Source organism: Lampetra fluviatilis, chromosome 36 (genome assembly GCF_964198595.1).
Source record: "Lampetra fluviatilis chromosome 36, kcLamFluv1.1, whole genome shotgun sequence".
In the NCBI taxonomy this organism is placed as follows: Eukaryota; Metazoa; Chordata; class Hyperoartia; order Petromyzontiformes; family Petromyzontidae; genus Lampetra; species Lampetra fluviatilis.
This window is the reverse complement of record NC_136310.1, coordinates 10,601,690-10,890,047: the sequence shown is the minus strand read 5'-3', so window position 1 is coordinate 10,890,047 and position 288,358 is coordinate 10,601,690. Positions and strand designations below refer to the sequence as shown.

The 288,358-nt window shown below is 51.8% G+C and overlaps 9 protein-coding genes and 1 pseudogene across 17 annotated transcripts in view; 5 read left to right on the top strand and 5 right to left on the bottom strand.

The window, feature by feature from the left end:
- LOC144945112 (segment polarity protein dishevelled homolog DVL-3-like) overlaps positions 1-59,648 on the bottom strand; it is a 66,918-nt gene extending 7,270 nt beyond the window's left edge. The window contains 11 exon segments of the mRNA XM_078873378.1: positions 1-88; positions 2,907-2,974; positions 3,991-4,067; positions 4,750-4,889; positions 6,587-6,656; positions 16,078-16,171; positions 17,547-17,784; positions 18,695-18,813; positions 19,904-20,019; positions 40,889-40,958; positions 59,458-59,648. The exon segment at positions 1-88 is cut by the window's left edge and continues 77 nt beyond it. Of these exon segments, the coding sequence (XP_078729504.1) occupies positions 1-88; positions 2,907-2,974; positions 3,991-4,067; positions 4,750-4,889; positions 6,587-6,656; positions 16,078-16,171; positions 17,547-17,784; positions 18,695-18,813; positions 19,904-20,019; positions 40,889-40,958; positions 59,458-59,618 (1,241 nt within the window). The 5' untranslated portion in view covers positions 59,619-59,648.
- A 2,103-nt stretch (positions 59,649-61,751) lies between these two features.
- Positions 61,752-82,389, bottom strand: PDE6D (phosphodiesterase 6D). Its single transcript, XM_078873376.1, has 5 exons — positions 82,108-82,389; positions 71,035-71,123; positions 69,948-70,073; positions 69,303-69,408; positions 61,752-67,111 (listed from the first exon to the last, which is right to left on the bottom strand). Exons 1-5 carry the CDS (start codon positions 82,152-82,154, stop codon positions 67,030-67,032), a joined length of 450 nt encoding a protein of 149 aa, XP_078729502.1. The 5' UTR covers positions 82,155-82,389; the 3' UTR covers positions 61,752-67,029.
- Positions 82,390-89,843: 7,454 nt separating this feature from the next.
- On the top strand, positions 89,844-136,069 carry LOC144945150 (PEX5-related protein-like). Its single transcript, XM_078873435.1, has 13 exons — positions 89,844-89,981; positions 99,414-99,624; positions 101,239-101,332; positions 107,336-107,570; positions 108,216-108,291; positions 121,239-121,517; positions 124,150-124,257; positions 125,576-125,713; positions 129,406-129,476; positions 129,745-130,074; positions 130,621-130,783; positions 131,875-132,032; positions 132,880-136,069. Exons 2-13 carry the CDS (start codon positions 99,460-99,462, stop codon positions 133,076-133,078), a joined length of 2,016 nt encoding a protein of 671 aa, XP_078729561.1. The 5' UTR covers positions 89,844-89,981; positions 99,414-99,459; the 3' UTR covers positions 133,079-136,069.
- On the top strand, positions 108,758-111,964 carry LOC144945134 (large ribosomal subunit protein eL24 pseudogene; annotated as a pseudogene).
- A 6,219-nt stretch (positions 136,070-142,288) lies between the features above and the next one.
- On the bottom strand, positions 142,289-150,600 carry LOC144945109 (TAR DNA-binding protein 43-like). 4 transcript variants are annotated; one of them, XM_078873372.1, is made up of 6 exons: positions 150,212-150,600; positions 149,263-149,426; positions 147,312-147,452; positions 145,595-145,648; positions 144,252-144,419; positions 142,289-143,089 (listed from the first exon to the last, which is right to left on the bottom strand). In XM_078873372.1, exons 1-6 carry the CDS (start codon positions 150,456-150,458, stop codon positions 142,304-142,306), a joined length of 1,560 nt encoding a protein of 519 aa, XP_078729498.1. In that variant the 5' UTR covers positions 150,459-150,600; the 3' UTR covers positions 142,289-142,303. The 4 variants fall into 4 exon arrangements, with proteins under 4 accessions (XP_078729498.1, XP_078729499.1, XP_078729500.1 ...); XM_078873373.1 differs by having other exon boundaries at positions 150,221-150,600; XM_078873374.1 differs by lacking the exon at positions 145,595-145,648 and having other exon boundaries at positions 150,212-150,598.
- A 9,208-nt stretch (positions 150,601-159,808) lies between these two features.
- Positions 159,809-185,224, top strand: LOC144945108 (procollagen-lysine,2-oxoglutarate 5-dioxygenase 1-like). The gene is made up of 19 exons (XM_078873371.1): positions 159,809-160,681; positions 162,070-162,170; positions 163,154-163,275; positions 164,487-164,668; positions 165,250-165,368; positions 166,012-166,075; positions 167,355-167,452; positions 167,890-167,994; positions 172,943-173,074; positions 173,580-173,701; positions 175,941-176,045; positions 177,624-177,749; positions 178,853-179,000; positions 179,876-179,989; positions 181,618-181,686; positions 182,100-182,204; positions 182,474-182,617; positions 183,546-183,671; positions 183,874-185,224. Exons 1-19 carry the CDS (start codon positions 160,567-160,569, stop codon positions 184,027-184,029), a joined length of 2,253 nt encoding a protein of 750 aa, XP_078729497.1. The 5' UTR covers positions 159,809-160,566; the 3' UTR covers positions 184,030-185,224.
- An 8,180-nt stretch (positions 185,225-193,404) lies between these two features.
- Positions 193,405-238,259, bottom strand: LOC144945107 (guanine nucleotide-binding protein G(I)/G(S)/G(T) subunit beta-1-like). Of its 3 annotated transcripts, none has more exons than XM_078873370.1 (10): positions 238,074-238,259; positions 207,306-207,436; positions 205,083-205,121; positions 202,407-202,513; positions 199,165-199,228; positions 197,799-197,961; positions 196,756-196,822; positions 195,505-195,706; positions 194,938-195,154; positions 193,405-193,968 (listed from the first exon to the last, which is right to left on the bottom strand). In XM_078873370.1, exons 2-10 carry the CDS (start codon positions 207,360-207,362, stop codon positions 193,862-193,864), a joined length of 1,023 nt encoding a protein of 340 aa, XP_078729496.1. In that variant the 5' UTR covers positions 207,363-207,436; positions 238,074-238,259; the 3' UTR covers positions 193,405-193,861. The 3 variants fall into 3 exon arrangements, with proteins under 3 accessions (XP_078729496.1, XP_078729494.1, XP_078729495.1); XM_078873368.1 differs by lacking the exon at positions 199,165-199,228 and adding an exon at positions 200,421-200,484 and having other exon boundaries at positions 238,074-238,258; XM_078873369.1 differs by lacking the exons at positions 199,165-199,228; positions 238,074-238,259 and adding exons at positions 200,421-200,484; positions 227,991-228,274.
- A 7,102-nt stretch (positions 238,260-245,361) lies between these two features.
- On the top strand, positions 245,362-260,851 carry LOC144945106 (actin-like protein 6A). Its single transcript, XM_078873367.1, has 14 exons — positions 245,362-245,687; positions 246,406-246,482; positions 248,453-248,648; positions 249,770-249,870; positions 250,740-250,837; positions 252,176-252,270; positions 253,071-253,177; positions 253,693-253,782; positions 254,817-254,878; positions 255,072-255,186; positions 255,934-256,014; positions 256,789-256,884; positions 257,580-257,666; positions 258,486-260,851. The coding sequence occupies exons 1-14, from the start codon at positions 245,663-245,665 to the stop codon at positions 258,564-258,566; spliced, it is 1,311 nt and encodes a 436-aa protein (XP_078729493.1). The 5' UTR covers positions 245,362-245,662; the 3' UTR covers positions 258,567-260,851.
- A 496-nt stretch (positions 260,852-261,347) lies between these two features.
- Positions 261,348-273,821, bottom strand: CDCA3 (cell division cycle associated 3). Of its 3 annotated transcripts, none has more exons than XM_078873466.1 (8): positions 273,611-273,821; positions 270,210-270,432; positions 269,484-269,694; positions 269,254-269,325; positions 268,473-268,668; positions 266,821-266,906; positions 264,190-264,380; positions 261,348-262,451 (listed from the first exon to the last, which is right to left on the bottom strand). In XM_078873466.1, exons 2-8 carry the CDS (start codon positions 270,345-270,347, stop codon positions 262,335-262,337), a joined length of 1,011 nt encoding a protein of 336 aa, XP_078729592.1. In that variant the 5' UTR covers positions 270,348-270,432; positions 273,611-273,821; the 3' UTR covers positions 261,348-262,334. The 3 variants fall into 3 exon arrangements, with proteins under 3 accessions (XP_078729592.1, XP_078729595.1, XP_078729594.1); XM_078873469.1 differs by having other exon boundaries at positions 268,473-268,623; XM_078873468.1 differs by having other exon boundaries at positions 270,210-270,373.
- A 10,222-nt stretch (positions 273,822-284,043) lies between these two features.
- The window catches only part of TNK2 (tyrosine kinase non receptor 2), a 44,197-nt gene continuing 39,882 nt past the window's right edge, over positions 284,044-288,358 (top strand). For both annotated transcript variants that reach the window (XM_078873366.1, XM_078873365.1), the window contains exon 1: positions 284,044-284,309. In XM_078873366.1, the coding sequence (XP_078729492.1) occupies positions 284,057-284,309 (253 nt within the window). In that variant the 5' untranslated portion in view covers positions 284,044-284,056. The remainder of the gene's footprint in view (positions 284,310-288,358) is intronic.

The following is a 288,358-nucleotide window of genomic DNA, read 5'->3' as shown; positions in this document are numbered from 1 at the left end:
TGGCTGGGCGGGTAGCGGGGGAACGTGCCCGTCATGGCCGCCGCCTGGGACACCCACACGGCCGGGTCGATGGGACGCACCGGCTCGTCTGGAAATGCGCACACACACACACACACGCACATTAACATACACGCATTCAAGTACACACACGCACATTAACATACACGCATGCAAGTACACACACGCACATTAACATACACGCATTAAAGTACACAACAACAACAACCGCCATTCGCCACTAAGTGGCAGTGACGTCACCACGACGCTTGTGCCAGGCCATGTGCACCTTGAGGCCACGTGAAGTGTCGAACGCCCGCTGGCAGGAGGTCACGGGGCAGACCCAGGTGCCACGGGTCGACTGACCGAGATGACTGGCTGATGCACCACCTGTGCCCCCTACTGTACCAACTTGCTGTGCTTTAGCCACCCGGCGCTCCGCTCGTTGTTGTGAGCGTCGCTCCTCCGCCCTCCGTTGTTGTTGGAGGGCGACTGCCTCCAACTGCCCAGTAGCGTCCTTCACGAGCCTCCTCCACTGAGGCCGATCTTGACACCGCTGGTACCAGTCATCGGCAAGTCCACTCAGCTCCACGTCCTCCTGTACCACATCACTCCATCTCTTCTCTAGCCCGTGCCGCGCCCGTTTAGCCCCCTCGATCCGGCCGAACAAAAGCTGTTTAGGCATGCGGTGGCTGGGCATGCGGGCTACATGACCCAGCCAACGCAGCCTTGCCTGCCGGAGGAGCTCACTGATGGGACTTTGCCCAGATCTTTCAAGCACTTGTGAGCTCCTCACACAATCCAGCCTGGTTAAACCCAGGATGGATCTTAGGCAGGCCAGCCTAAATGTTTCCAACCGGCGAAGATGCTCCACTAGGGGGGTCCACGTTTCGCAAGCGTAGAGAAGGGAGGGAATGACCGTGGCCGAGAAGACCCGAAGCTTCGTGCGGAGCGACAGACCAGGTAGCTTCCACACAGCGTTACGCAACCGATGAAAAGATATTGCCGCTCGACTGATTCAGAGTGAGACCTCTGCTGATAAACTGGAGCCGGTCATAAGCACACTGCCCAGGTATGGGAAACTCTCCACTCTCTCCACAACTGCCCCATCACCAATTGGGAGTTGTGGGGGTGGAGTGTCCGATGGTACAAAATACCCAGGCAGGTGCTTAGTTTTGGTGGGGCTGATGGTAAGGCCCCACCTCTTAGTGGCACGCTCCAGTCTCAGCAGCAGCGTCTCCAACTCCTCTTCTGAATGAGCAGCTATTACCAAATCATGGGCATACATAACGTGGTTGACCAATAGGGAGCCATCCCTTGATCGCACCCGGGCGTCGATCAGCCTCCCATTATATCTGTACCAAATGGAAATTCCCCCGGTACAGCTATTGAAGGCTTCACGAACTACGCAGTCGAAATAGATGTTAAATAATGTGGGAGCCAGTGGACATCCCTGTCGCACCCCAAGGTGTACAGGGAAAGGCTCCGACTCCCGGCCACGTAGTTTTACCCGGGCCCGCTCACCATCATGAAGGTCCTTAATGATCGTGAGCAGAGGGTCAGGGACTCCGAAAGCACGAAGAACAACCCAGAGCCCAGTCCTACTGATGGTATCATAGGCCTTGACCAGGTCAATAAAGCAGAGATGTAGGTCTTTTTGGAATTCCCTACACCTCTGCTGTAGCAGACGGACAAAAAATATGGCATCTGTGCAGGACCGCCCTTTCCTGAAACCGCATTGGGGCTCCGCAAGCATCTCCTCAGCGTGCCTAGCAAGGCGATGTTGAATAATCCTTGCCAGGACCTTACCCGGCACACTGAGGAGTGAGATGCCCCTGTAGTTGTTACAGTCGGTACGGTCCCCCTTCTTAAAGAGGGGGACCACCAGGGCATCCTTCCAGTCCTGCGGAACCCGTCCAGTGGTCCAGACTGTTGTTATGATGTCATATAGGGCAGTCTGTGCACAAACGCCACCCTCCCTCAGCATTTCGCTTGGGAGATCATCTCTGCCCGGTGCCTTCCCTGGTCTCAGACTCCGGATCGCCCTCAGTACTTCCTCAACAGCTGGTACCTCAGCCAGCCACTCACAGGGGGTGACCTCTTCCAATATTTGAGGCACCGCAGCCTCAGCAGGGTTATCCCCACTTTGTGCCATAATGTTTTCCTGGCTGAGAGATTTTCCCTCCCCCAGGACCTCACAGAAATGCTCAGCAAATCTGCAAACCTGTTCCTGGGGGTCGGAGATTGGATCACCGTTTTTTCCTCTAATGATGGTAATAGGTGTGGCGCTGCAGGTTACTTTTTTGATGGAGTTAAATAGTGATTTGTGATCGCGGGCCACTGAGGCAGACTCCATCTCCTCAGCAACCCGCGACCACCACCCATCCTTACAGCACCTTACGGCTCTCCGAACCTCCGAGCGAAGGCTGCGGTAAACCTCCTCATTCTCTTAAAGTACACACACGCACATTAACATACACGCATTCAAGTACACACACGCACATAACATACACGCATGCAAGTACACACAGGCACATAACATACACGCATGCAAGTACACACACGCACAATAACATACACGCATGTAAGTACACACACGCGTGCGAGTATATACACATACACACGTGTACGTATGTGTACACACACACAAACATGTATAAAGAAAGACAAAGATCCCCCAGTTTAGCCTTAACAGACTGTTGGGGCAAGCGCTGTTAGCGAGTAGTACCTATGAAGGCCGGCACGGCACTGAGTTGACCTAGGGGAGGCCCGTGACCGGTTCGGATAATGGCCACTGCTGTTGTTGGCCGCGAGCGGGAATCGAACTCACTCGGTCTGTGTGCGCGTGTCGACTCACTCGGTCTGTGTGTGCGTGTCGACTCACTCGGTCTGTGTGTGTGTCGACTTACTGCGTGGGATGGTGAAGTAGCTGCGGGGAGTTGGGTCCCAGCACTTGGCCACGGTGAGGCTGATGGGCCTGGCGACACCACGGGTTTGTCCGTTCAGACACAAACACACACAATTGTAAATGCACATGGCATAGGTAAGTGTGTGTGTGTGCGCGTGCGTGCATGGGGAGCGGTAGTGTAGCGGTTGGTGCGCTGCGCTACGAACCCGGCGACCCGAGTTCGATTCCCGCTCATGGCCACCAACACCGGTGACGATTATCTGAACCAGTCCTGGGCCTCCCCTAGGTCGATTCAGCCTCAAATGAGTACCCGGTGCGGTGTGTAAACATCGCCACAAGGGAGACAAAGGCGGCCGGGCGTGGTGCTAGCCACCCACCCCCTCGTGTGCAGCAGTGCCTTACTTCATAGGTACTCGCTAACAGTAATTGCCCCTACAGTCTAGTAAGGCTACACGGGGGGAGCTGTCGTTTGGGGGCATGTGTACGACACAAGCATGTCCCTGCGGACGTACGCGTTTGTGAGTAGAGAATATGCACAAGCAACTAATTTGTTGTCCATCCTCCCCGCACCTCCGATTAGCACGGCTGGCCAGGTACGGTGCGAAAGAAATTCAACATACGTACATAGTTTGTTCAATCAGTGATTTCCCGTCCATCGTGCCGACTTGGCAGTTCCAATGACCGCCGCTAGACTCACGAGCTAGCCGTGCACGCAGGACGCATCGTCTGCGCCGTGTTCTGGGCCTCGTTGGTGCCCCCCCCCACCAACTCTCTGAAGCTGTTCGGCCATCTTCTGCAGGTGGCCTGGCCCCACGCGGTTCTCCTGAGCCCAGATGGAAGAGTCTCCGCTACTCGGGATCTCATCCCCTTAGCAGCCATATATGACCTGAGCCTACTGGCAGAAGATGCATGACCTGAGTCTACTGGCAGCAAGTATATGACCTGAGTCGACTGAGTGCATGGCTTGAGTCTAATGGCGACTACCGATCTCATCTTGGCAGCCACCGCAGTCATGTGGTGGAGTGCTGCGGTGCAATGCTCGCGCGCGTGTAACACGGCACACGCGTGTAAACGCCGTCACTCACCCGGGCTTGTGCACCACTTCCCGAAGCACACGGACCGCGTCGTCATTGCTCAAGTTCTCAAAGCTCACCTCGTTAACCTGCGCAGAAAGAAATGCATCATCAGCGTGAGCCAAGGACAACCCACCGCTGCGCGGCCAAAGCGCCCTAAGTCATGAAGCGTTGATTTTAAAAGGGCGGTGCAGTGAAGAGGATGAGGTCGCACGAGCCTGGTGGTGATTTATGAACGGGAATCCCAAGCGCCCGCATCAATCAGCACGTGGAGCGAGTGCCAATTTGGAATCGACACAAATTGAGCGTAAACGTTGCCTGCGAGGCAACGGGGCGGAAGCGGGCAGTACGAACGTCGTTGACAAAACAAATGAGATGGGCAGCAAAAGAAAATAACGACGCAGGCCGATCCGTGAGGTTTGTCACGTGAACAAAACGCAGCCTATGAGTTACTACTCCAGCACGCAAGTGTGTGGGAGAGTAAAGAATCATAATTTAAATGTGTAAACCGCCCTTAAGCAATCGTTTTCAGGAAACCCCCAACGTTTGCAATTCGAGTACGGACACAATCACATTTACGCGATCTAACCCGAAAAAAAAACTTTATTATGGACACTATTGGTGGCGAAAGCCTACCAACTACTCCACCTACGACGTGTTAAATAGTTACATTTTATTTATCGTCGCCATCCCGGCCCGGCTAGCCATGGCAGACTCTGCCCACCCCACCTTACCCCCAACCTCCCTCCGCCCCCCCACCCCCCACAGCACCTGCAGCAGCATGTCGCCGGGCTCAATGCGCCCGTCGGCTGCAACAGCACCGCCTTTCATGATGGAGCCGATGTAGATGCCGCCGTCTCCACGCTCGTTGCTCTGCCCCACGATGCTGATGCCCAGGAAGTTGTACTTCTCTGCAAACGACACGAGGAGTGGGAGGGGGGGTTGGGTCCTTCGTTCACTGGTGGAGGGAGGGGACTCGTGCAACGTGACAAAGCAGCAGTAGCAGTAGGAGCAGCAGCAGCAGTAACAGCAGCAGTAGCAGCAGAAGCAGCTGTAGCAGAAGCAGCAGAAGCAGCAGATGCAGCAGAAGCAGCAGAAGCAGCAGTAGTAGCAGAAACAGCAGTAGTATCAGCAGCAGCAGAAACAGCAGCAGCAGCAGTAGCAGCAGCAGCAGATGCAGCAGCTCGTGGGCGGCAGGGTTCGTGGCGGCGGCGGCGCAGCGCCCACGCTGACGCCACGCAGCAACAAGCGGCCTGCGTTCGATTCCAGACTCGGGCGACTTTCTCCGCGGAGTTTGTGTGTCTGTATCTTAGTATGTTCTCCCCCTGTTCTGCAAGGGGTTTTCCTCTGGGTAAGTCCCATTGGCAAACACAAAACACAACGCGACTGGTAATAGACCAAAAACCTCGCAGTGCTGAAATAAAAAACCACTACCTGCAAACAACTCAAATGGGATCAGACAAATCAGCACTCCCCACCCCCCTCCTACTGCAGAAAGAAAACTTGGCAGCAAAAGAGGAATGAGACTCAGTGAAGCTCTCCTGGACAAATTAGCGGAGTAGTAGGAGTAATAATGACAAAAATACATCACATCCCAATCCCATTCCATTGCTCTGCTGCAATCTCGTACCAAGGTGTACACATTTAGAAATGTGGACTGACACTATTTAGGATTATTGTGCTGCTATGTAAATGTCCAAATGATGAGCCACTTTTTGTTGAGCTTTTGTGATAGCCAGGTTGCTTCTGAAAAATACGTGAATACCTTCAGTGGGCTTTGCTTGGTAGGATGGGGATGTTTCGATTTAAAGCTTTCGTGACTGCAGGGATTCATATTCTTGGTTCTTTCAATAAAGTCACGTAGAAGGGAAATAATATAATATTAAAAACCGCCACTTTTTTCAAATTTTCTTGCTGTGGTTTTCACACCTGATGACGATTGCTTGTGTTGCAATCAAAACGTTGTGAGAATTTTATTGTTGTATTTTTATTATTTTATTATTTCCCTTCTACGGGATGGGGATGGTTTAGTTTTATTTGGAAGTGTTTGGGCGATTTGTTTACCGTTCTTGTACTTTGCACTCCTATCGTATTTTTCTACTGTTTGTTGTTGTAACATTCTTACTCCGTGCCCCGAATGGACATCTGTGAAAAAGAGTTTGATAGCTTATTAGATTCCTCCTGCAGTATCAATATTCTGATAGCGATAGTCCTGTCAGCAGGGGGCGATGTTTGCCATGCCAGTTTTTTTAACCAAATTCCGTAACTCGCGAGCACATTTATGGGATTTGGCAAAAAATGTGTACCGTGGCGACTCACGAGGCCTACGGCCCTTAATCGAATAACCTCCACTCTGAAGCAGCCAAGGCGTTTGTTAACCATGAATCCCGCAGTGTTAACCGGGCCAGCCACTGGCTTGAACCCACAAGCAGCGTACGTGCCACAAAGGGTGGCTTCATGGCTCGACTTGAGAACCCCGTTTCGCCACGGGCAGCGGCTAAGATGCCAGACTGGAACCGCCCCCCCACCCGTCCACCCCCCCCACCCTATACCCCACCACCCGGGGAGTCTGGGTCACTTGTCGCGTTCTCCCTCTCTGCCAACGCACCCATGTTGAGCGTCACGGTGATGATGTTGAGCGACATGGTGGAGTCCGTGATGCTGCTGAACGAAGAAGCCTGGGGAAACAGACGCACGGCGGCACGGGGGGAGGGGGGGGGCACAAGTCGGTAAATGTAAGAAGCGGGGGCAGCCCTAGACTCAAACACTGCATTAGTGTTTACCCAAGACTCAGACAGCCCTAGCCCAGACTCAAACAGAGCCCTAGCCCAGACACAGCCCTAGCCCAGACTCAGACACTGCCTGCCCTAGCCCAGACTCAGACACTGCCTGCCCTAGCCCAGACTCAGACACTGCCTGCCCTAGCCCAGACTCAGACAGAGCCGTAGCCACTGTCCTAGACTTAACCCTGGACTCAAGACACAGCCCTAACCCAGACATAGCCCTAGTCTTAACTAGCGTTGAAATTTATCAAACCATGGAATAGCAATGAGACAAAGAGTTTTCTCATGGAACATGAAATGTCATGGAACATGAAATGGAGTCGTTGGATGTAAAATGGAGTCATGGGATACATGAAATGGAGTCATGGGATATGAAATGGAGTTGTGGGACACATGAAATGGAGTTGTGGGATACATGAAATGGAGTCATGGGATACGTAAAATGGAGTAATGGGACACATGAAATGGAGTTGTGGGATACATGAAATGGAGTCATGGGATGCATAAAATGGAGTCGTTGGACATGAAATGGAGTCATGAGATACATGAAATGGAGCCGTGAAACACATGAATTGAGTCATTTGACACGTGAAATGTTGTTGTGGGATACATGAAATGGAGTCATGGGACACATGAAATGGGGTTATGGGATGCATAAAATGGAGTGGTTGGACGTGAAATGGAGTCATTGGCCACATGAAATGAAGTCATGGGACACGTGAAATGAAGTCATGCGATATATGAACTGGATTCATGGAACATGAAATGGAGTCGTGGGGCATGAAATGGAGTTGTTGAACGTGAAATGGAGTCATGGGATACATGAAATGGAGTCATGGGATAAATAAAATGGAGTCATGGGATACATGAAATGGAGTCATGGGATACATAAAATGGAGTCATGGAATACATGAAATGGAGTCATGGGATACATGAAATGGAGTCGTGGGACATGAAATGGAGTCATGGGATATGACATGGAGTCATGGGACACATGAAATTAAGTCTTGGGATATGTAAAATGGAGTCATGGGATACATGAAATGAAGTCATGGGAAACATGAATTGGAGTCATGCGACACATGAAATGGAGTCATGGGATATATGAACTGGAGTTATGGGGGAGAAATGGAGTCGTGGGACATGAAATGGAGTCGAAGGACATGAAATGGAGTCATGGGAAACATGAATTGGAGTCATGGGACACTTGAAATGGAGTCGAGGGACATGAAATGGAGCAGTGAAATACATGAAATGGAGTAATTTGACACGTGAATTGTTGCCGTGGGATTCATAAAATAGAGTCATTGGATACATGAAATTTAGTCGTTGGACGTGAAATGGAGTCATGGGATACATAAAATGGAGTCGTGGGATACATGAAATTGAGTTATGGGATACGTAAAATGGAGTCATTGGACGTGAAATGGAGTAGTGGGACACATGAAATGGAGTCATGGGATACATGAACTGGAGTCATGGGATACATGAAATGAAGTCATGGGCCACATGAAATGGAATCATGGGACACATGAAATGGAGTCATGCGATACATGAACTGGAGACATGGAACATGAAATGGAGTCGTTGGACATGAAATGGCGTCGTTGGACGTGAAATGGAGTCATGGGATACATGAAATGGAGTCATAGAATGCATAAAATAGAGTGGTTGGATATGAAATGGAGTCATGGGATACATGAAATGGAGTCGTGGGATACGTGAAATGGAGCCGTGAAACACATGAAATGAAGTCATTTGACACGTGAAATGTTGTCGTGGGATACATGAAATGGAGTCATGGGACACATGAACTGGAGTTATGGGACATTAAATGGAGTCGTGGGACATAACATAGAGTCCTGGGATACGTAAAATGGAGTCTTGGGATACATGAAATGGAGACATGGAATACATGAAATGGAGTCATGGATGCACAAAATGGAGTCGTAGGACATGAACTGGAGTCATGGGACACATGAAATGGAGTCGTGGGACATGAAATAGAGTCAAGGTACACATGAAATGGAGTCATGAGGTACATGAACTGGAGTCGTGGGACATGAAATGGAGTTGTGGGATACATGAAATGGAGTTGTGGGATACATAAAATGGAGTCGTGGGATACATGAAATGGAGCAGTGAAACACATGAAATGGAGTGATTTGACACGTGAATTGTTGTCGTGGGATTCATGAAATGAAGTCATTGGATACATGAAATGGAGTCATTGGACGTGAAATGGAGTCATGAAAACATAAATGGAGTCGTTGGATACATGAAATGGAGTCATGGGACAAATTAAATGGAGTCATGGAATACATGAAATGGAGTCGTGGGGCATAAAATGGAGTCGTTGGACATGAAATGGAGTCATGGGATACATGAAATAGCGTCGTGGGATACATGAAATGGAGCCGTGAAACACATGAAATTAAGTCATTTGACACGTGAAATGTTGTCGTGGGATACATGAAATGGAGTCATGGGACACATGAACTGGAGTTATGGGACATTAAATGGAGTCGTGGGACATAAAATGGAGTCCTGGGATACGTAAAATGGAGTCATGGGATACATGAAATGGAGACATGGAATACATGAAATGGAGTCATGGATGCATGAAATGGAGTCGTGGGACATGAACTGGAGTCATGGGACACATGAAATGGAGTCTTGGGACACATGAAATGGAGTGGTGGGACATGAAATAGAGTCACGGTACACATGAAATGGAGTCATGAGGTACATGAACTGGAGTCGTGGGACGTAAAATGGAGTTGTGGGATACATGAAATGGAGTCATGGGATACATGAAATGGAGTCATGGGATACATGAAATGGAGTCGTGGGGTATGAAATGGAGTTGTGGGACGTGAACTGGAGTCATGGGACACATGAAATGGAGTCGTGGGACATGAAAAATAGTCACGGTACACATGAAATGGAGTCATGAGGTACATGAACTGGAGTCGTGGGACGTGAAATGGAGTTGTGGGATACATGAAATGGAGTTGTGGGATACATAAAATGGAGTCGTGGGACGTGAAATGGAGTTGTGGGACATGAAATAGAGTCACGGTACACATGAAATGGAGTCATGAGGTACATGAACTGGAGTCGTGGGACATGAAATGGAGTTGTGGGACGTGAACTGGAGTCATGGGACACATGAAATGGAGTCGTGGGACATGAAATAGAGTCACGATACACATGAAATGGAGTCATGAGGTACATGAACTGGAGTCGTGGGACATGAAATGGAGTTGTGGGATACATAAAATGGAGTCGTGGGATACATGAAATGGAGCAGTGAAACACATGAAATGGAGTGATTTGACACGTGAATTGTTGTCGTGGGATTCATGAAATGGAGTCATTGGATACATGAAATGGAGTCATTGGACGTGAAATGGAGTCATGAAAACATAAATGGAGTCGTTGGATACATGAAATGGAGTCATGGGACAAATTAAATGGAGTCATGGAATACATGAAATGGAGTCGTGGGGCATAAAATGGAGTCGTTGGACATGAAATGGAGTCATGGGATACATGAAATAGCGTCGTGGGATACATGAAATGGAGCCGTGAAACACATGAAATTAAGTCATTTGACACGTGAAATGTTGTCGTGGGATACATGAAATGGAGTCATGGGACACATGAACTGGAGTTATGGGACATTAAATGGAGTCGTGGGACATAAAATGGAGTCCTGGGATACGTAAAATGGAGTCATGGGATACATGAAATGGAGACATGGAATACATGAAATGGAGTCATGGATGCATGAAATGGAGTCGTGGGACATGAACTGGAGTCATGGGACACATGAAATGGAGTCTTGGGACACATGAAATGGAGTGGTGGGACATGAAATAGAGTCACGGTACACATGAAATGGAGTCATGAGGTACATGAACTGGAGTCGTGGGACGTAAAATGGAGTTGTGGGATACATGAAATGGAGTCATGGGATACATGAAATGGAGTCATGGGATACATGAAATGGAGTCGTGGGACACATGAAATGGAGTTGTGGGATACATAAAATGGAGTAGTGGGATACATGAAATGGAGCAGTGAAACACATGAAATGGAGTGATTTGACACGTGAATTGTTGTCGTGGGATTCATGAAATGGAGTCATTGGATACATGAAATGGAGTCGTTGGACGTGAAATGGAGCCATGAAAACATAAATGGAGTAGTTGGATACATGAAATGGAGTCATGGGATACTTGAAATGGAGTAGTGGGATACATAAAATGGAGTCGTTGGACATGAAATGGAGTCATAGGACACATAAAATGGAGTCATGGGATACATAAAATGGAGTCATTGGACGTGAAATGGAGTCGTGGGATACATGAAATGGAGTCACGGAACACATGAAATGGAGTCATGAGGTACATGAACTGGAGTCGTGGGACGTGCAATGGAGTCGTGGGACGTGAAATGGAGTTGTGGAATACATGAAACGGAGTAGTGAAACACATGAAATGGAGTAATTTGACAAGTGAAATGGAGTCATGGGAAACATGAAATGAAGTCATGGGATTCGTGAAATGGAATCATGGGATTCATGAAATGGAGTTGTGGGATACATAACATGGGAGTCATGGGAAACATGAATTGGAGTCATGGGATATATAAAATGGAATCGTTGGACGTGAAATGGAGTTGTGGGAGACATGAAATGGAGTCATGGGACACATGAACTGGAGCCGTGGGACGTGAAATGGAGTTGGACGTGAAATGGAGTCATGGGATACATGAAATGGAGTCATGGAATTCGTGAAATGGGGATATGGGATGCATAAAATGGAGTGGATGGACGTGAAATTTAGTCATGGGATACATGAAATGGAGTCATGGGATACATAAAATGGAGTCATGGGACACGTGAAATGGAGTCGTAGGATACATGAAATGGAGTCGTGGGGCATGAAATGGAGTAATTTGACAAGTGAAATGTTGTCATGGGATTCATGAATTGGAGTCATGGGATACATGAAATGGGAGTCGTGGGGCATGTAATGGAGTCATGGAATCCATGAAATTGGGTTATGGGATGCATAAAATGGAGTGGTTGGACGTGAAATTGAGTCGTGGGATACATAAAATGGAGCCATGGGATGCATAAAATGGACTCATGGGACACATGAAATGGAGTCATGGGATACATACAATGGAGTCGTTGGACATGAAATGGAGTCATGGGATGCATAAAATGGAGTCAAGGGACACATGAAATTGAGTCATGGGACACATGAAATGGAGTCATGGGACACATGAAATGGAGTCATGGGATACATAAAATGGAGTCGTTGGATGTGAAATGGAGTCATGGGATACATGAAATGGAGTCATGCGACACGTGAAATGGAGTCGTGGGATACATAAAATGGAGTCGTTGGATGTGAAATGGAGTCATGGGATACATGAAATGGAGAAGTGGGGCATAAAATGGAGTCATGGGATACATGAAATGGAGTCATGGGATACATGAAATGGAGAAGTGGGGCATGAAATGGAGTCATGGGATACATGAAATGGAGTCATGCGACACGTGAAATGGAGTCGTGGGATACATGAAATGGAGTCGTAGGATACATGAAATGGAGTCGTGGGGCATGAAATGGTGTGATTTGACAAGTGAAATGTTGTCATGAGATTCATGAATTGGAGTCGTGGGATACATACAATTGAGTCATGGGGTACATGAAATGGGAGTCGTGGGACATGTAATGGAGTCATGAAATCCATTAAATTGGGTTATGGGATGCATAAAATGGAGTGGTTGGACGTGAAATTGAGTCGTGGGATACATGAAATGGAGTCATGAGGTACATGAACTGGAGTCGTGGGACATGAAATGGAGTTGTGGGACGTGAACTGGAGTCATGGGACACATGAAATGGAGTCGTGAGGTACATGAACTGGAGTCGTGGGACGTAAAATGGAGTTGTGGGATACATGAAATGGAGTCATGGGATACATGAAATGGAGTCATGGGATACATGAAATGGAGTCGTGGGGTATGAAATGGAGTTGTGGGACACATGAAATGGAGTTGTGGGATACATAAAATGGAGTAGTGGGATACATGAAATGGAGCAGTGAAACACATGAAATGGAGTGATTTGACACGTGAATTGTTGTCGTGGGATTCATGAAATGGAGTCATTGGATACATGAAATGGAGTCGTTGGACGTGAAATGGAGCCATGAAAACATAAATGGAGTAGTTGGATACATGAAATGGAGTCATGGGATACTTGAAATGGAGTAGTGGGATACATAAAATGGAGTCGTTGGACATGAAATGGAGTCATAGGACACATAAAATGGAGTCATGGGATACATAAAATGGAGTCATTGGACGTGAAATGGAGTCGTGGGATACATGAAATGGAGTCACGGAACACATGAAATGGAGTCATGAGGTACATGAACTGGAGTCGTGGGACGTGCAATGGAGTCGTGGGACGTGAAATGGAGTTGTGGAATACATGAAAGGAAGTAGTGAAACACATGAAATGGAGTAATTTGACAAGTGAAATGGAGTCATGGGAAACATGAAATGAAGTCATGGGATTCGTGAAATGGAATCATGGGATTCATGAAATGGAGTTGTGGGATACATAACATGGGAGTCATGGGAAACATGAATTGGAGTCATGGGATATATAAAATGGAATCGTTGGACGTGAAATGGAGTTGTGGGAGACATGAAATGGAGTCATGGGACACATGAACTGGAGCCGTGGGACGTGAAATGGAGTCGTGGGATACATGAAATGGAGTCGTGGGATACATGAAATGGCGTTGGACGTGAAATGGAGTCATGAGATACATGCAATGGAGTCATGGGATACATGAAATGGAGTCATGGGACATGAAATGGAGTTGGACGTGAAATGGAGTCATGGGATACATGAAATGGAGTCATGGAATTCGTGAAATGGGGATATGGGATGCATAAAATGGAGTGGATGGACGTGAAATTTAGTCATGGGATACATGAAATGGAGTCATGGGATACATAAAATGGAGTCATGGGACACGTGAAATGGAGTCGTAGGATACATGAAATGGAGTCGTGGGGCATGAAATGGAGTAATTTGACAAGTGAAATGTTGTCATGGGATTCATGAATTGGAGTCATGGGATACATGAAATGGGAGTCGTGGGGCATGTAATGGAGTCATGGAATCCATGAAATTGGGTTATGGGATGCATAAAATGGAGTGGTTGGACGTGAAATTGAGTCGTGGGATACATAAAATGGAGCCATGGGATGCATAAAATGGACTCATGGGACACATGAAATGGAGTCATGGGATACATAAAATGGAGTCGTTGGACATGAAATGGAGTCATGGGATGCATAAAATGGAGTCAAGGGACACATGAAATTGAGTCATGGGACACATGAAATGGAGTCATGGGACACATGAAATGGAGTCATGGGACACATGAAATGGAGTCATGGGACACATGAAATGGAGTCATGGGATGCATAAAATGGAGTCAAGGGACACATGAAATTGAGTCATGGGACACATGAAATGGAGTCATGGGACACATGAAATGGAGTCATGGGACACATGAAATGGAGTCGTTGGATGTGAAATGGAGTCATGGGATACATGAAATGGAGTCGTGGAGCATGAAATGGAGTCATGGGATACATGAAATGGAGTCATGGGATACATGAAATGGAGAAGTGGGGCATGAAATGGAGTCGTGGGACGTGAAATGGAGTCATGGGATACATGAAATGGAGAAGTGGGGCATGAAATGGAGTCATGGGATACATGAAATGGAGTCATGGGATACATGAAATGGAGAAGTGGGGCATGAAATGGAGTCATGGGATACATGAAATGGAGTCATGCGACACGTGAAATGGAGTCGTGGGATACATGAAATGGAGTCGTAGGATACATGAAATGGAGTCGTGGGGCATGAAATGGTGTGATTTGACAAGTGAAATGTTGTCATGAGATTCATGAATTGGAGTCGTGGGATACATACAATTGAGTCATGGGGTACATGAAATGGGAGTCGTGGGACATGTAATGGAGTCATGAAATCCATTAAATTGGGTTATGGGATGCATAAAATGGAGTGGTTGGACGTGAAATTGAGTCGTGGGATACATGAAATGGAGCCATGGGATACATAAAATGAAGTCATGGGATACATAAAATGGAGTCATGGGACACATTAAATGGAGTCGTGGGATACATAAAATGGAGTCGTTGGACATGAAATGCAGTCATGGGATGCATAAAATGAAGTCATGGGACACATGAAATGTAGTCGTGGGATACATAAAATGGAGTCGTTGGACATAAAATGGAGTCATGGGATGCATAAAATGAAGTCATGGGACACATAAAATGGAGTCATGGGATACATAAAATGGAGCCATGGGACACATAAAATGGAGTCATGGGATAAATAAAATGGAGTCGTGGGATGCATAAAATGGAGTCATGGGACACATGAAATGGAGTCATGGGACACATGAAATGGAGTCGTTGGACATGAAATGGAGTCATGGGACACATGAAATGGAGCCATGGAATACATAAAATGGTGTAGATGGATGTGAAATGGAGTCGTGCGACACGTGAAATGGAGCCATGGGACACATAAAATGGAGTCATGGGACACATGAAATGGAGTCGTTGGACATGAAATGGAGTCATGGGACACATAAAATGGAGTCATGGGATACATAAAATGGAGTCGTTGGACGTGAAATGGAGTTATGCGACACGTGAAATGGAGTCGTGGGATACATAAAATGGAGTCGTAGGATACATGAAATGGAGCAGTGAAACACATGAAATGGAGTAATTTGACAAATGAAATGTTTTCATGGGATTCATGAAATGGAGTGATAGGACACATGAAATGGAGTCATGAGATACATGAACTGGAGTCATTGGACATGAAAAGGAGTCGTGGGACATGAAATAGAGTCCTGGGATACATGAAATGGAGTAAATTGACACATGAAATGGAGTCGTTGAATACATGAAATAGAGTTGTGGGATACATGAAATTGAGTCAATGGACACATGAAATGAAGTCGTGGGACATGAAATGGAGTCATGGGAAATGGAATGGAGTCGTGGGACATGGAATGGAGCCGTGGGATACATGAAATGGAGTCATGGGACACAAGAAATGAAACCGTGTGATATGAAATCGCGGTTGGCTTGTGTCCTGCATGCCGCGCGTTTCCGCCAGGCCTGGTCGAAGCCCGGCCGAGACGTGGGAGAGAGCAACCCACCCGGTCCATCTCCTGCATGCGGTGCTTCCTCCGCCGGCGACGGTGGCGCTTAAGAAGCCGCGAGGAGCCCGTCTGCTCGGTGGACGTGCTGAACCTAGATGGAGCACGCACACAGGCACGGGCCGGCGGTTACACGGGGACAGCAGCAGCAGCAGCAGTCATCACGATGGGAGCAGGGTGGCGAGCAGGGTGGCCAGCAGGCAAGAGCCGCGGCTACTGGACAGTCATCTAGATAGATGGCTGCAGTTACGTGCTATGAACGAGGGACAAAGCCCGAAACGTTGCCTGTTACATATATTTCCTTTGAAGGCCACGGTGTCATTGACGAAAGCGCCGAGTTCAAAAAAAATTCATGATAAATATATATACACGTGGCATATATCGCTTGGTTTGACACACAGCTCAGAGACGGGGAGATTAATGAAGGAAATGGAACAAGTGCTGAACGGCTCACGAAGAAGGACGAAGAGAGGTCCGCTCGGAACGACTCTGAGAATGAGAGAGGGGGAACGCGTGGATTGCGCAGCAGGTCGATGACATACGTTTAACTCAAGCAGCGTTGAGGGTCGCTGCGATGGCTAGGAGATGTTAACTACCTCGCCTGGAGCCTTATCTGGTAAAATGAACAAGAATAGTTTCGTTTTTATAGTTTATAGTTTTTAGTGGCCTGCAAGGGTTGAGGCCCGATGGAGGAGATTAGCGGTAAGAGTGGCAGTTGAGCAAAGGATATCGGCCGTGGAAACTGAGAGATTAAATCGGCTCGCGTGTAGGTGCTGGGTGGATTGTCGCTTCGCGGGATCGTGAGAGATATTCGACATCTTGGGGAGAGGCCTTCATCCAGCAGTGGATTGATAACAGTTGATGGCGATTATTAACTTGTTGGAGGCCCAAAACTTCCAGTAGCCAGCAACAAACTATTTTTTTTATGTTTTATTTTACCAGGTAAGGGCCACTGAGCTGTGGAGCTCTTTTTCAGAAGTGACCTGGCTATCACAAATGACAGCCCAACGAAGTGGCTCATCACATGGAAATGTATAGCAGCCAAATACTCTAAATGCGTGACGTTCTAAATGCGGACGTGAAAACCAGGGGAACCGGAGAAATATCCTCGCGACCACGGGGAGACATGCAAACACCAAATATACAGCAGGCGTCAGGATCGGGGATCGAACCCACGACTTCTATACCAGGCGAGGGAGTTAACATCTCACCACCGTGGCAGAAAACAGCACCACCCACGTTGTATTGGATAAAAGAGTGCAAAAAAGGACGGCGGGAGTAAATTGTTCAGTGGAACCGAAGACATCCGGCAGAGTTGACGAACAACAGCGATTGGCCGGCCGAGCAAAACGCGTTACGTCGTGCCAATGTCATCGGTCACGGCCCCGCACGCCAACGTCGGCCCAACGTTGCGGTGCGTGTGTGCATGCGTGCTGGGGCGAGCGGGGCCCCTCCCGGGCGTCGCTCACCGGCTGGCGTTGTCGTCGTCCTCGTCCTCCTCCGAGTCGAAAGCGCTAGTCTCCTCCAGCTCGCTGCTCACCACGCTCGACGCGTCGTACGCGTGCTGGTGAGGCGCCGCTGGCGCCGCGTGGTGGTGGTGGTGGTGGGGAGCCGCCACTGCATGGTGAGGGGGGGCGTGGTGAGGGTGCTGCGGCGCGTGCAGCGGCCGGCCTGGCACGGGCTTCACCAGCCCATTCGGCCTCGGTCCTGTGGTGAAAACATCAACAATGTCATCGATGACAATGTCAAAGATGACGACGATAATCCTGGTTGTTTTAAGTTAGGCCACGATGATCTGGCATTAATTTGTGTTGTAAAGGCCCTCCACCACCCGACACGGCCAAACATCGGAGGGTCTCAATGACACGGATTGTTTCCAAATCGTTACGTGGCCTAACCAAAAGATCTCTTGCAATATTGGCTGCGGTGTGCGTTATCTTAAAACCTGTTTTCGTTTTCTCCAGATTTTCATCCCAATTGTGCAATCAGCTTCGCGTCGTGAGATGGATCCATTCAGAAAACTCGCAGAGCACCACGAGCCCCCCCCCCCCCCCCCCCCCAATTCGTGTTCAGCCCACGGAAGCGGATATCGCAGAGTTACCTTCAAAGTGCAGTGCAGCGAAACCCCCCCCCCCCACCGTTGTTCTGTGCTTGTACATTTCTGCGTCTACGCCCCCCCGCCTTCACCAACCCGGACAAAGACAGAGATACGGACGGGCGGACGGAGCTAATGCAGCAACGCTGTCACCCTGAGCAGGAAAGGCGCCGCCATCCGACGCTGCCGCTAATCCTGCGCCTGCTGCGGCGTCCCACGAGGCCGCTCTGAGCCTGCAGGCGCACGCGGGCCAGAGCAGCACGGTGGAGGCGGGGGGTTGGTGGAGCAGCTGTTGAGCGTGACCACCAGCGTGACCCCGCCCGAGTGACCCCCAGTGACAGGGTGGAGGAGGGTGGCGGTGGGCGGCGGCTGCTCATGTCGGAGCATCCTCCAACGATCCGTCCGTCCATCCCTGCTCGGAATAATCCGGCAGTTCTGAATGAATGCAGTGGTGTCGGTGACGTGGTGGGGAGGGGGGGCGGGAATTGGCAGGACGGCTCGAGATGCGAGATTCACGCGCACCTGTGTGCTCATGCCGAGGATCCCGGTCTCTCCGCGACCGTCTCTCGCTCCGCGCCGACAGCACCGACTCCGTGTCTGTGGCCTGGTCCAGGCTTTCCTGGCTGCCGGCGGGGTTGGGGCTGAGACATGCAAACAAGAACTGAGATGTGCCGTGTACCCCTTTAACGGGCTGTTGGGTGTTGGTGAGCGCCTGTGAAAGCTGGCACGGAACGCAGGAGGGTGGTGTGGCCAGCACCACAACAGATTTTGGCGACGATGATGATGATGATGATAATAATCATGGTGAAGATAACAATAATGATGAAGTTGAGAGGTACGGTGGATGTGGTGTGCTGGGTGCAGAAATGTTTAAAAGGGTTGATCGTAGACCGGAGTAAGTGGCATGTGACGAGCATCCACAGCTTACTGCAAAAGGTATACTGAATGTGGTGTGCCGAGTGTGGAAATATGTCACAGACATGAACAGACCTGGCTGAAATTAAGCCCTCGTCTCACAGAGACACCCACTGGCTGACACAGAGACCCACAGACACCCATAAAAGACTTACATAAACTCACACAAGAGACACGATCTTATCGAGACCCCGTAGACTCACGAAGAGATGCAGTCTCACGCATAGGCTTAATTCAGTCGCTGAATACAGATGAATATTTTCTGGGTTGCTGGTATAGCCTGGAGCGGTGGTTCTTAACCTTATTTTGCTACTGCTGCACTTCCCCTTGTTGAATTTTAATTCAAACGAGTAACCCCCTTGGCCTGACCCAACATGGTCCTGAGAAAATAAATGTACAAATAATGAACATCAACATTTTGTCCATCTTGAGAGGAATCATCCTAACAAGTTAGTAACTGCAAGCGAATAAAAAAATGTCAACAGACGCTCTGCGTGCGTGATGTCATTTGCCAGCGCTCGCTGGTTGCTCTTGGAAACCAACATTGCTTACGATCAATGAGTTTAGAAAGGTCTTCTATATCATTGTAGGTTTCCAAATGGTTTAAAAATGTTATCGTAGTTAGATTAATACGCGATCGCTCACCAATGCCTTTCACGTACAATATAATTTCGCATGTTTATAAATCACCTTGCGTAACACACACCCCCCTGGTTGAGAAACCACCGGTCTAGACTACGTGAGCGGAATGATTAAGCTCCTCAGCCTAACAGCGAGAGTGTATAGTGGACGCGGTGTCCCAGGTGGGGGTCTTACTGGAAGGAGGGTGGCCGCGAGTCTCCTATACCGCCTGTCCGCTCCAGCGGCGGGGGCAGCTCCGCCTTGGGCTCCGAGCACTGCGAGCCGGTCTCCGAGGGGTCGGCGGCCACCAGCTGATGAGCACAAGGCAAGCAGTTCATTCACGAGGTTTGACGATTTTAAAACAAAAACAAAAAAAACTACACAATTTTTTTTACTGACCTATTACGTAGCGAACCTGGCTATCACAAATCATAGCTCAACGAAGTGGCTCACGTGGACATTTATAGCAGCCAAATACTCTTAAACACGTGACGTTGATTCTAAATGTGGAGGGAAAAACCAGAGGACCCGGAGAAGAATCGACGCAACCACGGGGAGAACATGCAGAATCCAAATAAACAGCAGCAGGCGTCAGGGTTGGGATCGAACCCACGACGCCGGTATACCAGGCGAGGTAGTTAACAAAAAATACACGAGGTGCAATCATTGCGCGTACGCCTGGACGCATCTGCCCTCTTATGAGCATTAATAATAGTGGCTTATCGTCACGTAGAAATTTAAAGCAGCCAAATAATCTAAACGCGTGATGTTGATTCTAAATGTGGAGGAAAAAAACCAGAGGACCCAGAGTAAAATCCACGTGACCATGGGGAAAGAGACACAGCAAACTCCAAATAAACAGCAGGCAGTAGGTTCGGGATCGAACCCACGACCTCCTGTATACAAGGCAAGGTAGTTAACAAACACGAGGTGCAATCATCGCGTGTAAGCCTGGACATTGTTACGCTTTCCAACCACGCATTTGCCCTCTTATGAGCATTAATAACAATATTGATATTCCAACTCAAAAAATGCTTTTACATCGCACCTCAAACATTCCAAGGGCACCCCCCAGTGGCAGCTGTCCCCGTGCGGCACGAGGTACATAGCACCTGGCCTGCAAGTGGCCATTGGTCTGCCAGGAGTGAGGGAGAGAGGCGATTGATGTTGTGTGTGATCCAAATCGAGGGGATTTGCTGGGTTTTTTTTACATTTCTTCCAAACTTGGACCGCGGAACGCCGGCAAACGCAGTGATTTGACGGTCACAGGACCAACGCGACGTCCACTACGAAGCAGACGGCCCGTAGTATTTTATGGTGAATACCGCCGCCCCCCCCCCCCCCCCCAGGTGCGTGACGTCATTTATTCCACTGGGATAGCAATTCGGGCTGCGAATTAGTTGTGTTGTTTAAAAAAAGAAATAGAAATAACGGCCTTTTGTTAAGAAGAGGGATATTCCAGGGGTAACGTGCCGCTGAATTAAAATCTGGCAACTCGAGGGCTCCCCGTGGAAATATCGCGGCACGCGTCCTCATTATGCGTTGGTGCAGAGCATCCCGTGGTAGCCGGTTTTGCATCACCACGTGTTCGAGTCCACCGGGCCTACCTCATGGCACCACCCTCAATATTATCCACGACAAGCATCTTTTCCAGCAAACACACTCCCCGAGCGGATTCCATCTTTCTGGGCCTCATCGGCAGAGTCGAAGCAACGGACACAACGCCGCCCAAAGTACATGGCGGGGGGGGGGGGCAGTAGAAGCTGCTGGGATACGAGAACGCGTGTTTGTGTGCACAGACGCAGACCGGGGCTCTGATGCGTGGATTTTCTTGCACCTCCGATTGGCAAGGTTGGCTACGTACGGTGCAAAAAAAGTTCAACTCACACACAGTACATACGTACATAATGAGCTGCAGGGCTGAGCAGCAACTCATTAAACATTGGGAGCAGGAGGTGGGGGGTAAATCCAGCACCCACCTCCACATGCCATGACAATTTGCTTAATTATTCAGAGCTGCAATTACAAACTGAACTCTCTTTGTGCTATGTAGTCTTGTTTGCATTGTTACTAATCAACTAATTAATCTACGCATTGTCACAGCTACGTGTAAATAGGAAGGAGGGGAGGCTTGGTCTCGTCCCCCCCCATCCCATCAACACGATAACAACGGACTCAGAGGGGCTCTCATCTGTGTCGCGAGCCTTTCGCGACGAGCTGGGAGGGAGGGGTTTCGACGGGTCGTCTGCAGTCGGTGGCGGCTTGGCCGCTCCACGGAAGGGATTGAGATAGGGGAGAGAGATGTAATCGGAAGAGATATACGGGAAGTGACAGCAAGGGAGGTGCACGTTCTCATCCTCGCAGCAGCGGCTTTCGGGTGGTCATCGTACAAAGACGGTGGTCACCGCAGCGCGCGCCTTAAGATTCGCTTCTGCGGCCGTCTGAAACGCCGCTCGCTCTTTCTTCCAATACAAGGCAGCCACTGGGATCGATGCACTTTTAAGTGTAGATTGAAGAGTAATTTCTTTACAACCGCTTTTTGTTTTTAGTTTGCTGTCCTTATTCGGCACCTCCGAGGAGCACGGTTGGCTAACGTACGGCGCAAAATAAGTTCAACATACGTACACACGTTCAGAATTGTGGCGGGAGAGACGTGCAGTAGGGGACACCTAATCACCGCCACGCTGTGTGTGTATATATCAGAGGAGACTGGGGGGGCGGGAGGTCACGGGACAGTCCCAGGTGCTACGGGTTCTCAGGGGAGGGAAGCCCGCTAATGGCAACAGCTGCCTTCTTCTGCACACAACGCCGGCCGCACGGCCCCCCCGCCCCCCACCGTACAAACACTTGCCGCCACGTCGCCCCACCGTACAAACACTTGCCGCCGCGTCGCCCCCCCACCGAGCCGCAGCGCCGGTTAGCGAACAGCTGTTTAAGGCCGGCATGTCGCACACGCGCAACAACGGGGGAAGGGGGGGCGTGGAGGCAGTGTGGCCTTGCAACTATCTTTACATCCTTCAGCTGCACACACGAATCTAAACTAATACACTTTTTAATTATTTTACCAGGCAAGGCCCCACCAAGCTATACAGGTGTTTTTCAGAAGTGACCTTGGCCACAATTAAGTGGCTTATCACGTGGAAATATATAGCAGCCAAATAATCTAAATTTGTATTTATAGATGTGGAGGGAAAAACCGGAGGACCTGGAGAAAAATCCACGTGACCACGGAGAGAACATGCAGGCGTCAGGGTCGGGATCGAACCCACGACCTCCTGTATACCAGGCGAGGGAATTAACATCTCTCCACCGCTAGATTTTAACTTGACCGGGAAACGTGAAAGTGTCATGATTCCTGGACAAGATTCCATACGAGAATGACGATGATGTTGATGATAATAATAAAATCAGTTTTATAAAGCGCCTTTCAAACTGGTAATCTCAAAGCACTATACAGTCGACGTATAACTTGAAACAAAAAACACTGACCACACCAGTAAAACCCCAATCACAAGACAATAAAACCCAAATATACAAATATCCAACTGATCATCGGTGGATGCCAGGGAAGCTACTTATAAAACCCAGTTAGAAATGTCACGATGCAATCGAGTTGAGTAAATCGTGCACGACAGTAGAAGAGTAGGCCCAATACCAGCGTAGAAGAGCGCCCCTCTCTCATGGAGGTTCCTACGCCAGCAGTGTCACTCCTCGAGCAAAACACTGCAGGGCTGCACCTCTACCTTTATCCATAATTAGCACACGGAGGTGTTGGTAAATTGCGTTAAGCCCAGTTATCACAGCTCCGTCATTACCTTGGGGCGACTCGTTGGGTACCCTTGAGAGTCATAACCGTGTGATCCGTGCCCGCTGCGCTTCGATCTGTCCTGGCAGTGACCGTGAACGAGGACACTGGGGTAGTTTGCTCATCAATACACGATGGAATAAAGTTTCGGTAGTAACTCCCGCGTTGTTTTCCTCGCTTCCACTTGCGCGATCTTCCCTTCGTCGTCAACTGCGACGCGACTCGCTCCCAACACCAGCCGACGCGCGCACGCACGCACACAAGGACTTTCTGAGGGGGTGACGAGATTCCACAATGGCATCTGTTTATCTGTACACCTCTATGTACACGGTGAGCATAAGAATCAAATCTGGCTGTCGCCTGATGAAGCTGGTTGTAATTACTGGCGAAACGTCGTACTCAGATTGTAAATATTGAGGCTTTACTCTCCCAACACACTGGTGTGCTGTACTAGTGATGAATTGGCACGTTCCGTTTACGTGACAAACCTTACTAATTGGCTGTGTTGGGTGGTGGCGGGTTTAACGACACATTTATATAATTACGCGATCTAACCTAAAAATCTTGTATTATTTAAGAATCACAATTGGTTCGAGTTGGTGAGCCATTGTTATAATAATCAATATTCTAACCATTGTCTCCTGTGCACGGGGGCTAAGCTCCATGAGAGGTTGTTTTTTGGTTTGGTCACGTAAATATAAGTGTGTCGTTAAACCCGCCACCGCCCGACACAGCCAATTAATAAGGTTTGTCACGTCAACAGGTTTGTTACGTCGGGTGGCGGCGGGTTCAAAGACACATTTATATTTACGTGATCTAACCCAAATAAAAACCCTCTAGTATGGACAATATTGGTTGCGAAAGCCTACGTCGTGGTAAACGGGGGCTAAGCTGTCCGCGTGGTGGCCGGGAAACCGCCCGTTCACAAGAATCCCTCCCAGAACAAAAAGCGGCAGCAGGCAATGGTGGCCGTAAGCGCAACGACGATTCCTAAGAGAGGATGAAGCTGCCACGCGGCTCTCTCACTAAGAGAGGATGAAGCCGCCACGCGGCTCTTCACAGTCCCCCTTTCCCTGCTGTCTCACGGTTTAGATTTCTCCGCGCTGGGTGCCTGAGACAAATAGTATCCGTGCGGATTACCACACGCAATGGCGGTGGTGTCACGTGACGTCCTTTGTGCGAGGCATGATGGGAGAGGCCCGATCCTACGGGTCACACTATCCCCTGTGCACGCTTTCCGTCCAGGAATCACCATCTGCGTGTATTGGTGTCGTTCAATGATGCGCTATGAATAAGAAGGTCCACGGGCCAAAATGTTTCCTGTTATATATTACCGTACTTTCCCTTTAAGGCATCGGTTCTTAACTTGGGGTGCATCACGCACCCCCTGGGCATGCGAGATGCCCTTTCTGGGGGTGCGAGACGTGGACAGATTTGTTTTAGAAGGTAAATCATTGAAAACACAAATTTAGTAAGGGCACGCAAGTACAACAGCTACTTTGTTTCATCAAACCCTATGTATTTATTAACATTATACATTTTTGTTTTACAATTGGGAACCAAAGGGGTGCAAAGGCTGCAGTAAAGGTGAAGAACCGCTGCTTCAAAGCCACATGGTGTTAATGGAAAATGTGTTGAGTGGTCTTGTTAGCAGCTGTGCTTGTGCACCACTGCCAATGCAGCCGCAGCAGAATCACCAAATAATGCTTGGATTTGAATGACTGAATCACTGCCTCGTTTAACGGCTAGTGATGAGCACCACAAAGACACAGTTCCCCCGTACAGTCTAAGCAGGCTGTTGGGGCAAGTGCTGCGAGCGAGGACCTCCGAAGGCACATGAGGGGGTGGTGCGGCCAGTACAACGCCCGGTCAACCTTTGTCTCTAAAGTGCTGATATTTTACACACTGCACCAGGTACTCGTAAAAGGTTGAGTCGACCTAGGGGAGGCCCAGGACGGTTAAAATAATTTTTCCCACCGATATTGGCCGTGAGCGAGAACCCAACTCGGGTCGCGAGGTTCGTAGCGCAGCACGCTAACTGCTGCGCCACTGCTCCCCATGAGCGCCAAACAGGCACAAATCCAACCGCGTCTCTCCTTTTGCTTATGCTCGCAAACCACGACCACTCTTGGGTACTCCAGATGAAAAGCGACACTGATGTTAGCCTTTGGCCGGGCATCAAATCACAAATCACCGGGTTGGTAACATAGTTCGCTAACCACACACAGCTTTGCACGCGCACACATACATATATATGCATGTACAACAAAGACAAAGATCTCCAGTGTAGCCTTAACAGACTGTTGGGTAAAGTGCTGTTAGCGAATAGCACCTACGACGGCCGACATGGCACACGAGGGGGTGGGTGGCCAGCACCCCGCCTGGCCGCCTTTGTCTCCCCGGGGCCGATCTTTACTAGACACACAGCACCATGGGAGGGCCCGGGCTCAGCTCAGACTTCACTTGCCACTGATGATGGCCGTGGCTGGGAATCACATTCAGGTCACTGGGTTCAGAGCTCAATGTGCCCCCATCCACGCACAGTGATACAACAACAGCAGCAGCAGCAACAGCCGCCATTCACCACTAAGTGGCGGTGACGTCACCGCGGCGCTTTGTGCCAGGCCAGGTGCACTCCGAGGCCACGATGCCTCGCAGTCGTACAAAGAGAAAGATCCCCCGTGTAGCCTGTAACAGACTGTTGTGGAAAGTGGTGTTAGCGAGCCCCTACAAAGGCCGGCACAGCACACGAGGGGGCGGGTGGCAAGCACATCGCTCGGCCACTTTTGTCTCCCTAATGGCGATGTTTACACGCCGCGCCAGGTACTCATTTGAGGCTGAGTCGATCTAGGGGAGGCCCAGGACCGGTTCAGATAATCGTCACTGGTGGCCTTGAGCGGGAATCGAACTCAGGAAGCCGGGTTTGTAGCGTAGTGCGCTAACCGCTACAATACTGCTCCCCACGCAGAGTCATATAAGCAGGAAGACACCAACACACGCACATACAGGGTGCCCAAAAATGTATATACCAAAAAGGAAGTTGAATAGGTTTATTGTTATTCAAGATACTTACGTAAATATCCGCACTAAACTTATACGTTTTAGTTTGTTGTGATTATTGATCAGGAGAAACCGCACTTTCTGATACAATGACAAGTCTGCCCATTCACTCGACTCAACACCATTAAGATAATTTTTTTATCTCTGGGGTTGAAAAATAAAATCTAGAACTAGCAAACCCGTGGCCCTTGAAGAACGCCAACGTTGTGTCGTTGACGCTGCTGTGTCGCCATCCATCCCAACCGCTGTGTTGGAAAAACATTTCTCAGAGTTGGAACGCCGAATCAGATTGCTCATAGTGAATTATGGGAAGACATGTAGAGATTTATTGATCATTCGAGAATATATAATCAATAACGTAACCAATTAAATAAACTAAAACTTATGAGTCTATTACACGTATTCATGTAAAAAAATTACGTCAGTATTTCAAATAACTGTTCAACGTTCTTATTGGCATATTCATTTTCGGACACCCTCGATGTATATGCATATATACATTAACACGCATACAAAAACAAAGATCCCCCGTATAGCCTTCAACAAAGTATTCGGGCAAGGGCTGTTCATGAGCGAGCACATTACATTCAGGCACACGCACACAACGACATGCACACACCCAGACAAAGACGTACACACACAAGGCAACGTCTCGAATGTTGTTTTCTTTAAACTACGCCAGTCTCCGTGGCTCCGTCTCCTTAATATCCTCCTCCTCGCCACAAACCTATAGGACGGAGACCGCTCTCTCTCCCCTCTTTTCTCCCTCTCCCAGCCCCCTCTCGTCCCCTCCCACCCCACCCCCCTCTCCCAGCCAGTACCTCCCAATTCCAGCCCCCACCTCCTCTCCCAGCCCCCCTCTTCCCTCTCCCAGCCCCCACCTCCCCCTCCCAGCCCACACCCCTCTCCCAGCCCCCACCCCTCTCCCAGCCCCCACCTCCCAATCCAAGCCCCCACCTCCTCTCCCAGCCCCCCTCTTCCCTCTCCCAGCCCTCACCTCCCCCTCCCAGCCCCCCCACTCCCTCTCCCAGCCCACCTCTTCCCTCTCCCAGCCTCCACCTCCTCTCTCTCCCAGCCCCCCCCCCCGTCCTGCGGTCCCGCTCTGCTGTGTAAACAGCGGCGCTTCCCGTGCCCCGGGACACTCCGGCTGCGCCAGCCAGACTCTGGGCGCAGCGCGGGGGGGGACCCCTGGGAGACGCAGAGCGAGGCCCGGGGTGGTGGGCAGTGGTGGTGGTGCTGGGTGGGCGGGTGGTGGGCTTGAGGAATGGTGGTGCTGGGTGGGCGGGTGGTGGGCTTGAGGAATGGCGGTGCTGGGTGGGCGGGTAAATGGTGGTGGAGTTTAAGCAGTGGTGATGCTGGGTGGGTGGGTAGGTGGTGGTGGGGTTGAAGTAATAGTGGCGTTGGTGCTGCGTGGGTGAGAAGGTGGTGGTGGTGTTGGGTGGGTAGGTGGTGGTGAGGTTGAAGTAATAGTGGTGGTGGTACTGGGTGGGTGGGTAGGTGGTGGTGGGTTGGAGTAATGGTAGTGATGGTGTGCAGTGGTTGGAGATTGGTGGTTGTTGAATGTGGTGGTGCTGGGTAGGTGGTGGGGTTGGATGCTGCTGGTGGTGGTGGTGAAGCGATGGCAAAACTGTCATGCTGTTGTTCATGGTGGCCATGGTGGAAGTGGTGATGATGATGAGCATGTGCTGGCGGTATTAGTGATGGTTGGGGTCACAATACTGTTGGTAGTTGTGATGGTCACCATTGTGCTGATGCTAGTGGACGCCATGGGCGGTGGTGATCGTGATGAGCGTGCTGGTTGCGTCGGTGTCGGTGACTTTGGCGGCATAGCGGCAGTGGCGGTAGTGAACGTGGCGGTGGTGATGATGAACGCGGTGGTAGCACTGGTGGTGGTGATGGCAGTGGTGATTGTTGGTAGTGGTTGTGGTGATGGCGATTGGGTGGGAGCAGATTTGTCGGTGGTGGCGGTGCTGGTGGTGACGGTAATGAATGTGGCAGTGCTGGTGATGCTGGTAGGGGTGGTGGTGATGATGCTGATGATGGCGATAATGGTGGTGATGAACTTGGTGGTTGCAGCGACCGTGATGTCGGCGGCGGTGGTGTTGACGATGGCGACAATGGAAATGCTGATGACGGTGACGATGACCACCTTAGCGGCGGCCGCAGTAACGGCGATGCTGATGATCGTGACACCGCTGACGCTGCTATTATCATCGGCGACGACGACGACGATGATGACAATAGCAGAAGCAGAATTCGCAGCTCCTTTCCTAGTTGCTACGCTGCACGTGCCATGGCGCAGAAGAGAAATCCCTTTTAAAACACACGTGCACTGTACATTCCTCAATTCCACAGAGGGAGAGTGTGTGGGGGGGGTGTGTGGGGGGGGGGGTGTGGGAGGGTTCATCAGGGTGGGTGGGCTCGTGCGCGGGAGGAGTGGTAGGAGGCTCGTGAAGAACGCTACTGGGCAATTGGAGGCAGTTGCCCTCCAACATCAGTGGAGGGCAGAGCAGTGATGCTCAACAACAATGAGCAGAGTACCGGGCGGCTAAAACGCAGCAAAAGATTGGCACAGTGGGGAGCACAGGTGGTGCATCTGCCAGTTATCTGTCTTGTCAACCCACAACGCCTTCGTCTGTCCCGTGATCTCCTGCCTCATATTCATGTGGCCTCAGGGTGCACCTAGCCTGGCACAAGTGCCATGGTGACACAACCACCACTTAGTGTCGAATGGCGGCCGTTGTGGCTGTGCGGATATGTGAATGTGGAGGTGGGAGTGAAGGTGTGTTGGTTGGAGTGTGGGTGGGTGTGGAGGTAGGATTAACAGCAGGTGGACGGGCGAGTGTGTGGAGCGGTGGCGCAATGATTAGCGCACTGCATTACAAAACCCGGTGAACACCAGCTCGACTCACAGTCAAATTTGATTTGGAGCTTTCGTGACTGCAGGAATTACTCTTTGGTTCTTTCGGTAAAGCCACGTAGAAAGGGAACATAATAAATTAAATAATAGCATACGACGTTTCGATTGTAACACAAGCAATCGTCATCAGGTACAAATGTTAGCCGACTATCTGTGTTGCAATACAACACAGATAGTCGGCTAACATAACAGTCAACACCCTACCTGGTTGATTACGTTCTTCCTAAGATTGCTAACACTCACAGTCGTCAACATCAGTTAGGAAAATCTCAACGGGTCGTGGGCCTCTCCTAAGTCGACGCAGCCTTCAAATAACTACCTGGAGCTGTGTGTACAACAGCACTTGGGAGACAAAGGCAGCCACGCACGATACTGGCCACACCACCCCCTGGAATGTGCGCCGTGTCAGCCTTCATAGGTGCTCGCTAACAGCACTTTGCCCCAACGGTCTATTAAAGGCTACACGGGGGGATCTTTGTGTAAGGTGGGGTGTGTGTGTGTGGGTGAAGTAAGACACAGGCATTGTGCGGGCCCGTTCTGTCGTTGGCAGTCGGAGACGGCTCGAGTTTGCTTGTACATACGTGTGTATGTACGTATAATGAACTTCTTTTGCACCGTACATAGCCAACCGTGCTTCTCGGAGGAGGTGCCAAGAGTTTGTCGGAGCAATTCCAAGCTGGCACTTCGCCGACCCAAGTGGCAACCACCTTCAAGGCGATGATGATGGATTTTCGTTGTGCAGTCGCTGATCACACAAGAAGAAGAAGACAAGATCGGTGGCTGGACTGAGACCACCAGCGCCCTCCACGTGCACAGTCCACTGCTGGATGAGAGGACTCTCCACACTGTGTGGGTGTCATGGGCACGCGGGGAGGGGGGGCGATGGGAGGCGTTACTTGACCATGCTTCGCCATGCTGGTCAGTGGTGGGCTGGAGCGGCCGAAGTTCAGCAGTGCCGACTCTGTGTGTGTCAGACACGGCCATCTATGAGGCCAATGAGGACTGCATTCTATTCAAATGTGTGTGTGTGTTTTGTCTGTGTGCGTTAATTTTGTCACTGCGAGCGAGCGGGTGAATGTGCGGCAGCCATCTCATTCAGTCAACCCACGGGACACCCTGGGCTCTGCTCCGTGACCTCCTGCCAGCGAGCCTTCGACACTTCACGCCGCCTCCAAGTGCACCTAGATTGGCACAAGCACCGTGGTGACGTCACCGCCACTTAGCGGTGAGCGGCGGGCGTTGCTGTGTGCACATGCAGGCCTGTGTGTGGGTCAGTGGTGACGTAGAGTCGGGCGCATTCCACTACAAACCCGGTGATCCGAGTTCAATTCCTGACCACGACCAACATCAAGTGGTGTGTGATATCAAGACCCTGCCCTGTGCCTCCCACCAACCGCCGCGTCCAGGTCGACTCAGCCGTAAACGAGCAGCAGCTGCGTTGCGTGAAACTGCGGCAACGGGAGATGACTCGCACACGATTCTGTCCACTCGTGCCCCGTACCGGTGACAGTCCGTAAGGTTTCAAGGGTGGGAGGGATTTGTGCCTCTTTGTGCGTCCGAGTTGGTGCGCTGGGTGACGTGGCAGAGCGGCTACCGCATTCGCCGCTTGCTGTACAGAGGTTCGCGGTTTGAGCCCCAGTGGCCTCACCGATTAATACTGCCGTTGCTAATATCGACCATAAAATAGATCCCTCCCACCACCCCCCCCCCAGCGAGAAGTTCATTGCAAATCTAGCAGGCCATGGGCACGTGTGCGTGCCGGAATCACGGCCAAAATTTTCCACGTTTGAAAAAAATCGCCAACTGTTGCCCAATTGGCCAAAGATACTTTCCAACATCACCCCCCATTGCCTCTGATAATACATCAAAATCTTTAGAGCAGTGGTTGTTAGCCTGCGGGTGCGAGATGCACTTTGTGGGGGAGCGAGACATGGCCAGATTTTTTTAGAAGATACATCATCGAAACACAAATTAAGCACGGGCACGCAAGTACTTAGTTTCATCAAACCTATGCAATGTTTTAACATGATAGTTTTTTTTTACGATTGAGAACCAAAGGGGTGCAAGGCTGCAGAAAAGGTGAAGGACCACTGCTCCAGAGCTATTTAAAATCTGCGCTGAAAACTCACCTCTTTAATGTCCTTTTCCCCATAGTTTTGGTGGTTTACGCTGCTAACTCGGTCCGATTCCCTGCTTTCCATACACAGTGGTGGCGCATTGGGATCCTTGGATGCAACGCGCCTCACAAATGTAAATTATTATTACGTGCAACATTAAAAGCCTTCGCGACATCCTGGCACTACCAGCACCGCTGCTCAAACTCCAGGAATTCTCCGCGTTACCACTGGCTTAGGGCCATCAACACGGGCCCTCAGGAGCCAAAACCACGACCGGCCCTTCGCGTAACGCCAGCGGTGGTGTCAACGTTGCTGAACAAGAAAACAGAGGCACTGGGGGGGAAAAAAAGTCACGCAAATTAAATATGGCCTGGCCTTCCCGCACAATAAGAAAGGGGGTGGTGGTGGAGGGGGTGGCAGTGTGCGTGCGTCTGAGTGTCTGTGCAGGAGTGAGCGAGGGGATGTCGATTGGTGATGTAACAGTAGTCGTAGTAATCGAGTGCACGTGGTATTGTGGTGCGTTTGTTAAAAGAGCGCGGGGCGGTCATCACGAAGGCAGGCGCCGCTGTGTCACAGACACAGTCTGCGGTAGTTTGACTGTAGGGGAAGATGCTGCTGCTGCTGTGTGGTCTAGCATAGGGCACCCTCAGTGGCAGCTGTCCCTGTGTGGAACGAGGCGATCATCACGGAGCGAGGCGCCACTGCGTTTCACGGACGCGGTCTGTAGCGGTTTCACAATGGGGGAGGGGGGGCGATGTTGTTGCCGAGCGTGACTTTCGGCGTAACTTTTTGTAACCGTGACGCCAGCGCACAACGGCCTTGCTACTTCGTTACCAACGCCGTCACGAGACCTTTGACATCCACCGCAGAGCTTCCGGCACGTAGCATTTCATGGTTAACGCACACACCACGGTGTAACCACCAGGGCGGCTTGTCGGACTCCAACCACGAACCTCTGCAACAGGCGGTGAGAACGAGCCACCGGTTATAACAGATCCCCTGCACCGGGGGTGTTGATAAATTGTCCCGACAGCGATTGGGTAAAGCCACAAAGGCAACATCATCCGCTATCGTGAAACTACTGCAGACTGTCTGTGCAGCAGCAGCAGCAGCAGGGCCTTGCTTCATGATAACTGTACTAATGATGACGCCGAATGTACCCAGGATGAGATTTGTACAACGTCGCAGTGAACGTGGCGAGGCGTCAACACGTTGCGAACGGCAAGTACACGTGCACGTGCCGCCCCTCGTGCCAATCCACCGCTGGATGGGGATACTGCCGGCACCGTGCGGGGTCGCGGGGGATGTAGGACCATACTTCGCCGCGCCGGTCAGCGCAGGTCGGTGAAGTCGGAGTGCTGAGGCGTGGACATGGCGGCAGAGTACAATAACGGGATTCCGTCGTACTGCACTCCACTGCCCTACGAAGCAGCCCCGTGGCAGCCTTTGAGCGTGTCGAGGCGCCCTTCCGAGCCATTGTCCAGGCTCAACCCTGCCGAGCTTGCGACACCTGGCGAGGTGGCACGCATCGCGGGCGGTCCGCCGCCCACAGACGACGTGGTGCGCAGCACGCGGAAAAATATCGATTCTTATCGCACAACTCAGCGAGTGTGATCATGCGGTTAGGGATCGATATTAATCAATGCATTGCGAGACTCCACGCGTGCATGTGCGCGCGTGCGTGTGGAAAGATAGAGAGCGACAGTGCAGCGGTTAGCGCACTGCGCTACGATGAACCCGCCAACCCGAGTTCGATTACCCGCTCACGGCCAACACCGGTGACGATGATCTGAACCGGTCGTGGGCATCCCCTAGGTCGACTCAGCCTGACATTAGTACCCGGTGCGGTGTATAGTAATCAACGCCACTGGGGAGACAAAGGTGGCCGGGCGCAGTGCAGGCCACCCACCCCCTCGTGTGCCGTGCCGACCTAAGGAGGGTGCTACTCGCGAACAGCACTTTCCCCGACACTCTGTTGAAGCCTACACAGGGGATCTTTGTCTTTGCGATCACCGAGCGGGTGAGGGGCATGACCGCGAGGGTCTTTGTGCGAGGAGTCAACACGCTCGCGCTTAATTACCGCGCGCGCAGCCCTCCTGCCGCCGTCCGCCGTCGTGTGAACGTGCAAACAGAAGCCGCGGTGGACTTTACCGCCCGCACCTTCAGCCCCGGCCGCACGTGCGCTGTGTGACGATGCACACGCGTGTGTGTGCGTGCATGCGTGGAGAAGGTGCGTTTGTGTGTGCGTGTGCGTGCGAAGACAGGGAGCGGCAGGGCAGCGATGAGCGCACTGCGCTATGATGAACTCGGCGACCCGAATTCGATTACCCGCTCACAGCCAACATCGGTGACGAACATCTGAACCGCTCCTGGGCCTCCTCAGCCTCAAATGAGAACCTGATGCGGTGTGTAAACATCGTCTCTGGGAAGACAAAGGCAGCCAGGGGTAGTGCTGGCCTCCATCCTTGGTGTACTGTACCGGCCTCCATTAGGCGCTCACTCACAGAACTTGCCCCAAGTCTGGTAAAAGCTGCACGGGAGAGCTTTGTTTTAGTTTTGAATGCGTGTGTACGTCTGTGTGTAGGTACGTGGGGAGTGGTAGTGTAGCTGTTAGCGCGCTGCGCTACGAACCCGGCGACCCAAGTTCGTATTCCATTCGATTCCCGTTCACAGCCAATGACGATTATCTGAACCGGCCCTGGGCCTCCCCTAGGTAGACTCAGCCTCAAATGAGTACCTGGTGTGATGTGTAAACATCGCCACTGGGGAGACAACGGCGGCCAGGCGAGGTGCTGGCCACCCACCACCTCATGTGCCGTTCCGGGCTTCATAGGTGCTCACAAATAGCACTTGCCCCAACAGTCTGTTAAGGCTATACAGGGGATCTTTGTCAAGGTCTTTGTTCTGCATGCGTGTGTTTGTGTGTGCGTGTAGGTATGTCAGTCATGGCACCTGGGTCTGTCCTGTGACCTGCGACTGGCGCACATGGCCTGGCACGAGCGCCATGGTGACGTCACCGCCGCTTATTGGCGAAAGGCGGTTGTTGTTGTCAGTCATCGCAGTCCATCAACCCGTAACGCCTGGTTCGGTTCTGGATAATTCGACGCACACCCGCTCAACTCTCGTTTTATCGTACTGGGGGAAGCGTGTCTCACGGTCCGGAGAATACGGTAATCTCCGATGGAACTACCGGGCGCCAATCCCTTAGGCGGTGACATCATCGCTGCCCCTAGTGGCGTCCACCATAAACCCGTTAAAGGGCTCCCCCACAGCCTTTCCTTCCTGCAAGCAGTAATCCTCTCTTAAAATAATTACAGCCTGCACACTCTCGCCCTGAGTGTTTTAACCGTCATGGGCGCGCCACACGGCCCCCCGACCGCAAGCTCACACGTCTCTTAAGCGCCGTCGTAGCGTCACTCGGGGGGGGGGGGGGCAGGGTGGACCAACTACACAGTTATTAAAATACAACATTTTCTCCACTTGCCAGTCTCATCCTGCACACAGGGCTCAACCACCACTACCACCGCAGTCACTCACCTACCCACTCACTCACCCACTCACTCACCCCCTCACCCACTCACTCACTCTCTCACCCACTCATTTACCCACTCACCCACCCACTCACACACTCACCCACACACTCAACCTACCCAAAGATCCCCCCATAAAGCCTTAACAGACTGTAGAGGCAAGTGCTTTTAGCGAGCACCTATGAAGGCCGGAACGGTACACGAGGGGGTGGGTGGCCAGCACCACGCCCGGCCGCCTTTGTCTCCCCAGTGGCGATGTTTACACACCGCACCGGGTACTCATTTGAGGCTGAGGCGACCTAGGGGAGGCCGAGAACCGGTTCAATTAATCGTCACTGATGTTGGCAGTGAGCGGGAATCGAACCCAGTTCACTGGGTTCATAGCGCAACGCGCTATCCACTACACTACCGCTCCCCACCCTACCCACCCACAAAAGTATTCACCAACTCACCCAGTCACTAATACCAATACCCGCCCCATTCGCCACGAAGTGACGGTGACGTCACCACGGCGCCAGGCCAGGTGCACTAATTCACCCACACACTCACCTAATTACTCACCTACCCACCCAGGCACTCACCAATTCACCCACAAACTCACCCACGCATTCACCTACCCACCCACTCACTCACCAACTCACTCAGACACTCATCAATTCACCCAGACACTCACTAATTCACCTACCCACTCTCCTACCCACCCCACTCACCCACTAACGCACTCACTAATTCAACCACACACTCACCCACTCACCTCCTCACCCATTAACTAACCCACTCACCCATCAACGAACCCACTCACCCACTCGCTCACTAATTCTCCCACACACCCACTTGCTCGCCCACTCACCACAGGTCACAAACACATCTCCTTTGGCTCCATACCTCACACCGCTCCACTTTGCAATTCCTCCCCCTCCCGTCGCCCCCCCCCTTAATCCCCCCAGGCTCTTAAACAATAACCTCGCTCAATTTTTGAGAACCACGTAAGCACACTTCTTGTCCGTTACAGCTACGACAGCGGCCGTCCGTTGCGAGCGCGCTTGGCGCTCCGGACCCCGTGCCCCGTGCCCAGCAATCGCAATTTAATGTTCAACATTCGCCAGGCACCCACCGCTTCCAGACAGGCCACCGCAAAAACGGCACCAAGCCGTCGCCGCGACGAGCATCTCGGCCTCACTAATTGGGAACTAGAAGGGCTCAGGTGGACGAGCTGGTGGGCGGGGTGGGGGGGGATGGGGGGGGGGACTATTTTCGAGCCGCCGCTCAGCCACCCTGCCGTCCTGCGACTGATGGACACGGTCCGAGCGTGATCAAAGTTTAATATTGACTAGCGTGTGTGTGTGCGTGCACGTGAGCACGCGCGCGGCACACCAAGGGTGTTTGATAGTTCTCTTTGGGCCCTCGTTGGGGATTATAACGCACGCAAGGAAGCGTGCGCATGGAAACGCGCCGATGCCCGCACAGACGCGCGTGCAGATACACGCGATGGACGGGCCGCCCACACCCCACGCGGTCTCGACACACGCGCACACGCCAAGCTTCGCTTCGCACGCGATGTCAAGTTGCGTGTCGAGCGGGCGTACAACGCGAAACGCGTTCGTCAAAAGAGCATTTTAAATTGCCGGGGCGCTGGCACCGGCGAGATCCATCCCAGTTGTATGCGGGGCGCCCTTTCTGTGCGAGGCGTCGTCATCGTGAGAGGGCGACCAACGCAGCGCTCCCACCACCTCCTCCTCCTCCGCCCCCAGCTCCATAGAGAACCAGCGGAAACGAAAACGCCGAGCAATGTCACTGCTATTGGCTGAACATTCCCAAAGTGAATGAAATTACGCTGCCCGGGTACGATTTATGACTGTCGTTGCAGAGTTTGTACGCCCTTAACCATGTTCTGCAGAGTATGAACGTGAGCGAGAGTGAGTGAAGTCTGTATGTTTGAACGTTCTTCCCATGTTCTGCAGAGTCAGCGTGTGAGCGAAAGTGAGTGAGAGCGGAGAGTCGATATGTTTGTACGTACTTAACCATATTCTGCAGAGTGAGCGTGTGCGTGTTCGTGTTCACATGGGATCAAGTGGAAAGCAACATCCCCCACCACCCACCCCAGCCCCTGACTGCGAAAAACTTGGCAGGACCCTCTTGAACGACGCGTCGTCTTGGGACTCAGCCGAGATGCTGTCTCGGCTAAACGTGCCCCTCCGCCAAGGTGTAGATCAATTATTATGATTTTTCTCAAAATGAATCTCGAGAACTCAACTCGTTCTAGCGGCAACTCTTTGTAACCACCAAAGGACCTTCAAAAGCGAGCGCCCTCTACTTCCACTACTGGCCGTCACGACGATAAGCAGGCCCCGATAACGAATGTTTAAGGGCGCTTTGCGACTTTAGATCATTAATAAATTATCATAATGATGCCGTCACCTCGGAACGGTTCGTGGTTTTCGCCCACATCATTCACGTTGCGCCTCGATTTCTCCCGCCCCGATATCTGCGTGTACGGGAAAATGACCCGTGCTAAATTTTTTTTATTTGTTTGGATTAGATCGCGAAAATGTAAATGTTGTCTCGTTAAACCCGTTAAACCCGCCACCCGCCCCACACACAGCCAATCCAGTAAGGTTGTTCACGTGAACAAAACGTGCCAATTCGTTAACCCACGACATTTACAATCCGACAACCGTGACGTTTCGCTGGCAATTACAACAACCAGCCTCATCAGGCTTTTCTCAACCGCCCGCCCACCCACCGCCGATGGGAAAAATAGCAACAACAAAAAAGCATTCCGGTGCTTGAAATGAGCGAACCAGATGAGAAGGCCGGGGAGATGGGGACCCGCTGGGAGGGCTGACATCAGTCCCCCTCGGGGCCCCAACGGGAGTGATGCTCGGCCTCGCGGCGGGAGGAAATCGTGCCGTCCGCGCTTCTTATGTCTTGTTGATTTGGGGGGGGGGGGGGATAACCCCCCCCCCCGGCTTACCCTCCACACTCCTCTCTCCCCCCCTCACATCCCCCACCATGCAAACCGGGGGACTCCTCCTCACCCGTATATTAAACAAATCCCCGGTCCCCTTTTACTTTCTCCCTACATTGGAAAATAAAAAGCGAGTGATCTATCGCCACGATGTTTTCTATGTAAAGGAGAAAGTAAATTCCCTCCCAGCCCACCCTTCCCCGGGTTGTCTGTCTCCCCCCCCCCCCACTATGAATCGGAACACGTAGGGCATGTAGAGGCCGGTTATTTTCTGTGACCCAACTTTCTGCTTCGGGCCTTTGTTACTGTGTACAGGAAGTGCCCGGGTTGGAGAAGACCCGACTTACGGAAATCCGACTTTATGGAAATGCTCCCATAATAAATCTTGTTCAAGAAAAAAAGTCAACACGTGGAAATGTTTGTGTTGGTCACGTAAGCGAAAGTAGTGCATCGCGGTGAGGTTGCGGATGAATGCCGCGGAGCGAGGCGTAAGGCAGCCGCCCACCTTACACCTCGCTCCAGAGAAACGCCACCTTCACCGAGCCTCACCAGGATTAAGGTCAATGGAATTGTTTGTCGAGTTACGTAATTCTTTTCCTTTTGTAGCATTACTTAATTGTTTGTTTTGTATGCTTAGAACTATTGTTAGTTTTCTTAAGTTCAAGTTTATTTCATGAGTTATGAACTGTATGTATACTCTTTGGTTCTTTCGGTAAAGTCACGCAGTTAGAAATAAAATAAATCACGACGTTTTGATTGCAACACAAGCAATCTTCATCAGGTGGGACAACCACAGCAACAACAAAAAAATTGCTGAAGAGGGCGAGAGAGCTGCCGTGGCAAGAGGACATATAGGTAAGAAGGGGGAGGAGCAAGGGGGGAGAGAGAGGGGGGGAGAGGGGGGCGCTGCGTGAGCTCTAGAGGGAGAGAGGACGTGAAGGTGGAGGGGGGAAGTGGGCAGGGCTGGAAGTGGGAGACTGGGAAAGGTGGGAAAGCTGGGGATGCGGGGGGGGGGGGGAAATTAACTCGGAAAAATAGACTAATACCCGGCAGATATGATGGAAACAACCATAAACAGTTAAGGTTTTTGCCCGGTTAATAACATCCTTCCAATGATTGCTCAATTTGTATCCATCTTCTCGGTTTAAGCTATATCTATGTTTATATATCTGGATGGCTTCATGAACAAACCTAGTAGATATTTTGTCTTGCTGTGGTTGCCTCACCTGATGAAGATTGCTTGTGTTGCAATCGAAACTTCGTGATTTGTTTTATTTTATTTTATTTCTAACTTCACCGAAAAAACCAAGAAGTATGGATTCCTGCAGTCACGAAAGCTTCAAATCAAGAGTGAACTGTACGTACTTTATTTAAACACAATTACACTTCCATGCCTCATGGTCTTAGCCAACAGGGAACGGAGAAGCCTAGGCCTAGCCTAATGCACGGTAAACGAACATTGGGAAGTAACCGCTTCCTGTTAATAATGAACAATAAAATGTTTGTGGCATTCATAAACAATTGGATACAGTATATGCTCCATTAGTTTAATTATTGGGGTAGCGTTAGGGTAGATATTTGATTAAATTAAAGAATCATACGATGCAGTACTGAGAGAAGATGGCAGAAAAGGCACAACTATTTCCGGCTCTGGGGTTTTATCGTTGATTTTGGGGGGAAATGGTGCAGTTTCCCGACATATGGAAAAAATTCGAGTTACAGATCGTTCTCAGGAACCTAACCCTTCCGCAACCCGGGGACTGTCTGTACAGCCAAAAATCTAACTTTTTTTTAAACATTCTGTTGGTTTGATGGATGTTACTACTGGGGGCTGCAATGGGTGGCGATGGGTGGCGGTGGTTAGTGCGAACGAACGGTAGAAGTGGTCAAGACACAAACAACCCGTGGAGAAATGAACAGGGGTCTCTCCGCTTGAGCGAACAGCGGCGCCGGAATTGGGGAGAGGCGACGTTGGGCCCCAGCGGTGGCGCGCTCAGCCGCTTGTTGCTGGGGATTCGCGGTTCCAAACCGGCAGGCCGCCCCCCCCCCCCGGTTAACACCGTCGCGGTTGGGCACTACACACTACACTCCGAGCGCCGTCCGTTCGAAGAGGACACCGCTAAACTACACAACCGGGCTTACACGCACGCACACGCACAGCAGAATTATGCTCCCCAGGTCACTCGTGCGAATGAGCCTATCCCCGGGTCTCCTGAGCTCTAACTTCGTTGAACAAAACAAAACTAGAAATTTGAATATCTCCGAAGCGACACAGGAGCTACTTTTGACGCCCGCATCTCGACGGTCGTGGAGATGCCCTCGAGCAGACTTCCCCCGGTGGTAACGGAGGTCACGGAGACTTAAGTCAACAAGCATCGCCTTGCGAGTGAATGGAGGTTGTCTTCAACAGGCAGACAGTCCCCCTATCAAGGTGAGCGTAGGTTGCTTGGGGCAACATCTCTCTGGGAGTGAATGGCAGTTGCTTTGACAGGTCTCTCTATGAGCCTCAGGGGGTTTAACACCGACCCTTTAAAATCCTAAGTGCCGTAGTGCCGGCTTCACCGAGCCTCAAGTGCATCCGCAGCCTCCGTTGTCACTCCACTGCTGGATGAGGGCCACTGCTGGTCGCGGGGGTTATTAGACCATACTTCGCCGCGACGGTCAGTGCGGGTTGGGTGAATGCGACACAACAACAATGGCACAACAACAAGAGCTGTTCATCTGCATGACCCTCCACTCTTGGGAGAGCCCAGGGCGACGCGACGAAGACGGGCACTCACCCAGGACACCACGCGGCCGTTGAAGCAGGGCAGGCGTGCCGCGTCGTCAGATATCTCCTCTTTCACCACCCTGCGTGGGGGGCGGGGGGGGGAGATGAGATATAGACACCGTCATTATCGTTGCAGTCATGGTCGTCGCACCATCATCATTGTCATTGTCATGACGACGACAATGATATCATCGTCGTCATCATCATCTTGACTATTGTAATCATTGTTAATGCCATCGTCGGCATTACCGTCGTCATCTTCGTTATCATAGTTATTGTCATCATAATGAAACTTCTCCGGAAGGCTTTTCACTTCCGAAGACTGTGCTCATGCATGGGCAAACACGAAGTGTTAAAATTCATAATCATGGTCTATCCACCACTACATGAAGGCCTCCCAAACCACCGCCAGCCTCCATCCATCTTGCGATGCAACAAACCGCCGACCATCCTGCACGCAAACTAAAAACGTAACTATTTTATATTTCACCAGGTAAAGCTCTTTTTCAGAAGGGACCTGGCCACAAATGACAGCTCGATGAAGTGGCGTATCGTGCGGCAATGTATAGCAGCCAAATACTCTCAAGCAGTGGTTCTTAACCTGGGGTGCACGCACACCATGGGGGTGCAGGATGCCCCGAGAACCAAAGGGGTTCAAGGCTGCAATAAAGGTGAAGGTAAAGGCGTGATGTGGATACTAAATGTGGAGAGAAAAACCCGGAGGACCCCCAGAAATATCCACCGCTCACTGGGAGAACATGCAAACTCCGTACATTAGATGCAGGCCTCAGTGTCGGGATTGAACCCACGACCCTCCTGCAGACTGGGAGAGGGAGTTAGCATCTCGGCGCCTCGACGCCCCCCTCTCATCTTCGCTCCGTCACCTCGGCGGGCGTTCCCCTCGCAGGACGCGTCCCGTTCCATCGCCCACGGATCCAGATTCTAGCCGTGATGCGTCTTAGCCCGGCCGTGGATCTCCGCCAGCGCGGGAGGGAAGGAAACAGATAATCCACATTCCCGAGACGGCGCCAAGTCTGGCCGTGCGCATTGAAGCGTAAAAGAAAAGTTTCATTTCGGCGAGAGGTAATAAAAACAACGCAGTCCGATCGATCCAACGACCGACCGGGAAACGAGGAGAGGTGTGGTGCCCGTACGCCGCGACTGAACGCGCCAAAGCATGCCCGGCACTCTCCCTCTCGACCGGGTAACTAAAGGACAGAGGCCATTGTGTGGAATTAAACAACCGGCCGTCGACTACAACTTCTCTCGTCCACTCCTTCCAACCTCCACCCCCCCCCTCATCGCCCCTCTTCCTCCGGCACCGCTTGCTACCCCCAGCAGAGCCACCACACAAGGCAGAGGGACAGCTGTATGTAACATGCTGTACTAATTACCCCCCCCCAACACCCCACCACCTCTCCTGCTGTCCCCCACAGCTACAGCTGTGTGGGGGTGGGGTGGTACTGTTGTGGGGGTTGGGTTGGGAGGGGATACGGGAGGGGGGCTGGCCAAGGGAAGGGAGCCATGGGACTTCACATCAAAGCCGGTCGACCCTGGCCATGCTAAAGCCTCCTCGCAACCGAAGCAGTGTCGCCCATAGCCCATCCCTGAGATCACCATCCCCCCCCTGCCCCACCAACACCCACCCCAACCCCCCCCAGCTACCGCCCTCTGCTCAAACCACTACTGCCCAGCGGCAGCTCCTTTCAGATTCAGTCTCCTTTCAAATAAAACATCCTCACACCCTGCACGTGTCCAATGATTGGCAAACGCGTTTCGCGTGATGAGAGGTGTTCTGAGTGTGTGCAGTTGTGCCGTGTGTGTTGTGGGGAGCGGTAGCGTAGTGGTTGTGTGTGTTGTGGGCAGCGTAGTGGTTGTGTGTTGTGGGGAGCGGTAGTGTAGTGGTTGTGTGTTGTGGGCAGCGGTAGTGTAGTGGTTGTGTGTTGTAGGGAGCGGTAGCGAATTGGTTGTATGTTGTAGGGAGCGGTAGTGTAGTGGTTGTGTGTGTTGTGGGGAGCGGTAGCGTAGTGGTTGTGTGTGTTGTGGGGAGCGGTAGCGTAGTGGTTGTGTGTGTTGTGGGGAGCGGTAGCGTAGTGGTTGTGTGTGTTGTGGGGAGCGGTAGCGTAGTGGTTGTGTGTGTTGTGGGGAGCGGTAGTGTAGCGGTTGTATGTTGTAGGGAGCGGTAGCGTAGTGGTTTTGTGTGTTGTAGGGAGCGGTAGCGTAGTGGTTGTGTGTGTTGTAGGGAGCGGTAGTGTAGTGGTTGTATGTGTTGTGGGGAGCGGTAGCGTAGTGGTTGTGTGTGTTGTGGGGAGCGGTAGCGTAGTGGTTGTGTGTGTTGTGGGGAGCGGTAGCGTAGTGGTTGTGTGTGTTGTGGGGAGCGGTAGCGTAGTGGTTGTGTGGATTGTGGGCAGCGGTAGTGTAGTGGTTGTGTGTTGTAGGGAGCGGTAGTGTAGCGGTTGTATGTTGTAGGGAGCGGTAGCGTAGTGGTTGTGTGTGTTGTAGGGAGCGGTAGCGTAGTGGTTGTATGTTGTAGGGAGCGGTAGTGTAGTGGTTGTGTGTGTTGTGGGGAGCGGTAGCGTAGTGGTTGCGTGTGTTGTGGGGAGCGGTAGCGTAGTGGTTGTGTGTGTTGTGGGGAGCGGTAGCGTAGTGGTTGTGTGTGTTGTGGGGAGCGGTAGTGTAGCGGTTGTATGTTGTAGGGAGCGGTAGCATAGTGGTTGTGTGTGTTGTAGGGAGCGGTAGCGTAGTGGTTGTGTGTGTTGTAGGGAGCGGTAGTGTAGTGGTTGTATGTGTTGTGGGGAGCGGTAGCGTAGTGGTTGTGTGTGTTGTGGGGAGCGGTAGCGTAGTGGTTGTGTGTGTTGTGGGGAGCGGTAGCGTAGTGGTTGTGTGGGTTGTGGGCAGCGGTAGTGTAGTGGTTGTGTGTTGTAGGGAGCGGTAGTGTAGCGGTTGTATGTTGTAGGGAGCGGTAGCGTAGTGGTTGTGTGTGTTGTAGGGAGCGGTAGCGTAGTGGTTGTATGTTGTAGGGAGCGGTAGCGTAGTGGTTGTATGTGTTGTGGGGAGCGGTAGTGTAGTGGTTGTATGTGTTGTGGGGAGCGGTAGTGTAGTGGTTGTATGTGTTGTGGGGAGCGGTAGCGTAGTGGTTGTGTGTGTTGTGGGGAGCGGTAGCGTAGTGGTTGTGTGTGTTGTGGGGAGCGGTAGCGTAGTGGTTGTGTGTTGTGGGGAGCGGTAGCGTAGTGGTTGTGTGTGTTGTGGGGAGCGGTAGCGTAGTGGTTGTGTGTGTTGTGGGGAGCAGTAGCGTATTGGTTGTGTGTGTTGTGGGGAGCGGTAGCGTAGTGGGTGTGTGTGTTGTGGGGAGCGGTAGCGTAGTGGTTGTGTGTGTTGTGGGGAGCGGTAGCGTAGTGGTTGTGTGTGTTGTAGGGAGCGGTAGCCTAGTGGTTGTGTGGTGTGGGGAGCAGTAGTGTAGTGGTTGTGTGTGTTGTAGGGAGCGGTAGCGTAGTGGTTGTGTGTGTTGTGGGGAGCGGTAGCGTAGTGGTTGTGTGTGTTGTGGGGAGCAGTAGCGTAGTGGTTGTGTGTATTGTGGGGAGCGGTAGCGTAGTGGGTGTGTGTGTTGAGGGGAGCGGTAGCGTAGTGGTTGTGTGTGTTGTGGGGAGCAGTAGCGTAGTGGTTGTGTGTGTTGTAGGGAGCGGTAGCCTAGTGGTTGTGTGGTGTGGGGAGCAGTAGTGTAGTGGTTGTGTGTGTTGTAGGGAGCGGTAGCGTAGTGGTTTTGTGGTGTGGGGAGCAGTAGTGTAGTGGTTGTGTGTGTTATGGGAAGCGGTAGCGTAGTGGTTTTGTGGTGTGGGGAGCGGTAGCGTAGTGATTGTGTGTGTTGTGGGTAGCGGTTGTGTGTTGTAGGGACCAGTTGTGTGTGTTGTGGGGAAAGGTAGCCTAGTGGTTGTGTATGGTGTGGGGAGCGGTAGCGCAGTGGTTGTGTGTGTTGTGGGGAGCGGTAGCCTAGTGGTTGTATGTGTTGTGGGGAGCGGTAGCCTAGTGGTTGTATGTGTTGTGGGGAGCGGTAGTGTAGTGGTTGTGTGTTGTGGGGAGCGGTAGTGTAGTGGTTGTGTGTGTTGTAGGGACCAGTTGTGTGTGTTGTGGGGAGAGGTAGCCTAGTGGTTGTGTGTGTTGTGGGGAGCGGTAGTGTAGTGGTTGTGTGTTGTGGGGAGCGGTAGCCTAGTGGTTGTGTGTGTTGTAGGGACCAGTTGTGTGTTGTGGGGAGAGGTAGCCTAGTGGTTGTGTGTTGTGGGGAGCGGTAGCCTAGTGGTTGTGTGTGTTGTGGGGAGAGGTAGCCTAGTGGTTGTGTGTGTTGTAGGGACCAGTTGTGTGTGTTGTGGGGAGCGGTAGCCTAGTGGTTGTGTGTGATGTAGGGACCAGTTGTGTGTGTTGTGGGGAGAGGTAGCCTAGTGGTTGTGTGTGTTGTAGGGACCAGTTGTGTGTGTTGTGGGGAGAGGTAGCCTAGTGGTTGTGTGTGTTGTAGGGACCAGTTGTGTGTGTTGTGGGGAGAGGTAGCCTAGTGGTTGTGTGTGTTGTGGGGAGCGGTAGTGTAGTCGTTGTGTGTTGTGGGGAGCGGTAGCCTAGTGGTTGTGTGTGTTGTAGGGACCAGTTGTGTGTGTTGTGGGGAGAGGTAGCCTAGTGGTTGTGTGTGTTGTGTGTGTTGTGGGGAGCGGTAACGTAGTGGTTGTGTGTGTTGTGGGGAGCGGTAGTGTAGTGGTTGTCGCCCTACGCTGCCAAGTCGGCAACCAGAGTTCGATTCCCCACCTTGCGACCAATATCAGTGGCTAATATTCGAACTGGTTACGGGCCTCCCTTACATCATGAGCACCCGGTGCATTGTGTAAGCAACAGCACTGGGAAGACAAAGGCGGTCGGGCGCAGTGCTGGCCTACCCCCAGCACCACCCTTTGTGTGCCACGCCAGCCACCACGGGGGGGTGGGGTGGGACCTTTTTGTCTTTGTCCCACATCTCTCCGCATTATACAAAGAGCGCTGATCCCAATGCAAATTAACGCAGAGATCTCTCAGTGTTTATTTGTCCGCGTGCGAGCGCGCGCATACCACCGTGCGTGCGGTATCTCCAAATTGAATCGGCACTCGCTCAAGTCATGTGGGGCTAATGAAGCGTGTGATGACTGCACTTATTTTTCATTTTTTTTCACTCCGCTTCTTTACCCATCAAAGCCTCGCTCGAGTCTCAAGACACTTTTGTCAAGAGGGTCCTGCGCTGGTTTGGCAGCAGCGGTTGGTGATGGTGATGCTGCTGCTGTTTGTGATCATAATTGAATAATTGGTAGGTAAATGTACAGAATTTTAACGTTTTGTTGTCCAATACCAAACACATTTTACGGGGTATTTTTCTTCAAAGCTATGGGTGAAAACCCACGCAGAACAGGGGGAGAACATACACATGTGTGTTGAACTTCTTTCTCACCGTACGTAGCCAACCGTGCTAATCGGAGGTGCGGGGGAAGGACAACAAACCAAACACAAAAAGCAGTTCTAAAGAAATTAGTTAGGAACCTAGATTTAAAAGTGCATAGCTCCAGTGACTTCCTAATATCGGAAGGAAGAGCGTTCCTGACGGGCACAGAGGCGCATTCGAAAGCGTGGGTAGCCAAAAGCCGCCGCCGCTGCTACTGCTGCGATGATGATGATGATGACCGGGAGTTCGCGCGTTCATGCCAGTTCATGCCCCTTGACAAAACTCTGCACAGAAAGGCACCCGAGTTGGGAGTTGCGTCCAGGCACTTCTCACTGCGAGGCACAAGCGGTTCCACGACGCCACCTCGCCGCCCAATAAACAACCGTGGGAAGCACGACGTTGTGGTGCTGCTGCTGCTCGCGCCGGCAAGTGCTGGTTGCGGGTACTGGTGTCGACACTTCACGTGGCCTTAAAAGTGCACCTAGCCTGGCACAGGCACCGTGGTGACATCACCGCCGCTTCGTGGCGAATGGCGGTTGTTGTTGCGGTGTCAGCACTGGTGGTCCTGGGCCGAAAGGGCCGGAGAGTTGGGGAAACCAATCCTGACGCTCAGCCCCCCCCCGCCCCCCGCGCCGCCTCCCTCATTTCCTGCCTCGTTCATCCTGACCACCGGCGGCAGCGGCAAAGGTGCAGCGCTGCGATCGCTTTCTCACGGAAGGGCTCGTCCCGCTACAGGGAGTTACAGACAGCCGCTTGAAGTTGTATTTGGCCTACTCTTCTACACTGACTCGAGATCCTTGAAGAGGGTCGAAGTCCACCCCCACCCACAACAATTCACCCTTGCGCGAGCGTACGTAGGAACCAAACTGCGATGCGCCCGTTTACAAACCGCTGGGAAAAACCGAGAGGATGGGGATAGACTTGAGAACCTCGCGACGTTGTTGCAACTGCCGCCGGGAGATCGAGGATCGAACCAGCGACCCCTGGGGATCGATCCTGACCCCGTTCACCTTTCAGTGGATCGCCTGCGGGTGACGACGACGTCGCACGGAGGAATGGCAACACGTGGCGGAACGACGGGTTGGGTTCCGATATCCAGTCGAGAGCTAGACGAGGCTCCCCGTGGGGTCTAACGGTCGGCACGTGCTGGAGTCGCGAGCCACATGTCTCCGGTTCCATTTGATCTCCCGAAGTGGCAGGGGGATGTTTTTTCCATGGCATTGCTCAAAAATAACGAGCTGGCTTAGCGTTATAACAACAACCATAATAGCCGAGGACATTTGTTATTCGTGCTATTCTTACAGAGCAGGGCGATCGTCACGAAGGAAGCCGCTGCTCATGTTTCAGACACGCTCTTCAGTAACTTAATAGTGGGGGGAAGGTGGGGCGATGTTGCTGTTGTGCGAGATCATTTTTCGAATTTGGCAAATTTGGATCACGCAATGGCCTGCTCATTTAGAATGACGTCATGGGATCTTTAACATCATCCACCGCGGTAATAACCAGGGCGGCCTCCAGTAGTCGAACCGCGAACCTCCACAAAACAAAGCGGCGGACGCGCCACCGCCGAACCAACCGCGTCACCGTACCAGTGAGCGAGAGCAGTGGTGGGATTTCCCCGCTTCCCGCCGGCTTTGGCGGCACGCTCCGCGGGCAGGGAGCCGATGCGCTCGGTTCGGAAACCGTAGAAGATTGGAGACTTAAAGCGACGCGCGGGTGGCGAGGGGGAGAGCGGTCGGACCACTACGCAGAGTTCCCCCCCACCACCCCGAAAGCCATCATTCAGTGCCGAGACAACAGGTGGGTAAAGGCCTGAGTGAGGGCCCTTCCTTCTCAAGAGGCCTCGGACTCCCAAAGGAAAATAAAAACAAATATAGGGCACCCGGCATCTCCCCCGCCGGAGCAGTGTTTTAGTTTAGCGCAGCGCCCCCCCCCCCAACTGCAGTGCCGCCACGACCATTAGAGATAAGGTCACGGGCTCGAGAGATGACAACAAGCGAAGCTAAAGTAGGGGGTTTTAACACGTAGGCTTTCGCGACCAATATCATCCATAACACAGGTTTTTTGGCTTAGATCGTGTATAAATATATAAATGTGTCGTTGAACCCGCCACCGCCCGACACAGCCGATTAGAAAGGTTTGTCAAGTAAACGGAATGTGCCAATTCGTTACTAGTGCAGCACACCGGTGTGTTGGAGAGCAAATCCACAACATTTATTATCTGAGTATGACGTTTCACCAGCAATTACAAACAGCTTCATCAGGTGACACAGCCAGATTTGCGATAACCAGGGTGGTGGCGGGTTTAACGACATTTTAATATTCACGCGATCGAACCCAAAAAAAAGAACCTGTACTGCAATAGGTGGTATGCGAGTTTCACTTTTTACACGATTGCCGGGCACCACGGCCAAAAAGCCAAGCGGCCAGCCACAAACTGCATCATTACCGAAACTGTAATCGGAGCAAAAGGAAGGCAAGCACTTTAGGCGTTTCTCAAAACTGAGCGAGGTTATTATTGTGAGAGCTTGGGGAAGAGAGAGGCTGACGATGATGATGGAAGGGAATTCCAGAGTGGAGCAATTGTGATGGAAGAAGGCGGACGAGAGAGAAGTGTTGTGACCTGCGGTGTGGTGGCGGCTGCGCGCAGTGCGGATGAGAGACCAAACAGGCAGTCAGGAATGCGTCCGTTTGGTCGGCTAAAAACACGAGAAAGGAAAATGGGGTTTCTGGGGTTTTTTGTTTTTAAAAGCACTCTAACCACACGCTCGCTCACCGATCTCACGCGCAACTAATCGTGTCGGGCATGCGGCGATAACGCAACGTTGCGTTCGTCGACTGAGGTCGTCAGCGTCCGTGCGTCAGCTCTGTCGGTCGGTGTGTAACGTGAAGGTGGGGGGGTGCGGGGGGGGCGCTGTGACGCTGGTGACTATGATCTGGCGTGAACGTAGCAGTGCATCCGTAATAGATGTTTTTTCGGGTTAAATCGCGTGCATAAATGTGTTGTTAAACCCAACACCACCCAACACGGCCAATAAGTAAGGTTTGTCACGTAAGCAAAACGAGCCAATTCATTACGAGTGCAGCACACCGGTTGCATGTTGGAGAGTAAACCCACAACATTTATAATTCCCAGTAATGTGACATTTCGCCGGTAATTACAACAACAACCACAACAACAACCAGCATCAGCAGGCTACGGCCAGGGTTGTGGAGAGATCTTTGCTCCTGTTTCGATCTTATATAGAGGGATAGATGTGACGTTGTCACTTGTGAGCCAATCTGGTGCGAAGGCCAGAGGCGTAGGGGTTAATGTGTGCATATAAATTACAATGGATACCCATTACCGGTTGGGTTATGCACATGACAATTAACATACATTATGCATGCAGATTACGCACGCACACCATGCATGTACATCCTGCCATTTTTGGGTTTAAGAAATCGCAGACACTGTTATTGTCTGTTCATAGTTAATCGACGCATGGTGACCTGTATAGGCATGCAGTTAGAACAGTGTATTACTTGGTAATTCGCTTCCAAGCAGCACTAAGCCTGGAGCTAGCGGAACGGTTAAAATAATTTTTAGTTCTCTCAATTTCGACAGTGCAGTATGACGTCATGCTGCCACTAGGGACTCTCCAGACCAGAAACCGACCACATCGATACAAAGCGTTGCCCAACGTTTGGAGACCCCAACCTGAGCAACGTCAAAACTTTTATAACGGTCCATGGGTCCACACGTGCTATCTTCACTTGTCGGTGCCACCCATGGGTGGCGTCACTTTTAGCGGGGTGCAAGTTTCTCTACGTGGCCAAAAAAACTGTGAGAACCGCTTCAAATGAGTGGGGTTTCTCAAGGAACTCACTCTCGTTGGCCGTGTAAATAAATCTGTACCGTAAAAAAGTTAACTGTAGGCATTCGCGACAAATATTATCCATAATTGGGTTTACTCTCCAACACTCCGGTGTGCTGAACGAGTTGCCATGTTCTGTTCACGTGACAAACCTTACTAATTGGCTGTGTTGGGTGGTGGCGTGATCTAACCCCAAAAAAAACCTCTATTGTGGATTAAAAGTTTTGTTACATTAGGTGATACTGATTTCTGCTCTGGCCTATGGCCTATATGCCAATATAAAAATTCAACGTGGCAATGTGCCAAAATAAGACACCTTTCGAACCTACCGGCTATGAACGCATGGATCATAAACACGGAGGGTGGCAGAGAAATCGGAACAAACTCTGAAGGGTGCGCAAAGAAAGGGGAGCGGCGTAGACGCGCACCTGGAAGTACATCGAGAGACAGAAGGAGGAACACGTGGTTTGGAGAACGTGAAGAGACGTGACGCATCGAAAGTCAAGAAGAGCAAGCGGAGAGAACGAAGGGAGCTGCCACCATGGCAGTTGACACAATAGGGGGGGGGGGGGTTGCCACATTTCTTGGGGCACTCGTGACTAAAAATCCACTGGAATCGGTGTCCAGATCCTGACGAAAACGGTTACCCGGCTTCGCCGATTATTTTTTTCCTCATCGGTCATTAAAAATGCAAAAAGAATGGCAAAATACAACCACAAACTTGTAAGAAGTTGGTAATCGTCGCACCGTGAAAATGGATTATTATTGCCAATGTCTCAAAAGACAAAATAAACGTTTTCATCACATCGTGAACGTCCGAATCGTAAACTTGCCAGACATCGGTTCAACGTTGGCCGACACCGCAATAACCGTCACGTCGTGAAAGCTGATATCGCGCCATAAAAGAACCTATCACGCGGCAACCCCAATTAGCAAGGGACGTCATCATCGTCGTCTGAACGCGGGTTACTCGGCAACCCCCGGCTCCGCGGCGGTTCAGACGTGGTGGCAGCATATCATACACAAGCAAACAAAACCGTTGCGAAAATCCTTATCGCACAACTCCCTTAGATAACACAATTAGCACCCGCGCGAGTACCTACAGAAACACGCACGAACACGTATACGATATCGCGTTAATGGCGCTTGGGGGGGGGGATTATGTAGCGGCACGGGCACGACGAATAGACCTTCGCACTTAAAATTGGTTCAATCATCGTGGTTAGTCTCATCATCAGCGCGTTTCAAGTGCAGTTTTTGTGTAACCAATCAGATGCGATTCTGTGGCCATTTGAAGCGCTCTTCCTTCCGATATAAGGAAGTCAGACTCATCTAGATTGAAAACTAATTTCTTTCGAATTGCTATCTGTGTTTAGTTTGTTGGCCTTCCCCCGCACCTCCGATTAGCGCGGCTCGCCACGTAACGGTGCGAATAAAAGTTCAACGTACGTCTTCGTCTTTCTATTTGTTCAGCTGTCCATGGCGAATGATGACGAGCGCGGATGACAGCCAGGAGCATTTTCCTGCGCGCTTGTGGAATGAGAGGCCGGCCCTCGAGTCGGATCAGACGCACCGTGGGCAAGAGTTGCTGCTCGTCTGCTGAACGGGATTTGCATCGTGCCGTTGCTGGTGTTGATGCTGATAGGCTTTTTTCTTCAACATACGTCAAGGTAAATAAGAGTTCGAAGTACGGCGGTGGAGACGGAGGCCCTAGAGCAGTGGTGCTTAACCCAGGGGGTGCGAGATGCCCTTTCTTGGGGCACGAGACATGGCCAGATTTTGTTAAAAGTTAAATCATCAAAAACACAAATGGAGCACAGGCACGTAAGTGCAACAACTTTATTTCATCAAACCCTACGTATTAACGTGATAAAAAAAATTTACATTGAGAACAAAAAGGGTGCAAGGCTGCATTAGAGGTTAAGGAGCCACTTCCCTAGAGAGGTGGCTCGAAAAAATGTGATGTGAAGGCCTGCGCAGCCGAGGTGGAGATGGTAGCTCCACCTCCGCTGCTCAGGAACATAGGGGGGTGTGGGGGGGTCGGGGTTGCCACCTTCCCGGGTTTGATGCACACAGCCCAGGAATTGGCATCTCTGCGTTCAGTTAGCAGGGATCGATTTGCGCCATCACTTTCACCGACTCGTAGGAATTAAAGAGCGCACTCGTCACGTATCTCTGACCGTTGCATATACATGCCCCCGGTCAATTACCCGCCCCCAACACCCAGCGCAGAATGTGTGCACACGGGTGGTGCGGCTGTCATTTGCGAGCGATGTTCACAAATGCGACCTTGGCACAGGCGGTAGTAAAGTGCTGTTAACCTCAACTCACGTTCACTCACAGCTAAAGGGCACTGACGCCCCCCCCCCCCTCGTGTTTAAGGCAGCGTGCTCTTCATGTCCGGTCACCTACGATGGTGGAACTATTCACGTTGCTTTATAGACGTTCACATATCCGCCTATCCCCAAGTCCGCAGCCAAAAGGGATATGCGACGACACACTGTAATTCCTTCACATAAACACAAACATACAATGCACACTTCCTCCACAACCCACAGAGCAACGCATCCGACTGGACATCTGTGAAAGATAGCTTCGGGAAGCTCATCGTATTTCTCCAGGATAAATACAGACTTTTATCAAGAATTGTGATCGAGATGATGAGAAGCGATTGGATCACCATCACCAGCCATCACCAATCCCCTTCTGGATGGAAGGCCCACCCCCGCCACTCAAGCCCTCAACATCTTTTGTGATCTCGCAACGCAACAATTCACCCGGCAACTGCACTTAAACTACTTTTATTTTACCGGGTAAAGCCCACCGAGCTGCTATGTCGCTCTTTTTCAGAAGCGACCTGGATACAAATGATAGCTGAACGAAGTGGCTCATCAACACATGGAAATGTATAGACGCAAAACATTTTATATTATCATTAAACCGCGACATTGATTCTAAATGTGGTGGGGAAAACTTCGGAGGATCCCAAGAAAAATCCATTCTACCACGGAGAGAGAGACACCGCAAACTCCAAATATACAGCAGCAGGCGTCAGGGTCGGGATCGAACCCACGACATCCTGCATACAAGGTGAGGGAGTTAACATCTCTGAGTCACCGCTGGGATGGAGCACAGCAGCTTAATTCCTCTGGTGTACGTCCCGTCAGGGTTGCGCTTTTCTGATTTTGACTGCCACTCCGTTGTCATTCTTGACCATCGGTCATCGTCCCTTTAAGACCGTGACGTACGCACGTTCAACTTCTTTCGCACTGTACGTGGCCAACCGCGCTAATCGGAGGTGCGGGGGAAGAACGATGAACAAAAATCAGTTCTAAACAATTGAGTTTTCTATTTACATTGAAAAGTGCATAGCTTCCAGTGGCTTCCTAATTTCAGAAGGAAGAGCGTTCCAGACGGTCGCAGAAGCGCATCTGAAAGCGCACGATGCAGTGACCGTCCTTGTACGATGGCCAGCTAAAAAGATGTTGCTGCGAGAATGACCGGAATTTGCGTGATGGTTTATGCTCCTTGATGAGAGATCAGCAAGCTATTGTGCTCCATTTGTGGCAACTACTTTGTGTGCAATGAGTGTGACGCATCCTGCCCAGGCCCCAATTTATTTTCTTAACCATTTCGCATTCCGATGACGTACGTGTACGTGCCGTACGTGTACGTGCCGTACGTGTACGTGATGCACGTGTATGCACGTGTATGCCATCAGATTTTTTTCCGATTCCATTCCAAAGACGTACGTGTATGGAATCGGAAAAAAACCTAAAATATAGTAACTTTATTAGTACGTCTTTACATCAGAAGATGTTCCGATAAAGTTGTTTTATTTTGTGGGAGGGTGTGTGGCACAGTTCGGTGCCAGCTATCAGTGTGGTCGTGTCGCTACGGTTAACTGCGGTCAATACAGTACCTTTAATAACAACGGCGCGACTACGCCACTCTAAATCAAATGAACGCCGAGCCACTCGCATGTTGTGAAAATCGGCGGTGAACACGACACCCACACCCTGCAACTTGCAGACGTCTAGGAACGGGAAAGGGTGAACAGTCACCGTGATAATGTCTCTCTCGCCTGCGCATGTTCTCTAACCCACTTGTTCCTCTTGCCATCTCTCGGTGCGATTCCAAGGATACACCCCTCCGTGAATCTTTACGCACAAAGATATTTGAATCTTTTGCTCGAATTTACACGCTTCTGATCCATAAGTCACCTAGCCAAAAGTAATTATTATGTAGCATAGAGATGGTGATTATTATTTGTGGAGATGATAATGATTTGTATATGTGGAGATGATGATTTGGAGGCAGGGCTCAGGAGGTGCCAGGATGGACCCTGGTGCGACCAAATGTCTCATTTGGCATCACCAAAGTTCTTCGCTCTGCTTAGGGGGATCACACTGCCATGGTGCCCCCCCCCCCCACACAACAGATCTACCACTGCCGCCCCTCCCCCAGCTGACCCACACAGACTGAGAGAGCCACAGAAACACACAGCTACCAATATACTCACACAGCGACCCACAGGCTCAGTGGCCCACACATATTTTGATGAACGCCGGCACGGCACATGAGGTGGGGACGGGTGGCCAACACCGTGCCTCCCCTTGTGCTGATGCTTACACGTGGCATGCAGTACTCATTTGAGGCTGAGTCGACATAGGGGAGGCCCAGGACCCGTTCAGATATCTCAGCTAGATACGCAGAACAGGCAATACAGTACTGTGGACGCACACGTGTGTATACACGCAAACGCAGAGACGAGTTTAACACAATGTTGTGAATAAACAAACTTTAATACACACTCCTTCCCTTAAAGTCTGGTTAAAGTCAGAATAATGACTTTATTAATAATAAGCGTACAACTTGTATCAACTCGTACTCGGTGACCCAAGTTACATGCAACATTAATACTGAGTTATATTACTTTAAGTGTTGAACACCACTACTCCCATAATCACACTACTCCAATAACACTATGTAACAAAAATTTTGTTCCTGGGTAGCAAGTGTTATTTCGTAATTGCTTATGCCTAAAAAGTTTAGAAAGTGGCTATTATTCCCCACAAACTTTGCTTTTGTGACCAGGACAGTGATATTTTGAAATCTACCTATTTTCAAGGAGAAAACGGGCAAATGTGTGTCTGTTCGTTCCCATAAAGTCAGAAAAAAACAACATATGAATCAAAATCTTAATGTATTTATACTAAAGTAATACAAAAATGGCTATAAAAGATTTAGAAGTACGTAGTTTTTCAAGATTAACGATTATACTGTAAATCACTTTCACGAATCAGCCCCCAAATGTAGTCTCCCATCATGTTCTCGTTATACTGTCCTTGGTAGCGGCGTTCAAAGTCCAGTACATCCTGGTGGAAGCGTTCGTCTTGCTCCTCTGAGTACGCTCCCATGTTCTCCTTAAATTTATCAAGATGAGCATAAAGGATATGGACTTTGAGGGACATCCTACAGCCCATTGTGCCGTAGTTCTTCACCAGAGTCTCAACCAGCTCCACGTAGTTTTCGACCTCGTGATTGCCCAAGAAGCCACGAACTACTGCAACAAAGCTGTTCCAAGCCGCTTTCTCCTTACTAGTGAGCTTCTTGGGGAATTCATTGCACTCCAGGATCTTCGTTATCTGTGGTCCGACGAAGACACCGGCTTTGACCTTTGCCTCAGACAGCTTAGGGAAGAAGTCTTGAAGGTATTTGAAGGCTGCCGACTCCTTATCTACAGCTCTGACAAATTGTTTCATAAGGCCCAATTTGATGTGCAGTGGTGGCATCAGCACCTTCCGGGGGGTCCACCAGTGGCTCCCACTTGACGTTGTTCCTCTCCACAGAGAACCAGTCCTGCCTGTGGTAGTGCGCCTTGGTGTCTAAATCTTTTGTAGTCATTGTTGTATTACTTTAGTATAAATACATGTTAATTTTGATTCATATTGTTTTTTTCTGACTTGATGTGAATGAAAAGACACAAATTCGCCCGTTTTCTTATTGAAAATATGTAGATTTCAAAATATCACTGTCCTGGTCACAAAAGCAAAGTTTGTGGGGAATAATAGCCATTTTATAAACTTTTTAGGCATAAGCAATTAGGAAATAACACTTACTACCCAATCTTGACTTAAAGCTTTCGTGACTGCAGGAATTCAGATTCTTTGGGTCTTTCAGTAAAGTCACGTAGATAGGTTCAAAGGGAACAAAAACCAATTGTTACAGTGTAATCACACTACTCACATCACCATCATCACTACTCACACAATCACTACTACTACTCCCACAATCACACTACTCACATCACCACCATCACTACTCCCACAATCACACTACTCACATTACCACCATCACTACTCACATCACCACCATCACTACTCCCACAATCACACTACTCACATTACCACCATCACTACTCACATCACCACCATCACTACTCCCACAATCACACTACTCAGATCACCATCATCACTACTCACATAATCACCACTACTCACACAATCACCACTACTTACATCACCATCACCACTACTCCGACGACTCACATTACCACCACTACTCACACCACCACCACTACTCCCACAATCACACTACTCACATCACCACCGACCATGGCACGTATGAATCAGACACAGACACGCATCCGACTAACAGCGCCCATCCTCCCATGCGCTTTCAATAAACACAACATAGCCACCACGAACATAGCCACCATCGCCAACTCAGCTTTTGGGAGCACAAACAACACAACAAAGAGCCCCCGTGAAGCCTGTAACAATCTGTTTGGGGCAAGTGCTGTTAGCGAGTAGCGCCTACGGAGGCTGGCACGGCACACGAGGGGGTGGGTGGCCAACACCACGCCCGACCGCCTTTGTCTCCCCAGTAGCGATGTTCGCACACCACACCAGGTACTCATTTGAGGCCGAGTCGACCTAGTGGACGGCTCAGGACCAATCCAGATAATCGTCACTGGCGGTGGCCGTGAGCGAGAATCCAACTTTGGTCGCCGGTTTTGTAGCACAGCGCGCTAACTGCTCAACCATCATCATCATCGTCACCATGATCAATATCACCACCATCACTAACTACCACGATTATCGGCAACACCATCACCATGATCATCAAATTAAAAAAATCAACTCGAGGCTGGATTTCAGGAGCACAAAGAAACTGAACCACAGTGCCCATCCTCCAACATTAACACCCCCCCCCCACCCATCATCACTACCACCAACCACCACAATCATTATCACCCCTGCCATCCTCACCATCATTACACACAGCATCACCATCACCCCCCACCATTCTCATCATCATCATCATCCCTACCACCACCACCATCACCACCCATGCCATCTCACTATCATTACCCCCCCATCATCACCATCACCCCCACCCATCCTCACCACTATGACCATCAACCTCACCATCATCACCATCCTCACCACTATGATCATCATCTCCATCCTCACCACTATGATCATCACCCTCACCACCCTCACCATCACCACCATCCTCGCCACTATGACCATCACCCTTACCATCATCACTATCACCACCATCCTCACCACTATGATCATCACCCTCACCATCATCACCATCCTCACCACTATGACCATCAACCTCACCATCATCACCACCATCCTCACCACTATGATCATCACCCTCACCATCACCACCATCCTCACCACTATGATCATCACCCTCACCATCATCACCATCCTCACCACTATAACCATCAACCTCACCATCATCACCATCACCACCATCCTCACCACTATGATCATCACCCTCACCATCACCACCATCCTCACCACTATGATCATCACCCTCACCATCATCACCATCCTCACCACTATGACCATCAACCTCACCATCATCACCATCACCACCATCCTCACCACTATGATCATCACCCTCACCATCACCACCATCCTCACCACTATGATCATCACCCTCACCATCATCACCATCATCACCATCCTCACCACTATGATCATCACCCTCACCATCACCACCATCATCACCATCCTCACCACTATGACCATCAACCTCACCATCATCGCCATCACCACCATTCTCACCACTATGATCATCACCCTCACCATCACCACCATCCTCACCACTATGATCATCACCCTCACCATCATCACCATCACCACCATCCTCACCACTATGATCATCACCCTCACCATCACCACCATCCTCACCACTATGATCATCACCCTCACCATCATCATCACCATCCTCACCACTATGATCATCACCCTCACCATCATCACCACCATGATGATGGAGGCGTTTGCGCTACCCGAGGCGACAGAGAATTGGGAACAGGCGTCGTGCTGCAGTAATTGACGGAGTAGACATCCACACTGCTCGTGGGTTCACTTGCAGGGGACACACAACGAGTGAACACACACACACACACAACGAGAGTGAACACACACACACGAGAGAGTGAGTGAACACACACACACAACGAGAGTGAACACACACACACGAGAGAGTGAGTGAACACACACACGAGAGAGTGAACACACACACGACGAGAGTGAACACACACACGAGAGAGTGAGTGAACACACACACACGAGAGAGTGAGTGAACACACACACAGAGAGAGTGAACACACACACACGAAAGTGAACACACACACACACAACGAGTGTGCACACAGGGGCGGGCGGGGGGGATCGAGGCGAGTAAAAGTTTCGGCTATCGCGGTTCTCCTGAGAGAGACACAGACAGAGACACACACAGACAGAGAGGGATGTGAACGCCGCGTGACTCCCAGCTCGTGGTGTTTTGACTCGTGGGGACTGCGAGAATGTCGAGGAGGAGGAGGGGGAAGTCTGCGCCGCGCTCACAGCCAACAACAACAATAGCGGCAGGCGACGACGATGATGAGGAGCCTGGCGGCCCTCGTGGTGGGGTCGCGTCTCGTGGCTTAAAGCGGAGAATCGAGGAGGTTGTGTGGTGGTGATGGTGGTCATGGTGGTGATGGTGATGGTGGTGATGGTGGTGGTGATGGTGGTCATGGTGATGGTGAAGGTGGTGATGGTGGTGAAGGCGGAGATGGTGGTGGTGATGGTGGTGATGATGATGGTGGTGATGGTGGAGATGGTGGAGATGGTGGTGATGGTGGTGATGATGGTGGTGATGATGATGGTGGTGATGATGGTGATGATGATGGTGGTGATGGTGGAGATGGTGGTGATGGTGATGATGGTGATGATGGTGATCGTGAAGGCGGCGAGTACTCGCCCGAAGTCGGCGTCCATCGACTTGAAGTAGAACTTGCAGTGCGGCTTGTTGAGCACCGCCTTGAAGTCGGCGAGCGTCACGAGCTCGGCGGGCACCGCCACCTTCACCAGGTACGGCGTCTCCTCCTCGTCGATGTGGTAGATTATCTTCGTCTCCCCCATGGTGGACCACGAGAAAGGCAACAAACTCCGCCGGCCCGCCCGCTCTCCCCCCCCTTACCACCGCCGCCTCCTCTCTCGTGCGCTGGACGAGTGGGTTAGTGAGTTGGTTAGTGAGTGAGTTAGTGAGTGAGGGAGTGAATTAGTGAGTGAGCCGAGCTGTTGAGGAGTTTGAGAGCGAGGGACGGTGAATCGTTGTCGCTCTCAGCGCGGAGCTCCGCGCCCCGCTCACTGCGACCCCAGCAGAGCTGCGCGGTACCCCGCCCCCTACCACACAGCCCCGCCCCCACGGTGACATCACGTCCGGTGTATCCAACACGCCCCGCCCCCTACCAAACAGCCCCACCCCCACATTGACATCACGTCCGGTGTATCCAACAAGCCCCGCCTCCTACCACACAGCCCCACCCCCACGGTGACATCCCGTCCGATGTATCCAACACGCCCCGCCCCCTACCATACAGCCCCACCCCCACGGTGACATCACTTCGGATGTATCCAACACGCCCCTTCCCCTACCACCACAGCCCCACCCCCACGGTGACATCACGTCCGATGTATCCAACACGCCCCGCCCCCTACCACACAGCCCCACCCCCACGGTGACATCACGTCCAATGTATCCAACACACCCCGCCCCCCCAGATCCCCCCTTCCTACACACTGCGCGGATGTGACGTCATAAATCTGTTTGGGTTTCCATTGGGCACCGCCCACCTCTGCCATCCATCAAAAACCACCTCTGAGTGGCCGTGACGTCGCATCCGGTAGTTGCGGTGGACCCCACCCCTCGCAGGCCGTGACGTCATTAAAGTCGTGTTGGCCCCTGTTGAGCAACTCGCCTTTGGGGGAATGGGAGTATGCGAACATGACGTCACGCAACACAGCTGTCTCGTGCCGGATGGGACGTCATAAGATTATGTGGTGGATGTGACGTCACGTGCGTTGGGGAGCGGTGGTGCAGCGGTTAGCGCGCTACGAACCTGGCGACCCGAGTTTGATTCCCGCTCACGGCCAACGCCGGTGACAATTATTTGAACCGGTCCTGGGCCTCCCCTAGGTCGACTCAGCCTCAAATAAGTACCCGGTGCGGTGTGTAAACATCGCCACTGGGGAGACAAAGGCGGCCGGGCGTGGTGCTGGCCACCCACCCCCTCGTGTGCCTTTCCAGCCTTCATAGATGCTCGCTAACAGCACTTGCCCCTACAGTCTGTTACAGGCAACACGGGGGGCGGGGGTCTTTGTTGCTTACATTCACGGTTGCGTGGCCGAACGGCTACAAAAAGAGTCATTGCCCCGAAACGTCGCCTCATTTGTATTCTACACAGGTCAAGGCCCAACTGAGCTGTGCGGCTCTTGTTTCAGAGGTGACCTGCCCACAAATGACGACTCAACGAAGAGGCTCATCACATGGACACTTACAGCGGCCACATCCTCTGAACGCGTGGTGTTGTTGTGGATTCTAAATGTGGAGAAAAACCCACGCGACCACGGGGAGAGAGACGCGCAGACTTTGCCAAATATATGGACTCCCATGGTAAACTGAACTTCCACGGTAAACTGAACTCCCACGGTAAACTGGACTTCCGTGGTAAACTGGACTCAGATGGTAAACTGGATTCCCGTGGTAAACTGGACTTCCATGGTAAACTGGACTTCCATGGTAAACTGGATTCCCATGGTCATGGGTCGGCAACCAACACAAATAACAAGAGCAGCCATTTTTTTTCAAACGTCAAGAGCCGCACTGCAGCCCCTTCAATAGCCGCAGGCTGCTGCCGGCCGCGGAGTGTGTGGTGGTGGAGTAACGTGTGTGGTGGTGGAGTAACGTGTGGGGGTACCCGCATCTCTTCCATCTGGGCAGCGTGGAAAGGAGATCAAATACTGTACTCTAGACTAGCGGGTAGTGACTGTGCGCCCTCTAGAGAAGATCCTTCCGCCAGCAGCGGAGTGAGCCAGCAACTTTAATAAAAGTTTATTGTTATATTTTTATCATGTTATTATTTCCCTTCTACGTGACTTTACCGAAAGAACCAAGAATATTTAATAAAAGTATTTTAAACTACAAGCTCAGATCACTGTTTTCTGAGCGGTCCCTGTCCCTTAAACCTGCAAACAAAACAAACAACCAGCACGTCTTGAAACGCAACAATTTATTACATTAAAACTACATCATTCAATCGGAATAATTAACAATGAGTAATGAGAATTCTACTCCGCGTCGCGACTCCAAAAGTTAAGAAGAGACTGCGTGGCCCTGTGGTGGCGTTTGGAGGGGGGCGGGCAGCCTTGGGCAGCCCTGGGGAGCCACGTGTAAGGGAGATAGCTTCAACAAGCGAGGCTGCGAGTGAAGCCTCATTCGCTCTCATTCAGGAGGGGTCCTGCCACAGTGTTGCGTAGCAGGGAGCAATGTTGCTTGCTGCGTTGTCATCCCAAGCGAGGAGGTAATGTCAGCATTGGGGTTCTTTTGGGCCAATACCAAAAGAAATATTGTTGGGTTAGATGGCGTTATTTATAAATGTGTCGTAACCCTCCACCACCTGACACGGCCAGTCAGTAAAAAAGTGTCACGTTGACAAAAGACTGCACCTGAATGAGTTAAATGATGATGTCACCCTGCTGCTCTATTTAAGACCGGGAGCAAGTGAGGGCTTCACTATTCTGGCAAATTGCCCGATGATGCTGGATGTAATTACCAGCGAAACGTCGTGCTACTCAAAAATTGTAAATATTGTGGATTCACTCAACACACCGGTGGGCTAAAGTAGTGAACTATTTGTCTTTTGCCAACGTGACACTTTTTTACTGATTGGCCGTGTCGGGTGGTGGAGGGTTACGACACATTTATAAATAACGCAATCTAACCCAACAACGGTTATTATGATTTTTTTAAAATGTCGTTTAGGTGTAAACCGGAGTACCCGGGGGGGGGGGGGGAGATACAAACTCCACACGGAGAGGGCCGAATTCGGGGCCCCCTTCTTGCTGTTAAGCCCGGGGGAAGCCGCTGCGATACCGCGCCACCCAGTTGCAGGAAACGCGGGCAGGTTGTGCACAACGAAGAGATACAGCGATCCACGGTGGCTAAGAGATGTTAACTACCTCGCCTCGTATGCAGGCGATCGTGGGACCCTGGCGCCTGCCGTACATTTGGAGTTTGCGTGTCTCTCCCCGTGGTCGTGTGGATTTTTCTCAGGGTCCTCCGGTTTTTCCCTCCACATTTAGAAACACGCGTTTAGGAGTATTTGACTGCTATACATTTCCACATCACGATAAGCCACTTCATTGAGCTGTCATTTGTGGCCAGGCCGCTCCTGAAAAAGAGCTCGATATCGCTGTGGACCTTAACTGGTAAAATAAAAAATAAATAGTTAAGTTTACCCATCCATTCTCCCCTCAATGGTTTCTGTGCCTGCGTATGCCGTCGTGACAGCGGGGGAATGTCACGCCAATGATGGCTACGATTAGCTGCCTGCTGCAGTCGAAGCGACTCGCTTGATGAAAGCGAGTCACTTATTTTTGTGTGATGTACAGCATTGTGTCGTTCTGCCGTAAAACGGGGACCCATATCTAGCATTGATTCGAGCAAGTCTGACCTGCTGATGAGACTGAACGCCGAACCGGTCCAGGGCCTGCACGTGTTGAACCAATGCTGCTGAAATTAGGCGCTCGCATAAGGTCATGTGGCTGATGGGATGTGTCCAGAATAATTGACATTTTATACGTGGAGGGAGAGAGATGTGGTGAGGTACTGTATTCTCCACCGAGACCGATGATTATTGTGTCACGTGGTAAAATCTCATGAGGATTCATATTTCCAGTTGCCATACATGTGCCCTCACCCAGTTAATGCGGTGTTCAAATCATGTCATCAAAATCAAATCGCACATTTGGTATTCGCGTCATTCTTACAGCACAAGGCGATCACACGAAGGTGCTAAGTTTCATAGACGGGCATAAGTCCTCAGTAGTTTCACGGCAGTGGCCGATGTTGCTCCGTGGCCTTTTACCCAATTGAGCGATCCATTCCGTCGGCAACGGCAATCATACAGGCAACTGTTGTCATCGGTGACCGGGCAGAGACCGTCAACCCACTGCGATGGGAGAACCCCGGTTTGAATCGCAGGCGGGTGCCGTAACCTGCTTTTGAACCCGAGGTCTCGGCGCTGTGACCTCTGAGCCACCCTGCCACCGCACCGATGGGGAGGATTTTTTTTTGTTGTCGTTTAAAACATTCCAATTATTTTTGCCCATTTGTGCCACTGTCATCGCCGCGTTGTCGGGAGGCGGAGGAATTTCGGATCGAGCTCTCACGGTGTCAAAAATGTGCATTCCTTCGCGTAGCAGCATAATGTTGCATTTTTTTTAATTACGTGAATTTTTTTTTACATTTTCGTTGCCAATCTCGGCCAAAAATTCTTCCCTGAAGTGCCAGGGACATGCTGGTTTGCTGGTGAGCTGCGTGGTTGCGATACCATTTTAATTTTCAAAATATGCCGATCGTCACAAGATCTGTTTACCATAACTTTGCAAATGTATTTCACATTTTTCAATCGCCTAGTTTGTTGCGTTGCCATACTTTTTAGGAGCAATAACAAAAAACTACTTCAAACATTCCTCAACTGCAGTTTCTCTCAACACAAGCCTGCCACGAGTCTTCTTGGCATTACAATCTATAACGCTTATAACGCACACACTGCCAGTTACACTCCAATAATTAAATAACTGTATTAACTACTATGATGTCATGACCGCTATGCCATCAAATAATATGGAAAAAACTTTTCGCGAAGCGCTAATTTAATGGACAATAGCTATTAATTTACAGCTTTAAATTGTTGATAGTCCCTAAAATATATTTTCTCGGGAAACAAAACATTTGCGAGGGATTAAACGGCACCAGCGATAATCGCGATGCGGCAATATTTTCCAAAACGGACGGTGCGATCATGCGTCGTGTACCGTAGTACCGCCACGTTTCGGCAACTCTCTCGGTAAGGTCAGTAGCGACTGGATTTAGTGTTTGTTAAAATATGACTGAAAATGGTGCCATATAAGTTATAAATAGAACTGGTTCTCAGATGGACGGACGGTAGACAAAACGGGCTGACATATTTCACGGCCGGAGCAAAAAGCCCCTTATCAGCCACCTGAAAAGTTCAACAAATATTGTTCAAACGAGGGGCTCGGAGCGATCGCCGGTGGTTGACCAGTTCCATTGGATGCACTTGGCCAAGGAAACGTTGCATTCACCACTTCGTAGATTTTTCACGGTTGTGCCGACTGCTTTGCGTTTGTACCCCGTGTAGTACGGCATGGCGTCCGATGTTTTTCTCCATGTGCCGGAAACTTATTCAAAAAACAACTGGGAATACGGTTCCTCAAGAAGCTTCCAGCACGTGGAGCGAAACGTCGGACATCAGGACACGCGGCACAACCCAAAAACACAAGACGTGGAGCGCTGAATTCAGACTTTGCCAAGTATATGACGGCAAACGCTGTCGCAGCCTCAAACCGAAATCACAATATCTAAACAATCATCACGTACAAAACTATTTTTTTCCTTTTGTTTTTAAATTACCGTATATATTTTGTTTTTACAGCGCACGCGCACAGACGTGCAAAATGTACACACGCAGGAACCATATACACCGACTACAACTTATCTGTTATGGTGCGTCACGAACCTCAAAAGCTTTCGGGTGCAATACCTCAACAGGCAGACCGACAACACGGTCGCTGGCACCGAGCCAGTGATGGAAATTTCATGCTGTGATGACAATGGTCGTGGGTATGATGATGCTGATGATGGTTGTGATTGGTAATTCATTTTTGTATGATATTGGTGGTGAAAGCCTACGTGTTAAATTGGTAATGATGGTAATGCTAATGCTAATAATGGTGCTGTAATGATGATGATTGGCAAAGATGTTGATAGGAATGATAGTTTATGACCGCGATGCTGAGATGCTGAGATGCTGCATATGACGAATGATCAGCATCATCAACATAATGATGATAACTTGGGGAATGATGTTGTTCATGACAATGAGGGGTGACGTTAGTGATACTGAGTTTTCTTTCAATGTACGATGTTACTGAATGTGATTAATACAATCATGTTTAGTTTTATATGTAGCGTCGTCCATGAAAATTACATCTCTCACAATCACTGAGGCACTCCAGAAGAGCTGGATGGCAGCAGCCAGGCAGGGAGCTGGTGCCAACAATTTCCCACGCTCTGCAGTCCTCTATATAGTAAGATGTTTTTTGCCAATTAATAAGTCTTTATACACATGGGAGGAAACCGCAAGACCTGGAGTAAACCCACGAATGGTAATGTTAATGGAAATTAGAGGTTATCATGGTGATGCTAGGATTCTATACATGACTATGATCGGGATAATTATCATCTTTATGATAAGTTGAATTAGTAATATTATTGGCGATCCTGATGATGGCGCTGTGAATGATGACAACCTTGATGTTGGTGATAGTGACGACGAGCGGAGTCGGACTCTGAACAGGAATTGAACTTGCAAACCTTCAGATTGTGAGTTAAGCACCGTAGCCACTGCACCACCTGAACCGATCACCCCACACAGCAACCCCACACCCCGTAACAAACCTACTGGACGCGGTCTCACTTGGAGAGCGATTGACGGAGCCGGAAATGGAGACAAGCGGCGATGTCGCGTCACTCCGAAAGAAAATAATTAATCCACCGCTCCTCACGACAGCGCAGGAGGTGGTGGAGGTGTGTGTGTGGTGTAGGAGGTGTGTGTGGACGAGGAGGTGTATGTGTGTGTGTAGGAGGTGTGTGTGGTGTAGGAGGTGTGTGTGGACGAGGAGGTGTGTGTGTGTCCCAAAGCAGTAGGCAGGAAGGTAGTGCACCTCACCTGGCGCGAATGTCACGGCCACAGTCGCAACTTAAAAGTGTTAAAATGCGACTGCTGCCGATGCTGCTGCTGCGATTGTTGTTGCTGCTACGTGGGACAGGGGTTGTGTTTGGTGGTTGAGTGGATGGGTGGGTTTCTGGTTGGATGGGTAGGTGTGCGGATGAGTGGGTGGATTTGTGATGTGAGCAAGTGTAGGTGTGTGGCGAGGAAGTTAATTCGTTGATGTGCAAGTGTGTGGGTTAGTGTGAATGTGTCGGCAAGCACATATGTGAAGGTGTGAGTGGATGGGTGTGCTGGTGTGAGTGAGCAAGAGGATGGGTGGATGGGTGAGCGAGTGAGGGCGTTAGTGGCTGGGTGAGTCAATGAGTTAGTGGCTGAGAGGGTTAACATGCGAGCGGGTGAACAGATGTATAAGTGATTAAGTGAGCGAGCGTGCGAGTGAGTGAATGAATGGCTGAGTGTAGAAGTGTGTAAATAAGTGAGCAAGCGAGTGGTGAGCGACGCCCGACATGAGCTCACACGTAGAAGAGCCGCACCTTGGAGGTGCTGACGAGGACTTCGTCGTCGAAAAAATTTGTCTCTATTACGACGTTTCCACTGTGGGGAGAGACACAGAGACTCAGCCTACAGCGGAGCGAGTGTGCGGGAAAGTGGGTGGGTCAATGAGTGTTCAGGTAGGTGGGTGTGTGGATGAGTGGGTGTGCATGTGTGTGGGCGAGTGTGCAAGTGAGTGGATGGTTTCGTAGGCGAGTGGTTTTGTGGTTCAGTGGGTGGGTTTCTGGGCGCGCGGGTGGGCGAGTAAGTGTGCGGGTGAGTGGGTGTGTAGGTGAGTGTGTGAGTGTGAAAGTGAGTGGATAGTTACATGGGTGAACGGTTGTGTGGATGAGTGGGTGGGTTTGTGGATGAGTGGGTGGGTTTGTGTATACGCGGGTGAGTGGGTGGGCGAGTAAGTGTGCGGCCAAGTGGATGGGCTTGTGACAATGAGGTGCGGGTTAATGGGTGTGGGTGTGTGAGCATGCGGGCGAGTGGGTGGGTTTGTTGGTGAGCGAGTCGGCTTGTGTCATCAGCACACTATCGTGTCATCGTCTGTCACTATCGCGTCATCGCATCAGTGTTAATTCACTTTCTAGTCATTATATCATCATTATCATTGTGCGATTTATGTCACTGCAGAGTATCGTGTCATGTGTTATTGTGTGTAACTGCATGTTATCATGCCAAGATATTGTGTTGTCATGTCACATGTTATTCTGTGTTGTTGCATATCAGTGTGTTAGCAATGTGTGACATTGTAATAGGTTTTTACCCTTTTATCTGGCAACAAAGCTGACACCTTTATGCAAGGGATCATGTTTGCATTAACCACAACACTTGCGGTCAAAATGCAAACAAAAAGACAACTCTGGTGTTGGACCTTTTGGCGTCATCTGGTCCAACACCATGTGAGACTGGGCTCTAGAAAAAGCTGTCTCGGGTGTGGACCAATCAATTTCAAGGACAGTGCATACATTATCAGATTTGTCTTTTTGTTTGCATTTTGACCGCAAGTATTGTGGTTAATGCAAGTATGATCCCTTGTATAAAGGTGTCAGTTTTGTTGCCAAATAAAAGGGTAAAAACCTATTACTATATCTTGCTACTGGCAAAGGAGGTCTCATGTGTGATATTGTATTATTATGTCATATTATGTCACTCGTAACTGTGTCATCACGTGTTGTTACACGTCTACTGCGTGTTATCGGGTGACGTGTTATCGCGTCAAGTTTTATTATGCTGTTGAATGTCACTGTGTTATAGTCATGGATCATGTGTTGCCGTGTATCATTGCATGTCGCTACGTTGGCACATGCTACAGTGTTGTGTGTTGTCGTGTTATCGTGGTGTTGCTTTGTTAGTGCATGTTACTGTGTTATAGTGTTGTCGTGTTATCGTGGTGTTGCTATGTTAGTGCATGTCACTGTGTTATAGTGTTGTGTGTTGTCGTGTGTTATCGTGGTGTTGCTATGTTAGTGCATGTTACTGTGTTATGGTGTTGTGTGTTGTCGTGTTATCGTGGTGTTGCTATGTTCGTGCATGTCACTGTGTTATAGTGTTGTGTGTTGTCGTGTGTTATCGTGGTGTTGCTATGTTAGTGCATGTTACTGTGTTATAGTGTTGTGTGTTGTCGTGTTATCGTGGTGTTGCTATGTTCGTGCATGTTACTGTGTTATAGTGTTGTGTGTTGTCGTGTTATCGTGGTGTTGCTATGTTAGTGCATGTCACTGTGTTATAGTGTTGTGTATTGTCGTGTTATCATGGTGTTGCTATGTTCGTGCATGTTACTGTGTTATAGTGTTGTGTGTTGTCGTGTTATCGTGGTGTTGCTATGTTAGTGTATGTCACTGTGTTATAGTGTTGTGTGTTGTCGTGTTATCATGGTGTTGCTATGTTAGTGCATGTCACTGTGTTATAGTGTTGTGTGTTGTCGTGTTATCGTGGTGTTGCTATGTTCGTGCATGTTACTGTGTTATAGTGTTGTGTGTTGTCGTGTTATCGTGGTGTTGCTATGTTCGTGCATGTCACTGTGTTATAGTGTTGTGTATTGTCGTGTTATCATGGTGTTGCTATGTTAGTGCATGTCACTGTGTTATAGTGTTGTGTGTTGTCGTGTTATCGTGGTGTTGCTATGTTCGTGCATGTTACTGTGTTATAGTGTTGTGTATTGTCGTGTTATCGTGGTGTTGCTATGTTAGCGCATGTCACTGTGATATCGCGTCATGTCGCGTCATGTCGTGCGTGTCATGCGTACTTGAGCACGTTGGCTGGCATCATCTGCGACTCGGGCGCGGCTTCGATGAGCGACTGCCAGGTGTTGGTCGAGTTGGGGATCACAAACCCAAACTCAAAGTACCACTCTGCCGTGAGAGGACAACCACGCACACCTCGTCACACCTCGCCACACACTCGCACTCTTAACGTACACGTGCATCCGCTGTACATGTAGCGTTATAAAGAGATTGGGAGGTGAGTGGGCGGTGAGCGGACGATGGGCGATGAGTGGGCAGGCGAGTGATTAAGCGAGTTGGGGGGCGAGTGGGTCGGTGAGCGGATAGGTGAGCAAGATGGGAGTTCAGTGGGCAGGTGCCCGAATGAATGAGTAAGTGGGTTGAGAGATGGGCGAGTGAGTTGGGAGGCGAGCGGGCATGTAAACGGATGGGTGAGCAAGGTGGGAGATGAACAGGCAGGTGAGCGAGTGAGCGAGCTGGGAGGTGAGCGAGCTGGGAGGTGGGCGGGCAGGCGGGCGGGTGAGTGAGTTGGGAGATCAGCAGTCGGGTCGGCGAGTGAGTTGGTGGTGGAGTAAGGAGAATTGGTTGGTGAGCAAGTGGATGAGCAAGCGAGCGAATTGGTGGGCGAGCAGGCAAGAGAGTTGGGAGGGAATTGGGTGGACACACACCTTCCAGACACTGTCCCTTAAAGAACACCTTCTGCTCCAGGCGAAATTTGTCCATCTGTTCAGCGGATGAGAAGTTGATCTCCCGAGACACCGCGCGGCATTTTAGAATCTTCTTGGGCACGCGTGCTGTGGGTGGTGGGGCGGAGGGAGGGATGGGGGGGGAGGTGGGGGGTTTGCAGGCACATGAGCCCACACATGGGTGAATAAGATTTGGCAAAGAAACGGTTACGCTGGGTGGGATGCGTGCATAGAATGGGGGGGGGCGGCCGATTGACCTGACGGCAGACAGTGGGAGACTTTGAAGCAGATACAGAGGGTCTCTATGTGAGTTTGTGGGGTCTGAGGCCAAGAGCAGACGTGAGATATTGTCAGGGCAGATCCTGCCTGGTTATAATGGAACTCCACTAACCTGGCCAACCATGCACAACAAAACTAAAAGGTATAGAGGCTAACCATGCACGGCCACTATCACTTTCGCACACGAGTACACGCACACTCGTACACACCCGAACACACCCAAACACACCAATACACAAAAAGGCAAAGATCTTCCGTATAGCCTTAACAAACTGTTGGGGCAAGTGCTGTTCGTGAGCACACTAGGTGTGTGGGTGGCCAGCACCACGCCTGACCGCATTTGTCTCCCTAATTGCGATGTTTACACACCACACCAGGTACTCATTTGACGTTCAGTCAACCTAGGGGAGGCCCAGGACAGGTTCAGATAATCGTCACTGGTGTTGGACGTGAGCAGGAATCGAACTCGGGTCGCCGGGTTCGTAGCGCAGCGTGCTAACCACTACAATACCGCTCCCCGACTGTAATATGCACACAATAACCGCCATTCGCCACTAAGTGGCGGTGATGTCACCACGGCGCCGGTGCCAGGCTACGTGCACTTCAAGGCCACGCGAAGTGTCGAAAGCCCGCTGGCAGGTCACGGGACAGTCCCAGCTGCCATGCGGTGACTGAGATGACTGGCCGATGCACCACCTGTGCCCCCTACTGTGCCAACTTGCTGTGTTTTATCCGCCCGGCGCTCGGCTCGTTGTTGTGAGCACACACACACACTCAGAAACACACGCACCTTCGTGTTCCACCCCGGGCACCGACAGGTCCTCCGTGCCCTGCCACAGCACCTTGCCACTCTCTGCATCCCGCAGGTTCATCCAGTTGCTGATGCGAGGGAAAGTCAAGGAATCAACATGGACCGCCGCCATGTGTGCGCGCGCGTGTGTGCGCGCGTGCCTGTGTGCAAGCCTTGTGCTTGCAGGTGTGCGCACACTGGTGTTTGTGGAGGAGGCTCGTGGAGGAAGCGACTGGGCAGTTGGGAGGCAGTCGCCCTCCAGCAGCAGCGGAGGATGGAGACGGGAGGAGCGACGCTCACAACGTACGAGCTAAGCGCCGGGTGGATACAACGCAGCGAGTTGGTAGAGTGGGCAGCACAGGCAGCTCAGTCAACCCATGGCATCTAGGTCTTTCCCGTGAACCCCTGCTGGCGAGCCTTTCACATGTCACGTGACGGCCTCAAAGTGCACCTAGCCCGGCACAGGCACTTTTGTTGACGTCACCGCCCACTTAGTAACGAATGGCGGGTGTTGTTGTCGTCGTTTAATCCCACTGCTTGCGGGTGCACGCACGTGAGCTATTGTGTGTGTGTCACTCTAAACGAAGCTCACACGGGTCTTGTTTTGGCCACAGTTAGGCCTCATCTTCTCTCCGCTTGCGCCACACAGACCCCATTACAAGGACATCTGCACCGGTTTGAAACATTCGGACCGGCCTGGGTTTAACCAGGCTGGTACACAGTTGCGAGCAGTTCACAGGCACGGAGCGTTGGACTCGGGAGCTAATGCATAAACACGTTCCGACCTCGGTTGGAAAGCGTTACCAAAGGAATGTTTTGCTTGACGTGGGAAGAATCCCAAGTAGCTGGAGAAAACCCACCACCACGCACACGAGTGGGACAACACTCAGAGGGTCGACGCAGAAAGTACACTTGTAATACTGAAATCTGGCAAACCTCCCCCTTGCCCTCTCGCCCACCCTCTATAGGAATTTAATTAGCAGTAATGACCGTCACTAAGCGCATAATCCACAGGCGGCCGGGCCAGGCAGCGACCGCTGCTGCACGTGTGCCCTCCGAGCACAGCAAGCACATGAATATTTAAGTTTTTGACATTAGAACTCGGAGTGCGAAGGTCACGAGTTAAATTCCCAGTAGGGGGTCCACTCAGCTCATCATCATTATCCACCATAATCATCACTAAGACCAACATCATCAAATCACCACCACCATGTATGTATGTGGAACTTCTTTCGCACGGGACGTAGCTAACCATGCTAATCGGAGGTGTGTGGAGGGAAGGATAATAAAACTAAACACAAAAAGCAGCTATTACCGAGATCAAAGACAAACATCCCTCGTATGGCCTTAACACACTGTTAGGGGCAAGTGCTGTTAGCGGGTCAAACCACCATCGTCAAAACCACCGCACACAATCGTCCACCATCATCAAACCATCACGGTCATTGTGACTATCAACGTCGACGTCCAATAGTCTGAATGCTTCTGCTGGTGGCTGTGTGCCAAGGATGCGTTTCCACATGAAAAGAATCAAGTTTTTTTTTTAGATGCTATCAGCCACAGGGTCGTGTGGGAGTGTATATCGGAAGCATTGGTTCAATGCAAGTAAAACTCAGGAGCGGTTTAGACGTGCACTCTCTCACCAATGATTATTTGTGGCAGTGCGATAAGATTATATTGCATCGATCAAGGGCCCATGACTCAGCCTGGCTATGCTGATGAGACACTGCACGTTGACACCGTTCTCAAGAGTTTGCTTGCATTGAAGCTGCCAAACGACAGGCACTCCCAGAAGGTCGTGTGGTCAATGGGATGTGTAGGAAATAACTAAATAATTTGTATATAATTATTACTACTATAAGCCAAGAATGTGTCCCGCACGTGACGTCACTCCTCGAGGCCCACGCCCCGCGTGACATCACTCCACAGGAGGCCCACCTCCCCCCCTCAATAATATTCATGAGTGGGTGGATTTTTACACTAACGCAGAGGAAGGTCGAACCGAATTAAATAATTAATTGCGCAAAGTCGCTTCAAATATGACGTTTCTTTACAGAAAGTGACGATAAAAAAATCTAAGCAGCACAGTGCTTGACTTAAAGCTTTCGTGACTGCAGCAATTCATATTCTTGGGTCACGTGACTTTACCGTAAGACCAAAGAATACAGCACAGAGCTACGTCTGTGTGTGACGTCACTTCAAAAGAGCCCCCCCCCCTTCATTAATACTCATGCCCACGTGGAAATTTACACTAACGCACAAGGTCGCGCACTCCACATGCCGCACCCCTCCCCTCCACAATAACCATGAGGGGGTGACGTCACTCCACATGCCGCACCCCTCCACAATAACCATGAGGGGGTGACGTCACTCCACATGCCGCACCCCTCCACAATAACCAAGAGGGGGTGACGTCACTCCACATGCTGCACCCCTCCACAATAACCAAGAGGGGGTGACGTCACTCCACATACCGCATCCCTCCACAATAGCCATTAACGGGTGACATCACTCCACATAGGGCAACCCCCCCCCCCACTCATTAATAATCATGAGCTGAACAATTTTTCTATTGAATATCTCAGATTTACTGCAATATACACCCGTCCTTGGACGGGCAAAAAAGCTAGTAACATTATAATTTACTTATTTCTCCAGGAAAGGCAACCCGAGTCGTATGACTCTTTTCCAGCAAGGTCCTCCTTGTCCTGGGTTTTTATGTTGAGATGTTTTCAGCCGATTAACGATGGTGATACCGGAGCACCCGGAGAAAACCCACGCCTTGCGCGAGGACGAAGTGGGGGGGAGGGGGGGCAACACTCAATCCCCGTAGAGATGGAAGCCAATGGCGATTAGTCCACTGCTTTCTGCAATGCCTTCTCCCGACAAGCCACAGTGATGGCACATCCTCGACACCAACATTTGTGCGGTGATCCACCACCAACTGCCCCCCCCCGGGCAGCCTCCAGTGCCGTGTTACCGGCGTGCGCCACCACCGCCCAGGCCTCACGTGGAGGACGGGGAAAAGTGGAGCCGACGCTTCGTTCGTCTCGCCGCAGGGGCAGGAACGAGCGCATCTTCAAAGTGAGCTCAATTGCAGCTGAGCCACCTTTAGAACAGGTGTCGCCTTCCTATCCGAAAAGGGGAATGCGAGTAGGTACCCCCCCCCCAACACCTCCCCGACTTTTCACTCCTCTCGCCGCCCGATGACAAAGTGGGGTCGTGTTCCATAGCCAGGAGGGTCAACGACCTGCGGGCGCTGCGGTGACAAAGCGGCGCCGCGGCCAATCAGAAGCCTTGGTCGTGAGTTTCAAACGGGACGAAACAACACGGCGTGGGAAGCGCACGGCCCGTGAGGCATGTGCAAAAAAAACAACCATCAGCGTATCACGACCCAAGCCATTGTGGTCCTCTTGTCTTAGAATCAGATTTTCTTCAGGATATGCCGACGGTTTTCTGCACATGCACAATGGCCGTGAGCCTTTTTACACCTGCGTGTGCGTCTCGTCTGAAGCTTCCAGTTTTCCAGGCGGCACTCTTATTCGGTAATGATGATGATGGGGGACTTTTCCCGTCATTTACAGATTTCATGAGAAGTGGGTCACCAACCCGCCGGTGTGGCAACTGGCGCTTTAGTGGAATAGAGACGCAGGGTTTGTCGAGGTGGTGCGGTAGTGCAGTGGCCAAGAGCGCTGCACTACGAAACCGGCGACCCGGGTTTGATTCCCGCTCACGACCAATAGCAGTGGTGAACATCTGAACCGGTCCTGGGCCCCCGCCTAGGTCGACTCGGCCTTAAAATGAGTACCTGGTGGAGCGTGTAAGCGTCACCACTGGAGAGATAATAGGCGGCCGCGCCTGGTGTCGGCCACCGATTTAACCTGTGCTGTGCCATCCTTCATAGGTACTCGCTAACAGCACCTGTCCTAAGAATCTGCTAAAGGCTATATGTGGGATCTTAATCTTGACGTACAGCTCCCGAGCGTGCTTTCCGGTTGTACCGCGTGTCGTTCAGCGCGGTGTACAACACATTTTATGATCGTAACATCCCGTGTCCGACGTTTCGCTCCATCAGGAAAACGCTGCCAAACGCGCAGAGCGCCGAGGCGTCGTGCGGAGTAACACGCGGCACAGCCCGGACGGACCATGTGGAGAGCGACGGCGTAAACAGTGCGCAAGCGATAGGGAAACGTCACGATTCATAGAACAATTCTCACGCTCAAATCGGTTGCGGACAACCTGTGTAAGTAATATTTAAATGTAAAAAATGTTTTTTGTTTACAAATCCCATCAGCCACACGCCCTTCTGGGAGTGTATATCGGCACCGTTGGTTCAATGGGAGAAAATTGCACAAGACGCTACAATAGTCACAACAAATGGGAATACACCAAGCAGTTAAAATACTAACAAGACAACGGAGATAAAACGTACGAGACAAACAGTAGAAATGAGGCCAGATGAACGGCAGCGAATATACTGGATTGACAACACTAACACGACAATAATGCGATGGAACAAAACGAGACTGACAATACAAACAGGGCAGAATGGGATGAACAAATACAAACGAGACTGCCAGGAAATGTTGACAGAACGAGAACGGGCCGTACAGAGAGACAAACGAGACACATAATCGTCACCCTCCCCCCCCAAAATCATGGCAATTAATCTCAGTCTCCAGGAGCACAAGGGAATTAATAAAGTTGCGCGAAAATAAAGTTGTCTTAAAAATGTAACTCATTGGCTGTGTCGGGTGGTGGCGGGTTTAACGACACACGTGATCGAACCCAAAACAACTCTATTATGGATATTTCACCCCCCACTGAAGGAGGGGATTGGAGGGATCCAGGACCAGTGCAGATATCACTCCGTGCCACCGATGTTATCCCAAGGCCGGGAATCAAAACTCGGATCGCCAGGTTCTTCAGCGCAATGCGTCCCCCCTCGTATTTGTAAGAAGTTTGCGTTGCCTTAAGACAGGAGGTCAGCAACCTGCGGCTTCAGAGCAGCGTGCGGCGCTTTAAGGACCGCCACTTCATGACGTTATTGATTAAGGTCTTGTGTTCGCGTACATCGTGGCTTTTCAAATACCGAGCTATGTTTTTTTGTTTTTACCTAATTCCAAATAAATGGCTCTTCTTGTTATCTTGGTTGCCAACCCCTGGCTTAGGATATCAAAGAACCGTCAAGTGCTGTGTCGGTCTTTCATCGGTTACAGACTGGTCCTGTCTGTATGTAGGCCTGCATGTGAGCATATTATGTACGCTAGATGGTAAGAAACCATAAACTACTGATCCATCAAATTTAAATGTCACCGATATTAGCTAAACATCCCAATACAGGTATTCCTTGACCTAAGCAATAGATGCATTCCTGGAAAAGCGCACGTTTTATCTCAAAATTGCGTATGTCGAAAGCAATTTTCTCATAGGGAAAAATGTTAAAGGGGATTTCACTCACACTCGCAGACATAATCGCCTATATTATCTTCGCCTATATCAACACAATACAAGCACACACAATATTATACTCGGTCATAAATTCTTAACGACCTGTGTTCTCTTGCTACAGTACCCTCTCATTAATAACCCCCTTCCTCTCCGGATGTTCGCCATCCGGCCACCTGCGTTCTTCATTATCCCTTCACACTCCGTCATCGTCCCACACCGGCTGCCGGCAACGCCATTGGCTCGCGGCGCCAGGCGAGGGTGGGGCGCATGCCGCGCTGCGGATGACGTTATTCCGAACATCGCCTCACGTACGTCAATAAAAGGTCTAAAATATATAGAGCGCCGCTGCGTTACTCCAAAATACTGAAAACAATAGCTGCAATTTACTCCATTGGGATTACACCTTACAACATCGCCCCCCCACTACTCGACTGTACTATAACGCAATGTGTAATGTTACACGGTTATAATGTAACTTGTTATAATATAGCATCATATAATGTATTGTATCAAAACGTTAATAACACATTTTTTATATGATGCTATAATATAACATCGCATAATGCATTATAATGTGATGGATATGCATTGTCTTAATATTATCAGAGTATATTATTAGGTTTTTTCGGTAAAGTCACGTAGGTAAAAAATTAAAATTAATAAAAGTAAGATAAAATTAAAAATTAAAATCACGACGTTTCGGAGGCAACACAAGCTTCCGTATTCAGGTGGAACCGTCACAGCCACGACAGCTGTATCAAGTAAATGAGAGATTACAAGAGCTACCACTCCGTATATATAATGGTTGAAGAGGGGAAGGGCCAAGTACGGCATACTTTTTATTAATATGATAAGGTGAGGCCTAAGACTAAGAATAGACTGCATAACAAAAGACTGAGCCTTTGTTATGGAGAGGTACGGTTTGTGACTACGCCTAGCCTACATAACAAAAGTGTGAAAAAAGAAAAAACTAAACCTGGTAAAACAAAACTGGCTGTCTATCAATAACCTATAATAGTTGTCTGTCAAATAAGATGGTCCAAATAAGTGTAGTTAAATCTTTTTTGCATGGTTAATCACATCTTTCCAATGATTACTCAGTTTGTAACCATCATCACGGTTGAAATGATGTCTGTGTTTGTATATTTGTATGGCTTCCTGTACAAACCTTTGATGGTAGCCAGGAGGTTTGCAGAGCACCTTGGTCTCGGAAAAGACAATTTCATGAGAGCCCACATAGCAATGATCGGCAACGGCCGAAGAATCAGTTCTGCCGTGTTTCAGATCTGACTTGTGCTCGCGGACACGATCAGAAACATGACGTTTCGTTTCTCCAATGTAGCAATCACCACAACTGCAACTCAATTTGTAGACTCCAGGATACTGTAAGTCAGGAACGACATCCTTCACAGATGGAGTCAGATCACGGATTTTATGCACTGTACTGAATCGGACTTGGATCTTATGTTTGTTTAGAATTTTGCAGATCTTTTTGGTCACGCCTGCTATGTATGGTAACGTGATAGTTTTGGTCGGAGTTTCATGTGGCTGTTTCTGTATGGTGGGAGAAACAGCTTGGCGGATGGTGCGGTCAGAGTATCCGTACCATCAAAGGTTTGTACACGAAGCCATACAAATATACAAACACAGACATCATTTCAACCGTGATGATGGTTACAAACTGAGTAATCATTGGAAAGATGTGATTAACCATGCAAAAAAGATTTAACTACACTTATTTGGACCATCTTATTTGACAGACAACTATTATAGGTTATTGATAGACAGCCAGTTTTGTTTTACCAGGTTTAGTTTTTTCTTTTTTCACACTTTTGTTATGTAGGCTAGGCGTAGTCACAAACCGTACCTCTCCATAACAAAGGCTCAGTCTTTTGTTATGCAGTCTATTCTTAGTCTTAGGCCTCACCTTACCATATTAATAAAAAGTATGCCGTACTTGGCCCTTCCCCTCTTCAACCATTATATATACGGAGTGGTAGCTCTTGTAATCTCTCATTTACTTGATACAGCTGTCGTGGCTGTGACGGTTCCACCTGAATACGGAAGCTTGTGTTGCCTCCGAAACGTCGTGATTTTTATTTTTTATTTTATCTTACTTTTATTAATTTTTATTTTTTACCTACGTGACTTTACCGAAAAAACCTAAGAATATGAATCCTTGCAGTCACGAAAGCTTCAAATCTAGAATTATCAGAGTATGTTTTTGTTTGCATTCTGACCACAAGTACCGGTATTGTGGTAAATGCAGACATGATTCCTTGTAAAAGGTTTCAGTTTGGTGTTTTAACATCTTAACACCTGTTTTGTTGCCAGAAAAAAGGGGAAAACCTATTCTCAATGTAATGGATTTCATGACATTGTATACTTTACCGTGTTATAATGTAATAACACATTATACAATGGTATAATATAACGTATATTGTATGCTACAATATCACACTGTTATAACAGTATACCATGACACATTATATGTAATAATATAGCATATACAGAGTGGCCCAAAAGTCAGGACACACAGGGTTATTATATTTAACAAATCATATAGCATACTTAATTTATTTTAACAAATGTTCAAACTGACTCCCATTAATATCCAATGCTTGCATGAATTCTCTTTTAAAATAAATGTAGGATTACAGCTGTAAACTTTGAAGGTTCATCAATTAAGTTTTGTCTCAATTCACTCAGGGTTCTCGGAAGAATAGATGAAATAGATATGAAAAATGATAATAGATAAAATATGAACTTAAATAATATAGTTAAAATGTATTAACGCCAGTGTTAAAATCTATTTAATAACCCTGTGTTCTGGCCACCCAGCACGGTACTATATTCTGTGGATATCACAATTTTGTGTTACAATTAGTGTTAGAAAGTGTAACCGTTAAAATGTGTACTCGGTTATAATCTAATGCCACATATTCAGTTACAACAGTATGCCATACAGAAATGCAATGTTACAATATGAAGTGTCACACTATAATGTATTACAATGCCACGTGTTATCATGTAAAGTCTCATACACAATGCAATATATAAGGCAACGTGTTATACATTTAACGATAAGTTGTTATCACCGCTATAATGTATAAGTGATACAACGTTACGTTATATATAATGCATTACAATGCCACGTACAGCACTGTCATGCACAAGCAAACTTCAAGAGTCGCTATCACCACACTGCAAAGCATAAAACGCGATGTGCTATGACAATGTAACGTGTGATATACACTCGCAATGTATTCGCAAGGCCAAGGCGTGCAATGTGTTACAATGCCACGCGCCACCTCGCACACAGTGCAAAACATAACGCAGCGTATTCTGCAGCGATAACAGCTGCCGTTATTACCACCGCACGTTGTTGTATAATTCGACACGCAAGTATAAAAGGATGGTCAACTCGCCCACCACCCAGCACAGTCCAGGGAGATTCGTCACGTTCTGGTAAAATCTCCCGCTGCTGCTGATTGATGTAATCGCAGAGCTGTCAGCCCCTTATCAGTGCCCTACCTGATTACAGACCAATTCAGACCTTATTGGTCACCGCGTGCCGCTTATACATCTCAGTGTTCATCCTACAAAATCCCATCACAAGGGAGAAACACAAACAAATAGACAAAATAATGTTTGCTGCCCGTATTGAAACGGCTGTACCTCCGTACAAGAATACGGGGTTCGACCGTGTGGGTTGACACGTGTGGGTTGACACGTGTGGGTTGACACGTGTGGGTTGACACGTGTGGGTTGACACGTGTGATTAGACACGTGTGGTTAGACACGTGTGGTTAGACACGTGTGGGTTGACACGTGTGGGTTGACACGTGTGAGTTGACACGTGTGAGTTGACACGTGTGGGTTGACACGTTGAGGGTTGACACGTGTGGGTTGACACGTGGGTTGACACGTGCGGGTTGACACGTGCAGGTTGACACGTGGTTAGACACGTGTGGGTTGACACGTGTGGTTTGACACGTGTAGGTTGACACGTAAAGGTAGACACGTGTAGGTTGACACGTGTGGCTTGACACGTGTAGGTTGACACGTGTGGGTTGACACGTGTGGTTAGACACGTGTAGGTTGACACGTGTGGGTTGACACGTGTGGGTTGACACGTGTAGGTTGACACGTGTAGGTAGACACGTGGTTAGACACGCGTAGGTTGACACGTGTGGGTTGACACGTGTGGGTTGACACGTGTGGGTTGACACGTGTGGGTTGACACGTGTGGTTAGACACGTGGTTAGACACGTGTAGGTTGACACGTGTGGGTTGACACGTGTAGGTTGACACGTGTGGGTGACACGTGCGGGTTGACACGTGAGTTGACACGTGTGGGTTGACACGTGGTTAGACACGTGTGGGTTGACACGTGGGTTGACACGTGCGGGTTGACACGTGCGGGTTGACACGTGGTTAGACACGTGTGGGTTGACACGTGTAGGTTGACACGTGGTTAGATACGTGTGGGTTGACACGTGTAGGTTGACACGTGTGGCTTGACACGTGTAGGTTGACACGTGTAGGTTGACACGTGTGGGTTGACACGTGTGGTTAGACACGTGTAGGTTGACACGTGTGGGTTGACACGTGTGGGTTGACACGTGTAGGTTGACACGTGGTTAGACACGCGTAGGTTGACACGTGTGGGTTGACACGTGTGGGTTGACACGTGTAGGTTGACACGTGTGAGTTGACACGTGTGGGTTGACACGTGGTTAGACACGTGTAGGTTGACACGTGTGGGTTGACACGTGTGGGTGACACGTGCGGGTTGACACGTGAGTTGACACGTGTGGGTTGACACGTGGTTAGACACGTGTGGGTTGACACGTGAAGGTTGACACGTGTAGGTTGACACGTGTAGGTTGACACGTGTGGGTTGACACGTGTAGGTTGACACGTGTAGGTTGACACGTGGTTAGATACGTGTGGGTTGACACGTGTGGGTTGACACGTGTGGGTTGACACGTGTGGGTTGACACGTGTAGGTTGACACGTGTGAGTTGACACGTGTGGGTTGACACGTGCGGGTTGACACGTGGTTAGACACGTGTAGGTTGACACGTGTGGGTTGACACGTGTAGGTTGACACGTGGTTAGACACGTGTAGGTTGACACGTGTGGGTGACACGTGCGGGTTGACACGTGAGTTGACACGTGTGGGTTGACACGTGGTTAGACACGTGTGGGTTGACACGTGAAGGTTGACACGTGTGGGTTGACACGTGTAGGTTGACACGTGGTTAGATACGTGTGGGTTGACACGTGTGGGTTGACACGGTCTATCACTAGCGAAACGTCGCCGTACTCGGATGGTAAATGTTGTTGTTGTTGTGTTTAACTCTCCAGCACAGAACCGCTGTGCGCGCCGTACCAGTCACACAATCGCCACGTTGTTTACGCGACAAACAATGCCCCCCCCCTCTCTCACCCCCCTACTGATTTGGCCTGGACGGGTGGTGGCGAATTCAACGACACACAATTTATATTTAGGCCATCTCACCCCCCCCCCCCACCAAAACACCAACCCTCTGCATCGTGAAAGAGATCGCCTTGTGGGAGCGATGAGGAGGATGACGCTGCTGACGAGGAGGATACAGGGTGAAGCCTTTGAGGATGGACTCGGCTTTGTCGCACTTCTCCATGAAGCCGCCGGCGAGATGTTCGCTGCTCTCTCTCTTCCTCCTGGGGGCTGGCTGGGGGCTTTCTTCCTCTCCACAACAACACCAACACGCACCTCCCTACCGGTTTACAACGCGGTTATTGACACACGACGTCGATTAATTATAATAACAACAATCGACGGTGATAATCGCCGCTGCTCCCAGGTTGACAAAACCCCAGCCGCGTCCCGAGGCAATAGAGCGGCGTCGTGACGTCACGCGGCGATTAGTGACGCCCCTTAGCAACCGCGGCGATGACGTCACCGGAAGTCGCCTTCTGCCGCGGTGACGTCATGTGTGCTGTGTCTTTGATGACGCCGCGAAGCCGTTGTGACGCGCGAGAGGAAACTTGTATCGGGTGACGTCATGGTGCAACGGCAAGCGCCAATCCGTGTATGATTACGTCATGCATCGATGTGGCTCCCGCTTATTAAATGACGTCATGTCGCGGTGTGCCGACAGGTTGTGATGACGCCATGTAGGCTGGTAGTAACAATAACTTCGATCTTGATTTGAAGCTTTCGTGAGTGCAGGAATTACTCTTTGGTTCTTTCTTTCTACGTGACTTTAGGTGTATAGAGTTTAGATAAGGGAATTCTTTTGGGATGGATGGTGGTGGGAGTCAGGTTTTAGGTAGGCATCCGTATGGGTGGCTTTCCTGTAGAAAGTGTCCCATTGAGCCATCTGGTCTATTTTCGATTAAAACATCCAAGAATGGTAACTTGCCATCCTTTTCCACCTCCATGGTGAATGTGATGGCTGGGTGTATGGAGTGGATGTGGTTGAAGAAATGGCCCAGAGCTGGTAGGCCATGTGGCCAGATGACGAACGTGTCATCTACGTATCTCTCCCACAAGGAAGGACGAAGGGTGGATGCCTGGATAGAATCTGTCAAATTTCTCCATGAAAACATTGGCTACAACTGGAGATAAGGGAGAACCCATTGGGATACCTTCAATTTGTTTGTAGAATGTTCCATTCCAAGTGAAGTAAGTGTTGGTGAGGCAGTGTCTCACCAGGGCCGGTACATCAGCATTCAGTCCTTGTAGGACCAAATCTTCAATTATTGCAATGGTGTCAGGCACAGTAACGTTGGTAAACAAAGATACCACATCAAAACTGACAAGCAAATCACCTGGAGATAGTGAGATGTCCTTAATTGAAGATATCAAGTGAGCTGAGTTGAGTACAGCTGAGGTGGTCTTACCAGTGAATGGTTGCAAGGTCTCAGACATAAATCGGGCCAGTTTGTAGGTGGGTGAGATAATGATGGAGATGATAGGATAGAGTGGTGTACCTTCTTTGTGGATTTTTGGTAAGCCATAAAATCTGGGTGGTCTAGCTGCAGAGGGTTTTAAGGAAAGCCGTTTGGTTGGTTCGATTAAAGATGTCGGATCAGTGATGATGTTGGTTTTCGTAACCAGGCGGTTGGTAGGATCTCTATTGATTTTGGTATAGCTGCCATTAAGTAGGTACTGAATTTTGTTATTGTATGTGGTTTGTCCACGATGACAGTGGCATCGCCCTTGTCGGCTGAGAGGATGACTATGTCATCTCTCTTTTTTAGTTGAGAAAGCTCAAGACGCTCATCCTTGCTGATGTGGCTAATAGGTGTCTTTGCATTTTTGAGGATTGCAGCGATTTCTAATCTTGCCACGTCTGCAGGAATGTGTCCCAAACCCTTAAGGACTACGTCGACCTGGGCAATGATGTCATCAACTGGGATGTGTTTAGGGGTGACTGCGAAATTCAACCCTTTAGCTAGAAACAATTTTAGGCTGTTGGAAATGACGATGGCTTTTTCTGAGCTCTCTCCGAGCTTACATTTACAAGCAAATTTCTTACATTGACATGCACAATACAATGGCCACCCCACAGCTTCGTTTGTCAAGATTTATCTGATCTTACATTTACATTCAAATTTTATCTCTAGCCCCGCCCACTGACCCTTGGGCTACACCCATCTCAAACCTTTATAACTCCCTGCCTTAGCAGCGCTTCCACCATATATTTTTTCCTGCCTCAGCAGCTCTCCCGCTATTTCTTTCACCTGATGACGATTTCTTGTATTGCGATCGAAACATCGTGATATTGTTATTTTATTTTATTATTTTTCTTTCTACGTGGATTTACCGAAAGACCCAAAGAATATTAATTCCTGCAGTCTCTAAAGCTTTAAGTCAAGATTGAGCAATATCGGCGAGATCAGAATCTCTATAGATACTGGAAGAATCTGATAAGCTAAAAAGCTCTTTTATCACAGATATTTAGAGCCAGACCATTCAAGGCCTTAAACGTGAGAAGCAGATGGCACGTGATGCCATGGCATCTACGTTTAGGAACACTCCCAACAGCCTGCTGCCTTCCCATATAGGGTCCATCCATTTAGTACGTACGCATGGAGGTAGGAGGGGGGTTACCTAAAATGCGTACACTTGCATATGGGGGGGGGGTCTACTGACAATGTACGTACACATAGGAAACGGGAAGCGGGGGGGTTAAGCCTCGATAATAATATGTCCACATTGGCCTTCAAATGAGCCACAGTTCAGTTTCTTCCGCTATCAGACAAAAACTACCGGGAGATGTGGGACTGTGGGAGAGGTGTCACTCGTATGCCACCGTACCCCTGACTGCAGCTATCACGCAGCTCAGCAGTGAGTCTGACAGTCTGGCGGCCTGCCCCATGGATAACACATCCTTCAATCTGGCCTCACTGCAGACTGCCGCTGGCTCAAGATTTTAGCTGCCGCAGGCCAGTGTCAAACGACACGAGCGCATTCACACGACTGAGTCTTCTGACAGAACAATCAAAAGCTGGACGATGATGATGACGTCAACGACGCTGTGGATCTTGAGACGGCGGCCCAGCAGACTGCAGCTCACGCTGCTGCGCTCCAGCCTGACATGGCGCGTGTTGACGAAACTCCTACAATACGTCACCTGTTCGACTGGGTTCAGTCGGCGTTTGAACCTAGCGGACACGAGACAAACTTTTAAAAGGTAATTCTAGATTTGAAGCTTTCGTGACTGCAAGGAATCATATTCTTAGGTTTTTTCGGTAAAGTCACGTAGGTAAAACATCAAAATTAATGCAAATAAAATAAAACAAAAATCACGACGTTTCGGAGGCAACACAAGTCTCCGTCATCAGGTGGGACCGTCACAGGTACGCAACTTAATTTCTATAATGCAGCCGGCGGTGGATTATCTGTTTGATTAAACACGTTAATATTATTCATCCTTCATCGTTTCTGTGTGGATTAAATATCGGCCGTTCTATAGGATTCGGGGGGGGGGATGGTTCAAGCGTACGTACGCAGGTGGGGGGGGGGTAAAAAGTCATCGTGCGTACAAGGAGGGGGGAAGGGGTCAAGTTTTGACAGATCTTTGCTTACGTACTCAATGGATGGCTCCATACTCTACGTCTCTCCACGTAACACGTATAGACTGGAAGGACATAGTTTACACATCCCATCAGCCAAACGGCCCTCTGCGAGTGCACAACGCCAGCGGCATTAGTTCAACACAAGTTTCGACATGCAGTGTCTCATCAGCAGTCAGGCTCGCTTGAAGCAATGCTGTTGCAATTCGTTTTTCAAACTATCGGCCCTGTGAAGGCCGGCGTCCACCCCCCACCCTCGCCAGGCAGGTGGGGCGTGACGTCCGCCCCGTCCACTCTCTCCACTCCCTCCTCCTCCACCGTGTTGGTCGGCTGCCGCCGGTTCCTCGCCGACCGGGTGATCGGCCCTCCTGCGCTAGCGCCCTCTCTGGGGACATAGCTACATTGCTGGCTCACCGCCGCACGTTGCCCGCGTACACCTCCACGAATGCTAATGCGGCAGTGCAAACGCGCGCGCCCCTGCAGGCGATTATATCCTAACACGCGCACACCACAGCTAACGCTAGCGTGGCCCTGCAGGCGATTATATCCTAACACGCGCACACCACAGCTAACGCTAGCGTGGCCCTGCAGGCGATTATATCAAGGCGCCCTCGTGCTGCGGCTCTGCCCTCACTCTCACTGCGCGTCCGCCCACGCAGCCGCTCCACACACAGATCGCAGCAGACACTGCACTGATGCTCTGTGTTAACGTTTATTCACGGCGCAAACCATGCACTGCCCGGAGGGAATATTGGGCGAGCAAAGCCGAGCCTACTGCTATCCAAGTCGCCAAACACTCACACGCCCTATCACGTACCTCGCAGCTGTACTCATGGCGTCGCACGGACGCTGTGAGAGTCGGAGGGAGGATGGCGAAAAAACCTTGCCCATCACTGCCTCGTAGCAGGACTCGCTGGCATCACACGGATGCTGCGAGCGGCTCGAGGAGGCAGGGTGGCAGGGGGGGGGGGTCTTGGCAACCAAGTTGTTGAAGATGAGATCTCCTGGACGTTTTTTGGCTCCCCTTTTTATGCCCCTTGACTTCAAACAAAATCTAGGATTACGTTATCCCGCCCGGCCAATTACAATCGTGCGCCTACCTGTGCTTTTCCGTTAGTTTTTCTTGCCTTACATGGAGCGTTGTGCCAGTTACTCGACCTATTATCTACGCACCTGGACTCATTAATTTCTGACTCAACTTGTTTAATCTGGAAGGGCGCCCGGCTGGCGAATACGCACCCTGCCAGTGTGCACTCGGTCTGTGGCGCCGCTTGTATCCCCTGACCTCATTCTCTGTTCTGCTCACTTAATATTTCACCCCAGCCCCCTCCCCGGTGTCATGCATGACTTATTGCAGCTGGCCCGGTGAACCTTTGTGTGCCCATACTATTTTAAGCCAATGTAGGGGCACCGCAATGTGACTTGTCCTGTGAGGGTCAGCCAATCTCCTGACACCGGGAAACCGTGGGACTTTCCCTCTAAGGACCCTTTGGACTAAAACCCATTGCGCCAGGCAATCCCCCGCTGGGACACTGCGTGTGTGCACTGCGTGTGTGTGTGTGCTCAGGGTGGGGCCAGGGGGGAGTCACGACGCTTGCGGAGTCGCTCCATGGCCATGGCACCACAGCCCTATATCTGAAACAGAGTTGTGTATCCTTGCCTATAAATCAATGGGGCAGGTCCCCAAGGATTGGTTTCCAGCGAGCCTGTTGACTCTGCTGATGAGACCCTCAATGTCGAGACGTGGTGTTGAGCTTTGCTTGGACTGCATAGCGGTCAACCCATACGGTTTACCCCGTATTCTTATACAGGGAAATTGAGTTTTCAGGTCCATACGGCATACAACCGTTTCAATATGGGCAAAAATCTGTCTATTTGTTTGTGTTTCTCCCTTGTGATTGGACTTTGTAGGATGAACGTTTAGATTTATAAGGGCACGAGGTGACCAATGAAGTCTGAATTGGTCTGTAATGAGGTGGGGCACTGATAAGGGGTTGACAGCTATGAGACTGAATCAATGCTGCTGAAATTAAACACTCCCAGAAGGCTGTGTGTCTGATGGTAAGTGTAAAAAACGCGCTTTTGTTTTTTTTTATAGAGAGAGAGGCAGAGCGATATGGGAAGGGGTTATATAATTTTAAGCGCGCCGTGGTGGCTTGATGTTAACTACCTCGCCTGTTACACATGAGGTCGTTGGTACGATCCCGACCATGACGCCTGCTGTATATTTGGAGTTTGCGGTGTCTCTCTCGCCATGGTCGCGTGGACTTTATTTTCTCTGGGCACTCCGGGTTTTCCCTCCACATTTAGTAATCAACAACAACACGCGTTTAGAGTGTTTGGCACCTATAAATGTCCACATGATAAGCTTAAAAACCAGGCTACAGTCTACATTATAGACTGCCAGTACACTCATCCAGCTTAATAACCATTGCTACGGTCTACATTAGACTGCCAGTACACTCACCAAACTTAATAACTAGGTTACAGTCTACATTATAGACTGCCAGTACACTCACTCCGATTTAGAACCAGGCTACAGTCTACTTTAGTGGTTTTGTTTTTTTATTATTTTCATTAAATTTTTATTCACTTTTTTTATTCTATCTCCGTGACTTTGCCGAAAGAACCAAATAATATGAAGCCCACTTCGTTGGGGCTGTCATTTGTGATGACCAGGTCATTTGTGATGGCCAGGTCATTTGTGATGGCCAGGTCTCTTCTGAGAAAAAAGCTACACAGCGGCACCTTGCCTGGTAAAATAAACAAACAGTTTGAGTTGAGAATTTAGTTCTACCGTATATTCTCCACAACGAAAATAATAACACAATCATTGTTTCACGGAGTAAAAGGCTGCTCCAATGCCCTAACTCAATTTTGTTAATCACGTAACGTAATCCCAACATCATTCTTGACTTAAAGCTTTCGTAACCGCAGGAATTCATATTGTTTGGGTCTATCGGCAAAGTCACGTAGATAGGTTCAAATTAATAAAATAAACAAAAAAACGACGACTTTTCGATCGCAACACAAGGGGTCGTCATCAGGCGGAGAGAAAAATTACATCACATTAAATCACATATTATCTTGCTGTGAGGTCATAACGCAAGTCACGATTGAATTCGGAAAAGCGTCACGTCATAGGCGTCGTTTATCTCGCGCACACGCCGGCGACGACGTCACGAATCACTGGGCGAACCGCCGACATCGCGTCATTACGCAAGAGCGCGGCAGCGTGACGTCGGCACGTTCGTGTGTGACGTCATGGCGCGCGCCGACTCCTCAGGGCGTGGGCTGGGGGGAGAGATAACGGAGAGGGGGGAGAGAGGGGGAGAGTGAAGGACGGCCAAGGGAGATAAAAGGGAGAGTGAAGAGAGATGGAGAGAGCGAGGAGGAAGGAAAGGGAGAGGGAGCAAGGACAGGGAGAGGAGGGAGAGGAGGGAGCGTGGGAAGGGGGGAGGGAGCGTGGGAAGGGGGGAGGGAGAAAAAAATAACGAAATGATGAACGACGCAAAGTGCCGACTACACCGAGCATCTTCTTGTTTCCTCTGATCGTAAAAAATTAAAATAAAGGAGAGAGAAAGAGACGAGAGATAGGAGGGGAGAGGAAGGAGAGGGAGAGGCAGGAGGGGGGAGAAAAGGAGATTTAAAGGAGAGGAAAGTGAGAATATGTGGGGAGAATTCAGCAAAAAGAGAGACGGGAGAGAGATACGAGAGGGGGGAACGAGACAGATAGAAGACAGCCAGACGTGACGTGAGAGGGAAGAGACAAGTGCTGCATCTGCACTTTGTCGTAAACATTTTTTATATTAATAATATTACAAATATTACATAGAAAACATAGGGGGAACATAGACATGAAGTAGGGAGAGAGGGGGTAGAGAGAGAGGGGGGGGGGGTAGAGGGGGTAGAGAGAGAGAGAGGGTAGAGATAGGGGGTAGAGAGAGGGGGTAGAGATAGGGGGTAGAGAGAGGGGGGTAGAGAGAGAGGGGGGGGGGTAGAGAGAGGGAGTAAAGAGAGGGAGTAGAGAGGGGGGGGGTAGAGAGGGGGTAGAGAGCAGAGTGTGAAATATTTTGTTAAATATTTCATTAAAAAAGGGGGGGGGGGGACATAACGCAAAGCATTGAAAAAAACTAAAAAACGAAATGATGAACGAAGCAAAGTGTCGACTCCACTGAGCATCTTCTTGTTTCCTCTGATCTTAAAAAACAGAGAGAGGGAAGAGAGAGCGCGGTACGGGAGAGCAAAGAATAGCGAATAGAGGGAGAGCGCAGGGGAGGGGTGGGGCGGGAGAGGGGTGGGGGTAGAGCGAAGGGAGAGATAAGGAGAGTGAAGGGAGAGATAAGGAGAGTGAAGGGAGAGCGGCTGGAGGCGCCGGAGATCGCGATGTGACCACGCAGCGGAGAGAATCACCTTGGCTACAGGTGAGAGAGACACGGGGGAGAGAGACACGGAGAGAGGGACACGGGGAGAGAGGGACACGGGGAGAGAGGGACACGGGGGGAGAGAGAGACACGGGGATATAGAGACACGGGGGGAGAGAGACACGGGTGGAGAGAGACACGGGGAGAGAGACACACTGGGAGAGAGAGACACTGGGAGAGGGACACGGGGAGAGAGAGGGACACGGGGAGAGAGAGGGACACGGGGAGAGAGAGGGACACGGGGAGAGAGAGGGACACGGGGAGAGAGGGACACGGGGAGAGAGAGGGACACGGGGATATAGATACACGGGGGGAGAGACACACGGGTGGAGAGAGACACTGGGAGAGAGACACACTGGGAGAGGGACACGGGGGGAGAGGGACACGGGGGGAGAGGGACACGGGGGGAGAGGGACACGGGGGGAGAGAGAGACACGGGGATAGAGAGACAAGGGGAGAGATACACGAGGATATAGACACACGGGGAGAGAGATACAGGTGGAGATAGACACTGGGAGAGAGACACTGGGAGAGAGAGACACGGGGAGAGAGATACTGGGAGAGAGAGACACGAGAAGAGAGATACTGAGAGAGACAAGAGAGACACGGGAGAGGTGGTGATGAATATGATGGTGGTGATGATGATGGAGGTATTTCCTGCATTGTGGACACGTGTATGTGGTTAACGTTAGAATGTTTCTAGAACCAGCAAAGATGCCGTTGCAGGTGATATCAATGACCATTTAGTGGTGATGGTGGTGGTGACAATGATTGGGTTAATGATGATTATGGTGGTGGCGATGATGATGGTGAGGATAGTCTTTGATAGCGCAGAAACATCCTGTTTCATTCACATAATCGCCACCACCACCACCACCACAGTCACCAACGACATCATCATCACGACCATCACTCCCATCATCACCATCATCATCACTCCCATCATCACCATCAATCTCGATGGTTAAGGAGGCAGGGTCACGGCCAGCGAGCACGCGGCACCCTCCGTGGTGGTGATGGTGGTGATGTGACAACGTCAGCTCCTGATGGGCACGATACAGCCACCGATTATGAGGATGGGGATGCTGCTGCTGATGATGATGCGAGCACCTCCGATTAACACGGTTGGCTACGCACGGTGCGAAAGAAGTTCAACATCGTGATGATGTTGATACTGACGCGAGTAACAATGACGATCCTGCTGCTGCTGCTCGTGACGATGGCAAACCTCTCAGCCCCTCATCAGTGCCCCACCTTATCACAGACCAATTCAGACCTTGCTGGTCACCGCGTGCCCATTATAAATCTCAACGTTCATCCTACAGAGTCCCATCACAAGAAGAGAAACACAAACAAATAGACACATTTGATTATTTTTGCCCGTATTGAAACGGCTGTACGACGTATGGACCTGAAAACTCAATTTCCCTGTACAAGAATACGGGGTAAACCGTACGGGTTGACAGCGATATGATGGTGCTGATGTTGCTGCAAGCGATGATGCTACTGTGGGTCATGATGTGCTGTTGCTGGTCGTGATGTTCTTACTGCTGCTGTTGCTGCAAGTGATGGCGGTGATGTTGATATACGGTGCTTTTTCTGGAAGACTTTGCTGTTTTTTCCTGGATTTTTCTGTTGCGCGTAGTCACTTTAAGATTATATTCTTATGTTTTTTCGGTAAAGTCACGTAGGTAAAACATCAAAATTAATTAAAATAAAATAAAATAAAAACAAAAATCACGACGTTTCGGAGGCAACACAAGTTTCCGTCATCAGGTGGGACCGTCACAGCCGAATTAGCTGCATCACTTTAAGATGTTTCTTGTTCATGTTTTTGTTTGTTGCGGTTGCACCCGATTCAAGAGCCGCATGGCTCACAGGGCTATACCTAATAAATGAACTGAACTGAATGTGGGTGCAGATGCTAATGACGATGCTATCCTTGCTGTTCCTCGTAATGCTGCGCGTGATGATGATGATGCTAGTGATGATGATGATAATAATCATGCTGCTGTTGCTAGTGCTGCTGCGAGCGATGATGATGCAGTTGCTGATGCTAGATATGATTGCGATGCTTCTGTTGCTAGTATGGTGATGATGATGTACATGCGTGCGATGGCGCTCCTGCAAGTGTGGGTGATGAGGATGATGTCGGTGATGATGCTTGTGATGATGATGCTGCTGGCGGTGTTGGTTTATAGACCGTATTTAACCAGGAGGTGACATGCACCTACCGAGACGCACTAAGCAGCAGCAGCAGCGTCTATCGCCTCTCTTGGCGAGGGCGACCTGGGGCGATCGGAGCGCACAACACGCGACACGAATATTTACATTGATCAGCCGAAGGGCTGCAGCACGAGGAGGTGAGGGAGAAGGAGAGGAATGTGGATGAAGAGGGTGAACAAGAGGAGGTGGAGGAGGAGGAGGAAAAAGAAGGAAGGGAACAGGAGGTGGTGGAGAAGATGGAACAGGAGGAGGTTGACGAAGAGGAGGTGGTGGAGAAGATGGAACAGGAGGAGGTTGACGAAGAGGAGGTGGTGGAGAAGATGGAACAGGAGGAGGTTGACGAAGAGGAGGTGGTGGAGAAGATGGAACAGGAGGAGGTTGACGAAGAGGAGGTGGTGGAGGAGATGGAACAGGAGGAGGTTGACGAAGAGGAGGTGGTGGAGGAGATGGAACAGGAGGAGGTTGACGAAGAGGAGGAGGTGGTGGAGGAGGAACAATAAAATGAGGAGGGGTGGAACATGAGGAGGTGGAGGAAGAATGGTAATGAGGAGGTGGAGCAAGAACTAGAAAAGGAGGATGTGGAACCGGAGCAGGTGGAGGAAGAGGGGGCGGGGAGAGGAGGAGGTGGGAGGGGGTGGGTGGCCGGGCGACGCTCCAATTTCTCTCGGCATCGTTAGGATCTGGGGAGGCCGCGTCCATCACGGGGACTGTCCTCTCTCTCTCTCTGCCTCTCTCCCTCCTTCACTCCTCTCTCTGCCTCTCTTTTTTATGATCAAAGGAATCAAGAAGATGCTCGGTTTAGTCGGCACTTTGCTTTATTCATCATGTTGGTTTTTTCCTTGCTTTGCTTCATGTGTGTAGTGTACTAATTCACATACATTAGTAGGAGGTACTCACTCTCTTTTATTCCGGCCTTCACAGCCTTCGGGGATAACCACATACCAGGTCGGGGACAGCCACCATGCTGCCAGACCCACAGCTTGAAGAGGCTGAAGATCACGATGATGACAGCACGACGAGTTCCATTCCGAGTCGGAGCTCGCCTTTTATCTTGCCCAGCGTGGCCAGGCTCCGCCCTCGGCCCCACACCCCTCTGGATCCCCCAGAAGGCGCCGTGCCTTGCCCACGGGTCCAATTGGTAGAACGGGCTGCTACCCCAAATTCCATTGTTTACCAATCTCCCAGCGGCACGCGCTACAGTGACTTATTCAATGTCACTACATGTGCAAAGCAAGATTTTCCGTGTTTTTCCATCAATCTGTGCTACTTTCTTCATAGACAAAACACCAACATGAAGAAGCACGCTCTGCTCCTCCTCCTTACCCCTTCCCTATCTCTCTACCCCCTCTCTCTACCCCCCCCTCTCTACCCCCTCTCTCTATCCACTCTCTCTCTACCCTCTCTCTCTACCCCCTCCCTACTCTCTATGTTCCCCCTGTTTTCTATGTAAAAAAATGTTTTACTACGACAAGTGCTGCATCTGCACCCAGCCCTTCTCGCAGTCCTACGGCCTCTGATGGGTAGCTCATATCTCCATGCAGAGCTCTCCATCTTCTGCCACCGAGCACACGGCCTCCTCCAGCGCCCACTGCTCCTTGAAGGCCGGCACGGCGTGGGTCAGCCGCGCATGGCGGAAATCCAGCCACATCCTGGCTCCAACCAGAGCGCGGAAGATGCCCAGGCTGCTGGCCGGACGTTCCCCTCCACGGCCACCTTCCTCGTCCTGTATATGGCGAGCTTGGCGTAGCCGACGAGTATGTTGACCAGCCCCTGAAGATGTTGGGGTCCGTCACCCTTCGGGTATTCAAAGATGAGGACCATCGGGGAGAAGTGGAGGCTGAACCTTAGGAGGATGTTTCTCAGGACCTTGAACAGCGAGTCCAGGCTCTTGCACTCCACGTATTGGTGCGCCACCGTCTCCAGAACCGGCACTCCGGGGACGTGTCAGTGAAGCGCGCCAGGGAGGCGATGGTAGTGAATGTGCCGTGGGCGATGCTCCAGCTGAGGTCGCCGATGCGGTTGTACGTCGGGCTGGAGTAGAGTTGCCTCCAGCGAGGCCTCTCCGGAGAGATGCAGGGCAGCAGGGCTCTCCTCCAGGCATGGCCCTTGTGGCTCCTCAGGGTGTCCTGTTGGTGACACCGGACCATGTAGGAATAGAGCACCTTCCTCTTTACATTTGCGAAGGCCACCTCCGGTAGGTCTTCCAGCCGGCACAGGTTGTGATCTGCCTTCGTTTGTCGGCATTGGCGATGCAGTGGCATGATGGAGAGCTCCGGTGGAGGGGGACCGATAGGGGCCTCGTCATCCCAACGCCGATGGCGGGAGTTCTCCCCGCTGCCGCTGAGAAGGCCCCCTTGGCTTCGGCAAGGATCCGGACAGCCACCCGGAGCGACTACAGCCCTGTCTTTGCAGCCATGTCTGCTGGTCTGAGCCACTGGCCCCGTGTTCCAGGCTCCACCAGATCTCCCATCCTGGTGAGCCACGCGTTGGTGAGGCGCCTCTCCATGCCGGGGGTGGCGGTGGTGGATGGCAGCTCTGTCTGTGGGTTCCTGAGGATCAGTTCGAAGACCAGATCCTCGGCCGATCGCGGCTGGTTCAGCCTGCTGACGGCGAGGGAGCTCCATGTCTGCAGGATGCTTCTGTAGAAAGGTGGCAGCAGCTGTCCCAGTGGGAGGCCCTGCAGGTCCAAGTAGAATAGTTGTTTGGAGCACTGCAGAGCCCCCAGCTGTTTCAGGAGGAAGGAGGCCGTGACGCTCTAGGCCGGTGCAGGGGCGGCGTGCAGGAACTTTTGCGAAGCCTGCAGTCGGAAGGTGGCCAGCCGACTCCGCACGCACTCCAGCACGTGACCGCCCTTGTCCAGTGGCAGGGCCAGGACCCCAGCCGGGACCCGGTGTCCTTCGCCCGACCAGAAGAAGTCGAGGACTCGCTTCCGAAGCGCGTTGATGAGGCTCATGGGGGGGTTCAGGGAGAAGAGTCGGTGCCACAGCATGGACGTCTCCAGCTGGTTCACCACCAACGTCTTTGTCCTGAAGGTGAGGAACTTGCACAGGCGGTTCCAGCTGGCCAGCCGCTCCTTCACCTTCTCCAGCTCGACCCAGTTCCTCTGCGGTGGTTCCTCCTCTGGTCCCAGGAACACCCCCAGGTGGTGCAGCGATGTTGTGCTCCAATTGATGGCTTTTGCCTTATCGGGACACTCGGTCATGTCCCACGCTCCAACCAGCAGGTCGCTGCACTTTTGCCAGTTCATTTTTGATGAGGAGGCCTTCGAAAAGACCTCCTGGCACTCGTGCAGCAGGGCGACATCATCCAGGGAGCGCAGATGAGGAGGACGTCGTCGGCGTATGCTGTCAGGACCAACTTGACGCTTGGTTCCATGATCTCTCTCCCTCCTTCACTCCCCTCTCTCTCTCCTCCTTCACTCCTCTCTCTCCTTTTTTACGATCAGAGGAAACAAGAAGATGCTCGGTTTAGTCGATACTTTGCTTCGTTCATCATTTCGTTTTTTTTTTCAATGCTTTGCTTTATGTGCACCCCCCCCCCCCTCTTTTGAAATGAAATATTTTACGTGTTTTACAAATAGTGCAACTAAATAAATTTGTGCTACTTTCTTCGTAGACACAAACACCAACACGAACAAGCACGCTCTGCTCCTCCTCCTTACCCCTTCCCTATCACTCTACCCCCTCGCTCTCTACCCCCTCGCTCTCTACCCCCTCGCTCTCTACCCCCTCGCTCTCTACCCCCTCTCTCTCTACCCCCTCTCTCTCTACCCCCTCTCTCTCTACCCCCTCGCTCTCTACCCCCTCTCGCTCTACCCCCTCTCTCTCTACCCCCTCGCTCTCTACCCCCTCGCTCTCTACCCCCTCTCGCTCTACCCCCTCTCTCTCTACCCCCTCTCTCTCTACCCCCTCTCTCTCTATTCCCTCTCTCTCTACCCCCTCTCTCTACCCCCCTCTCTCTCTACCCCCCTCTCTCTCTACCCCCTCGCTCTCTACCCCCTCGCTCTCTACCCTCTCTCTCTCTACCCCCTCTTTCTCTACCCCCTCTCTCTCTACCCCCTCTCTCTCTACCCCCTCTCTCTCTACCCCCTCGCTCTCTACCCCCTCTCTCTCTACCCCCTCTCTCTCTACCCCCTCTCTCTCTACCCCCTCTCTCTCTACCCCCTCGCTCTCTACCCCCTCGCTCTCTACCCCCTCGCTCTCTACCCCCTCGCTCTCTACCCCCTCTCTCTACCCCCCTCTCTTCTATGTAAAAAATATTTAAACTACGACAAGTGCTGCATGTCCACTCAGCACTCCTCGCAGTCCTATGGCCTCCGACGGCAGCTCTCATCAGCATGCAGAGCTCTCCGTCTTCTGCCAACCGCCTCTCTTCCTCCTACCCCCTAATGTTTACCAAATAGCAGGAGAGAGAGTGATGGATAGGAGAGCGGAGTGGAGAGGGAGCGATGGGGAAGAGACAAAGGCGAGAGAGTGAGAGGGGAGGGAGAGTCAGTTCTCCCACTCCATTATATAAGCAAGGGCAGTGCGTGTGCGTGTGTGCACGTGTGCGTGCACGTGTGCGTGCACGCGCGTGTGTGTGCACGTGTGTGGAGCGGCAGTTAGCGCGAGTTCAATTCCCACTAACGCACAACACCGGTGACGAATATCTGTACCGGTCCTGGGTCTCCTCTAGGTCGGCTCAACCTGAAATGAGTACCTGGTGCGGTGTGTGAGAACATCACCACTGGGGAGACAAAGGCGGCGGGGCGTAGGGGACAAAGATCCCCCGTGTAGCCTTCACAGACTGTAGGGGCAAGTGCCGTTAGCGAGCACCTATGAAGGCCGCCACGGCACACGAGGGGGTGGGTGGCCAGCACCACGCCCGTCCATCTTTGTCTCCCTCGTGGCGATGTTTACATATCACACCAGATACTCATTTGAGACAGAGTTGACCTACGGGAGGCCCAGGACAGGTTCAGATAATCGTCACTGGTGTTGGCCGTGAGCGGGAATCGAACCCGGGTCGCCAGGTTCGTAGTGCAGAGCGCTAACCGCGACACTACCGCTCCCCACTATACATACATACATACACACTCAGCACACACACACTCAGCACACACACACTCAGCACACACACACTCAGCACACACACACTCAGCACACACACACATACACTCACAGACACGCTCACGCACGCTTACACACGGAAGGCAGTCTTCACCTCCAAACTGGAGCAAGGCGACCTCAAAGGCAGAGATCCCCCAAGAGTGTGCGTGTGTGTGTGAGGACTGAGTGTGCTGAGTGTGTGTGTGTGCTGAGTGTGTGTGTGTGCTGAGTGTGTGTGTGCTGTGTGTGTGCTGTGTGTGTGCTGTGTGTGTGTGCTGTGTTTGTGTGCTGTGTGTGTATGTGTGCTGTGTGTGTGTGTGAGGATTGAGTGTGCTGAGTGCTGAGTGTGTGTGAGTGCTGTGTGAGTGCTATGTGTGTGTGCTGTGTGTGTGTGCTGAGTGTATGCTGTGTGTGTGTGTTGAGTGTGTGTGTGTTGAGTGTGTGTGTGTGTGCTGTGTGTGTGTTGAGTGTGTGTGTGTGTGCTGTGTGTGTGTATTGTGTGTGTGTGTGCTGAGTGTGTGTTCTGTGTGTGTGCTGTGTGTGTGTGTGCTGGGTGTGCTGTGTGTGCTGTGTGTGTGTGTGCTGGGTGTGTGTGTGCTGAGTGCGTGTGCTGTGTGTGTGCTGAGTGTGAGTGCTGTGTGTGTGTGCTGAGTGTGTGTGTGTGAGTGCTGTGTGTGTGGGTGCTGAGTTTGTGTGTGCTGAGTGTGTGTGTGGTGTGTGTGTGCTGAGTGTGTGTGCTGAGAGTGTGTGCTGTGTGTGTGTGCTGAGTGCGTGTGCTGTGTGTGTGCTGAGTGTGAGTGCTGTGTGTGTGTGCTGAGTGTGTGTGTGAGTGCTGAGTGTGTGTGTGCTGAGTGTGTGTGTGCTGAGTGTGTGTGTGCTGAGTGTGTGTGTGAGTGCTGTGTGTGTGTGTGGTGTGTGTGTGCTGAGTGTGTGTGTGCTGAGTGTGTGTGTGGTGTGTGTGTGCTGAGTGTGTGTGTGGGTGCTGTGTGTGTGTGTGCTGAGTGTGTGTGTGCTGAGTGTGTGTGTGGTGTGTGGGTGCTGAGTGTGTGAGTGAGTGCTGTGTGTGTGTGAGTTTGTGAATGTGTGTGAATTCGCTTCCAGCTCATGGCCACCACCGGTGACAATTATCTGAACCGGTCCGAGGCCTCCCCTAGATCCACTCAGCCTCAAATGAGTACCTGGTACGGTGTGTATCGCCACTGGGCAGACAAAGGCGATCGGGCGTGGTGCTGGCCACCCACCCCCTCGTGTGCCGTGCCGGCCTTCATAGGCGCTCACTAACAGCACTCGCCCCTACAGTCTTTGTTTCATAGATCTATTATTTTGTGGGGAAGCGGTGGTCCAGCGGTTGGCATGCTGCGCTATCAACCCCGGTTTGATTCCCGCTCAGGGCCAACAGCAGTGAGAATTATCCGAACCGGTCCTGGGCCTCCCCTAGGTCGACTCAACCTTAAGTGTGATGAATAAGCAAAGGAGACCGGAATCCCGGCGTGGTGCTTCACCGCCCAACCCAATCGTGTGCCGTGAGTGCCGGCACTCGATAAGCGCTGGCAGCACTTGTCCCAGCAGTCCGTTCGAAGGCTCTTTGTCTCTGTGTGAGCGTTTTCTGAGTTCTCATTCACCGGTGAGGCAATAATCCTGGCGAGGATTATTTTGCCACCGCAGTGCCGTGAGGCTTGCGGAGCACCCACCCACCCCTCATCTCAACGTGGGAGTTTCCAGTCGACGGCGGTGCCGCACAACAAGACGCCATTCGCATTCTCTCTCCGTCCGGCTACAGGAGGAGGGCGGAGGGAGTGTTCAACGCGAGAGTTCTACGAGAACCCACCGACTCTGCCCTGCCGGCATGCCCCATGGCCTGCGGTGTTGAACCAGGGCTGTGTGGGATGATGCTGCGTGATGACGCGGTGGGACAATAATAAAGTAATGTAGCAAGATATTCCAACAAGGTCGCCGGCGGTGATGATGATGATGGCGTGATCCACCGTGATAACCAGGGCGGTTCTGTCAGATTCGAACCGCGACCCCCTCTGCAGCTGAGGGGGCAGTGTGATCTTTGCCCTTCCCTGAGTGTGACCGATGACCCCCCTCCCCCTCCCACGTGGTTCGTGACCCCCAGCCCCAGGTCAGACGGAGAGAGAGAGGGGGAGAGAAAGGCTGCAGCCATGTCGGTGAGCGACGTCGGGGAGATGATCGTGCTGAGTGGAGGTGGAGGAGGTGGAGGAGGAGGTGTAGGAGGAGGTTCTCACCAGAGCCTCTCGGGTTCTACCACCGCCGTGGACTCCTCGGCGTCCATGGCGACGTGTCAGCCGCAGAGACCCCTCACCATGGTGAGACGCGGGGGGCACGTGGTGGTGGTAGTGGTGGTGAGGGCAAAGGTTTGGTGAGGATAGGTCAGAGTCCCATCAGTAATATTTATCCAAGAGAGCCATGCTGAGTCGGAGGACTCTTGTTCAGGAGGGTCCTGTAATGAAATGTTAACTCCCTCGCCTGGTATGGAGGAGGTTGTGGATTCGATCCCAACCCTGTATATTTTAGAGTTTGTGGTGTCTCTTTCCTCCTGGTCGCGTGGATGTTTCTTCGGGACCTCCGGGTTTTCTCTCCACGTTTAAAATTGACAATTACATGCGTTTAGAGTATTTAGCTACTATAGATTTCCACGTGATGATGAGGCAGTTTGTTGAGCTATCATTTGTGGCCAGGTTGCTTCTGAAAAAAAGCTACACAGCTCAGCGGGCCTTACCTCGTAAAATAAAATAGATTAACGATGTTGAGTCGTCGTGTTTATTATCCACGTGGGGGGGGGGGGGGGGGAGGAAAGCGGAGCACCCGGAGACGACTCCACGCCTCGTGCGAGGGGGCAACGCTCGATCCCGCCGCATACAGATGGAACAGATGGCGATTAGTCCAGAACTTGCTGTGCTGCCTTCTCCTGGCGAGCCAGCAGTACGGCACCTCCTCGAAAGACATCGGTGTGCTGCACGAGTAACGACTTGGCATGTTCTGTTTACGTGACAAACCTTACTCATTGGCTCACCTACCCACACACTCACCTGTGCCCACTCACCTGCCCACACTCTCACCTGCACCCACTCACCTGCCCACACTCTCACCTGCACCCACTCACCTGCCCACACTCTCACCTGCGCCCACTCACCTACCCACACACTCACCTGTGCCCACTCACCTACCCACACACTCACCTGTGCCCACTCACCTACCCACACACTCACCTGTGCCCACTCACCTACCCACACACTCACCTTGTGCCCACTCACCTACCCACACACTCACCTGTGCCCACTCACCTACCCACACACTCACCTATACCCACTCACCTACCCACACACTCACCTTGTGCCCACTCACCTATCCACACACTCAACTACCCACACACTCACCTACCCACAAACTCACCTATACCCACTCACCTACCCACACACTCACCTTGTGCCCACTCACCTATCCACACACTCAACTACCCACACACTCACCTACCCACAAACTCACCTGTGCCCACTCACCTACCCACAAGCTCACCTGTGTCTAGGCTATACGGGGGGAGGAGATCTTTGTCTTTGTTTGTACATGTAGAGTGCAATAAATATTTGCTAACTCGGGGGCAACCATTGTCTTGCTCGTGGGAACTCACCAGAGTGAGAAAACCCGGTCCCATATTTTGGTCGGCAGGTTAATGCCCAGCCAAGTGGGAGACGGAACAACTGGAGCTTAAAGGGGGACACGGTCTGGAAAAGCTATGCTAACGCATTTCGCGCTGACACGCCAATCCGCACGTCCGCCCACCAGTGCCTCGATGAACCGCTCATTCATTCAAAACCAAACGCGTTTCTGGCAAAGGGAGTTTGTGTGATCCGTGCGTGTTTCTGGTTTTTCTTCCCTGTTACCCTGCCCCCCCCCCCCTCGGACCGATTCCCACCGCACAGAAGCTCCCCGCGACCTTCGAACCTCGGGCGCAGCCGATGAGGGTGGCAGAGAGGGGCAGCTTCAAGTCACATGACATCAAGCCCAGTGGGCAAGGTGACTCACTCGGAGCAACAATCACCACCACCGTCGTCGTCATCATCACCACCGTCATCACCATCATCATCACCGCCACCACCGTTATCATCACCACCACCACCACCGTCATCATCATCACCACCACCACCGTCATCATCATCACCACCACCACCGTCCTCATCATCACCACCGTCCTCATCATCACCACCACCACCGTCATCATCATCACCACCACGGTCATCATCATCACCACCACCACCGTCATCATCATCACCACCACCACCATCGTCATCATCATCATCACCACCACCACCATCATCATCATCACCACCACCACCATCGTCATCATCATCATCACCACCACCGTCATCATCATCATCATCACACACCACCACCAACATTACCACCACCAGCAGCAGCCATTATCAATCCACTGCTGGATGAAGGCCTCCCCAAGTCGTCGCCATCTCTCGCTATTGATGCACCAAAGTCCGGCCCGCACGTGCACAACAGTACCATCACCATCGTCGTCATTGTCGTCGTCATTGTCGTCATCATCAGTAGCATCATAATCAGCAGCATCGTCATCATCAGCGTCGTCCTTTTCATTTATCCAATGGTGAATAAGAAAATGTAATCGAGGGTGAGATCCATTTATAGATATCCCGCTGACATAACAGGGATATGATGGGGTTGCGGTGGTGGTGGTGGTGGGTATTTGTTTTAAATCCAAATCCACGACACGTTACCTCCCGCCAGCCTCAGCAGACTCGTTGCACGTGTGAGCACCTCTCCTCCTCCCTCTGCCAGATACAGAATCAGAATATGTATTCATACCGGAGGAATCCGATGAGCTATACAGATGTTTAGTAGGGGCAGGAGGTAAGAAAGTTGCAGCAACAAACAATACAAAACAAAAAACTACCAGAGGAGTGCAAAGTCCAAGAAAGGTAAACAAATCACCCAAACGCACATACACATTACAACTACACCATCCCCATCATACCAGACAGTTTCAGTTGCATTTATTAGGTATAGCCCTGTGAGCCATTCGGCTCTTGAATCGGGTGCAACCGCAACAAACATGAACAAGAAAACATCTTAAAGTGACTATGTGACTAAGTGCAACAGAAAATCCAAGAAAAGACAGCAAAATATTGCAGAAAAAGCACCGTACACCAACGCTGTGTGCAAAAATCCCAGTGGGATGCAAGTCAAACAACAACAACCACAAGACAACTTAGATTAAGGCCATCAGTCTAACTCCGTACTACAACAAACACACATGGCCAAACCAAAAAGTTTTCGAAATCACCAAAATAAATCCATAAAAGCAATGAAACAGTGATAATAGGAACTGTGACGGAATTTTCACAATAAACGACGTAAACAACATGTACCACCAAACCCTGCAGCCATAGCTGGCTGCATGAGTCACTCCACAACAGCAGGAGCATCAGTCGGAGTAACAACATTTTCAATGCACCTTTAAGATCAGACAAAGGCCATTGCGGCATCAACTTACTTTTCAGAAGCCACGTGGCCACAAATGGCAGCGCCACCAAGTGGCGCTGCCATTTGAACTTTCAGAGCAGCGCCGCTTCGTGATCTCGCCCCTCCACCCCTCCCCGTCCCTCCCCTGTAGCCCCCTTCCCGTGACCCGCCCCCCCCCCCCCGAGTAGCCACTCTATCTCATTCCTCCACGCATTGTATCTTGGGAACCGTCCATAAATGACGTCACGCACCTAGGGGGGGGGGGGAGGTCAGACATTTGTGACGATGTGTGACGAGGGGGCGGGGGTTTGAGAAATGTGACGTCACATCAAAATGCGCAACTTTAAATAGATATAGACAACACGTTCTACTTAATTAAATAGACTTTTAATAAATGTTTTCTCCTACAACATCAGAGTGCAGTGCCAGATTAAATACGCACTACAATGACAATAGTTTGTTGGGGGGGGGGGGGGGCAGAGCTTTGTGACGTCATATTTGAGGGGGTTCTGACTTTTTGTGACGCCGTGTGACGAAGGGGGGGGGGGGGGTAAAAAATCGTCCAAAATCGCGTGACGTCATTTATGGACGGCCCCCGCCTAACCCCCCACAGGCAACTACCGATCACCCCGTTCTGTGTCACCGTTTGCAAGGCGTCCTATAAAAGTATAAATTCGATTCACCCATAATTATCGTGGTGGTGGGGGGGGGTTAGAGTGCGTAAATATCGATTTGTCGTCGTCAAACCCGCCGCCACCACCACCACCAGCCGAGGCAGCCCAGGCAGTGATGTTTGTGTCACGTCAAGAAAGTGCGCACAATTATTCACTCGCACAATTTGTCGCGACCTAACCCCAACAAACAACAACAAAACACCCTGTAGCATGGATGGATATTGGTCGCGAAAGCCCCCCCCCCCCCTCATGCTGCCGCGTGTTAAACCAACTTATATTACAATTCACAAGCCTCGAATCAGCTGCTCAGAAGGAAGGGTGGGGGGGCTTCTTAATCAATGGGGTATCTATGGCTGGATCGCCCTGCATCGTTACGTTTCAGAGCAGGCGCAGGCGCAGCCCTGCAATTGCTTTGCTCACGCCACTGCTGGCGGAAAGGGGCTTTCCGCTACGGGGGAGCTGCATAGAGCCACCATAGGAGGGTATTTGGCCTACTCTTCCCTGATGTCCAGATGTCTCGGAAAGGGGTGGAGCCACTCCCTCTTGAGCCACTATTTGGTATGTTCGTGTATGTACGTTGAACTTCTTTCACACTGTACGTAGCCAACCGTGCTAATCGGAGGTGCGGGAGAAGGACAAAAAACTATGGGTCTCTGTGTGAGTCTGTGTCTCTATGTGAGTCTATGGGTCTCTGTGTTGAGTCTATGTGTCTCTGTGTGAGTCCATGGATCTCTGTGTGAGTCCATGGGTCTCTGTGTGAGTCCATGGGTCTCTGTGTGAGTCTGTGTCTCTGTGTGAGTCTATGGGTTTCTGTGTGAGTCTATGGGTCTCAGTGTGAGTATATGGGTCTCTGTGTGAGTCTGTGGGTCTCTGTGTGAGTCTGTGGGTCTCTGCGTGAGTCTATGGGTCTCTGTGTGAGTCTATGTGTCTCTGTGTGAGTCTATGTGTCTCTGTGTGAGTCTACTGGTCTCAGTGTGAGTCTATGGATCTCTGTGAGTATATGGGTCTCTGTGAGTCTATGGGACTTTATGTGAGTCTATGGGTCTCGGTGTGAGTCTATGGGTCTCTGTGTGAGTCTACAGGTCTCGGTGTGAGTCTGTGGGTCTCTGTGTGAGTTTATGGGTCTCTGTCTGAGTCTATGGGTCTCTGTATAAGTCTATGGGTCTTTGTGTGAGTCTGTGGGTCTCTCTGTGAGTCTATGGGTCTCTGTGTGAGTCTACGGGTCTCAGTGTGAGTCTGTGGGTCTCTGTATGAGTCTGTGGGTCTCTGTGTGAGTCTATGGGTCTCTGTGTGAGTCTATGGGTCTCTGTGTGAGTCTATGTGTCTCTGTGTGAGTCTACGTGTCTCTGTGTGAGTCTACGGGTCTCTGTGTGAGTCTATGGATCTCTGTGAGTATATGGGTCTCTGTGAGTCTATGGGTCTTTGTGTGAGTCTATGGGTCTCTGTGTGAGTCTATGTGTCTCTGTGTGAGTCTATGTGTCTCTGTGTGAGTATATGTGTCTCTGTGTGAGTCTACAGGTCTCAGTGTGAATCTATGGATCTCTGTGAATATATGGGTCTCTGTGAGTCTATGGGTCTTTGTGTGAGTATATGGGTCTCTGTGTGAGTATATGTGTCTCTGTGTGAGTCTATGTGTCTCTGTGTGAGTCTACAGGTCTCAGTGTGAATCTATGGATCTCTGTGAATATATGGGTCTCTGTGAGTCTATGGGTCTTTGTGTGAGTCTATAGGTCTTTGTGTGAGTCTATGGGTCTCGGTGTGAGTCTATGGGTCTCGGTGTGAGTCTATGGGTCTGTGTGTGAGTCTATGGGTCTCGGTGTGAGTCTATGGGTCTCTGTGAGTCTACAGGTCTCTGTGTCAGTCTATGGGTCTCTGTGTGAGTCTACAGGTCTCTGTGTGAGTCTGTGGGTCTCTCTGTGAGTCTATGGGTCTCTGTGTGAGTCTACGGGTCTCAGTGTTAGTCTATGGGTCTCTGTGTGAGTCTATGGGTCTCTGTGTGAGTCTATGGGTCTCTGTGTGAGTCTATGTGTCTCTGTGTGAGTCTACGTGTCTCTGTGTGAGTCTACGGGTCTCTGTGTGAGTCTATGGATCTCTGTGAGTATATGGGTCTCTGTGAGTCTATGGGTCTTTGTGTGAGTCTATGGGTCTCTGTGTGAGTCTATGTGTCTCTGTGTGAGTCTATGTGTCTCTGTGTGAGTATATGTGTCTCTGTGTGAGTCTACAGGTCTCAGTGTGAGTCTATGGATCTCTGTGAGTCTATGGGTTTTTGTGTGAGTCTATGGGTCTCTGTGTGAGTCTATGTGTCTCTGTGTGAGTCTATGTGTCTCTGTGTGAGTCTATGTGTCTCTGTGTGAGTCTACAGGTCTCAGTGTGAATCTATGGATCTCTGTGAATATATGGGTCTCTGTGAGTCTATGGGTCTTTGTGTGAGTCTATGGGTCTTTGTGTGAGTCTATGGGTCTCGGTGTGAGTCTATGGGTCTTTGTGTGAGTCTATGGGTCTTTGTGTGTGTCTATGGGTCTCGGTGTGAGTCTATGGGTCTCTGTGAGTCTACAGGTCTCTGTGTCAGTCTATGGGTCTCTGTGTGAGTCTACAGGTCTCTGTGTGAGTCTGTGGGTCTCTCTGTGAGTCTATGGGTCTCTATGTGAGTCTACGGGTCTCTGTGTGAGTCTATGGGTCTCTGTGTGAGTCTGTGGGTCTCTATGAGTCTGTGGGTCTCTGTGTGAGTCTATGGGTCTCTGTGTCAGTCTATGGGTCTCTGTGTGAGTCTACAGGTCTCTGTGTGAGTATGTGGGTCTATGTGTGAGTCTATGGGTCTCTGTGTGAGTCTATGGGTCTCTGTATAAGTCTATGGGTCTATGTGTGAGTCTGTGGGTCTCTCTGTGAGTCTATGGGTCTTTGTGTGAGTCTATGGGTCTTTGTGTGAGTCTATGGATCTCGGTGTGAGTCTATGGGTCTTTGTGTGAGTCTATGGGTCTTTGTGTGAGTCTATGGGTCTTTGTGTGAGTCTATGGGTCTTTGTGTGAGTCTATGGGTCTCGGTGTGAGTCTATGGGTCTCTGTGAGTCTACAGGTCTCTGTGTCAGTCTATGGGTCTCTGTGTGAGTCTACAGGTCTCTGTGTGAGTCTGTGGGTCTCTCTGTGAGTCTATGGGTCTCTATGTGAGTCTACGGGTCTCTGTGTGAGTCTATGGGTCTCTGTGTGAGTCTGTGGGTCTCTATGAGTCTGTGGGTCTCTGTGTGAGTCTATGGGTCTCTGTGTCAGTCTATGGGTCTCTGTGTGAGTCTACAGGTCTCTGTGTGAGTATGTGGGTCTATGTGTGAGTCTATGGGTCTCTGTGTGAGTCTATGGGTCTCTGTATAAGTCTATGGGTCTATGTGTGAGTCTGTGGGTCTCTCTGTGAGTCTATGGGTCTTTGTGTGAGTCTATGGGTCTTTGTGTGAGTCTATGGATCTCGGTGTGAGTCTATGGGTCTTTGTGTGAGTCTATGGGTCTTTGTGTGAGTCTATGGGTCTTTGTGTGAGTCTATGGGTCTTTGTGTGAGTCTATGGGTCTCGGTGTGAGTCTATGGGTCTCTATACAAGTCCACGGGTCTCTGTGAGTATATGGGTCTCTGTATAAGTCTGTGGGTCTCTGTGTGAGTCTATGGGTCTCTGTGTGAGTCTATGGGTCTCTGTGTGAGTCTATGGGTCTCTGTGTGAGTCTATGGGTCTCTGTGAGTCTATGGGTCTCTATACAAGTCTATGGGTGCGGGGGAACGACAACTCTGCACTAAACACACAACGCAGATGTGGAGGGGCGTTCGAGTTCAGTCGGTTGCCACGCTGCCTCACCGCCCCCACCTGTGTGCCCAGGTGGTGGAGGCCCCACAATGGGCTCAGTCCCAGCCTGGGGGTCAACTACGGCCGTGGGGGGCACCTGGGGGGACTCTGGACCGGTGGCGGGGGTCCCCGTGGGGGGGCCCGGCGGGGAGGGGGCGTCCCCGCGGGGGGCCCACGACGCGCTGAGCCCCTTCGCCCCCGAGCCGGCCGGATGCTCGGACTGGGCACAGAGCTGGGCCCGGGATCGAACCCCCAACGAGCAGAGCTGGTGCGTGTGTGTGCGCGTGCGTGTTTGTGTGTGTGCGTGCGTGCACGTGTGTGTGTGCGTGCGTGCGTGTGTGCGTGTGTGTGCGTGTGTTTGCGTGTGTGCGTGTTTGTGTGTGTGCGTGTGTGCGTGCACGTGTGTGTGTGCGTGTTTGTGTGTGCGTGTGTGTGCGTGTGTTTGCGTGTGTGCGCGTGTGTGTGCATGAGCGTGTGTGCGTGCACGTGCGTGTGCGTATGTGCGTGTGTGTGCATGAGCGTGTGTGCGTGCGTGTGCATGTGTGCATGCATGTGTGTGCGTACGTACGTGTGTGTAGCGGTTAGCGCACTGCGCTATGAACCCGGCGACCCAAGTTCGATTCCCGCTCACGGCCAATACCTGCGGCGATTATCTAAACTGGTTCTGGGCCTCCCCTAGGTCTACTCAGCCTCAAATGAGTACCTGGTACGATGTGTAAAACATCGCCACGAGGGAGACAAAGGCGGCCGGGCGTGGTGCTTGCCACCCACCCCTCCTGTGCCGTGCCGGCCTTTATAGGTGCTCATCACGAACAGCACCTGCTCTAACAGTCTGTCAAGGTTATACGGGAGATCTTTGTATATACCTGCGTGCATGTTGTATGAAGCTGCGTACCTGTGTGTGTGTGCGCAGGGTCGGTGAGTGTGATCTCCTGGGTGACTCTGAAACTGATGGGCTTCTGCCATCCGAACAGCCCTGCTTTGTCAAGGTGAGCACACAAAGACAAAGACACCCCGTATAGCCTGTAATAGACTGTTGGGGCAAGTGCTGTTCGCGAGTAGCACCTATGAAGGCCGGCACGCCACACGAAGGGTTGAGTGGCCAGCACCACGCCCGGCCGCCTTTGTCTCTCTCGTGGCGATGTTTAGCCACTGCACCAGGTACTCATTTTAGGCTGAGTCGACCAAGGGGAGGCCCCGGACCAGCTCATATAATCGTCACCGGTGTTGATGGCCGTGAACGGGCATCGAACTCGGGTCCGCTGGGTCCATATCGCATTGTAGCACGCTAACCGCTGAGCCACCGCTCCCCACGCACAGATCTAAACACCATCTCTGTCCTGTGGACCGCTCAATTGGTGTCCATTTCATCTGTGTGTACGTACGTTGAATATCTTCCGCACCGTACGTAGCCAACCGCGTTGATCGGGGGAAGTTGGTGCGACAGTCGTGGAAATGAATCACAGCCGAGGTCTTGCCAAGTCCTAGAATTGGTTCCCAGGTATTCTGCTCATCTGCCCAGGAAAGGGGCCTCCCCGAGTCTCAAAAGTCGGATTGCAGGAGGAGGATCCTGCTGTAGGATTTTCACAATTGGTGGCGATGATTTAAGCTAAAAACTTAGTTTTTATTATTTTTATTTATTTTTATTTTACTAGGTAAGGCCCCACTGAGCTGTGTATTTATTGCAGCCAACTACTCTAAACGCGTGATATTGATTTTAAATGTGGAATGAAAAACCGGAGGACCCGGAGAAAAATCTCTGCGGCCGCGGGGAGAGAAACACCGCAAACTCCAAATATACAGCAGCAGGCGTCAGGGTCGGGGTCGAACCCACGACCTCCTGTATACCAGGCGAGGGAGTTAACATCAATGGAGTGATGTTGCGGTGTCATCTTTCAAATTTGCCACATTTGGACGGTCGCTCCGGCATGCAATGTCCCACTCTTGTGAATGGCATCACGGCATCTTCAGGGTCCACTATTAAGAAGACTCCAAGCATCTTTTTCTGTGCACCCTTTATTTATGGTAAACAAACCCGCAGAATTATCCACCACTCAACCACTCACCTACTCACCGTCTCCACTACTCACCAACTTCAACACTCTATCACGCTACCAACCCCACCATTCACCACCACTCACCCACTCCACGCTACTCACTCATCGACACCACCACTCGTCCACTCCACAACTCACCACTCCACCACTCACCACTCCACCACTCACCACCACTCACTCACATCCACTCCAACATGACACCACTCGTCCAGACAATCACCCACCGACTCACTCCACTACTCACCCACTCCACAACTCCCCACTCCACCACCACTCGCTCACATCCACTCCAACATGACACCACACACCCATGCCACCACTCCACCACGCACTCGCTCACTCACTCCACCCACGCTACCGCTCGCCCCAGCTGGTATCCGAGTCTGTGCGCTGTCCCTTTAGAGAGCTGACAGAGAGGCACAAATGCATTTTTTATGAATTTTCATTTTCCGCTCCCCCACGATGCCCTCCCACACGGACCCCTCCCTTCTTACCCCCACCCCGCTTCTCTCCCCCCACCCACTTACCCACCCCCACCCTCTCTCTCTTGTTCCGCACAAATTATTAATGCGGGAGCCTTGTCAGTGCGTGTGAGACGCGGGGTCACATCGTGGGATCGGGTTTCTCCTGCCACACATGCACGCGTGGAGGGGGGGTTGTGGGGGGCTCGTTTGTTTGGTTTGGTGTCAGGTAGATGTTGATTGAGGGGTGAGTGAGTGTGGGTGAGTGAGTGAGTGAGTGTGGGTGAGTGTGTGTGGGTGAGTGAGTGTGGGTGAATGTGGGTGAGTGGGTGAGTGAGTGTGGGTGAGTGTGGGTGAGTGGGTGAGTGAGCGTGGGTGAGTGAGGGTGAGGGAGTGAGGGTGAGTGAGTGAGGGTGAGTGAGAGTGTGTGGGTGTGTGTGTGTGGGTGAGTGTGAGTGTGTGTGTGAGTGGGTGAGTGTGGGTGAGTGGGTGAGTGAGCGAGGGTGAGTGAGTGAGGGTGAGTGAGAGTGTGTGGGTGTGTGTGTGTGGGTGAGTGAGAGTGTGTGGGTGAGTGTTGGTGAGTGTGTGTGGGTGAGTGTGGGTGAGTGAGTGTGGGTGAGTGAGTGAGCGTGGGTGAGTGAGTGAGTGAGTGGGTGAGTGAGTGAGCGTGTTAGAGTTGGTGAGGTCAGGTATTGCACGGGGGGGTGGATATGGATTGGGGGAGTTTCTGTGGGCTGGGGGTTGGTGTGGGGCGAGCGTGGGGGGAGGGGGGGCGGGGTGAGGTTTGGAGTGGGGGGGGTGTTGACTGGGTGCGGTGGGGGGGGGCAGTTGTAGTCTGGTTCACGGTTGTTGAATGGGAGGGCAATTTATGAATGGTAGGTGGGGTGCTGAATTGGGGGGGGGGGCGGTTGTTGAAAGTTAGTTACTGAAAGGGGGGGGGGGGGGTAGTTGCCGATCGAGGGAGAGAGTTTGGCGCAGCTGCCCAGGTGTCGCTGCCCATTTGTCGCTGCCCAGGTGTCGCGTCCCACCTGCCACCACCCGGGCCCTGTGCAGGGTGGCTCCACGTGTCATTTGAGCCCCTCCCCCATTTAAAGATCTGAAACTTTATATTATTATACATATATATTTAATGAATGTTTATTTCAAACACAAGGGGGGGAGGGGGGGGACTGTTCAAGGTTAATTCATTGGGGGGGGGGGGCGGGGAGGGGGAGGGGGCGGGGGCGTCACAAGACGTCTGGACGGGCAGCAGGGCCTTCTGGGCCATAGCCGGGGCAGGAAGCGGGGACCTCGTCGGGCAGCGGAGCGGCGTCGCCTTCCTCCTCAGCGGCTGGGCCGGGAGACTTCTGCCCCCTCCCTGGGTTTGACTCCGGGGCTCCCGAGCAGAGAGAGACCGCGGGAGAGAGGCAGAGAGCTCGACGCGGCCATCTCGTCTCGCCGCCGCCAATGAGCTCGAACTGTGCAGTTTCAGTGCACACAAGATCTGCCCAGGTCAAGGGGTCAGATTCGCCCGCGTGGACGGCAAGGTTTCACAGTTCCTCAATGCCGAGTGCGAGTCGGCGTTCCTCTCCGAGCGCAATCCGCGGCAAAGCAACTGGACGGTCCTCAGCAGACGCAGGCACAAGAAGGGCCATCAGCAGGAGGAGGAGGTGTCTAGGAAGAGGTCTCGCCGTGCCGTGAAGACTCAGCGCGCCATCACAGACGCCACGCCCCCCGACATCCTCGCCAAGCGCGACCAGAAGATCGAGAGCCGCAAGGGTCAGCGCGAGCAAAACATCCGTGCTGCGAAGGAGGCTAAGAAGGTGACGGCTGGAACCAAGAAGTCGGCCACAGCTCCTGCCAAGGCTGCTGTTAAGGCTGCCTGTTGTATATGTTGTATTATGAAATTTTGATAAAAATAATAAAAATTAATAATTTTCCAAAAAATGCGCAAATCGCATTAATTATGTTAATGTGTGTAATTATATGCATAAATTATGATAGTGTATGTGATTATATGCATAAATTATGATAATCACGGAAATAATCGTAGTAATTTATGCGGATGCTTGCGATTATGTTAATGTTTACAGTTATGATAATTAGGCTTAGTTTCGTTTATTCAGAGTTGTATCAATCAGGATAACACGATTATCATTGATTAAACATTTACCGATTATCCTAGTGTGTGTTATGTTATTTTTAGGTCTCCAGTTTCATATCTCATCACAGGATACAGTTTTTATGAATAAGACAGTTTTGCATGGACTTGGAAGGAACACTCGATATGCTTCTGTGATAACAATTTTATTCTAAACAAACATGTGACATTCTAGCATGCAGGTCAAACATGCGTCAATAATTCATGAGCAAGATTATGCAATTAACTAATATGAATGACTAAAAACACTTATTCATTTGCGAGATTATGCATTTAACTAATATGAATGACTTAAACACTTCTAACCATCGTAACCTCTACCTTTCCACCAGGCATCTCATTAGTTCCCCCATGTATCGATCACAATCGGTGACTGGCCGAGTTTGAAAACAAGCATGACACACTTCATATGGCGGTAATAAAAGCACTTATTGTACCCCGAAAGCGAAGCATACTTCAATCGATTCGTCGGCAAGATTATATCTGTTAACGGAATGTTTGAGACAATGGTGGGTGAGGGCGTGTGTGTTGGTGGGAGAGCGAATCTGGCTCTGTTTTAATTAATTCTTCGGCGAGACTCTATGACAAAGAAACCGGTTTGACAAGATATTCACTATGTGCTTCCTTGAGTCTGTGAGGGGAGGAGGTGATACGACCCTGTTCGGAGATTTCCTCACAGCCCGTGCGGATTGCAGACGCGACTTTCTCCGCAGGGAGTTGAGCGGCGGCGCTTGGCGGTCCTCGGTAGCTGACGGCGCGGTGGCGCGCTCTCTGCAGCTCTGACGGCAGCGCTCGTTCGGAAGACCTTGACTCTCTTTCTCCACTGCGGGATGACGAGTCGGTTTTGGTTGATGCTGGTTGATCTGGGTGTGCGTATTAAACACGCGGCGCATGCGATGGCGCTGTCCTCCTCCTCACAGCCGTTCGATCAGGCTTTCTCCACTGCTTCACGCTCTCTGTTTTGCTCGCTTGGTCGGCGCTTGGCGATTTCCGCCCTTTCTGCGGGTTGTTCGCTGGTCGTCACTCTGACGATGAACGATGCTTCGTTCGTTGCAGGGTGGACGTTGGGTCTTTGTTGGCTCGGGAGTGATAGCTGGAGTCTCCGTCAGCTTCACTCGCAGCTCGGCGACTCAGGGTAGCGATTCTTCTCAGGTGGTGCAGACCTCGGCTTGTTGCTGCACGTCGCTACCCCGCGAACCTCGTCATTCTGGATGACGGAAGAGCTTCTTCGTTGTCGGCGTTGAGATGAGATGGGCTGTAGCCATCTCTGGTGGGGGCCGTGGCCCGGAGACAAGATACCTTGAATGGATTTTGCCTCTGCTTATATCGGGAAAATCCACTCAGTTTTTTTCCGAGTTGTTCAAAGGCTGTGTCATAAAACATTTCTGTGGGGGTGAACACATCTGCGTCCGTGTGTGTCGTGTGCGTGTCCGTCCGTGTGTTTATTAGCTTTGAAGACACAGCTGTGTAATTATTTTGGAAGGAGGGGTGGGGGCCTCGCGACGGCGCCACCTAAGTTATCCATTAACCAGACCGACGATTCGCGTTCGCATCGAGTTATAAAAATCCTAATCCATGTTTTTGTTTCTGAATAATATTTGTCGCGAAAACCTACGCGTTAAGCGAGCTTAATGATCCCCTCCCTCGCTCTGGGCGTTATATCTTCTGTCTCACACAGCTCAAGTTGTTCTTGGTTTGGAAGTTGAAATGCGACCCATTTGCTGCTTAGTTCCATTGTGATTTGATTTCAAGCGACCCAAGTTATGCCGTAACCGTGTTCACGGTATTTCATCGTGACCCGATCTCCCATGGAAATGTTATTTGCTCGCGTGTGCAAATCCTGCTGTCCGTGTTGCGGGGAGACAAAGACGGTTGTGTTCTGTGGTGGGAGCGCCCTGAGCGTGTGTTTATTTATTTATCTTCGGAGGCATGTGTTAATTTCCTTTCTGAGCCATTGTTCTGGCCTTTATGGGGGGGTCATTTCCTGGCTTTTGGTGTGTGGGTGTGGAGATCCTCTCGGGAAGACAAAGACGACCGTGAGTTGCTCGCTTCTCATGGGGTGTTGCGTTTGGTTAATTATGTGAGACTTCTCCGCCCTTAATTCTCCTAGGAGATTCACCTTAATTTTCGTGCTTATTATTTGACTTCTTGTTATTAATGTAATTTCTTTGTTAAGAATATAATTATATATATTCGTGGCCTGGTTTTGTATTTGTCAAAGGGCTTTTTAAAGAATGGATGTCATCCTAACCCCCGCTTGCAATTCCCCCCTCCCTTGTTCCTCTTGTGTGAAATTAGGGGAGTTTTTATGACCTTTTATTGCCCTCTTTCATGCTTTCTGGCCTTTGAGGTGTGCGCGCGTCTGTTAAAGTAAGCAACCTCAAGTTTATGGCGAATTAGGTTTTCGCGATCAATGTTATCCATCATACAGATTTGTTTTTTTTATGTCTTTTGACAATTCTGGCTATCGCCTGATAATGCTGGTTGTTGTTGTTGTTTTATGAGGCTGGTTATTGTTGTTGTTGAGGCTGGTTGATGTTGTTCATGAGGTTATTTGTTGTTGGTGAGGAGGCTGGTTGTTGTTGTTGATGAGGATGGTTGTTGTTGTTGATGAGGCTGGTTGTTGTTGATGATGAGGCTGGTTGTTGTTGATGATGATGAGGCTGGTTGTTGTTGTTGATCAGGCTGGTTGTTGATGAGGCTGGTTGTTGTTGTTGATGAGGCTGGTTGTTGATGAGGCTGGTTGTTGTTGATGAGGCTGGTTGTTGTTGTTGATGAGGCTGGTTGTTGTTGTTGTTGTTGATGATGAGGCTGGTTGTTGTTGTTGATGATGAGGCTGGTTGTTGTTGTTGATGATGATGAGGCTGGTTGTTGTTGATGATGATGAGGCTGGTTGTTGTTGTTGATGATGAGGCTGGTTGTTGTTGTTGTTGATGATGAGGCTGGTTGTTGTTGTTGATGATGAGGCTGGTTGTTGTTGTTGATGATGATGAGGCTGGTTGTTGTTGTTGTTGATGATGATGAGGCTGGTTGTTGTTGTTGTTGTTGTTGATGATGATGAGGCTGGTTGTTGTTGTTGATGATGATGAGGCTGGTTGTTGTTGTTGTTGATGATGATGATGATGAGGCTGGTTGTTGTTGTTGATGAGGCTGGTTGTTGTTGTTGTTGTTGATGATGAGGCTGGTTGTTGTTGTTGATGATGAGGCTGGTTGTTGTTGTTGTTGATGATGAGGCTGGTTGTTGTTGTTGTTGATGATGATGAGGCTGGTTGTTGTTGTTGATGATGAGGCTGGTTGTTGTTGTTGTTGATGATGATGAGGCTGGTTGTTGTTGTTGTTGATGATGATGAGGCTGGTTGTTGTTGTTGTTGATGATGATGAGGCTGGTTGTTGTTGTTGTTGATGATGATGAGGCTGGTTGTTGTTGTTGTTGATGATGATGAGGCTGGTTGTTGTTGTTGTTGATGATGATGAGGCTGGTTGTTGTTGTTGATGATGATGATGAGGCTGGTTGTTGTTGTTGATGATGATGATGATGATGAGGCTGGTTGTTGTTGATGATGAGGCTGGTTGTTGTTGTTGTTGATGATGATGATGAGGCTGGTTGTTGTTGTTGATGATGAGGCTGGTTGTTGTTGATGAGGCTGGTTGTTGTTGTTGATGAGGCTGGTTGTTGTTGTTGTTGTTGATGATGATGAGGCTGGTTGTTGTTGTTGATGATGATGAGGCTGGTTGTTGTTGTTGATGAGGCTGGTTGTTGTAGTTGTTGTTGAGGATGGTTGTTGTTGTTGTTGAGGATGGTTGTTGTTGTTGATGAGGATGGTTGTTGTTGATGATGAGGCTGGTTGTTGTTGATGATGAGGCTGGTTGTTGTTGTTGTTGATGATGAGGCTGGTTGTTGTTGATGAGGCTGGTTGTTGTTGTTGATGAGGCTGGTTGTTGTTGTTGTTGATGATGATGATGAGGCTGGTTGTTGTTGTTGTTGATGATGATGAGGCTGGTTGTTGTTGTTGTTGATGATGCTGGTTGTTGTAGTTGTTGTTGAGGATGGTTGTTGTTGTTGATGAGGATGGTTGTTGTTGTTGTTGATGATGATGAGGCTGGTTGTTGTTGTTGATGAGGCTGGTTGTTGTTCTTGTTGATGAGGCTGGTTGTTGTTGTTGTTGTTGTTGATGATGTTGATGAGGCTGGTTGTTGTTGTTGTTGATGAGGCTGGTTGTTGTTGATGATGAGGCTGGTTGTTGTTGTTGATGAGGCTGGTTGTTGATGAGGCTGGTTGTTGTTGATGATGAGGCTTGCTGTTGTTGTAATTACTGGCAAAACGTCACAGTACTCGATTTGTAAATGTTGTCGTGGATTCACTCTCCAACACACAACCGGTTAGTGCTGTACTAGTGGCGGTGGTGTTGGCGATGGTGGTAGGGGTGGTGATGGTGGTGGCGGTGGTGATGGTGGCAGTGGTGGCTCTGGCGGTGGCAGTAGTGGTGGTGGTAGCGGTGGTGGTAGCAGTGGCGGCGGTTGCGCTGGTGGTGGTGATGGTGGTAGCGGTGGTGATGGTGGTAGCGGTGGTGATGGTGGTAGCAGTGGCGGCGGTGGCGCTGGTGGTGGTGATGGTGGTAGCAGTGGTGATGGTGGTAGCAGTGGCGGCGGTGGCGGTGGCGCTGGTGGTGGCGCTGGCGGCCGCTTTCACGTCGATGCAGAGCGCACGCGGCAGCCGAGAACTGAACGGTGGCAGTGCAACGAAAAATCCTGGCCACCGTAGTTTGAGACCGGATCGCAGGGCAACGTTGTATCACGAGCACGAGGCGAGGATTCGCAAAACGATCCTCGCCTGTCGCTGTGAAGAATGTCGTTTTACAAAATAAATGAGCATATAATTTGCTTGCTTCCAATCACCCTCCCTATGAATAAACAAAGAAGCTATGACACATATGTTTACACATCCCATCAGCCACGCCGCCTTCTGGTAGTGCACTGGGACCGGTTTCGACAGTCGGCGTCTCATCAGCAGAGCCGCGGCTCGCTAGAGCCAACGCTGGTGAAACCTGCCACAGGTTTATCGGCGAGGACCTCTAAGCTGCTACCAATATCGAGTGACCACCCCTCCCCCACCACCACATCGCCATTGCGGAAGGTGACGACGAAGGGTATCCGTGTTGCCGCTCGCCAGATCCGGCACAGGGTGTCCGAGTGGGCCGCGGCGTTTGCCTCCGTGCCGGCGAGAAGGTGATTCCGTGCCGGCGAGAAGGTGATTCCGTGCCCGCGCTCGCACTCAGCCGGGAGGAGGTCGTCGCCAAAGTCCTCTGTGAGACACGCAAGTGGCACGGCCCTCGTGGCCCCCACCACCACGGTGGCGAGGAGATGTGAACTCCCTCGCCTGGTACGCAGGAGGCCGGGGGTTCGATCCCGACCCTGACGCCTGCTGCTGTATATTTGCAGTTTGCGTGTCTCTCATCATCATCACGGTAGCTAGGAGATGTGAACTCCCTCGCCTGGTGCGCAGGAGGCCGTGGGTTCGATCCCGACCCTGACGATGCCTGCTGTATATTTGGAGTTTGCGTGTCTCTCTCTCTCATCATCATCACGGTGGCTAGGAGATGTGAACTCCCTCGCCTGGTACGCAGGAGGCCGTGGGTTCGATCCCGACCCTGACAATGCCTGCTGTATATTTGGAGTTTGCGTGTCTCTCTCATCATCATCATCATCACGGTGGCTAGGAGATGTGAACTCCCTCGCCTGGTACGCAGGAGGCCGTGGGTTCGATCCTGACCCGGACGCCTGCTGCTGTATATTTGGAGTTTGCGTGTCTCTCTCTCTCATCATCACGGTGGCTAGGAGATGTTGACTACCTCGCCTGGGATGCAGGAAGTCGTGGGTTCGATCCCGACTCTGACGATGCCTGCTGTATATTTGGAGTTTGCGTGTCTCTCTCTGTTCGTGGTTGCGTGGATTTTTCTTCGAGTCTTTCCGGTTTTTTCCACCACATTTATAATCCAACGTCACGCGTTTAGAGTATTTGGTCGCTATAAATGTCTACACGACGATAAGCCACTTCTTTGGGCTGTCATTTGTGGCCACGTCGCTTCTAAAAAAGAGCTACCTGGTAAAATAAACAAAAATAGTTTGATTTAGTGATGGTGGCGGGGCGCTGTGGTTCACACTTGTGGCAGGAAATGGGTCCCTGGGTTTGAATCCTGACCCAGGCGCCTCTCTGTGTGGAGTCTGTGTGCTCTTTGTACAATGCTCCCGCTGGTGTGCGCGTGACAACGGTGGATGTGTCGGTGTGTTATTAGTGTCGACTTCATTTGAGATACAGGGTTGTCCATGAAGTCCCGATATAATTTTATTGAAATCGAAGCAATCTATGGTAAGTTATGCGACGATATGATCGGAGGTATATTCATCATTGACATGGAGGCGTTTTGGATTCTAGACGAGCAACGTCGCAATCTCTGCACAGCTCAAATCCTGTAAACTGCATATCGGACACACATTTTGCATCTTGCGAAGTATTTTTTTTTGCTAGCAACAAACACAATGTCGTAAAATCTTGCAGATCTATAAAACTCTTGGTCGATGCACAGGCCCCCTCCCCACCCCCGTGCAAAAAATTCCCAAGGCGTTAAAATCCCGAGATGGAAGCAGGAGGACTTCTCCACAAATCTGGCTGTCGCCTGATGAAGCTAGTTGTAATTACTGGAGAAACGTCGTACTCGGATAGTAAATGTTGTGGCTTGGCTCTCCAACACGCAACCGGTGTGCTGTACTAGTGACGAATTGCCACGTTCTGTTCACGTGACAAACCTGACTGATTGGCCGTGGCGGGTTTAACGACACATTATATTCACGCAAACTAACCCACGAAAAAAACCTCTCATGGATCTCCAGGGCTTAATTTGCTGCCATGTCCTCTCCAGCGATTTGGAAAACTTTCATTGAAGGCACTCCCGGCACGATGTTTGTGCAATAACGATGAGTGCCCCCACCACCCCCCCCCCCCCCGTTTTATTAGACTCTTGATTATCCGCACGCGGTTTATCCGTTTTGAGGGTGAACTGCGCACACTGACATTTTGACGTAAAAATTAATAAACTCGTGGATTTTCACCCGAAGCCCAAATTAATCATCTAAAAACAGTTATACAACATTGTTATTCTTGGAAATGTTTACTGCAAGTCACGTGCTTAAACCGAACAAATATGTTACCCCGGTTAATCCGAAATCCACATGATCACCTCTACAGTACAGTAGTTGCCATTTCTTTACAACAGTTTGATTGATGTTGATTGGCGTGGTTCTGCTGCTGTCATCCACTTAGTGGGCCGAGTCTTCTATGCAGGAGCAGGAAAGTGTCATCACTGAGCATGCGCATCGATCAGTCGATCGTTAGTATTTGTTCTAAATCTAAATTGACTTTTTTAATAAAACAACATCAATATGTTCTTGACTACAATGTTTTGCTTTGTTCATTAACGAACGAAATTTTCTTAACTTACACGTAATTTACAGACAAATGTAGTGGTATTTGGCAGAGAGATATGTGGGATAATCGAGTCTAATATGTAAATATTTAGAACATTAGTCCAATAATATCGACAGGGACTTTATGGATAAGCCTGCATTACACGGATGGTTCCCGTTAAGCAAATTGGCCGGTTATTTTACACGGGAGATCCCGTGGTGCGTGAGCATAGCAGCAACAACAGCAACACGAAGAATGAGACCGCCCAAGCACCAGTCCACACACTCACCTACCAACACACTCACCTACCCACACACTCACCTACCCACACACTCAGCTACCCACACACTCACCTGCCCACACACTCAGCTACTCACACACTCACCCGTCCACACACCTGCCCACACACTCACTCGTCCACACACCTGCCCACACACTCACTCGTCCACACACCTACCCACACACTCACCTGCGCCCACTCACAGCAAGGTCCTCGAGGAATATTGCACGACTAACAGACAAGGTGTTTAATGGTCGCGTGAGAGTGTGAATGCGAGTGTGTGAGCGTGCGTGAGAGTGTGTGTGCGTGTTTGGGGAGCGGTAGTGTAGCAGTTAGCGCTCTTGCGCTATGTACCTGGCGACTCGGGTTTAATTTTCCGCTTATGGCCTACATCAGTGACGATTATCTAAAGCGGTTCTGGGCCTCCCCTAGGTCGACTCAGCCTTAAAAATAGTAACTGGTGCGATGTGTAAACGTCACTAATAGAGACAAAGGCGGCCGGAGGTGGTGCTAACCACCCACCCCCTCGTGTGCCGTGCTCGGCTTCATAGGAGCTGCTCGCTAAAAGCACTTTCCCCAACAGTCTGTTAAGGCTATATGGGGAATGTTTGTCTTTGTGTGTGTGGAGTTGTTTTCCTGTTCTGTTTTTCGAAGCATGTGTAGAGGAGTAATGTGGAGGCGTGACTTCAAGTGCGATGACGTCATGTCACGTGACGTCATGTACGCTGGGCGGGGCGATGACGTCATGTCTCATCAGGGTACTTAAGGGGGACTCTGGGACGAAAGCGGGGTCGTTGTGGGAGCCCGGGATAGAGAGCAGTGGAAGAGACAGCCAGGGGTAGAGTTCAGGGAGTCTGGAGAGAAGCCGGCTGGAGTTGTGGAAGGTGCTGCTCTCCCCGGTCGGCGGGTGTTGGCTGAACCCCCGATCTGACTCGAGGGAGAGAGGCCCTGGAGCTAGCCGAGATAGTAACAGACAGAGTGAAGGTCCGGGTGAAGGATCCGGTGTAGGACCCCTACCCCTGGGGAAGTTATCTGAAACCCTTAATAAATATCTGGCGCAAGCCCTTAACTGCAGACCTGCCTCCGCGTCGTCATTTGCACCTCCCACATGGATGTAACTTGTAAACACGTGGAGAAGTGCGGGCTGGGCCTGTGGCAAAGGTGGTAGACCCCACTGCCAGTGCAGCATCGCTGTTGTCGTTTTAACCTGTACACTCACCTGTGTCCACATCCACCTGTGCCCAGTCAGCTACCCACAAACTCCCCTGTGCCCTATCACCTGTCCACACACTTGTGCCCACACACTCACCTGTGCCCACACACTCACCTGTGCCTACTCACCTGTCCTCTCACCTGTCCACTCACCTGTGCCCACACATTTGTGCCCACACACCTGCCCACAAACTCACCTGTGCCTACTCACCTGTGCCCACACATTTGTGCCCACACACCTGCCCACAAACTCACCTGTGTCCAATCACCTGTCCACACACCTGTGCCCACACACACTCGCCTGCCCCAACTCGCCCCGTGCAGGTCAGTTCCGGCTCGGAGACGTGGGACGACGCCGTGCCCGGCGAGCGGAGCGTGGGGGGCACGGGGAGCGCCGGAGGGGGCACGGGGAGCGCCGGGGGGGTCGCGGGGGGCCCCGGGGGGGTCGCGGGGGGCCCCGGGGGGGTCACGGGGGGCCCCGGTGGGACCACGGGGTCCGTGAGGAGGAAGAAAGCGCCGCAGTGGAACGAGGAGGAGGAGGAGGACGATGGCCACCCCACCTGGGCCCAGGACGAGTTTGAGAAGACAAAGGCGGCCATCGAGGTGAGGATAGGGGCGGGCGGCCGCGGTGGCGACGGGGGGGGGGAGTGTGATGATGCAGAGTGAGCGGCGTAGCTATTGAGTCACGCAGACGGTTGCCCAGGTGCGAGGCTACGAAGGGGAAGGGGCTGGGTGGGGGGGAGTAGAAACTTAGTTTCAAAACTCTCCGTTGCGTTCATCCGGTCTCGTTTGTATTTGTCCGTCTCCCGTCTTCCAGAGTCCCGTTGGTTCCATTCCCTGAGCAAATGTCTGTGAGAGACTCTGGGGGGGCGGGGGGCACATTGAGCCTACAGACAATGCCGCCAAACCCTGCCCAGTTTTACGTAGCCACGCCCACTTGGCGACTAGCACCGCTCACCCAGCCACACCCACATGTACAGGCACACCCACATGTAGAGGCAAACCCACATGGGTGTACATGTACAGGCACACCCACATGTACAGGCACGGGCACATGGGTGTACAGGTACACCCACATGTACAGGCACATCGATATGAGAGTATAGGTACAGGCACACCCATATGTACAGGCACGCCAACATGTACAGGCACACCCACATGTACGGGCACACCCCTATGGGTGTGTACAGGTAGAACCCCTTGTAATTGACGCGATCTCTCCTATTGCGTGTTAAACAGAAGCCCTCCTCCTCTCTCTTAACGACGGTAATTGGTTCCACGAAACCGGTCGTCAAGTAATTTGGTTGTTAAGCGAGTGTAGGAAATGCACGTTAAAGGTTTAATAGCATCGAAAGTAATCCATTTTCACCCCAAAAACGTACTTTATAATATTTAAACGATGTAATCAATGCATAAAGATACTAACAACATGATAAACACGTAATATTAAAATAAATACGGTTGATAAATGCATTAATTCATATTTACTGTACTTGCAACAGCCCGTCGTTAACAGGGGAATGGTCAGTAAGCAAAAATATTGGACCCAATGGAGGGACAACACTACTATACACTGCACTACACTACTATACACTACACTATACACTACACTTCTATACACTATTATACACTACACTTCTATACACTACACTACTATACACTACTATACACTACACTATTATATACTACACTATACACTACACTACTATACACTGCACTATACACTACACTATACACTACACTATACACTACTATACACTACTATACACTACACTTCTATACACTACACTACTATACACTACTATACGATACTCTTCACGACACTACGATACACTACTATACACTACACTACTATACACTACACTTTCCACTACTATACACTATACTATACACTACACTATACACGACCCTATACACTACTATACACTGCTATACACTAATTATTGGGAAGGCCCGTCGTTAATCGATTAGTCGTTAACAGAGGTGGTCATTAACAGGGGTTCTACTCTACGATACACTACACATTACTATACACGACAATACTATACACTACACCATACACCACACAACTATACACTACACTATACACTACACTACTATACACTACACTATACACTACACTAATATACACTACACTACTATGCACTACACTATACACTACACTAATATACACTACACTACTATACACGACAATACTATACACTACACTATACACTACTATACCCTACACTATACAGTACACATTGGGCTCTGGGGAGGCCCGTCGTGAAGCGATTAGTCGTGAACAGGGGCGGTCGTTAAGAGGGTTTCTGCTGTAGCCCCTCTGCGGGTGTATGTAACCCTGTGTGTGTGTGCACGTGATTACCGTGTACACCCACGTGTGACGTACACGTGATTACCGTGTACACCCACGTGTGACGTACACGTGATTACCGTGTACACCCACGTGTGACGTACACGTGATTACTGTGTACACCCACGTGTGACGTACACGTGATTACCGTGTACACCCACGTGTGACGTACACGTGATTACCGTGTACACCCACGTGTGACGTACACGTGATTACCGTGTACACCCACGTGTGACGTACACGTGATTAGCGTGTAGACCCACGTGTGACGTACACGTGATTAGCGTGTAGACCCACGTGTGACGTACACGTGATTAGCGTGTAGACCCACGTGTGACGTACAATCTGCCCGCGTGCTGCTGGCTGGACGAGACCGCGAGAGGTGGCGGCGGCTCGGGGAGGCTCTCATCCAGCAGTGGATCGACCATGGACGACTGATGACGATTGTCAATTGTGTGGAGAGCAGTGGTGTAGTTGCTGTTAGCGCGCGGTGCTACGAACCCGGCGACCCGAGTTCGATTCCCGCTCACGGGTTAACACGAGTTGACAATTATTATCTGAACTGGTCCTGGGCCTCCCCTAGGTCGACTCAGCCTCAAATGAGTACCTGATGCGGTGTGTAGTAAAAATAAGCATCCCCACTGGGGGAGACAAAGGCGGCCGGGCGTGGTGTGCCGGCCACCCACCCCGTCGTGTGTCGTACTTGCTTTCATAGGTGCTGCTCACTAACAGCACTTGCCCCGACAGTCTGTTGATGGCTACACGGCAGTGGTGGTGGCGGTGGTGGTGGCGGTGGGGGCGGCGGTGGTGGTGGCGGTGGGGGCGGCGGTGGTGGTGGTGGCGGTGGGGGTGGCGGTGGTGGTGATCTTTGTCTTTGTGTAGGCGGACGTGGCGTTCTGGGACAAGCTCCAGGCCGAGTGGGAGGAGATGGCCATGCGGGAGACGGACACCTCCTACCCCTGGGTCCAGGATCCTGGGGGGGCCGGCAAGGTGGGTGGTTGGGGAGGTGGGGGCAGGTTGGGGTCACCTCGTTAGCCTGACGAGACTGGTGGTGGAGACCCTCCGTGTTGTGGTTGCTGCTGCTGCTGCTGAGCGGTAGCGCAGCAGCAGCGGTTGGCGCTCTCCAATTAGCGCAGCCGTGCGACGCGAGTTCCCCGCTCGCGACGACGGTGGCGGTGGTGGGGGGAGGGCGGGGGGCAGCTCCCGTAGGTGCACGCAGTCTCAAACGAGTCCCTGGCGTGTATAAACAGCAGGGAAGACAAAGGCGGCCGGGCGCGGCGACGCCGCCACTCAGAGCTGGATGAAGGTTTTTGAGGGACCCTGTCTCGTCGGCCTTCAGTGATGACTCTCTAGAGAGTTGGCGGTGCTGCGCCTTGCCACAACCGCCACTGTCACTCCGCGGTGCTTCGTCAAGCCGCTGGACAGACATCGTCACTGCCGATGCCTTCATTCTGTGGCCCAGTGGTGCTTCACCTTCAGGAGTTGTTGTGCTTACGTGCCGGTGCTTAATTTGTGTTTTTGATGACTTACCTTCTAAAAAACAATCTGGCCATGTCTCGCACCCCCTAGAAAAAGCATCACGCACCCCCAGGGAGTGCGTGGAGCACCCCAGGTTAAGAAGAATCACCACTGGTGTAGTCCGTGCCCTCATTCGATGGGAGCGCGCTGTGTGCCGCAGATAAGCAGATTTAATTTGAAACACTGTGGCCTATCCTTGCTGTGTACATATATTTATTCGAGAAGATATCTAAAAAACAGAAAAATAACGTGGTCACATTTTTTTTCTTTCGTAGGCCCTATTAGTTTCCCATAGGCGCTAGGTGCAGTGCCTACTGTGGTCGATTCGTTATAATCGGGCCGCTGCGGCCACCGACCCACCCCTCGTGCGCCGTGCACAGCCTTCAAAGGCGCTCGCGAGCAGCACTGGCCCGCAACGGAACTGCGAGAGGCGACGCGGTGGTGGTCAGGGGTCAGGGGGTAAAGCGGGTTGTGGGGGGGGAGGTGGAGGGAGTGGTGGTGTAGCGGTTAGCGCTACGCTGCGCTATGATTCCCGCTCACGGCCGACGCCAGTGACGATTATCTGAACCGGTCCTGGACCTCCCCCAGGTCGACTCGGCCTCAAATGAGCACCTGGTGTGGTGCGTGAACATGGCCGGGCGTGGTGCTGGCCACCTCCCCCCCTGCGTGTGGCGGCCTTCACAGGTGCTACTCGCTAACAGCACTTGCCCCAACGATCTGTTGAGGCTACACGGGGGACCTTTGCCTTCGTCGTTGCGTTGCCCCCCCCCGCCCCCCCCCCCCCCCGCAGGTGCCCGGGCGAGGGAATCCGTTTGCGGAGGAGGCGCGGGCGATGGAGGAGGGGCTGCGCTCCCTGCGGGAGGGAGACCTCTCAACCGCCGTGCTCCTCTTCGAGGCGGCTGCCACTCAGGACCCGGCCAACGCAGAGGTTCACCGACATGAACCCCCCTTCTCCTCCTCCCCCTCCCTAATAATCATCATCATCGTTGTCGTCGTCACCATCAGCAGGGTCCTGGCGACGCGGCGCCACGTGCCGCCGCCGTTGCTGGAGGTGTCGCGGTTCGGGCTCGGGCAGCCCGCCTGGCCGCCCTGGTTAATGCTGCGGCGGGGGTTCTGTATTAATGCCGCGGAATGATGAGCAGCCGCCGTCGGCTTCACTTGCGGCAGACGGCAAAAAAAAACAAAGATGCCCTTGTGTGCCGGTGACACAGTCCAAGTTTTTGTCAAATTCAAAAGATTATGTACCGCATATAACTCGGTTGTTTGGTCTGTCTGTCTTTGTGTGTGTGGTCTGTGTGTCAGTGTGTGTGATCTGTGTGTCAGTGTGGGTGTGTGGTCTGGGCTCGCCGGTTACTTATGCCCCCACCGAAGTCGAACATCCGTGGAGGGATGCAGGCAAGACCGATGAGTCAGATGCTTTTACAGGTGCTAGCTAAAATGGCCCTTCGGGATAGAGTCATCTTGTTCTGCGACTTCAATGCCCGAGTTGGTCATGATGCTGGCACCTGGTCTAGAGTGATTGGAAGGCATGGGCCAGATCAGCTCAATAACAACGGTGGGAGGCTGCTGGATTGTTGTGCAGCCCATGGGCTTGTAATTACCAACACGCTGTTCCGGCATCGGCGCATCCACACAACATCATGGATGCATGCCGGGTCCAAGCAAGAAAATGTGCTGGACTACATAATGACGGAACAGCGGATGCGGGCCCATGTCCTTGACACAAGGACCTACAGTGGAGCTGATCTGCCCACTGACCATCGACTTGTCATCTGTAAGATACGGTTGCCATTCTTCCACTCCAGTGATGGGTGTACACCCAGGACTCCATTTAAACCCATAGTGGCCTGGTCTCAGCTAGCTGATGAAAGTTGTAAGCGAGAAATTTATCACCGCTTGCGGCTGGGGTTGGCATCATCCCCCACTCCTCCTGATGTCGAGGGGAAATGGGCGAGGTTTAGGACTGTGGCTCATGTAGCTGCAATAGCTGCTTTGGGTGCACGGTCCAGACCTCACCAGAGACCCTAGCTGACAGAGGAGGTGTTCAGGCTGGCTGAGAAAAAGCGGCAGGACCACTCTCATTGTCTACAGCATCCCATGTCAGTGAATGAGGAGGCTTACCGCAGCCTACCCTCGAAGATTCGGAGAGCCGTGAGACGCTGCAAGGATGGGTGGTGGTCGCAGGTTGCTGAGCAGATGGAGTCTGCCTCAATGGCCCGTGATCACAAATCACTCTTTAACTCCATCAAAAAAGTACCACACCTATTACCATAATTAGGGGAAAGAACGATGATCAAATCTCTGACCCCCAGGAACTGGTTTACAGATTTGCTGAGCATTTCCATGAGGTCCTTGGGGAGAGGAAATCCCTCAGCCGGGAAAAAATCGTGGGACAAAGTGGGGATGACCCTGCTGAGGCTGCGGTGCCTTAAATATTGGAAGAAGTCACCCCCTGTAAGTGGCTAGCTGAGGTGCCATCTGTTGAGGAAGTACTGAAGGCGATCCAGAGTCTGAGACCAGGAAAGGCACCGGGCAGAAATGATCTCCCAAGCGAAATGCTGAGGGAGGGTAGCGTTTGTGCAGACTGCCCTACATGACATTATAACAACAGTCTGGACCACTGGATGGGTTCCGCAGGATTGTAAGGAGGACCGCACAGACTGTAACAACCACAGGGACATCTTACTCCTCAGTGCGCCTGGAAAGGTCCTGGCAAGGATTATTCAACATCGTCTTGCCAGGCATGCTGAGGAGAGGCTTGCGGAGCCCCAATGCGGTTTCAGGAAAGGGCGGTCCGGCATAGATTCCATATTTTCTGTCTGTCTGCTACAGCAGAGGTGTAGGGAATTCCAACAAGACCTACATCTCTGCTTTATTGACCTGGTCAGGGCCTATGATACCATCAGTAGGCCTGGGCTCTGGGTTGTTCTTCGTGCTTTCGGAGTCCCTGACCCTCTGCTTATGATCATTCAGGACCTTCATGATGGTTAGCGGGCCTGGGTTAAACTACGTGGCCGGGAGTCAGAGCCATTCCCTGTTCACCTTGGAGTGTGACAGGGATGTCCTCTAATTCAACAACGTAGTTCGTGAAGCCTTCGATGGCTGTACCGGAGGAATTTTCATCTGGTACAGATACAATGGGAGGTTGATTGATGCCCGGGTGCGGTCAAGGGATGACTCCCTATTGGTCAACCATGTTATGTATGCCGATGATCTGGTAATTGCTGCTCACTCAGAGGAGGAGTTGGAGGCGCTGCTGCTGAATCTGGAGCTTATCACTAAGAGGTGGGGCCTTACCATCAGCCCCACCAAAATTAAGCACCGGGCTGGGTATTTTGCACCATAGGACACTCCACCCCCACAACTCCCAATTGGTGATGGGGCAGTTGTGGAGAGAGTGGAGAGTTTCCCATACCTGAGCAGTGTGCTCATCACCGGCCCCGGTTTGACAGCAGAGATCTCACTCCGAATCAGTTGAGCGGCATATTTTCATCGGTTGCATAACACTGTGTGGAAGCTGCCTGGTCTGTCGCTCCGCACGGAGTTTCAGGTCTTCTCAGCCACAGTCAATCCCTCCCTTCTCTACGCTTGCGAAACGTGGACCCCCCAAATGGAACATCTTCACCAGTTAGAAACATTTAGGCTGGCCTGCCTACGATCCATCCTAGGTTTAACCAGGCTGGATCGTGTGAGGAGTTCACAAATTCTTGAAAGATCTGGACAAAGTCCCATCGGTGAGCGCCTCCGGCAGGCGAGGCTGTGTTGGCTGGGTCATGTAGCCCGCATGCCCAGCAACCGCATGCCTAAACAGTTTTTGTTCGGCCGGATAGAGGGGGCTAAACGGGCGCGGTACGGGTTAGAGAAGAGATGGAGTGATGTGGTACAGGAGGACGTGGAGCTGAGTGGACTTGCCGATGACTGGCACCAGCGGTGTCAAGATCGGCCTCTGTGGAGGAGGCTCGTGAAGGACGCTACTGGGCAGTTGGAGGCAGTCGCCCTCCAACATCAACGGAGGGTGGAGGAGCGACGCTCGCAAAAACGAGCGGAGCGTCGGGTGGCTAAAGCACAACAAGTTGGCACAATAGGCGGCACAGGTGGTGCATCAGCCAGTCATCTCGGTCATCTCAGTCAGTCTACCCGTGGCACCTGGGTCTGCCCCGTGACCTCCTGCCAGCGGGCGTTCGACACTTCACGTGGCCTCAAGGTGCACATGGCCTGGCACAAGCGTCGTGGTGAAGTCACCGCCACTTAGTGGTGAATGGCGGTTGTTGTTGTTGTGTGGTCTGTGTGTCAGTGTGCGTGTCAACTTGTGGGGAGCGGTAGTGTAGCGGTTAGCGCGCTGTGCTACGAACCCCGCATCCCACGTTCAATTTTAACACTGGTGACAATTATCTAAACTGGACCTGGGCCTCCCCTGGGTCGACTCAGCCTCAAATGAGTACCTGGTGCAGTGTGTAAACATCACCACTCGGGAGACAAAAGTGGCGGGGTCATGGTGCTGGCCACCCACCCTCGTGTGCAGTGCCGGCTTTCATTAGATGCTCGCTCACAGCACTTGCCTCAGCGGCCTGTTGAGGCTCCACAGCGGGTGGGATCTTTGTCTTTGTGTGCGTGCGTCAGGCGTGGCAGTACCTGGGAACGACACTCGCGGAGAACGAGCAGGACCCAGCCGCCATCACGGCCCTGCAAAGGTCGGTTACCCTGGGGTCACGGATACTCTGATGGGTCAGAGATACTCGGTTGGGGTCACGCCATTCATTTCCATCGGTTGTTATAAATGACGATATCAACGTAATATTTTCCTCATTTATAAAAAGAAAAACTTTATTTCTGCAATGACATTTTCGGAGGGGGTGGGAAAAAACTAAAACTTATGTTGCTGCAACTTTGGCGAAAGGGCGTAACCTGCAACCTGCAACCTTCACGTCTCCACCTCCTCCTCCCGCTCTGCTCCTCCAGGTGCCTGGAGCTGCAGCCCAACAACCTGACGGCCCTGCTGGCGCTGGCCGTGAGCCTCACCAACGAGTCGTGCCAGCCGCAGGCGTGCGAGAGCCTGCGCGCCTGGCTGCTCGCTCACCCGCTCTACGGTACCACGCCGGCGGCACCGCCAGCGGCACCGCCGGCACCGCTGGCTCCACCGGCGCCTCTGGCACCGCCGGCGCCCGTGCGCAATGCCGGGGGAGACGCTGCGGGGGAGAGGCCGGCGCCGGGCGGAGACGCGGTCGCCACCAGCACCACCACTACCACCACCACCGCCGCCACCACGCAGCCCACGCAGCCGGTGCCAGAGTGAGTTCTCGCTCTCCCTCTCTCTCTGGGGGTGGGGGGGGGGGTGGGTTGGTGATGTTGGTGGTGGTTATTTTGGAGGTGTTTTCCCGTATTGTGGGAGACATTGATGATGTGCCTACCGGCGACAATTACATTAATAATCACTCTGTGTGGATGTTAAGTAGATGATGGTGGAGGTGACGGTGGTGATTACACTGGTAATGCGAACAAAGAAGGTGCCAACGATGACACTGATGATGCTGATGACACGGAGGATGATGCTGATGATAACGCTGATGATGACGGTACTGATGATGACACTGATGGCGATGCTGATAGTGCCGATGATGGTGCTGATAATTTCCGGTGATGGTGCCGATGACTCTGGTGATGGTTCCGATGACGACGCTGATAATGGTGTCTTTGACGACGCTGGTGACGGTGCCGATGACGCTGATGATGGTGGTGATGACAATACTGATGGTGCCCGTGACGACGCTGGTGACGGTGACGATGACGACGCTGGTGACAGTGACGGTGACGGTGCCGCGCGCTTCCTCCGCGCAGCCTCCTGCGCGAGGTGAAGGCGCTCTTCCTGCTCGCCGCCCGCGATGGCCGCGCCCCCCGTGACCCCGACCTGCAGACGGCGCTCGGGGTCATCTTCAACCTGAGCGGGGAGTACGAGCGAGCCGTCGAGTGCTTCACCCACGCCGTGCACGCTCGCCCCGAGGTGCGTACTCGGCTGCGGCAGCAGCACGGTGCCGCGTACTCACGGCGGGGGTGAGAACTCACTCCGGCGGGTACTTCTGGTGGCGTGCGCTCTTTGCGGGCGTACTCGGGTTCGTCAAAGACAACCGGTCAACCGGGAACCGTTCTCAGAATCGACTAGCGCTTACAAAAGGCCAGGATCCCGGTCACCCGTCTCCCAGCAGAACGTTGGGAAGGAACACGCCGACTGGCTCGCGCGGCCACACAAACCTGCACGCCCCCCCCCCCACCCCCCGTCACTGTGACGTTACATTTGCCCTCACTTCTCCAGTTTATAAGGCAGAGGTGCAGCCCTGCAAGTGCTCACTCATGCCACTGCCGACGTAAAGGGCCTCTACTAGATGGAGCTCTTAAGTGGTGGTTCTGTTGGTCTACTCTTCCACGCTGCCGAGATGTCCTCAAAGAGGTAGGGGTAACTCACACTTTACCTGACTGCGCGCGCACACACACACACGCGCACACACACCAACAACCGCCATTCGCCACTAAGTAGCGGTGACATCACCACGACGCTTCTGCCAGGCTATGTGCACGTTGAGGCCACGTGAAGTGTCGAAAGTCCGCTGGCAGGAGGTCACAGGGCAGACCCAGGTGCCACGGGTCGACTGACTGAGATGACTGGCTGTTGCACCACCTGTGCCCCCTACTGTGCCAACTTGCTCACTGATGAGACTTCGTCCAGATCTTTCAAGGATTTGTGAGCTTCTCACACAATCCAGCCTGGTTAAACCCAGGATGGATCGTAGGCAGGCCAGCCTAAATGTTTCTAACCGGCGGAGATGTTCCATTTGGGGGGTTCACAGTTTGCAAGCGTAGAGAAGGGAGGGAATGACCGTGGCCGAGAAGACCTGAAGCGCACACACGCTCGCACACACGCATGCACACACGCATGCACACACACACGCACACACACACGGCCGTGTGTGCGTACGCGACCCGAGTGGTTGACTGTAGTGGAGAGGCACTTCCGCCAGCAGCGGCACGATTAGGAAATTGCAGGGCTGCGCCTTTACCACAGGGTGTGGGCTCCCCCCCCCCCGCCACCCCACACAGGATCACCTGCTGTGGAACAAGCTGGGGGCGTCGCTGGCAAACGGGAGCCGCAGCGAGGAGGCGGTGGAGGCTTACTACCACGCACTGGCGCTGCAGCCCGGATACGTGCGCTCCTGGTACAACCTGGGCGTCAGCTGGCTCAACATGGGCGCCTACAGGTCAAGCCGCCCACCCCCCCAGCCCCGCCACCCCACACCCACCACAACCATCCCCACCGCAAAGATAGAGACCACCCCCCCCCTCACCGTTGACTTGTACACAGCGCGCCGGGTACTAATTTAAGGCCCAGTTGACCCAGGAGGTGGGGGGGGGGTCCCGAGTGCGACGACTTTCAACGAGTAGCGCACCGTCGCACGCCATCGTAGACAGTGCCGGATTGTCCGAGTAGCACAAGTAGCTGGATATGTAGCTATGGGCCTCGCACTTTGAAGGGCCCCACGCTCAATGCTTTCAAGCTATCAATTCCGGTTCAGTGATTCTGCACGTGCTCTATTACTATAGTACTATAGTAATACCGCCTTCAACATTTATGAACGACTGGGTGTTTAAGGTTAGCGATTTGTCATTATCTGGCTGTATAGCAAATAGAAAAAATATACAATTACTTTACTGTGCAAGTAAAAAATATGTGTTTTTAATATTTACGTGTTTTTTATTTATTTAGGGCCCCTTTATAACATCACGCTACAGGCTCCGCACCACCCACTCGTGTGCCATGCAGGCCTTCATAGCTGCTCGCCAACAGCGCTCGCAAGGACGGCCTGGCAAAGGCTACGCGCAGGGGGGGGGAGATATTACAACGGCATTTAACAGTTTCACATTGCAACGCCGTTCTTGTAAACGTGAATCTCACGTTCGCCGATGAACCCGCAGACAAAGCCGAAAGGCGGCCACGGCGGCGGCAGCAGCAGCCAGAACCCAACGCTGACCAATGATTGCCCAAACTCTGCGGTCCTCCGTTGATAGCAGCCCGCCTTTGCCTGTGGTCGTGAACCTCGGGTGCAGGGAGGCGGTGGCGGACCTGCTCGAGGCGCTGGTCAAGCAGCACAAGAGCCTCGGGAGACGGCGCGAGGGGGCCGCGATGTCCGACAACATCTGGGCGGCGCTGCGCCTGGCGCTCAGCGGCATGGGCGAAGTGGAGCTGTGCCGCGCGGCGGATGCCCGCGACGTGCAGACGCTCATACAGGCGTTCACGCAGCACTGACGGCGGCGGCGGCGGTGCCGGCCCTGCTACGGGCGGCGGTGACAACAGGACCGCGACGCTTACAACTTCAGACTTGGGACCGGGCGTTCGTACGGGCGTTTACGCGGCGCTGACGACGCCGACGCCGCCGGCCAACGTACAGGCGACGGCCTGCCTTAGGCCGCGGCCTGCTACAAGCAGCGGTGACAACAGAACCGTGACGCTTACAACTTCAGACTTGGGACGAGACGGTCATACGGGCATTCACGCGGCACTGACGTGATGGCAGTGCCGGTCACGTGCTGACCGCGCCCTACTACAGACGGCAGTGACAACAGGACCGCGACACTTACAACTTCAGACTCGGGACCAGGCGCTCGTATGGACATTCAAGCAGCACTGACGTGATGCCAGCCGGGTGCGGGCAGTGACCTCGTACAGGCGGCGGCGAGGTCAGCGCTTGAGACGAGGCGCCCATACGCAGGTGGTTGGTGACGTCAGTACTGTGAGGCGACAACTTCAGACCAGGCCCCCATACAGGCATCCATGCGCCACTCGTGATGGGCGCCAGGAGGCTCATACAGGCAACGGTGAAATTAGGACTGTGACGTTACAACTTCAGACAGGATGCTTGTACAGGCGTCGGTGATGTTAAATGACAAAAACACTCACACAGACGAAAGTGACTTGAAGATGTCCATGCGGGCAATGGTCAAGTCGAGACTTGAGCCAAGCTATTGACATTCGCAGGTAGTGCGAATAACCACACATACTGGCAGCAGTAGCATTTGGAATCTCATACAAGCATCCACCACGTCTCGTATATATGTTGATCTGATGACTGCTCCTCATACTGGCAGCAGAGCCGCGCTCCTACGGGCGTTTGTTTTAGTACGGATGAAAATCACCACCGATGTTAACTTCAACTTAACTCATTCATCCACAGGAGAGCCTCCTGAGTCTCAAGACTCTCAGGGGGGTCCTGCCGTTGGGATGTTGGGCCCCCCCGATTCCCTTTTTTACTCACGTTTTAGTTTTGTGTGGGAGAAAACCGGAGACTCCGGAGAAACCCCACCACACTGAAAGGAAAGCAATTACAAATGTCCGTAATGGGTTCACGAATCCGCTTGCAGGGGTCAGGGTTAATCATTTTCGTTGCGCATTGCCAGTGAGCACCGACTCTGTTCGCTGCGTGCGACCGCGACATCAGTGGCGTGGCTCGAGTTCTGCGGTGGTAAAGCCAACCTGGCGCCTCCTGAGCCGTGCCGAGCCAGCACGGCTCAGTTGTCCAGTGGAAAAAGAGAAAACGCGTATCCGAGTCAGCGGGGACCAATTGACCAATGTTGACTTTCCACTAAGTGCTCCACTCTTTATTGGTCCTGGAGGGATGATGATGATTGGCCAAGGCAAACCATGGCTAGGAAATGTAACTTACGACCGTGTGAATGCTCTGACCACATTATATACCAAGCCTGATCTATATAACAGGGTATAAACACAAATCTGCCCCATTTATCCCAAAAAATGTAAAATGTGTTAACTGAAGCCTTCTGTGTCTTTGTGGGTGTTAGATGGAGAGAGCGTGGGGTCATCTTCAACTCACATGAACTGAACCACGAGGGGAGGGGGAAGGTGGCCTTTCCTCTTTGTCAGGAACCCCGATCAACTCTCGATTATTTTGGGTAATCAGCGAGAACGGTGGCCTGGAGATAGTATAAAAATGAGAATGTCGGATAAGATAGATAGTATAAAAAGTAATCACACGCACGGTACATTCGCGACCGAGATAATTCGGCCACCCATAAATTGATCTATGGAGAGTTTTGACGGTGAATATCCGGAGCTGTGATCCCAGGCTCGGACGTAGCTTGAAGCTTCATTGATGAGAAACGAGCGTTCAAAAGTTACTCCGACCCGCAGTGGAGCTTTTGTGGCATTACACCGTGGCATCGCTGCTCTTCAAGCGGCCCGCAGCGTCCCAAGCGGGGCACCGTTCACTTCCACTTACCAAGACGCCGAGGGATTCGGTGCCAGTGCGGTGGCACTTGTCGCCCATCTCGGGATTTCCCTGCTCGCCAAACCCACCTCCCTCCCCCGTTTGCCTTAACACGGCCACCTCCCAGCATGCAGCTCCCAGCATATCTGCATTGCCAGCTTCTCGCAAACGCACGGGCGCTTCGCTTCGTGGCCTGTAGTGCCGGCCTCCCGCAATGCACCACCGGCACCTGCGTAAGGTCGAGTGGGTTACCGCAGCCGTGTCGCTAAAAGGGCGGTGGGGAGGGTGGGGGGGATCAACGTCCCGCTGTCGCCTCTGTGATCGTGACCAATTCTTCCGTTTCTCATCAATGGAGAAGCAACGGCATGGCCCGGACTTTGGGACAGTCCGGGCCTATGCCGCTGCAAATGAGCACGCAGCTATGAAGCACCGGCCGTGCATTTTTGGAACCGACAAATCTCCGCACCGGGATGCCGGTCCCCGTACCAACGAGACAAGTAAAAAAAAACTTTATAAACCAGGCCGCCCCCCCCCCCGCCTTGAGCTGTAGTTTGCCCGCGACTTCCTCTTCTAGTTACGGATGTGGTTCTGGCCCTTGTGCGCCCGTATCGGCCTCTGTAGATGCTCGCCAACAGCGCTTGCCTCAACAGTCTTGTTAACGGCTGCACAGGTCAACTGTCTTGTCCTATGTGGCCCTCGGCAAAGGACAAACTTGGCCACCCCTGCCCAAAGCCATCTTTGTCATAACAAGATTGGCCATAGTGGGCCGCACGGGCGGCCGGTGGGAGGGATGGGGGGGCCACTGTAGGCCGCAGGTAATCGCTATCGCTGCTGTTAACCTTCCAAACCCCTATCGTGTGCGGTGTGCTCTTCCAAAATGCACTTTGTTATCGTCTTAGGACACCTCAAGAGAAATGTATCATTTTGCTGTAATAATCTCTTAATCAACTGTGTGCAATAATATATTCTAAAGTGGAAAATGTATAACGTATAAAATAAACCCTCGAGCACCTGAAGGGGTGTCCTATTTTGTAAAAGTGTATTCTATCAGGGTCGGATGAAGGTTCTTGTAGGCCCTAGGCACTTCTATTTCATAGGCCTTCAGTGCTAACTCTCTAGAGTTGGTGCTGCTGCCCCATGTCACTACCGCAACTCGCTTGTTTCACGCCTACTTCGCCCAGCCGCTGGACAGACGTCGTTACCGACACGTTCGTTATTTAGTCGGTGCCCTCATTCGATGGCAGCGTGCTGTGTGCCGCAGATTTTATTTGAAATTATTGCAAAAAGAAACAAGGCAAGTCTAAAGATATTATAAGCTAAAATGTTTTCAACAATTGTTTACTCTGATTATATATAAATTCGGATGACTTAGCTTTTAAAGGATGCCGTTCATTTTCATCGATAACAAATTCAACGTTCTGGCAGGACGACCGCGTGGTGAGCGCCATGTTGCTTTACTTTCGTTGAAGCTTAAAGATGAATATTCTTTGGGTCTTTCGGTAAAGTCACGTAGAACAAAACAATGTAAGATTTGACTTCTTTTAGGTGTAATATTCCTTACTTACGAGGCAACGACTTGTTACCACTGCCAAGAGATTGCAACGAACAGCCAACAAATTGTGGCAAAAAGAATGAATACATTGTCAGAATTACTGCATATAAGTTGCCATATTTCCCCAGTTTACCTTAGAAGCGACAAGGACTCGGGCTACTTGGTTTTTTTTGTTAAATTGCAAGAAAACAATTGCGCATTAGGTTTATACTTTAAATTCTAGTATCATTGCATTTTTCCTTTCTTAGTAGTCTCTTATATTCATGTTCGGTCTAGCTGTGCAGATTGTAATTGGCTCCTCGCTTTGTGCGTTTATTTCAAGTAATTTACTCATGTAATTTCCTCCACTGAAAATTTGCTATATTTTTGAGAATGTAGTATGTTTTAATTTGAGGTGATCCCACCCTTCACAGTCATTTAATGTCAGATGGACAGAAAATAAAGCCTGAATCAGAACACGAGAAGATGCAGAACGAGAAAAAAGGCATGAAGCATTGACATAGATCAAGAGATCTATTCTAAAAGTTCATTAACAAGGATGTAAAAAGTGATAGTGCAAAGCTCCATTGGAATCATCACCATTAATACAGTTGGATAATGATAGTGAACCTTGTGAAAATGTTGTTCTTGAAGCAGAATCTCATTCGCACATAAGGTTTGATCAAGTGAAGAACAGGCGAATGCCCCTTTCGAAGCAGATGTGGTGGAATCACAAACTCCAAAGTGAACATCAGATGCAGACTTTGCGCGTAGGCCTGGCAGTGATTCTGCACTGGACAAAAGTCGCTGCAGATGTGAGATCCTATTTTGTTGATATAACGCCATCTCAGAATGTTGATTCTGACTTTTCCTTAGGGGCCATCCATTTAGGTACGCAAAAATCTGTCAAAACTTCACCCCTCCCACTCTCCCTGTACGCATGCGTACTTTATACCCCCCCTCGCACCTGCGTACCTATGCTTGACACCCCCGCATCCTATAGAACGGCCGATATTTAATCCACGCAGAAACGATCAAGGATGAATACTATTAACGTGTTCAGCAAACATACAGTAGTCCACCGCCGGCTGCATTAAATAATTAAGTTGCGTACCTTTTAAAAGTTTGTCTCGTGTCCGCTAGGTTCAAACGCCGACTGAACCCAGTCGAACAGGTGACGTATTGTAGAGTTTCGTCAACACGCGCCATGTCAGGCTGGAGCACAGCAGCGTGAGCTGCAGTCTGCTGGGCCGCCGTCTCAAGATCCACAGCGTCGTTGACGTCATCATCATCATCGTCCAGCTTTTGATTGTTCTGTCAGAAGACTCAGTCGTGTGAATGCGCTCGTGTCGCTAAAATCTTGAGCCAGCGGCAGTCTGCAGTGAGGCCAGATTGAAGGATGTGTAATCCATGGGGCAGGCCGCCAGACTGTCAGACTCACTGCTGAGCTGCGTGATAGCTGCAGTCAGGGGTACGGTGGCATACGAGTGACACCTCTCCCACAGTCCCACTTCTCCCGGTAGTACTTGTCTGACAGCTGAAGAAACTGAACTGTGGCTCATTTGAAGGCCAATGTAGACAAATTATCGAGACTTCAACCCCCCCCCCCACCGTTTCCTGTGCGTACGTACATTGTCAGTAGACCCTCCACATGCAAGCGTACGCATTTTGGTTAAACCTCCCCCTCCATGCGTAAGTACTAAATGGATGGCCCCTTATCAGGTATAAAATTTGGTGGAAATGTCTGTAAACAAGGAATTGTTCTGCAGGCACTTGGGAAATGGGCAGAATGTCCAGAATGGCTCATGGACTCACCTTCAACTGGTCGAGTATTGCCGTTTGTGAAAACTATTTCGCAGCAGAGGTGGGACAAAGTCATTGTTATGCAAGTCCAAGTCGAGTCGCAAGTCATCAAATTCATGACTCGAGTCTGACTCGAGTCCAAGTCACATGACTCGAGTCCACACCTCTGTTTCGCAGCAATATGTCCCGTAAATAATTGCAAATTGGCTTTGATGATTGGAAGAATGCAAGCACCAGGATTACTGCTAATGAACAAAGGATCACATCAAAGCATTATCCATGATGCTAGAGCACCAAAATTTATACAAAACTGATAAAAAAATAAACATCTTGTAAATACTGGGTTGATGTTTTGAGGATTGTTGCAGGAGTCAATTTCCAATGGAAACTTCTTGGGCGGCCTTGTCTAGGCGGAATTCGACCCATTGCTTGCAGATCACATTCAGATGCAGGGGAATTATTACCTTTCCTCAACCATTTGTGATGAAATTATTGATCGCTTGGCATGAGGTTATGAAAACCAGTGTCTGAAATCATGACACCTAAGTATGATGGAATGAGCATTGATTCTACTCCTGACGTCAAACTGATCAGATGACAGTGAATGACAGTAATATCACTGTCAAAGTCGATGGAAATGTTGAAAGATTTCAATTCATCCCAATTCAACATGGTATTTATTTTCGATTCTACAAGTGTTCTCAAATCTCGTGACAATGCGAGTTTATCGCACCTTGACAAAACAAACAAGACACCTACCTCTTTGTATATACACTGTGCCTATCCTTTCTATATATTTATTCAAGATATCTTGGTTCTGTTCTATCATATAAACAAAAAAAGTAAGTTTTCGTAGGCCCTACGCAGTGCCTATTGGATAATACGGCCTCGTATCGTATTAAACCTTGCTATTCCTCAAGCTGACACACGGGTAACTTCAACAATTCCACAAATTGCTTGAGCAGACACTCGTTTACTTTGGATTTTTAACTATCGCAGAATGACGTTAAATGCCAAGACACCAGACAGCCTTTGCGGTAACACCAACGAGTTTATTGAAAAAAGGAGGCAGATGACGGACAACTCGTGCCACAGACAGTCAGGGGACAGGAAGTGTGGCGGTGCGGCCATGAGCAAGCGCTGCCAACCACGAGCGCTCGTTCCGACAACACTGACGGCGCACTGATGCAGCTAGGACTCCCGCTGGAATGTTAACACTCGCATGCACAGACACGCACAGACACGCACAGACTCGCACGCTCATGTCTCGCACGCTCAGACTCGCACACTCAGACTCGCACGCAGACTTGCACGCTTGCACACGCTTGCACACGCTTGCCCGCGCACAGGGGACCACCACCGCACTCACACTACCAACACCAGACGCCACACAACACACACGCACTAACATCACATGCATGCTACAAACACATCAACAGACGTGCTGACAGCACACACGGACACACCATGCGCAAGCCATCATACCAACACACAAGTGGGTACACACCAACACCACCATCCCAACGTGAACACACGCATACCATCACACGCCAGCACCAAACACACCACACGCACCGACACCCGCACACCACAAGCAGACACCCACACAAGCAGACACCCACACAAGCAGACACCCACACAAGCAGACACCCACACAAGCAGACACCCACACAAGCAGACACCCACACAAGCAGACACCCACACAAGCAGACACCCACACAAGCAGACACCCACACAAGCAGACACCCACACAAGCAGACACCCACACAAGCAGACACCCACACAAGCAGACACCCACACAAGCAGACACCCACACAAGCAGACACCCACACAAGCAGACACCCACACAAGCAGACACCCACACAAGCAGACACCCACACAAGCAGACACCCACAAGTAGACACAGACACCCCAACACCTCACAAACGCACGTCAACATGACCACACGCATGCAAACAGGACACTAGTAATACCACACACGCAAACACTACACCAACAGGCCAACACCACCACATCACTCACAACAGCACGCCATCACCACACGCCACATTCCAGGGCACATCACAAGCATAACACGTGACCCAACGCTCGTTTACAGCTCATAGAAAACAAACCAAATCTATCAGACGTAAGTAACCATGTATTCACCAGGGCCCGCTTGCAACTGTCCCCCGCTGGAAGCCAACGCCAGCCGCACCCCAGCATCACAAATGTGAACTTCATTTTGTTCAGTCTCACGATTCAGTTTTAAACTGTGGTGTTGGGTGGGGGGGTTGATGATAAAATAGAACTTAATTTAAAAAAGGAGAAATCTATGCGTGGAATCGACAACTTGTTTTGTCGATGGAGTAGGGCCCGAATGCGACAATTTTGTTTTCAAGAGAAAAAATACGGTCGGGGCAAACGTGGAGCCACCTATTTGTAAAAGTAAATGTTGGGGGGGGGTTTGGGAAAGCCGAGTAAATTGGCGTTTGTGTATTTTCAAGAGTAAAGCGACTTCGCTTGGGGGTGCAACAATTTGTGTGGCTGGATCGCACAGCGACTTTTTTGTTGCTGTTTTTTTTACTTTGCCGATACTTTGTCGAGCGGAAGGGGGAAAACCGATCAATTTGCAAAGTCCGCTCGAGGACTTTCTCTAAACACCGGGAGGGGGGGTGTCCCACGCAATCTTCATTCAAACGGCCAAACTCCACCAGGCGCCCGCCGCACCATCACCAGCCACCACCCACCCAAATCACCATCAGCCAGCCGCCACCCGCCGCCGCCACCACCACTCGTTCAAGCGAACGGTCAAACCGTAAAGAACAGTCACGCGCGTGTCCTCCCACCAGCTTCCAACGGAGTCACTCATCATCCAAGACAAAGACCCAGCCAGTGTGCTCGCTCGCCAGCCCTCCACTCAGCCAGTCACCAGTCAAGCCAGCCACCAGCCATCTTCACACACAGACGACTCCTCCTCTTCAGGCCGTGAACACCAGGCACCACCACGCTCCGCAGCGTTACCTTGGGGCCGGTCGCTCTGGTGGTGCTGCTGCTGGTGCTGCTGGTGCTGCTTGCTGATGGTGCTTGCTGGTGGCGCTTGCTGGTGCTGGTGGAGGTGCTGCTACTGGTGGCTGGTGGTGCTGGTGGCGACTTGGCACGTGAGCCATCACCCTGAATTTTGCTGTTGGCAATGAGTGGGTGGGCCGATTGGGTGGTTGGTGGTGGCGATGCCGCGGGGGTCCATGGGCTAACGAGCTTCTGGTTTTGCGTTTGCCGTGGCTCTCCCTGGCCGTCTCGCTCGGTTACCGGACCCGGCTCCTGGTGAAAGACTCTCAGAAGGTTTTAGTCACAAGTACACGGCAGCGATGCGAATCGCACAAAAACGCGCGGGGCGACGTTATCGAGCGGTAGCGACGACGCGACACGTTGCAACGGGCCAGACTAACGCTTCTGTAGCGACAAGACAGCAGCACGACGACAGAAAGAGCATTGCGTCTAGTGTACGACACGTCTTGGCTGAGGAGTTAAGAATGCGTGCGCTAGGTGCCAGTTTTACATCCCGTGTCCAGGCAGGTTCTGTTACTTTTTAGCTCCCCCACCCCCACCTTCACTTTCTTCTGCAGTTTACAGACGCTACCATGTGTAATATTTTTCAACAGCATCCAAATCTAAAAGAAAAATCAAGGAATTAAAACTAAACTTAAACTCGTCCAAAAATCAACCACACCAAATTCTTGCCTCCAACTATCTCAGTTGGGGCACAACAACAGACTCGCTCATCCTCCAGCCCCACAGCTCTCGTCTCTCTCCCATCCTACAACGAAAAACACTAAACCCTCACTCCTCACCTAGTCACACAGACACCTCTCTAAAAAGAACCCCCCCCAATCCCCCGTACAAACCCACCCCCCGCCCACCCTCACTAACCCCAGCACTACCAGCTCGACTTGCTGGTGTCCATGCTGGAGAAGCTGGTGCCGAAACTGTTGCCCGTGTTGTTGGTGGCAGCCGCGCCGGAGCCCCAGCCAAACGAGCCGCTCTGCCCGCCCGTACCGTACCCAGAATTTCCGGCGCCCCCCCCGCTGCCGCTGCTGCCGCCGCCATACGCCTTCCCCTGCTCCATGGGAACCGACGCCTGGGCCCCGCCAGCCCCCGCCCCGGCCGCCCCACCGGCCCCGGCCTGCACACTGCCGGCGCCGCCGCTCTGAGCCTGCGCCGCCCCCGCGCCGCCGCCCTGCTGTGCCGCGCCGCCCGTCAGCGCCGGGGCGCCCCCCGCACCGCCGCCCCCGCCGCCGCCCCCGCCGCCGCTGGTCCCGCCCTGCTGGTTGGCGAGCATGCCCATCATGTTCCAGCTACTCTGCAGGGCGGCCGCCATCATAGCCGGGTTGATGTTGAACGCGCCGAAGTTCATGTTGCCCGCGCCGCCGCCGGCGCCCGCGCCCGGCATCCCGCCCCCGCCCCCGCCGAAGCCGCCCCCGGCCCCGCCGCCCATGCCCCCCATGCCCCCGTAACCGCCGGCGCCGCCGCCCATGTTGTACCCGCCCTGGCCCCCGAAACCGCCGCCTCCGCCGCCGTACGAGCCGTAGCGACCGCCGCCGACGCCACCGCCGCCGCCGCCAAAGTTGTCGCCGCGTGCGTAGCCGAACTTGGGCTCGGCGCTGGAGATGTGGACGCTGGTGCCCTTGATGATGAGGTCCTCTCCGCAGAGGCCCTGGGCGATCTGGGCGGGAACGAGAGGGAGGGGCGGATTACAGGCAAACCTCGTCTTTCATTCTCACCAGCCGGTGATGGAGTCGGAGCGTTGGACCGGCACAGCCGTGCTCGCGAGAGCTTTAATCCGAGTTCTGGCCTCCCGTGATTAAACAGGGTTCTTCTCGGGTGCAAGCGAGTTGCTGTTCTCATCCCGGTGACGACGTTTCGACCGCAAATCTTTGCCTCCAACGTGCTGGATTGCAGAATATTAACAGCTGACGAGAGGGTAGTTGAGGTTTGTCTGTACAAGGACCTGGTGTGCAACGGTTGAACGGCAAGCGAGGGTTGTACGCCAAAACGTGGGGGACTTGCGGTCATGCGGCCCGTGGCTGCGCAGGGCCCACCACTTCGAAATGGGCCGCAAACGATAGTTCTCCACCACCGTAAGAATATTAATCAACGCCATTCTTACACTCGTTAAGCCAGGAAAGTCTCACACTTTTTCAGGAGGGTCCTAGCCACGGTTTGCGATAGAAAAAGGTAACTGCTAGGTTAATTCCAATGGAGAAATTTTAACCACACGAAATCGCAAACAGGCCAATGTGGCTCAGCGGTAGAGCGAGCGGCTCGCAATCGGAAGGTTGCGAGTTCAAATCCTGGCTGGGGGTTGACTTAGCCCATTATCCTTCTGGGGTCCATGAAGTGGGCATTACTTTTGTGTCAACAGTGGTTCCGCTATAGACTCGCCTCCATCTAAAGAGGTTGTATTTCAACCACTGGTTCAGGGCTCAACAGAAATGAGCACTGCCTCAATGTTCATTTGACTTTGAATCAGATACTATTATTTCAATCTGGCAACAGCAACGGACTTACAGTGTATCAAAGTCAGTCACATCTGGCACTGTAAAGGCCTTTTGGCAAGTAACATGAGCGACCCAGCTGTGTGTTAAGAGGAGCAGTTGCTCATCTAAAGGTTTGAAAAATCTGATTCTGCCTCCCGGTTTTGGATAAAGTTCCCCACCCCTGGTGCACGCAAGCAACAGAGCGGGTGAGCGAGCGAGGGAGCAAGCAAGACAGCGGGTGAGCGAGTGGATGGGCGAGCGAGTGGACGGGTGAGCGAGCGAGGGAGCAAGCAAGACAGCGGGCGAGCGAGTGGACGGGCGAGCGAGTGGACGGGCGAGCGAGCGAACCTGGTCATCGGAGAAGGTGACGAAGGCGAAGGCGCGGAAGGGCTTGGGGATGAAGACGTCGGTGACCTCTCCAAACTGGCTGAAGAACTGGCGAAGGTCGTCGGCCGTGATGTCTTCAGTGCAGCGGCCCACGAAGATCTTACGGCTACGGAATGCGTCGCCGACTTGCTGCTCATGAGACAAGGGTAGGGAGGGGGTGTTACCCACACGAGTTATCGTCTGGTCAGGGTACGACTCAACTAGGGTCACCGCAGAATAATTTTCTGCGATACGGTAAAACATCATCGACCACCACCGCCAATGTCGACTGCTGCCGCAACCTTCTGCTGCTGTGGATCAATCCGACGTGAGCTTGGTGGTTCACGCAGGTATGGCATCGTCATGCGTGCTGTATAAACTCAGGGTTGCTGCGATATGATTTTCCACGATAGGATATCAAGTTTCACGATGTGATGACCATCACGATATCCGTCTCCCATAACTTTTAAAAACTAGCTCGTATTTTGTGCTTTGTTGGACTTTCAGTAAAATGTAGTTCAAAGGTCTGGCCATAAATAAGCCTTCCACAATCAATGCAGCTGTACAAACTCGAATGCTTGAAATGGGAAATACCGCAAGTTACACAGGAGAAAGTTACTTACAGGAATCCAGCAGTGGATTGATCCTGGCTAATGAAGATTAATTGAAAAACCTACGAGGATGGTAATGGCATGACCACCATTCCAATCAATTCGTAACACATTAAACTAATAAATTTAACAGGTCATATAGCTATTTATTCAGAACTTTCATTATAGCAATTTTTTGTTCCATAGACGTCAACATTTTTTTTATATTTTAGAAAAATTAAACAATCAATACTCATCAAGACGTAACAATATTTTGCCGAGCGTGTTATACAAGGTCATTGTGGATCTCGGAGTACCGCCACATCATGGCAACCTAACAACCCAACCCCCCCATCCATCATAACCACGGTGGATAAAGCAAGAAACGTTCGTGGGAATTTCATAGCACAGTCGAAACTGAGATATAGACACCGTTCTAATATAAGCAACACATTCTCAATTCACTGCTGGGGGGGGGGGGAAGATGATGGCCAACTTCTGATATTGAAACAAGCACACTTCAGATTTAAGCGTAGCTTGGTCTGGCTATCACAGGAGAGTGCTTATATCCACAGCCCCCCCTATCCCCCAAGTACAGAAGACCGCCTTATGTTCTTGCCATAAGTCTAGCAGCCGACGACTGCAATATGTTCCTCAAAATGCGTCCGAAGAGAAAACGGACCGCAAGCCAATGCACAAATGGGTGTTGCAGTGAGACCGGAACCGCTCACTCACGTAAGAGCCGTTGCTAGGGTTTATGTCATCACTCCAACTGCACCAGCCATTCACCTGCCAGGAAGACAACCCCCAAGTGCGACATGGCCGGCATGACATCACTCCTGCAACATGGCCGGCATGAAGTCATCACTGTGCCCGCCCTCTGCGGGCGGTCCGTGGCCTGAGCCCTAGTGTCTTTACGTTAAGGATTCGCAATGGGCTTTTGGAATTTAGGCCGGGTAATGATGTGACCCAAATCTGTGTCGTTAAGAACCCTCCACCACCCAACAAGAGCCAAAGGGTTTAGTGGCACACCAAATATTATCGTTTCAGCTCAATTTAGATACCGTCCAACTGCTAAATTTGTTTGCGAAGATTGTTCTTCGACTTAAAAGGTAAGTGAGCCGAAACAATAACTGTCCCGTCTTTATACGCTCGGGCAACACGTGACAATTTAATGTTTGGCTGTGTCGGGTGGTAGAGGGTTCTTTACGACACAAATTTGGTCTCGTATCATTACGGGGGCCTGACCCCCGTGAATCGTAATACTGGCTGCAGGTTGTTATTAACGATTATATTGATGTAATTAATCACCAATTTCGCAATGTTATCACGATCAATTAAAAACGACTTACGAGTGCTTCTTGACCACCCGTAAGATTTCACCAAAATTTCTGAACGCCCATCGTCATAATTCCCTTATTTATTCGACGTTACGGCAAGCATCGTCCCAAGCCTAACTTATGCCACGAGTGGACGCTAGCCCAGCTTCTACTGGAGTAATAATAACAATACCCTTTGGTTCTTGCTCTGCACTGTGACCAACTCTACAACCAGAGTTAGATTCCTGCCCAAGTCAAAACATTGGTGGGGAGTGACAGTTGAAGCGGTTCTGGGCCTCTATCTTAATCAACCACCCCCCCCTTCAACGACCAGCATGGTGAGGTACAGTAAACAATCCCCATGACCGACACGATGTGGCGGGGGGGCGAGCTTTCATTCAGCAGTGGATTGCCAGCTAACAGCACTGGTCTTAACAGCCGACGTCGTTATTAAAAAGTTAAATTAATGTGCAGCCCTGCAATTGTTCGCTCGCACCACCGCAGGTGGGAGTGCCTCCACTCAAGCGAGCCCTGGAGCCCACCCTCTGGACAGCATTCTGGCCAGACATCATGGAAGGTGCGGAAGTACCCACACATTTTCCCCACCGCTCAACACCTGCCCATCAGCTGCGTTGTACCCATTTATACCACAGGGTAGACAGGAGGAGGGGGATTCGTAAAAATTCACCAATGTTTCAACAGTCACGTTGCGAGATCGAATTTAAGTGGTGACCTCTGGAGCTCCCGGGATTTTTTTTACCCGTGTGTGTATGGGCCTACAGTCAGGAGGGCGCGAGCAATGGAAGTTAATATTTTTATTTTACCAGGTAAGGCCCACCGAGCTATTAGCTCTTTTTCAGAAGCAACTTGGCCACAGATGCTAGCTCAATGAAGTGGCTTATCATGTGGAAATTGATAGCAGCCAAATAATCTACACGCACGTTGATTCGAAATGTGGAGGGAAAATCCAGAGGACCCGGAGAAAAACCCACACAACCATGGGGAGAGACATGCAAACGCCAAATATACAGGGGTCAGTCAGGGTCAGGATAGAACCCACAACCTCCTGCATACCAGGAGAGGGAGATAACATCTCCGCGGCACCACCGCGGAGATAAAAAGCAGCAACTGACCTTTGAGTTGGGCAGCTTGCAGTCGCACCAGCGCCCGTCAATCATGTGCCGCTGGGCCAGCACCTTGAGCTGGGTCTCGTAGTCCCTGAAGCGCACGAAGCCGAAGCCCTTCGAGTTGCCCGTCTTGATGTCGCGCTTAACCTATGCGGAGGAAAGGGATGGACGCACAAACAAAAGAAACCAAAGGCGTGCGTGAAGATTTTTCGCACCACCAATGGGCGTGTGCGTGCACGTGAAACGACACCATCAGAGCGTCGCAAATTTATTACGTTCTCTCCCCCTGTTCTGCACGGGGTTTCCTCAGTTGCTAAAAAAAACGCAGCGCAACTCATATTCACCACAAAAAACATCCCAATGCTAAAAAAAATTACCTGAAAAAGACTAATTTGGGATTACATATAGCAACATCACCACTCTACTGTAAACACATGACGGATACATTTCAAAATCTCAATCTTCATTTAGACTGCAGGCGGAGGAATTCGATGAGCTATGAAGCTCTTTATCACAGATGTCCAGTCGGGGCACAGGATCAGGAGTTACAACATGACAAAAACAAAATGTGAGGAGTGCAAAATAGAGAAAACGGTAAGCAAGTCACTAAATATAAGTACAGGACTCCATTATCCGCGTGCGGTTAATCCTATTTGCAGATTAACTACGGGAGCAGGAAAGTTATCACTGATCACGCACATTGATTGGTCGATCGTTAGCATTCGTTCCAAAGAATACATTTTATACCTTTATTAGTGGTTTTTGGCATAGAAATCCGTGGAAAATTGATATATTTTTGGATTATCCACAAATTTAAATTATCCGCGGCCGTTCTCCCCGTCATTACCGTGGATAATCGAGAGCATCCTGTATAAGTAACGTACATAAGTCCGATTTTTCAACACCAAATGCAAAAGCCTTTCCATAAGAACTTCCACTCATTGATTCCTTCACCCATGTTGAGGACGGCCTCACCCATACTTTGTTCAACCACCATGCGCTTGCAAGGTCACAACTATTCTCTTTTTGCTTCTTTCCTTCCATTCTGTCTTCCCAAGCTCTTATAACAACCTTTCAAACTGTACGTACATAATTACCATCGGTACGTCTCTTTTTCAATCCACTGTTGGATTAAGGTCTATCCACACCTGTGTGGGTTAATAGACCATACTTCGCTATGCTGATTAGTGAGTGTTGGTAAAAGCGTGGAAGGAGAGTTGCTTTCTCTACCACGGAGGCACATGGCTAGATCAGTGGTAGATTACACCGTGCCAGGACTATTTTACTGTACTGGTGTGGGGTAGCAGTAGCAGCATTGTTAAATGGTGACTGCTTTCAGAATCGATCACCGGTTCCAAAAGTCAGTTATCGGTAACGGATACCAGGGGAAAAATGTTGTACTATCAATTCAAGTGCCACGTGGGGGGAGATGGAATCGAAGCAGTGACCTGTGAAGTGAAAATCCTGTGTGAGAACTGCAGTGGCAGCTGTGGATTTTTTTCCCCTCCGGATCCTCCGGGTTTTCCCTCCACATTTAGACTCAACATGCGTCGAGATTATTTGGCAGATATACACTTCCACATATGCCACTTAGTTGAGCTACAATTTGTGTGGCCAGGTCGCTTCTGAAAAATAACTAATAGCTCAGTGGGCTTTATCTGGTCAAAATAAAAGTGTATTTTTAGTTTATTTATTTGTAGTGATTTGCTTACCTTTCCTATAGAGAATTTCCCCGTTATTCACGATGGATATGTTCCGGAGTTGCTTGTGAATACATACCTGTCAACCCCTTATCAGTGCCCTACCTCATTATAAAAAATTCAGACCTTATTGGTCACCCCGTGCCCCTTATAAACGTCATCGTTCATCCTACCAAGTCCCATCACAAGGCAGAATCAGACAAAACATTTTTGCCCGTATATATAGAAGTGTACTGCACGGGGTAGAGGGGTGGTACCTGGGCCATGAGTACTTCCCCGAAGGTGCTGAAGTAGTCACGGATGTCTTGCTCCGACGCCTTCCAGGGCAGCCCCAGCACGATGAGGTCAGAGGTCTTCTGCACCGAGCGCTTCACCTTCGCCACGTTCGACATCTCAGCCTCGTCCATCTTGCGCTTGTTGTCTGTGAGTTGGCGGGGGGATGTGGATAGGGGGGCACGCAAGAGGGTGGGGTATGTGGATAGGGGGACACACGAGGGGGGGATGTGTATAGGGGGGCACACAAGAGGGGGGTGGGGGCGGGGGGAGAAAATGTTGGGGGGTTGGAGGCATAAGGATGGAAAGGTCAGCATCGTCGTCACCAACAACCTTAATGGGCGCAATGCCGATGTTGAAGGACTAATGCTAATGCTGAAAGCAAAGTCACTTCCATGTATGGATCAGAGCTGAACTTCACACATAACTCTATCACTACTCACAAATCTTCACCCTTATCTCAATATCCCTACTCCAACAATGAATACCCCACTACACCGAACATACTACCCATGCACCCCCTATACAGCTTAACACTCCCTCTATACTCCTTATGAAAACCCCCGAAACACTAACCCCCATAAAAAAAAAGACTCGCATTCGACATTTAAAACTCAAAAGCAAGTAACGACGTTTCGGGGAATGCCACATGGGCAGCCTTTGGTCTGTGCACTCCGAGGCCTCTCCATGTGCCCTGTTAAAGCCCCATGGCCGGAAACGTCGCACACCGTATACTTTCCAAGGCCAGCGTTATCGACTCGGAATACGTTCAGAGTTGTAATCTTTGCTGCTTTTTCCCCCTCCCCGTATGACCCCCACTGCCCAACGCAGCAACATCGTCACCAAAAAACCCAAATCGTATTCAACAAGGCCGAGGCTGCAGGCCTAACCATCACCACCACCACGCCTTTCTCCTCCTCCCATTTCACTCACCGCCCGTACCCTTCGGGTAGCTCACGATGTACATGTGGCTGCCCCAGGTCTCCTCGGGGGGGTGCAGGACCCCCTCGAGAAGGCGCACCCCGCGCAGGCTGCGCGTGTCGGGGTTGCGGTATTTGAGGCCGCAGGCGCCGGGAAACTGCGCCGTGAGGGACGACAGCAGCACCGTGCCGTCCTCCTCCGACGGGATCTCCATGGGCTCCTCGTTCTCGTCGTCCGCCACGCGCACGTACTCGGCCATGATGCTCTGCTCGAAGTTGACGATGTTTGAGGTGGTCGCTCGACACGGTGGTGGTGGTGATGGTGAGGAGCGCGGCGACGAGGAGGAGGAGGAGCGGCCCGCGTGGGGATTTGTTCCTGAGCAGAAGACAAAATGGTGGACGGAACCCGAGCGCTGTTGGATTTCGTAGAGCGGATTGGCTTGGGGTGTGGGGGAGGGGCTTGCAAAGTATTTAGATTTCGTAAAGCGGATTTGGCTTCGGGGGGGATGAATGGAGGAGGGGCTTGCGGAGTGTTTAGATTTCGTAGAGCGGATTGGCTTCGGGGGGGGTGGGTGAAGGAGGGGCTTGCGGAGTGTTTAGAATTCGTAAAGCAGTTAGGGGGGTAAGAAATGGGCGCGGCTTATTATTCACCGTTTGGTTTTGGTAGTGCGGATTGGCCGAGACCCGGAGTGCGTAGCATCTGGACCGTTTACATTCTCTACAGCGGTTAGGATGCCAATACCGACAGCCGCCATTCGCCGCTGAGTGACCGAGACGTCACCACGCACGGTGCCTGTGCCAGGCTAGGTGCACTATGCTACTTCGTTGAGCTACAATTTGTGTGGCCAGGCCGCTTCTGAAAATAACTAATAGCTCAGTTGGCTTCATCTGGTTTACAAATAAACTACATTTTTTAGTTTATTTGTAGTGATTTGCTTACATTTCCTATAGAGAATTCCCCCGTTATTCACGAAGGACACGTTCCGGAGTTGCTTGTGAATACATATGAATACAAACCTGTCAACCCCTTATCATTTTCATTTATTAGGTGTAACCCTGTCTTGAGACAGACCCAGCAGGTGCCATGAGTCGGCTGACTGAGATGTCCGGTAGATGTACCCGTTGTGCCAACTTGCTGTATTTTAGCCGCACGGCGCTCCACTTGTTGTGAGCGTCGCTCCTCTGCCTCCGTTGCTGAAGGGCGACTGCCTCCAACTGCCCAGTAGCAGCGTCCTTCACGAGCCTCCTCCACATAGGCCGATTTTGACACCCTTGGTACCAGTCCACTCAGCTCCACATCCTTCCGTACCGCATCAGCTCCATCTCTTCTCTAGCCAGTGTTGTGCCCGTTTAGCCCTCTCTATCTGGCCAAACAGAAGCTGCTTGGGCATGCGGTGGCTGGGGCAAGCGGTGGCTGGGGCATGCGGTGGCTGGGGCATGCGGTGGCTGGGGCAAGCGGTGGCTGGGCATGCGGTGGCTGGGCATGCGGTGGCTGGGGCAAGCGGTGGCTGGGCTTGCGGTGGCTGGGCATGCGGTGGCTGGGCATGCGGTGGCTGGGGCAAGCGGTGGCTGGGCATGCGGTGGCTGGGGCACGTGGTGGCTGAGACACGCGGTGGCTACATGACCCAGCCAACGCAGCTGTGGTGCCACGACCGCGGAGCAACTCCGCAAGCGCCGCAATTCCCTCCCGGCCCCTGCACTAAACACGCCACCCTCACGCAGCGCACCCACGTAGTGTCCTGGCGGAGGGGTTGCCTGGCACATCGGGTTTTAATCCGAAGGGCCCCTAGAGGGAGAGTCCCATGGTTTCCCGGTGCCAGGAGATTGGCCGACCCTCGCAGGACAGGTTACATTGCGATGCCCCTAAACTTGGCTTAAAATTGTATGGGCGCAGAAAGAAAAGGTTCCCTGTGCCAAACGCAATGAGTTACAACATTGGGGGGAGGACGGAGGGCGGAATATTAAGCAAGCAAAAGCACAAGAGCCCTTCCAGACAATCTGCAACGAGGAACAATGGGTGGCCGGGGCCGCCGCCACGGCACTCGAGGAAGGACGCGGTAACAAGGGGGCAATAACCACAGGTAGCAGCACGATTGGTCGTGCGGGACAAATAGCCATCCCAGCCCTTTGAAGTGAGGGGATTAGGCCATGGCAGAAAGCAGGGACGTGCGGTCAGGGGAGGCCGGGGAGGCAGAGCCTCACCTGTCATACTCCAATGAAAATAGCTGTTACGAAAAGTAAAAAAAAAGAATAAAATAAATATGAAGATTTTTCCACTGATCTATGCTATAAATGTCATTTCTGTACGATTCCAATCATTTTTATAGTAAAAATCGCCAAATTTGCGGAGCTCCGCTGCAAATGTAGGAAGAGACGAGAGGTGAGGCAGCGACGAGCTCAGCCTCCCCTCGGATTGCACAACCCCTCAGTAACTGGATGGAGCGCGGCAATAAGCGTGTGCCCGTTACTATCTCAGTATGTCACCAATGTAATGTTTGTAGACCCCTTCATTTCATGTCCTTGCCTTCCATACTCCAGGTAACTTATTTCACGTATGTGTATAAAGATATTTAGGCTCGCTGGTCTCGTCATGAAACTGCAATGAAAAAGCACCAGGGGAGGCAGCTATCACATCTGCCTCACTGAGGGGGACGTGTCTAACACGCCCCCCTCCGTGAGGCCACGCCCCCCTCAGTGTGTGAATCTGGCTCTGACACGAGCCAGTGCCTCCCCAGCCATTGACCTCACTGCACGTCACTGGCAGAAATGAGGAACAAGAGTGCGAGGGCGCAGGTAAGCGCACAATTGGCTGGGCGGTATGACGTCACCCTGGGCCTTTGAAGTTTAGAGAATAAAAAGGGGGGCCCCGGACGATTTTCGGTCAGTTGTCTGCAACCTCTGGGCCGTCAAGACCCACTCCCTGCCGTCCTGCCTCCTCGAGCCGCTTGCAGCATCCGTGTGATGCCAGCGAGTGCTGCTACGAGGCAGTGATAGGTGAAGTTTTCTCTCGTCCTCCTCCCTCCGACTCTCTCAGCGTCCGTGGGACGCTGTGAGTCCAGATTCGAGGTACGTGGTTGGACGTTTGTGTGACTGGGTTCATAGGCAGAGTTAGGCTAGGCTCTCCTCGCGAAATATTCCACCTCCAGGTAGTGTGTATTTGCGCCGTTAATAAACTTTAGTTCAGACTATCGGTGCAGTGTGATTTCTGTGTGTATGGGTAGAACCTCGACGTGGTGTCTGCGATTTGTGTGTGGCGCGACTGCGCGGGGAGATGGTGTGCGCGAGAGAGCGAGCGTAGAGCTGCAGCGTCGGTGCGGTGTTGGTAATTTGAGCTGTGTGTGTGGGGCGCGCGTGTATTAAAACATACACGGTCGCCGATGCTAGCGCGTGTTTACGCGCATGTGTGCAAAACTCGCGCCTGCAGTGTGCCGCGTGAGTAAATAGGGCGGGGTGCGATAAACCCGCTCGCCGGCGTTTACACAGCGTGTTTACACAACGGCAAGAGCATTAACGGCTAGGCGTGCGCGTGTATTCATACAGCCCTTTAGTATTAGCCTTTGTGTGCTAGCAGATTAGGGCTTAGCCACCCAGAGGGGCGCGCGCATATTCATACTGCCGCCGTTTGTTTTGATTAGCGCCGGCATTTGTGTAAAACACGCGCCTGCAGGGGCGCGCGCGTGCACGCCACCGCTTCGTTTAGTAGTGGTGTCCGTGGGCGTGTGGGGGATAACCCCGGGCGGTGGTGAGCCAGCCAATTAACGATGTCCCTCAGAGAGGGCGTTGGCGCGGGGGGGGGGGGCGATCACCCGATTGGCGGGGGCCCGGCGAGAGGCAGCCAACGAGGAGGAGGGGGGAGTGGAGGGGGTGGACGTCGCGCCCCGCCCGCTCGCAGGGAGCGGGGAGGCGGCCCCCACACAGCCTCGCCTGCCGGAGGAGCTCCTCACACAATCCGTCCTGGATAAACCCAGCACAGATCGTAGGCAGGCCAGCCTCAATGCTTCTAACCGGCGCAGATGTTCCATTAGGGGGGTTCCACGTTTCACAAAGCGTCGAGAAGGGAGGGCATGTGACCGTAAGCGAGAAGACCCAAAGCTTTGTGTGGAGTGACAGACCAGGTAGCTTCCACACAGCAGCGTTACGCATCCAATGTAAAGATAATGCCGCTTCACTGATTCGGAGTGAGACCTCTGCTGTCAAACCGGAGTCAGTTTAACACGTAGGCTTTCGCGACCAATATCCATAATACAGGTTTGTTTTGGGGTTAGAGCTGATCATAAGCACACTGCCCAGGTATTCGACAGGATGCTCATGGGACTTTTTATGAAATGCTTAGAATTGCTAGCATTTTCATTTATAATGTAACTTTGAATACGAAGGAACGTATGTAGAAATACTATTTTATTTTATTAAAGTTAGTAGCAGTATTGAAGGATTTGTATGTTACTCAATAGCTTACCTATTCATGTGCCAATTAGGATCAATGGTATAAGGATCAATGGTGCCAATTGTGGGTCAGTCTACCGACCGTTACTATTTAGTATTTACTCCATCTCTGTCTACGTGCTATTGAAGAAGGGCCGTTTCTCGAAACGTTGCCTACTATTTATTTCTCATGTGTGAAAGGCCCCACACACACACCACTGCCAACGCAGCAACAGCAGCGTCACCAGATAATTAATTAGAGGATTTGTGGCCGGGCAAGGGGCTAATGGAGGTTTAGATTTCACAGAGCGGTTAGGCTATGCAGACTGGGCATTGCTTCTGCAGCCATTGGTTTTGTTAGCATGGTTAGGGGGCTACGGAGGTTGGGCCCTCTTGAGTCTGGCGCTGAGATTTGGTAGAGCGCACTGGCTATTAAATAAGTGGGGTGGTGGTGGTTCGTGGTTGAATGCACGCTTTGATTTTCTACAGCGGTTAGGGGATATTCTTTGTGTGTGTTGCGCGTGTTGTAGTGGGGGAGCGGTGGTGCAGCGGTTAGCGCTACGTTGCGCTCACGAACCCGGCCACCCGAGTTCGATTCCCGTTCACGGCCACCAACGCCCGTGGTGATTGTCTGAACCAGTCCTGGGCCTCCCCTAGGTCGACTCAACCTCAAACGAGTACCTGGTGCGGTGTGGAAAAACATCGCCACCGGGGAGACAAAGGCGGCCGGGCGTGGTTCTGACCCACCTACCCCCTCGTGTGCCGTGCCGGCCTTCATAGGTGCTCGCTAACAGCAATTGCCCCAACAACCAGTATATATACATGGTCGGGTCTCTTGGGATTTCTCTTCACTTGATACAGCAATCGTGCTGTGACGGTTCCACCTGAAGACGGAGCTTGTGTTGCCTCCGAAACGTCGTGATTTACTATTTTATTTCTATTATTTCTTCTATTATTTTTATTATTTATCTTTATTATTATTTTTTTTCCTACGTGACTTTACCGAAAAAACCTAAGAGTATTGCACCAACAGTCTGCTTCAGGCGACACGGGGGCTCTTTGTTAAGTTTGTTGTACTGTACTTCCCTCCTCCTCGCAACCTCCGATTAGCACGGTTGGTGGCTACGTACGGTGCGAAAGAAGTTCAACACATGTACGGTATAGCACGGTAACAATGTTGAACTAAATGCCCACGACGAGAGGGGCTTCAGCAGAGAGACTGGTCTCGTTTGTTGCTGTTCCTCTGTTGGAGGAGCTCCGACCCCCTGGGGGTTAAACTCTGCGGTCCCGCGGCGACATGAGATGCAATGAATCCATCTGGCGGTGATGCCACTGCTGCTTCCGGCTGTAACTCTGATTAGCAACGATTGGCCACGTACGGTGCGAAAGAAGTTCAGCACACGTACGACATAGGGGCCGTCCATAAATGACGCCACGCGATTTTGGACGATTTTTGACCCCCTCACCCAGTCATACGGCGTCACAAAAAGTCAACCCCCCCCCTCAAATATGACGTCACAAAGCTCTGCCCCCCCCCCCCAAATAAAACATGCTTCAAATCGCTTTAAACTATTGTCATTGTAGTGCGTATTTAATGTGGCGCTGCACTCTGATGTTGTAGGATAAAACATTTATTAAAACGTCCATTTAATTAAGTAGAACGTGTTGTCTATATTTATTTAAAGTTGCGCATTTTAATGTGACGTCACATTTCTCAACCCCCCCCCCCTCGTCACACATCGTCACAAGTGTTTGATCCCCCCCCCCCAGGTGCGTGACGTCATTTATGGACGGCCCCTTAGGCACAATTAACAGAACAACTCAACGCAATCGGAAATTGCAGTGCACGTGTGTGTGGCCTTAGAATGAAACGTATATAACAGTTGACGTTTCAGGCGAAGTCCCTTCTACATGGCACATCAAATATATCTGTCCTTTTAAGTTAAAACCGGTGTTTATTTACACATCCTGTCAGCTCCTCTAGAAGTGCATAATTTCAGTATTGGTTCCACATAAGCAAATTCTGGATTGGTTTCGACATCAGCAGTCAAGTTTGATAGCACCGATTCTCGTGAACTACCAGACGTTCATTTTTAATAACTATTTTTGAACTCGCCTTTTAACCGTCCAAAGACGGGTGTATTGCAGTAAATCTGAAACTTGCAAGCGAAGAGCAGACCGCGACGTGATATATTCATTGCATCAATTCGTGTGCAATTTGTAAGGCCGCGGTGACAGACTTATTTCATTTAAAGGTTATAATCCCTTGTGCATCACGACGTCCTTTTTACTTCAATGTCTCAACAGCGCTACGGAGATCGCGTGACGTGAGGGTTCTGCCTTTGTAGTGAGGGTTGTCAGTTGACGCCGAGGAGGCGGGAGGAGGCGCATGCCCCCCCATGTGGAGTGACGTCACCCACTAATTATTATTAATAGGAGGGGGTGTCCATTGGGAGGACGTCACCTGCTCATTATTATTCATGAGGGGGGGAGGGTGCTCCATGTGGAGTGACGTCACATGCTCATGATTATTGAGGGGGGCTGTGGAGTGACGTCACGCAAATTCGCTTTAAGTTTGAGGTTTCTTTATTGAAAGTGAATCTAATAAATAATTCTACGCAGCAACAAAGTGGATTTCGTGTCTTTATTTATTTCGTCAGCACTTGAGATAAAAGGTAAGTCTAATTTATCCTTTTACATTATGTTAAAATAGACATTTCTCGGTGATTTTCCAGATATTGTATCGAAATTCCAATTTATTTCAACCCCAGCGACCAAAAGCAGAAGAGAATAAAATATCAGAGCAGTGAATTTGAACAAATTGAAGGTCAGTTTATATACAGTGCTACAGTGACATGAAGTAAAGTGTTTATGACTTTGTTTTGTGCAAAAATCACTGCCATCAATACAGTGCTACAGTGAACAGCAGTGAAGTGTTTTATGACTTCGTTTTGTGGCAGATTAACTGCCATTAAATTTACCCAAGATACAATGATACTCTGCTAAATTTTTTCGTAAATATGACAGCTTCCGTCCGAAGATGGGAAAGCAAGCTAGTACTCTATAAACTGGCTTGTCACTCACCCTATATGCCCCTAAAACTCACCCTATACCCCTAACACTCACCCTATATGCCTACCACTCACCCTATACCCCTACCACTCACCCTATAACCCTACCACTCACCCTATAACCCTACCACTCACCCTATACCCCTAATGCTCACCCTATACCCCTAATGCTCACACTATAACCTATAACCCTACCACTCACCCTATAATCCTACAACTCACCCTATACCCTTACCACTCACCCTACAACCCTACCACTCACCCTATAACCCTAACACTCACCCTATACCCCTACCACTCACCCGATACCCCTACCACTCACCCTATAACCCTACCACACACCCTATAACCCTAACACTCACCCTATAACCCTACCACTTACCCTATACCCCTACCACTCACCCTATAACCCTAACACTCACCCTATAACCCTACAACTCACCCTATACCCCTACCACTCACCCCATACCCCTAACACTCACCCTATACCCCTAATGCTCACCCTATAACCCTACCACTCACCCAAAAACCCTACCACTCACCCTATATCCCTAACACTCACCCTATACCCTAATGCTCATCATATGCCCATACCACTCACCCTATACCCCTAATGCTCACCCTATAACCCCATCACTCACCCTATACCCCTACCACTCACCCTATAACCCTCACCCCGCTGTGTGTGAGTGCTGCAGGGCACTGCTGCCCCCCCCGCATCCACGCTGCTAAATAGCTGCCGCGTGGCCACGTGCCCTGGAATTTCCGCCGAAGATGAAAAAAACCCCACAACCCTCAGCTCCTCCTCCCTTCTCTCCGATCTATAAAGCCTCCAAGCTCTCCGTCTTCTTCACTCTCGATTGCACCCTAGACTCTAAACACCGTTCCCCACCCTCTCAACTCGTTCCCCACCCTCCCCTCTCATTCCCCACCCTCTCAACTCATTCCCCACCCTCTCAACTAATTCCCCACCCTCTCAACTCATTCCCCACCCTCTCAACTCGTTACCCACCCTCTCAACTCGTTCCCCACCCTCTCAACTCGTTCCCCACCCTCTCAACTCGTTCCCCACCCTCTCAACTCATTCCCCACCCTCTCCACTCATTTCCTACCCTCTCAACTCATTCCCCACCCTCTCAACTAATTCCCCACCCTCTCAACTAATTCCCCACCCTCTCAACTCATTCCCCACCCTCTCAACTAATTCCCCACCCTCTCAAATCATTCCCCACCCTCTCAAATCATTCCCCACCCTCTCAACTCGTTCCCCACCCTTTCAACTCATTCCCCACCCTCTCAACTCGTTCCCCACCCTCCCCACTCATTCCCCACCCTCTCAACTCATTCCCCACCTTCTCAACTAATTCCCCACGCTCTCAACTCGTTCCCCACCCTCTCAACTCATTCCCCACTCTCTCAACTCATTCCCCAACATCTCAACTCGTTCCCCAACCTAGCAACTCATTCCCCACCCTCGCAACTCATTCCCCATCCTCTCAACTCATTCCCCACCCTCTCAACTCATTCCCCAACCTCTCAATTCATTCTCCAACCTCTCAACTCGTTCCCCACCCTCTCAACTCGTTCCCCACCCTCTCAACTCGTTCCCCACCCTCTCAACTCATTCCCCACCCTCTCAACTCATTCCCCACCCTCTCCACTCGTTCCCCACCCTCTCAACTCATTCCCCACCCTCTCAACTCATTCTCCACCCTCTCAACTCGTTCCCCACCTCTCTCTCTTCTCTCCATTCCCCTCTCTCTCCGCCTCCCCAGCATGAGCACTCAACGTCACACGCCTTCAGTGGAACTCAACTTGGTCGGGTTCACCAAGGCGCAGTGCGCTAACCACTGCGCCCCCACCCCTCCCAAATAAGCGAGGTAAAAAAAAATGACGAGGCGTGGCGGATCCCAGCGCCCTCCTTCCACCATTCCTCCCACCCCCAGCATTCCCCAACACCCCCCCCCCTGCTCAGCAGCAGCAACAGACGAGAGTCTTAGAGTTGCAGCAACCTCGACTCCGCTCTACACACGGACCAGGGGTGTTCTCTCTCTCTCTGTACAGACTGGTCTCTCGCTCCCTCTCCATTTAACTCGTTCCAGTGTCTCGGCACAGGCTGGTCTGTCTCTCTTCGGACGTGTATAACACAGGACCAGGGTCTCTGCAAACTGCTCTCTCCCTCGACACAGACTGGTCTGTCTCTAAATCTGAGCAGTGTCTCTGCGGACTGGTCTCTTTCTTTAAAGACTGGCTGGCTCGTCTCTATACAGACCGATCTCTCTCTCTAACACGGAGCAGTATATTTAACATGGACTAATCTCAATAATCCACAAGTCTCTCTAAATCTTACTTGACTGACCAGTGGTGTCGAACCTCGGGCCCATTTGTTTGTGGTCGCAATTCCTGGGCCAGCATTTACCGAGGACGAGTCTCATACTCGGAGCAGATCATCCCACGGATCTCTGTGCAACCAGTGCAGAGTAAGGTTAGTAGGGCATTTTAGGCCCAATCCTGACCCTGTGTCGAACCAAGACGCTGCTCCACCTCGGAGCCGTCTCCAACCAGAACCCATCTCAAGCTTTCAGATTTTCATCAACCAGGACCCGCCTCGAACTCGGCGCCCAATTCCTCTCCGGACTTGCTTCGAGCTTGGAACATCTTCAACGCGAACCCGTGACGAGACCCACAGCTCCCCGCGGTGACTTCTCGACCCTCTCTCGAGCTTGGACCTTTCTCAAACTCCCGCAGAAAGCATCAACCTTGACCCAATATCGAACTCAGATCCCAGTTCCTGCTCATCATCGGACCTGTCCCAAGACAGGACCAACCTTCAACACAAAAACCCAGGTGGCACCTGGAAGGTTCTGCAAGGATCATGGGAGACATCCGCTTAAACACCATCACCACCACAGGCATCTTCTGCATCTACTGCTGCCGCCGGTTTCTCCTGCTGCTGCTGCTGCTGCTTGGATCGGCATCAGCAGGACCAGGTAACGTGCAGTGTGGGAGGTTGGTGGTTCACTCAGAGACGGGCACGCGAGTACCGTATGCAGATGTGCACCCGCGGGTTCAAGCGAGTCGGGCGGGGTGTGGGGGGGCAGTAGAGCAAGTGGGTCCAGCTGGGAGCCATTGTTGTTGTTGTTGTTTGCCCAAGTCGATGTCGTGAGATATCAGAAGCTGCGCTCGGGTTGAGCCCGGATAGCTTTTTTTTCTGAATGGGCGACCCATGCGTGCCACGCACGAGCAGGTCGCCAATTGTTGTACAGTAATTCGATGCTTCCACGCCGCTGTCATGGTGAAGCATGGTCATATTTCCTCCACGAGCCACAAGGCGTCGGGAGGCCCTCAATCCAGCAGTGGATCGTGCAAGGATTGGGCGGTTCTGCCACGTGTGGACATATTTGCTTATGAAGTGTCCGGGCGTCCCGATGGCAGGAAAAGGCGAAGCCCTAAAATTGCTTGCATAGGTCACTCCTTACATAGTGACCCATAGACTTACACAGAGACCCATAGACTTGCATAGGTCACTCCTTACATAGAGACCCATAGACTTACACAGAGACCCATAGACTTGCATAGGTCACTCCTTACATAGAGACCCATAGACTTACACAGAGACCCATAGACTTGCATAGGTCACTCCTTACACAGAGACCCATAGACTTGCATAGGTCACTCCTTACATAGAGACCCATAGACTTACACAGAGACCCATAGACTTGCATAGGTCACTCCTTACATAGAGACCCATAGACTTACACAGAGACCCATAGACTTGCATAGGTCACTCTTTAAATAGCGACCCATAGACTTACACAGAGACCCATAGACTTGCATAAGTCACTCCTTACATAGAGACCCATAGACTTACACAGAGACCCATATACTCAGACTAAGACCCACAGACTCACACAGATACCCATTGACTTGCATAGAGACCCATAGAATCAGGCAGAGACCCATAGACTTACACAGACTCATAGACTCACACATTGACCCATACACTCACACAGAGACCTATTGACTTACACAGAGACCCATAGACTCACACAGAAACCCATATATCCACGGAAACCCACAGGGTAACACAGATACCCAGAGAGGCAGATGAAAAGGGAGATCGAACAGATGGAGATTAGTCCACTCTTCCTCGTACCACCTTCTCGTGGTGAGCCAGGGCACGGCTCCTCGACGCTCGCGCCACAGGAAGCATTCGCGCGGTGATCCACCAACCCTCGCTGCTGCCTCCACAGTCCTGGGTCACAGGCAGCCGCCACGTGCGGAGCCTCCACCGCCACCACCCTCCGAATGATGACGGTGATGGCGACGATTGACGATGATTTGCGAGTGTCTCTGACCCCCCCCCCTCCGAATACAGGTGAGGCGGGGGAGGTTTACCTGCTCACCGCGGCTCCGCTTGACACCGACGCGTTCCAGCGGTTCCTGCGCAGCGCGCGGCACTTCAACTACACCGTCAAGGTGCGGCCGCGCACCTGGGCACACAAAGATCCCCCCGGTAGCCTTCGGCAGGCCGTTGGGGCAAGTGCTGTGGGTGGTCAACACCGCGCCCGGGCCCGCCGCCGTCTCCCCAGCGGTGTGATGTGTTGCACGCGCTGACACCAGGTACTCGCTTTTGAGGCTGAGTCGACCTAAGAGAGGCACGGGTTTTGTGTTCAGATGGCCGCGAGCGAGAATCGGACCCGGGTCGACACCGCTCCCCGCGCGCGCGCGCGCACACACACACACACACCTGTGTGAAGGTGCACGTGTGACTTAATGGGTTTGCATATCTGCGCGCTCGCCTGCGCGCTCGCCTGCGCGCTCGCCTGCGCGCTCGCCTGCGCGCTCGCCTGCGCGCTCGCCTGCGCGCTCGCCTGCGCGCTCGCCTGCGCGCTCGCCTGCGCGCTCGCCTGCGCGCTCGCCTGCGCGCTCGCCTGCGCGCTCGCCTGCGCGCTCGCCTGCGCGCTCGCCTGCGCGCTCGCCTGCGCGCTCGCCTGTGAATTTCCCTGCACGCTCACCTGCACGCTCACCTGCACGCTCACCTGCACGCTCACCTACACAACCATCTTGGTCTCTCGCAGTTGGCATGGGTCCCTGGTTCAAGCAATTAATCAACCACCCCCCCCCCTCCTCATTTACCTCCTCCCGTTCCTCTATAAAAGCCCGTCCCCTTCCTCTTCACCTCCCCTCGCTCGAACCCTCCACCCCTTCCCGTCCCTCCCCTATAGCCCTTCCGTGACCCCACCCCCCCACGTGCCCTCTGTAGCGGTCACTCACTCCCTGGAAGATTGCACTGCCCCTGCCATCGAAACCACTCGGTTTGCATTTACGCCTTTTAAACCGCGTTGTAATTATACAACGCGCTCTGTATAATCCGCCCCCGCCCCTCCAGCCCATGGGACCGAGCGCAGTTGCACCGCCTGCGCACTCAGCGCTGTCGCTACCCCCGCACCGCCCCGCAGGTGCTGGGTGCGGAGTCGGAGGCGCCTCTGGGTGGAGGCCTCACGCTGCCGCTCCTCCAGGCGGAGCTGCAGGGCGACCTGCGGCACCTGGGGGAGGACGCGGTCGTCGTCGTCATGAGCAGGTGCGAGCAGGTGTGAGCAGGTGTGAGGAGGTGTGTGAGCAGGGGTAAGGAGGGGTGAGGAGGTGTGAGCAGGGGTGAGGAGGTGTGAGGAGGTGTGGATGCGTGTGACCTGTCTGCTGTTGTCTGTACTATATCTGTACTGTGTGTGTACTGCTGACAGAGACCATGACATACTGTGTGCGTGCTGTGTGTGTACTGCTGACAGCGACCATGCCATACTGTGTGTGTGCTGTGTGTGCTGCTGTGTGTGTGCTGTGTGTACTACTGACAGAGACCATGATGTGCTGTGTGAGTGCTGTGTGTACCACTGACAGATACCATGACATACTGTGTGTGTGCTGTGTGTGTGCTGTGTGTACTGCTGACAGAGACCATGACGTGTTGTGTGTGTACTGTGTGTGTGCTGTGTTTGTGCTGTGTGTACTGCTGATAGCGCCCATGATGTGCTGTGTGTGTGCTGTGTTTGTGCTGTGTGTGCTGTGTGTGTGCTGTGTGTGTGCTGTGTATGTGATGTGCGTACTGCTGACAGCGCCCATGATGTGCTGTGTTTGTGCTGTGTGTGTGCGTGCTGTGTGTGCTGTGTGTGTGCTGTGCGTACTGCTGACAGCGCCCATGATGTGCTGTGTGTGTGCTGTGTGTGTGTTGTGTGTGTGCTGTGTGTGTGCTGTGTGCGTGCTGTGTGTGTGCTGTGTTTGTTCTGTGTGTGTGCTGTGTGTGTGCTGTGCGTACTGCTGACAGCGCCCATGATGTGCTGTGTTTGTGCTGTGTGTGTGCTGTGTGTGTGCTGTGTGCGTGCTGTGTGTGCTGTGTGCGTGCTGTGCGTACTGCTGACAGCGCCCATGATGTGCTGTGTGTGTGCTGTGTGCGTGCTGTGTGCGTGCTGTGCGTACTGCTGACAGCGCCCATGATGTGCTGTGTGTGTGCTGTGTGCGTGCTGTGTGCGTGCTGTGTGTGTGCTGTGTTTGTGCTGTGTGTGTGCTGTGTGTGTGCTGTGCGTACTGCTGACAGCGCCCATGATGTGCTGTGTGTGTGTTGTGTGTGTGCTGTGTGTGTGTTGTGTGCGTGCTGTGTGTGTGCTGTGTGTGTGCTGTGTTTGTGCTGTGTGTGCTGTGTGTGTGCTGTGCGTACTGCTGACAGCGCCCATGATGTGCTGTGTGTGTTGTGTGTTTGCTGTGTGTGTGCTGTGTGTGTGCTGTGTGTACTGCTGACAGCGCCCATGACGTGCTGCTGGCGAGCGGGCCGGCGGAGCTGCTGGCGAAGTTCCGCCAGGCTCGCCACCGCCTCGTCTTCGCCGCCGAGGCCTTCGCTTGGCCGGGCCAGGGACAGCCGGGCCAGGGCCTGCGGGACCACTACCCGGCCGTTCGGCACGGCAAGCGCTTCCTCAGCCACGGCGGTGCGTGTTCAAGAGGCGCTCGCTAACACCTCCCACACCCGCTAGGGCCCCACCGAGCCGAAGCCGCTCTGCTTCGTGGAGCCCGGCCACGGCGTGCCCAAACGATGGAGCTGATGCGGTACGGGAGGATGTGGAGCTGAGTGAACTTGCCGGTACCAGCGGTGTCAAGGTCGGCCTCTGTGGAGGAGGCTCGTGAAGGACGCTGCTTCTGCTGCTGGGCAGTTGGAGGGAGTCGCCCACCAACAACAGCGGAGAGCGGAGGAGCGACGCTCACAACAACGAGCGGAGTACCGGGCGGATAAAACGTAGCAAGTTGGCACAATGGGGAGCACAGGTGGTGCATCTGCCACCCATCGCAGTCAGCCAACTGGGTCTGTCCCGTGACCTCCTGCGAGCAGCGAGCCTTCCACACTTCACCGAGCCTGGCACAAGCGGTGAGGTGAAGTCACCGCCTCCGAGTGGCGAACAGCGGCAGCCGCTGTTGCGTCGTGTTGCCGAGGGTCAGCAGCTCGTGTGAACGAATCCGTGGCGATGTTTGATGGTGGTGCCGCTGAAACTTCCTGTGTGTGCGCCTTGGGCAGGGCTGGTGGGCACGGGCGCGGCCGTGCGGGAGCTGCTCGCTCTGTGGGACGGCGCCGGCGCCACCGCCACCGACGAGAAGAACTTCTACACGCGCGTCTACCTCGACCCGGAGCTCAGGGTGCGCCCCGCGCACTCCACACTCTCACCCCTGACCTTTTGAGCACACGGTCACGGTCATCGACAAGAGCGCTCACAGCAGCAGCAGCAGCAGTCATAGCAACAGGGCTTGGCACCTTTATTTTTTGATGTTGGGAAAAAAAAAGTTTTGCCCGCTGGATGGCTGCCGTGCGGTCGGGGCAGGTGCACGGCGGGGACGTTCCACCTCGGCTGGCCGCGTATCCCACGTGGTGGGAGTTCATAATTATTTATCCAAAAAAGCCACACCGAGTCATAGGACAATTCTTTCGGGAGGGTCCTGCATTGGGGTTTTTATTTTAAGATGTTTTCAGCCAATAAATGGGAGGAAACCGAAAATCCATGCGAGCGAAGGGGCAACACTCGATCCCCGTACAGATAGAATAAACAAGGCGGCGATTGGCCCACTTGCCGTGCTGCCTTCTCCTGGCAGGGCAGGGTATAGGGCTCTCCCTGGACCCCCACGGGAAGGGAGTTTTTCAACATTTGCGCGGCGATCCACCAACCACTCTCGCGACGCTGGATTACAGGGCAGCCGCGAGCAGCGTCGCCACCACTGCCCGGCCCGTGCCAGTCGAGCAGCCCCCCCCCCCCCGCCCATGGCCGTGTCCTCCGTGTTGTTACAGGAGCAGCTGAACATCACTCTGGATCACCGCTGCCGAATTTTCCAGAACCTCCACGGCTCGCTCGGTGAGAGGCATGCAAAGACACTCCAGGCACGGGTGTGCCCATTTATCCACTGGCACACCCGAGCCGCGCCAGCACGGATGGTTCCTTGCGTGTGGGGAGGCTTTCCTCTAGAGCTGTTTGCCACGCCGTGCTGCGCCGCTCCACGACCACGAAACACCGTCGGGCCTGGCGAGGAGAGACGTCGGAATCTGGCTCGAGGCCAAGCAGGGCCAGGGGGTGTGGTTAATCACGTGGCCGTCGGTACGTCGTCGTGGGGACGCGGCGTCACCGCGGCGTCTACACGCGACTCGGTGGACGTGTGTGTGTCTGTACGTGTGTATGTGTGCGTGCGTGCGTGGGGAGTGGTAGTGTAGGGGTTAGCGCGCTCCATTACGAACCCGGCCACGCGGATTCGATTCCCGCTCACAGCCAACATCAGTGATGTTTACCTGAACCGGTCCTGGGTCTCCCCTAGGTCGACTCAGCCTCAAATGAGTGCCTGGTCCGGAGTGTAAACATTGCCACTAGGGAGACAAAGGCGGTCGGGCGTGGTGTTGGCCACCCACCACCTCGTGTGCTGTGCCGGCCTTCATAGGTGCTACTCGCTAACAGCACTTGCCCCGACAGTCTGTTAAGGCTATATGGGGATCTTTGTCTTTGCGGGGAGTGGTAGTGTAGTGGTTAGCACACTGCGCTCTGAACCCGGCGTCCCGAGTTCGTTTCCCGACACGGGTGATGATTATCTGCACCTGAGCTTCATAGCTCATCGGATTTCTCTAGTATCTAAACCGGTCCTGGGGCTCAAATTAGTACGTAGTGCGGTGTGTGAACATCGCCACAGCAGTAACACAAACAGCACCATCACGGCCACCAGCATCAGCAGCAGCAGCAGCTGCAGCAGCAGCTGCAGCAGCATCATCGGTACCAGTGGGGCAGCAGTCGTGTCATCATCATCATCGGCACCAGACGTCTGTAGAGACTACACGGGGGACCTTTGTCTTTGTGGCGGCCCACACCTGTTCTGCTGGATGAGGAGGCGCAGGGAGTGGCGGTTCGTGAGGGCGACGCCGGCATCCAGACTCAGGTAGAAGTCGCAGCCGGAGTCGTCCCGACACATCGCCCTGCACGTAGAGACAAAGGTCCCCCGTGTCGCCTTCAACTCGACTGTTGGGGCAAGTGCCGTTAGCGGGCACCTACGAAGGCCGGCACGGCGCAGTTTCGTGGCCAGGACCACGCTCGGATGGCTTTGTCGGGTTCGAAGCGAGGCTACGCGGGGGATCTTTGTCTGTCTGTGCTCCAGCCGAGGTCGTGCTCAAGTTCGAGACGGGCCGCGTGCGAGCTCGCAACATCGAGTACAACAGCCTGCCCGTCGTCATCTTCGGCAGCGGTCAAACGAAGGTGAGACAAAGGTGGTGGTGGTGGGGATGATCCCTGTCAAAATGTGTTGAGTGGTGGTGGGGGAGGGGGGGCCCTATGGAAGTGTGTTGAGGTGGTTTAACACACAGTAGGAGGCGTTCGCGACCAATATCATCCATAATACAGGTGATTTTGGGTTAGATTGTGTAAATATAAACATATTTACGCGATATTTTTTATATTTACGCGATCTAACCCCCCCAAAAAACCTGTCTTACTTGTTGAGATGTACGTACGAAGAACTTCTTTCGCACCGTACGTAGCCAAGCATGCTAATCGATGCGGCGGTTGTACGAGGTACGATGCGAGCCGCGCGTGACGCGTGAGGCACTCCGTGTCGTGAGAGGAGGGCAGCTCTGTCACGAACTCAGCGTGGCGTCGTCCTCATTACCGCCGCCGCCACCTGTGAGCGTGGCCAGGCTCAGCTGACGTACCTGGGCAACTACATCCCGGACGCGTGGTCCTACGAGAGCGGCTGCCGCGCCTGCCTGGAGGACGAGCGACACCTCGCCGCCGGAGTGGAGGTACAGATGCGCGGAGCATTATGTGCCGAGCCGACCTGGGGGGAGACCCAGCCCGGATTGAAGTGAATGTGTGACCCTTTGTCTTCCGAGCCGCTCCGGGGGCCGTGGGTGACGCTGAGTTTTTTAAATTTTGATTTAAAAGTGCAGCACGGTTTTGGTGGCTTGGCGCGGTGCTGCAAACAGCCCCGGTGGACAGAGCGCACACCGGGGTGCCGTGTTGGGACTCGCTCGCCGGCTTGGATGTGCCAGTGGGAAAAATGGCACAAATTTCAGCAAAAAATTCATCCAAATAAAACTACAGGCAATTCATAAGCGGATCGTCATGTTAATTAACTTCCTTGAATATTTGAAGATGTAAAAAAAATATATATAAAGGAAAGATAAAAAAACTAACACCGCTGACACCCACTGGAATATCGCAAAGCAATTCTGTAACCCACAATGCAATGCTGCGGTCGCCACTGTGCAGTGCCAGGACTAGACTGGTGCTGCACGTGGCGTTTCAGCGCAGGGTCGGCTACGTACGCTGCAAAAGAAATTCAGCGCACGTACATACATAGCCACGCACGGTACTACGAGGACACAGCTTACTCGCAATGATCCCCAGTCCGGCAGAGCCAGAGAGAATCTTGAGTCGATTAGCCCAGACCTGATATGTCACGTGAAGGTACCATCTAGGGTGACATCAATTTCCCGGGTTCAAATATGTACGCACGTACGTTGAACTTATTTTGCACCGTAACGGAGCCAACCACCCTAATCAGAGGTGCGGGGGAAGGACAACAGACTGTGGATCTTTGTGTGAGTCTATGGGTCTCTGTGTGAGTCTATGGGTCTATGTGTGAGTCTATGGGTCTGTGTGTGAGTCTATGGGTCTGTGTGTGAGTCTATGAGTCTGTGTGTGAGTATATGGATCTCTGTGTGATTCTATGGGTCTGTGTGTGAGTCTATGGGTTTCAGTGTGTGTCTATCTGTCTCTGTGTGAGTCTATGTATGCATGTGTAGGGGTGTTACGGAGGGGCTGTTATACAATGGGATCAGATGGGAAAGAAACACAGTGGGCGTGGCTATGTCGGTGCACGGGAAGGTGCTCCCAGCGACGTCCGCATCGGGCAGCCTGGGGGGCTGACTCGGAGCTGGGATCCCCCGGGGCCCCACCCCTCAGCGGGGGTTTTGGTATAAAAGGGGATGAGCCAGAGGGCTCAGGGAGAGATGTTGAAGCTAACCAGTGAAGGTTGAAGATCGTCGTAGATAGAGCCCTGGACTCCCCTGGGCCGAACAGGATCGAGCCAGCGGCGTGGTCCCGAGAGCCAGAGCCGGTGCTCTTGTAAGAGCTGGTCTGGGACTCCGGGTACCGTGAGCCCGACTTACCAGTGTCGGGCTAGCTAGCCTCCCCTAGCCCGTTAGTGGAGGACCCAGAGGTAGGCTAGGCGTAGCTAGAGAGTGTATCCCCAGTTAGACGGGTGAGGGGGCCGATACCCCCTCCAGTGTTGTATGTCAGTGTTGTGCTGTACCGACACGGAATAAATACGAGTGCCTCCAACCCCGGCGTCCAAGTCTCCTGGAACACTATTACACATGTATAAATCAGTTCTTAAGAAATATTTTTCTTCAATCTAAATTTAAAAGTGCATAACAAACAATCTGTGTGGCCAATGCCAGTGAATTATTGTATGTGATAAGCCTTAGACGTGAGAGGGGTTCTCAAGTAATTCATTCTCATTAGGCATGTAAATAAATCAGTACGGCTGACGTTTTGCTAATTAGGTGTACAAAGACAAAAATCTCTCGTATAGCCTTTAACAAACTGTTGGGGGCAAGCGCTTTTACCGAGCACCTATGAAAGGCTGGTATGGGACACGGTGGGGGTGGGTGGCCAGCACCACGCACGGCTGCCTTTGTCTCCCTAGTGGCCATGTTTACACATACCGTACCAGGTGCTCATTTAAGGCTGAGTCGACCTAGGAAAGGCCCAGGACCGGTTCAGATAATCATCACTGGTGTTACCGTGAGCGAGAATCGAATTAGGGTTTGCGTCCACGACCGCTCCCCACATATCTCTGTGAATATCTCTGTGAATATGTGCACACAAAGACAAAGATTCCCCATATAATCTTAACAGACTGTTGGCACAAGTGCTGTTAGCGAGCACCTATGAAGGCCGGCAGAGCGTACGAGGACGTGGGTGGCCAGCACCACGCCCGGCCGCCTTTGCCTCCCCAGTGATGATGTTTGGACATCGCACCAGGTGCTCATTTGTGCCCCAGGACCGGTTTAGATACTTGTCACTGGTGTTGGCCTAGAGCGGGAATCGAACTCGGGCCGCCGAGTTCGTAGCGTTGCGCACTAACCTCTAGGCCACCGCTCCCTACACCACTGTGTGGGGAGACAATCGCAGACAAACGCACGAGACACACACGTGGCACACACGTGGCGACCAGGTGCAGTAAAAACAACTGGCGCGGTAGAATTTTTAGGGTTTGAAACCAGAGACGCGCGGCAGCAACGACCGCAAGAATCTGATCGCTGGGACACATGGGAAGCATCAGAGAGAGAGAGAGAGGAACAGTGGGTTCCATGGCCATCACAGAGAGACACTGACTGGGTTCCGTGGCCATCACAGAGAGACACTGACTGGGTTCCGTGGCCATCACAGAGAGACACTGACTGGGTTCCGTGGCCATCACAGAGAGACACTGACTGGGTTCCATGGCCATCACAGAGAGACACTGACTGGGTTTTATGGCCATTACAGAGAGACACTGACTGGGTTTCATGGCCATCGCAGAGATACAATGACTATAGGCTACTCACCTTTTGCCCATCCAAGGACGGGTGTATTGCAGTAAATCTGAAACTTGAAAGCGAAGAGCAGACCGTGACGTCATATTCATTGCATCAATTCGTGTGCAATTTGTAAGGCCGCGGTGACACAGACTTATTTCATGTAAAGGTTATAATCCCTTGTTCATCACGATGTCCTTTTTACTTCGATGTCTCAACAGCGTGACGGAGATCACGTGACGTGAGGGTTCTGCCTTTGTAGTGAGGGTTGTGAGTTGACGCCGCGGAGGGGAGGAGGCGCTTCGCCCCATCTGGAGTGACGTCACTCGCTAATTATTATTAATGGGGGGGGGGGGGTGTCCATTTGGAGGACGTCACCTGTTCATGATTATTGAGGGGGCCTGTTCGATGTGGAGTAACGTCACGAGGGTTAAGTACGGACATTCCTGGGTGATTATGATAGGTATGGGCAATGTTTAGTCTATGGGCAATGTTAAGTCTATGGGCAATGTTAAGTCTATGGGCAATGTTTAGTCTATGGGCAATGTTAAGTCTATGGGCAATGTTAAGTCTATGGGCAATGTTAAGTATATGGGCAATGTTAAGTCTATGGGCAATGTTAAGTCTATGGGCAATGTTAAGTCTATGGGCAATGTTAAGTCTATGGGCAATGTTTAGTCTATGGGCAATGTTAAGTCTATGGGCAATGTTAAGTCTATGGGCAATGTTAAGTCTATGGGCAATGTTAAGTCTATTGGCAATGTTTAGTCTATGGACAATGTTTAGTCTATGGGCAATGTTAAGTCTATGGGCAATGTTAAGTCTATGGGCAATGTTAAGTCTATGGGCAATGTTTAGTCTATGGGCAATGTTAAGTCTATGGGCAATGTTAAGTCTATGGGCAATGTTAAGTATATGGGCAATGTTAAGTCTATGGGCAATGTTAAGTCTATGGGCAATGTTAAGTCTATGGGCAATGTTAAGTCTATGGGCAATGTTAAGTCTATGGGCAATGTTAAGTCTATGGGCAATGTTAAGTCTATGGGCAATGTTAAGTCTATGGGCAATGTTAAGTCTATTGGCAATGTTTAGTCTATGGACAATGTTTAGTCTATGGGCAATGTTTAGTCTATGGGCAATGTTAAGTCTATGGGCAATGTTAAGTCTATGGGCAATGTTAAGTCTATGGGCAATGTTAAGTCTATGGGCAATGTTAAGTCTATGGGCAATGTTAAGTCTATGGGCAATGTTAAGTCTATGGGCAATGTTAAGTCTATGGGCAATGTTAAGTCTATGGGCAATGTTAAGTTTATGGGCAATGTTAAGTCTATGGGCAATGTTAAGTCTATGGGCAATGTTAAGTCTATGGGCAATGTTAAGTCTATGGGCAATGTTAAGTCTATGGGCAATGTTAAGTCTATGGGCAATGTTAAGTTTATGGGCAATGTTAAGTTTATGGGCAATGTTAAGTCTATGGGCAATGTAATTCTGTGGTCAATGTAATTCTGTGGGCAATGTAAGTCTATGGGCAATGTTAAGTCTATGGGCAATGTAAGTCTATGGGCAATGTAAGTCTATGGGCAATGTAAGTCTATGGGCAAAGTTAAGTCTGTGGGCAATGTTAAGTCTGTGGGCAATGTTAAGTCTATGGGCAAAGTAAGTCCATGGGCAATGTTAAGTCTGTGGGCAATGTAATTCTATGGGCAATGTTAAGTCTATGGGAAATGTAAGTCTATGGGCAATGTAAGTCCATAGGCAAAGTTAAGTCTGTGGGGAATGTTAAGTCTGTGGGCAATGTTAAGTATGTGGGCAATGTAAGTCCATGGGCAATGTTAAGTCTGTGGGCAATGTAATTCTATGGGCAATGTTAAGTCTATGGGAAATGTAAGTCTATGGGCAATGTAAGTCCATGGGCAAAGTTAAGTCTGTGGGCAATGTTAAGTCTGTGGGCAATGTAAGTCCATGGGCAATGTTAAGTCTGTGGGCAATGTAATTCTATGGGCAATGTTAAGTCTATGGGCAATGTTAAGTCTATGGGAAATGTAAGTCTATGGGCAATGTAAGTCCATGGGCAATGTTAAGTCTGTGGGCAATGTTAAGTCTATGGGCAAAGTAAGTCTATTATTGGGGTGCTGTGTGGCAATGGCGGTGGTGGTGGTGCCAGGATCGTCTGCTGCCCCGCGTGCTCGTGGCGCTCTTCGTGGAGACGCCGGCTCCCTTCTTGCCCGACGCGCTGCAGCGGATACTCACGATGGCCTACCCGGCGTCACGCGTCGCGCTGCTCGTGCACTGCACGGTGAGGACCGCCGTGGCGGCGCCGGTGGCCGTGATGGTGCTGGTGATGATGATGATGGTGCTGGTGATGATGATGGTGCTGGTGATGATGATGGTGCTCGTGATGATGATGACGCTACTGCTGCCCCCACTGCCACCGATGATGCTGCTGCTGATGATGATGATGCTGCTGTTGTTACTGATGCTGCTGATGCTGGTGGCCGTGATGCTGCTGATGATGATGACGCTACTGCTGCCCCCACTGCCACCGATGATGCTGCTGCTAATGCTGCTAATGATGATGACGCTGATGATGATGATGCTGCTGTTACTGATGCTGCTGATGCTGGTGGCCGTGATGCTGCTGATTATGCTCCTGATGATGATGACGACGATGATGATGCTGCTGCTGTTAATGCTGCTGCTGGTGACGACGATGATGCTGCTGATGCTGGTGGCCGTGATGATGCTGATTACGCTCCTGATGATGCTAATGATGATGACGATGACGGTGCTGTTCCCTGCAGGTGAAGCATCAGCAGGCCCAGGTGAGTCGTTTTCTCACAGACCACGGGGCTCAGTTTGAGTCGGCCCGTGTCCTGGACCAGACCTCTTCCCTTAGCCCCTCGGAGGCCAGGGAGAGCGCCGCGTGAGTAGCAGCAACAACAACATCAACAACAACAGCAGCATCATCAACAACAGCATCATCAATAACATCAACAACAACATCAACAGCAGCATCATCAACAACAGCATCATCAATAACATCAACAACAACATCAACATCAACAGCAGCATCATCAACAACAGCATCATCAATAACATCAACAACAACATCAACAACAACATCAACAATAGCAACAACATCAGCGACAACGTCAATAACATTAACAACATCAGCAACATCAGAACATCAACAACAATAACAACAACATTACTTGCATTTGTATTACGCCGGCAGGGTGGCAGTGCAGTGGTGAAGAAGATCCTGGGTTCGATTCTGGTGCTAGGCGCCCTCTCTGTGCAGAGTTTGTAGGTCTCTTCCCTCTGTTCTGCAGAGTTTGCGTGATTGAGTGTGCGTGAGTGAGTGTGAGTGAGTGTGCGTGAGTGTGCATGAGTGTGATTGAGTGTGCGTGAGTGTGCGTGAGTGAGTGTGTGTGAGTGTGCGTCAGTGAGTGTGTGTGAGTGATTGAGTGTGCGTGAGTGTGCATGAGTGTGATTGAGTGTGCGTGAGTGAGTGTGAGTGAGTGTGAGTGTGAGTGAGTGTGTGTGAGTGTGCATGAGTGTGATTGAGTGTGAGTGAGTGTGCATGAGTGATTGAGTGTGATTGAGTGTGCGTGAGTGAGTGTGCGTGAGTGTGCATGAGTGTGATTGAGTGTGCGTGAGTGTGCGTGAGTGAGTGTGTGTGAGTGTGCGTCAGTGAGTGTGTGTGAGTGATTGAGTGTGATTGAGTGTGCGTGATTGAGTGTGAGTGAGTGTGAGTGTGCGTGAGTGTGATTGAGTGTGCGTGAGTGAGTGTGAGTGAGTGTGAGTGTGCGTGAGTGTGTGTGAGTGATTGAGTGTGCGTGAGTGTGCGTGAGTGAGTGTGTGTGAGCGCGTCAGTGAGTTTGTGTGAGTGATTGAGTGTGATTGAGTGTGCGTGAGTGAGTGAGTGTGAGTGAGTGAGTGTACGTCAGTGAGTGTGCGTGCGTGAGTGAGTGTGCGTGAGTGTGCGTGAGTGTGCGTGAGTGTGCGTGAGTGTGATTGAGTGTGCGTGAGTGTGCGTGAGTGTGATTGAGTGTGCATGAGTGAGTGTGCGTGAGTGTGATTGAGTGTGCGTGAGTGTGATTGAGTGTGCGTGAGTGAGTGTGAGTGTGAATGAGTGTGCGTGAGTGTGAGTGAGTGAGTGTGCGTGAGTGAGTGTGCGTGAGTGTGCGTGAGTGTGCGTGAGTGAGTGTGAGTGTGAGTGAGTGAGTGTGAGTGTGAATGAGTGTGCGTGAGTGAGTGTGAGTGAGTGTCCGTAAGTGTGAATGAGTGTGCGTGAGTGAGTGTGAGTGTGAATGAGTGAGTGCGTGAGTGAGTGTGAGTGAGTGTACGTCAGTGAGTGTGAGTGAGTGTGCGTGAGTGAGTGAGTGTGCGTGAGTGAGTGTGCGTGAGTGTGCGTGAGTGTGCGTGAGTGTGAGTGTGCGTGAGCGTGAGTGAGCGGGAGTGAGTGTGTGTTAGTGAGTGTGCGTGAGTGTGTGTGAGTGTGTGTGAGTGAGTGTGCGTGAGTGTGCGTGAGTGTGATTGAATGTGCGTGAGTGTGCGTGAGTGTGCGTGAGTGAGTGTGAGTGAGTGTGCGTGAGTGAGTGTGCGTGAGTGTGATTGAGTGTGCGTGAGTGAGTGTGAGTGTGCGTGAGTGAGTGTGAGTGAGTGTGCGTGAGTGAGTGAGTGTGCGTGAGTGTGCGTAAGTGAGTGAGTGAGTGTGCGTGAGTGTGAGTGAGTGTGAGTGTGCGTGAGCGTGAGTGTGATTGAGTGTGATTGAGTGTGCGTGAGTGTGCGTGAGTGTGCGTGAGTGTGTGTGAGTGAGTGAGTGTGAGTGAGTGTGCGTGAGTGAGTGTACGTGCGTGAGTGTGCGTGAGTGTGTGTGAGTGAGTGAGTGTGCGTGAGTGAGTATGCGTGAGTGTGCGTGAGTGTGCGTGAGTGAGTGTGAGTGAGTGAGTGTGCGTGAGTGTGAGTGAGTGTGAGTCGTGGGAAGCGGTAGTGTAGCGGTTAGCGTACTACACTACGGACCCGGCAACCCGAGTTCGATTCTCACTCAGTGATGATTATGTGAACCGGTATGGGCCTCCCCTCAGTAGCTCGCTAACGGCACTTGCCCCAACAGTCGAGTTGAAGGCGACACGGGGGACCTTTGTCTCTACGTGCAGGGCGGTGTGTCGGGACGACTCCGGCTGCGACTTCTACCTGAGTCTGGATGCCGGCGTCGCCCTCACGAACCGCCACTCCCTGCGCCTCCTCATCCAGCAGAACAGGTGTGGGCCGCCACAAAGACAAAGGTCCCCCGTGTAGTCTCTACAGACGTCTGGTGCCGATGATGATGATGACGACACGACTGCTGCCCCACTGGCACTGATGATGCTGCAGCTGATGATGCTGCAGCTGATGATGCTGCAGCTGCTGGTGCTGCAGCTGATGATGCTGCAGCTGCTGATGCTGTTGATGCTGCTGATGCTGCTGCTGTTGATGCTGCTGATGCTGCTGCTGCTGTTGATGCTGGTGGCCGTGACGGTGCTGATTGTGCTGCTGATGACGAATGCTGTGAAGAGAGCATCTTGCGATGGCCGGGACGGCGCACGAGGGGGTGGGTGACCAGCACCACGCCCGGCTGCCTTTTCCTCATCGCACCAGGCACTCATTTGAGGCCGAGTCGACCTAGGGACCGGTTCAGATAATCGTCACTGACGTTGGTGGCCATGGGCAGGAATCGAACTCGGGTTGCTTGGTCCGTCAGGCAGCGCGCTAACCGCTACACCACCGCTCCCCACCCACGCACAACAACAACAACCGCCATTCGTTACTAAGTGGCCGTAACGTCACCACGGTGCCTGTGCCAGGCTAGGTGTACTTTTCAGGCCACGTGAAGTGTCGAACGCCCGCTGGCAGGAGGTCACGGGGCAGAACCAGCAGGTGCCACTGGTCGACTGACTGAGATGACTGGCTGATGCACCGCCTGTGCCCCCTACTGTGCCAACTCGCCGTGCTTTAGCCGCATCGCTCCTCGTACGTGCACAGACAAAACGCAAGTTCAAGACTCACGCGGGCTGGAACGCTGTTACAGGCGGGTGGAACGTCTCCGTGTGCGCGAGAGATGGAGGGAGCAGAATGTGGATGAGAGAACATCCGCAGGTGCATGGCGATTGGGCTGGCTGAGAAAGCATCAGAATCCACTGGGGGACGATTGTCCCTGGGAGCGACTCACAAAGGAGTGGCAGTCTAACACGTGGCACGCTTTCACGACCAATGTCATCCACGATACAGATTTTTTGTTGGGTTAGATCGCGTAAATATATAAATGTGTCGTTAGGGGCCGTCCATAAATGACGTCGCGCACCTGGGGGGGGGGAGGGTCAGACATTTGTGACGATGTGTGACGAAGGTGGGAGGGTTTGAGAAACTTTTTAATAAATGTTTTCTCCTACAACATCAGAGTGCAGCGGCACATTAAATACGCACTACAATGACAATAGTTTAAAGCGATTTGAAGCATGTTTTATTTGGGGGGGGGGGGGGGGGCAGAGATTTGTGACGTCATATTTGAGGGGGGTCTGACTTTTTGTGATGCCGTGTGACGAGGGGGGGGGGGTCAAAAATCGTCCAAAATCGCGTGACGTCATTTATAGACGGCGCCTAAGGCTTTGTCGTGCCGTGGGGAGCGGTGGTGCATCGGCGAGCGAGCGCACTGCGCTACGAAGCAGAGTTCACCTGAACAGGTCCGAGGTCTTCCCTGGTTCGATTCGGCCTCAAATGCGCACCTGGTGGGGGAGTGGTGTTAAACGTCGCCGCTGGGCCGTTAAAGGAGTGGGGGGGGGGCTTTGTCTTCGTGGGCGCAGGAAGGTGCTGGCCCCCCTCGTGTCCCGCCCGGGGAAGCTGTGGTCCAACTTCTGGGGGGCTCGCGGCGAGGACGGCTTCTACGCTCGCTCCGAGGACTACGTGGACATCGTGGCCGGACGCAGAGTGTGCGCTCACACGCTCACACTCACACATGTAGACACTCACACATGTATACACTGACACACACTCACACACACTCACACATGTACACACTCACACACACTCACACATGTACATACTTACACGCACACTCGCACGCGCTCACACTCACGTACTCGCTCACACGCGCACACACACTCACACACTCATAGGCTCACACGCTCACATTCACACACATTCACTCGCTCACACGTGCACACACACGCTCACACGCTCACACGCACACCCACACATGTACACACTTACACGCACAACTCGCACGCGCTCACATTCACACACTCACGTACTCGCTCACACGCTCACACGCGCACACACACTCATAGGCTCACACGCTCACATTCACACACACTCGCTCACACGCGCTCACTCACACGCACACGCTCACACACGCACAGACTCACTCACACGCGTGCGTGCATGCGCACACAGACAAAGATTCCCCCCCCCCTACCCCCGCGTAGCCTCAACAGGCTGTTGGGACAAGTGCTGTGAGCCCGGCCGCCTTTGTCTCCCCAGTTGCGATGTTTACACACTCAATAAAGGCTGAGTCGACCTAGGGGAGGCCCAGGATCGGTTCAGATAATCATCACTGGTGTTGGCCAATTAGCGTGAATCTAGCCCGGGTCGCCAGGTTCGTCGCTCAGCGCACAAACTTCTGCTTTTTGCGTTTAGTTTCTTGTCCTTCCCCTGCACCTCTGATTAGCGCGGTTGGCTGCGTAAGGTGCGAAAGAAGTTCTCCACGTACGTACAAATAACGGAGGCCCTGGACCGGTTGGAATATTCGCCGCGGCTCGTGGTCTGTGAGCGGGAATTGAAGGGCGGCCCGGCACAGCTCCGAGCGGGTGGGTGACCACTTTTAACAAGTCCTGGGACTCCTCTGGGTTGATTCAGCCTTAAAATGTGTACCTGGTGCGGTGCGTAAACATCAGCGCTGGGGAGACAAAGGCGGCCGGGCGTGGTGCTGGCCACCCACCCTCTCGTGTGCCGTGCCGGCCTTCATAGGTGCATGGCTCGCAGCACTTGCCCCAACAGTCTGCGAAGGTTACACGGAGGATCTTTGTCTTTGCAGGGGCGTGTGGAGCGTTCCGCACGTGAGCACCGTGTACCTGCTGCACGGCTCCGCGCTGCGGGGGGCCCTGGGCGCCCCCCTTTACTCGCAGGGACCGGGGCCCAGCCAGGACCACGAGCTCGCCTTCTCCCACAACCTGCGCAACCGCGTAACCACCACGCAACCACCACGCAACCACCACGCAACCACCACGCAACCAGCACGCAACCAGCACGCAACCAGCACGCAACCACCACGCAACCACCACGCAACCACCACGCAACCACCACGCAACCAGCACGCAACCAGCACGCAACCACCACGCAACCACCACGTAACCAGCACGCAACCAGCACGCAACCAGCACGCAACCAGCACGCAACCACCACGCAACCACCACGCAACCAGCACACAACCAGCACATAACCAGCACGCAACCAGCACGCAACCACCACCACCACACAACCACCACACAACCACCACAACCACCACACAACCACCACCACCACACAACCACCACACAACCACCACACAACCACCACACAACCACCACCACCACCACACGACCACCACACAACCACCACCACCACCACACAACCACCACACAACCACCACAACCACCACACAACCACCACCACCACCACCACCACGCAACCACTGCACAACCACCGCACAACCACCACGCAATCACCACACAACCACCACACAACCACCACGCAACCAGCACGCAACCAGCACGCAACCACCACCACCACCACCACACAACCACCACCACCACCACACAACCACCACCACATAACCACCACCACCACCACCACACAACCACCACGCAACCACCACGCAACCATCACGCAACCACCACGCAACCACCACGAAACCACCGCGCAACCACCGCACAACCACCACACAACCACCGCACAACCACCACGCTACTGCACCCTCAGACACTCGCCGACTCCTTGCGTAATCGGGTTGCAGCCCATCGCCACTTGTGAGGACAATCATCGAGTCGTTGCTCCGTAACCATGGCGATGTTGTCTGCAGGGGGTGTTCATGCACCTGACGAACAGGCATGAGTTTGGACACCTGCTGTCGCTAGGCAACCAGACCACCACTCACCTGCACAACGACCTGTGGCAGATGGAGGAGAACTCGCAGGTGAGACGCGGGAGACCGCGGCGGCCACATCGCGGTCTCACGCAGTGGTCCCCCCGGTGGAGCGGGCAGCGACCGTACCCGGCCGCCTTTGTCTCCCCAGTACTCCCGTTTCTTTTCACACCGCACCAAGCACTGATTTAAGGTTGAGTTGACCTGGGGGGGGGGGGATGAAAACTCGGCAGGGCCCCCCCCCTGCAGAAGAGTCCTGGGACTCGGTGCTGCCTTCGTGGGTAAACGGGCGCGGTTGTCACAATGATATCACTGTGTAACAAAAATAATTGTCCCTGGGTAGTAAGTGCTATTTACTAATTGTTTATACCTCAAAAGTACAGAGAACGGCTATTAGACCCCACAAAACTTTGCTTTTGTGACCAGGACAGTGACATTTTGAGTTGTACCGATTTTCAATGAGAAAACGCGGTGTGCATTTGTGTCTTTCGTTCACGTAAAGTCCTGGTCACTAAAGCAAAGTTTGTGGGGAACAATAATAGCCATTTTCTATACTTTTAAGGTATATGCAAATTAGAAAATACCCAGGGACAAAAATCGTGTTCCATAGTGTAATAATATTGATGAGTTATAATAATAATCGTAGGCGCTCGCTCACGGCACTGTGCAGGCTACAAGGGTGTCGTGTGTCACTGCTGGTGCCTGCTCGCACCCACAGCCCCCAGCAGCCCCCCAGCAGCCCCCCAGCAGCCCCCCAGCAGCCCGCCCCAGCGAGCGCTCACCAGGCGCAACCCCTGCCGGCCACACCGCTACCCCCCTCCCACTCGTGCACCGTGCCGGCCTTCGTAGGCGCTCGCTAACGGCGCTCGCCTCAACCGCTGGTGTCTGTGGACCAGGGACGTGCGGTCAGGGGAGGCAGGGGAGGCAGAGCCTCATCTGCCATACTCCAATGAAAATAGCTGTTACGAAAAATAATAATAATAAAATAAATATGAAGATTTTTCCACTGATCTGTGTTATAAATGTCATTTCTGTACGATTCCAATCATTTTTATAGTCAAAATCGCCAAATTTGCGGAGCTCCGCTGCAAATGTAGGAAGAGACGAGAGGTGAGGCAGCGACGAGCTCAGCCTCCCCTCTGATTGCGCAACCCCTCAGTAACTGGATGGAGCGCGGGCAATAAGCACGTGCCCGTTACTATCTCAGTATGTCACCAATGTAATGTTTGCAGACCCCTTAATTTCATGTCCTCGCCTTCCATATTCCGGGTAACTTATTTCATGTGCGTGTATAAAGATATTTAGGCTCGTTGGTCTCGTCATGAAACCGCAATGAAAAAGAACCAGGGGAGGCAGCTATCACATCTGCCTCACTGAGGGGGACGTGTCTAACACGCCCCCCTCGGTGTGTGAATCTGGCTCTGACACGATCCAGTGCCTCCCCAGCCATTGATCTCACCGCACGTCGCTGCTGTTGACATGAGGCCGTGATGATGATGAGGATGACGATGATAATCATGAGAGTGATGACGCTGACTGTGGTGGTGATGTTAATTTGTTGATTCAAGCAATAACGACGACTACAATGATGGCGAGGATGATGATCGAGATGAAGGTGATCATAACGGTGAGGGTGACGATGGTGACGATGGTGATGATGAGGTGCCATCCCTGTGCAGGACTGGCAGGAGAAGTATGTCCACGCGGACTACGACAAGATATTTGACGAGCAGAGCATTGTCGAGAAGGTAATGAGGTGGGGCAGGTGGGAACACGTGGCGAGGTGCGTGTGTGTCGGTGCGTGTATGTCGGTGTGTATGTCTGTGTGTGTCTCTGTGTTTGTGTGTGGGGAGCGGCAGTGAAGCGGTTAGCGCTACGCTGCGCAATAAACCCGGCGACCGAGTTCGATTCCCACTCACGGGCAACACCAGTGACGATTATCTGAACCGATCCTGTGCCTCCCCTAGGTCGACCCAGCCTCAAATGAGTACCTGGTGCGGTGTGTAAACATCGCCACTGGGGAGACAAAGGTGGTCGGCCGTGGTTCTGGAAACCCACTCCCTCGTGTGCCGTGCCGGCCTTTATAGCTGCTCGCTAACAGCACTTGCCCCAAGTCTGTTGAGGCTACACGGGGGATCTTTGTCTTTGTGCGAGTACGCAGCCGTGTGACGAGGTGTTCTGGTTCCCGCTCTTCTCGGACGCCGCGTGCGACCAAATCATCGAGGAGATGGAGAATCACGGGGAGTGGTCCGGGGGGAAACACGAGGTCACTCGCACCACCAACACCACCGCACAACCACCACCACATCACCACAACCACGCCATCACAACCACGCCACCATCCCACCGCCACCACCACCACCACCACAGCACAACCACAAAATAACCGCCACCACATCACCACAACCACCACCACGCCATGACCACCACACCCATCACCACGCCACTATCCCACCGCCACCATCACCACTGCCCTACCACCACCGTCCTCACAACCACCGCACCACCACCATCACGATGACGTTGTTGTTGCAGGACAAACGCGTGGGCGGCTACGAGAGCGTGCCCACCGACGACATCCACATGGGGCAGATCGGCTTCCACGACCAGTGGCTCGCCTTCCTGCGCCGCTTCATCAAGCCCGTGGTCGAGAAGATGTACAAGGGCTACGTGACCGAGGCGAGACCCGCGACCACGACGATGAGCTCCAAGGCGCCCGAAAGCCGCGTTTCCATTACAGTTGCCGCGCGGGGGAGGACGGAGGGGCATGCTGGACTGATGAGCTATAGCAATGGTGAAGCTAGGAATAGCCCAGCTGTGTGTGTGGCTAGGAGGGGCATGCTGCACTGATGAGCTATAGCAATGGTGAAGCCAGGAATAGTCCAGCTGTGTGTGTGGGAGGGGCATGCTGCACTGATGAGCTATAGCAATGGTGAAGCCAGGAATAGCCCAGCTGTGTGTGTGGCTAGGAGGGGCATGCTGCACTGATGAGCTATAGCAATGGTGAAGCCAGGAATAGACCAGCTGTGTATGTGGCTAGGAGGGGCATGATGCACTGATGAGCTATAGCAATGGGGAAGCCAGTAATAGCCCAGCTGTGTGTGTGGCTAGGAGGGGCATGCTGCACTGATGAGCTTTAACAATGGTGAAGCCAGGAATAGTCCATCTGTGTGTGTGGCTAGGAGGGGCATGCTGCACTGATGAGCTATAGCAATGGTGAAGCCAGTAATATAGTCCAGCTGTGTGTGTGGCTAGGAGGGGCATGCTGCACTGATGAGCTAAAGCAATGGTGAAGCCAGGAATAGTCCAGCTGTGTGTGGCTAGGAGGGGCATGCTGCACTGATGAGCTATAACAATTGTGAAGCCAGTAATGATACAGTCGTTGCTCAGTGTATTAGGGCACCTCCACACCGATGCTCTCTAAGAAGAGCGAATAAGTCAGTATTCATACAACAGTCGTTACGGAACATATCAGGGCCACTCTAAACTTAAGTTCGGTCAGAAAAAGACAGACGTGATGATTGGTAACGTAGCAGTGGCCATTGCGGTAGCAGGGCTGCAACCCTGCTGATGATCACAAGCCGTGGTGTCGCTCTTTTGAATGCAGTCGCTGAGCGTGCTGAGCTTCGTGGTTCGCTATCGCCCCGATCGTCAGCCGTTCCTACGGCCACACCATGACGCGTCCACCTACACCATCAACGTCGCCCTCAACACCGCCGGGGTCGACTACGAGGTACCGCGCCTCCACACACCTGCACCACACGGCGACTGCCAACACCACACCCTGGTCTCTTCTTTCCTCCCCCCACTGCTTTCCTCCAAATCGCCACGAGTCCTCCCCACGTCTCGTGTCTCATAGTCCCTCTGGGTTTCCCCTTTCATGCCTCCCCCATCTCTCCCAATGTCTCCATCTCATGTCCCCCGTGGTGCCGCAGGGTGGCGGGTGCCGGTTTGCCCGGCAGGAGTGCTCCATCACAGACCCCCGCAAGGGCTGGGCGCTCATGCACCCGGGCCGGCTCACGCACCTGCACGAGGGGCTGCCCACCACGAACGGCACGCGCTATATCGCCGTCAGCTTCGTCGACCCCTAGAGATCCCGCGATCCTGGGAGGCTCAACCGGGACGCGCCGGGAGCCATTCCCCACCTCACGGCCGGGTCCGTGTCCCGCCCGACGCCACGAGTCGTCAGTCCCACCCCTTGGCCCTGCTTGCCCCTCCCTCCACCCCACCGAGCCAGATTCAGACGTCTTCTTGTGAGGCCAGCAGCGCGGCACGGTTTGGTTCCCACTGGGCTCGGCAAACAGCCAGTGGAGAAAACCACTCCGTAGTACGTGAGGGTCCTGTGCTGGCTCGGCTCGAGTGTGCCAGTGGAAAATAATAAGAGGCGTAACAATGAGCTGGCAGCCCCACCCTCAACCAGCCCTGCCCACTTTTACATCGTCACACCCACTCAGCCACCACCATCCCCAGCAGGTGGCTTTGCCAATGGTGCAGCCCACAGCTCAGAGGCCCCACCCACTACTCAGGTAGCCCCGCCTTTCCCTCACCGTCACGAGTTGACCATGAAGCCATACTGTTTTAATTCAGGGACAAAATTCAGATTTTTACAAAACTTTGGGACAGACTTTGAAATTGGGACCTTCAGTCAAACCAGGGCGTGTTTTTTAAATATAGAATTAAGGTGTCAGTGCACAGGCCCCAAGATAGCAGGCTGGCGGCAGCATACAGCACTGTTAACGTGGCACTGTAATGGATCTAACAATAGTTGTACACGTTTCTTGAATTGAGCAAAATTGTGAGAACTTGGGAAAACAGATGACGGGAGGGAATGCCAAAGTGACGCAGTGGAACAAACCACGAAGACTCGGCCCCGAAGCTCAAACCCCGAGGATAAGAGCCAGAAACGGCTGGCAACTGAAATCTCCGTGCCTCCTCCCGCTCAGCCTTCTTAACACTTGACATGTGGATCCTGGCTGCCAGCCAGTAACCCCCCCCCCTCGCTTTCCCCTGCTGCTCGTGTCCAGCTGCCGCCTCCTCCGAATTCTACGATGTCTTCCCGCTTTCGTCTCCGTCTCCACCCTGGAGTCAACGCCGTCACATCTCGCGTGTGTCGTCGGTTCTCTCGCGACGCGCCCTGCCACCACTCCCGGCTCAATCTCCTTCGTCGCTGGGCACGACCACCGCGTTATGGCAGACGCGTGCTGCCCCCGCTGCTTGGACGTTACGAATAAAAGGATAAGACTTTCTTGTGCAAGTTTGGGTGTCGATCCCTTGAGGGGAGGGGGTGCTGGGGGGGGGGGCAGGGTTCAGTGCGGGTGTCGATAATTACAAGAACAAACTATTTGGTGGAAGTGCATCACGAATGCGTTAGGTTTTATCAGCTGTGGCTTTTATAGTTCCGCAGGCAATCGGCCACCCGCGATTTAAAGCGGGTTCTCACGCGCGGTGATGTAGCGAGTTTGATGGGTCTCGGCCCGATCGCCAATAACTGCACGAACACCACTGGAATAACCCGACTTTGCAACTTAAACGTTTACAGAATTCCATCTCCAAGAATGAACGTATGAGATTGACGGTCACGCGACGAGTCTTGCCGTCACGCGCAAGGCAGCGGTCAAGCGATGCCTTCCGTGTGCACGAAGCAGGGAGGGGGGGGATCACTTGATGGGGCCTTTCAGGGGGTAGCTCGATCATATCCACTCCCGTGGGCCGCTTCTCTCAGCGCCGATTTCACTGAGAAATTACAGCCACATTCTCAGGTGTTGGCCGCACCTCCGATCGGCGCCGTTGGCGACGTACGGCGCGAAAGAGGTTCAAAGCGGGCATAGGAAAGCTCGGCCGTCGCCAACGCTCGAATATTTGTTTTGCGCATCGACAGAATAACGGCATATGCACGGAGACGGCGCGCTCATGTGAAATGGCTTTATTACATCATTTTAGTTTCTTATTTAAATAACAACGGCGACACTGCACGCTACCGCACACGGCCACTCCCCTGGAGGGGTGGTGGTGGTGGGGGGGGATGGGGGTGGTCAGGAGAGGGGAGAGCAGTGGGGAGGCTGGGCGAGCGAGGACGCAGAGCAAAGTGAGAGACGCGGTGCGTGTGACGGGAAGAGCGTGTGGATGGAGAGACGGGTTTCGGAGTCGAGTGTGCACCGAAGGATCGCGGGGCGGATTTAGATCGCCGGCTGCCACGAGGCAAGGGGGGGGGGGGGCACGGTGAGATCAAACAGGTCCCGTGGACCTCGTCACAACCATCGTCACCGTGGTGCGGTTGGTGGGCGCGCGAGGCATCCCTTCAGGAGGCAAGAGCTGTGATACTCGCAACTCCACGGGGCGAAAGTGGACAGCCAAATGGAAGGTAAAAAGCAAACGAGCTCACGATATTATCCGCGAAGACCTTGAGTGTTTATCCATCCTACGTCTGCACGGTGAGGTTTCTGTGGATACTCAAAACACTCTGAATGCAGGACCCTCCTCAAGCAAGCAACGTGGATACTCTAGGAAGCTTCCTGGGTATAAAGGCCATTGTTATAAGTCATCTTGGGATGGCACGGGATTTTGGGACGTGTGATAGAAGAGCTTCATAGCCCATCGGGGCTTTTGCAGCTGAAAGATTAAAACGTCTGGTGTCCAAAATGAGAGAAAGCTGAGCACCAATAAAAACCACATGAGTTGGGGTAGGCGAGAGAGTTCGTGAGCAGGGGGTGAGACGGTGATTGTGTGAGGAGGGGACGGGACCACAGCTATTTTAGTATCGAGACAAAAACGGAACTCATCTTCTCCAAAATGTAAATACCACCGGGAGTAAAATGTTGAGGCGGCAGACCGTGAAGACCAAAGTGAAACTGAATCCATGCACAACAAGGCACAGGACCCACAAAGCGGGGGACTCCAAAGCCCACCCCGCCTATCATCACAAACACCTCTTCTTTACCATGGCACATCCGAGCACGGGGGGTGGTTTTTCCACTGGCTATTTTGTCGAGCCGAGCCAGAACCAAGCCGTGAAACCGAGGCCTCGCAAAACATCTGAATTTGGCTTGGGGGGCCAAGCAGGGCCAGAGTAGCGGGGGGGGGGGGGCGCAAATATTTTCGATCGTAGGTCGGTGTCGGTTTCACGTTGGACTTTTACCCACGACTCGACTCATCAATTGCGTTGCGTGGTAGGCGGCACTGCACGGCTCGGCTCCAGGCAGTGGGGAAACAACAAAAACCACCAAGCGGGTGCCTCCAGACCCGCGCCTGGCTCGGTTGTGCGGTCAGAAAAACCCCAAGAGGGTTAAATAAAACCAGAAATAAAGAGACACGAGAGTCCGTAGCCGTTAACGCACATTGTTCCGTTTTACAGAGCGAGACGGAAGAGCGAGTAAACAGAACCGAGCGACGTTCCCAGCGAAATGAAAAAGGCATTTTTTTTAGTTTTAAAGCGAACATGGGGGGTAGGGGGAGGCGGCGGGGTCGGGAGGGTGCCCACTCAACCAGAAGCCAGCCACACACTCAGACCGCTTCTACAGTACACACCAAAAAGCTACGTTAAAAAGTCGATTATATTCATATATTTATAAAAACCTGCAATAAATCACGAGTTATTCTTCTTTTAGGCGATTAAGTTGTCTTTTAAAGATTTTTTTGATTAAAATTGTTTTAATTGTCTTGAGCGTCGTTAAATGGTTTCCTTTTCAAAGTTTACTTTTTTTTTTAAAAACGGGGAGGTTCGAGTCCATCTTTATCATCTTTTTGAACGTGAGAACGTTGATTCTGGGGGGTGGTTTTGGGGGGGGGGGGGGTTGATCGTTACCGATCGGTAGAACGGTAAAAAAACACCACCGGGTGACGACACAACCCGCTGGACAACCCTAACACGCCAAAAACATCACCACGGGTCATTTCAAGTCTGCGTTGTGCGCAGGGAACAGCGTTCACCGAGTTTGAGACGAGAGTTGTAAGAGCTGTTCGCATCATCCAGACAACACGTGTTTCATTCGTCCCCCCCTCACCCCCATGTGTCCATTTAAACAAAACGAACCCCCACCGATCTCAACTCTGGTAAATAATTCCTCCGAGTTGTCGCAGTTAACAGCACACTACGGACCGGGCACTCCACCTCCACCACGATCATCACCACACATTCTCTCCGTGTCCCCGTTGCACCACCATCAACCCGTAACGGTGCTGGGGAGGAGGAACGGCAGGCGGAGCAAACTCGGGGTAGGCAAGGGAGGGATGAAGGGAGGGCAGCTGTTGGAAGTTTTAATGAAGGGTTTCTATGGGCAACAGAAATAGCTGGGGGGGGGGGGTACAACAGGACATCGGCGATCCAAGGCAGGCACCACAGGTGTGCGGGTGTGTGCACAAAACAAAATACAACAATCTGGACACGGAATATCACGGGACGTTGACAACCCCCGTCGGGGTCTGGCAATGACTTGGCAACTGCCCGCACCCACCCACCCACCTCCTTCCCATGAGAGATTAAGATTTCACGATCCTCGGTTGACGATTCGAGAGGGGAATAAATCGATTCTTTGCAGCTCATTTTTATTTAACTCCCGTCGTTCGGCTTCTATCGGTTTCTCTTTCTGTTGGCGTCATTCATACGGGTTGTTCACGACATCAGCCCAACGAATAAGAACAATCACCAAGGGCATATCGGCCGCGGATAACTTGCAATCATCGCAATGGGACCATCGGGGAGGACCAAGATAGCCTTTAAAAAGGAATCTGTAAATTGGTTGGCTTCGCATACTCGGGAGTCCCCCATCAGTGTCTGCGATGTTATTTGCCAAACGTAACTGCTTACAGGGTGCAATTTTATCGAATTCCTTCCGTACAATATGCCCGGCACAAATGGTGCGTGTGTGAAGATCACAACCACCCACCACCGTCAGGAGGCGGCTCGCCCAACCCCAAAGCAAAGCCGGGGAAGATTGCTCGACCACAACTAGCGCCCCACCCTGCAGCCAGATGGGACACCACAACCCTGGGACGACGACGTCACTCCGCTCGCCCTCCCAGGCCACCCCCAGCTCGGATTACCTCGATGACATCACCAAACCCATCACCTCCCGTCCAGCAGCACGAGTGGGGATGGAGGGGGAGGGATAAGACTCCCCTCCCCAAACTCCCCTGCCACGTGTCGTGCTGGGTGGTGATGCGTGAAGGGGGCGGTGGGGGCAATCTTTTGAGCGTTTCCCTTCTTAATGTTTCCGGGGTTCTCCGGCTTCCTCCAATAAAAGAGATGTTTTAAAAGCGCACTTAGGCATTATTAAATATCGTCTACACAGTGGGGATTAAAGTTTTACGTCACTTAAGTTTAAAAGCTCCGTTGAAAAACGAAGGCAAATTCCAAATGTAAAAAGGAGGGGGGGAGGGTGAGGACCGGCGTTAAACTCATCCCTAATGATGCCAACAGAAAAAAAAACATTTCCCCACACCAGAGCTGCACGTCAATTAAAAAATTTGACCACACATTCAACCCCGCCCCTCCCCAATAAAAGAGCAGGAACCCTCAAGACAGGATCATCGTGACGACCTCGGCGGGTCAGAAGTCCCCCTTCACCTCGGGTTAAAGTAATAACCGGAGCATTATTGTTACGACAGGTGAACGAGGCAGGCCCTGTGAACCGGCCCAACATTTTTGCGAACATAAAAAAACGACGGTAAAAATCACAATTATAATTGTGAAGGCCTACCAAGAGAAATACCGCAATAACAAAACAAAATAGAGAGAAGGAATCGAGTCGATATATTTTACAGTTAAAATCCGTCACAGTAACAATAATCGAATGGTAATTATTCTACCAAAAGCAAAAATGCACCCCCGTGCCCCATGAACCCGTCACCGCGTGGTGTTTAACCTATATACGAGTAGCAGTGATCATCAGCGTCGTCGTGAGCGCAAAATCACCGATTCTTGGTGGAGTGCGACTCTGGGGAGGGGGGGCTCTCTTGCTCTCCACCACGGCTCTGTTGTGGCTGGCACCTGTGGGGGGGGGGGGGCGAGCGGTGCATATGTACACGTGGGTCGAAGGCGGGACACCGAGAGGCGTGGACGCGGCGTAACACCGGGGCGCGGGAACCACGCCGCACGCGGGACGGCGTGTGGTCCGTCTCGGCGCTACGGGAGCAGAAAATGCCGGCCTCTGCCAGACGCACTCGTCCCTAGCGTCTTCTCTTTAGAGGGGGGGGGGGGGGGGAGCACCCCTGAAGGCAGCATTGTTACAGCGCGGCTGCCAGAGAGGGGGGGGGGGGTCTCAAACCGATGTTGGGCGAGCATGGTGGCTTCACCCTTGCCGGCCCGGCGGGCCAGGAGCCGTCGGTAACCGTGTGACCAAGCGGTGACCAAGCGGTGACCAAGCTGTGACCAAGCTGTGACCAAGCTGTGCTGGGCCAACTGCAGTCAATCGACGCCGCAACTCACCTTGTCGGCCATCCACGAGTGAAGCCACAACCCTGCGTTTTCACTCTGCGGCGGGACTAAAGACGAAGGTTGAACGTTTATTGGTCGTTTGTTCAGCGCCCTTGAAAAATTTGCTCGCCATGTCACAGCGCGATATATATATTTTTTAATTGTCGTTATTATCACGACCGTCATGAGTTAAAAGGTAGCGCGACGGCGTTTACAGTCTGCCCCGGGTGGAAAAAAAACAACAAAGTGGTCCGCGGCTGGAATTTTCTGCTTCAGGGTGGCGACCGCAAAGCGCATGTTGGCCCACCTCTACTCGCAGGCGATTTTGGTGACGAGAAATCAAAACGCATTCCAGATGAACGGCTGCGGTTTACAAAAAAAGAACAAGAAAATGAAGGCGAGAAAACCCCCGATGAAAAGATAACAAACAACAAACATTGCAGGCAACAATAAACTTAAGACACTCTCGGGAGTTTGGTTTTTGTGGCACGTGCCTTGGCGAACGGAAAATTACGACCGGTACAAAAGCCACGAAATAAAAATACCCAAAAAAGGAAAACACAAAGTTATCGGGTTAACGTGACGGCCAACATCAAAGGAGGAATTTCAACGCCCGCTCGGAGCCGGCGCGGTGTGCGGGCGATGCAGCGTCGGCAGAAGTGACCCCCCCTCTCTCTCAACTCGCTAACGCCTCGCTGCCTCGTCGCGACTCCAACCTCGCCAGCACGGCTGTCACTCGTTACAAGCGGGGTGGGGGGGGGAGCCTTTCCTGGGCCAAAATCGGAACTTCAAAATTTAGCTTTGGTGCTGATCCCCTCACCCCCCCCCCCCCCACATCAACATCCACACAATCCCTTGCCGAGTATGATCCAAAAACCGTGCATCCACACGGGCACACGGAGGGGAAGCCGGTCACAGAGTGTGACGTTAAAATGAGAAATGCAGCGTTGTTGTTGCCAGCTCGACGAATCCCCCCCCCCTCTCTCCCCTCGAGTACCCCAATTAGTGCGGCAAAGATGCTCGTGGTGATGCGACGGGTGAAGGCCGTTTCGCAGTGGGGTAGGCCTAAAAACGGGGACGCCAGACACAAGAAAAATTCAGTCGCGTCCACTCTCCTGATATTGGCCAAACTTCTCCTACGAAGAACACCTTCCCCCTCCTCCTGGAAGTCCCCGAGACTGAGTGGGGGGGGGGGTTATTTAAGATGCGCAACTCAAAACTTTATTCTGATTATATCCAGGTTGCTGTGCAACCCCGTGTAAATAGACACGTGACAGATCCGCCGATTGAAACGGATTCTTAGGCTCACGGCACATGCAGTGATGTGTGTGCGCACGCGCGCAAGAGTCGACCGTTCCCATTCACACACACGTGTGATGATACTGTAACATGCTGGGTTTGTGGAAACCCTACAATCAATATCTTGCGCGAACACGTGGCAACAAAAAGCCATAATCCAGGAGGCGGCGGTGAGCCGCTTACGCCGATAGATTTCATTTCAAACGATGGAGAAACCGCACTTCGCGGTGCATCTTGGGCCAGAAATTCCATTTTAAAAAAAAGGGAGGGCAAACTTCGTCTCCGTGTAAAACCTGAAGGTTTGTCACTTCGGTAGATCCAGGTCACTTGCCAAACAAAGAGACGATCCCCCCCCCCAACATCTCACCCGGTTAAACAAAAATCACGCCCACCCCAACTCCCCCCGCCCACCAGCGATGACGAACAGAGACGCGACGGCACACAACTCTACCGCCCCCCCCCCCCCCCGCTGCTGCCGTTTGAGAGCGGCCGGTTGCTTTCCCCACGGGGGGGATGCACGCTCCATCGCTTTGAAGATTGGGGCCGCGAAAGCGACGAAGAACCAAACGACAAAGCGAACCCCCCCCCATCCGGCGAGCAATGTCGCACGCGCACAGCCCACGAGTGATCTGGGATGGGGGGGGGAGTCACAACCAGCACCCCCCACAGTCGGACCCATTCTGCAGAGAACCCCTCCGACAGTCCAGCGTGTAATCTAATCAATCCTGCCAACCTGCCGCCCCCCCAGCTGACCGATTCATCTCTCCTCTCCCACCATCAGTGAGACCCCCCCCCCGCTTACTCTCGGTGGCACCTCCCCCCCCTCCCCCCCTGCTTTGCCCCCCCATCCCCCCCTAATCTACAGCGAAGAGTAAAAAGCTGGAATGTGGTTTCACGATCGTCGTCATCGTCGTCCTACCGGCCTCACTCAACAAAAACCACCCCGCCCCCCAAAGCGCTCCTCTCCTCCTGACGTCGCCGGTTCCCAACGGTGTTGGCTGCGGAGCTGACGATACGTTTTCAAAAGTGGAAACTGCGTGTATTTGCGTAATATACAGTAGAGCGGCGGAACCACTGACTTGAGGGGATGTGTCACCCATCCCGCGAGCGGGGGAAAAAAATAACAAAAATACGTGTCCCCGTGACGCCGGGGGTGGGGGGCGGGTGATAGTTTGTTAACGGCTCCCCCCCTACTCCACTGCTGCTGCTGCTGCCTGGGGCCCCCCCCCCTACACCTGCAGCCCCCTCCCCTTCCCCCCCCCCCCAGCACTTGGTACCCCCAGGGCGAGTGCAAGGGAGAGGGGGGGACCCTACGGCCGCCACCGCCACCGCGCTACGCTAACAAACAGGCCGCCGCAGCAGCAGCAGCCCCTCGCGCTGTTGCTATTACGAACGAGCCGAGCAAGAGAATAATTTTAATGTGAAGTTTTACAGGGATGCTTGCTTTAGTCTGACCTTCGCCCCCAACTAGGGGCGACTGTGACCCCACTAACACGATAAATTCCCCCACCCCCGCCCATGCCACCATGCCCCCCCCCGGCTAACGACAACACTGTCAGCCACCTCCCCAACCCGCTTAGCGTAGCCCCCCCGGTCACCCTTCACGTCACGGGCGGGCAACGAGGCTTCGTTACCATCAGCTGACAAAACTACATGGGAGAGGGGGGACAGCGGAGGATCAGCGGGAGCCCTGGTTGGGCCCCACATCAAACGCACCACCCCTTCACCAACATCAACACCAGCAGCAGCTCTCAAGCCAATGCAACCATCTAGATCGTGAAGCTTCGTGACCACGTGCTTGGGCTGTGCCACCATTTACGACTGAGAGATGGTAGGGGGGGAAGGGCCAGGATGTGAATTGTTTAAAAGGAAGACAAAGTCAGTGACGCTAAGAAGCATGCGGCGGCGGTGGTGGTGGTGAGGGGAATAAGGTGGTGAGGGTGTGGGGTAGAGGCTGTGAACACTACACCCGAGTCACCACCACCACCCAACAGCGTGTCTTCTTGTCAGACTGTCGTCGATGCGCACGCACGTTGACGTGCGAGTCGGGGGACATCAGAGGGAGGGGGGAAGGTGGCAAGGGATTGGAGAGAGGAGTGCATCACCCAACTCTAAAGTGACCGCATAAAACCTCGTCAATGTGAGCTGCAAGTGGTGATGTCGGTGGCGGTAGTTGTGGTGATGGTGGTGGTGCACGGGGCTGTGTTGTGCTCTTAGTTCCAGATCTTGAGGAAGCTGTCCCAGGAACCAGTAGCCACCGCCATGCCATCCTCCGTCACTCCAAGGCACGACACGCGGTTATCATGTCCAGCCAGCACACCTGGTCGCGTGCGCACACGCAGGGAACAAAAATGTGCAGAACCCCCGTTTAGCACCAAGGTCATCGGAAGGTCACCATGTAAGTTCTCTCGGTGCTGGGCCGTGTGCATGCGTGTCAAGAAATGTTGCCGCTTGAGCTTCTGCCACACACTGCCGTGGACACGGTCGTCAACCCCCGAACACGGCGTTAATGTCTCGCGCATCGCTCTCAGGGGCGCGGGGGGGGGTGCCGAGCCAGCTTCAGACGGCAGTGAAAGTAAAACGACGCCGACTAGGCGAGAACCGAATCTAAACCAGCAGGCCACCCTCCTTGGTCAATACCGCTATTCTATCGACCTTAAAAAAAATAAACCTCTGCGTCCGCCGCGCGGTGGACGTTAAAATATGCTGCGATATTAGATGAGAGGATTAGGTCAAGTGTGCCGGTGTCATGGCCCAAATTAGAATAACTTGCCAAGCAGTTGCATGGATTAACAAAAAGCAACATCGCCCCCTACGGAGCAGACTCATGCCGACTTGCAAGCGAGTGCTCTCGTTCACCGGTGCCGCACAGCGACAGCTGCCCATTCGGTTGTCCCCCCCCCCTCCTCATCCTGGGCTAGAAATCTGACAAGGTGACTTCGGCAGCAGAGCAAGCAACCCGCAAATCGGGAGGTCGTGAGGTCATATCCATGGTTGGTCGGTCGACCTCAGCCCAACATCCCTGTTGGAGTCGATAAAACGAGTACAACAACGGTTGTCTTGTGGATAGACCCGACGCCCCCCCCCCTCACAAGAATGTGGAATTCATAAGACTGGCTCAGGGCATGAATTAAGGAGGCACGTGCACCGTCTTAATGCTCATGCGAGGAGGAAATCTCCGACTGGGTTAAAAAAAAAAAAATGAAAAAGATCAGTGCTGCAAGACATTTCGGTACGATTCTTTTAAAATTGCCAATTATTTATCCGCGACGTCGGTGCTGTGTCGCACCTGCGCGCTCGGCCTTCATGGCGTCCCACACGTTGCAGTTGAAGTCGTCGTAGCCGGCGAGCAGCAGGCGCCCGCTGCGGGAGAAGGCCACGGAGGTGATTCCGCAGATGATGTTGTCGTGGGAGTACAGCACGAGCTCCTGGTCGGCGCGCAGGTCAAACAGGCGGCACGTGGCGTCGTCGGAGCCCGTCGCGAACGCGTTGCCGTTCGGGAAGAACTGCACCGCACCACGCACGCAACAAAAGAGAAAAGATCAACCCTCGCCCGCGTATAGCCTGAACAGACTGTTGGGGCAAGTGCTGTTCGCGAGCACATACGATGGACGGGGGAAAAAAAAAGCACACGAGGGGGTGGGTGGCCAGCACCACGCGACTGCACCTTTGTATCCCCTGTGGCGATGTTTGCACATCGCACCAGGTACTCATTGTAGGCAGTAGACCTAAATGAGACCCAAGACAGGTTCAAATAGATTTCGCACACCGTTATCGGATCGCGAGAGCGCCCGGCAAAAATCCTCCGCCCCACATGGGAACCGCCGTGGCCGTGACGGCGCCGCCGCCGACTCACGCAGATGGCGTTGATGTCGGACTCGTGCCCGGAGAAGGTCTGCCGGCACATGCCGTCGCGCACGTCCCACAGCTTGGCGGAGGCGTCGCAGGCGCCTGACACGAACGCGCGGCCGTCGGGGGCCAGGGCCAGGCTCATGACGTCGCCCGAATGGCCCACAAACGCTGTCGTCTGCTGCCCCGTCTCGATGTCCCACAGCGCGCTGGGGAGAGGGGGGGGGGCGACGGTGCGGGGTGAGGGGCATATTGCATGGGGAGAAAGGAGAGGGAGATGTGCAAGTGCCGTGCTGGTTAGAGGCTGACAATTTTGGAAATGCACAGGGTGATTCATTTATATATACCGCACGAAAATAGAAGTTCAAAATACAATCCCGGCTATTTCTTGCTCACGCCGATGCTGCCGGAAGAGCCTTCCCCCTAACAGCGTTTGTGGCATTCTCTTCCATGCTGGCCAGGCATCTTGGAAGGAGGGGGCCAGTTACTCGCACGATTTGCCAAACGAAAACTGCATTGAGAAAATATAAAGAACACATTTAGGAGATAAAGGCGACACATTTCTGTGCATTCCACTTAAACATTTGGCTTCCTAAAATGGCCAATGACACTGGCACACAATGGCCGCTTATCGAACAATGGTCGCCGGATCGTCGATGTCCAATAAAGAAGACGGCATGGAGCTGTATTTTTTTACATTCAGTACAACCGCGGCATGTTAACCAAGACGGCCTGCGGGATCTGAGCCATGAACCCCCTGCAAGCAAGGGGGCGGACGACGTGTTACCACTGGGCCGTGCCACTGCCCCCGACAACAACCAGCAGAGGGGCAGGCGGCTGAAAACACAGCGAGTTGAAACAAATGTGAGGAGAGGTGGTGTAATATCCAGCCATCCAAGTCAGTCAACTCATGGCACCTGGGTCTGTCCCATGACATCCTGCCAGCAGTGAGCCTTCCACACTTCACCCTAGTCTTCCACACTTCACCTGATGGCCTCTACGTGCACCTAGCCTGGCTACCTGGAAAGTTAGTGAAGTCACCGCCACAGAGTAGCGAACGGCGGCAGCCGCTGTTGCCGTTATTGCGTCATGTTGTCGAGGGTCAGCGGCTCGGGTGAACGAATCCGTAGCGATGTTTAGGTGGTGGTGATGGTGGTGATGATGATGATGGTCGTTGTGGGGGCGGGGGAAAGGGGGTTGTTGTATTGAGGACACGATGGCGATCGAGAGTAGACTCGTGCGCAGCGCGGTCCCTCACCATGTGGTGTCGCCGGAGCTGGTCACGATGCGGTTGTCATCCAGGAAGCGGCAGCAAGACAGGTAACCTGGCGACGGGGGAACACAAGCGCGTCAAGATTGCCGGCGACGGGAAACGATGCGCTCGAGAATGGATTTGTTCGATAGAGCCACCCCCCCTCCTTTACGCCGGCATGTTTCAGCGCAATTTACACACGGATCAGACTTACATCTCATCGCACGGCCCCCTGCAGCCCACAGCGTAGCCCACGCAAGCTCTACGACACCCTGTCAGTGCATGCGGATGACAAACCAAGCGCTATCCAGGCTCAAACTTGCTTAGCTTCCAAGATCGGACGAGGTCAGGTGCTGTACATTTGGAGTTTGCGTGTTACTCCCTGTGGTCGCGTGGATTTGTTGCCGGGATCCTCCGGTTTTTCCCTCCATATTAGAAACATGCATTTTGAGTATTTGACTGCTATAAATTTCCAATTGAAAAGCCACTTCATGGGGCTGAGCTATATAAAGCTCAGTGGGCCTTATCTGGTAGGATAAAAAATGGTTTAGTTTTAGTTTATTTGGTTATCGGCATATATCTGTGTATGAGCACTTGTGTTTAAGTGTCTTAGTGTGTATAGGCTCAGTGTGTACAAGTGTGTAAGAGTATAGACGTATATATAGATGATGAGTATGTGTAGACGCTGTATGAGTGCGCAAATAATATGGGCGTCTAGGCTGTGCGTGTATATGAATGTGTGTATGTATAGGGCTACGGTTAGTACGCTGCGCTATGGACCTGGCAGCCAGAGTTTGATTTCCGCTCACGGGTCCTGGGCCTCCCCTGGGTCGACTCGGTCTCAAATGAGTACCTAGTACGGTGTGTACACATCGCCACTGGGAAGACAAAGACGGCCAGGCATGGTGCTGGCCACCCACCCCCTCGTGTGCAGTCCCAACCTTTATCAGGTGCTCATTAACAGCACTTGCCCCAACAATCTGTTAAGGCTACACAGGGGATCTTTGCCTTTGTCCACGACGAGCGAGTGTACCCGAGCGAGCACCCACCCGTGTGGCCGGGCAGCTCCCTGCTGACCCTCACGTTGCCCTCGCGGGTCTTGAGGCTGTAGATGGAGCAGATGTTGTCGAGGCCGCCGCACGCCACGTAGTTACCGGAGGGCGCGTACGAGCAGGTCATCACCCAGGACGAGCGCAGGGGGATTGCATGTACCTGCGCGGGACGCGCACACGCGCGCAGGTTACAACAGGGGTACACACGCACAAGGCTTAAACAGAAGTACACACACACACAGGTTACAACAGGGGTACAACACGCACAAGGCTTAAACAGGGGAATACACACACACACACGTTACAACAGAGGCACACACGCACAAGAGTTAAACAGGGGTATACAAGACAAATATCCCCCATATCGCCTTAACAGACAGTTGGGACAAGTGTTGTTAGCGAGCACCTATGAAGGCCAGAACAGCACACGTTGTGGGGTGGGTGGCCAACACCATTCCCGGCCGCCTTTTGTCTCAGCGGCGATGTTTAAACATCGCACCAGGTACTCATTGGAGGCCGAATCGACCTAGGGGAGGCCCAGGACCGGTTAATTTAATCGTCACTGGTGTTGGCCGTGAGCGGGAATCGAACTCGGGTCGCCAGGTTCATAGCACATTCCACGAACCGTGACACTACCGCGCTAACCGCTACACTACAGGGATATACACACACGGTTTAGAAAAGTACACACATTACGGGTTACAAAAGGGGTATACACACAGGCGGGTTACATCGCCAAGGGTTACAGACAGATATACACAGAAGGGTTGTGGAAAAAAACTCTAGACAAAGATCCCCCGTATAGCCTTAACAGGCTGTTGGGACAAGTGCTGTTAGCAACCACCTTTGAAGGCCGGCACGAAACATGAGGGGGTGGGTGGCCAGCACCATTGTCTCCCTAGGTGATATTTACACACTGTACCAGGTACTCATTTGAGGCTGACTCGACCTAGGGGAGGCCCAGGACTGGTTCAAATAATAGCCACTGGTGTTGCCCGTGAGTGGTCATCGAACCCGGGTTGTCAGGTTTGTAGCACAGTGCGCTAACCACTACACTACCGCTCCCCTATATATACACACACACACGGTGAAACACATACGGTTATACACATACGGATGCAAACAGATTACGCACTCACGGGCACACACACAGTTCCATGCACACGAGTGTGGATACACATGGATGCAACGGAATACATACCCACTGGTTAACATTTTTACACAACGACTTCAATCAAATGGTATCATTGAAGAGTTCCATTCGACATTTCAAAAGTTAAAATTAACAGTTTTAATTTTGCACGCGCAATGAGCCGCCGAGGACGCGAGCGGGCAGGCGGGGCGCGCGGGCAGGAGAGCGTACCTTGTTGGTCGTGTAACTGTCCCATATGATGAGTTTGCCGTCCTGGGAGGCGCTCACTAACAGTCTACATGTGTAGCGTGCACATGCATGTGTGTCACCATGTGTATGCACGTGTGTTACGAGTGTTGCGCGTGTGCGGGATGAGAGTGATGCGAGTGATGAGTGGTGCGTGCGAGTGTTAGGGGCACGTGTGCATATGGTTACGAGTGTGTGGTACGTAGCATGTGGTTATGGGTATTGTGTGCGTGTAGTTACGGGCATGTGGTACAATCGTTGTGTTTAAGTGTTATGATGAATTATGCGTAGAGAAAGAATGCAAATCGTGGATATGGTTTGCATGATGAATGTGTGTGGTCATATATAAAGAGTGTTATGTACGCGTTGTGTTGGGCGTGATGCATTTCATGTTGCGTGTCGTGTGTCGTCCGCAAAGCAAGGTGCGTTTGCATGCAGCGATGAAAATGCACGCGCACACAGACACACACAAAAACAAAAAACACCAAAGATGGTTTAGACAAAAATGAAACAAACAAAAAACAGCCAAGACCTCATGCAACGCAAAACCATTGCAACTTAATCCTTTGGCACAAAACTGAGATAAAAAAAACATCCAGAATAAATGGTGCATGGCCAGGAGAGGAGGGTGATCTTAAAAAACAAACAAACCTGAGATTAAACATAACAAAAAAAATGAAAAGCGAGCGATTAGCACAAAGCACGGCGGTTCGTGGCACGCCAGCGCCACGCTGAAAATGGGAACAGACCACGACTCCCAAACGAGAGAGGGAGAGCAAATGACACAAAGGAGCGACGGAGACGGACAAACAAAAAATGGACCGAGGAATGGGCGGCATCCAACACGATCTCCCATCCTGGGGTCAAGAGCGCATCAAGGAGATGTGCGCAGAGCGAAAGGGCAAAGACCAACAAAAGAAGGACACAGACACGCACAATGAGCACTGCCACGGACAACGTACGCACGATGGGTGAGGCACTCACGTGGATTCTATCGCCGCGTCGAGAACCGCTGTCGCTGGGCGAGACTGCCGGGGAAACGCTAAAGACGTACCGGGCAGCCGCTTGTCCGGTTAACAAATGAACGCGATTTCGCCTCGACGAACGAAAAATGTGCAGGACGACGACGGTGAGCTTTGACCTTCGACGATGATGGACCGTGCCTTCGACTTTGGAAAAAGATTTCATTTATAAAGATATAAATGAAACCATAAAAGCAAATCTCGGGCAAAACACTCTACCTTGTTGGTAGTGTGCGAGTCCCATATAATTAGCTTGCCATCTTGGGAGGCACTCACAAGGTTTCTGGAAACAGGGGGGGGAAACATTTCAAATGCGCGCACACGTTGCACGCAGTTATACTCGGCAACACCACCCACTGCGCCTTCGCGACATTCACACAATGGTTCGGAGGAGGCTCATTTCAACCTGAAACAGAAAATGTTGACTCGACCACTGCTGTTATGATGACGGAGTGAGTGCGTGGAGTTAGCTTGGTCTACGGAGCAGCTTGAAGCAAGAGTACAGGCAACTCAAGATCTCGCTCTCTCAGCAGCTGAAGCTCCATGCCATGTGAGGGTGGGGGGGGAAAGACACTGCCAAGAGGAGATTCACAAAGAACCACGCAGCGCAGCAACGCCAACTAAACAAAAAAACCACGCCTGCTCTCTCTCATCGCTCGGAGAAAAAAAACAACTTCAGGACAGGAAATGTGGAATGCCTGTGCCATGCGACACTCACGCACACGCGCAACATGCTTGAAGGTGGAAAAACAACCACACAAGTTATTAAAATTGGGTTTCGCTCACTCCACTCTGCATCAAATTCAGGCTGCCACTCGCCTGCTGGTCACTCTGCTCACAACGCTCAAGACGATACTGCAAAGTTTTTCGCGGTCATGCAGCACGCCTCTCCCGGTTTACGTTAACAAAATTAGCGTTGGTTGGCACGCGCAGTGTTGCGTCACGAAGTCCGACGTTTCGTTCCACGAGCTCAGCAAGTTCCCGGGCACAGGCAGCGAGATGAAACGTCGGACGTCACGCGCCGCAGAACACCACGTGGCACGACACGGGAAAAAACGAATGTGAAAACACTTGGGGCTCCCAAGAACGTACATAACTCGTACCCTACACAAGATCAAGCAGGCCTGGCAGAAAATAGGCAACGCTCGATTACCGGGAATAATGGGGACAGGGGGTGGCCCCAATGAAATAAGTCAAACGGATTATGCAAATTATACAAATTATGCTAAAATGATCGTTTACCCAATTAGAATAGGGGTAAAGACATCTTCCACTGACGGGCGAGGAGCAGCCAACAATTAAACGAGCGCACAAATTAAATAATTTACATTTTTTGCGAGCGTGATTAATCCACAAGTCACACCATGTTCCCCACGGATAACCAAGAGTTAGCTGTACAAGACAAAAACAAGACCAGGATTGACATACGGATTTAAATGTTGGGACTCTTAAAACCCAGGGGAGGAGCAGAAGATGCGCATCAGAGAGAGAGGGTGGCGAGATGGATCCGAGGAACACAAGACTGGATGGTACGTATGTAGAATTCTTCACACAGTACGTAGCCAACTGTGCTAATTGGAGGTGCGGGGGAAGGACAACAAACCAAAAACACAAAAAAGGAGTTCCAAAGAAATTAGTTTTTAAATTTAGATCGGGTCACAAATGAAGGGATGACGAAGAAGGCAAGAATGGCAAGTGCCCATCTCACGATAAGTTGGGAGAAAGTGGACTCGGATGGCGAGAGACGGAGGGCAAGTCGCTTACGTTTAAGTGTACCCGTCTCAGGCAAGCTGGAAGAAAGTCAACTAGATGGCGAGGGGGGGAAATGTTACGAGGAGGTAAATCCATAACAGAAGGAACGTTGAACGACTAGGGCAGCATCAGGTTGGATACCTAAAGACAGGCCCTACAAAGCGGTGGTTTTAAAGCTGTAAACAATGGTAAAGAACTGTGCAGTGGACGTGGAGATGATAACCCAGGACAGAAACAAGTAGATAAAAGGGAGCAGAGAGGCAGTGAGAAGACGCGAAACCCTGGCCACAGCACACAGGGGCAGAGCAAGGTGCCCACATGCAAAGACACAGACACCCCCAAACGCAGCCTTTCACAGACCGTCGAGGCCAAGTGCTGTTAAAGCGAGCACCTATGAAGGCCGGCACGGCACACGCGCGCAGACACGCACACACGGGGGAGCGGCGGTGGCACCTCGAGTCGGAGCCCCAGTGCATGGCATAGATCTTGGCCAGGTGTCCACGCAGCGTGCGTCGTGTCCGCATTTGGATTCGACCCACGGGATCCATGTTGGCCGTGATCTGGGGGGGGGGAGGGGGGGCGGTAAGGATTCAACAGCCAGTCAGGCAGAGGCTCACGTTTATTTTATTTAACCAGCCGAGAACTCAAAAGTGATAGGACATTTGCAAGAGTGATGCAGGCGACAGGAAAGGCTGCTTCGCTGTGTTGCAAATCTCCCTAGTGAACAAATAAAATGTGACAACCACTGCCAAACCCTGAGCCAACCTTGTGAAAATGGTCGACCGTCTAAACCCACCCCAACCGTGGCCTCCACCTCCGCATGGAGAACCAACACAGCACGATTGCTGTATCAAGTAAGAGCTCTTACTTGATACAGCAATCGTGCTGTGACGGTTCCACCTGAAGACGGAAGCTTGTGTTGCCTCCGAAAGGTCGTGATTTTTATTTTACTTTCATTAATTTATATTTTTACCTACGTGACTTTACCGAAAAAACCTAAGAGTACGAATCCTTGCAGTCACGAAAGCTTCAAATCTAGAATTACTTTGAAACGGGCTGCAAACAGTCTTTACCCATAACTGCAAACATCTTAGCCGCACTAACCCAGTACTTGGGGAGGGGGACTACTCCTTTTTACCCGGCAACAACAATGCTTCGTTTGAGTGCGAGCAAGTGAGTAGTTGCCCGCCCAAGTTATTTGCAAGTCCTCCTCAGCGCTCGGTAAGAGAAGTTTCCCTATACTTGTTCCACAGCACCTCCTCAGACTATCCCACCACAACCACCACCTACACCACAGCCAGTAACCATCTGGTTAGGTGATTCAAGCAAGAAACCCATTCCAATCCCACAATTCCACTGCCGATAACTTCTGCAGGAATCACAATTATTATTGAGTCTTTCAGTAAAGTCACGTTGATAGGTTCAAAGAAAATTTAAAAAATTACAAAAAAAACAAAGTTTCGATCGCAACACAAGCAATCGTCATCAAAAGAGCATTTTTCTCCTGATGACGATTGCTTGTGTTGCGATCGAAACGTTGTAGTTTTTTTGCTATTTTTGTTATTTTCTTTGAACCTATCTATGGGACTTTACCGAAAGACTCAAGAATAATTGTGATTCCTGCAGTCATGAAAGCTTTAAGTCATGAATCACAATACTTCAACTAAAACTGAACAATTTTTTTTTATTTCACCAGCTAAGGCCCAGAGCTAGAGCTATTTTTATAAAGCGAGCCGACTCAATGAAGTGGCTTAAATGTGCAAATTTATAGGAGCCAAATTCTCCAAAACATATGTTTCTAAAATATGGAGGGGAAAAAACGGAGGACCCGGAGAAAAATCCACGCGACCACAGGGGAAACATGCAAACTCCAAATATACAGGTGCCAGGGTTGGGATCGAACCACCGATCTCCTGCATACCAGGCCAGGGAGTTAACATTTCGCCACCGTGGCATCCCCTTCTTATGGGCAATTTCCATGTCAGTCTTCAATCACCCGCATGGGATTCAAACATTACAATAGTCGAGCATGGTCATCCAGTACCAACCAATGTCAATGGCAATACCGGCATCTCTATTCAAATCAAAGGGGAGTTCTAAGAGATGATCTTTAATTGGGCTGTCAAAAATAATTCCATTCACTTGAATGGAGATGCTGGTTTCAACCAGTGAAATAAAAGGCGATTCCCCAACAGCCTAGGAACCGTGCGTAAAATCCCATTTTTTACTATAGCGGTATCAGAGTCTCCATAAAAGAGAACGGGAATTGTAGCGGTGATTCCAAGGATCACCAGTAGATGGCAAGCTCTGGCTCTTGCCGACCGAATATAATAGTTGGACACGAAGCAGATTCAAATTATGCCGTTTGGAATGGTGAACGATTTCATTAAGCACAGTGCAATTCTGGGATAGGGATCGTGTGAATTGCCTGGCACCAACGCCTATCGCATGCATCGGCCACACTAAAGCACAAAGACAAACCCCTCCCCCGTGTAGCCTTAACACTGTTGGGGCAAGTGCTGTTCGCGAGCACCAATGAAGGCCGACAGAGCACACGAGCGGGAGGGTGGCACAGCACCACGCGCCCAACCACCTGCGTCTCCGTAATGGCAATATTTCCACATCGCAGCACTCATTTGAGGTTGAGTCGACCTAAGGGAGGCCCAGGACCGGTTTAAAGAATCGTTACTGGCGTTGGCCATGAACGGGAATTGAACTCAGGTCGCCGGGTTCATTGCGCAACACGCGAACCGCTACACTACCACTCCCCACATCACCTACATCATTACAACTATCACAACAATCAGCACCTCCATCCGCACAACCATCACATTCATCAGCCCAGTTATCACCATCACAGGCATCACCACATCACCACTACTACCACCAGTTTTTATCGCAACCACCACCTGTTATTACATTATCTCCACTTCCACTAGAGACATGACCCTCCTCCACAACATCAGTTCTATCTGAAACAATCACTTCCAACACCACCAACAGTTATTACCTACCACCACCACCACCAAAATGAGCATGATCACATCATCTTCACTACCCATCGTTTCCACCACAACTTTCACCTCTAACACGATAAACCACAGCCCCCATGTGGTGCGAGTTTGATACCTGGGTGAGGGTCGTGTCTCCACACGCCTTCCTCGCATCCTGCAGGACAAGAGACGGGGTGGGGAGTTGGGAGGATCGGGTGATGAGGGGGGCAGAAATTAGGCAGGCGACAAAGATGAAGACACTCAATGCACTTAATCATCGCTCTTTCACCATATCACTACCTTGTCGTTGCCATGCTCATGCGCCCCACCTTACTGGGCCCGAGAAGCCAAGCAGAGTTGAGCCGAAAGTTTTCCCCTAGCAGGTCAGCCAATGGGTGAACTCTAGGAACTTTTGTTCACATGTAGCCAATTACTAGACTGGGTCTTCTGTCCACCGGAGTGTCTCAGTCATGGCCACCAAACCCATCTCCGTCTGCTGTGTGTTCATTCAGAATCCGTAAGTCCAGCCTGGTCACTGTCGGTCGCACTTCGGTCTGCGGTGGGTGGGCAGCAGGCACTGTCATGTCGCTTGGTCATCAGCCACCCAAAATGAAATGAAAGCGACGAGTTGACGAAAAAAAATTTGGGTACTAAATTTTGTCAATGGAACAAAAACCCAACGCGGAACGGAACGAATCACGATGTGCCGAGACGCCACTGTTGGGGGGTGGGGAGTGGCTCTTAGGACTTGTACACACGGAGGGGGAAGAGGGTGAGGTGGCGGAGTGGGGGGAAGTAGGAGCAATACAGGGGGGGGGGGGGGGGCCGGCGTGGCTCAGTGGGTACGTGCTAATAGGCCACATGGGGCCCAGCGGTGCAAACGCAAGCAATCGCTGGCAACGAGAAGGGGGCATCGAACAACACGGATGAAGGGACTATAATAATAATTTAGTATACAGTAGAACCTCAGAGATCGAACGCACCAGAACTCGAACAAATCGGTGGTCAAACGATATTTCCGAACATTTTTCGCCCCGGAAACGGAAAAAAATTCGGAGGTCGAACGAGCAATCGCGACTTGAAAGAACCTGTACGGCTGAGACGCGTATGGCCAGCATGCATGACGCTTGCCCAAACAAATGTTTTACCGTACGAGAAGCTCAGTTAAAAATATCACCCAGATAAGGCAGAAGCCAACCGAGTGAGAAATATTTTTGATGATAATGCAATGTGTCATTTTCGAAACATCCTAAAACGGAGGCAGAAACAAACCTCTTTAGATAAGTTCAGTCAGAAAGAGCTCAAGTGACTCACAGTTGGTGGCAGAAAAGAGGCACAAAAGAGAAAGAACCCCAGAAGGGCAGTTTACCCGACGTTATTATGGAAGGGGACAGCCCTTCCAAACAATAACACCACCACCTCCTCCTCCTCCTCACCACCTTCCACTCCAGCCATCAACTCTCCTGACTACAGGTAAAGTGAAGTTGAATGTTCATTTATTTAATTTATTCCATATATTTATTCCATTTATTTATTGTGTTTCTTGTTTTATAGTATGATTTTATGCATGTAATTACTGTAAAACTTCGTGTAAAAATGCTTTATAATGAGAGATTTCTTGTGTCTGGAACAAATTAATGTCATTTACATTAATTCTTATGGGGAAAATGAATTGGTGTTCGAACAAATCGGTGTTCGAATGGCCTTCTGGAACGAATTAAGTTCGATCTCTGGGGTACCACTGTATTTGGTATTCGCGCTATTCTCAATGTGCAAGGCTGTCATGCAGGTGCTCGTTTAAAATATGTAGAACTTCTTTCGCACCGTACGTAGCCAACCGTGCTAAATTGTAGGTGCAGAACAAGTCTAACAGATTTTACCACCCATTTGTCACCCTTTTTTGTACCGTCACGCCGGCGCACGTGGGCCCATTTTTGTTGTTTGAATAACGTCACGGGATCTTCAACGTCCGCTGGTCGCGCTAGCTAGTGCCGTGCCGTTTCGTGGTTAAATTCACTCGCGGCATTAACCACATTAACCAGGGTAAGCCAGCCAGCCGCTGGGCTCGAACCGCAAACCTCTGCAACGAACTGCAAATGGCCCTACCGCTCGGTCACGTCGCCACACACGCGTCATAGTGCCAGTGGCGGTAGAACTTGCACTGGAAAAAAAGATTCCCCTGTGTCGCCCCCATGGTCTGCTGGCGCAAGTGCTTTTGGCGAGCACCTACGAAGGTCGGAATGGCGCACAAAGAGGTTGTCGAGTGGCCGTCCGTTTCGCTCTAAGAATGACGACAATAGAAAACTACTGTTATTATTACAAGATAACCCCAACACCACGTGTGTGTACGCGCATGCACCTTGATTTGATTCTTGAGCTGTTCTGCCTCCTGGCGGAGTTGGTCCAACTCGCTCATCGTCGCCACGGTTCTCTCCACAAGTCGTCACGGGTGTCACGCTCTCCTCAAATGCTCGCCAAGTTCACTTCCTCCTGTGGGCGGGGAGAAAAAAGGTGGGCGGGGGGGGGACAAGGTAGACAAGGAGATTTATTTAACGATCGACAACCTGTAAAGGATAGTTTAACAGGTAGGCTTTCGCGACCAATTTTATCAATAAAGGTTTTTCTGGTTAGAAAGCGTAGGTGTGTGGTTAAACCCCCACCACCCGACACAGCCAATTCACAAGGTGTGTCACGTAAAAAAAAAGTGTCAATTGAGGGTTTATTCTCCAAAACACAGGTGTGTTGCTGAAGTAGTAACTAATTGACTGGTTTTGTTTACGTGATAAACCTTACGAATTGGCTGTGTCTGGTGGTGGTGGGTTTAACACCACATTCATACTGTCAAGGATAACCAGGAAACAGTTCAGTTTTGCACTTTTGACCAAATCGCCCGGTCACAGCTAGCGTCAGTGGCGAGTTGTCACTGCCCACTGGACAACCGCCATTCGATACTAAGTGGCTGTGACGTCACCACGACGCTTGTGCCAGACTATGTGCACCTTGAGGCCACGTGAAGTGTCGAACGCCCGCTGGCAGGTCACAGGGCAGACCCAGATGCCACAGGTCGACTGACAGACGACTGGCTGATGCACCACCTATGCCCCCTACTGTACCAACTTGCTGTGCTTTAGCCACCCGGCACTCCGCTCGTTGTGAGCGTCGCTTCTCCGCCCTTCGTTGTTGTTGGAGGGCGACTGCCTCCAACTGCCCAGTAGCATCCTTCACGAGCCTCCTCCACAGAGGCCGATCTTGACACCGCTGGTACCAGTCATCAGCAAGTTCACTCAGCTCCACATCCTCCTGTACCACATCACTCCATCTCTTCTCAGGCCCGTGCCACGCCCGTTTAGCCCCCTCGATCCGGCCGAACAAAAGCTGTTTAGGCATGCGGTGGCTGGACATGTGGGCAACATGATCCAGCCAACGCAGCCTTGCCTGCCAGAGGAGCTCAACGATGGGACTTTGTCTAGATCTTTCAAGGATTTGTGAGCTCCTCACACAATCCAGCCTGTTAAGCCCTGGATGGATCGTAGGCAGGCCAGTCTAAATGTTTCTAACCGGCGAAGCTGTTCCATTAGGAGGGGTCCACGTTTCGCAAGCATAGAGAAGGGAGGGAATGACTGGCCGAGAAGACCTGAAGCTTCGTGCAGAGCGACAGACCAGGTAGCTTCCACACAGCGTTACGCAACCGATGAAAAGATAATGCCGCTCAACTGATTCGGAGTGAGACCTCTGCTGTTAAACCGGAGCTGGTTATGAGCACACTGCCCAGGTATGGGAAACTCTCCACTCTCTCCACAACTACCCTATCACCATTGGGAGTTTTGGAGGTGGAGTGTCCGATGGTACAAAATACCCAGGCAGGTGCTTAGATTTGGTGGGGCTGATGGTAAAGCCCCACACCTCTTAGTGGCAAGCTCCAGGTTCAGCAGCAGCGCCTCCATCGCCTCCTCTGAGTGAGCAGCAATTACCAGATCGGCATACATAACATGGTTGAGCAATAGGGAGCAATCCCTTGACCGCACCCGCGCATCGATCAGCCTCCCATTGTATCTATATCAGATGGAAATTCCTAACGGTACAGCTATTGAAGGCTTCACAAACTACGTGGTCAAAATAGATGCTAAATAACGTGGGAGCCAGAGGACATCCCTGTCCCACCCCAAGGTGTACAGGGAATGGCTCCGACTCCCAGCCACGTAGTTTTACCCGGGCCCGCTCACCATCATGAAGGTCCTTAATGATCGGAGCAGAGGGTAAGGGACTTCGAAAGCACGAAGAACAACCCAGAGCCCAGGCCTACTGATGGTATCATAGGCCTTGACCAGGTCAATAAAGCAGAGATGTAGGTCTTGTTGGAATTCCCTACATCTCTGCTGTAGCAGACGGACAGAAAATATGGCATCTGTGCAGGACCGCCCTTTCCTGAAACCGCATTGCGGCTCCGCAAGCCTCTCCTCAGCGTGCCTGGCAAGATGATGTTGAATCATCCTTACCAGGACCTTTCCTGGCATACTGAGGAGTGAGATGCCCCTGTAGTTGTTACAGTCGGTGCGGTACCCCTTCTTAAAGAGGGGGACCACCAGGGCATCCTTCCAATCTTGCGGAACCCGTCCACTGGAATCGACTGGTATCACACACGCATCAAACTTCCCACAGGGCCCGATGGGAAGCAGAGAGGGCTTTAGGCCACTGAGGCAGCCACTGAGGCAGCCACTGAGGCAGCCACTGAGGCAGCCACTGAGGCAGCCACTGAGGCAGCCACTGAGGCAGCCACTGAGGCAGCCACTGAGGCAGCCACTGAGGCAGCCACTGAGGCAGCCACTGAGGCAGCCACTGAGGCAGCCACTGAGGCAGCCACTGAGGCAGCCACTGAGGCAGCCACTGAGGCAGCCACTGAGGCAGCCACTGAGGCAGCCACTGAGGCAGCCACTGAGGCAGCCACTGAGGCAGCCACTGAGGCAGCCACTGAGGCAGCCACTGAGGCAGCCACTGAGGCAGCCACTGAGGCAGCCACTGAGGCAGCCACTGAGGCAGCCACTGAGGCAGCCACTGAGGCAGCCACTGAGGCAGCCACTGAGGCAGCCACTGAGGCAGCCACTGAGGCAGCCACTGAGGCAGCCACTGAGGCAGCCACTGAGGCAGCCACTGAGGCAGCCACTGAGGCAGCCACTGAGGCAGCCACTGAGGCAGCCACTGAGGCAGCCACTGAGGCAGCCACTGAGGCAGCCACTGAGGCAGCCACTGAGGCAGCCACAGCATTGCAATGTGGGATTGTCGGTGGTTTTACTGCCATCGTTCACCTTTCTGTATATTGCGTTTTTATTTTTCCAGTGCAAACCGGTCTCTTCCAAGACACGCCTCGCCATCGTGAACATCGAAATGCCAGATGTCGTCTGGACAGGGCTCTCTCACAACGCAGTTCCAAATCAAGATCTCTTTTGTAAATCGGTGGCGTGAGCAAGCAATTTCCAGGGCTGCATCTTGTCCAATATGCAACGCAATATAAACACGAGACATTGCATGCCGTCAACGGGCGAGATGTGATCTTTGGTGAAAATTTAATGGTGGTTTCAAGAAAACCAACACACCGGGGGTGCACTACCCTGTCCTAAATTAGCTTCGTATTTCAAGGACTCGGCAAATAAGAATAATTCTAACAGTGCACGGGATTGCGAGAAACCCAGCTTGAAAAGACGAGCTCAACGGCGGCGCTGTGCCCAACCCCTCCTGGCGAAACCGCCCAGGTGTGTGCCCAGGGAGAGGAAGGTGCTTTTGTTTAGAGAGTCGTCACCATGGCGAAAGATAGGTGTGCTCATTAGGGTAATTAGCGAGTGCAGCTCTTAACGAGGGGTTTTGCCAGGGGGGTTAGGTGATGGCGTGGACGGTGCGTGTGTGACAGGGGGGGGAAGGGGGGCACTGAAGGTGGCAGGGGGTCTACAAGAGAGACAAGTGCTTGCAGGTAAGCACGCAGGTACACGTGGATACACGAGACACACAAAAGGTACGCAAGCGGATACAGGTACCCAAGCTGACAGGTACAAGTGCTTCCACACAAAGGCAGTGCAGGTACATAGGTGCACACACAGGTAAAGCATGGAGGAATAGATATGCACATCCAAAGTTACACGTGCAGGTATGCACGAGTGTGGAAGCCGACAGGTAAACGTACAGGTACACATCCAGAAACAGTTCCACACGCAATTAAACAAAGGTCATTCTAGGCACATTGATGGATGGCTATGCTACTTCAGCTCATACCTGTAAAAGCACACACACACAAACAAAAGGTGGATACAATGTCCAGGCAGGTTGGCAGGCAAATACGCATGCAGATGTTTAATACAGGTGCGCACACACACGGGTATCGGTGCGCAAGTGCAGGCACAGTTCGTGTGTGTCTCCCGAGAACGATCATTAACTGGCTGCCCAGAGGAACCGCAGCCAAGACAACCACTGTCCGCCCTGCCCACCGCCCTCAACCCTGTCAGACTGGCCAGAAACGCAACCACTTGCCCCCCCGCTTATTGTTATTAGAACAAGAAAGCCTTGCAGAGTCTCACGACTGTTTTTCAGGAGGGTCCTGGCAAGTGTCGCACGACAGATGGGGGGGGGGGGGGGATAATTGTGTTGCATATTCCAATTGAGTAATTTGCTGGTATTTTTTTGTTGTTGTTGTGTTATTTGGCAAATTTGGACAGTCATGCCCGGCACACAATGGCCTACTCTCGCAAATGACATAACACGTCACGTGACCTTTTGACGTCCAGCAGACTGTGCGCATTTTTACGGCGAATACACCCGCGGTATTATTCAGGGCAGCTACTAGATTCAAACCGTGAACTTCTGCAAACAAGCGGCGAACGGCGCTAAACCGCCGGACAGTCCCAGATCACCGCCACCAACGATTAATCCACTGCTGGACGAAGGCCTCTCCCCCCCCCCCCCAAGCAGTCCCCATCACCCATTGTCCTGCAACGAAACAATCCATCCAGTCGCTACACCACGAGTTGGGTTTCATCGCAACATCCCCAAGCTCACACCTTTGGCTGCAACTCTGTACTTGCGCTCACCCGATTGAAAAAGTTCCTAATAGTAAAACACAAACGTTACGAATACTAAGCCAATTTATATGTAATTGATCTTTGAAAGGGGTAATAGTCAATGTATTCTGGGTTGTTTACATGCCTTTCCCTTCCAGTTCCGTCCTGCCCCCCCCCCTCATCTCACACCACATGGTCTCGTTAAAATCCTTCCGTGTCTGTGGGCCACCTCAGACCGATCCATCCCGACTGTAGCGGGAGGGGTGGCCGCAGTAGTAACAACTGTGCTTTCCAGTAAGAAGCGCCTGGGTTTAATTGCTGTCTGCCACTTCTCTACGTGGAGTTTTGTATGTTCTCCGTGTTCTGCATGGGTTTCCTCCGGGTTCTCTAGTTTCTGCCCCCACTCCACTTCCACCCATAGCTAAAAAAACACCCAAACAATTTAACTGGTATTGGCCAAATATTTCTAATTACTCAATTGGGATTCATATAGCCACATTGCCCCAAACTTGACATCTTAGCAGGAGCTACCTGAAAAAATTTTGAAGCGAGGATTTACTGGGTAAATTTACCTGCAAATTCCCAAATTGGCATTATACACGGCAATTGTTGCCTTTTAAAATGGCAGACGAATGCCCGCTGGAGGACAAGCACACATGAACACAAGGCTCCGTCACATCAACCGGAGTAGGCCATTGCAGTGACTGAAACAATGGAGCATGCCGAAGGTCAGAAACACAGCGGTATTATTACCGGGTCAAAAATATTTCCCGTCTTCTAGCCGATTAGTGCAGACAACATGCTTGCAGTAACGGATAATTGTTATTTGCATCAGCCTCAATGTATCATACAGCTCACACATTGTGCGACGTAAATAATTTCTTAAAAACACACACGTGCACACTTCAATGTGTTTATAGTGTGCGAAAGAATCTGAGTTATTGAATCTATAACGCCATTACAGGCCTGGTTAACAGTCCCAAACCTGACGAGATCAGGGACTCGGGGGTTTTCATCACGAGACCAGGCGACGATGTTTATTTGGAACTCAAGACAACGAGCCGCGTGCCATCGCATCCGGCCGGAGAGAACAGCTCCGGTGGAGATGACGTCACCGAACAACTTCTGACATCACTTTGGACAGCCTATTCATGCACACCACGTGGGCTACGGAGCAAAACCTTCCTCTTAATTTCGAGAAATTAACACCAAGAAACGTTTTCATTTTCTCACGGGAACTTAACCCAGCCCTCCAATCCCCCCCTATATAAACATCGTATCCACATTCGCGAACTCTACCTCGAGTAGATTTTAAAGAACAAAACCCTCACACAGAAGTGTCGAAGCCTTAACGCAATAAAAAAAAAACCTCGGAAAGAGCGGCGATCTCAAATTATCGTCGCCAAGCCACAACCAAATCCCACCTGCTGTAAGAAATTATCCCAAAGCCAGCAGTCGTCCGCCGTCCTCTCACGGCCCTGCGGTGCAGCACCGGCACACACGAGCGCCGACGCTGCTGATTCTACAAAAGGTGGACGTCCCTCTCAGCAGCACACCCCCCCCCCACCACCTTAGCTCCAGCCCGAGGAAACGTTAACGCTGTCCGATGTGCTCCCCACCCCTCATCCTCCGGCTGCCATTCCTCCGTTAGTCCAGGCCACTGGTCACCATCAACCCCGAGGAGATGTGTCCTGCCAAAGTCCGCCTTACTTTTCTTAACTATTAATATGTAAATTTGTATTCGTAGCCTTTTAAAAATCGATATGATTCACAATTACTTTATTTTGGGTTTGACCGTGTAGCTATAATGCCAATTTTTAAGATATAACTCTTCACCACCCAATATAGCCAATCAAATCAAATTGTCATGTTGGAAAATACTCATATTGATTTGGTTTATGAGCTGGAATGTTGACGAGAGGAAAATTTTACTATTTTAAATCAAGTGTAAACTGCGTATATTTTCTATTCCACATATCAAAAATTTCTCACATCACATCTGTCATATCAAAAAAGTCATTTTTTTCAGGAATTCAAATAACACCAACAAGGCAAAAAAATATTTAATGTGAGGATTTTGCTCCGTCATTTTGTGACCGGGCCGAAACCGTCAACTCACTGCACTGGAGAATCCGGTTTAGAACATTAAAATAAAAAAATGTAAATCGGGAAACCCAAGCCCGATTAGGATCAAAAATGAAGAAGAAATGCGCAGCGGTAGCCATCTCGGACACGTACAAAAAGAAAGTTGGCTCAGATGGCCAGGGGAACACGTCCTCTGAGGGAGCAAAACCACAACACATGAAAGAAAGGCGATGAACAGAGCAAGCAATGGGGTTTGTAGACTGAGAGGTAGGCCTAGAACAAGTAGTATAAGAGACTGAGGTAGACTTGGAGGCGATGGTCCAAGAACAAAATAAATGGAGACAGAGGACGTGGGAAAACATGAAAGCACACGAGTGGAGAAACATGCACACCACTGTAACCAGTACGAGCACCGCAAATACCACCACCACATGACCACCTTTGTCTGCCCGCTGCTCATGTGTTAGACACAGCACCAGGTACTCATTTTAAGAAAGCAGAGTCAACAAAGGAGAAGGCCCATAACCGGTTCCGATTATCACTCTCCACGAATGTTGACCGTAGCTGGGCATTCAACTGAGGCTATTGGATTCGTAGCGCAGCGCACAAATCACTGCGCCAGCGCTCCCCACGGACACACACTTACACACGCACGAACGCACACGAGCACACACATTCGCCGCACACCCACACGTGAGCGAGCGCCAGGTGTGTCTTTTGTGCGTCCACAAATCAATACTGCACGCAGTGAAAACTCGGAACCACAAAAAAGACAAACACGACCTGTCCAACCACTTCCCGTAATCGAGAGGAAATCGGTGGAAGCTCTAACCAGGAGGCGCAGCCGGATCATCACTGAGTGTTGCGGTACACATCGGTGGAACTTCCGAGGATGTCCACTGACCCTGCCCATAACCCATTCAGTGGGAGAGGAGGATGAAATTAAAGCGGTGCAGGCGGCAGTAACAGTGTTTACTCAGCAACAATTATTGTCATTAGCGATCTCTTTCTCTCGCATGGAACGACAGACTAGAGCAAAATAGTGTAACCTGCTCGTCACTCAATCAACATGATCACCGATGATCAATCCACTGATGAATGTAGGCCCCCCCAAAGCCAGTGCCACCTACAGGCTGTACGTACACAGCCACTGCCAGATGAAAAGGCTCCCCATGTCACTGGCCGCAGGAGTTACCTTTGACCATACTTCACCATTTGCGGTCGGCGTGGGTGGATCAAGGTGGAGAGCACAGACGTGGCAGTACAGATGTACAGGACAACAATGGATTATGTTGGACTGCTGACAACATAGCCTCGCAGAAGCAGCAGCCTGCAACAACGGCCATTGTTTTGTTTGCGGCCGTCGCCTGTCCAAGCGCAAGCCATGCTCGACCTCCCGCTTGGCTTCCCAGAGACCAGGGTGCACCACTGCGGGTGAAGGGCATCAGGCACGACAAGAATGCGTGCGCGCTCCTTCTCGCACCAGTGCGGTCGGGCAGGTTTCAACATTTTTTTTTTAGCCGCCCCCCACACCTCTCACCCCCAGGCATTGTCTGCCCTCACAATCTCACGTGACCGGCAAAGGCAAGAATGCCGAACACCGTCACCGACATTGTTACCTCTGTTCACTTCTATAGAAGTGGTAATTGTTGTAATGGTGATGACGAGGTCACGCTTGGCAAGGGAAAGCTAGCTGCCTTTCCAATGAAATATTAAAGCTAACCAAATTACAATTTGGTGATACCGCATTTGCAGTGGCGCACAAGTACACACATTATTTGCTATGAAGGGCAATTGCCTGAAAATGTCACCTATTATATACCATTTTCTAATTTTAAAGGAACACAAAGAATATTGACAAATGTGTCGAGTTTGTGAAATATCTAAGCTCATCGGTTAATATTCGTGGCTGCTCTTAATGCAGGCAAACAGGGTAACGATTATTCAAAAGACACCTAAAAAAACGATCAAATATGATTTGCAGTGGAGAAGCCAATCGAAGTTCCCACAGAATTTAGTTCGTTAGCGAAAAATCACAAACACGGGATTCGCGCCACTCAAGTTTCCTTCACCAACCCACGCCAACCGGCGTGAAGTAGGGCCAATCAACCCTGCTGCCCAACACAGCGTGAGAGGGGCTGTGAGGGAGGGGGGGTGGCCTTTATCCAGCAGTAGATTGACAAAGGGCTGCAACATCAACGAACCAAACACGAGTTTCCATCATGCTTGCGAACGATTTTTGGTTTATCAGGACAAACTTATCACACACTTGCAATGGAAACAGACAGCCACCACCGAGTTGAGAAGTTCCTTCACAGGCAGACCCCGCACATTAGGATGTACGGCCAATTCCTTTTTAAAAACTATCACCAACGGCGATGCTTGGTCATGTGTTTGTACAAGTTGAGCAACTTCCCGTTTCCCAAAAGAGGAATTGTTTCTGCTGAAACAGCGAGTGGTGTCGGTTTGCCGTGATTTCTGTCTTACTGTCACAGAAGCGTCCCAATTAGAGGCCTCCGCGCGGGAGAGGGGGGGGGAGATGGAATTTGTAACAATGTCTCCTCCTTTACGATACACAGCGTTCGAAGCGAAATAGAATTACGTAGGTATTTATATCGACGACGTTTTAACTTTCATCTTGGTCAATCACGGAACTTTTTTTCCGGAAGTCTGTAGCAATATTTACGTGTCCAATTGATTTTTTTACATACTATTTCTAAATCGATTGAGCAGCACTTAGTCTAGCAGCTATGAAATGTCAATCGAAACCCAGTGCCAGCAGACAACGGCAGGAAAAACAGAATCGCAAAACCCGTAGAGAATGTTTGTACAACGTTTCGCCACGGACGGCTTTTGCCTAGAAACGCCAGGCAGACCTGCAGTGTTTGATGTGGCCACACCCTGCTGATGGCAAGCACACAAGACGAAAGAAGCGGATCGCTGGTTTGCTGCATCAAGGAAGCCATCAGGAGGATTTGCTGTGCAAGCAAACGCTGCTCGAGTTAAACATTGGTCCTTAAAAGCCGACTTGGTAACATTTCTACTTGGTATGGAAATAGTTTAATCTTTTGATATAGAACGGCCGTTCATGGCCATTTAATTATTACTTTTTGAGGAAACCTGCAAAGCGTTTCCGCATCCGGCACACCACATCTATTATTACCTGTTGGTTTGTGGCTACTAGTCACGCTCCACCTACCCCACTCCACCAGCGATTCGGTGAAGGCTAACCAGTAAAAAATTACGCGCTGTACACAGAAACAACAACAGACTTGTATTGGAACCAGATATATCACAATAAACATGGCTTAATGTCAGCCGGGTTGGTAAACAAGGGGAAAAAAATGTCTGCACTCGCCACACCGCATTCAGAAACCTCCCGCTATGGCATACGACTATCGTACTTGTTACGTACCACCTACTGCAGTCTAGCAGTAACGCAAGAAGTATTTGTTGAGAAATTAAGCCCCGATAGCTGTCCACTGCGTTTGTTCGGGTCGTGCCACATGTGGTTTGGCTTGACGTCCAATGTTTCCCTCCTCGCACTGGGAGCATCTTCAATTCAGTGCATGACAAAAGCTCCCAGCATATGGAGTCAAACAGACGACACATGGAGATCCATCGGGGCTTCATTTCTCAATATAGTTTGTGAAAAAGTGGCAAAAAAAACGCTCTGCACACACGTTCCACGGCTCAAGGGAATTACTCAAATGTTAAATAGAAAAAGTCCAGTGGACCGCGATACCAAGGTTCAAAACACGCCGGACATCGTGCCGAACGTCATGCGGTAACGACCCCTGCACACATCGGAGAGCTGCACAGCACAACCACGGAAGCCTAAGCAAGTAAACAAAGTCATATTTTATTAAAAGAAGAGCGATGCTTTACCCTCTCGGCAAGACTCCAGACACCGGGCGCAAACCCCCGTCGATTTTGTTTTGGCGACACCAGTGATCGCGGCCGGGAAGAACGCACGCAAAGAAACTAAAAGCCTCGATACCGACAGCTCCTCGTCCACTTGTGGCGGCACCACTCCCAGCCGTAGCCCCTCCACTGCAACCACCACCACGGGGCTAACCACAGCCAACACCCACCCACCGCACGTACGTGTTACTATGCAACAAGCCGGTCTCTCCCTCTCTGCCATTACCTTCCCCCCCAAAGCATCATCCCCCGCCTTTCTCTTCCTTTTTGCCTCCCATCTCCGCTGCTCTCTGGTGTGCACGACCACCCACTCCGTAACTCCCAAAGCACCCAAGTCACAGCTCCACACTGTGCTCTGCCCTCTAAAAATATCTCCCTCTCGTCTTGATCAGTGGCTTCGCCGTCAAGCGAGCAGGCGGTGCAACTGCACCGTAGAGCCGAGGGGGGGGGATCCCAGTTTAAGTGCACTTCCATTGCATGCAAAGGCTTTTTATCACAAAAATAATTAGCAAGATAATGTAATTCTTCTCCAAGCAATCCCAAGCAGGACCCTCCCGAACACCAGAGTCTTGAGCAAGAGTGAAGCTTTCCTGCATAAAATGACAAACTGTTACTTTATTCTGTTGGTACAAGACAGTAATAGGCCTTACACCGTACAGCACCACACGCAATGCTCATGTGCCACAGCGAGTGCATACAGGAGGGTTGGGGCCAACGCAGTACAGCTGTGGAGGTACAGTGCAAGGGCATGCACCAGATTGCCCCATCCCCACACACACACACAATTAAAATTGCCACAAATCGGGGTTCGCAATTCGATTAAACAATTTCGCTTTAGCTTGGTTGTACAATCTCATTTGCACCGTCTGGCTCGTCGATTCCCGCCCATCTCGTATGCGACGGTCACTCAACACTCACTGCCTTGCTCGTATCGTCTCGTCTGTACAGGGGTCTCTCTCGTACGTTCTGCTTTGCTGGTTCCAGCTGCCCAAAAACTGACATTTCCATCACGTTCTCATCAATATAAAAAAAAAACCTTCATTCACAATTACGCACTAATCGTCCGCCTAAAAAAATTCAATTTTAAAAGATAAATTAGTCACGCTGCTAGAGTAATTCTATACTCCCAGCGTCTATTCAACCAACCTGCATTGACCAGTGTGGTGAAGTATGCTCAACTAATCCCCCACGCACCGCACAGACGTGGGGAGGGCCCCCATCCAGCAGTGGATTGACAAAAGAAATGGAATTTAAAACGTACAGTGCCTGCGAGAGAGCACAGTACAGTGCACAATGGCGGTAGTGGCCCAGAGCTGGGAGGGGCTGGAAGAAACCACCGGTGCCAGGGTCGTAGGGGTGCCAATTGAGGGGTTGGAAGAGACCACCCGTGCCAGGGTCGTAGGGGTGCCAATTGAGGGGTTGGAAGAGACCACCCGTGCCAGGGTCGTAGGGGTGCCAATTGAGGGGTTGGAAGAGACCACCGGTGCCAGGGTCGTAGGGGTGCCAATTGAGGGGTTGGAAGAGACCACCGGTGCCAGGGTCGTAGGGGTGCCAATTGAGGGGTTGGAAGAGACCACCGGTGCCAGGGTCGTAGGGGTGCCAATTGAGGGGTTGGAAGAAACCAACGGTGCCAGGGTCGTAGGGGTGCCAATTGAGGGGTTGGAAGAGACCACCGGTGCCAGGGTCGTAGGGGTGCCAATTGAGGGGTTGGAAGAGACCACCGGTGCCAGGGTCGTCGGGGTGCCAATTGAGGGGTTGGAAGAGACCACCGGTGCCAGGGTCGTCGGGGTGCCAATTGAGGGGTTGGAAGAGACCAACGGTGCCAGGGTCGTAGGGGTGCCAATTGAGGGGTTGGAAGAGACCACCGGTGCCAGGGTCGAATGGGTGCAAATTGAGGGGCAGTGTTGTGTGTATGCGGAAGAAACCAATTCGGCGGTGGGGGGGGGGGAGATAATTATCTAGGGTTTGCAATATTTCAGTACGTTTAGCGTTATCGATAATAAAATAGATGTTTTATTCAAATGGTTATGGGTTTGCGACATGGTGCGTGCGGCTACTGGAACGTACCACTCGGTTGACCGATGTCCCCCCCCCACTGCCGATGGCTGCTCGCCGGACCAATCGCAATGGAACGCGCCATGCGAACATTCGCGAGTGAGGATCGTTCCCCAACATTTGACCGGGATTCGACTCTCGGAATCACAACATGTATTTGATACTGGAAGAAAGCCCATGGCGCCATAAGGCTCCCTTTCCTCACACGTGTCCAGTTAGTGCGGGTCAGAACGTTACGACAAAATATACAAAACACACGATAGGAGTGGGCAATGCATAGGAAATGTAATAAACATTTTCATAATAAAGGTGTTTGGGTTGGATCGCGTAAGTATAAATGTGTCGTTACCATCCACAACCCGACACAGCCAGTAAGGTTTGTCACGTAAACAACGCGCCAATTCGTGACTTCAGGAGTAATTCCACAACATTTGCAAAGCCTACGTGTTACTCTAAAAATATATAATACTTAAAATATACAAATTAAACTAAACTGTTTATTTTACCAGGTCATTGAGCTATGGGCTTATTTTTATTAAGGGACCTGGCCACAAATTACAGCTCGAACGAATCAACCAAAACCATTTAATCGTTAACGTCACCCGACTCATGACGACGCTGGTTGCAGAGCGCCGCTCGGGTTTAAGTTCAGCAGCCGGGCAGCCGCCGTCCCCTTGCACCAATTACATTGTCGGTAAGAAACAGCAGCAGCGTGACAAGCAAGCCGGCAGGCCGGTCCATTAAGGGGGCCCCCTCCGTTGTTTTGCGTGATGTGTGCACGCGTCACCACGTGCAGACTGAACACCCGCGCTCGCCTTCTGACGCACACCGCGCAGCATTCTTCATGGCAAGGCCCGCGGGCCATCGGTGGGGCCCCTGGTGGCCTTTCGTGCGGCCCCTAACGGTGCGGCCCCCCGAGTGAAAACAGCCCCAATCACCATCGTGCTGCTGTCAAACCCCAATGGTTTCAAATAATGTGTGTGGTGGGCCCTTGCACTGATGATGCTTACCGGCGAAAGTGTTCCCCCCCCTCTAAAACTGTGTGAAAGACACTGGCGCACATTAACATCCCACAAAGATACCCCCCCTCCACTCCTAATGCATGAACAGACTGTTGGGGCAAGTGCTGCGAGGCAGCAGCGCTACGAAAGCCGGTACGGCACACCAAGGGGGTAAGTGGCCAGGACCACGCCCGGCCGCCTTTGTCTCCCTAGTGGCGATGTTTACACACAGCAACAGGTACTCATTTGAGGTCAAATATTCTCCACTTATTGATCGTGAGCGGGAATCGAACTCGGGTCGCCGGGCTCATCATCGGACCCCAACCGTCCCACACACACTAAGACCGCCCCACCCCTGAACACCCTTGAGTGTTCACGCACACACCAATACCCCTATGGCTCACATTCTAACCTAAATTACACACACATGCACTTGTGTTTTTACGCTTAAACATCACACCCACACAAACTCGTCGTCTTGGCACGCACGCGAACTAGGCGGGCCCGCTGGTAGCAAAATCAAGTAAAGAATAACTTTTTTGGGGAAAAAAAAAATGTAGGCAAATAATGTTGCTAATCTCTTCCGACAAAAAATAAACTGCCCATTGCCGTTGTGTAGGCGAGCTGTGTGCGCGAGACTGTGTGGTGAACGCTTGGGGGGGGGGGGTTGTAGAACTTTGTCAAAGACGTGTGAAGTGTCCACCGGACGGACCGACATTACCCCAGGCTCGGCAATCGGAAGTGAGCCAAGTGGCTCCCTAAAACAAAAACAACAAAAACTCCCCCAACAAAAAACAAACCACCGTTCATCGCTAAAATGGCGGCGACGTCACCACGACGGCGCTTGTGCCACGCTTGGTGCACTTTGAGACCACGTGAAGTGTCTGAAGGCCCGCTGGCAGGTCATGGAACAGATCCAGGTGCCGTGGGTTGACCGACTTAGAACCCACCACCACCAGCATCAACATAACTATGAAGAGCTAAGTAAAACCCACTGGCTTGTACATCCAGCCCTTTCGTCACTTCACTCCTTGATAAGTGCCTCCCCACACGAACGGGTCGCGTTGGTTATGTATGTAAACATGTTGAACTTCTTACGCACCGTACGTAGCCATTCCGTGATAATCGGTTGGCTACTCGGTTGGCTCCGTACAGCTCTGGTCATTGCGAGTTTATGAAGGATAAGAGGGGGGGGGCATGGGTAGTAACCAAGGACAGTACAATGGATGTTGTTACTGCCCTGTGCCGTAAACAATGCAGCCACACAGCTGCCGGTGACAACCCGCTTTGCGCGCATCAAGTACAGCCCCATCCAAACGCTTTCCAGGCTAAATCCCTGCTTACATTTGACAAACCCTGCTGAGGTGTGTGGTCCCTCTGGTAGCGAAAAGGATGCGACGCTATTAAAAAGGGAATCGTTTCCGTAGAAACGGCGAGAAGCCTGCGATCATCATCGCCACACTTGCACCCCACGGATTTCACGGGTGAAGGTGGGGGGGGGGCGAGATGGTGAGGAAGGGAGCAAGAAGGGGAGTGAGATGCGCAAAGAGGTAGTGAGGAACTGAAGCTGTTTACGGGGGACGAGGAGGTGGTGGTGGTGAGGAAGGGAGCAACGAGGTGAGGTGGGAGACAGTAGCGGGGAGGGAGCGAGGTGAGAGAGATGAGAGGCGGCGATGAGGGACGAGGGGGGGCGAAGAGGGAGCGGTTGCTACCCAGACAGCGCTGCTCTGGGAGGTAGGAATCGGACACCGGGGAGCGAGGAGGCATCGTTACCAAGGGCTGGATTGACGTCACGTGCCCGATGGGGAAAGCCTCGGAAACATCTGATAATAATCGCCTAACCCCATCCACTCCCCACGGACTCACCGAGCCATCTTCTCTCTGCCGCCGCCTGTCCCTCAACTCCCCCCCCCACCACCGCTCCCATCACACGGGGGGGGGATGGGGCTTACAGTAGCGCGTACAGTGGAACCACTTAACGCAGGCGAACAGTGTGGGCGGGTGCCGCTAACGAGCGAGCCGGGCGTGCTGATGAGGAGCAGAGGGCGGCGAGTGGGGGGGGGGCGGCGAGGGCGTTCTTATGGCGGCCCGCGTAGGAGGAAGACGATGGTACACACAGGGACAGCAGGACGGCGCACATGCGTGCACGACGGAAAGACCCATCACACGCACTCGCCACGCAAGACATCACCGGACCCATGGACAAAAAGGAGACGCACATCTAGCAAAGCCGAAATCGCACACGAAAAAAATCACGGATGCGCACACGCACACCACGCATTTAAACGCATTGCCACGCACACCCTGCAAAACGCTGTCGCTCAGTTTCATCTCACACAGGCTCATCACGGATATTGAACATGGGCACATCACACACAGAACCGTCAAGACATATCACAGGCTATTCGCAGACACCACGCACACCAACAGACCCATGTCGCCCTTGCAAAAGAGGCAATGCTGTTTAATCCGTCTCAATGGTTTCATAGCCTCTCCCAGTTAATTAAATACAGGATATAAAAACGTCAATCGCATGCAACCAGAACACACCCATACCCATAAAAGAACACAACCGCACCCACACAACCATATACAGTACTGTACTCTATCCACATCATTTATCCGATATCAACCATCAATGATTTTCTTCTCAATGGCTTCTTGCTCATCTAATCCTGATAAACAACATTCACAGATGGTATCAAGCCACTGCCGAGTAATGGCCTGCTATTGACATATCAGTTGTGGGGAATGTTTGAGCATACTTCACCACGCTGGTCCGTGCGGGCTGGTAAAGGGGCGATCCAGGACCGGTTCAGATACTCAAACTCGGTCATTACCTTGTTTATGTTATTGGTTCGTGCTGACGCAAGTGGTATCGGTTCAAATGATGAACCGAAACCACGAAAATTAAGGATATAAAAGTCAGCACGATTAGACCAGGTTAATGATGATAACACTTTTCTTTTTGAAAAAGCCCCCTATAATGTCGGGGGAGGCGGGGTTTCACAAAAACCTTTCACATAACATCTCAGATATTTTTCAAGTGCACCCCCAGTGGCAGCTGTCTCAGTGGGCATAAGGAGACTCATCACAATCAGTCAAAATAAAAGGGGGGAGGGGGTGGGTGGCAATGATTGCTACATGCAAATCGCAATTGAGAAATTAAGATTGTTTGACCGATTTTGCCTCATCTGCTCTTGTACGGGCAGGTCCCACTCCCACCTTGAGGGGAGAAGTGTAGCCGCACAGAGAGCTCTCAAGGGACCTGTCTCGTAAGCCACACTAATCCATGCGTATACCATATTATTCACCCCAATAGCCGCACCAACACCCATGAACCAAATAAACACCAAAACAACCACACTAAAATCTAACTACGTGAATGAAAACAGAATCCGAATGTATTTTTTTTTTCCTGGAGAAAAACCGTTCAGCTGTTATTTGAGAGATGTCCAGTTGGGATAACCAAACCACCTCGTAACCACATTATACATCTGACTGAATGCACCGGCGCATAATCACATCATTACCCTCAACAATCACATCCTACACACTCATTAACCACACGAACAAAAATCATTGTAACCCAAAAACCGTAACCACAACATCAATACATGATAACCAGACTACTCCAGACCCATATCATTAACCACAACAATCTTATCATTTACCACGATAACTACTTCATAGACCACTAACCTAATCATTCAACAAAAACGGACTATACCAAAAAACATACAATTAACCACAAAACACATTAGTTACCACAAACACAATATAAAAAACCCAACATACGATCCCCTAAACCACAATTTCCAATTAACCACAACATTAACATCATTAACCACAATAACCTGCCTACCCCACATCATTAACCATAACCACTTGATTAACGACATTTGTAACCACAATAACTGAACAGGCCAAATCCACCATTAACCAGAAAAACCGGGAAACCCAAGTAACCACATTGTATCCACAGCACCGAATCATTAACTACAACCGGACAATGGCACAACCCCATTAACCACCCCAGCCACCACCAGCAACCACTCCTCCAACCACCACACCCACCACCGGCAACTACCACCGGCAACCACCACCGGCAACCAAGCAACCACCAACACCCCCACCACCAGCAACCACCCGACCCACCCCACCCCCACCAAACACCCCTCCCCCACCCAAACCCCCACCCCCACCAACCCCCCACCCCTCACCACCAACACCCCCACCACCCACCAGCACCCCCATCACCAGCACCCCCATCACCAGCACCCCCATCACCAGCACCCCCATCACCAGCACCCCCATCACCAGCACCCCCATCACCAGCACCCCCATCACCAGCACCCCCATCACCAGCACCCCCATCACCAGCACCCCCATCACCAGCACCCCCATCACCAGCACCCCCATCACCAGCACCCACATCACCAGCACCCACCCCCCACCTACCACCACAAGCACCCACCCCCCACCTACCACCACAAGCAACCACCCCACCCACCACAGCAATCATCAGCAACCACCACACCAGGAATCACCAGCAACCAACTGCCCCAGCCTCCACCACCACCACCACCCACCAACTACCCCAGCCACCACCACCACACCAACCAACTACCCCAGCCACCACAAACACCACCACCAACCAACTACCCGAGCCACCACCACCACCAACCAACTACCCCAGCCAGCACCAACACCACCAGCAACCAACTACCCCAGCCACCACCACGCAACTACCCCAGCCACCACCACCACCACCACCACCCACCAACTAGCCCAGCCACCACCACCAGCCACCACCACCACCAACCAACTACCCCAGCCACCACCACCACCAACCAACTACCCCAGCCACCACCACCACCAACCAACTACCCCAGCCACCACCACCACCACACCAACCAACCACCCCAGCCACCACCAACACCACCACCTCCCCCAACCAACTACCCGAGCCACCACCACCAACCAACCAACCCAGCCTGCACCACCACCACCCACCAACTACCCCAGCCAGCACCAACACCACCAGCAACCAACTACCCCAGCCACCACCACCATCACCACCTCGCAACTTCCCCAGCCACCACCACCACCCACCAACTACCCCAGCCACCACCACCCACCAACTACCTCAGCCACCACCACCACTACCAACCAACTACCCCAGCCACCACTATCAACCAACTACCCCAGCCACCACCACCACCAATCACCCCAGCCACCACCAACCAACTACCCGAGCCACCACCACCACCCACCAACTACCCCACCCCACCACCACCACCATCCACCCCACCCACCACCACCCCACCCACCACACCCACCCCACCCACCACCAACCAACTACCCGAGCCACCACCACCACCACCCACCAACTACCCGAGCCACCACCACCACCCACCAACTACCCGAGCCACCACCACCACCCACCAACTACCCCAGCCACCACCACCCGCAACCACACCACCCCACCACCACTAACCACCCCACCCCCACCAACCACCACCCCACCACCAACCACCACCACACCACCAACCACCACCACCCACCTCACCCACAACCACCAACGACCCCCCTCACCCACAACCACCAACGACCCCCCTCACCCACAACCACCAACGACCCCCCTCACCCACAACCACCAACGACCCCCCTCACCCACAACCACCAACGACCCCCCTCACCCACAACCACCAACGACCCCCCTCACCCACAACCACCAACGACCCCCCTCACCCACAACCACCAACGACCCCCCTCACCCACAACCACCAACCACCCCCGTCACCCACAACCACCAACCACCCCACCCACCACCAACCACCCCACCCACCACCAACCACCCCACCCACCACCAACCACCCCACCCACCACCAACCACCCCACCCACCACCAACCACCCCACCCACCACCAACCACCCCACCCACCACCAACCACCCCACCCACCACAAACCACCCCACCCACCACAAACCACCCCACCCACCACAAACCACCCCACCCACCACCCCACCCACCACCAACCACCCCACTCACCAGCAACCATCCCACCCACCCACAACCACCACCAACCACCCCATCCACCACCACCAACAACCACCCCATCCACCACCACCAACAACCACCAACCACCCCCACCACCAACCACCCCACCCACCACCAATCACCTCACCCACCACCACCAACCACCCCACCCTCCACCACCAACCACCCCACCCTCCACCAACCACCCCACCCTCCACCAACCACCCCACCCACCACCAACCACCCCACCCACCACCAACCACCCCACCCACCACCAATCACCCCACCCCCACCACCAACCACCCCACCCCCACCACCAACCACCCCACCCCCACCACCAACCACCCACCACCACCAACCACCCCACCCACCACCACCAACCACCCCACCCACCACCACCAACCACCCCACCCACCACCACCAACCACCCCACCCACCACCACCAACCACCCCACCCACCACCACCAACCACCCCATCCACCACCACCAACCACCCCACCCACCACCACCAACCACCCCACCCACCACCACCAACCACCCCACCCACCACCACCACCCACCCCACCCACCACCACCAACCACCCCACCCACCCACCAACCACCCAACCAACCAACCACCCCACCTACCACCACCACCCCACCACCCACCATCACCACCCCACCCACCAACCACCCCACGCAACACCAACAACCACCCCACCCACCACCAACCAACCACCCCACCCACCACCAACCAACCACCCCACCCACCACCAACCAACCACCCCACCCACCACCAACCAACCACCCCACCCACCACCAACCAACCACCCCCACCAGCAGCAACCAACCACCCACCACAATAACCGGACGACCCCATCCACCCCCACCCCGTAGCCGCGCATCCTCCGCTCACCGCCGCTCCGCCGCGTCGCCTCCCGCGTCCCTCCCACTCGGCCGCCGCTCTCGCTCTCCCGCCGAGGTGAACAGCAGCAGCAGCAGTGTGGCCGCTCGCGGGGCTCATGGCGCGGGGCTGCGCGCCGCGTCCGCCATGTCAAACGCGACGGCGAAGAAGACGACGAGGGGGATGATTGGGAAGAGGCGGATGATGATGAGCGGAGACGATGACGAGGAGCAGGGAGGACGACGAGGAAGATGGAGCCCGCTTACATTTCCCAGCGCGGATGGGCAGGCGCGCCGCGCCCATTGGCCCACGCAGTCACAGGCGGGCGTGAGCGCCGACACGAAGCCCCGCGCCCATTGGCCCGCCGGCGAGCACGTGACGGGCTCGCGGCCAACGGGCGCGGAAAGGCGCGCCCCGATGGGCCCCCTTTAGCGCTTATCCGCTGTGGGGAATGTAGAGGCCGCGCTCCATCACCCCACCACCACCCCCCCGTGTGTTGAACCGTGTGTGTGTGTCTTGTATCCGTGTCTTGTTCATGTGTCTGTCTGTGTCTGTCTGTCTCTCTTGTTCATGTGTCTCTCTTGTTCATGTGTCTCTCTTGTTCATGTGTCTGTCTTGTTCATGTGTCTGTCTTGTTCATGTGTCTGTCTTGTTCATGTGTCTGTCTTGTTCATGTGTCTGTCCGTGTCTTGTTCATGTGTCCGTCTGTGTCTCTTGTTCATGTGTCTGTGTCTTGTTCATGTGTCTGTCTGTCTTGTTCATGTGTCCGTCTGTCTCTTGTTCATGTGTCTGTGTCTTGTTCATGTGTCCGTCTGTCTCTTGTTCATGTGTCTGTCTGTGTCTTGTTCATGTGTCTCTGTCTGTGTCTTGTTCATGTTTCTCTGTCTGTCTTGTTCATGTGTCTGTCTTGTTCATGTGTCTCTGTCTGTGTCTTGTTCATGTGTCTCTGTCTGTGTCTTGTTCATGTGTCTGTCTGTGTCTTGTTCATGTGTCTCTGTCTGTGTCTTGTTAATGTGTCTCTGTCTGTGTCTTGTTCATGTGTCTCTGTCTGTGTCTTGTTCATGTGTCTCTGTCTGTGTCTTGTTCATGTGTCTGTCTTGTTCATGTGTCTGTCTGTGTCTTGTTCATGTGTCTGTCTGTCTTGTTCATGTGTCTGTCTGTGTCTTGTTCATGTGTCTGTCTGTGTCTTGTTCATGTGTCTGTCTGTGTCTTGTTCATGTGTCTGTCTGTGTCTTGTTCATGTGTCTGTCTGTGTCTTGTTCATGTGTCTGTCTGTGTCTTGTTCATGTGTCTGTCTGTGTCTTGTTCATGTGTCTGTCTGTGTCTTGTTCATGTGTCTGTCTGTGTCTTGTTCATGTGTCTGTCTGTGTCTTGTTCATGTGTCTGTCTGTGTCTTGTTCATGTGTCTGTCTGTGTCTTGTTCATGTGTCTGTCTGTGTCTTGTTCATGTGTCTGTCTGTGTCTTGTTCATGTGTCTGTCTGTGTCTTGTTCATGTGTCTGTCTGTGTCTTGTTCATGTGTCTGTCTGTGTCTTGTTCATGTGTCTGTGTGCGTCTTGTTCATGTGTCTCTGTCTTGTACGTGTCTTGTATCTGTGCGTGTACTGGGCTTCTCCTAGGTCGACTCGGCCTCAAACGAGTACCTGGTGTGGTGTAAACATCGCCACTGGGGAGACAAAATCGGCCAGGCGTGGTGTTGGCCACCCACCCCCTCGTGTGCTGTGGCGGCCTTCATAGGTGCTCGCTAACAGCACTTACCCCGGCAGACTGTTAGGGCTATACAGGGGATCTTTGTCTTGTGTGAGAGATGTAGGGTCTAACCCGACCATCAAAACGAAGAGGACACTTGGATCTCCAGTATTAGTCACGCACACCCAGTCACTGTACTACCTACCTTTTGAGTTCCTATACAGATAGATATGGCGACTGCCTAGGGAGGACTTCATCCAGCAGTGGATTATGGCTGTCGATGACATACGCATGAATCACTAATACATCTATAGTAGTCACTAAAGCAGGCACGACGGTGGCGAGATGTTAACTCCCTCGCCTGGTATACAGGATGTCGTGGGTTTGATCCCAACCCTAACAGCTGTATATTTAGGGTTTGGATGTTCTCTCCGTGGTCCAGTGGATTTTCCCCTCCACATTTAGAAATATGCACTTAAGAGTATCTGGCTGCTATACATTTCCACATGATAAGCCATTTGTGGTCAGGTCGCTTTTGAAACAGAGCGAAATAGCTCAGTGAACGTTAGCTGGTAAAATAAAAGATAGTTCAGTTTACTAGGTATTAAAATATCCAGTCTCACGTCTCTCGGCTCCTCGCCTTCAGCAACCCACACTGACCAGTATAGCGAAGGATGGTCAAACAGCCCCCATGATCGACAGTGCGAGGAAGCCTTCATCCAGCAGTGGACTGATAAATGGCTGCTGTGCATGCAGTGTGATTACACACATGGTGCGATTGCACACACAGCCTATTCGCTATACAGGTAGTCTTATCTCCAGATAGTATTGATTCAATCGCACACATTAGGTGGATCGGTAGCGCAGTAGTTAGCACACTGCACTGTGAAACCGACGAACCCCAGTTTGATTCCCAGCCATGGCGAACACGAGTGGCAAGCAAGGTCTGCACCGGTCCTGGTTCTCCCTTCAACCCGCACTGACCAACGGGGAGAAGTATGGTCAAACCCCCATGAACGATAGGGTGTGAAGAGGCCCTCATCCAGCAGTCGACTTACATGAACTATTCACAAAATTATCGAAGACAACTCTACACATATACCCATAGTGTATAATCACACAGTCTGTACGACATACGATCCACAGTCACTTTAGTCAACCAGGGGTAGAGCGAGAGGCTCACAATCGTATGGTTGCAAGTTCAAATCCTTGTTACGGGTTAACTCGTCCCATACTCATTCCAAGGGTGGTAACTGTTTGGGGAAGTCAAGTGGTTGTCCTATGGATACTCGTTCACTATTGTGCAGTCCACTTTACATACACACATACCCATATTATTCCACTTATACATTAGCTATACAATGACAAGACAGACAAATACTATATTCACTGTACCATCAGATACAGTTACTACCCTATGGATTCACGTCACCAGTCTACAATATTTCATAGTTCACACTGTACACCACATGCCTTCAAGACAGAAAACAATACCAAGCGCTCTTGCCAATAAAGGACACTCAAATAACATCTGCCAACCCATCAGCATTTTTTTACCATTCCCGACTGCTGATGAGCTTCTACAGCACGAAACCAGCCCAGTGTCTACTTAATTGTCGTTGGTTAAATAATACAAGCCTGGAAATACCATAGACCGATGGGACTTAGAATGATATGTTATATTCGTGTGGCTTTGCACAAACAAATGCGATGCAATCACGCAACCAACTCGCTTGGGGACCAGGTGTAGGCAGATGTGTGAAAAGGTCAGATATGGGAACATCAATCAAATATGACAGTCGGAGCATCGTGTACACACAGGTGACAGGGCAAATAAAGCGCAAGTTTCTCCGAACACGGTGAAACGCGCCGACGTGATTTAAAGTCAAACGAATGTACACGAGATTAAGAACACGTGACCGTATGTGACGGAGGTCCCATTTGTGGACGTCTACACTGAGCAACACCAAAACACACAGTGCACTGGTGTGCAGGAAAGGGGGGGGTTTAATTGGCCATGGCGGTGATGTGTGATGTACTGGACATCAATGCAGATTGTATCGCTTCACACCACGACAAAATCCATAAGTTCACGTGACTGTAGACCAGGGTTGGGAAACCTTGTCTTTAACCGAGAGCTTAATATGACTTTTGGGGTTTTTAAACTCGTTTGGCGAGCCACACATTAACCGACAGGTAAGCAAGATCCATATGTATTCACTGTCCTCCCAAACACCTGAAAGACGGCAGAGTATGGTACCGAGTGTGCCAAAATAATAAACTGCTTTCAGGTTTAAAATGCTCCCCCCCCCTCTCGTACCCGGTTCGTACAGCTGAGAAGATGCTTGCAGCCAAGGATAAATATCGGTTGCGGGGCCTTGTGAAGTGGTCGGCCTAATGTGGCCATGGGCCCTGTGAAATGATGCTGTGGGCAGGAGGCCCCCTAGTCCTGCTATCACCTTGATTTAGTCACAACGAACGCTCGGATGAATAGTTAAGTCGCTTAAACAACCAATATCTGTAATTCATTGGATGGTTGATTATTTTAGGCCCTTTAAAAACAGTGGCCACGCCCCACACCCACCGTCCCGAAGGCAGGCAACCCCCTACAAGCCACGCCCAGCGCGATGCGGCTGACAGCGATTTTGACGTTACCAAGCCCCCGCCCATCACCTCTCGTCCACACGTGGGAAGAGGCGATTCACATGAATTATTAAAGTCGGCGGAGCCGAGCGCTCGTCACAAAGCCTATAGAACCACACCACACACCGTATTGGCTGAAAGGCCCCCCCCCTGCTCCCGTGTTCGTAAAGGGTTCTAGCTACCCCACAAATGCTAGGAAACCCAGTGGCATTTATTTCACAGGCCACACTGTGGCCGAGGACCCAAAGTCTAAACCAGTAAGTTTGTTCACAGAGGCCCAATGCTATTGGCAAACATCACTCTAGAATGGCCACAGGCTGATGCTTATTTTGTTTGCGGTGAGATAACCCTCGTGTATCAACCACACTTCTCCATGCCAATGCTTAACCTTCGTAAACATTACATAGTTTGTAAATTCAGTCGGCATCACAGGAAAAACATTCAAGTCCGACTCAAGCAAAGCCGGAAGTCGGAGCAAGTCGGAAAGGTTACCAAAATTAGATAAAAGTGAAGACTACTGTCCCTACAACTACGTGGTAAGAAAAACAATGTTACTTACTGCGGTCCGTAACCATACCCCCAAACCCCGAAGCCATAACCCAAACGTTAACCCACGCCATCATTATCACCAGCCATGACCAATCCACTGCTAGATGATGACCTCAAGGTCACCCGCACCTCTCACGACCTTGCGAAACAACAATCCACATGCAGGTGAACTGATCTCATCGCTCCATCTCCTTTGGTGGATGTCCTCCCAAATGCTTTCCAATGCTTGGCCATAACCCCCTAACATACACAAACTAAAGAGGGGTGGACAATCCTTCAGATTTCATCAACTGACACCCAAGGCAGGTCTGCGATTGGACGGAAAAATGGCCGAGGATTGGATAGAACTCTTGAGGGAGAGTGGTGCCAAATATTCAGTTTTTTCCCCTACATTTGCCGCTCTGGTCATCAATTAAAAAAAAAACTACCTGAACAGTGGTAGTGCGCAAATTAACCTTCGAGTGGTAGGCTATGCGCACTCGCAATTATAAAGTTATATACTTATCTGTTGTGTGTAATTCTGTGTACATGTTGTTGGACACCACATGCTCTACATTCATTTAAACGTTTCACAAATGCAACAAAATAAACTCTTTAAATGCATCATAACATCTCTTTCGCATGATACAGCCAGTGAATCTCAGCTTTGTAACCTCTGCTTCATGGCGATGGGAACTCGGATTACATCACACAACACATGTGCAGTGCTTTTTAAAATGTTGTTCAACATTTACTTGCAATTATTTAGTCAAGTTAATCACGTGCAAATGTCATTTTACGTCCGCAATGATCAATTAGTTTCAGTACACCCCAAATAACCGGAAAGGTTTTCCCCAATTAGTCTCTTTGAGAGGTTTTACTGCAGGTTTGATTTGTTCACACCACAGCAGATTATATTTACACAATCTCATCTGACCTGTCAAGGAATGGCTGGACCATATTCCCAATCTACTAAAGGAGGCGTTCAAGAAGCATGGTTTTCCTTTCCGTACCATACCCTTCTTTAACTCCAATCAATTGTGATTCCTAGTTTAACACGCAAGCTTTCGCGACCAATATCATCCATAAGGTGTTTTGTTAGATTTCGTAAATATAACTGTGTCGTTAAACCCGCCACTACCCAACACAGCCAATTAGTAATGTTGTAAATGTTGTGGATTTGCTCTCCAACACACCGGTGTGCTATACTAGTAACGAATTGGCACGTTATGCTTACGTGACAACCCTTACTTATTGGCTGCGACTCCTATACAAACGACAAATACAGTATGGGGCCATCCATTTAGTACGTACGCAAAAATCTGTCAAGACCTGACCCCTCCCCACACCCGGCTGATATTTAATCCACGCAAGAAACGATCAAGGATTCATAATATGAACGTGTTTAAGCAACAGATAGTCCACCGCCGGATTATCTAACTCATTTGAAGGCCAATGCAGACAAATTATTATCGAAGCTTTCCACCCTCCGCCCCCCGTTTCCTATGCGTACGTACATTGTCAGTAGACCCCCACACGCAAGCGTACGCATTTGGGTTAACCCCCTCCATGCGTACGTATTAAATGGATGGCCCCTATGGCCAAAGTTGGAACACTGTTGCCATCTAGGGTGGAGCACACTCAGTTCCTAACCTCGCTGTACCTGATATGTTTCAATGTCTAACAGTTTGGCTTGAAAGTTAAGTCGATTTTGTTTAAATAAGATGAGAACTCCATTGATGATCCAACACTCACCGAGTCAATCGTCTTGTCACGGCCAGTCGCACCCTTTGCACACCACTCTATCCATATCGTGGTTAGCGCGTTCCTATGAACTTTATTCGTTAATTTCTGAAGAAATGCATAAACGCTTTATCCATTACAACTATGATAGTGCTGCTTGTTTCTGGCCGTTTGACGTTTTGGACCTATGCTCAGCAACCGTTTAAAAAAACAAGTGTAGTGTATAGCGATGTCACCACTGTAAAGTCTGCAGATTCATATCCTCAGGATTATGCATTTCAATCCACGGTACTATAAACACCACCTGTAGATAGTTTACAGATGACCACACGAGTACTGTAAGACTCGCACATAGATTCTATAACCGTTCACACAGTGGATTCCGCAGATTGACATCAACGTTAATTATTACATGGATTCATAACAGAAGTTTTTTTGGGGGGTTAGATCGCGTAAATATAAATGTGTCGTTAAAACCGCCACCACCCGACACAGCCAATTTGTTACTAGTACAGCACACCGGTGTTGGAGAGTAATTCCACAACATTTACAATTCGAGTACGACGTTTCGCCAGTAATTACAACTAGCATCATCAGGCGACAGCCAGATTTAATATGCGGATTTACCATCCAACACACCGGAATTGCTGTACTAGTAAGGAACTGTTACGTGACAACCCTTACTAATTGGCTGTGTCGGGTGGTGGCAGGTTTAACGACACATTTATATTTAAGCTATCCAACCCCAAAAAACCTCTATTGTGGATAACATTGGTCCCGAAAGCCCACTACGTGTTAATAAACTACGTGGATTCACACTGCAGCTTCTGTAATGTGTGTAACAACGATCGCTCTATAAACTAGCGACCACGCCCGAGATTGCTTTTAAATCACCTCAACCGCTTCATTATCACCGCGGTTACCATTGCAGTTAAGGGTAACGTAGCAGGGTTACAAGGAGTGAGCAAAGGGATGCCAAGGGGAAGTGACGCGGGATATCGAAGAGACAAATAAAGTGGGGGGCATGGCTGCTAATCAGCGGCTACGAGTGGCTGGAGGGGGTTTAAAGGTGGTTAAAATAGCTAGAGGTAACTTGATTGTAACGAGGTAATAAATAGTAACGAGCGGGGGTAACGCGTGCTCGTGACGGGAGCTAAAACCTGGCTTAACAAAAAGGGTATCGTTTCATATCTGCCAACACACATGCGGCGTATCACGTATTCTGTAGAGGGAAATGAGTCTTCAGGTCCATACGGCATACATCCGTTTAGATCCAGCCAACAACATTCGGGCTTGGCTATGTTTGTGTTTCGCCCTTGTGATGGGACTTTGTAGGATGAACGCTGAGATGTATAATGGGCACAGGGTGGCCAATAAGGTCTGAATTGTTCCGTGATAAGGTATGGCACTGAGAAGGGGTTGACAGGTATGGTAGTGAGACACTGGGTAGAGACACTGCGTGGTGAGACACTGGGTAGTGAGACACTGAGTAGCGAGACACTGGGTAGCGAGACACTGGGTAGCGAGACACTGGGTGGCGAGACACTGGGTGGCGAGACACTGGGTGGCGAGACACTGGGTGGCGAGACACTGGGTGGCGAGACACTGGGTGGCGAGACACTGGGTGGCGAGACACTGGGTGGCGAGACACTGGGTGGCGAGACACGGGGTGGCGAGACACGGGGTGGCGAGACACGGGGTGGCGAGACACTGAGTGGCGAGACACTGGGTAGAGAGACACTGGGTGGAGAGACACTGGGTGGAGAGACACTGGGTGGAGAGACACTGGGTGGAGAGACACTGGGTGGAGAGACACGGGGTGGCGAGACACGGGGTGGCGAGACACGGGGTGGCGAGACACGGGGTGGCGAGACACGGGGTGGCGAGACACGGGGTGGCGAGACACGGGGTGGCGAGACACGGGGTGGCGAGACACGGGGTAGAGAGACACGGGGTAGAGAGACACTGGGTGGCGAGGCACGGGGTGGCGAGGCACGGGGTGGCGAGACACGGGGTAGCGAGACACGGGGTAGCGAGACACGGGGTAGCGAGACACAAGGTGGCGAGACACTGGGTGGCGAGACACTGGGTAGCGAGACACTGGGTAGAGAGACACTGGGTGGCGAGGCACGGGGTGGCGAGGCACGGGGTGGCGAGACACGGGGTAGCGAGACACGGGGTAGCGAGACACGGGGTAGCGAGACACAAGGTGGTGAGACACTGGGTGGTGAGACACTGGGTAGTGAGACACTTGGTAGTGAGACACGGGGTAGTGAGACACGGGGTAGTGAGACACTGGGTAGCGAGACACTGCTAGTGAGACACTGCTAGTGAGACACTGCTAGTGAGACACTGGGTGGTGAGACACTGGGTAGAGAGACACTGGGTAGAGAGACACTGGGTAGAGAGACACTGGGTGGTGAGACACTGGGTGGTGAGACACTGGGTGGTGAGACACTGGGTGGTGAGACACTGGGTGGTGAGACACTGGGTGGTGAGACACTGGGTGGTGAGACACTGGGTAGAGAGACACTGGGTAGAGAGACACTGGGTAGAGAGACACTGGGTAGAGAGACACTGGGTAGAGAGACACTGGGTAGAGAGACACTGCTAGTGAGACACTGAGTAGAGAGACACTGGGTAGTGAGACACTGGTGGTGAGACACTGGGTAGAGAGACACTGGGTGGTGAGACACTGGGTGGTGAGACACTGGGTAGAGAGACACTGGGTAGAGAGACACTGGGTAGAGAGACACTGGGTAGAGAGACACTGGGTGGTGAGACACTGGGTAGTGAGACACTGGGTAGTGAGACACTGGGTAGTGAGACACTGGTGGTGAGACACTGGGTAGCGAGACACTGGGTAGTGAGACACTGTTCGTGAGACACTGGGTGGTGAGACACTGGGTGGTGAGACACTGGGTGGTGAGACACTGGGTGGTGAGACACTGGTACAGAGACACTGGGTAGGTAAGACACTTGGTCGTACATAGCCGTCCACCCACACGGCATTCTCGTGTACAGGGAAATGGAGTTCAGGCCCAAACGGCGTACAGCCGCTTCAATACGGGCCAAGAAAATGTTTAAACTATTTGTTTGTGTTCCTCCCTTGCGATGGGACTTTGTCGGATGAACGTTGAGATTGATACCGGGCACGGAGTGACCAATAAAGGTCTGAAGTAAGGTCGGGCACCGACAAGGGGGTTGACGGGCTCTGCAGTAGCGGCACACGGTAACGAGCGCGAACGCAAGGCCGAACGAAGGCGCAGTGACGGAGACCACCGTCGAGATAACCGCACGGGTATCGAGGTAACGAAACGGTAACATCAGGAAGGATGGTGGTGGGTGGGAGGTAGGTAACGAGGTAATGGAGGAGAGTAGATAACGCGAGTGTGTGAGGGAGCGGCGAGACGTGAGGCACCACGGGGGTAGCGAGGGGGGGTAATGAAGGGCGAGCGGGCCGGGGTCGGAGACACCTCGCCCGCTCAACTCACCCCGCGCTGCCGTGGCCGCGCGCCTGCCACGTTCCCCTGTCTCCGCGTCCCTCCGTCCTTCTTCCTCCTCCTCCTCTGGCGTCGTCGTTCTCGTCGTCGTCGTCTCCTCCGCCGCCTCCGCCTCCTCGCCGCCTTCCCCTCAGCGCGAACGTGAACCGCGGAAAAAGGCAACGCGCGGGGGGCCCCTCCTTCCACTACTTCCCCTCCCCCCCCTTTCGCAATTCCTAGACCGCTTGCGCGCCGGCCCTCGCGTTCATTGGTCGGCGCGCGCCACGTGACGCTGATGTTAGTGACGTTGCATTGGTCGGACGCGACCGACCCGGTCCGCCGTGGCCAATCGCAGGGGCTCTTCGCGCCTAAGCGCTGTACGGAATCCAACGCGACAATTAATCAGAGGCTCCGCCCAACGGGTGGGCAATTCGAATATGAGAAATGCCCCCAGGGCAAATGGGTGCGTGACGTGGCTCATTTGATTGCATTGCGGTTCCGAGGGTCGTGACGCCTCTAGGGTGATTACTGTTTATAAAGCTGAGCCCCCCCCCCCGCCGCCGCCCTGTGTTTGTGTGGGGCCGAGCCCGTGCGGAGCAACCCCGTAGCGACACGGGGGTGGGGTGGGGTGGGGAGGGGCCCCGTTGTTGCCACGGAGACGGGTGCGGTTTCAGGGCGAATCACGCAGGCCTGGATCGATTAATCGCTTTAATAAATATAATCGAGTTACATGACGAAGTCAAACTGATTATAATCGTGAAAGAAATCGATGATCTTTTTTAAATATTCTTGAGCCCAACGCGAGGCCTCTCTCCTCGATTCCCCCCACAGTCCCCTCCCCTCGGGCCCCCTGACCTCAACAGATTCTGTCGATTTAAGTTTTACGACAGATGAGCAATGCCTCTGTTGTAGCATTGTCTGCCCTCTCCTCGTGAAAGAGAATCCTTTGACATAAACACATCAGAGAGTATAAAGGAAAAGTCTCGGAATGCCCCATTGTTCACATCACCCCACCTCCATACCGTGTCAACCCACACGATTTACCCCGTAGTCTTGTACAGCGAAATTGAGTTTTCAGGTCCATACAGGGGTACAGCCGTTTCATTACGGAAACAACATTTATTTTGTCTATTTGTGTTTCTCTCTTGTGATGGGACTTTGTAGGATAAGCGTTGAGATGTATAAGAGGCACGGGTGACCAATAAGGTCTGAATTGGTCTATAATAAGGTAAGGGGTTGACACCGATAAGGGGTATGGTAGTGAACCACTGGTACATAGACACTGGTAGTTAGTGGGTAGTGAGACACTGGTAGTGAAACACTGGTACAGAGACACTGCTAGTGAGACATTGATACACTGGGTAGTGCATACCTGTCAACTCATACGGTTTACCCCGTATTCTTGTATAGAGACACTAGCAGAAGTACCCGGCGTTGCCCGGGTGAAAAATATATTTGTTAATAACCTTACATATATACACAGATGGGCTGCTACCCCTGCCCCCCCCCAGCCACGATCTCCTCGGCCGCTGTGCAGTAATATGTACGGCCTATAGTGTGGTGGGGTGTCGAGGCCTAGTACCGTGCAGAACCTCCGGCCTCGCCTAAATTGCCCACCCGGCTGAGGCTGGGCACTGGGGCCGTTCCCCCCCCCCCCCCCCGCGCTACAATAATACTGTCTAATCGCTATAATTTTATTATCTACCGACCCTATAATAGTAATTGCACACATTGGGGTGGGGGGGGGAGTGAAGAGGACGTGAAACTTTGATGAATTTACCTCAGAGTCGCGTGTTAATGCATGCGTATATTTTTAACGGGAATTAAAAATGGCGTCCACCCCGCAGCGAATGCGTCGCTACCCGTTGCCAGGGGCAACCGCCGTGGAAAACCAAACGGACCAATCGTGTCTCGCAAATCCCTCACATTTCGTCCAATGAAACTGCGTATGGTCCGGCGACACACAGACAGACAGACACACACACAGACAGACAGACAGATTTGCGATTTTATATATATAGATGTAATTGTCAGGTCCATACGGCATACAGCCCGTTTCAATATGGGCAAGAAAATATATGTTCTCTGTGTCTCTCCCTTGCGATAGGACTTTGTAGGACGAGCGTTGAGATTTATAAGGGCACGGGGTGACCAATAAAGTCTTAATTGGTCTGCCACAAGGTAGGCACTGATAAGGGGTTGACAAATATGCACTTCTTTCTCTTCATACACCAACCCGAAAAATGCTCGTGAAAGTCATCCTCCATACTTCTCGTTTAGTCCCATATCTGAACTCGATTTATCGCATAAACTATCATCAATTAAGACATCGTCGTCATCATCATCCCCGGGAGAAGACGAGTCACCTGGATTTGCATGTGTGGCTGTGGCAGATCTTACTTATAAACCCCTCACACTTTTTCAACCTCTCACTTATCAAAGGTACATTTCCGATCGAGTGGAAACCCGCTCTTATTCACCCGGTATATAAAAATGGCTTCAAAGAAGACCCTAATAATAATAGACCAATCTCTATTCTTTCACCAGTTGCTAAAATATTCAAAAAAATACTTAAATCGCAAATAAACTGCTACAACAAAAGTAACAATCTCCTTCACAGACCACTGTCTGGTTTTTGAGAGAATCACTGCACTACCACAGCAATGGTGGATGTTATTACACGTTATCTTCAGTAACCTGGATAAAGGCCACTACTGCTTTGCTCAACTTGTCAAAAGCCTTTGACACTGTTGGCCATGATATTCTACCCACAATCATTTTAGACAGTGCAGTAAAATGGTTGAAGGGCTACCTCTCAGACCGTTGTTAATGGGTACATCGTGATACTATCTCATCCATAAAATAGCCAAGGGTGTTCCATAATTGGTTCTTTCGGTATTTTATACCTACGTGACTTTACTGAAAGAACCAAAGAGTATGGATCCCTGCAGTCACGAAAACTTCAAATCTAGATTGGTGTTCCGTAAGATTCCGTGCTGTGTCCCATTCTGTTCTGTTCTCATTATATTTAGACAATTAAATAGCTTTGCTGATGACACTGTCATGCTAGTGTAGTGTCAATAATTCGGAGACGAGGGTTTGTAGAGGCACCTTCTTTATTGCACACACACTATCTCGCCTGCACACACTCCACAGTCGCTAGCCTATACACAACGCTAGCCTCTAAAACCGACGGCGCTGACTGAGACAGCCAACAACTATCTAGCAGCGCAATATCGAGCGAAGATGGCAGCGACGATGGCGACGAGACGATAGCAACGACGAGACGATCCAATCCCAAACCGGCAGCCTTAAGCTCCCGCTCTCGGCCCCTTTTATGCTACCAGCCTCCCTACTCGAACCCACTAGCAGGTTCCAGGGGCTTCCAGATGGGGCCCTCCATGACCCTTGCCCCAGTTCCTCCGCCCTGCCAACACAGCCGTGTATATGCTCGCTGGCGTGTGTACTGTTTGTTCACCACAGTTGCTGCGGCTGGTCACCAGCCGGCGCTATTACACTACACTAGTATCTAGTAAATATTCTAAATAAGTCAAAGAGAATCTCCAACACGGTTTTGGTCTAACTCAACATCAATTTGCATGGCTAAATTACTCCTAAATCTTAGAAAAATTAAGTTCATGGTGTTTTCCTCAAACAAAAATCCAGTTTCATTCTCTTCACCTATTACTGATATCAGAAACAACATACTTGAACAAACGGAGTGCTTAAAATACTTGGGTTTGCTAATCGGTTCAAAACGTACATTCCAATCCCATATTGATCATATCTCGATAAAAATCAAATCCAAATTTGAATTTTTATATACAAACACATTTTTTTCCATTCGACTACGCCTGAAAATTAATTAAGCTATCATTCTACCACTGTTTAGCTACGGTGATGCTTCTTACAGATCAGCTACTAATGAATCACTCAATAGACTAAACCCGCTTTAGTATTCTGCTCCTCGATTTGCACTGGATGTACAGTACCGAACCTACCATCGTGACCTCTACTTAAAATCCAATCTCACATCATTTGATGCAAGAAGACATCTACTTTGGGCCCTATTCATCCATAACATCCTTATTGGCAAATCTGCGCTATACTTAGCTAATTCATGAACTCCATTGTCAAATACAAGAAACCTAAGACTCCATCTAATTGCCTTTTAACCATTCCAAGAATTGGAATTGGTGACAAAGGCTTTGCCTTTGCAGCACCGAGGTTTTGAAACAACCTTGTTTCCTCCCTCAACATCATAAATCTTCCTTCAAAAATTATTTTGCAGCAGAAGATTAGTGCTGGATACAGCCACATTTGCAAATGTGATTTGTAAATGTAATCCTTAATGTATCGCGAGTTCAATTTTCATGTACAATTTGTATGGAGGGACTCTGCAGTGTTGTCTTGGTGTGGTCTGGGAATGTTTTTGCTGTTGTTTTACTGCCTTTTCGAAGCTTGAGAACTGATGATGCAATTTGAACTTATATATTTTTTTTATTTAAGGGGCGCAACGGTGGTATGATGTCATCTTTCTCTCCTGGTGTACAGGAGGTCGGGGGCTCGATTCCGACACTGACGCCTGTACATTTGGAGTTTGCATGTTCTCCCCGTGGACGTGTGGTCACTTATAAAAATAAGTGAATACCTCAGTGGGCTTTGCTTGGTGGGATGGGGATGGTTTAGTTTTATTTGTATGTGGTTTGGTGGTTTGTTTACCTTTCTTGTACTTTGCACCACTCTCAGGTTTTTTTCCTGTTTGTTGTTGTGAAGTTCTTACCCTCCCCTACTGGACATCTGTGAAAAAGAGCTTTATAGCACATCGGATTCCTCCAGTATAAATAAATATTCTGAAAAAAAAGATATGTTATATACAAGTATTCTTTACACATCCCCTCAGCCATGCAACCTACTTGGGAGTGCATCATATCAGCAGCATAGATTCAGTACAGTACAAGGCAACACTCGATATTCAGTATATCATCAGCAGTCAGGCTAGCTTCAATCAACGCTGGTGGAACCGACAGATGTTACATATTAAAACTCCACACATTCGTCAATAACACCACTGTGGGTGGACTTAAAATGAAGACATAATAGGATACGCTCAGGATAATGCTCTTTCTTCATTTTATTTATTTTCCACGGAGAAGGGCATTGCCCGCAGTTGGAATGTTGGGAATTAATATCCTGGTTGGGAGGTTGACTCAGCCCATCACCATACCCCGCGGGGTCGATAAGATGGACACCAATTTGTGGTTTATCTTGTGGATAGACTTGCGCCCCTGCCGTCGGAACGTGGAGTTTCCACTACTGGCTCCGGACTGTATAGGGCTGAGCAGCGTCTCAATGCTAATTGAAGCAGAACTCACTTGGACTTTGTAAATAGGATGTAATAATACTAATGTCAACTTGTAACACGCCAGACAGAGAGGACGACTCAGGAGCGCGTGGAACTGCAGACGGTAGCAGCCACACGGTCAGCCGGTGCGAAGAACATTTCCCCAAGCTCTGCGATCCTCTATATATTCATGTTATGCACGGTATGTTGGATTTCTTATGGTAGCGTATGTAGCCGACCGTTCGCTACTCGGTGTTATCAGACATGTATTTCGCACAACCCGAAACGTGTAACCGATGAGCACCCTGTGACGCACGGTGGCCGCCCAATCCAATCCCCGCCGAGGCTGAAAATCGATCATGGGACCTTTTTGCCAGTATCAAAGTATTAAAAGTAAGAATAGGTTTCAACCTTTTTGGCAATACAACAGATGTATTGCCAAAAACACCAAATAGACCATAACGAAGGCTGTTTCTGGTGTAGGCCAATCAGTTACAAAGACCATGTATATATTATCAAAGCGTGTTTGTTTGCACATAACTGTCAACCCATACGGTTTAGCCGTATTCTTGTACAGGGGAATTGAGCTTTCAGGTCCATACGGCGTACAGCCGTTTCAATACAAACATTTTGTGTCTATTTGTTTGTGTTTCTCATCCCTTGTGATGGGACTTTGCAGGATGAACGTTGAGATGTATAAGGGGCACGGGGTGACCAATAGGGTCTGAATTGGTCTGTGATAAGTTAGGGCACTCATAAGGGGTTGACAGGTATGGTATACACTATACACTACTATAGACTACACTATACACTACACTACTATCCACTACATTACTATATACTACACTATACACTACACTACTATACAGTACACTATACCATACCTGTCAACCCATGTTTAGCCGTATTCTTGTCCAGCAAAATTGAGTTTTCAGGTCCCAATAAGGGCAAACATATTCTTAGGTTTTTACGGTAAAGTCACGTAGGTAAAACATTAAAAGTAATAAAAGTAAAATAAAATATTTTACATTTATTCATTTTAATGTTTTACCTACGTGACTTCACCGAAAAAAACCTAAGAATATGAATCCTTGCAGTCACGAAAGCTTCAAATCTAGAACGGGCAAACATGTTTTGTCTATTTGTTTGTGTTTATCCCTTATGATGGGACTTTGAGATTTATAAGAGGACGGGGTGATCAATGAGGCCTGAATTGGTCTGTAATAAGTCAGGGCACTGATTGACAGCTTCGTTTGCATGTTCAACACAATAACTGCGGTGTGGTTAATGCAGTGCTTTGATTCCTTGCAAAAGGATGTCCAGTTGGTGTTTGAACATCTTAGGGGCCGTCCATAAATGACGTCACGCGATTTTGGACGAATTTTGACCCCCCCCCTTCGTCACACGGCGTCACAAAACGTTAGACCCCCCCTCAAATATGACGTCACAAAGCTCTGCCCCCCCCACCAAAATAAAACATGCTTCAAATCGCTTTAAACTATTGTCATTGTAGTGCGTATTTAATGTGACGCTGCACTCTGATGTTGTAGGAGAAAACATTTATTAAAAAGTCTATTTAATTAAGTAGAACGTGTTGTCTATATTTATTGAAAGTTGCGCATTTTGATGTGACGTCACGTTTCTCAAACCCCCCCCCTCGTCACACATCGTCACAAATGTCTGACCCCCCCCCCCCCCCAGGTGCGTGACGTCATTTATGGACGGCCCCTTACTCACGGAGTAAACCCATCCACAGCTTCGCCGGATACCCAGAGACAAATGGGGTTGGTGCAATTGACCTGGCCACAGGAGGCGTGGAGAATCGATTACCCGGAATCGAGATTTTATTAAAAAAATTAACGGATCGATGCCCGCTACCATTCGCCCGCGAGCACTTCGGGAATCTGCAGAATCGATTGCGTGACACGCGAATCGATTCCCGTTTCCATTGTGCCCCCGTTCCACGCGCCGGTTTGCAGCGTCTCCGGGTCCGCGTTCATTACCGAATATTAAAAAATCTAAATATTTAAAAACGGTGCCTTTTCCGCCGAGGCTAACAACTGTACTTTGTTTTTTACACAAAAAAACATTTCGTTATTATTTTTGGTTTTGATGTTGATCGTTTTAAGTTGAAGAGACTTGAAGGCGAGCGCTAGGCCCGAAGTAGGCGCGCGGGGGTAACCCCTTCTCGGATAGAATCCCTGCCCGGCCGCGAGGTGCCTAGGTCGGCAGAGCTGCGCGAACCGAGTCGGTGATCATGAGCGGCGGAGTATACGGCGGAGGTGAGTATTCTAGACGGGGGTTTTCCCTCCCATTAACACCGACTCGCAGTATTAAAGGTACATTCATTTATGTGTATAAGCTTTAGGCATTCAAACGGAATATCCTTAAATGTTGCCTTGAGCTCGGCTCTGAGTCTGGGCATTAATACCTAACTGTAAACATTCTAAGGGTGCCTTAAGACGACTCTTTTGAGCCACAGGCATCCGCACTGAGCCGTAAGGATGTAATAATGCCTTCGTCTGGCTCTGAGTATCATACTTTAATACAGTACTTTATACAGCCTAGAGTGCGTGCCCAAGTCTGGCTTTGGTTAGCCACAGGCATTAACACTGAACTCTAAATATCGTTAGGGTGCCTTAGTTTAGGTATTTGAGGCTCGGGGCATACATGCTGCATCGCAAGTATCCTACAGTTTGCTTAGTACGGCTCCCTTGCTCCGAGAATGAATGAACGAGTGAACGAACGTAGGTATAAAATAGATCACGACGTTTCGGGCGCAACACAAGCGCCCGTAACCAGGTGGGAAAGCGTGGTCTGCTGCTGAGGCTTTCCTACATGATGAAGGACCCTTGTGTTGCGCCCGAAACGTCGTGATTTATTTTATTTTCTACCTACGTGACTTTACCGAAAGAACCAAAGATTCCTGCAGTCACGAAAGCTTCAAATCAAGATTGAATTAACTCTTGTCGTTTTTTCTGTTTTGCGTCGTGAACACAGATGAGGTGGGGGCGCTGGTGTTCGACCTGGGATCGTACTCGGTGCGCACAGGGTTTGCGGGCGAGGACTGCCCGAAGGTAGGCGCGCGTGGGGGCCCCGTGCGACGAACACCGCTCGCGCAGAGCGGCGGGCAAGGCGAGGGAGGAAGGAACGTGGCGCTTATTCGTGGATTCTGGATTGATTTCCAACGGGCGTTTGTGCTCGGAAGTAACGATGACCTGGATCATGAACATGGACATTAACGAAGCTACAGTGGCTAGAAGATGTTAACTACCTTGCCTGGTATACAGGCGGGCATGGGTTCGATCCCGATTGACGCCTGATGCTGTATATTTCGAGTTTGTGTGTCTCTCTCATCATCATTACGGTGACTAGGAGATGTTAACTACCTCGCCTGGTATACAGGCGGGCATGGGTTCGATCCCGATTGATGCCTGCTGCTGTTTATTTGGAGTTTGCGTGTCTCTCTCTCTCATCATCACGGTGGCTAGGAGATGTTAACTACCTCGCCTGGTGTACAGGAGGTCGTGGGTTTCATCCCGACCCTGACACCTGCTGCTGTATATTTGGAGTTTGCGTGTCTCTCTCTCCCCATGGTCGCATGGATTTTTCTCCAGGTCCTGCGGTTTACCTTCCACATTTAGAATCAACAGCACGCGTTTAGAATATTTGGCTGCTATAAATTTCCACACAATAGGCCAATTCTTTGAGCTATCATTTGTGGCCAGGTCGCTTCTGAAAAAGAGCTATACAGCTTCGTGGGCCTGAGCTGGTAAAATAAAAATTGTAAAAGAAAAATAATGCAAAGTGTTATGCAAAGAATGGAAAGTATGCCTCCACCAACCATCTTCATCATCCCTCAGCAGTCCCACAATGCAGCAATCCATCTGATACCAGCACACGTGCTGATTTAATCGGCCAGTCTCTATAGTGGATGTATCTTTTATGTGCGATCCGTTGTTATTCTCACCCATTGGCCGTCATCCCTACTAGCGACATGTCCTGCCCACACCCATGTATTTTGGGACGGGAATTGCACGCAACTCACACTAATGTTGAAAGTAATGTCCCTTCGTCATGTGCGCACACATGATATACAGTTCGTTCTCCTATAACACTGTAGTTGCGTTCCCGAAGAACACCGCGTTATGGAAGAATCGCGTTATAAATAACTAGCTTTACTACCCGGCTTCGCCCGAGACTTGGATTTTTGTCTTGGATTAATACACAGCCTACGCGGAGGGTTGGGGTGGGGGGGATGCGTTACGTCAGCAGGCACACTACGTAATGCTTCCGCATGCGGGTGACATCACAGATCTGACGTCACCGCTCATTTGCCGTGCAAAATATATCCATTATTGCGCCCCCCACCCCCCCAAAATACAAAAGTCTATTTTTATGCTTTTTGCATTGTGTACAGTCGGGGAAGCTACCCATTTCCACAGACACACATTCACAAATTTCCCTTTTATATATATAGGGTAAGGCACAGTCCGCGATAACACGTGATATGCGTACACAGGCTGAACAAACACAGAGGCGCGTGGGTAGCATCTAGAAGCATCCAGCAGCATCCCGCCTTGTGCAACGCTACGCTGAGGCAGCCGTGCAGCCGCTTATTCCTACTCGTGCCACGTAGTTCTGTTCATTCTAGATTTGAAGTTTTCGTGACTGCCAGGATTCATAATCTGTCTCAGTAAATCTGTCTCAGTAAATTTAGCTGTGACAGTCCCACCTGATGACGGAGACTTGTGTTGCCTCCGAAACGTCGTGATTTATTATTTTATTTCTATTATTCTATTATTTATTATTATTTATTTTTTACCTACGTGACTTTACCGAAAAACCTAAGAGTATGTAGTTCTGTTCAATCAATCGCATTCGCATCCGCGTTTAAAAATAAGTGTTCCCTAATCCAATTCACGTTATGAAAACATGCGTTGTAGCAGAACAGATTATATATGTATATATTTATTTTAAGGCCACGGTGCGTTTGACGAATGTGTTGAGTTTTTGACTCTGAACACCGCTGCCGTGCGCGGGGCAGGCCGACTTCCCGACCGCCCTCGGGATGATGCTGGAGCGGGAGGACGGCACGACGCCCATGGACGTGGACGGGCTGGAGCGCGTTGGCATGGAGAGCGGCCACGTTGGCGCCCGCAGGTCCTACCACATCGGGGTGAACGCGCTGCACGTGGCGCGCGAGGGCATGGAGGTCACGTCACCGCTCAAGAACGGAATGAGTGAGTGGGCTGTGCGAGCGCTTGAATACGGAGACAAAAGATCCCCCCCACCTTTATAGCCTCAACAGACTGTAGGGGCGAGTGCTGTTAGCGAGCAGCACCTATGAAGGCCGGCACGGAACACGAGTGGGTGGGTGGCCAGCGCCACGCCCAGCCGCCTTTATCTCACCAGTGGCGATGTTTACACACCTCGCTTTGTCATCATTTGAGGCCGAGTCGACCTAGGGGAGGCCCAGAACTGGTCCAGATAATCATCACTGGTGTTGGCCATGAGCGGGTATTGAACGTGGGTCGCTGGGTTCGTAGCACAGCGTGCCAACCGCTACACTACCGCTCCCCACGTGAACGCTAGCACATGAACACACACATGCAGTGTCGCTCACAGACTCCTTTGAGTGTCACCGCCATCAAGATGAAGTTGTCATCATGGCCAAAGCTGTTGATGCCGCCACTCCTCGCCAGCGTTTTCTCCCTCTTTATCGTGTGATTGTTGATGGCCGGAACAATTCACCAGGTTGAAGCCACGCCTTCCCAGTGTTTGCGAATTACATTGACCTGCTTGAGGCTCATCTGCCTTAAGTGATCAACAGATTACCCAGGGTCCCACTGCCCTGGAGTGGGTGCCATTTCCCGCACCTCCGATTAGCACGGTTGGCTACGTACAGGTGCGAAAGAAGTTAAACATACATACATACATAGCATTTTGCAGGTCAAAACTCTCTCCACTTGCTGCTCAATTCTGTTGACATCACCTACATTCTGGATTTCTTATGACCTCGCTAAATAAAAAAAAACACGAACGCTCATCTGCTACACATTCACGAGCGCAGTTTTTTTGTCGACGCTTGCTAAACAAGGCCCATATACAGTACGTATACTGATGCATGTGTTATCCTTTTGTTCATCCACTGCTGGATGAGGGCCTCCCTCTGTAACCTCACAGTGGATCCCGGTCACGTAAAACAAATCCCCATGCGAGCGCTGTCGAGTTTTCAGAACCTGCTTAACTGTGGAGATGGGGCACATTTTTGCTGATTTGATCAGATACTTAACCCTGCCTTGTGCTCGTCTGTGCGTGTGGGTGACGCCATGTGCTCGCGTGTATGTGTGCGGGTCCACAGTCGAAGACTGGGATTGCTTCCAAGCCATTCTGGATCACACGTACAAACGAAACATCAAGTCGGAACCTGACCTACACCCAGTGCTCATGTCCGAAGCTCCGGTAAATAACCTTTTTTCACACCTCTTGCAACCCTCGGCCACTGTGGTGGACCCCACCTACATTCCACCATGATGGATCCCACCTACATCCCCTCGGGATTTCTGTTCCTCGTACACGGTAGACAACCTTTGTCAATCCACCGATGTCGTGTGCCTAGCACGATGGCTGCAATCGTGAGGCAGCATTCCCACAGTTGACATTTCTCAGTGGTCGTTTGCCGCGTGTGTGTGTGCACTTTGTGTGCGTGTGTGCGCGTGCATTCACGTTTAATGTTAAGTAGCAGCGTCGTTCACGCAAATTGCATCTCTCACAATCGCTGAGGAACGACGGACAGCCAGGTGGTGGAAGACAGCCAGGCGGTGAACTGGTGCTAGCGATTGTCCAAGCTCTGCAGTTTTCTATTTATTGAGCTGTTTTTAGCCATACATATGGGAGGAAACCACATGTATGGTTAGCACTCTCTCTCATACAGAAGAGGGATAGATGATACTGATCCACACTTTTCTGTATCGCCTTCTCCTGGCAAGCCAGGGTATGGCTCCTTCTCGGTGCCCACGAGGAAAGCAAGTTGTGCAACATTCGTGTGAGCCACCAACCCTCGCTTCCTCCTCAGTGCTGGATTACAGGCCGCGTGCATAGCCACCACCAGGCCTGCCCATAGTGGGGTGCGGGGCCCCCCCGACGCCTTCAGACTAAAGTATTACGTCTGACACTACCGTAACGTTGAAGCGCCGGGCCCCCCAAAGCGCGGGGCCTGGGGCAGTCGCCCCGATTCGCCGTACCCTAAGAACGGCTTTGGCCACCGCCGCCTGCATTCATGTGCATGTGTGTGCATCTGTACTTACATGTGTGTGTGTCGTGTGGCTCAGTGGAACGCGCGGGGAAAGCGGGAGAGGCTGACGGAGCTCATGTTTGAGCACTACAACATCCCCGCCTTCTTCCTGTGCAAGTCGGCGGTGCTCACCGCGTATCCTCGCACATGCCAACGCCCGATAGCGCTCACAGATTGCAGTATGCGCAGATCTGTGCACACACACAAAATATTGCCCATACAGCCATAAAGCTTGCAGGGGGAAAGTGCTGTTAGCATCTATTTGAGGGCTTTTCCGAATTGCGCTGTAGAAAATCTTCAGGCCAGCATTAGCGCATGAGGACGTGGTGTTGTGGCCAGCTTCACACCTGACCACGTTTTCCCTCCCCGTTGTTGGTGTTTACTGCACCGGGAACAGGATTATCCAGCATGATGGTGGAGGGGGGGGTGGGGGGATCTGACCCAAACAGAAACGTGGATCATGTGTAGTAAGTATTCAGGAGGCTTTGACGACGGGGTCGGAGGCACACTTATTTATTAACACCAACTTGTGTACAGTAACGGGTACACACAGCACTTAGAGGGGTATCGTCCCCTTCACTCGTCTAACAGGGAGACGCAACATCTAACCCCACTAACCTACGCCCGAGTCCTCCACTACGGAGCTAGGGGAGGCTACCTATCCCAGCCCTGGTCAAGCTGGGATCCCGGCACCCTGAGTCTCCAGACCGGCTCTTATAAGAACTTCAGTCTGGGCTCTCGGGGCCACGCCACCGGCTTGCCCTGGTCGGCCCTGACAAGGACAGCGAGCCAGGGGAGCTCCGGGGCCTATTCTAGCTGGTCTTCGCTCTTCGCTGGTTTAAGCTGATACTCGACCTCGAGCCCTCCGGCTCACCACCTTTTATAGTACTCGACCCCCGGGAGGGGCCCGTGGGGGATGCAGGTGCGGACGTCGGTGTGAGCATCTCCTCTGTGTACGGCCCTAACCACGCCCCTTGTGTTTGTTAGCCATCCGTGCCCATACACAATTACACCTCTACACATGCAAAACGCACGTGAACCAGGCTGTAGAAACATGAAAATGTTAGCTCTGTAGGATGGGAGTGACGATTCAGAACGTGTTATTTTTAAAGGACTCGGTTTACTTGCAGACTCGATCGCGGTCACATGGGTCAAACTGAGCAGCTGCTGTACTGTGATTTGGGACTGTGATGCAGGACGGCGATTGCGCGTTCGTCACTTGTTTGCAGAGGTTCACGGTTCTCCTCCGGCTGGCTGCCCTGGTTATTAACCGTAACAGTTTGTCGACTAACCAGCTGGTTTGTCAGTCTCTGAGTAAGTCAGGTTGTCAGACGGTACCGTTGCTTGATCGTCGGGTCGGTCAGTTTGTTGAGTTGGTGGGGTTTGTCAGACACTCCCGTGACTTGACCGGTGGGTCGGGTCAGCTGATCACTGGACAAGGCTCCAACCTCCTTGACTCGCTCGTGGCCACAGCTTCGCCAACGGGCGCTCCACGGCGCTGGTGCTCGACAGCGGAGCGACGCACACCACGGCGATCCCCGTGCACGATGGCTACGTGCTGCAGCAGGGTCCGTGTCTACGCACGCACAAAGACAAAGCTCCCCCATGTAGCCTTCGACAGACCGTGCGAGCGCCGTTAGCATGCGCCTACGTAGGCCGGCACTGCACTTGGCGGGTGGGCAGCAACCACGCCCTGCCGCCTTTGTCTCCCTCGTGTTGATGTTTACGTGCCGCACCAGGTACTTCATTTAAGGCTGTGTTGACGTAGAGGGAGGTCCCTGGACCAGTTAAAATATTCGCCACCCACACAGTCACGCACTCGTACAAAAGACATACAAAGAACCCCCATATAGCCTAAACATACTGTTAGGGCAAGTGCAGTTAGTGAGCACCTACACTCGTACAACAAAAACACCCGCCATTCACCACGAAGTGGTGGTGACGTCACCACTGGATCTGTGCCAGGCCAGGTGCACTTTCAGGCCACGTGAAGTGTTGAAGGCTCGCCGACAGGAGGTCATGGGACAGACCCATGTGCCATGGGTTGACTGACTGAGATGACTCGCAGATGTAGCAGCTGTGCCCCCTACTGTGACAACTTGCTGTATTTTAGCCACCTGGCGCTCTGCTCATTGTTGTGGGCGTTGCTCCTCTGCCCTCCGTTGTTGTGGGAAGGCGACTGCCTCCAACTGCCCAGTAGCAGCGTCCTTCACGAGCCTCCTCATAAAAACTAATAATCACACGCACATACGTCATGGCGATCCCTGTACATGATAGATACATGTCGACACGCTGACCCTGCTGTGTTCACGGTGCCATATGTGTGTGTGGCGCTGCTCTGCGTGGTCTCTGTCCCTGCTGTGCCCAGGCATTGTGAAGTCGCCCCTAGCTGGTGACTTCATCACCATGCAGTGCCGCGAGATGTTCCAGGAGATGAACATAGAAATTGTCCCTCCCTACATGATCGCCTCCAAGGTCTGTCTATGGGTTCATTGTTATGTCTATGGGTTCAATGTTAAGTCTATGGGTTCATTGTTATGTCTATGGGTTCATTGTTATGTCTATGGGTTCATTGTTATGTCTATGGGTTCAATGTTAAGTCTATGGGTTCGACGTTAAGTCTATGGGTTCGACGTTCGTCTATGGGTTCAATGTTAAGTCTGTGGGTGCTACCTGTAGCTAAGTTAATCTATGCATTCTATGTTAGTCTATTGGTCTATATTAGTCTTGGTTGTCTATGTAAGTTTATGGGTATACATTTTAACGCGTGGGTCACTGCGCAACGCGCAGGTCTCTGCGTCCTAGCTCTACATGATTGTCATCTCGTTGCGCGGCTTTAAACGATCGCTAATTCATCGTTTTTAGCACTGAATTAAATGCTCCCGGGGGAAAAAAAATCACGCTTGTTGGAAAACGTCGCAGCATCCTTGCGTGCGCGCGTCCCTGATGTTTTTCCCTGCTTGGTGTTGTGTTGACCGCACGTGCGGCAGGACGCGGTGCGAGAGGGCTCCCAGCCCAGCTGGAAGAAGAAGGAGAAGCTGCCGCAAGTGACGCGCTCCTGGCACAACCACATGTGCAACGTGAGAGAGCGGCCGTGCAGTAACCTAATAAATCGTCGTCATCGTTGAAATTATCCAAACAGCGCGGCCGTTGTCGTGACACCGTTATCATCACCATTACCAACTTGAGCCATGATCGTTCCACGACTGAAAGAAACTACAAATTGTTCATGAACTATAAACTATTTTACCAGGTAACCCGCACTAAGCTGCATAGCTTTTTTTTTCAGAAGCGACCTGGCCACTAATGATAGCTCAACGAAGTGGCTTACTGTGTGGAAACTTATAGCAGCCAAATACTCTAAAGGCGTGATGTTGATTCTAAATGTGGAGGGAAAAACACTGGAGGACCCGGATACATTTTCACGCGACCACGGGGAGAGAAGCATGAAAACTCGAAATATACAGCAGCAGGCGTCAGGGTCGGGATCGAGCCCACGACCTGTATACCAGGCGAGGTCGTTAACATCTAGCCACCGTGGCGCCCAAAGCCCCCCCCCCCCCCCATCTCTCGTGGCCACGCGATGCAATCACCCACCCAGCGGCTGCACCACGAGCTCATTTCATCGCTACGTCTCCCATGGGCACGTTTGTCATTCTTATAACTGTCCGCAACGTTGTGTTCAGTGTACCATGCGTGTATGCTGTGTGCCGTGTGCGCGCGATGCGTGTTGCCTGTCCTTTGTGTGTCTCTGTGTGCGGTGTTCGGCTGGATAGAGAGGGGGCTGAGTGGGTTTGCGACATGGTCGAGAGAAGACGAGTGATACGTGGTATGGAGCGGCGTGTGCGACGAAGGACTGGGAATCACAAGTTCGATTCCCGCCCATGGCCACCAACACTAGTAATGATTATCTGAACTGGTCCCAAATGAGTACCCGGTGCGGTGTGTAAACATCGCCACTAGGGAGACAAAGGCGGCTGGGCGTGGTGCTGGCCACCCACCCCCTCGTGTGCCGTGCCGGCCTTCATAGGTGCTACTCGCTAACAGCACTTACCCCAAAAAGTCTGTTGAAGCTATACGGGGATCTTTGTCTTGTGCTATGTGCGTGTGGCAGGAGGTGATCCAGGACTTCCAGGCGTCTGTGCTTCAGGTCTCCGACTCCTCCTACGATGACCAGTTCGTACCACATGTGCACGTACATAACGTACAGCTCACCCCCCCCCCCTTCCTCTCTCTCTCACTCCTTTCCCCCTGTCCCAGTTCTGCTGTTCCCCTTTCTCTCCTCCTGTCTTTCCGCCTGTACGAAACCCCTCACCGGCGTGTATCTGTACGTGCGTACGCGTCTGTGTGTGCTGTGTGCTGTGTGCAGGGTGGCCGCTCAGATGCCCACGGTTCACTACGAGTTCCCGAACGGATACAACTGCGACTTTGGGCCAGAGAGGTTCAAGATTCCCGAGGGGCTGTTCGACCCCTCGCACGTGCGGGTAAGGGTTCGCTCCCCACTCGCTCACGCACGTGCCGCTCTCGGCACACGAGTGAGTCTCACCACTTGCGCTCACCACACTCGCCCACTCTCATGACGTATCACGCTGCACGCACTGCCCTCGCCACTCTCACCACACATGGCGCACTCACCACACCGCACGTGCTGTGCGCACCGCACGCACCACACGCATCACTCCGCATCACACTCGCTATTTCGTCATACTCACCACTCGCACCACACGTGGAACCACACTCGCCACTTGCACTACTCGTACCACCCACATCACACCGTACCACACTTGGCACAATCGCCACACTCACCACACTCGCCACATGTACTGCACTCACCACTCGCACCACACAAACCACACCGCACTCACCACACTGCATTCACCACTCGCACCACGCACACACTACCGCACTCACCACTCGCACCACGCACACACCACACCACACTCACCACATTGCATTGACCACGTGCACCACACACATCACACCGCACTCACCACACACGCACCACACACACCACACCAGGCTCTCCACTCACGCCACGCACACCGCACGACTCTCACTATTTCGCCTGCTTGCGCTTCTCCCGCTGATCCCACTGACCACTCCGCTCCCAACCCTCGGTGGTTGTGATCGTGGCGTTTGCACCTGGCGACGCGTGTTGCCGTGTGCGGGAGGAGGGGGTGGTGTCGGTGACGATGACGACGATGTTGGTGGTTCTGTCTTTGGTGCGGCAGGGCCTCACCGGCAACACGATGCTGGGCGTGAGCCACGTGGTGACCACCAGCGTGGGCATGTGCGACATCGACATCCGGCCCGTGAGTGCCTGCAGGCCGCTGCGGTCCTTTGTCGTACACGGCGCACCATGCAACGCATCGAAAGCCTTGTCTCTCGGCGTGTCGCACAACCACTTAGCCGCCTCTTTATCCAGCCAAACAGAAGCTGGATGTGCCAACTCGCTGTGTTTTAGCCGCCTGGTACTCTGCTCGTTGTTGTGAGCCGTCGCTCTTCCACCCTCCGTCATTGTTGGGAGGGCGACTGCCTCCAGCTGCCCAGTAGCATCCTTCACGTGCCTCCTCCATAGAGGCCATGCCTCCTCCATAGAGGCCGATCTTGACACTGCTGGTACCAGTCATCGGCAAGTTCACTCGGCTCCACATCTTCCCTTATCACATCAGTCCTTCCCTTCTCCAGCCAGTGCCGTGCCTATTTAGCCCCCTCTATTTGACCAAACGGAAGCTTCTTCCGCATGCGGTGGCTGGTCAAGTGCTCTACGTGACCTAACCAATACAGCCTCACCTGCCAGAGGAGCTCACAGATGGGGCTACTTGATCCAACACCTGAGGGAGGAGGTCAAATAATGCATAGGACTCTGCGTCCCTCTACGGATGTTTATCTGCAGTGGGGGTATCGGCCCCCACCCTTCCTTACCCCCTGGATGATCCACAATAGCTTGAGACTCAAGGCTACCCACACTCCCACATCCTTTCCATACCGCACTACGAACGTCACACCAGGCACATCACACCCTACGCATACCACAGACGCCACACTTCACACGGGCGTGGTGGCGGTATTTGCGGCGAGCGCAGGGTCTCTACGGCAGCGTGATGCTCGCTGGGGGCAACACTCTCCTGCCGAGCTTCACCGACCGCATCAACCGCGAGCTCTCACAGAAAACTCCGCCGGTGAGTCGACATACTCCAGTGACGCAGCCACCGTTAACCATCGGCAGCATCGCTTGCGTACAAGGAAGTGACCGCCACAGCAACTAGCAAGGGCCAGTAGCATCAGTAGTATCACGACCCCCCCAATGACCTGTGTGATGAATTGTGGGATTTTGATTATTTCTGGCTGCCCGTATGTACATTGCGTTTGTGGCTGTGTGTGAATGTGCATCTGCATGTGTGTGTCTGTAACTGTCTGTGTGTGTGGAGAGCTGTAGTGTAACAGTTAGCACGCTGCACTACTGAACTCGGCAACCCAAGTTTGATTCCCACTCACCAATGCCGATTATCCGAACAGGTCCTGGGCCTCACCTAGGTCGACTGAGCCTCAAATGAGTACCTGATGCAGTGTGTAAACAGCGTCACTGGGGAGACAAAGGTGGCCAGGCGTGGTGCTGGCCACCCACCCCCTCGTGTGCCGTGCCGGCCTTCATAGATGCACGGTAGCAGCGCTTGCCCCAATCGTCTGTCAATGCAATACGGGGATCTTTGTCTCTGTGTGTGTCTGTAACTGTACCTGGACTTCCTGCCAGTGAGCTTTCGACACCGAGCATGGCACAAGCGCCGTGGTGAAGTCACCGCCACTTAGTGGTGAATGCTGGTTGTTGTCTATATCTATGTGTGTCTCTGTGTATGTCTGTGGATTTGGACCACAGAGCATGAGGCTGAAGTTGATCTCTAACACCAGCTCCGCCGAGCGAAGATTCAGCTCCTGGATTGGCGGCTCCATCCTCGCATCGCTGGTGTGTAACGCTCGCTCGCTCATCATTCAATCACTCGCTCGCTCACAGGCTCACAATCACACACACTCGCAAACACATTCAGTCCTGCTCACAAACATTCGCACTCGCACGTTCGCTCTCACACTTCATCACCACGGTGGCTACGAGATGTTAACTACCTTGCCTGGTATACAGGAGGTCGTGAATTTGATCCCTACCCTGACTGACGCCTGCTGTATATTTGGAGTTTGCATGTCCTTTCCATGGTCACGTGGATTTTTGCTCGGTTCCTCTGGTTTTCCCTCCACATTTAGTCAGCATGCATTTAAAATATTTGGCTGATATACATTTCCACATAATAAGCCGCTTCGTTGAGATATCATTTGTGGCCAGGTCACTTCTGAAAAAGAGCTATATATCTCAGTGGGTCTTAAGTGGTAAAATAAAAACTGTTTAGTTTATAGTTTAGTTTACTGTATATGCTTGTTTGCTTGTTTTTTAGTGTATATATCTACATGTGCGTCTGTACGTGTATATGTGCGCATGCGCATGGGAGCGGTAGTGTAGTGCTCTGAACCCGGCTGCCAGAGTTCGATTCTCGCTCACGGCCAACACCAGTGACAATTATCTGAACCGGTTCTGGGCCTTCCCTAGGTCGACTCAGCCTCAAATGAGTACCTGGTGCGGTGTTTAAACATCGCCACTCGGGAGACAACATGGTGCTGGCAACCCACCCCCTTAGCGTGCCGTGCCGGCCTTCATAGGTGCTACGCGCTAACAGCACTTGCCCCAACAGTTTTAAGACTATACTTGGGGGGATCTTTGTTTTTGCATGTGCAGGGCACGTTCCAGCAGATGTGGATCTCCAAGCAGGAGTACGAGGAGGGCGGGAAGCAATGCGTCGACAGGAAGTGCCCCTGATGTGCATTTTCGACCCACGGGGGAACCCACCGACCTCCACTCAGCGACTCCTCCCACCCTCGGCGACCCCTCCCACGCGTGGCGGCTCCACCTGCTCCACCCAGTTGCTCCACCCTCTCCACCCTCTCCACCCTGTGACCGCACACTTTAATGGTGGCTCCACCCACCCCCACCATGTACTCTGTACAGTGACTCCTCTACTTACGAACACTCGACTTACGAACTGTCAGAGATACGAACAAAGCTGTCCGTATGTCCATTTGCCTGTTCGGACCGAGATTCGTAAGTTCAATCGCCGCACAATAGATGGCGGTGGTGGCATCTACGTTTGCAGAATATGAAGAACCAGTGGCATCTACAGGAGATTATATAACTTTTAAAGCCATTTCCTGTGTTTAGTGTACGTGCCGTACAACATTTTTGGAATCGACAGGCGTAAAGTTGTACTTACGAACAAATCCTCTTCCGAACAAACCTCTGGAACCTGACTCATTCATAAGTCGAGGAGTCCCTGTATGTGTGTTTAACTTCTTTCCCACCGTACGTAGCCCCACCATGCTAATTGAAGGTGCGAATCCACCCCCTCTCAGCGACTCCACTCTCTCTTAAGAAGTGGAGCCTTGTCCTAAACTTGACTCGGATGTCGCAGCGTGAGCGCTTTTACCCTGTAAGTTTTACTCCGTTTCGTTTTCATCCCTCGACATTTGACTCTTCACCCAAACTGGGCAGGTCGCGGCAAAAGGCTCCGTGGCCTTCACGGCCACGTGCCTCTTCTACATAGACGTTCAAATCGGTTAGAATCGAAACCTTTATTTGGATCGTAGGAATCCGATGAGCTTATGAAGTTATTTTTTTCACAGATGTCCCGTAGCTAAAATGGGGGTTTATCGCGGTGGCTAAGGTCAGCGCGGAGCCGGCCGTAACTGCGGGGATCACGGCCATTGAAGCTCTGCGGGCAATGTGGCCACCTTGGCAGCGTTTCTGTTTCTTCAGCTTTTGTATTATTATTTGTTTGCCGTCAATCTCACGGAGCGCGGCGTTGAAACGTCGGTCCAAGTTTCTCAAATCCCCCCCCACCCCCACTCCTACGCCTTCGTCCACCCAGCACTGTGCCACTTTTATCCAAGATGCCTGGCCAGCGTGTGAAAGAGTAGGCCAAATACCCTCTAGAGGTGGGGAAGGGGGCTCTTCAGAGCTCCCTCTGGTGGAGGCCGTGACGTGAGTGAGCGAGCAATTGCAGGGCCGCACCTTTACCTTCACCACCCCCCGCCCCGTCCCGCTCATCAATTGTAACCGTCGGGTGTTTCGTTTTGACTCTAGGTCGACGCTCAGCCCTCCTTCCCTTTAGCGTAGCTCTCCCCAAGTGCCTAGATCCGCGTGCCGCTGCGCGCAACCCAAAGGGCTTCGACGTTTTTTGTTGTTGTTTACGCAGCTGTGGGCGGTGTCCCCTGTAACGGGCGCGTGCGTCTCCTCTCCTCTCGCCCTGCTTTAATCCGCTTGGGAAAAAAACTTTCGTGAAGAATCCTGGGAAGTGGAACGGTGACGTAGCTTGGCCGACTTGGACCCTGGTGCAAGACGTCAACTGGGGCCCCTCCTGTCCAACTTTTGAACCCCCATATTTGTAGGCAAATGCCTCGGCCCCTCCAGCCTGTGAGCCCTGGCGCAGTTGCACCGCCTGCACACTCAATAGCCACAACGCTTGCTCGGTCCTTTCCTTCTCTCTGTCTCTGTGCCTTCCTCTGTCTCTGGTAAGTCTTCATGTCTCGCTATGGAATTGGCGTATCGTCGTTGGCATCAGCCCTGGGGGCAATGAGTATAATGCCCCCCCCCGGCCTGTCCCAGTTTCATAGCTCAGCACCTGGGCCCCTCCACCCGCACAATTGATAGCTTCACCACTCGTGTAGAATCTGCCGTGTGGCTACACGGCAGCTCCCCACACACGGGCACACCCATGCAGTTACAGACACCCATACGGATAATGACACCCATAGATACACAGCCATAAACACAACCGTGGTTTCTCCACTGGTATAGCATTGTGCTAAGGAGTAGTCAGTTCAGGATGCTGTGATTGGTAGGAGGGTTGCAGGTAAATTGGACGTCCGCCTCCTGATTTCAAAGTGAGGGGGCAGGGCTGGTGTAATGTTAACCGGACCGAAGTTGCACGTGAAACATCCTGGCCGTCTTTATTTTGTTGTTGGTTTTTGTAAGAATATAGTTCTAAGGTGAAAAATAAATACCACCCGGTTTGCAAAGTTTTGTAATGTTCGAAATAAAACCCATCCTTAGAAATTGTGTGTTTTCAAAACTACATGGAAAGTTGCCTTGCCTGGGTGTTTGTCCTCAAAACCATTTTCGAAGACCAAATCGTGGCTAAAATAACTTTTATTGGCGAGAAAAATGTGCAAAACCGAGCGAGCCGTGACTTGAAGACCATACACGAGGAAGGCAACGAGAAGGGTGCAGAGCTCGTGATGAGCACGTGATTATCAGGTCTGCAATATACACAGCGAGGTCGAGTTTGAGAGCGCACGTTAGGTCGTGGCCGGTGGGGGCCCCGCATCAATGTACCTCTTTACACTTCACCATGCCCCCCCCCCCCCATCTTTTGTCGCAATTGTTACAGCATATCTTGTGAAGACCACGTCAGTCAAGCTGACCGAACGTTTAAACCAATATGGCGCCACACGTTTTCAAACCTCGTCACCCCACCACCACACTTGCCAGAGGCTTGAAAGCGCTGGCAGTGCATTTGGAGAGGAACCTGGAGCCGGACCGTAGTGTAACTTTTTAATGAACGCGGCATGGGAACTACCCGACAAATCACAACGCAGGCAATTAAATTTACTTTGGAGGTAGGGGGGGTGGGTTAATTGCTTTCGATTTGCACAAACACTTTATGCGAACGTTTCTTTTGGCCTTAACCCACTGTCCAAAAGGAATTGGGCCCAAGGTGAGAATGGGTGAAACAGGAATGGCCAACACCACGAGAACAAACGCAGCGGAACGAGACCATCCACATGAGCTGCAGGAAACCACGCGGAACTCAGAACAGAACTGATGATGACGGTGGCGTGATCGACGTCGCAGCCTACATGCCGGGCCGTCTCGGCGCGCTTTCTGTTGCATCTCATCCCTGTGCGCGCAAGGTGACTCGCCACCAGCGGGCATTAGTCCTGCCGGTACTAAGTGCAAGATCCCACTGGAGTAATTGCACGTAGAGTTTTCGGAAGTTGGAAAATGATAGACCCCCGATGTGCACATGCAACGGCCTGCTCTTGCCAACGACGTCAGGGGATCTTCAACATGCACAGTGAAGGAACTACACCGAGCGAACGAAATGGCACACACGTGGCAACATAAATGGGATGGAAGAGATTGAAGTTTGTGCGGATGGAATGAAACAACGACGGAACAATCCTGGCAGTGACGAGATGGAACGATGGTAAAGTACCTAGCGGGAGCAAGTGAGAGTCAAGATTTGAATGAGACAGAACACACGAGACGGTACAGATGGCGATGTTACGCGAGGACGAATTAGTCGATGCTCAAACAGGATTGTGGCGATTCATCCAAGCGCGGAGGGTGAATCGTCACGAAGTCTTAGAGGAAATTTCAAAGCCGAGTCTCAACTCCCGAGACTCGCGACTTTCCAAGAGGGTTCTGCTCAGGGGTGTTTGGCAAACTCCTCGTCGACCCAAGGCAATGGCAGTGGCTGCTGTTGTTGAGAATCTGCTTTGACGGCTTGCAGTAGCGGCGGCGGCATCTTCAGTCATCCAGAGCTCGGACGGAGCTGTTCTCCTTGTCACCGCCCATCACCCTCTCGTGCTTGCGCACGGCGCGAGCGGGCACGTGCAGCGCCTCACCGGAGCCTCCCTTGCGACCCTGGGTGGACAAACACACACACGCGCACATTACTACTGCGCCATGGAGATTCCAAACGAGACTCTCCTGGTTTCTTCAGTTCTCACCCAGTTAAACAAATAAACGTTACCACGTGTGAAGGTGTTCACTTCTCAATAGACAAAAATATACCCGCTTACCACTGGCACATCCGACCCGTGCTAGCGTGGGGCCCTCGCGGTACCGGAGGTTTTCCCCACTGTCTATTTGCTGTTCCGAGCCGGAAAACAAAACAACGTGATGAGCTGCTGGACTCATAGGACACCCGAATCTGGCAAGGGAGGCCAAGCAGGGCCAGGTAGGAATCAGAATATTTATTTGTACTGGAGGAATCCGATGAGCTATAAAGCTCTTTCACAGATGTTCAGGAGGGGCGGGTAAGAATGTTACAACAACAAACAATACAAAAACATGATAGTGGAAAGTACAAGAAAGGTAAACATCACCCAAACACAAACAAATAAAACTAAACCATGCCCATCCTACCAGGCAAAGCTCACCGAGGTATTCACTTATTTATCAGAAGCGACCTGGCCACAAATGATAGCTCAACAAAGTGGCTTATCATTTGGACATTTATAGCAGCGAAATGATCGAAATGATCGCAATGCATTCGACGTCAGTCGGCGCACTGCGAGGACACGGTGTTGCCGCGTCGCCTATGCGTGCCCTCGACTCGCCAATTGCTCGCAAACACGTCGGCGGCACGGCTTGGCTCCTGCAGTGGAAAAGCAGCTGGGTGTCTCCTATGCCGCGCACGGCAGAGGTCGCAATCGGGTACCCGATACCCGTACCCTACCCGATACCCGACTACCTGGCCGGGTACGGGTAGCCGTTTGCGACCCTGGTGCGGCCGGGTACGGGTAGCCGCACGTGACTCACCTCAACCAATGAGTGAGAAGGCCGTGAGTCACTGGTGAGTCACCGTTTGTCACTCATTTCCCAACGTCTTGTCTCTTCTCACAATTCAAGTTCCTAGAATCAACCCACCCGCGCCTGCAACATGGCTTCATCCCAGAGGTCGCAATCGGGTACCCGATACCCGTACTCTACCCAATACCCGGCTACCCGGACCCGACCCGGTATGGATACGGGTACCTGTTTGCGACTGGTGCGGCCGGGTACGGGTAAGGAATCAAAACCCGTTTGTGACCTCTGGCGCACGGCTGGCTCTGCTACGGCCCCGACACACGCTTTGTGTGGTGCAGTGGGGGGGAAAAGGCAATAGGGTCTTATAGGGAAAGAGAAAATAATGAAAATGATACAGATTAATTAATTCCCGGAGCACTTGTTTCAGGCTTATCAGGATGGCCAAGAGCAGTGGTTCTCAGTGCGGTCCCCGGAACCACCGGGGGTGGTCCGTGAGGCAAACGTATCTTGATCTGGACAATAATAACAATGCTTCGGACATTTATATTTTACTCATGATGTTTAATTAAAAAATGAAGTTAGGTAAACTGCCCTGGTTAAAATACCCTAACCCTAAGATCTAAATGCCCCTCTTTAAAAAAACAAACCTTATAGCTACATTTTTTTCTTAATTTTCCGGCAATATTAACCATGTTGCATGACTGGTATCAAGAGAGAGGTGAAACTGTTTTGTCACCAGGGTGCATCGGGCGATTGGTCCGCGGCCCAAGCAAGTTTGAGAATCCGTGGCCTCGAGGCGACCCTTCCCCCACCGCCTCGACATGACGACGCGGCACTGTGGGTTACTCGCCGTGACGGCCGGACGCTGGGGCTTGCCAGGAGAGTTGCGGTCGCACAGGGAGACGAGGTAGAGAGGCGGGCGCGGGGTCACGAGGGCGAGGGGCGAGCGCGGGGTCACCGACGAGTGGACCCCAAGGACCCGGGGGCCCACACGCTGCTTCAGCAACGGGCGCGACGGGGACACGGCCTTAAGTGGGCTCCCTGCTCACACGGTCATACATATTACACACACAGGTGCAGATGGTCATACATATAACACACACGGTCATATATATAACACATGCGTGCAGTCATACATATAACACACACAAGCGCACATGGTCATACATACGAGAACAATAACCACCATTTGCCACTAAGTGGCGGTGATGTGCATGTTAAGGCCACGTGAAGTGTTGAACGGCAGCTGGCAAGAGGTCATGGGACAGACCCAGAGGTGCCTTGGGTTGACTGACTGAGATGACTGGCAGATGCACCACCTGTGCCCCATACTGTGCCAACTTGCTGTGTCTTAGCCACTCGGAACTCTGCTCGTTGTTGTGAGCGTCGCTCCTCTCCCCTCTGCTGTTGCTGGAGGGCGACTGCCTCCAACTGCCCAGTAGCGTCCTTCACGAGCCTCCTCCAGAGCCCAATCTTGACACGGCTGGTATCAGTCATTGGCAAGTCCACTCAGCTCCACATCCTCTCGCACCACATTATTCCATCTCTTCTCTAGCCCGTGCCACACCCGTTTAGCCCCCTCGATCCGACCGAACAAGAGCTGTTTAGGCATGTGGTGGCTGGGCATGTGGGCTACATGACCCAGCCAAAGCAGCCTTGCCTGCAGGAGCTCAACAATGGGACTGTCCAGATCTTTCGAGGATTTGTGAGCTCCTCACACAATACATGCTGGTCAAACACAAGATGGATTGTAGGCAGGCCAGCCTAAATGTTTCTAACCGGTAAAGATGTTCTATTAGGGGGGGGGGTCCATGTTTCTAAAGCATAGAGAAGGGAGGGCATGACTGTGGCCGAGAAGACCCAAAGCTTCATGTGGAGGGACACACCAGGTAGCTAGCTTCTATACAGCGTTACGCAGCCAATGAAAAGATGCCACTCGACTAATTCGGAGTGAGACCTCTGCTGTCAAACCAGAGCCGGTCATGAGCAGACTGCCCAGGTATGGACACCTCTCCACAACTACCCCACCAATGAGGAGTTGAGGAGGTGGAGTGTTTTATGACACAAAATACCCAGACAGGTGCTTAATTTTGGAGGGGCTGACGGTAAGGCCCCACCTCTTAATAGCATGCTCCAAGTTCAGCAGCAGCACCTACGACTCCACTTCAGAGTGAGCAGCAATTACCAGATCATCAGCACACCAATAGAGAGCCATCCCTCGACCGCACCCAGGCATCCATCAGCCTCCCATTGTATCTGTACCAGATGGAAATTCATCCAGTACAGCCATGGAAAGCTTCTCAAACTACGTGGTCGAAATAGATGTTAAATAATGTAGGTGCCAGAGGACATCCCTGTCGCACCCCAAGGTTAACAGGGAATGGCTCTGACTTCCGGCCATGTAGCTTTACCCGACCACCATCATGAAGGTCCTTAATGATTGTGGGCAGTCAGGGACTCCGAAAGCATGAAGAACAACCCAGAGCCCAGGCCTATTGATGGTATCATAGGCCTTGACCAGGTCAATAAAGCAGAGATGTAGATGCTGGTGGAATTCTTTTCACCTCTGCTGTAGCAGACGGACAGAAAATATGATATCTGTGCAGGACCACCCTGGCCTGAAACCACATCGGGGCTCCGCAAGCCTCTCTTCAGCGTGCCTGGCAAGGCGATGTAGAATAATCCTTGCCAGTACCTTTCCCGGTACACTGAGGAGGGAGATGCCCCTGTAGTTTTTAAAGTCAGGGGGACCACCAGGGCATCCTTCAAATCCTGCGGAACCCACCCAGTGGTCCAGACTGTTATTATGATGTCAGGTAGGGCAGTCTGCACAGAAAAACCACCCTCCCTCAGCAGTTTGTGTGGGAGATCATCTCTGCCCAGCACTTTTCCTGGTCTTAGACTCTGGATTTCCTTCCGTACTTCAAAAGATGGCACTTCAGCCAGTCACTCATAGCGGGTTGACTACTTCTTACAATATTTGAGGCACAGCAGGCTCAGCAGAGTAATCCCCACTTTGCCCAATTATGTTTTCTGGGCTGAGGGATTTCCCCTCCCTCCAGACCTCACAGAAATGCTTAGCAAGTCTGCAAACTTGTGCCTGGGAGTTGGAGATCAGATCACCTTTCTTTCCCTTAAGTATGGCGATAGGCATGGCACTTCAAGTCACTTTTTTGATGGAATTAAAGTGATTTGTGATCGCGAGCGACTGAAGCAGACCCCATCTCCTCAGCAACTAGAACTTGGGTCGCCGGGTTCATAGTGCAGCGCACTAACCGCTACACTACCACTCCAGTCAAATTTACACAGTACAAAGACAAACATACACACAGACAAACACACAGGCACATGGACACATATGGTTTGTTGTGTGGTTAGGTGGTTATTTGTGTGGATGATTGCATGGTTGGGTGGGTTAGCTACGTGCGAGCGTGTGGTCAGAGTTGGCCGTGTGGTTAGCTGTGTGGGAGAGTGAACGCACCACAATAAATAGGCAACTCCGGCAGAACATTGATAGCGGCCTCGCACAGCGGAGAGCACTGCGCTGGGACGGGTGGCGTTTCCTCACTGTGGAAGAAACGCGTACGCACGCGTGAAGAACAAAGGCGACGAAGAAAAAGCTTGCACACGCATCGATTCCGCAACACTTGTTTTTGTTGTTTTTATTTCAACTCAACGCGAGCCCGGCTACACAGCACCGGTCACAGAACAAGAAGGGGGAAGAGCACAGATCCCGCCAGCAAAAGCCCGAGATCGACACGGCGGGGCTTGGTGGCGTAGTGGTGATGTCATCAGCTCAGGATGGGTGCCGTCAATCAGTCAGCTGGCGCCCCAGTATTTGATTTGTCTCGCACGGTCGCACCTCGGCTATTATATATCGCCACGATACATAGCCTAATTAAGTTAAAGTAAAATGTGAATGGAAGCACATTTTCATATAAATGTATTTCAACTGCGTTTTAAATAAGCGTTATTGTTCTTTCACAATAAAACAAAATAAATTAAATCACTATTTTATTTTATACATACGTGACTTTACCGAAAGAACCGAAGAGTATGGATCTCTGCAGTCACGAAAACTTCAAATCTAGATTGTTATTTTACACTTTTGTTGTTGTTGTTAAGGGGGCCCCCAACTCGTAACTTTGACCCTCCACGCTCGTTACGCCACTGGGGCTCACTGCCCCATCCAGGTGAGGAGCCTCTAGCAGAGCAGTGACCGTTTACATGGGGGGAGGGACAGCAAAAGGGAAGGGAGAAGATAACTAACTTAAAAGGGAAAACGGGAGAGGGGGAAGAGAGGGTGGGAGGGGGATTCTGCAACACTTTTTAACACGCATTTACCCTCGACAGTGTTTAATAAGCGATCGTTATTGAACGCGTATGTAGGGTGGACAACAAGAGGAAGATTAAAAGTGTACCATTCAGGAAAAATGGAAGGAACCGGAAAGAGAGGAAGAGCTAACAGAGAATGGCTTGACGATGACATAACGAGATTGGTGCCAGAAAGGTGTGGCGCTATTTGAGCATATTGGCACAAGACAAGAGAAAAATGGAAACAAATGACGAAATGTGGACTATCTGCCCATTATGATGAAGATTGAATTCGGGTTTGTAACAGTGCTCTATCCACTACCCGTACATGCAGATACAAACAAAGACAAAAGTCCCCCTATAAACTACACAGGCTGTTGGGGTAAGCGCTGTGAGCGAGCACATGTGAAGGTCGTCACGGCTCACGAGAAGGTGGTTAGCTCTAAGCCTGACAGTCTTTGTCTCCCCCAGTTGTAATATTTACACACCGCTCTAGGTTTTCATTTAAGGCTGAGACAACCTAGGAGAGGCCCAAAGACCGGTTCAGATATTCACCACTGTTATTGGGCATGAGTGGGAATCGAACTTGGTTCGCCGGGTTCGTAGTGTAATGTGCAAACCGCTAAACTACGGCTCGCCACGCACACACGCGCACACTAACATGTACACGCACACACGCGCACACTAACATGTACACGCACACACGCGCACACTAACATGTACACGCACACACGCGCACACTAACATGTACACGCACACACGCGCACACTAACATGTACACGCACACACGCGCACACTAACATGTACACGCACACACACCTGGGGCTTGGTGGGGGAGCTTGGGGAGCAGCCGGGGGGTCCAGCGGTTCCTGCTCCCTCATGGACAGCACCACCGGCGGGGCGGCAGTGGAGACGCGCAGAGCCACCTCCTCCAGTCTGTCGTCAGCCTCCTCCCTGGGTGTATCGCTCTCTGGGTGTGGCAGGGTAAGCAACGCCGTGCACTGGAGTTCGTGCTCTGTTAAAATGAGGGGTTCGTCAGGTGGAATCGGTAGCACTGACCGCGGAGGGCATTGACGGTGATTGTGATGATAAAGATGATACAGTTGATGATGATTGATTATCATTTAGATACCGCAGCTGATGATGCTTCTGCAGCTAGAGATGATGGATTAACACAATGACACTGCTAATGATGCAGCTGCTTGTGATGTCGATGATATTCACAGTGCTAGAACAGTTGCTAACACTGTAGATGATAACGATGCTGATGATGCACATGCTGTTGACATTGATGATGGTAATAGGCTCTCAATAACCCAGGAAAAACTCCAGTGAGTCAAAATAATTAGTCATACTTTTAAACTCCTATGAAGACTTACATATCTCGCTTTCCCGTTGAAGAATATTATCATCAATAAATTAAATAATTCTGAGGACAAACGCATTTTAGAAAGAATTACAGAATCCATGCGTTTGCATGATTTCTCTCCCATGTTTGTAAGCGCGTATATATGTTTGCACGTGGGAAACCGGAGTGCCCGGAGAAAACCCCATGCACAGGAGGGTGGGGAGAGTGTCTGGAACATCCGGAGCCAGGTACCTGGGGCCAAATCGGATGTGTTCAGACCGAGGAAGACAAGGTCCAGCTGCATGGCCAGGGCACTCGTTGCATCTGGAGGGACAACAATGAACACAGCCAACCGGGTTTGTAGCGCATACTATACTATACATACACAAGTACACCCATCAAGCCCACCACGCACACCCTTCACACACTGACCTACTACATACGCATGCACACCCTCTGCGCGCCGTGCCCCCAACACATACGTTGTGTGTGCTTTTCAGGCTCCAGGCGCAGCGGCGTTCTGTCAAACTCCTGCGAGGGAGAGCGCGGGTCATTGACCGCCGCCACGTGACCCTCCTCCTTGGGAGCCACCACCACCTCCTCCTCCTCCTCCTCATAATCCTCCTCCTCCTCTCCCGTGTCTCCCACAGAAAGTCTCTCGGGGCGTCTCTTCTCCTCCGAGTTGCTCCCCACCTGACCGACAGCACACACAAAAACCGGCGACACCGCTCCACTTTCTGGCAAAGGCAGGGGTCGGCAACCAAAATAAGAAGAGCCATTCTTTTTTATAACTCGGTAAAAAATACCCCTTTAATGTTTCAAGAGCCGCAATGCATACATGTAGAAGTTCTTTCGCACCATACATAGCCAACCGTGCTAATCGGAGGTGCGGGGGATGGACAACAAACTAAACACACTAAAAAAGTGTGAATGCGAGATGATAGTCCTTAATAAATAACGTCCCGAAGCAGTCCTTCAAAGAGCCGCATCGGGCTCTGGAGCAGCAGGTTGCCGACCCCTGAGCTAAGCGTTGAGAGCGTGAATGCAACAGCTCCTGTCCGTCTGTCCGGTGTTTGACATGCGGTTACCGGCAATGCCAAATAAATCCCGATTTTTAACAACCCTATATATGCTGCTAGTCAACTACACCCCCTTTGTCCCCTGCGAGTGCGACGTAAACCAGTGGCCTCCTCCCCCACGCCCCGTACCTCGATGGGTGTGCGCTCGATATCGCACGACGGGGAGCGTGGGTCCTCCAGCTGGCGCAGACGGCGCATGGCGGGCATGGCGATGGGTGTCTCGGGCACAGCAGCGGCGGCTCCGTCTTTGCTCTCGTGCAGACCCATGGCTCAGGGAGGGATGGATGGAACCACTCGAAGGGATGAGAAGGACGGCCGCGGCGTCAACAGCACGATTGATTTGCTTCACAGTCTTGCAGAAGACAGCAGAGAGAGAGAGAGACATTAATGGCTATGCTTTCATGGCCACTTAGCAAATTATTCTCTCGAGTTCAATTTGATCTCTCGCTGGGGCAATTTAAACAATGGGCAAGTTTCTTAAATAGCTTCCCCCCCCATCATCCCTGTTCATCCAGAAGTTATTACTGGGTAATCCCACTTCCTCCAATACGTCCGGCCAATGTGGAAGAGGATAAAATTCTCTCTTGAGCCCCATCTCGTGAAGGCCCCTTCTACCAGCAGTGACATGAGTGAGAAATTGCTGGGCTGTACCTTAACCTGTTAATAACAGACATACATTCGTTACACTTTTAAAGTCAGCAATTAGTAATAGTCTTACATATTAAAACGTGTATGCGTTGTTTTACGGGGCTGCATGGGAATGAACAGCGCACGGTGGCGAGATCTTAACTACCTCGCCTGGTATACAGGTCGTGGGTTCGATCCCGACCCTGACACCTATATATTTGGAGTTTGCATGTTCTCATCCGTGGTCGCTTGGATTTTTCTCTGGGTCCTCCTGTTTTCCCCTTCAGAATCAACATGCATTTAGAGTATTTGTCTGCTACAAATTTCCACATAAGCCACTTCGTTGAGCTATCATTTAGTTTGTTTTAAAATAATCCGTAGTGGCAATGTGCCTGTACTTTATTGCTGCCACCCTCGCACTCCCCACCTTCACCAACCTGCGCCGACGAGCGTGATTCTATTCTTGCGTATGCCAGGTGCAGGTCTACGTTCAGCAGCTAAACGTCAATGTTTGTGGTCTGCTGGCCACGACGAGAGGGGCTTCAGCAGAGAGAGAGAGTTCGTGCAGTTTGGCTGTTCCTCCTCGGTTGAAAGAGCTTACTGTATGGTTCGTAGTTTGGATTGCTTGGCTACAATCGCTACTGCGGCTTGTCCTTTAACGTATCTCTTCCCTATCAATGTGGACCAATGTCTCTCTACGAATCTCTATGTATCTCTACGAGTACGTATGTACCCATGGGTCTCTGAGTTTCTATCTCTGTGTGTCTCTATGGATTTACTAAATGGTCCAGTTTCAGTTGCATGAGCCACAAGCTCACATTCTGTGGTGAGATATGGATGGTCAAAGAAGCTCCAGTTTCTGCACGGCCTGTGTTGTTGGGTCCTCATTCTGCAGTGGACAAATTATACCTAACGATTGCCTTACGTGTTGTTGTCTCACGTGATTATGAGTGAATTATCGGGTCACAGCACTCCGAGCATGTATCAGTGCAGCTATGGGGCATACAACCAGTATGGTCTGCGCACCTAACTACCTCGCCTGCAATGAAGGAGGTCGTGGGTTCGATCCCAACCCCGACGCCTGCCTGTATATCTGGAATCTGCGTGTCTCTCTCCTCGTGGTCGCGTAGATTTTTCTCTGGGTCCTCTGGTTTTTCCCTCCATGTTTAGAATCAACATCACACGTTTCGAGTATTTGTCCGCTATAAATTTCCACGTGATAAGCCAATTTTGTTGAGCTATCATTTGTGGCCAGGGCGCTTCTGAAAAAGAGCTGTACAGTATATCTCAGTGGGCCTTACCCTGGTAAAAAAAATGTGTTTATCGTTTAGTTTACAACGGAGGAACAGAAACGTCTCTCCTGAAGCCATCTCGTTATTGGTCAGCAGACCATTGGCATTTAGCGCCTCAATATATTGCCGCTGTGATAATACGCAAAAGCATAGGATATACATAGATACTGACCCACAGAGATATTCAATGCAAGTCACAGGAGTGCGATTGGGGTTATGGAAACCCACATTATGGAGCGGATAGTAAGCGGAGGAAGAGCAACACGACACGAACTCTGCCACGCTCTCGCTCTCCCCTGAAGCCCTCTCGTCGTGACTAGCAGAACTCGACATTGGCATCTATCTCCTGAACATACTCTACCATCATACACGCGAGGACAGGTTCAGAACAACTGTGTTCAGAACGCAGTTGTTGTCATCATGAGACGTTTGTTGGCAGTATCAAAAAGGTCCCACGATATAGCTGCCCATCTCAAGGTATAAATGCTCTCATAGTGCATTGTTCGCCTTGGTCTGACACCGCTGGTGAGACGAGGCCATAGAGAAGGATGTCTCTGGTGTAGGGCAATCAGTTCCAACGACAATGCCATATTATTATCAGAGCATGCTTTGATAATTGTTTTTTTACCCTTTTATCTGGCAACAAAACTGACACCTTTTTTTACAAGGAGTCATGTTTGCATAGACCACAATACCTGCAGTCGCAAGGCAAACAAAAAACATAACTCTGATAATGTATGCACTGCCCTTACAAGGGTCTATGCAAACATGACTCCTTGTAAAAAAGGTGTCAGTTTTGTTACCGGATAAAAGGGTAAAAAACCAATGATCATATTTTTTCTTCTGGCAAATGAGGTTCCAATGGTGTAGAGCATGCTTTGTTTGTACGTTCATCACAAGTACTGTGTGTGGCTAATGCGAATTCAATTCCTTGCGAAAGGTATCTATTTGGTGTTTAAACATCTTAACACAACTCCTGTTGCATTGCCAGAAAAGTAAAAACCTATTTTTCAAACTTTTAACACTGGCAAAAAGGTCCCATGATATAGCTGCTCTGATAGGACTTGGTGCTGTTCGTCTTGTGGCTCTTTGGTCTGACACTGGTGGTGAGACTCGACCATGAAGAAGGCTGCTGTCTCTGGCGTAGGGCAATCAGTTTCAAAGACAATGCAGATATTATTATCAGATAAATGTTTGAATATCTTAAAACAACTCCTGTCGTCAGTTTAACACGTAGTAGGCTTTCACGACCAACATTATTCATAATTAAGGTTTTTCTGGGTTAGATCGCGTAAGTATAATACACTTACGCGATCTAACCCAACAAACTTTCTTACCTCCTGTTGTATTGCCATAAAGGGTAAACACTGATTATTATTATATCTTCACTTAAAGCTTCCGTGAAGAATACTTATTATTAATTTAAAGCTGTTGTTGTACAGAACCTACCTTAAGCACATTATCGGTTGACGCTCATACTGCTTCCCTTGGCAGTGGTGCACAAACAACAATAACAACCGACACGCGTTCGTCAGCACCCACTGTGGCGTCGATATGAAATGTACAAATATAACAGGCGACGACGTTTCGGGCGAATGTCCCGTTGCCTACCTCAGCGTGGGAAGAGCACCCGCGGCACGGACTGATCTCGGCTCTCACAGCGGGTGGGCGGGTGCTCCAGGTCTCATTACCACGACGTTCCGCTATATATGTGTGTGTATGTAGAAATAGAGACTATAATTGTAGAATAAAACTGTTTAACTTTAAAACCTGAGGCGACTCTGGCCTCCCGCAAATTCAAAACGCAGCGCCAACGGCTCTGACATCACCACCCCCACCACCAGCCAATCAGACGCGAGGACGAGGGGGGAGGTCGCTACCGACGTTGCGATTGGTCAAGCGCAGTCGTGACATCTTCAAGGTCAACCCCCCCAGCCCACGGTGGCTCGGTAGTGACGTCATTCGATAAATATGCATTCGTTACGCGGTGTGGGCGCTCTCTCATTGGTCCGTTTGAAATAACGTTCGCCGGGAGTGACGTCAAACCTTTGCCCGCGCTCGCTGCGTCGGCGACGTCACGTCAATTTGAACGCTGTAAAATGACGTCACGCGCCCCGTCGCTTTAATTGACAATGACGCGCGAAAACAAGTAGTCGTCGGTGACGTCACGTTATTTAAACCTCGCTTTAATTGCCACTGGTGCGCTTATGCAAGTCAGGATCGGGGACGTCACGTAATTTGAACTCAATAAATGACGTCACGCCCTCGGTCGCTTTAATTGACATTGGCACGCGATAGACAAGTATGCGGCAGTGACGCCACGTAATTTAAACGCTATCAAAAACGTCACGCACCCGTCGCTATAAATTGCCACTAGCGTTTCTGCAAGTCAGATTGTTCTAAGTTAATTATTTGTCTAAAGTTGATTGTTGTTGTTGTTCAAACAACTTCGACTTTACACGTAGGTTCTTTATTAGCAAACAACTTCAGTGGTATTCGCTGCGGGGCGGTTCGCCGCCTGTTGCCAAGGGTACCGGCGGTTCGAACCCAGGTGGCCGCCCGCGTTAATACTGCGGCTGTGTTAATGACGATGATGCTCCTCTGTTGTCCACAATAGAGGCTTTTTTTGAGATAGATCGCGTAGATATAAATGTGTCGTTAAACCCGCCACCACCCGACACGGCCAATCAGTAAGGTTTGTCACGTAAACAAAACGTGTCGATTCGTTACTAGTACAGCACTAGTGTATAATGTAGTATACTAGTACAGCACTAACCGGCTGTGTGTTGGAGAACAAAACCACAACATTTACAATCTGAGCACGACGTTTCGCCAGTAATTACAAGCGGCATCATCAGGCGGACAGCCAGATTTGTGGAAAATTCCTCCTGTTTCGTTCCTGAAATGGAGGGATAGATGTGATGATGTGACTTTATTAACGAATGCATATACATTACAATGGGTAGCCATTGTCGGCTGGGTTATTCATATGGCAATCATCGTGCATTACGCATGCGCATTATGCATGCACATTATGCTTGTATCTCCTGTATATATTTATAAGGCGCCTGTCATCGAGCATATCAAAGCTCTCGACAACACACAGCAACAGACGCAATAACACATTTTTAAAAACACATTACGTAATTTGTGAAATTAACCAATTATTACCATAAACAATATACGACTGTGACGTTAAAGATCCCGTGGCTTCATTCGCAAGAGCAGACCATTGTGTGTAAGGGTCAGGGTCAACATTTGCCAAGTAAGAAAAGTTAAACCGCATACAGAAACAGACACTCAGATAAAAACGTAACAAAATAACTCGTGAAACTGAAAACAATTACTAACCATAAATAATACGTTAAAGACCCTGTGAGGTCATGCGGAAGAGATAGGCCATTGCGTGCCATGGTCAGGGTCAAAATTGGCTAAATTAGAAAAAATGCACCTCATACAAATCAAGCAATACAACAGCTCACGCCGCTCCTGAACCCAAACACTCAATTGTATACTCATACCAATTCAACTGCCATTCGACACGAAGTAACATGACCACGGCACTTTGTGCCAGGCTAGGTGCACCTTGAGGCCACGTGAAGTGTCGAAGGCTCGCCGGCAGGAGGTCACGGGGCAGACCCAGGTGCCATGAGCTGGCTGACTGAGATGACCGGTTGATGCCAACTCGCTGTATTTTATCCGCCCGGCGCTCCACTCGTTGTTGTGAGCGTCGCTCCTCTTGCCCTCCGCTGTTGTTGGAGGGCGACTCCCTCCAACTGCCCAGCAGCAGCAGCAGCGTCCTTCACGAGCCTCCTCCATAGAGGCCGATCTTGACACCGCTGGCGTCAGTCGTTGACAAGTCCACTCAGCTCCACATCCTCCCGTATCACATCAGCTCCATCTCTTCTCCAGCTCGTGCCGTGCCCATTTAACCCCTCTATGCGGCCAAACAGAAGCTGGTGGCTAGGCATGCGGGCTTCGTGACCCAGCCAACAACCACACACAAACCGTGGGGTTGGACAGATCGTTCCCATTTGCAGCGCCACACCTCTGGAAACGACCTCCAGAAGCAATCCGGCACACTCGACTCCATCACGAACATTGAAGTTACAATTCGGCAACACACATCTGTTTTTCACTTGAACACAACAACTAACTCACGGCCAAAACTTGCTTGAAGAATTTTTGAAAACATTTTAAACAACGGTGGACAGTATGTAAACATATTTTAGTTTTCTCTCATAATTTAGAATGTTCTGATGTTATGTTGTGTTTTAATGTGCCGGAAAGGCGCCACCGATGTAAACAAAAATAAAATTGACTTGACAGCAACCATCCTACTGCGAGAAACTTGTCGGGAACCTCCTGAAACAGTCATGAAAATCGGTGAGGGATCCCTTGTGGAAAGAAGCGTCATAAATACATAAATATCGCTGTACTCTGCTTCAACGTCTGTGCTCACTCACCACGAACACTCAAATCAGCCCCGAAAACTGCATGCGGGCGCGAGACAGGTCCTCAGCCAGCAGTGGATTGACCATGGCTGATGATATTGGTGATGGCTTGGGGAGGAAGCTCTCCCTCCAGCGGTGGGATTTGTCGGGCCGTACGTGTGCACAGCGCACGTGGAGTGCACGAGTTCGATTCCCGCTCACGGCCACCAACATCGGTGACGATTATATCTGAACCGGTCCTGGGCCTCAACTAGGTCGACTTAGCCTCAAATGAGTACCCGGTGTGATGTGTAAAACATCACCGCTGGGGAGACAAAGGCGGCCGGGTGTGGCGCTGGCAACCCACCCTCTCGCGTGGCGTCATAGGTGCTAGCTAACAGCACTTGCCCTCACAGCCTGTTAAAGGCTACACGGGGGTATCTTTATCTTTGTGTAAGTGAGAGTTGGCACAGTGGGCAGCACAAGATGTGGGATCTGCCAGTCATCTCAGTCAGTTGACTCACCTTGTTCCGTCACGGCCTCCCGGCACCGCCAGAAGATCCAACCGATGATGGAAATTCACCAATCCCGCACTGAACCGGCGTGGTGAAGTATGGTTAAACCCCCCCCCGACCCCCATAACAGACGAGCAATTACATCAGCTCGCGTGCCGGTGCTAAGTGGATAATCAACATCGCAGGATTGTGAGAGGTAGCGGCAGCTTGGGGGGAGGCATTTGTGAGGGTCGCTAGCCCCCGAGATCCCTCCCTCGATAATGCTAACGGCCGGGCTAGCATCATCAATCGCCCCCCCGCTGCTAGGTTCCTCACCCGTGGCGTGGGAACCATCGCCCGAGGATTCCCCTCCCCCGCGGGTCCGCGTAGCCGGCATGGCTAATTACCGAGTAGTATTCTGCCCCTCCCTACTACGATACCTCCCTGTCCTAATCGCGCGCCTGCAACCCACACGGAGCGAACGTACGCACGCCCACACACACACACGCCGCTCCGCGCACTCCAACTCAACTCGCGTTATGATCGCGCACCTGTATCGCACACGGGGTGGTCGCACGCACACACACGCAGCTCCCCACGCGACACACTGCTCAACAAGATCACGCGAGACCACGCTTCGCTATTAATGATTTATTATATGCTACCTGCGAATTGATGTTGAATCAGTGAGTCGACGAGGCTGGCCTATTCCACCCAAACCTGTACCTATTCCCTATTTATCGGCTTACGCTACCCTACTTCACCTCCCCACTCACTGTTTGGTGCCCGCGGTGGTTCGCTGCTCCCGGTGCTAACAGCGCACCTCGACACGTCGCACGGACGTCCGGGTCGCTGGCTGGAGCTGCTGCGGGTCCGCTGGCCTGGAGAGAACCGTCCGATTTCCCCTTTGCGCTTCCCATTTATCCTGATTCCCGGACCCCTACCCCCTTCCCACGCACCGTGCGCCTTCGCTATGCTAATTAATCCTTTGTCCGCGCGGCGTGAACTCCAAACAATGGCACGCGCCCCCCTCGCCCGGGCCAGGCAGCTCCGCGGTGCCTTTGTTCCGCTAATCAATGAGCGACCTGCACGGCGCAAATTCCAATCAATCCTTTTCTCACGCAGGCCCCCATCATCGAGGTTCATGCGGCGGTGTCCATCACAAAGGCCCGTCGTGGGAAGCTGTGCATGGCTCCTCGCGCGCCTCCCCTCTCCCAATTATTTATACTAATAGCCTTATCCTTTAACTCCCCTAACAATGGTGCCTGCGCGCTCAAGCGTAATTATCCCAACCCTCCATGACTATGCGCAACAGCTCCTGCGGTCCCGCTATTCGTGCTGTCCCGTCCCTCCCCTGCTTGCCCCGTCGACCCGTGGGGGTGTGTGTGGGGGGAAAATGCACCTCAACCGCGGTGGCCGAATGCCCCATGCCGCGACCACACCATATTACGGCTGGTCGCAGCGCCGCGGCGCAACGTAGCACGGGGGAGGTCGTCCAATTCCCTGATCGCCGGAAACCGTGAGAGTTAACCCCGATAAGAGTTTCTCGGATAAAAACCGGTCGGCCAGGTGACCTCCCCTCGGAGCTCTATGGGGGGGGGGGGGAATGCGTGCGGGTGTGTTCGTGTGAGGTGAGGTGAGGGGGACGCGGGGTTGGCTCCGTTGCTTGGTGGTGGCGAAGTCGGGGGTTTGGGCGCCTGCCGAACGGCTTCGTGGCGGCGGCATCACACATTCTCCCAGCAGTGGATCGATTGATCACGGTTGAAGATGATGATAGGACTTTGAAATACGCAGCTGGAGGACACCTCTAACTTTCAGAGTGTAAGTAACTGTTCCCGCGGTTTCAAGAGAGACTACACTCGTGACAATGTGTGTCCGTGTGTGTGTTGTTGTTGTGTGTGTCCGTGCGTGTGTCACCGTGGTCGGGCGTGGGGAGCGGTAGTGTAGTGGTTAGCGCGCTGCGCTACGAACCCGGCGACCCGAGTTTGATTCCCGTTCACGGCTAATATTAGTAAAGATGATCTGAACGGGTCCCTGGGCCTTCCCTAGGGAGACAAAGGCGGCCGGGCGTGGTGTTGGCCACCCACCCCCTCGTATGCCGTGCCGGCCTTCGTAGGTGCTCGCTAACAGCACTTGCCCCTACAGTCTGTTAAGGCTATACGGGGGATCATTGTCTTTTTTTTGTCACCGTGGCGAGTGGTGGCGCAGTGATTAGCGCACTGCGCTACGAAACAGCCCACCCAAGTTCGATTCCCGCTCACGACCAACCGGTCCTGGGCCTTCCCTATGTCAACTCAGCCTTAAATGGCTACCTGCTGCGGTGTGTAATAAGCAATAGCACCGGGGAGACAAAGGCGGCCGGGCGTGGTTCTGGGAGCACCCACCCCCTCGTGTTGTTGCCTCAATATCGGTGCTCGCTCACAGCACTTTCCCCCAACAGCCTGTTGGAGGCTACACGGGGGATCTTTGTCATTTTTGTAATGTTTGGTGCGTCACTGCATCACGCACGCACCTTCCCCGCGCCACAGGAGCAACTCCCTTCATGCCTGAGCGCTGACACTGCGAGCCCTGAATAGGGCTTTGTTTATATACACGCCTCTCCCTCGCTGCCATGTCACGCGATTTCACCGTCCGGGACCTTTCGGAAATCTGCCACTCCTCTTGCCCTCGTCGTCTGCTGCCCATGCGGAGGCACGGTCGAACCCAGCAGTGGATAGACCATGGTTTCGTGATGATTCAAATCGTTGATTGACGGTCACATTTTCACAGCGGCGACGACGATGTCGCTGTCAGCAGTGGCATTTGGAAATGTGACTGGCGGTTCTCGTCGTCGTCATCATCAGCAACAGCAGCATGAGCCGTGATCCAAGGCCGTAGCCATAGAGTCAACATTGGGGGGGAGCAAATCTTCCAGGGGGTTTGGGGGTCTCCCCCCAGAAAAAATAAATCTAAATTTGAAAATAATTTCCTGCCTAAAATATTAAAAAAATTCACTAACACATAGGATGGACTTTTAGTTTATTTTTTTACAATAATATCTAATATTATAATTGCGGCCTTGCCGTGATCTATCCACTGCTGGATGAGCACCTCCACCGTCCTCCACCTTTGGGTTATTGCGATTCCGCAGTCCGTGTCGCGTCTTGCAAACGAGCTGATCTTATCGCTCCCGCTGGGGACGTGGTACTGGGGGCACGTTCTCTCGAGCGGTAGCGCCTTTGCCGCTTGTTGACGAAGTTTGTGGGTGAAACGATAAAAATAAACTCGCGGCCGTCCTGGTAAATAACTGCGGGTGCTTTGAACAAACTGACCGCGGCGTCTCCTTCACAGTGGGGGCCTTTCACAGACCCCTAGACGTTTTTTTCGTAAATGAGTAGCAGGCCAAAATGGGACCTTATTGCCAGTATCAAAGTATGAAAAAACAAGAGTAGGTTTTATAAAACACGTGTTAAGATGTTCAAATGCCAATAGAAACATTTTGCAATGTGTCTATAAGTCTGCATAAACCACACACACGTACTTGTGGCTTACATGCAAACAAAACATGCTCTGATAATATAAACATTGCCTCGTCTCGCCAGTATCAGAGCAGAGAACGCCAAAAGGCGAACAGCACAAATAAAATGCCACTATCAGGGAATGTATAGCTCGGAATGAGCAGCTACGAAATGGGACCTTTTGCCAGTATCAAAATATGAAGACATAAGACGAGGTGTGACCCTTTCTGGCAATAAAACAGGAGGTGTATTAGGATGTTCAAACAATAAACAGAAACCTTTTGCAAGCAACCAAGTTAGTGCGTTAACCACACGCACACATGGTGCTTGTGTTGAACACGCAATAGCAGGCCATTGTGCGTCGGTGTCACGGGTCCTGATTTGACAAATCTGAAAACGACCCCACAAGTTACTCAATTGGGTAAAAAAACAAAATCACGGAGCAACATCGCCCCCCCCCTACTGGCGGACTTCAACACACCAGTCAAACGTAGCGCCAACGTCATCGCCGTTGCGCTATAAGAAGTGTGGGAATACCTCACGCATTCCATAAACAGTATCGTCCCTCAGCCATCGCCCCCCGTCGAAGCCACGATGTGACCCTGACCAATGCCCTTGACACTGTCTCTCAGACTTCCCAGTGTCATTTCTGGCTTGCATCTGTCCAGCCTTCCTTGCGGAATGCTCAAGTCCATGGGGGTTTCACTGTCCGTGTCTCTCGCCACGGACAGTGAACTTCTCTTTAGTTTGTTGTCCTTCCCACGCACCTCCGACGAGCGCGGTTGGCTACGTACGGTGCGAAGGAAGTTCAAGAAACACGCATACCTACACAGCCGATGGGTCACAGCTATCAATATGCAATTAGATTCTTGTTATGATGGCAATGTGTTGAAGAGTTAGGGTGATATCTTCTGGCCACGGCGAGGGTGCTTCAGGAGAGAGTTCGTGTGGTTCTGCTATTCCTCCTCTTCCGTTGAAGGAGCGCAGACTGTAGTGGTTTAACCAAACGGTCCAATGCGCAATTACCGGAAATGTTCGGTTTACTGCTGCTTGCCATCGTATATAACCACCATGACTCTTAGGGCGTGGAGAGGCCCTAATCATCCAGCAGTGGATGAATGACAAACACGGCTTGATTCCTCTGGGAATATTTTCCGGACGACCCCCGCCCAACTGCCCCCCCGCCCCACCACCACCACTAAACCTTCAAGCCACCGAAACATTTTCCGGAGAGTAGCCCCAGACGACTCCGGCTTCAGTGAAGCCACTGGCTGTGCGTGCAGCAGTGGGTGTGCTCTTCTCAAAATACTGAGCTCCTCTTGTTCAGACTCCTGCCATTCACAACTCTGGAGCAAGCCATCACATTTCACGCGCGCCGATTATTGCGAGCTGTGCTGGCAACAGAGGTAATTGTTTTCTTGCTCAAAGGACTTCAGTGAGCTTTAATTCGTTCCGTTATAACATTACGCTATATGTGTACACAGTTGCCGAGCACAGGGGCCAACAGCCAGCAACGTCAATCGGACAGCAACGAACAGCACCATCAATGCTCTAATATGCATATGAGTAACTGAACGCGTTGATTGAATTGGCCAAAGTTATGATTATTATTGTTGTTGTAAAAGAGCTTGGGGAAAAGAGACGACGATGATGATGGGAGGGGAATTTCTCAGTGATCAGTGTGGGCAGAAGCAGAAAGGAAAGTGAGGTTTGGTGGGGGCCTCAGTAGGAGTGAGTGAGTAGGTGGGTGGGTGGGTTGTTGTGACCTGCAGTGTGGTGAGTGGGTGAGTGGGTGGGAGCCTGAGTAGGAGTGAGTGAGTCAATCAGTGAGTGGGCGAGTGGGTGAGTGGATGAGTGAGTGTGTGAGTGGACGAGTGAGTGGGCGAGTGAGTGGGTGAGTGAGTGGGTCGGTGAGTGAGTGGGTGAGTGAGTGGGTAAGTGAGTGGATGAGTGGGTGAGTCAGTGAGTGAGTGGATGAGTGGGTGAGTCGGTGAGTGAGTGGGTGGGTGAGTTGTTGTGACCATAAGTGCGGTGGTGGATCTAGAGGTACATTGAGAACGAAAACAGTCTTACCATATGACAGTACTGTAGTGTATATTGCATTTCTCACGGTGTTTATGTTCGCGTGCGTGTCGTGTTGCTTTGCCGTTACTTCCAGTGCTCATGAGGATTTACTCAAAAGTTATTCGGCTGCCATCCGGTCGACGCTGTGAGCCTGGGAACTCCACAAATCAGCAATGATGCACAAGGCTGCCAGTCACTACGAAGAGTTCCGACGTCGTGGGTGAAATTGTTGTTCATTTAAAGCAGTGGTTCTTCCCCTTCACTGCAGCCTTGCACCCCTTTGGTTCTCAATAGTATTTTTTTTACAATGTTAATAAATACAGAGGGTTTTGATGAAACAAAGTAGTTGTTGCGCTTACGTGTCCGTGCTTAATTTGTGTTTTCGATTATTTACCTTCTAAAATACAATGTGGCCATGTCCCGCACCCCCAGAAAGGGCACCACGCACCCCCAAGGTAGTGCGTGATGCACGCCAGGTTAATATTACCACAGATTTAGATCGTTCTTTCACATTTGGAGAAAAAAACCCACATGCAATTGGGAGACCCGCATCAGTCACAATATACGAATGACACGATCATATTTGGTGCCTTATAACAATAACAATTATTCCTGTGTTATGGTTGGTTACCCAGAAAAGCCTCACCGAGTCTCGAGATTACTTTTTGCAGAAGGTTCGTGCCAAGTTTTCGGAGTAGGAGGGAGGCGATTCTACTGCCATTGTTGCAATGCCAATTGAGTCATTTGGCAGGTAATTGTTTTTAAGCATTGGCAATGTTTTGGCCAGAACCGTTTACATGTGCATATATATAATCGTACGGTAAACTATGTTTATTTTACCAGGTAAGGCCCACTGAGCTATGTAGCTCTTTTTCAGAAGCGACCTGGCCACAAATGATTGCCCAATGAAGTGGCTTATCGAGTGTCAATGTATTGCAGCAAAACACTCTAAAACGCGTAATGTTTATAATGTGAAGGAATAAACGGGAGGATCCGGAGAGAAAAATCCACGCGACCACGGTGAGAGAGAGGGAGAGAGACACCGCAAATTTCAAATACACAGCAGCAGGCGTCAGGGTCGGGATGGAACCCACGACTTCCTGCATACCAAGCGAGGTAGTTAACATCTCCTGTGTACCAGGCGAGGTCGTTAATATCTCCTAGCCACCACGGCACTCTAAGTCATGGCAGCGCCGTAAAGCTCGATGAGACGACAAGCAGCGGAGCATTGCGCATTGAAAAGAAACATCATTTCAATCAGTGCACATTTGAAGGCGATGGAAGGGAACGGGGTGATGGGAGGGACGTGGTGGGGTGATGGGGGTGTTTGGAAGTCTTGAGACGATGGGAATGATCAGAGGGGTAGATGGAAATGATGGGATACCACGTTGGTCCAACGTTTCCCACCACAATCCCACAGCGTTGTCGCGTCTCCCCGTGTGGGCGTTGGGAGGGGATCCTCGCGAGGGGAGGCGGCGAAGATTGGAGGGATGAGAGAGTGGGCCGCTGTGGACAGCGCCGTGCAGGGAGAGGGGAGGAGATGAGAGGGGAGGTGATGGAGGGGAGGTGATGGGCGAGAGAGGCGCGTGGTTATTCTCGCGTCGCGTCGCTGGGGGCAGCAGCGGCAGCAGCGGCAGGAGCAGCAGGAGCGAGCTGGGTGATTGCGGCGACAGCGTCAGGGATGCTCGGGGCCTGTGGCCGCGTGGGCCTGAGCTGTGGGGAGACGCGGCCCGGGTGAGGGGCGGTCGGGGCGAGGGGGACGATCCCGACACGGGGACCAGGGGCCGGGGCCGCCTGGGGCTGCGGGGCGGAGCGCGGCGAGGTGAGTCGGGGGGCCGCGCATCGCCCGGCCCGCGTGTCCTCGGCGTCTCCCGTGTCCCCCGTCTCACTCGTCTCCAGCCCCTGTCTCCCTGTCTCCCCGTGTCACTCGTCTCTAACCCCTGTCTCCCCGTGCCCCCCGTCTCACTCGTCTCCCTCGTCTCTAACCCCTGTCCCCCTGTCTCCCTATGTGTCTCACTCTCTCTTATTTCGCTTTCCTACTCTCCCTCCCTGTCTCCTCCTCCTCCTTCCCAAACGTTACCAACTCCACTGTCCCCGTGTCTCCCCTCTCTTGTTTACATCTTTCTCCCCCCGTGTCTCCCTCTCCCTGTGTCTCCCTCTCCCCTCTCCCCGTGTCTCTCTCTCCCCGTGCCTCTCCCTCCCCCCGTGTCTCCCTCTCCCCGTGTCTCCCTCTCCCCGTGTCTCCCTCTCCCCGTGTCTCCCTCTCCCCGTGTCTCTCTCTCCCCGTGCCTCTCCCTCTCCCCGTGTCTCCCTCTCCCCGTGTCTCCCTCTCCCCGTGTCTCTCTCTCCCCGTGTCTCTCTCCCCGTGCCTCTCCCTCCCCCCGTGTCTCCCTCTCCCCGTGTCTCCCTCTCCCCGTGCCTCTCCCTCCCCCCGTGTCTCCCTCTCCCCGTGTCTCTCTCTCCCCGTGCTTCTCCCTCCCCCCGTGTCTCCCTCTCCCCGTGTCTCTCTCTCCCCGTGCCTCTCCCTCCCCCCGTGTCTCCCTCCCCCCGTGTCTCTCTCTCCCCGTGCCTCTCCCTCCCCCCGTGTCTCCCTCTCCCCGTGTCTCTCTCTCCCCGTGCTTCTCCCTCCCCCCGTGTCTCCCTCTCCCCGTGTCTCTCTCTCCCCGTGCCTCTCCCTCCCCCCGTGTCTCCCTCTCCCCGTGTCTCTCTCTCCCCGTGCCTCTCCCTCCCCCCGTGTCTCCCTCTCCCCGTGTCTCCCTCTCCCCTCTCCCCGTGTCTCTCTCTCCCCGTGCCTCTCCCTCTCCCCGTGTCTCCCTCCCCCCGTGTCTCTCTCTCCCCGTGCCTCTCCCTCCCCCCGTGTCTCCCTCTCCCCGTGTCTCCCTCTCCCCGTGTCTCCCTCTCCCCGTGTCTCCCTCTCCCCGTGTCTCTCTCTCCCCGTGCCTCTCCCTCCCCCCGTGTCTCCCTCTCCCCGTGTCTCCCTCTCCCCGTGTCTCCCTCTCCCCGTGTCTCTCTCTCCCCGTGTCTCTCTCCCCGTGCCTCTCCCTCCCCCCGTGTCTCCCTCTCCCCGTGTCTCCCTCTCCCCGTGCCTCTCCCTCCCCCCGTGTCTCCCTCTCCCCGTGTCTCTCTCTCCCCGTGTCTCTCTCCCCGTGCCTCTCCCTCCCCCCGTGTCTCCCTCCCCCCGTGTCTCCCTCTCCCCGTGCCTCTCCCTCCCCCCGTGTCTCCCTCTCCCCGTGTCTCCCTCCCCCCGTGTCTCCCTCCCCCCGTGTCTCCCTCTCCCCGTGCCTCTCTCTCTCCCCGTGCCTCTCTCTCTCCCCGTGCGGAGAGGCCACGCCTAGTGGTCGCTCCTGCTCCACCAGGTGAGCGGATGGAGGCCTGGGCTCAGGTGAGAGCCTGAGCCTGGCCTAGAGAGAGTTAACTAGGAAAAACTCTAGTTTATTCTGTTTTCTCATCCCGGGGGTCAGCCTGCTGTAGAAACAGGTTGCTATTACTACTGTTGTGTGTGTGTGTCGGTGTCGTGTGTTTGTCTGTGTGTTCGTTTGTCTGCTTGGACTGGTCGCGTTGTGTGTGGGCCTGGTGCTTTGTTACCTGGATCGGCACCACGTGGGTCTGGCCTGCTCTGTCTGCCTGGTGAGTGTTTGGTTGTGTTTGTGTTGTGTTTGGTTTGTGCTGTGTGGGTGTCTGTCTGGTTTGTGTGTTTGTCTAAGTGTTTGTTTTGTTTGTTTGTCTGCTTGGCCTGGTCGCGTTGTGTGTTGGCCTGGTGCTTTGTACCTGGATCAGCACCACGTGCGTCTGGCCTGCTTGTCTGCTTGGAGAGTGTTTGGTTTGTGTTGTGACTTGTCTGGTTGTTTTGTGTTGTGTGTTGTTTTATTTTGTGTTGTGTGTGTGTTTGGCTGGTTTGTGTGTTTGGCAGTGTGTTCGTTTGGCTGTTTGTCTGCTTGGCTGGTCGCGTTGTGTGTTGGCCTGGTGCTTTGTACCTGGATCGGCACCACGTGGGTCTGGCCTGCTTGTCTGTTGGGTGAGTGGTTGGTTTGTGTGTTTGATTGCGCGTGCGGTTTTTCATTTATCTGTCGTTTTGTTATTTGTATGTTGGTGTGATTATTCGTTTTCGTTTGTTTACTTGTTGGTTCGGTCGTGTGTGTGTTCGTCTGTGTGTTTGTCCTGCGCGTGTGTGTGCTTGTCTGTGCGTGTGTGTGTTTGTCTGTCTGTCTGGTGATTGGTTTCAGGTGTGTGTTGTGTGTTTGTTGTGTCGGGGGGTTATTACTTTTTTCTATCACTTGTTATTTATTTCTACGATTATTTTGACAAAAACAACAACGACAACGAAAACAGCATCAGCAGCAAACACCCCAACGACACAGCGCACAGGTGTTCTGCCGCCGCCATCATGGCGCAGCGCCAGCGCGCGGAGGAGGAGGACGCGAGGATGATGAGCCTCACGCGGAGGAACGGCCTCGTGGCGTTTCCTCCGCCGGAGGTAACCGCCGAAGCTGTCGCCGTCGCGGTGGCCGCGTGCGTCGGCCCCGCCAACGTCAGGGCCGTCCAGCGCCAAAACCGCGGTGTCACCGTGTACGTGGCGGAGGAGGAGATGGTGGCGCGCGTCGTCGAGAAGGGGCTCACGGTCGGGGAGCTGTATGTACAATGCGCCCCGCTTGCCTCACCCGCGGTCCGCGTGCTGCTCTCCGGCACGCCGCCGTACCTCTCCAACGCCGAGCTGCGCAACGACCTGCAGCGTTTCGGCACGGCCGTGTCGAGTATCACGACATTGCCCATGCGAACGACCAACACTGCACTCACGCACGTCAAGGCACTGCAGCGGCAAGTTTTCATGGTCCTGAAAAATGGGGCCGAGGAGCTTGACGTTACACTAAAATACACCATAAACAAATGCACGTACACGGTGTATGCCTCATCGGTTGGACTCCGGTGCTACGGGTGTGGCAAATCGGGCCACGCCCGCAGAAACTGCCCGAGCAAGGTGAGCGGGGTGGCCGCGCCACCTGCCGCGACGACGCCGGGACAGTGGGGGCGGCCAGAGGCGCAGCACCAGCAACAGACGCAGCAACAGAACCAGCAGCAGCAGCAACAGCAGCAGCAGCCGCAGCAGCAGAAACAACAGCAGCAGCAGCAGCCGCAGCAGCAGCAACCGGAACAGCAGCAGCAGCAGCAGCAGCAGAAACAACAGCAGCAGCAGCAGCCGCAGCAACCGGAACAGCAGCAGCAGCAGCAGCAGCCGCAGCAGCAGCAGCAACAGGAGCAGCAGCAGCAGCAGCCGCAGCAGGAGCAGCAACAGGAGCAGCAGCAGCAGCAGCCGCAGCAGCGGCAGCCGCAGCAGCAGCAGCAACAGGAGCAGCAGCAGCAGCAGCCGCAGCAGGAGCAGCAACAGGAGCAGCAGCAACAGCAGCCGCAGCAGGACGAGCGGCAGGACCGGCGGGAGCGGCAGATCATCAGCCACGACCCGCCGGGAGCGGAACCAGGCGGCGACGCGCAGGCGCCGGGGGACGACTCCGCCGGCTTCGTCACGGTTGAAGGGAGCCGAAAGAAACAAAGGGCCAAGAGGAAGGCGAAGAACGGGCACGCGGAGGGGGAGCACGAAGGCGCCCCCCCCAAAGCGCACGGCCGGCATCGATGGAGACGCGGCGGGGCAGCCCGAGAGCGCTGAGATCGCGGCACGGGGGGAAGAGATGGACCATGGAACAACCCCACCCCCCACCCCCCACCCCAACCCCCCCACTCCCCACCCCCCCACCCCACCCCCCCCCATCACCCCCCCCCCACCCCCACCCCCCACCCCCCCCGCCCCACCCCCCCCCACCCCCCCCACCCCCCCCCCACCCGCCCCCCCCCACCCCCCCCACCCCCCACCCCCCCACC

What these genes read in the sequence shown, in the direction of transcription:
- PDE6D (XM_078873376.1), bottom strand. Translation starts at nt 82,154, where the DNA reads ATGGAGAAGTGCGACAAAGCCGAGTCCATCCTCAAAGGCTTCACCCT. An exon ending in TAAGGGACAGTGTCTGGAAG is followed by an intron (nt 69,409 to 69,947) that starts GTGTGTGTCCAC and finishes CTCTCACGGCAG; the next exon opens with AGTGGTACTTTGAGTTTGGG. An exon ending in ATGCCAGCCAACGTGCTCAA is followed by an intron (nt 67,112 to 69,302) that starts GTACGCATGACA and finishes CTCTCCCCACAG; the next exon opens with TGGAAACGTCGTAATAGAGA.
- LOC144945150 (XM_078873435.1), top strand. Translation starts at nt 99,460, where the DNA reads ATGTCGGTGAGCGACGTCGGGGAGATGATCGTGCTGAGTGGAGGTGGA. An exon ending in CGCAGAGACCCCTCACCATG is followed by an intron (nt 99,625 to 101,238) that starts GTGAGACGCGGG and finishes CCCACCGCACAG; the next exon opens with AAGCTCCCCGCGACCTTCGA. An exon ending in ACCCCCAACGAGCAGAGCTG is followed by an intron (nt 107,571 to 108,215) that starts GTGCGTGTGTGT and finishes GTGTGTGCGCAG; the next exon opens with GGTCGGTGAGTGTGATCTCC.
- LOC144945109 (XM_078873372.1), bottom strand. Translation starts at nt 150,458, where the DNA reads ATGGCCGAGTACGTGCGCGTGGCGGACGACGAGAACGAGGAGCCCATG. An exon ending in GGGAAGTACTCATGGCCCAG is followed by an intron (nt 147,453 to 149,262) that starts GTACCACCCCTC and finishes TCCTCCGCATAG; the next exon opens with GTTAAGCGCGACATCAAGAC. An exon ending in ACCCTAGCAACGGCTCTTAC is followed by an intron (nt 144,420 to 145,594) that starts GTGAGTGAGCGG and finishes TCTCATGAGCAG; the next exon opens with CAAGTCGGCGACGCATTCCG.
- LOC144945108 (XM_078873371.1), top strand. Translation starts at nt 160,567, where the DNA reads ATGGGAGACATCCGCTTAAACACCATCACCACCACAGGCATCTTCTGC. An exon ending in ATCGGCATCAGCAGGACCAG is followed by an intron (nt 160,682 to 162,069) that starts GTAACGTGCAGT and finishes CTCCGAATACAG; the next exon opens with GTGAGGCGGGGGAGGTTTAC. An exon ending in ACTTCAACTACACCGTCAAG is followed by an intron (nt 162,171 to 163,153) that starts GTGCGGCCGCGC and finishes ACCGCCCCGCAG; the next exon opens with GTGCTGGGTGCGGAGTCGGA.
- LOC144945107 (XM_078873370.1), bottom strand. Translation starts at nt 207,362, where the DNA reads ATGAGCGAGTTGGACCAACTCCGCCAGGAGGCAGAACAGCTCAAGAAT. An exon ending in AGCTCAAGAATCAAATCAAG is followed by an intron (nt 205,122 to 207,305) that starts GTGCATGCGCGT and finishes CTTGTCCTGCAG; the next exon opens with GATGCGAGGAAGGCGTGTGG. An exon ending in GGAGCTGCCCGGCCACACGG is followed by an intron (nt 196,823 to 197,798) that starts GTGGGTGCTCGC and finishes CCCCGTCGCCAG; the next exon opens with GTTACCTGTCTTGCTGCCGC.
- LOC144945106 (XM_078873367.1), top strand. Translation starts at nt 245,663, where the DNA reads ATGAGCGGCGGAGTATACGGCGGAG. An exon ending in CGGCGGAGTATACGGCGGAG is followed by an intron (nt 245,688 to 246,405) that starts GTGAGTATTCTA and finishes TCGTGAACACAG; the next exon opens with ATGAGGTGGGGGCGCTGGTG. An exon ending in GGCACAACCACATGTGCAAC is followed by an intron (nt 253,783 to 254,816) that starts GTGAGAGAGCGG and finishes TGCGTGTGGCAG; the next exon opens with GAGGTGATCCAGGACTTCCA.
- CDCA3 (XM_078873466.1), bottom strand. Translation starts at nt 270,347, where the DNA reads ATGGGTCTGCACGAGAGCAAAGACGGAGCCGCCGCTGCTGTGCCCGAG. An exon ending in GCCTGAAAAGCACACACAAC is followed by an intron (nt 269,326 to 269,483) that starts GTATGTGTTGGG and finishes TTGTCCCTCCAG; the next exon opens with ATGCAACGAGTGCCCTGGCC. An exon ending in GCTCCCCCACCAAGCCCCAG is followed by an intron (nt 266,907 to 268,472) that starts GTGTGTGTGCGT and finishes TTTCTTCCACAG; the next exon opens with TGAGGAAACGCCACCCGTCC.